Source organism: Aptenodytes patagonicus, chromosome 7 (assembly GCF_965638725.1).
Source record: "Aptenodytes patagonicus chromosome 7, bAptPat1.pri.cur, whole genome shotgun sequence".
Classification (NCBI taxonomy): Eukaryota; Metazoa; Chordata; class Aves; order Sphenisciformes; family Spheniscidae; genus Aptenodytes; species Aptenodytes patagonicus.
The window spans coordinates 2,445,102-2,733,459 of record NC_134955.1 but is presented as its reverse complement, the minus strand read 5'-3'; the positions used below and the strand labels follow the sequence as shown (position 1 = coordinate 2,733,459).

The following is a 288,358-nucleotide window of genomic DNA, read 5'->3' as shown; positions in this document are numbered from 1 at the left end:
CCATGAAATCAAGCTAGATTTTCATTGGGAAAAAAGCCTCAGTCCCGCTGGGTACAGCTCCAGCAAGGCACATTTCATTCTCGATGAAAGCCTGAGTTTTCTTCCTTCCAAAGCTTTTATTTTGCTTGAGTTTGAATGATTGTATGATTGATTGACAGATGGAGAGACAGACACGCTGCCAGAGGGGTGCTATTAGGGACAACCTCTTCCGAGTTGCCTTGGCCAACATTTACCTGAAGCCTATCACCTCTTGCCTGTACTGCCTCGCATCTAACCCAACTGACCAAAAACTTGGGGGAGCTTGCATCTCTGGCAGAAATCACTAAGCTTGTATGTACACATTTATAATAAATCTCAACACTCTCTTTTTCACCTCCTTTCTCTGAAATTTTAGTTTTCTAACAAGCTGCCCATTTTCCTTTAATTACACAGCAAAACCCCCTATCTTCAATATCCACGCTGGACTCTTTTATCACCACGATATTTATTGCTAACTGACTCGTGGAACCTATTCAGCATATAACCTTCTTTTTTTTTTTTTTCTTTTTGACCACAATCCATTTCCCCTGTGTGCATGTGTTTCGCTCCCTGTATCTCATCCCATCCCATTAGCTCTCTGTGCTGAATAGCCTGTTCCAGGACATCAAACTTTAATTTAAACAGAAGATGATCAATAAGCTTAGCAAATTGCCTATGGCAACGTCAGCAGTTTGAATCAAAGGGGTTTATAGGTAATTTAAAGGGCATCCTCATTCACCCCCACAACGTGGTATGTACCTATTGCTTGCTTTGCCAGTTACAGCTCAGCTGGCTGAGCAAGAGGAATAAGAGCTTTTTCTCCACACACAAGCTGGGAAATGGTACACAGCATCTATTCCAGGCGGTTTTGATAGTGTGTTTTGAAACCACAAAAGGCAGGGCATCTCGGGGGGAGAAAGAAATCTAACTCACAAGACTTGTTAAAAAAAACCACATCAGAGCTTAGAATCAGTATCAGCACTAAAGAAACAGAGATGTGAAAGACACGCACTCCTCAGTCCAACCCTGTTCTGCTGGAGCTGTGGCTTGGGACCACCATATTTTCATATAAGGGAGGAGAGATTATATTTTAATCTGTTTCTAGAATCTCGCCAGTTTGATTTTCAGACATCCTAGGTAAATCCACAATGTTTATGTCAGAGAGCTTACATAAGAAAAACTACATCTGTAACCACAGTTTTGAAGATGTTTTGTTTGTACCAAGTTCTACGTCCACTGACCTGGATAATGATAATTTAAAGTTGCAAATACATTTATATTGAACTTCCCTTGAGAACATGAAGAGCTGGTTTGAACACAATTGTGAAGAAAATGAACCAGTGGGTTGGACTGGTGGCTCGATAAAGCCAACGGCTGCCTGACACATGGGTGACGGTTCCCGGCTTCCCTCCATCTTTTACCTTCTGTACCAGCAGCAGGCGAATATTGAACAGCTACCGCATTGGCTTGAGCTACCGGCTATCTTTGTTGGAAGAAGAAACCTGTTGCTGTGTACGGGAGAGAGGAAAAGAAACGCCATGAAAATGGGCGTTAGTCAGAGAGCGACGCAGGAGGTGGCTGCCAGCCAGCCCGCAGGAGAAGGCAAAAACCTCTTGAGAAGGTCTTCTGCAGGATTCACAAAATCTTGCGTTACGGAGGGGGGTTCTTCGGGCAGGGGGTAGCAGCGGCAAATATCTCTGGCCCGTGTTTCAGACTCGTAAACATTGTGCCCTGTTATTTAGGAGCACAGCGGGGGCCGATAAGGCCCTTGTAAGAGGGGATATACGGTTCTAAAGGCACTTAGCTCCTAGCTGGCTCTAGGTCGGAAATTACACAATGGATGTTGAAATGTTGGCTTGTTGAAAAGTTGTCATTTGAGTAATGGATGCTTTGTTTCCTGTTTTTGCTGAAAGCTAAAGCGAAACATAATTAGCAAGCGAGAAAGCAACCTTGGCAGCCAAACAAAAAAAGCACATTTTGGGCGCCTGAGCCAATTAAAATTGTTTATGTAGCCCATGAACAATATTTTTCTCCAAATCATTATGACTGAGAGAATTCATCGTAACACAGCCAGGCTTGCTTCTCACAGACCGGAGCCTGTGCCGTGTTGTGTGCTGTCGGCTCCCAAGGATGAACTGAGGGCACGCTGCAACGTCCAAGACGCTTGTAGGGATGAAAGAGAAAAGTCTTGTGACTGGAAGGGGAAGGCTCAACTCCCATTTCTTTTGGTTCTGGGTAGATCCCGTGCATACGAGAACTTTAATTTGCCTTCACGATTGAAATGTGTATTAATTTTAGATTACAAATCTCTTTTTTTCAGCTTGTCTTGCATTGCAGAAGCTGAGATCCTCTCCTTTTTATTCTGTAAACTCATAGTTTAAGAAACCTGCACTGTATTCCTTTTGATACTTGAGTCCATACCCTGCTTGATTCTCACATGGGTGCTCAGAGATTGAGTTTCTGTTGATGTAAGGTCTGGCTTCTTTTCTTGCTATATGAGAAAATAATCCCTTAGGAGAAACCAATAGGTGGACAAATACTGCCGCTATTTAGTATGATGCTCATCTGCTCCTCTCGTAACAAATTATTGTGTTTTCCATTTGTCTCTGAATTCTCAGCTTTCATTCCTGGATGTGTAGTCATTTTATGTGCAATATTTTAAAGTATTTTTATGAATTGGCCTGTTTTAATGTTTTGCTTGTTTCTGAAGCAAAGTTAAATCTGTTTGTGAAAATTATCACTGCCATTTGGTAAAAGTTATACACGTCCTGAAATAAACAAAAGTGAATGGATCGATACAGAGGAGAAACACTTTCTCTACCGTGTAGCCCATCGCCAAGCAATGAACATTAAGTGCATACACATGCAAAATGAATGCTGTCTGTGTCTAGACTTGCCCAAAGTTGTATTTTTCTGTAAATGTGTTTTGCTTGCTGCCTGTCTCTGGCCGTGTTCAGTGTGTGTGTGTTTATGTTATCGAGCATAGCTTGTTTTGTTTCAGGACTTTCAGAAAGAAAAATGAATTGGGTGTGACTTACCCTAGGAATGTTCTCAAAACAAAACGCTGGGTGGGTGTTCAGTCTGTTTTGACTTGCCCTTGGTACAGAGTCTAGAGCACAAATGAGGCGAGTGGACTCACAAATCATAGCTGCTGGAAGCAGAAATCCTGGGCTCAGGCTCCAATCCCCACTGAACCGAAGTGCTAAAAAGGCGCCTTGTTAGTATTTCACATTTCACAGTGCCAGTAAAATACTGGGAGAAGCTAATGTAGGAGCAGTTCTTGCACTTAAATACAGGTCTTGGCATTTATTTAGCACTAGCAGCTTATGTATTAGTACTGGAGCCGTGCTCAGCTGGCAGAACTGGCACTGTGGTTGTATCCGCAAAGGTCTGTACCGGTTCTCGGACAAGGGGAAGTGTCTCTCCTCATCCAGATTTAGTTATAATCAAAAAGAGAGGGACAGAAATGCAGACAAGAGATTCCCCTCTCCTTCACGTAGTAATTCTCAGGCTTCTTCCATTAATAATGAATATAAATATATAAATACACAAACCTGGGTGAAGGGAGGAATTAATCATAGTCTTCCAGGATGGGCCAGTGTGAACATTGAATGACCAGAAACAATAAAGGAAAGCTCGTCATGGTGGAAGTAACTGTAGAGGACAACAGGCACAAACGGAGCAGTGGTGTTACTTTTGCAGATACACCGGTGCGGGACGATGAGGGTGAAATAGGCGTTGCTGGCAGCCGTACAGCGACAGGGGTACTTGCCAAAGTGTGTGATGCGTTGGGACAATCACCAAGAGGCTCTAGGAAAACGTGGAGCTTAATGTCATCGTTATAACTATGGTTCGTACGGCTGTTACGATCTCTGCTGCTGGGTGAGGGTCTCAGCTCAGCCCGTGCTGAGAACTCCCGTTCCCACCTCAGTCAGCAAAATGGGGACCAGTCACCTCTTCTGGAATAACCAGAGCTGAAGTTCTGGCAGACAAAAGCAGTGGCATGACCTGTGCTTAACCTGGGGTGAACCTACTTCCCGAAGAAGAAGCCTCCTTGGTGTGTTCCTCCAGTTCTCTCACTTTATTCAGAAGCATGTTCCTAGGTTCTGAAAATAGTATGTCTTTACTTTGTTGCGGCTCTGCATAGGAAAAAAAAGCAACAGAAAGTATCAGTACTTCTGTTAGCCACAATCTTATATACCAAGAAAGGTTTTGACCCAGAAAATAAGCAGTATTATTTAGTAAGAGTTGTGAGTATAGTTTTATATTACTATAAAATCAGTAACGAAACGTGATGTGCATGTTCTTACCTGATCAAACAAGATATTTTTTTCTATGAAATGTATTAGCCCCGAGTGGGTCTAGCAGTTTTCTTTGATAAATGTGGCATTAATACACTGAGAAATTCAGATAGTTTATCAGCATCCATTAAGGAATGGAAGGAAATTAGGACAAAAGTCTGTTGTTTATTCAAGGTTGTGTTTTATTTATCCTCTGGCTTTTAAAAGCCTCTTGTTTTATGTGCCTTCTGGGCACGCAGGCTTCAATTTGAAAACATTACCACTAAAACAAACAACCAAACTGACAAAAGTCATCTCAGGGAGAGCAACTGAGATGTAAAAGCAACTCCGTACTCGCAATACCCTTTGAGGTAAAAGCCTTCCGCTGAGGTTTGAAGGACAATGACCCCTAGATCAGACCAAAGGGGGAAATCGTGACTCCCTGGCAAAGAGGATGTTCTTACTTTGGCTCTTCAGACTTTATATCTGTGAACTCTTAGCAGCCTAGGCTCCTGAGATGGAGGTTAAGAGGTTGTGTGGGGGATGCGGGACTGGGGGATGGGATCACATCCCTTTGCATACTGTCACGAAGCTAATATGAGGGCTCAATTAAGCAGTGAGCACTTCCATGTATGATAGGTGGGAAAAAAATAGACAGGAAAAGTAGAGATAGAAGGACAAGTATTTCTATTTCTGTGGACAGATGATAAGCATAAAACATTGTGAGCTTTCTCCTGGACGCTCTCTGATTTTCCAGCCTCTTCTCTGACAGTTCAAGGCTCACATATATTCCTTTTTGTTACCCATAGGTAAACTCACCAAACAGCAAAATATTGGACCATTCCAAAATGGTCCATTGACAGAATTTTTTGTTTTCTGTTTTATTACTTCCTTTTCTGATCCATCAGGGATTGTCAGAAGGTCTGTGCTGAGGATAGACTCAGTTGAGTAGAAACAGCTATTAAAATTCTCCTCCAGGCGACTATCCTGCATTTGTTTTCACAAATTTCACAACTTTCACGGCTTTTCCTTCACCACCACCCCATGTCCCCAGACCCACCTGACCAGGGTGGGACCTATAAGTCCCCGCCTGCATTCCAGAAAAATGGGAAAGCCTTTCTGACCTGCCTTCCCTTGACCCCATCCTATGCTTCCTGGCCATCTCTCCAGAACCAACTGGTGTCTGGGGACCAGATTACCTGTGATGGCCAGCAGTAGCATCCTGCGTGCAGTCCTCAGAATTTGGGGACTCCTGAGAGCAGCATTTTGCAGGTCCGAGAGGCTCAAAGCAGTATTCCAGTCCTGGGAACCTACTCTAGCAGGACAACCAACAATTTGAAGCTCGCTCACTGATGCTAATCATGGTAGAGAAAAATTGTAAAGGCACCTAAGAATCTCTTCTCAAATGTCACTTTCAGCAGATGTTGAGGTCCTCGGTGAGTTTGAAGTTGTTACCTGCTGTCTTTTTTCAAACATTGCATTTGTGTTGCATTTGTTGCAGTGGGTTGTCTTCATTGCTTTGTCTACATCAGTTAAAATCCTGACATTTTCTCACACAACTGGCCCTGAGGATTGACTTTTTTTTATTCTTCTGTAAAAGTCTATCTATTCCAGACAGTTGTGAGGTTGAGGCTGAGGCTTCGGCGTGGTGTTACGAAGACCTCCCTTTGTGACCGACCTTGGTGTCACTCTGAGATTGTAATGAGTGATGAACGACTGTCCCTCTTCATCATTCCAGGGATGGGATGCCCCATCCCTGGAAACATTCAAGGTCCGGTTGGACGGGGCTCTGAGCAACCTGATCTAGTTGAAAATGTCCCTGCTCATTGCAGGGGGGTTGGACTAGATGACCTTTAGAGGTCCCTTCCAACCCAAACTATTCTATGATTCTATGATCTGTGTCAGGATGGGAACATATCCCGCAATGGCCATCAAACTGAACATCGACAGATGCAGCAGTTTTTCTGGATTCCTGGTATCTGATTCTCACTGCTGGACTAGCGTATATTGTTAAAAAAAAATAGATCTGATCTGAAGACGCAGTGAGGAACTTGGACAGATCAACAGTAGACCTCATCTCTGGACATCCCTACAAATCCTAAAACATACAGCTAGCAAAAGTGGAGCAAAACAGCACGTCAGTGAAATTTAGCTTAAAAGACCCCATGAGTTTTCCAGTCAGATTCTGTATTATTAACTAAATTGTTTCTGTTTCCTTTTGTAGAACATGCTGAGAGCAGGCTGGCTCTCGCTACGTAATCACATGAAATAAAAATACTCTGCACAGTTCTCGTAGTGTGTACGTGGGGGGGGTGGCTGTGTTTACGTGCGGATGGATGGATGCGTAGGTCCTGGTCAGTCTAACAGTCAAATGATATTGATGTACCTCACGATGGAGAGTAGATGCAATTAAGCTATCTTACCACTTGGACAGTGTTAAGAGGCCATTATGTCAACTAGTTTTATAATAGAACCAACTTCACACCCACCACTGCTCCTGTGCCGTATTCACACACATTGAGGCATACCTATCTTTTAGAAAGAACTTCCAAGGGAGGTAACCTGAAAGGGGAATAAAGCGTAGGAACTGCGTCACCCAAGGATGATCTTCACCTTGCTACGCTAGGGCAGTTCTTCCCCTTGACTAACGTTGCCCGATGAGGGTGGCTTTCCCAGTGCAAACTGGTGGAGCGTTCAGGGAAGGGATGGCACCAGTTTGCAAAATAACCCTTTGGGTGGAAGGACCTTGCTCTGCGTTCTTGCACACGCTGAGGTTTTTTTATGTTCTGTTGAGGAAATACAGCAATGTTTGGAGAAGCCAAGCAGGGAGGCAAAGAGGAACTAGGGTTCTTTTAAAACACTTTGGCCACAAACAAAAGCGCTAAACCGCTTTTTTCTACGCTCTGTCCCCTCGGTGCGGAGGCACCAGCAGCCAATTGCATTATAGCGCTGCTGATTACTTATGGTTCCCTTCCTGTGAGGACAGGCCCTGATGTGTTGTTTTTTGATAACGCTGGCTCCTTTAGAGCAATAATGCTGGTACAGTTTCCTGCCTAATCGGAGAGCAATTACTGTACCTCAAAAGGGAAAACATTTAGAAGAACCCAGTTTTAGCTCAGAAGTGATAACAGGAACATTTTCTTGCTAAGCCATGGTTAGACTTGAGCTCATCCGAGCATCTCCCATAGCAACACGTGGCAAAAATCAGAGATAGGAGAGGCTGAGGGTTGTTCTTACCTACCGTGTTCCTATATGATCAGGATCCCCTGCTGCTTGCATGGTTTGGGAGCTGGGATATTGTTGGTGCCCATCAGTTGTGAGAGAACATGGAATCTTTTCCCTCTAGGTCCCTAATCTGCATTTGCTCTAGCTTAGAGGGAACAGCGTTTGCTATTACTGATTTCTGATCTGTGTTAACTGAGCTACTGGCCTTGGTCAGCTCTTCACTGATGGCAGGTGACCACGTCCAGAAGCAGAAGGCTGTACTTCCATGGTTTGCAGAGGTGCTGTTAGAGCTGCCTCTGCTTAGCTGGTAAACCCATTGCTATTTTCAAATAGAATCATAGAATCATAGAATCATCTAGATAGGAAAAGACCTTTAAGATCATCGAGTCCAACCAAATTAATTTGCCAAACTTCTATGGGAACAAAAATCAAAGATTAAAGGGTTGAAAGGTTATTCCAGCAGAGTGGTGTAGCCAAAGACGGTATTATCCTGTAGTTTCGGAAGGGGAAACAGAGTATCTGGGAGGAAAAAATAGTCTCTGCTTGGACTGCTGGCCCATTTCTGGTGATTCAGTGCTTTCTTTAGGACTCATGCACTCAGGCATTTCCACCTAAGGCTGAGGCGTGTGCTTTTGACCTCCTCGCCGGAGAAGTCTCTGGCTACAAAGGGTGTGTGTCTGTGGTGAGAGAAGCGCTATCTTACTGAAGTCGAGCAGGGAAAGGAAATGACTCAGTCATCAAAAGGCCCTCCTTCCTCAGGGAACTGTCCTTAATCAGTATTATCCCGTTACAATAATACTATTTCAGAAGGACTGTGAACCAGAGCACGGCGTAGCCATGTAAACTGCTTCCTGTATTTGCCAAACAAAACAGCATTCAGCAATTAATAGAATTTAGCTATTAGTCCTGCTATGATAAAACAACAAACGTGGCTGTTCATCCTGCAGCCCATCTTGGTGCAATCCTTCTCCCAGGAAGAGTCCTTTTCTTTTGGATCTGCGTTACCTGCTGCTCCAGGAAAGAATAAACAACAATTAACAAGCTTGCTTGCATTTTGCCTGGCTTAAAGTGTCATAGCTATGAAAATTGTCCTCATTACCCTTGCAAGAGCTATTGCAAAGCTTCCTCCTGGGATACCCTGATTAGTCATTGCTTTAGTATTAAGCTGGGATACTTTGTGTTGCTTGCCAGGGATCCTGTACATTCTCTACCTTTTGGTGCTTGATAAAATAGGCAGCTCCAGAAGCTGGCAGTGGAAGCTACAGAATAAAGCCGTAGGTCCTTCAGAGCTCGGGGACCAGGAGTATTACAAAGACGCAGCTCGCCATAATTAACTCTGATTAGACACAGCCACAGATGTGCAGCATCTCAGCAACAAACGGACCATTTGTTCTTCTTTGATTTGATAGGAGAGAAGCTCGTAACGTGACAAGAAAATGCCACTTGTAACTTGCTCTCCCCTCACCATTTCCCTTTTGGCACTGTCCGTCAGTCACCTCCGTGGCTGAGCACGGAGGGTTTGCAGGTTGACTTTTGTGTGTGTCTGGCAGTAAAATCATACCAGGGATGAAATGAAAACTTCTGTTGTTGCAATTAAGACTCTTGCTGCTGCATTTGTAATTGTAGTAGCATCTCAGGTCTGGTGCAGGGACTGAGACTCCATGGTAGCCGTATGGTTTAACCATCCAGTGAGCAGACAGACTCTGATTCGGGAAGCTTTTATAACAGTATCAGAAAGGATGCAACAGGTGAATACAGAAAACGAGGCTGGGTAAATGCTAAATAATAATAGTGGATAGCTAGATCAGAGTACCAAGCGTATGAAACACACACTGGACGAAAATCATTCTTGCATAAGTTAATTTTGACGTGGAAGTTTTCAAATATGCAAAGGAATCTCAAATGACGTGAAAAACCTACCTAGTGAAACTTGACAGCTTTTTTTTCTTTGCAGGTGCCAAAAATAATCGAATATTTGTCAAAAAAAAAATCATTCGGGATGCCCAGTTACCCAGGATGACTTCACCAGCGTGGGTTTTACTCCTGAGAATAAATGAGCTGATAACCAAACAGACTTAGTATGGGCATTTCAATATGCTTTGTAAACATTTGCTTTGAAGCCTTTCTGTGCAGGCTGCATAGGCTTTCAGAAGACCGACTGCCAGGACAGAGCTTTGACTGGGGGGTTTCAGAACAAAACCACAGAGCCAACCTTTGGGTTCGGGTTTGGTTCTAGGGTTTGGGTTTTTTTTTTTTGCCAAATGTGGGAAATAGATGTTTCAAATGCACAAGGATTAGAAGGGGAATAGAATAGATGAAGAGAACACGGGTCTTCGCTTTTCTTGGAAATATGGGCTACAAACTTCAGCTTCTGCCTCAGCTGGTTTCTGGTTACTGCCTCGATGGGAATGATAAAAATGCAAAATCGGTACAGTGGGTCTTCTCATCGCAAGAGATGAAACTAATGGCCTAAATTTATGGCTGATGTAATTTCACTGAAGTCGGTAGATTTACACTACAGAGTCTAACCATATGTTTGGGCTTTTTTATACACGATAAAGCTGAATGATGTTGATGATACTGTGACAGCTCTGATGTCTTGTTTCAACTCCAAAATGCCTCAAAACTTTCCACTGTGTAATATTCCAGAGGGGATAAGTGTGGTAATAGTGAAGTCGAATATTTGATGCTCAAGTCTGTATCTTGGATTTGCAAGAATAGCATCACGGAATTTGTCAAAAAAAGACTTTCCTTCAAGTACTCTGTATACAAGTGAGATGTGAGCTGAGAAAAAAAACACGTCTGAACTCAAACTGCAAAGTTCAAAAAGAGAGGACGATGGTACCAGTGTAACCCACGTGAGACATGGCTAATACCAAGAAGCAACAAAAATAAATCATTTTCTTGGTACACTGACTGCCAGCAAGGGTGCAGAGCTCCTGCTGATCTACCATGCTTTAACTGAACTTCTGGGCATAAGTTGACAAAAGTAGAGGTTAAAATTCTTCTCTGCATTGGATAAGGTCTTATCTTTACGTTGCTTGGGAAAACAACAATGGATTTTTAGGGGCATTTGGGACTCTGTTCAAACACCACTGAAATCAAAGGGTTTTTTCCACTGGCTTTGGATTAGAAAATAAACTGATGGGGAGAGGAAGGATCATCTTTGAAGGACTCAGGAGATGTTAATTCAGTTCTTGGCTGTGCCAGAGGTTCCCAGGGTGATCTTGGGAAGACTGCCTCGTCTGGCTGTGGAAGTTTTCCATTTGCATAGTCAAATGATACTGCTTCCTTTCTACCACCTCTTCCCTGGCTTGTCCTTGGAAACTATTTGTGTAGGATCCATCTCAGACTCGTGTTTGTACAGCATCTATCACACTGGGATCCCAGCTGAGGTAAAATTACGCAGAAGGACATTGGAATGATTTGGTGGGAAGAACGTTAATTATGAAATACTATTTTAAAAATGAGCAGTTCAACTAGCAAAATGTTAGAATATTTTGTACTGCACTAGTACTCTTCATTTTAAATCCTTGAGTCAGATTGGTCTCACTTTCTGTGCTGGCGTTAAAAAACAAGACACGTATCGACAAGAAAATATCTTTAATGAATTCTTTCTTAACATTTCACCAAGTTAGAAACGTCCACCAGAGGATTAGCAGATTTGAACTTCTGGCTTAGTTGTGACCACACAAATACTTTTTTATGATCCTTTATAAACAATTATCCATTTCTTATGTTACAGTCTTGGAGGTGAAAAAGAAGGCTGGGATTTCATATTTTGGCGTGAACCTGAAACATGCAGCGCGTCTTTCATTTTCTACAGATACAAGACTAGATTATTCTCCTGAATCTGCTGCTATAAATATGAATGACACTTCTAAAACTAAAACAGGTTATGGCTGCATCTCAAAGAAAAAACAGGGTCAAGGTTTAGTCAGAGAGAAAATTCATTACATACTCAATGAAACAGCAAAGAAACAAGAGCATCAAGAATATCAGCAGGGCTTTCCAGAATTTATTTTGGTATTTATATAAAAGTGTGCAAACAAAACACCACCGAAAATCCTAGATAGGTTGCATTCTTTGACCATACTCCAATCAAGTAGCTGAAAGCCATTAAAAAAAGTAGGTATATCTAAAATCATAAATCCACCAGTTCTCCCGCGTCAGCTCTCCCTGGCCTGGATGCTAGGCAACAGCTCTTGGATGAGGCTCAAAGCTCCACTGAGCTACTTCATACCAGCACTGGAGTGGTGGTAAGCAGCACAAGGTCCCACCACAAAACAAGCCCTCTTGGTTTAGAATAAAAAGGCAGCAGGTTGTGACCTCTCCTTTCCACCGAGGTATCCAAAGGATGACTGTCTGGCACCTCCCTCCATCCTGTACATTTGATAGGAACAAGCTTGCTCTCCATCTTGTCCGTAGCATTATATTTGGCATCTCCAGGGCTTGATTCAATAGCAGAAGGGCTTCCCATTTGCTATTGCTGCCACATATTATCCAAAGAATCAAAATCCTTAACCTCCTTCAAACAGCTTTCTGTGAGATGAGTCAGTAATTAACAATAGCGGTACCAGTAAGCCTGGGAGGTTGTTTCTAACAAGCAGGTACATTTTAAATGAACAGTGAAATTTTTGGGGAGCTATTTGAAGAGATTCTCCTTCTTCATTAGAATATCAGAAATAACATTCTTATTTCTGCGTCTCTCACCATTCCCCTCTACTTAGTTTCACCAGCCTAATTGGGATAGCAGCTCTTTCCCTTCTAAATTTGCTAGCCATGCAGCCCACAGATACATTGTCATTCATAAGAAATCATGAGCAATAGGGATCCAAATGTGCTTAATGTCTACAATCACCCAAGGCAGATTTGCAAATGAAACCTTTGTTTATTATGGCAACCGATCAGGAAAATCTTCTTTCAAGATAATAACGTTAACTCAGAAAGAGCAGAGGCACAATAAATCAAAATCTTTGGCAATGCAAAAGGAAAAAAAAAAAGTTGGCATGCTTGGAGAAAAGATAGAAGCCCAGGTGGTAACTATTGCACCTAACACGATACAAAGCCAGTCTTCCCTGGGAGTGAAATGATGCTTGGCAAGATAGCAACAGAGTAAAAAGCTAACATTTTTCTAGCTTTAATGGCAAAGAATACAAAGGGTCAGATCCATCATGCCTTTGTTAAACCAAGTCCATAGAGACTTTTCTTGACACAAGCAGATCTATCAAAAGAGGAAGAAAACACAGTTAGCAGCCAGTAGTAACAGATTCTTGTCAGGTTCCCCAAAATTACTTTGAAAATATCTTTTCTTCAATGCTAGACTTGTCCCTGGCTATTAAACATCTGCTCAATTGTAGAAATACTTGAAAGATTACTTGGTGATAAAACTCAGAACAAAATAAAAGTTTTTCTAGGGCAGGCTGATAAGGTGTAGACACATCTAGTAAAATAGATCCCCTTCTGATGGTCTTATAAAACAGCAGGAAAGAGACTTGGGTGAAATTTGTCCATGCTTAAGTTATGCAGCCAATGTTAATTGAGGAAAGCTCCCTTTGAGACTACGATAATGTCTGTTCTAAGCAAAAAGGGGCGAGCTTTCTCTACCTGAGGAAACATTCACATCATCTGGACCGTGTTTCAACTCCTCCCTTGTTCCCTGAGTTTCTTTATATACCATCACAGCAGTCTGTAGAGGCTTCAGCTGTCAGGTGTACGCCTATTATACCCGCCATGCCATAAAAAATGGTTGCTGGCCTAAACCATTTGCAGACGAAAGCCTAGTCCTACAAAGATTCTCATAACATGCAAATATTAGGGCAGAACTCAATAGGGCTGCATAAAATCTCTTGGTTAATTATGTGCCTAAGTGGTTCCAGATTAGGATCATACATGGTATCGATACCAATAAGCAGAACATGAGTTTTCTCTAACCAAAACTAGTATTTAAAAGAACTACCAGGGTGGAATATCTAAGAAAGGTAAAATATATACAACTGAAATAAAATCACCTACCCAATAGAAGTGCAGTGACAACTACATGGAGTGAGAAATATTCAGAAAGAAAGGCTACAAACCTGTGACCCACTCTGCTAGCGGAAAAAAAAATGCTATGGGAAGAGAAGGGGCTTATGGTGATGTTCTGGATTAGCAGAGAGGGACTAAGAGCCATGTTGCTGGGAATATGGGATGGCCTGCCTGCCTATCGGCCATCCAAAGTGGCTCCCCTCGAAGGCTGTGGGTACCTGTGAAGGTGTGAGCTCCCAGGAGACAGTTGTTGGTTGTTGTTCCCACCAGATCCTAGCTGTGGGAAGCTGAGAAGAAATCAGCTCTATGTATGGTATTCCCTCGAGGTCCTTCCTTAGAGGGTAAAAGCTTTTGAAGAAGGATGGTGGGAGGATTAAAAGATATTTCTGGCACATCCCTGACTCATGAAGGAAACTGCTAGAAGGCAACCCGGTCTCCTGAAAATGTAGTGACAGCAATCACTAGAAATATGCCGTACTGCTGGCCCAAACCTACCATCCCCACCTGAGGCCATCCTTTCCCCAAATTCTGCATGCATAGGGCTGTAGGTCTGAGCTTCCCAAATATGCTGCAAAATTGTCCCCTGAGTGGACACCCCATGTGTCACCGAAGAGCAGCTGAAGGAGCTGATAAAGTTACTTAACAACAGAGCTGGGAACACAAGGTATAAACACAGCTAGTGAAGCTCAGGCAGATGTTGCTGAGTGCTTTCTCTGCAGCTTAATGATAATGAGGAGACAGCTATCCCTCCTCCCATATGTCCTGGCATCTCAAAAAGAGCGAGCGAAGAAGGAGGAAAGGGAAAGGCTGTGTGGTCAGCGGGCGGGGTGAGACCACCACCTCTCACGCATCCTTATCGGCCTCCACAGAGACACAAACACTCCTTTCACAAGGGTGTGTAAAATAGTCTTCAAAGCGATAGCAACGGAACCAACCGAGAAATGGCCTGTAGAAAGAATTAAAAACAAAAACTTGGCCTTTTTTTTTCTGCTCTCTTTTTTCACTAAACCCATCCTGAAGGCAGAATCGGCAGCCCATGGCCCTGCATAATGAAACATCCATGTTAAGCAAGTCACCTCTGAGGGTCCCTTTCTCTTATTTTCAGGAAAGGACACCCCTGTACACCCTTCCGTCAAAGTATGTGTCACATATATATTTCACATTGACAGTGAAAAAGGGAAGTGTACAAAATGTACTAAGCTCTGAGAAACCCAAATACTTGCTCTGCAAGTTGCTGGCCACCTTCACCTCTGTTGCAGTGGGAGCTGCAGGGGCTCAGCAGCTTCACTGAAGGCACACACGGGTATAATAAATTAGGGGTTCACAGGAGGGAAGAGGTTCTTGGAGCCCTGAAAGTGAAAATATTATGGGCAGGAGAAGAGAGGGAGAGAGGAGGGGAAAATAAAAATGAAAGGAGGTGAAGGGAGCTGGTAGAGAGAATAGAGAGAAAAGTTAAGAAATGAGATGCTATATATGATTAAGACCAAAAAATGTAGCTGGAACACAATGAAAAGAAACCATGTGGTTTACTGTCACAGAAGTAATTGAGTGCATCTGTTTTTATAATAAACAGTGTTTATAGGAACAATACACAGAAGGACTTTAAAACTCAAATCATAAATACTTAGTGCTAATTTTTTTGCCCATAACAGAGATGTGAATAATAATGAACAGGAGAAGTCACAGTAAAGTCAAAATCGCGGTCCAGTCTGCCCTTTCCATAGGACAAAAGTAAGGAGACATTTCATGACATTGAAAGAAAATACATTTTTTTAATGGCCAAAGATCTTATTTTTTACCCAATGAACAGTTAATCTATGTAACTTGTTGCCATGATGTTTACAATGTGGTATATTCAAAGATTTCAGACTGGATCTGACAATACTTGTACAGATAATGAAGGCATTCCCATACACACCAGGCAAAAAAAAAAGTCCTGTTTTTTTTGACTGTTTGACTACTAACAGACAGACACCGAAAGGAAAGTGTCCTGGTGGTGGGTTTTTTCCATTCCATAGTTGCTCCCTGAATTGTTAAGTACTTTTTCCACCCAGACTGTCGTAATTCATGGACTTCAGGGAACGGGGCCATGGGGATGAAATCTGAAAGGCTAGCATAGTATGATCCTTCCATTTTTAAAAAAATGACTGTAACAGACATCACTTCAAGAATTAAGCCGTACTTTCCTGTACAGTGGTCTCGTTATATCTCACGTGTTAAAGAAGATGGGTACGTGCTGAAGACCCCCAAGAGACACCTGTTAATGGCAATGGCTTGGGTACTGTGAGTAGGTAGAAATTGGTTGTACATTAAGCATGAAGAATCAAACACAGCATTGGCATGGTGAACTTCTTTGTATATGAATGATTTAATGACACTTTGCAAGAACAGACTTGTTAACTTGTAAGGCAGTGCTGAATCAGTATTTAGCCAGGATCATAAGAGCAACCGGAGCAGTGAATCAGTTAAAAATGAGAAAGGTTGTGGAGCATGTACAAAAATACAAACAGTTGTGGGAGTGAGAGAGACTACCAGGTGACTAGCTGAAGGCAATAGTTGTCCCAGTCCTGGCAAAAGGAGATCCTGCTGATCAAAATAATTACGGAGGTAAAAGCTTATTGTCAGTACTGAGAAAAATTTCTGAAATAAAGTAGTAGTCAACAGTTCAAAGCTGGTTTTAGAGGGAGTAGCGAGAGAAAAACAGGCTGGCTTCAGATCAGGATGAAGTTGCATTAATCAGATATGCAGATTTTTACAGTTGACGGAAAAAATGGAAGAATGGGGTTTAAAAGCGCTTGTTATTCTCCTTGATGCTGTGAAGGCATTTTATTTGGAAGGAGCCATTACAGAATGCAGCAAAAACGATACAACATTCAGATAAGCACATTGGTAGTACAAATGCTGGGAACTCCTGCAGTGCTATAAGAATTGGCAGAAAATTAAGCAACTGGTTCAAACCAAGTCTGCTATGAAACAAAGGGCTATGAATTCGCCAACGCTTTCATCATGTACTTCAAATGGACATTAGGGTAGTAAATGAGTTGAAGCATGTGACAATGGAAGATCTAAATTTCACATTATGCAAATGACATTGCATAATTGTCAGATAAATGAGGTAAAGTTGATTCTCTGCTAATTGACAAAATTGCTGCAGTCATCTTGGGTTTTAAAATCCATCGATAAGAGAAAGTGTTTCTGTCTTGGAAAGAATAGACATTTTTTATATATGCCTAGGGAGTTTAATTGGTGCTAAGGAAAAGGAGGAAAAAGTAAAAAGATGTGCTTAGCCAAAAGCTTAAAACATGAAAGCAGATATGTACTGAAAGAGAGCACTAACGGTCTATAGGCCAGAAGTGGCTGCATTAAATAATAGAGATCTGAAGGTCTCCTCCAAAGGAAGAGAGTTCCTCCAAAGGCAGCGGGCATTACACAGCATAAGAATGACAGAGAAATTAGGAGCAGGCAAGGATGCCAAATCAAGGTCTGGGACCGGCTAGAGTGGAAAAACGTGACGATGAGGAGGGATCCTGGAGGAGGAACTCGGATGAGAGAACGCTGAAGACGTTCACGCACGCACACAGCTAAAGGCTAAACTGACCCGCTGCCCCGTGGCCGGACCTTTCTGACAGGAACGGGACTGATACGGATTTGGCAAAGGCATAAGCTCTAGACAAGGGTGTTATACGACTCCTGAGTCTGCAAAAAAAAAGAGACAGGAAAGAAGACATATTAAAGTCTCTGCCTTGGCCAAGTTCCAACTCAATTAATTACAATCTGCCTTTTAAAATTCCCCCTGAAGTTTCAGCTAGATAATATATTCTTCCATGCATGTCCTGTGAGGCTGAGAAGTGTCGCAGCCCACCGCTGAGCTACCGTTTGCAGATAGCAGGATTTCTGCGTGCAATGCTTATGTTAGGTCAAGTTTGTGAAGGCCTTGGGACCCTTGAAAATGAGAAGTGCTTGGTAGACCGAAGATGATGAAACCATAGAAAAACAGCGGCAGTCACTTTGCCATAAATCTTCCCTCTGTGCAGTTTTTTGGTAAATGTGCTCATTTCTGCCTTCTAGTGGATAAAAGGTAGAAGAGAATTGCAGCAGAAAAAGGAGAACTACTGAAAGGAAAATTAGCTTCGGATTCCTCAACATCAGTATTAACAAGGCCTGAAGACCAGACTCAAGCAAAAACCTTGTCATTTTTACTTATAACAATGACTGTTGCATTCACTTCTCACCCTGACTTCCACTGATTGTAACGGTACAAAACCCAACTCCTCTCTTTTAGTATGGACCCAACCCTACGTGGAAGGCCAAGGATACTGAAATGTTCAATATTGGACTGATTTTGATTACAACAGGTCCTGCTGCATCCACTTCTGGTTATACTGCAAATAACTCTGCCACTAATATGGAAGACAGAAAAAAAACCCCTTCCTTTCCTGCGAGAACACCTTGTAAGAAGGTGGTTTTCAGACTAGCAGAAGAAGCAGTGCATAGGAGATGCAGATTGCCACGCAATTTTTCTTTATATAAGCAATCATTGCTCAGTTTAATCATTAACCAATTTACAGTTAACACTGATGTTCTAGAAATCTGAAAATTAGGCTAATGATATATTAGCCTCAAAACTGATGAGTGCAAATTTAAAGACTTGATGTAGGTCTGATGAATGGGTCCCCAAATACATTGATGTACACTAGAAATTACAAAGGCACCCAATGGTTTCTGGACGAGCGGTGCAAGGGGAAAGCTAGTTAAGACTTGCTGGAATTATTTTCAAACAGAAGGCTTTCATTATTTTTTTCTGATACACATACACATTTTTTCATGTAGGAGAAATAAAAAATCAATGGAACCACTTGTCCAATTAGATGTTTCTTCTGTTTCTGGGAAGGAAGAGCCCCTGGCAACCACACAGGCTAGGACCAACTGGCTGGGGCGCAGCTCTGCTGAAAAGGACCTGAGTCACTTGGTGGACAGCGAGCTGAACATGGGCTTGCAGTGTTCCTGGCAGCAAAGAAGACCAACAACATCCTGAGGTCTATGAATAGGAGCACAGGTTGCCCGAGAGGTTGTGCAGTGTCCAACCTTGGAGGTTTGGGAGACAGGACTAGAGACCTTCTGAGGTCCCTTCCAACCTGAACTATTCTCTGATTCTCTGATTCTCTGATTTCAGGTTTCCCTGAGCATAAAAACTATCTGTAGTCACAGGGTTTTGAGATGTCCTGTTAAAACAAAGACATTTCTGATCCTTACCTATCAGCTCCAAAGGCCTCAGGAGGAAACATCTCTTTTTTGCAGGCAGTGAAAGTTTTGACTTGACTTTAAATGGTGCCAAAGTTTTGCCCTTCGGCTCAAATCCTCACTCTGCCACTTTGGCTTGTCTTTCGGGGGCTGTGGTGGGATCCAGCCTTGGCTTGGGGTCAGGCATTGCAGGTCTGTGTCCAAGCCTCACCTCTTATCACATCTTAAGTCCATTAAAACTGCAGCACCAGGCGAAGGTTAACAATCTCCTGCCTTCTTTCCTTCTGCAGTAAATCACTTGCAAATCTTTCTAGTGGACTGTAAAAACTGAAAGAGGTCAAGTACATAACAAGCATTTGAAAAGGGCAGGACCTTAAAAAGAGAGTCTGCAGCTATGGTGATGGAGCGTAGATTTGGTGTGAAATTATGAAATGTCTGGGGGCAGTAAGAAATGGGGCAGCAGAGCTGTTTTTCAAGGCAGCCTGCTTGTCCCACCCCCTCCCCTCTCTCCTCTCATAGCTTTCCCCTTTTCCGCAAGGAGAGCACTTGCTCCAGAATTGGCTTCTGCCACATCCCCATTTGTTCCCCACACACACAAAGAGAAAGGGCAGGCTGAAAAACTTCTGCTGAACTCCAGTAATTATCCAGAATTAAAGTGGGGAACGTGGGTCATTTCAAAGATGAGGTAAGTGGAGTTTCATGGAGTTTTTTTATAGAAATTTGGCTTCTGACACTGACTTTCAGATGAAGAAAGCATGTTCAGGAGATCCCTAAGGCTTCCCGTGAGACTTGCACCCAACCGGCACGATGAGGAATGCCAGGATGCTGGTCTTTAGCCCTGGCGCACCATTGCTGCAGAGCAAGGCGTCAAGTGCTTGAGTCAAATTTCGTCTGCATCACTGAGGCCTCCTCCACCCACTCCCACTTGCAAAGAAGAAAAAATAAGACCAGTCCCTCTGGCCACCGCCACTCTTAGCATCTGATACTCGTCATTACAGCTGAGTTTATTCTTTCTATGGCTTCTCATTATATCAGGCAAGGCGATGCTCTCACTTCTGTCCTGACTTGGAAACTCTCCCTTCTCCAGTTAAATCTGGGGGTTCAGGTGTTATGAGTAGGGTTGTGAACCTAACAAATTTATTTTCATCTAATGCTTACGCTACCAGTTCAGATTATTTGTCATTGTTCAGGATTAAATATTGGCATGGGATGCCAAATGCTAACATGTATTTGTGTTCCCATAAAGTTGCTGGTCTGAGTGGGCAGCGAGGACTGGAAAAATCTGGAAACTGATGTTTGGGGCCAGGAAAGGTGAGGGCAAGAAGGGTGTTTTTCTAACAGCATAAATCACCTGGAGGCCACTCAATACGTTCATACAAGGGAGGAAGAGATCCCTAGTGGATGTGCAGGTAGTGGTTCAGAGTTCTCTACTGCCTTTGCCAACGAGACATATTCAGCTTCTTTAATAAAACTGGCTTTGGAAACTGCACTTTAAAGAGGAAGAACAACGTGCAGCACCTGGTAGCAGCCATGCCACTGAAGGGCTTCATTGGTTTTTTCATTCTCTGTAGAGGTCCCAGTAGTAATCTTCAGTCACTTTCAGCCAAAACTCTAATATGATGACAAATTTTACACACGATGAAAAAGTTTGAAGTAATCAGTACTGAGTTAATAAAATGGCATCGCTTACTCGTCCTCAGAATATGCAATCCATATCCTTTCTTAATAAAACTAAAACAAAAAATACACCTTTCAGGACAAACACTTCCAAGATTATTTTTTCCTAACGATCGTCTTTGATGTGCCGTTTGCCACTAGGGATGTGTACGCCCGGTGGCATGTCACCTGCTGAGGATAATTGTGACAGATCGTCAAAAAGTCGAGGATTGCCTCCATTCCTTCATCATACTCTTCTTCACTGGCATGCGTAGGCCAGCAGAATTCAGAGCTGAGCCCCTCTCTGAGATGTCTCCCTGTTCCTCCTTCAAGCCGCAGTGAGTATCCCATGCATCTCAGAGCATCCTTGCTTTGGAGTTCAAGGGATGAGTTAAAAACGGATTTTTAAAGCAGCTCTTGAACGCTCTCTAGTGGTTAAAATAGCAAATACTTTTAATGTCACCTCCTGTCACCTTTTCAAGCCAATTTTAATTAATAAATCACTCACAATGACTCATGTATCTCCGAGTTTAAAAGGTTTTTAAATTATGGTTATAATTATTGTTATAATTATTATAATATTTTATTATAATTTATTATTAGGCACTAGAGTAGTGTTTTTCACTACGCAAAGTACAAAGAGTGAGTCCAATATCGTTCCTGTGCGTCAAGTAACATTTTTCTTTTTCTTTGGCCAACTAACAATTTTCATCCTAGACTGTGTTTGCAAAGGTCAGCGGTCACTGAAAATTCATGTTATCCACAAATACGAATTCATTCCTCCCTGCGTATTTTCCCACACATTTCAGGGTTCCTTACTTTCTAGAGTAGCCATTCAAGCTCCCCATAGAAGCCCTTGAATATATGTCACAGAAAATGCTAATTTTTCATTTCACAGCAGAAAGCAAAGTTGAGAAAGAACTAGGTCACCCAGTTATGGAAATCTGGCAGCTCCAAGACCAAAGGACAGACTAAAGCAAAGAACATGCCACAGACAGTAATGACAAAATGCTTGCGTTGTTTTTGAATAATTAATAGATCACAAGCCTGTGTCCAAGGGAATATTTGCATGAAACATTATTTACATACCTTTTCAAATGTTAATTGCAACCTGTCTTGCAAAAACAAACACACTGGTTCACAGACACATGTTATTTGAATGTTTTCATTTTTTGGTCTACTCTGTTTATTTAAAGACTGTGTCTTCTTGTTTGTCTGCCTTTCTCGTCACAGTTGCTACCTTAATCATCATCATTATCAGTTTAAACATCAGACTGCTTTTCAAGTAGTCTGAAGCAACTCGGAAAGTTGCGCCAGTAACAATCCTACACAAAAATCTTGGGTCATATGAAGTCCTTGGTAAGTCTTGTATCCCCAATACTTATGCCAAATCACACATTTGGCAGATTTAGATTTTGATGCGGTATTCCTTCATTGCAACCAGTGCTACACATCTCTTGCGGCGTGAGCCGTAATCTGCCAAATAATGGCACTTTTGCAGGCTCTTGAGTTCTGGACCAAACTAGCTCCTGCCACAGCACCAAGCACGCCCGGCGTTGCTCTAAATTACATCGGCCTTTGCTGACTTCCTGGCAGGAATCTGTAGTCCCAAAATAACCGGAATTCAGCGCTCCTCTTTCTCCAATCTCATCTTCCACTTCTGGCTTCCTCCAGCTCGCTGTTGGACCGGGGCTTTCTCCCTCTCCAGCACCCATCCTACTTACTGCTGCCAGCCGCAGGTCGCGGCTCTTGCCTTCAGCTCTTCAGGTCCAACAAGGCCTCCTGTCCCCAAATGGAGTCTGTTACGGACGTGGTGACGCAAAACGAAAGTCGGTAGTGGGCCTGTGAGGAGCTGATGTAAGCCTGCTTCCAAACTTCATGTTTGCAAGGAAAACTTTCTGTTAACCAGCAAATTGCACTCCCTGATAATTTTTCATGACATTTCCCAGCCTTCATCCTGATGACAATTTCTCGGTTATTAAGTAATTACAACATGATGTAATTAATTTTACTTTCTAATTAGATAATTGTTTTGTCGTTGCAATTCTCAGTGTAACACGTTATTATTACAATATGTTAGTTACTAATGTCAGTGAATCAAAAATACTTTTTTTAAAACCTGAAATCTTGTGTTGGTCCTCAGATAAACTAGGCGTGCTACAGCCTCCTCAGGGAAAGCTGTTCCCAAATTTCGTATTTCCTCAGCTGCAGTAGGGTCTTGTGCCGTGTGTTTATGACTCGGGTAGCTGCCTGGTGAATAGCTCTATTGCTCTTCAAAGACATTTATAACCCGTTCATCGCTGGGGTGCTGGGGAATAGAATTGCCCAGTGGACTTGAAGAGTTTGGACTTGAAGAGTCCTTGAACTTAATTTCATGACTGCAAAAGACATCATGCCAAAAGTGACTGCCTATAGTCACGTGAAGGCTATCGGGGACCGCTCCATGAAGGAAGGAGAGCCAGGAGCCAAGCGCAAGGACAGCATACGGGCAGTGACCCCATTGACCAGAGTGCAATCCTGAAGTACCCACGTGGGGACGGGTTGGTGACAGTGATGGCTTCCATTGAGAGGCCATCAGAGAAGGTGAGGGGACAAGTCAGGGTCCGGCCAGGGGGTCCAGCCATGATCAGCAGGGGACAAAGCTGAGCAGGGGCCTTCTACAACATAGTTGAGGCTCAGTGGCTTGAAAACAAAAATATTGAAGCACAGGCAAAAATTAGGAATAAATCTGAATTTATGTAGGTGATCTCTTTACCTGTTTTTACATGATTTTTATGGCTTGGGGTTTTTTTGTTTTGTTTTGGGTTTTTTGTTTGTTTGGGGCTTTTTTGAGCAGGTTCATTTGCAATTTGTTAGTGGAAGAATTGTTCAGCTTCCCTGGGATGTATACGGCCTTGAGGAACATACTTATGTATGCCTCCGAGAGTGCTGAGCAGTCAAGAAGAGAAAGGGCTATGGTGCCAGTGGGCACTCCTAAAGACAACACGCCTTTGAAAGGTAGCTGTAACACCAGCGTGTTCGGAAATACTTGTTTAATCATAGAATCATAGAATCATTGAGGTTGGAAAAGACCTCTAAGATCATCGAGTCCAACCGTCGACCCAACACCACCACCCACTAAACCATGTCCCTAAGTGCCTCATCTACTCGTCTTTTAAATACTTCCAGGGATGGGGACTCAACCACTTCCCTGGGCAGCCTGTCCCAATGTTTAACCACTCTTTCAGTAAAGAAATTTTTCCTCACGTCCAATCTAAACCTCCCCTGGCGCAACTTGAGGCCGTTTCCTCTCGTCCTATCGCTTGTTACTTGGGAGAAGAGACCGACCCCCACCTCGCTACAACCTCCTTTCAGGTAGTTGTAGAGAGCGATGAGGTCTCCTCTCAGCCTCCTTTTCTCCAGGCTAAACAACCCCAGTTCCCTCAGCTGCTCCTCATCAGACTTGTTCTCCAGACCCTTCACCAGCCTCGTTGCCCTTCTCTGGACACGCTCCAGCACCTCGACGTCCTTCTTGTAATGCAACCATTAATTTTTCTTCAGATAGACCTTTAGCATAAGGTCTGTGATTAGTCTTCCTCAAAATAGCCCAGCTGAGCCTCAAATACTGACTGTAGCGTGAGAATTATCAACCCATCCTTGCTCTCCTCTGGACTGGAGATATTTTATATCTACAGGGATAAAGGCTTTCTGCATTCTTTTCATGCAAGTATTCATTGTGAGATGCAATTCTGTTCACTGTGAGGAAACATCATTTATATTATTACTTTATCGTCTAAACAGACAGATAGGTAGACACTACCACAGTAGATAGATACATAGATAGACAGACAGAAAAGTATTTAAATATGGTCAATATATTGTGAACCTTAAAATATACCTGACTTGCTTGAGAACTGTAGCCCCTCAGAATCTTCGAAAGATAGGACATTTGTGCTTAAATATGATATAAAAAGAATCATAAAACATTCTGTGAATTTCTTTTCTTTTACTTCATGGTTACATTAATAGGATTTAAAGACTGTGGAATTGTAATGTACAACCTGTATCCTCCTTTGTTAAGTGCAGAGGTTTCAAATACTGTTGTTTACAGCAGCTTCCAGTTCTTTTAGTCATGCTTACTAAGCATACTTTTATTTTCCACGTAAGAATATATTGTATAAGGGGTTTTAATTATTTCCTGTTCCTTTCTGACTGTGCTGTACTGGAAAACAGACATTAGGTTAAGAAGTGTAAATGATATGATAAAGCCCGAGATAAGCAGGTCAGTATAAACAAGTACACAAGAGCCAGACCGGAAAGAGGCATCTTCTCATCCCAGCGCACAGGGATTTACACATCAGCACTATTTTCTGTTTTCACATTGGGAGAAACTCTGCCATTTGAAAGCTCATAATAAGAGTTTTTCAGCCGGGAAACAAAATGAAAGCAACAAATTGATCTAGCCACTTGCAAACTGAGCTGTATACTAGGCCTTTCTAAATTAAGTTAGAGATACTCTACCTTTCTTCATGAAACATCCTAAGTGATTGGGAAATAAAGGAGACGAGTAAGCCAACATAAAATTTGTCAAAACCAAACTGTGTCAAACTATTTAATTTGCTTCCACGAAGAATATCGCATGGACAGAGGAGGAGCAGATGACATATTCTGACTTTAATAAGGCTTCTAATACTTTCTCACACAACTCATAAGCAAGCTAAGAAAACATGACCTAAATGAAACTACTGTAAAGTGGGTGCAAAGCTAGTCTACTTAAAGAATAATTGCCAGCGATTCCCTGTCAAAATGAAAGGAGATATGAAGCAAGGTATCACTGGAATTTGTTCATGTGTCCACACTAATTAATATTTTCACTATGACCCAGACGGTAGAACAGAGGGTCTGAAAGCTGTGGGATAAAAAAGTCAAATACTTTGGAGACAAAATGTGAAATGGTCAAAAAAAGAGATGAAACTCAATGTGGACAAGTCCACTTAGGCAGCAATAAGCAACTTTATAAACTCATGCTGGGGGATAATGTGTTAGGCAGTATTTCTGCAGAAAAAGATCTGGAGGTGATAATGAATTACCAGGTGAACCTCAGTGTACGGTGTGATTTTGTTGCAGAGAAAGCAAACATCGTATCTAGGCGCATGTATCCTGTGAGACACATAACGTAACTGTATCATGATCTCATCATTAATAAGGACTTGGCTGAAGTAAGGTATCCTGGTTTAAGCACTGCAGTTGAGGGTACATACAGACCAATTGGAGATAGCATTGAGGAAAACATCACGAATAGTCAGAGGTCTAATAAACGTCAACTCTATGGAAAGGTTGAAAGAACTGGGGTTGCCTGACCTAGCAAAGAACACTGTGAAGAAAGACGACTGTGTTACCGTACTGTGTTCGAAAGACAGCTTCAAAGAGAAAGGAAAAAAATGTAGTATTTGTGTCCAGGATATTTGGGATGAGAAGTAGCAGCACCAACACTGGAGTAACAGAGATTCAGATTACATGCAAAGACAATTTTCTGTCAGTAAGCATCATGAAGCATTAAAATAACCTGCCTGGGAGGCTGACATTAGCAGTCCATCCTGGGACTAAACTGCATCCTGAGTCCAGCCTGTCCTATATCAGCATTATGGATTCCTTAAAATAACCAGTCGTCCTTCACCTTCAAGTTACTTTCAAATTTACTCCTCCTTTACCTTTCTTATGTATGTGATACGCAGGAAGATTTTGACATGCCAGTTGGAGAGCATGAGGTTTGATTAGCAATCTTCAGGCTCACTTGGAAACTATGTGTCGTGACCATGAATACGTTATTAATATCATTAGAAGAAACGTTGATGACGATGCATGACCAAATCAGCTGAAGAGATGAAGAGCTTAGGCACAAATTTACTGGGGGCTAAGTGGGCAGGCAGTAGCTGGATCTGGCGATTCGACTATGAAGAACTATTTGGACTCCTCCATTCACAGATTCATAGAAATAAAGAGAAAAAGTTGGTATTGGACCCATCACAAGCCCCACGTTACCCATTCCATCTACAGTAAAATTCGGCCTCCCTCAGGGAGGAGCTGGCCCTTGCTGCTCCCTGACAGTATCTTTGCCCTCCAACTATTGATTTTTATGATACCTTTCAGCACTGGATTGAATATCCTTCCAGTAAGCGCCACTTTATCTCTGCAGTTATAGAGAATAGCTTTTTGAAACAAAAAGGATTTTTTTTTGAGGTGATTACAAGTTTTGGATGACAACCGCTCTAGATGTTCTCCAGAAGTAGAGGTCTAAGATACTTAGACCGTGATAAGCCTAAAGTTTGACTTACAGCCTTGTGATACTCTCATTTAAACTGGTGTGATACAGTGAAGTGGCTGACAGCTGCAAAAAAAATGCAAAAACTGAATAGAAAATTGCTGTTTAGGAAGATGTTTTGGTTGGAGCTGCAGCATTTGACATAACACTACCCAGTATTTTCCTTAACAGTAAGGAACTAAATACAGAATTACTTGATATGATTTACAAATACAAAAAGATGACTGAAAAGGTAAATTAGAGGCAGGACAGGCATAGAACAGTCTGGATAGCGTGGTAAGCTGGGCCCATTCAAATTAGCTAATTCAGGCAAATACAAAGCCCTGAGCGGTTCTGAGCTGCTTTTCCGTGTTGAGACTTCTTCTTTGGTATGTATGACCAACCTACTCCCTTCCCATGTCAGGACTTTGTACATTAAAATGAATGCTTGACCTACTTTGCATACAGTTCATGTAGCAAAGTACTGTCCCAGCCCGGTTATTTACTTCCGTAAGCTGAAGACTTTTGTAAACAATTGCTTCATGAAAGGGCCAAAGAACTGTGTGACACCTGTAGAAACAGAGACACATTTTGTAATGATTTCCCGTCAATGGCTATGTAGGGAAATCTATCATTTAGTGGCATTTAATCAATTTTTGCTGTATTGGATTGGAATTATGCTAGTTTTGACTGAACATACCATTAGACATCATTCAATCTCCTTTGAACCCAAATATCTTTTGAATTTTTTATTGCTCTTGCTGCTAACAACAATGTTTAACATTTGTGGTACAAAAATTTTATGCAGACAAAAACATACACTGAGCTTTCAATCCTTATTCAAAGAGAGGTTTATTTTGTCTGGGTTTAATTTTATCATGAAAGTTAGCCAGCCTGTGGGTTTAGATAGAAACAGACAGAAAAGGTGTATTCAGACTTTCCAGTTACAGCTGACGTAAAATAATGATGAATGAGAACCCGGAGAGATCTAGCATGGGAGATGTTTCCCTGGAACATGAACAGCAAAGCTAAGTGTCTCCTAAATCTGGATCTGTCTGTCGGGCAGTGGAGGTCTCCCTCATCTTGAGCAATTTTGTGGTCTAAAGGTTCACGTTTGTGGAAGTGCTACATATGCTGGGGGGACGTTCTCTCCTCTCTTGCCTTTCTATAGTGACTAAACAAATGTGACTCCAAAATCAGCAACTCCAGAGCTGATCTTCACTCACAGCTCACAAACATGAAATACAAAGCCAGCTCCCTACAAATAAAATGATTTGATCTGCACCATAGTTATGCTGAAGTGCGATTTCACCCAGCTAGCTAACATCGAAGAAGTCAAAGGCGAGGAGACCCAAATACAGATTTACAGGGAGATCATACCACACGTGGTAAGTAAGGGGGTACTTATCTCTAAGAAATGTAAAGGTTGAGACCCACATGCTAATTACAAGTTTGTCATGCTGGAATTTGACAGGATAAAGCTTACTCACAGATCAGAAGTGGTTCAACACTTCCTTAAAGTAAAGAGGATGAGGTCTCGACACTTCTTTGATGGTGGGGAATTCTTACGTAGGGTTTTCTCTGTCAGGCGTGGATGATCAATATTGTTGGCACAGAAGTACGACGAATTTGTGGTCACTGTTTTTTGAGGAATGGTACGAAAGAGGTAGATGAATATATGACAGCATGACCTGCCTAAAATTACAGGCACGTTAAGTATTAACTTTAAGAGCTGAGATTGACTATGCAGTACGGTTCGTGTGAAAGTGATTTTCGAGTGAATTTTGGAAGTACGGAAGTTTTACTTAAGTTGATGCAGACTAGGGATCCACGCGTACTTCAGCTGTTCCCAGGCTGCTCCGAGAGACTGCTGAAGGGTCTGGAGACGGACCGCTCCGCAGAGCGATTGCAGCGCAGTACTGACGGTGAATTATGCTATGATACAACAGTGACAGATATTTTTGGTACAAAGTTGCTGTGTTATAGTAAGGATCTGCTAAATGAATTTAGTAAGGCTTATCCCATGCTAAATTTACAAATCTCTTTTTTTTAAGTATAATATGAAAGTCCTCCTTTTGCAGTCCCTCTGTAAGGTAAGTACTTAACGCTTTGCTTATAGTTACTTATGCTTTAGCATGTAAACTTAGCAGTAGTCTCAATTCCATCTTCGGCTAACCAGAAAGGCATCCAGTGTAATTATAAAGAGCCTTGATGCAGTAATTGTCATGTAATTATCGCTCATGTAATCTCATGTAATAACCGCTCTCGGGAGCAGTAACTTTTTTTTTTTTTTTGTGAGACCATGAACATTCGCTATTTTGTGTTACGCTCTCCCATGAAGAGTAAATATCTCATGTTGGTGGACAAGATCAGGGCTTTATTCTGGTCCAAGATGTATTCTTAATTTATTGTCACCAATTCTCCCATCAGCTCCGATTTTTCTTCTATTGAAGATGTTTTTCAGTTCTTCAGCAAAACAGGTTTTGAGTACAAACTACATTAGGATCCCATGACTTGGCTGAAAAACTTGCCTAAGCTGTTGAGTGCCCAGAGCTTGTGCAGAATTGCAATGGCAACGTAAGAAAAAGGAGAAATGAATAGGATTGGATGAAACAATTCCATATTATTTTAAAACATTGTATTTTGTGGTCAAAAAGCCTCAATGTGCTTCACATGTTCATGAAGAAACTGCATTTGACTTGGGAAAAAGTTGATTTCAACCCCTATGTAAGGGGCTTGGAGAAGTAAATGCATAAAAATTAAATATTGTAAACATAATGGTATTAAAAAAATCTTCTCGGTGAATAGTGAAAAGAAATGGACTTTCAATGTTCAAAGATATTTCTTTTATATTCATTTATTCAACTGAAATAATTGGGTTGAGTTGGGTGATTTATTACACTTGTCTTACAACCTGTTATGCAAAAAGAGATGATTTGGAAAGCAAATAATCTAATATAAAATGCCAAAGCATTGAGCTGCTACGGAACACGCACGCATACATGAAAAGTAGAAGCATAAGAAGCAATATTTACAGATGGAATGGAGGAAAAAAATCTGACCGTTCAAAATGAACTACTACAGCATTAGGTCAAAGAAAACAGTTTCTTGCTGGATTATCCACTTGAATTAACTCACGAGAAGCAAGAATCAGAATGGAAACAAGGGCAAGGACCGCGTGATTGTCTGCAGGGATTTGGTGAGGAAGGGTAATGAGACCTCTCTCTCTTGGTGGTGGAGAACCATTAGGTTGGCCCAGTTGTTCAAGACACAGCGCTCTTTCTTGTGTCAATGCAATTGATTGTGTGGATCCATGACTAAACAGATCAAAGAAAATTTCAGCTTTAAAAAACAATGGTACAAATGCAATCTTAAACTGGCATTACAACCAAAATTCCATGTCAAATCTGCAATTACTGGGAATTGAATTTTCAGGGCCTTATATTCCCAAAGTCTTCCATCCATTAATTCCAGAGAGACAACTGGCTGAATAAATACTAAAACCTTTCCAATGTTATTTAGCTCCCCAGCCCGCTGAAGGCAGCAGCATTTCATTTTCAAGCTGTACCTCACTAAGGCAGCATAGTATTCATTGAAAAATTTCCTTTACTTCACAGAAAACACGAGGCTATTTCAGTACAATGTCTTTAAATTAATATTGAATAATTATTGTCAGCAGAGAAGTGAATGTTCAGCAAGCGCCAGCTAGACATGGTGCAGCTTCAGGTCACAGAAAAGTGTGAAACTAAAATGAAGTATGTTATGTAGCATTCGGGGATCGTATTTGCAGAGAGATGCTGGTATCTCCAACGCAAATCCCAGTATTACACACAAATGAGGCAACTGTTTCCAGTGACTGAAATTAAGGCCCAATTACACCTGTGGCACGCCACCTCTCTGGAACCCTCCCACAGTTTTAGGGACGTGCCTTAAAGGCATGAATAGGCAGAAAACGTGTTGGAGTCACGCTTATGCCGGGAACGGCCTCGCCCCCGGGAAGGCGGGAGCGGTGCGACGGGCTCCGCTGAGGGGAGACCCCCCCCGCCACCTCAGACCCACCGCCTCAGCGAGGCAGGGCCCGGCAGCGCCCCGCTCCTCAGGGGCGGCCGCAACCAGCCCAAGGCCGCCGGCTGTTTCACGGGCGGCACAGCCCCAGTGCCGCCCGGGGGTGGTGGGGAGGGCCGGCCCCACCCTCCCCACGGTGGGGCCCGGCGGGGACGCGACGCCGCCGCCACCGGCGGCGGGCGGGCGGGGGCCTGTGGCAAGCTGCCCCGCCTGGCTATTGTGTCTGGCGCTTAGGCGCCCGCCGCGCGCCTGAAAGACCCGCCAGAGAGGAGCCGACGGACGGCGCCGCTGCTGGGAAGCGCCTCCTCCGCCTGGGCAGGGCCGGCGCCGCAGCGCGCCGGCGGGCGGGCTCAGGCGTTCTCCGCGGGCACTCGCGAGCGGCGAGGACCCCGCGCCGCTCGCTCCCGGGCCGCCTTGCCTTACGCGCTGGCGCGCGCGCCCTCGCTCTCTCCCCCAGTAGCGCGGTGCGGAGGTAGCAGGAGCAGCGCGGGGCGGCGGGGCCGGAGTGGGCTGAGGCGGCCGTTCCTAGAGCGAGAGCGCAGTGCACCGAGTCCCCCCGCTCCCCCGGGCCGCTGGCGCGCACGGTGAGGAGGGTGGCGAGGCCCTCCGGACACCGGCGTCGGGGGGGTGGGGGGGGGGAAGGAAGGGCCGAGCTCGGGAAATGACCGCGGCCCCCCTGAGGGCCGCCGGCGGCGCGAGGCTGCCCGGTCACGTGACCGCCCTGCGCGCGCGCCCGCGCGCGTCAGTTCGCTGGAGGGTGGGTGGGCGCGCGCGCGCGGGCCGCACCTGCCGGCGCGCGCGCGCCCTGGGCGTGGGGAAGCGGCCGTGTGCGCGCCCGCCCTCCCGCGTGTCCCCTCCGGCGGCCCGTTCCCCCGTAAAGCGCCCTCGCTCGCTCTCTCCTCTCTCTCTCTCTCTCTCTTTCTCTCACACAGAGATGCCCTCGGCTACCAACAGCACTATGGCGAGCAGCAGCGGGAAGGCGGGCCCGGGCGGTGAGGCTGCCCCGGCAGCGGCGGCCGCCCCGCAGGCATCGGGCGGCAGCATCACCTCGGTGCAAACCGAGGCCATGAAGCAGATCCTGGGAGTGATCGACAAAAAGCTGCGCAACCTGGAGAAGAAAAAGGTGCTCTCCCGTCCCCCTCGGACGGCGGCCGCGGGCTGACCGCCCGCCCTCCCCCCCCCCGGCTCGGAGGGTGGGCCCCGGGCCCCTCGGTCGCCCACCCTTCTCGCCCCCTCCCCTCACCCCCGGAGGCCTGCGCTTTCTGGGGAGCCTTGCCCCCGGCCTCGGGCCGTCTGAAGGGACGTTGAACCGTCCCACCCTATTTTCTTTCCTCTTCCTTGTGCCGGCGAGGCGGCGGCCGGTCCCCTCAGCCGTGCCCTCCTCGTCCCTGGGCCAGGGACCCTGCGGCCTGCGCGGGTTGTTCCCGGCGTCGCCCCCAGGGGCCGCCCGCTGGAAGGTTCCAGAAGGGCGAGCGCCTCTCTCCTGGCCTTTCCCCTTCCCCTTTCGGGGGTCCCCCGGCTCCTTCTGTCGGGCGCCCTCTCCCGCGGCCCCGTACGGCCCCCAGGAGCCAGCCGGGCTCGTTCCCCGCCCCCCCCCCCCCCCCCCCCGGTGCGGCAGCGGCCGGAGGGGACGTGGCTGCCGCCCCCCCTCCAGCCCCGCGGGCCGCGGCCCCCTCCTCGCTCCCGGCGAGCCCCCCTCGGCGGCGCGGCTCCCTTCCCCCTCCCTTCCGCCTTTTGTTTCCCTCGGCGGAGCCTTGCCCAGCCCCGCTCTCGGCTCGCCGCGGGGAACGGCCCCCGATTTCCCTGCTTTACTCCCCCCCCCACCCCCTTTCCCCCGCTCCCGTCGCGGGAGCGCTCCCTCTCCCCGCCCCGGAGAGCCGAGCTGCGGGGAGAGACTGCGGCGGGCCGGGCTCCCCTCAGAGGCCGTGCACATGGAAGCGGGAGCTAACATGGCGGCGGCTGAGGCAGCCTCAGCCTTTCCGACGGAACTGCATTGTGCGAGCAGCCTGCACAAAGCCGGGGGCCGCCGGCCACCCCACCCAGGGATTTTTCACCTCTCGTTTTTCATCGCCTTAAGCTCACCCCTTTGGGAGTCTTAGGTCAGCTGGAAGTGGCCTTTAAGGAGTTATTTTTAGAAATAGCAGCTACTAAATCCGTGGTCCTTGGTTCGAGTTGTGACAGAAGAGAAAAAAGGGTGTCGTGGTTATTTACGGTTTATGTGACACCCTCTCAGTGCTCAGTGTTGCTAGACTAAATGAGCCTCAGAGGGCTTGCTAACCTACAGAGTGTGAGGTGTCCGTCAGAAAAATACTAACATAGGTGTAGCCTACAGACTTGCTTCAAAACACTGTATTACTAAGCTAAAATTAGGGAATACTAGAAATTAATTTTATGTCTGCGTTGAAGCTCTAAATCTGTTATTGCTCTTAGAAGTAAATAAGCACAATTTTTTTTAACTAGCACTTTAGATCGTAGTAGTCTAGATTAGTATTGTATATTTGCAGAAGGTGGAAATACTAGCAGTGAATTAGTCTGTACAGGTGAGTTGCAAGTGAAACAAGCTGTGCTTTACCTATAAACATGTGCGAAGTGTAGTTTCCCACTTAAAAAAATGGGTGTTGGATTTTCCCGATTTTTAAAAAAGAAACAGCAAAAAGCAGCGAGCCAGGGGCTTTTAGATAAGTTTTAGAATTGGAGGGTCTTTTCTTGATCCTTGTCTGAATACTGTCATGTATAGATAGGACAAGATGTCTGTCTTAAACTTGCCATTAATACATATGAATGTGTGTGCACACAAGAACATCGGTCCTCAACTCGAGAAAGAATGCAGATCTTTCTGTACGTCTCTAGTTGTTTGAATAAAATAAAATGGTTTGAAATGATTGTTGTATCTAACATACACAAAAACCGTCTAAAAATATTTTTCTATGATGTTCAAAATGTGTATTTTAAAAACTAAAATTAGCAGGTGAACATTCTCCTGATCTATTCTGTACTTTGAAGTGATAAAGAGGAGAAGCACACTCTTAGTGGTATGTGGGTCAGCTTTCCTTTCTAGTAGCGTTTTTAAATAAAAACTTTTTAAATAATTTACACCTAATTTACATTTGACTTAGCCATTCCATTCTATTTGAATGGACTTTTGGTCAACTTTCATAGTATCTTAAGTTAGAAGGATGTGTGGGAGGCTATTATTCTGGCAGAAGAGAGTGAAAATTGGTGATGCTGGTCTCATGAAGGCCCTAGTGGTTTGGTTTTGGGGTTTTTTTGTTTATCTGTGGCTGCTGTCGGTACGACACCATAGTTCTAAAAAGTTGCAAGTGAATACAGGGGATGAAGTGCCTTTTTTTCTGGAAATGGCTTCTGTTGAAAGATCTTCCATTACAATCACTTACAGCATCTCTTTTTGGGGTACTCGGTGCTAGGCAGTGTGGGCTTAAAAAAGAAAAGGCAACGACTGGGTCTTGAAAAAGAAAAGCTAGGTGTGCTCTCACACCAATGAATTAAAAGTTCAAAGATTTCTGTAAGTCTTAATGGGCTGAAGAAGTTCTGAAACTTACTGAAGTAGGACTCTCGTGTAATAAACACTATAAAAGCCATGAGATACCGTTTTTGGTGTATTAAAGCAGAATTATTAATTTGCAGGCTTGAGCCTCTCCTTGGTGGGGGAGTCAACAGTTTAGTTAATCAACGTTCTTTAATAAAGAGAACGTTGTGTGCTTAGGGTCCTGAAAACAGAGCTTATTGTACACGTGGGTATCAGTATTTTTACTTTATTACTTGCTAAGTTTACTCAAATACACAAATTCATTGATTTTCCTTTATTTTGAATCTTTTGATGACTATTTTTTTAACCATCCAGAAAGTAAAATCATACTGGATGCTGCACAGACAGGAGCGGGTGAAAAATCCAGTAAATCTCACTGAAAACTTCTGCTTAGTTGAACATTTAATCCTTTCTTTGTCAGCAGCTGATAGTGAAGTCCAGTAGAGATGATTTTGAGTTTTGTATTTGAGAACGAATACAAGAATTTACTTGACTTAGACACATGCTTTTGAAGGATGAAAAATAATTCTTCTGTAAGAGGTACCATCTTAGGTTTTAAATGGTATGTGCAGCTTTTAGTTGAGGAAAGGTCACTCTTTATGAAGAAATCAGAAATTTTGAAGTAAGTTATTTAGTGTCATGTTTCCTTCTAAACTCTGAGGGTAAAATGATGTGACCATCAAAATACAGTACACAATTTCAAATCATAGTATTTCTAACTTAGTTCAATACTATTTTGACTTTCTGTATAAAGTAGAAACACTAGATTATTCATTATGCTTTCATTTTCTCTTCCTAAGAGTGACCTCATTATTTGAAAGTATTGCTTGTGTTAAAAGGGACTAGGATAAATTGAGCTGCTTTTCATAAATGTATGTGAAAACGTGGACTGAAAATGTCTGTTCTCCACCTCTTTATATTTGGAAATGATAGGAATGCTATCCTGTTTTCTTCCTCTGTTCTTAGATGACTAGATATTTGTGTGTGCATGGGAGGGGGCAATTGAAGGTTATTTTCTACACAAGACCTTCAGACGTGCAACTTGAATATATGTTGACAAGCTTAGTTAATTTAAAAGTTGCATGAACTCCTCTAGGTTTTTGTTAGGTGTCTGACGTTAGAATCCTACTAGCTTTCCATGTTCCCTAGGAGAAAATACTTCAGTAGGACCTGCATTTTCTTCTTCTCCCTGCCCCTTCTGCTTTTTGTTTTTTAGAGGGAAAAACCTTTCCAAATTAAGCTGATTCAATGTAGATCAAACTCATGTCTTGATACAATGACGACTGAAAACAGCGAAGTTATTTTTGCTTTCAACTTGTGTAATATAGCATGAACTGTGTAAAAACAGTTTTTAAAACCAAATGTTCTGTAAGAGGGACAAAATCTCTTATTTGCTAACACATGGTTTAAGGTATGGGCAGGTGATCACAAAGATTATTCTTGGACAACTGTAAATATAAAGTAAGCATGTTAGCTTAAACTACTTGACATGACTTGAGCTTGGTGTATACAGTTAAAAAGATGGCACATTTTAGCTGTAGGTGGTAACTTAAGATGTCGTTGCTTTATCAGCCTGTCTCGTGAGTTTCTGAATGAGTGTAATCCTGACTGGGTTGAAAAATGAGTATTTAAAAAAGTGCCTCTGTCAGTATTACACAAAAATTTTCACTGGAACAGTAGATGGATATTTCAAGTTAATCTGACTTGGTTGAATAAAATGTTGGATTTCCCGTAGGAAACGGTTACGAACCTATAGTGAGAGCTGAGATCAGTTTTCTATTCTGGTAGGTGCAGCTAATGATAGCAAGGAAGTGCCATGCTTCAAGTTGTCCATCAGTAGCAGCGCTCTTAAGTGCTTTTGCACCATTATTTGGGCCACTTGGATATTCAAGACTTGTGTTGCTCCAGAAGCTCTCCTTGTGAAGCTTGGTTTCAAATTTATCTTTGGAGATTAAACATGATTTTGAAACCAAGAAATTGTAAAATTTTTTTGAAACTGTGTATTGAAAACCCAAATCTTTCTTTGAAACCTCTTGATAGCAGTTTTGAATAACCAAACTTCATCTCTTAAAACACCAGCAGGTTTATCTGTGAATTTACTTGGTGTTTGGTAGTTTCTGGTTTCAGCTTGCTCTGTTTTGTTTTTTGTAGCATAGGGATTATTTCTCATAGCCAATTCCGTTAACTAGATACATGATGAGTCCTACAAGCTGTGAAAGATCTTCTTGTTTAAATTTTTCGAATGCTGCTTTGATGTTTTGTTGATGCTTTTCCTTTTCTCTCAGAAGAAAAAGATACACAGAATGTGTTGGGAGAGCCCAGTTTGCGTTCTAGAACCCAATTTGTGTTCTAGAATTCACTTGCTGTTGTAAAAGTAACTAATTTTGAACACAAATGATGCGTAGAACAAAATCGAGGTCTCTTGCAGTGTAGTCAACTTACCAGTAAATTCATAGTGTTTCTATAGGAAATACTGTATGGCGATTTGGAAAGAGAACGTATATATGCAGCCACCAAAACTTCCAGGAATTTCACTCATCTGTGCCTTAACTTAGTTCAGGTTACTGAAGAAGCAATTTTTTTCTCTGTAGTCAACTCATCTGAGTTTAAAAGGTTCACATTTCAAAGGTTGCACGTATCCATCAGTTCTGCATTTCTTTGGCAAGGAGTGGGTCCCGCTCCTAGCCATTCTTGTCTCTCTCTCTATGGCTGTACGTGTTTGGTTGGATCAGGCTCCTGACCCACCTGTCAGTCTGGCCATACGGCTGTCCTTGTCGGCATGTGGCAAGGGTCAAGAATGTGTGGTGAGCAGCAGAATACTCCTTTTGTGATCAGTGTCCTCTGGGGTAACCTGATCATGAGACTGCAGTCTCAGAATTGGTATGTCTTTCTCACTTGCTTAAAAACTAATGCAGATACTTTTTTCTAAACCATCAAACTTACCAGACTTTTGGGGAAAAAACCACAAGAATATTTACCACTGTTACTTCAAAAATGAATTCAGTTTAAACAGAAGACCTGTGAGTGTTTTGTGTTCTGGAGTATTGATGTTAATGCTTCATTACATCTTGGTTACAACTCAGGACTGAAACAGCTTCTTGGGACTTCTGTTAGGTGTGTGTATATAATAGGAAGAGTACCCAGATAGTGAATGTGAGGACTGTGGGGGGTTTTGAGATGTTTTGAACTTCCATGTCTCATTCCTGATACAGTTTAAGTGTTTTAGCTTTTTGATTTTTTTCTGCCTATTTTCCTGAGGAAATGGGAAGACTGATTTTTGGTTTTTGTTTTTTTTAAGTCATTTCTGGGCAGTCTTTGCTGACAAGATAGACTGATGAATGAGTGTGGAGATGATGGTGGAGGGGGCAAATAAATTACAATGTACAAATGTAAAACAAGTTAATAAACTTCTGTTGCATAGCTTGGCTTTTCTTTTGCTTCAGTGGGAAATGTATAAAGCAGCTATTTTAAATTTTGGATTATTTTAATTGCTTAATGCTGTTTAAAAAAATGCATGCAGTTTTTTGAGATATTTCAGAAAACAGACTTGCAGTAGTCCCCTCCATCTTTTCTTTGCTTGTGGTGAAGTGTGCATGACAAAATGTTTACTTCAGCTGGTTGGAGAGGTTACCTTCTCCCCTTCCACCTTGCAGCTTTTCATACACACTTTTGCCGCTGTAACTGGTATAAACCTTACCGTTGAAATTATCTGGTTAAATATAGTGCCTCCCTCCTGCTCCTGGCCCCCTTTTTTAAGGGTTATTTTTAATCGGATCATTGCAGTGATCCAGTTTATAGCATAGCACTGTAAATGACTGTAACAGCGCAGCTGAGTGGTCAGGCATTTTTAAAACCAGTATTGTTTTTGAAGCTAATGTCATGTAACTGCATATTTTTTTTCACTTTAGGATAACATTTTTGAGGCAATTCAGAGAAGGTAATGAGAGTGTGAGGGGAAGGTATCTGTTACCGTAATAAAGTAACTCAATTTTGGATTCCTATTAAAATAAAATCTAGGGCATACTTAAGCAATGAACACCATCACCTTCCCCCTGTGCCCCCCAGTTTCCTATACGTGGTGCTTTTCTCCTTGGGAACTCCAAAATACTTCAGGTATCTCAGTGGAAAAAGAGCTGAAGCGCGGTGGCTTGCTATCTGCAGAACTGGGGTCTGCTGACTCATGAGCTGTTTAATAGACAATTTATGTGCTCGCTTTGCCACTTGATTTTTTTTTTTTTTCCCTGCTGGTTTAGCTTTTATGCTTCAAGATGTAGATCCATGATGAGTGAGGATGAAGTTGTGTAAGGGGGGGGTAAAATTAAGAAAACCTTTACTTCTTGCAGACACTGCAGTAGGTTGCCAAGCATGAATTTTACTGCAGTTATTTTACAGCACTAATGCTGCTCTTAGATTGCTGTTAGTTGACAGTACAGATTAAAAAGAAAGCATTTTGCTTCCTTAATATTTCTGTCTAATGCAGCATTTGGATTTTACAGTGTCTTTGGGATGATAGAAGAATGCTTACTTAGCATTTGAAATCTTTGTGATAACACGTAACTAAACACATTTGCTTGTCCTCTGCATTGCAGCTGAAAGGGCTTTCCCTTTTGCTTTTACCTTTCTGATACGGATGTTTTTAAGGAAGAAAAAGTGAAGAGAAGTAACTTCTCATGGTTAGAAATAGACATATTACCCTTTTGTTTTTTAGTTGATACATTACTGAATGAAAATGAACAAAGCATTTGCATTAGACCTCAAGAATATTTGACCATTTAAGAAAAACTTACGCGCTGTTTGAATATGTTATTGCAATATGCTTAATCTGAAGATACCAACTATGCTGAAGTAAGGCTGCATGGAAAAACTGTGCAGAAACAATTGTAGTTATTTAGGGTATTTTTATCTCTTCCCTCCCTTATGCCCTTAACCACAAAAATGGATTATGTGAGTGTTTTGCAGCATAATTTTGCACTACGTGTTTTCTTCAACAAAGTTGATCTAAGTAGTGTTCTCCTAGAATTTGATGTTCTATCCTGTTTGTCTTACTGTTGCTGTTTATGGGTTTGTGTTGGAAACTGGATCACAGAAATTGTTGGGGGTTTTTTTATGCATTTTTGTAGACACTTTGAACTGGCTCATATTAGCAGTCTATTAACTGTACAGCCTCACAAACAATTGCATCAGTGTGACCAAGGGAGTTGTAATCTGCAGCATGGGAGTAAGTGGCTCAAGCAAGCAGGAGCTTTTAAAAATTTCTTTGTCTGCAAAGCCAGTTCGTTGTAGGATTTAAGCTACCTTAAGCAGCGGAGGCTTCAGTTAACTTGGTTGGCTTTGCACTGGGGCATTGCAGTGTTTAAGCTCTGTACCCTCCCTTTTTGACCTCACAGCTCGGCTGCTATCTCTAAATCATGAAAACTACTTTCGTGATTGTCCAACCATGTCATCATCTATTCTAAAATGAGTATGTATAAGAGTAAAATGGCCTTATTTCCTGTTGTGGTAGATTTCCAATATGCCAAATGCTCTTCAGGTGTATTTTTTTTATATATTACCAACTGTGGCTGCTGCATTTGACAACTATTACTCTGCTAGTGTCTGTCCCCAGCATGAAATTCCCAGTAATGTTTTCTGGAGCTCAGGAAGATACTACTTTGACTTTGCGTAGGCTGTTACTGGCTCTGATGCACTGAAAGATGAAGTAGTTAAGTGTTAAATCTAACCTGTAGGATTTCCAAAGAAATAAACTCTTGGTGCTAGGTGACGTCAAAAGGACCAAGTCTCATAAGGACAGTTACGTGTTTCAGTAAGTGATGCTGGGCATCAAATGCTTTGTAAGAGGAGCTTTCTTGTTAAACTGTTTCACAGACTTTGATCTTTCCAGAAGGTCTGAAATTGAGCATAGAAGTTGAATTAGCTAGAAAAACACTGGTAAAATATTTTAACTGAAATGTCCTGAAACAAAAACAATAAAAACCAAAGACCACCACCAACAAAAAAACCTGTCACTCTTTGGCATGTATAAACTCTGAAACAGTGGTTGCGTCAGGGTTTTAATTATTTTATATTCAAAATGAAGTGTTTCTGCTGGCTTTCCTTTTCATGTTGCTGTTATGCTAGATGGGGAAGCTAATTGTTAAGGATTCATTTTATGCCTTTCTTTTAATAGGGCCAAGGCAAATTTCATAAAAAATACAAGCATATGTGACAATACAGAAATGGTGAAAACTTAGAACTTAGTGGTTAGTTATGTTATTCTTAGAGACTTTGCTTCCTTTCTAAGAACCTTTCTACTTAACCTGTAGGTTCTTTGTCACTTCCGGCGTGCATAAGTTTTTTACCTGCTTTTGCCTAGTGTCAGTGTTTTGCATGGTGTTATATTTAAGCAGATTAGAGAACTGATCCTGCTGAAAATTAACCTAATGTTTCCTTTTTCAGTTTCTCCCCATGAAAAAGAAATCTTAATGCTCTTGAACAAAAACATTTTAGAGCTATTAATATGAATTGTGTTGGTGGACGTTCTTACACAAAGGATTAGAAACTCTTTTAAATTCTTTAAAACTATCTTAACTGATGCAAGTACAAAGAATTACAGTTCTGAATCTTAATAGCATTGGCAGTGGTTTTTTGCAGTCATGTTTTTGGAATTGTAGTGATAACAGTGGTAATAAGCTCTGACTCAACTGAGTTCAGCTCTGTGTTTCGACTGAAGGAAATGTGCATTGAGTGCTCTTCCCATTAGGAGGAATGTGTACTTCCTCGAAATTAAGACTAGTCATGAAGATGTATTGTGATAGCCAAATAATGTTAAAATATTTGTCTCTTGGAAGTATTTACATTTTTTTAACCAGGAAGACAAGTTTTCTCAGGTACTATTTCTACATGACAGTTGCATGCTTGTGTAATGTGTTACAGTCTGTGTTTACTGTAATACTACAGTACCTAATTTTGTTGGCCCAAGTAGAAAAAAGCAGTAACCTGATTTTGGCTCCTCATAGCATTTTTTCTTTCTTTTCAGAGCAAACTTGATGATTACCAGGAACGAATGAACAAGGGAGAACGTCTGAATCAAGATCAACTGGTAAAGAGAAAAAAAAATACTAACCAGATCTCTATTAAATTGTTTTGTGATCTTTGTGGGGAAGGAAGGGATGAATTTCACTTCCCCTTTCCCCTTGTTAAAAGCTAGATTTTTCTGAGCTCTGACTTGGCCTCAGTTTTTTTTTATTTCCTAGAACATCTCAATTTTTCTGTTAATCAGAAATTGAAAGAATAGGTAGAGGAATGTGTTGTAATGTAATGCTTTATGCTTGTTGAGGTTAGGTTGTGAATAAACTGTGGTGAAAATTGGCATATGTTATAACATAGGACTGTTGGAAGAGCTAAATGATACCTTTGAGGTTCCCTGGACATCATCCTCTTCTTCGCAGGAAATGTGCCCAGGGAGAACTTAAGGAGCTTAGTGACTTGGTGGTAGCTTGTAAATATTGTGCAGTCTAGTTAGAGATGTAGCTTAGACCAAGTTCTGAAGGGCTCTCAAAAAAAGCTACGTCCACGGGTATATCACAGCTATCAGTGCAGCAGATGTGGCGCTCTAGATAAGCTGGACTTACTGGAGGTATGCTGATCCTCTCCTTGTTGAGGCTGGTTCTTAAAAAAGGTGGTTGTAGAGCTTGACTCAACAGCAGTTTTCCAGTTGTAATAAATATAAAGCAAGTATCAAATGAAATTCAGTTGGATGATACAAACATGCATATTGATACTTAAAGAGCTTACCAGATGCTCAGTAATCAACAATATTTTGTTGATGATTTTTAACATTGAAAAGAGTGAAGGGAAAAAAAATGTACCCTGCAACTATTACAGCTGTTCACAATTACAAGAATTAGCTGCTTCCCTTGATCCATGTGATCTTTTCATCTGTCTAGGCTTTGCTTTGGTTCTTCTGTGCTAACTGAAATATCAGTGATCTGTATATTTTTATTCTTTAATGGCATATTGTGAAAATAAACCATGAGAAGTTTTCTGTTTGATGAGCAGGGAAGGGAACTGAAATTTCATATTGAGGAGGGAAGCTCGTGATTGAGTTTTATGAAGACCACAGCCTGACTACCACACTTCATAAAGATAAAATCTTTTTTGGTTGGAGAAATGCTGAAAGTATTTGTTATTTTCCCTTATGTCTTCTGCTTCTACAAATCAGCTAAGAATGATGAATTTTGTAAATCCACCTAATGTATATGTGTAATATGTAATACCTGTATATGTGTAAATTTCTTAGCTGTATTACAGGTGGAAATCCTTAAATACAGTTCATGTTCCTTGCTTTTCAAAGAAAGTAGGACCTTACCTTTTCTTTGGCTCAATTGTTCTTACCAAGAACATAGCCATTATTAATTTTGTCACGGCAGGAGTGTAAATGTCACAGCGGGTTTTTTTTTCCTGATTTGATCCTCTAATTTCTCAGTACTGCAAGGGGTGGGTTAAGGAGTTTGGATTGCTTTGGTGCAAATCAGAATATTAGATTTAAGAAAATAGCAAATAATAAAGATTTCTGGAGAAGGGAACATTATGCTCTGTATAGCGTTTTGATTTTGGCTCTGACTCAAGGTAACAATGCATTAATTCTCGAATCTTTATCTCTTGAGCAGTTTTGAGTTGCCAGATTGCTCTTCTCCCGCATTCCCCTGCCTGCCAGTTAGTTTTTGTCAGAAACTGGCTAAAGCCAAACACTAAACTAGTATGTCATGCATGTGAGCATATATATGCATATGCTTTAGCATATTTATCTAAGAAACTAGAGTTCCTAAAGACATACGCAAGTCTTTTCAATATTTTTGCCAGTGAAAATCAAAATTTGACTTAACATTGTTGCAGTCCCATTCAGGGATGCTGTGTCTCACTTAGGAACTAAAAATGTGGGAATTTGTTTGTTGAAAGTATGTATTTTGTTCTATTGGTGATGGTTTATTTTTGTGTTTTCTTTTTCTTTTTTTAAGGATGCGGTGTCAAAATACCAGGAAGTGACAAATAATCTGGAATTTGCTAAAGAACTGCAGAGGAGTTTTATGGCTCTGAGCCAAGACGTAAGTAAAGAGCAAGTGGTGCCATGTAGGCTATCAGCTGCAATACCAGACACTTAGGCTTTAAACTCTTTCACTAATACTAGATACAGTAGTCGCCTCTATTTACAGAGGTGAAATGCTCATGATTTCTTGTATGTTTGGCTGTTTTCTTTTACTCTGTGTATTAGTTTGTGTCAGGTTTTCTGAAGGCTGTTCCTAAAAGATTTTTCTGATGGACTACATAAATGTATGGGAACGAAAAGAATATAATGTTCTGACAAAATGTAACTGTTGAAAACAGTGGGATTGCAAAAGAGGCCTGTCATGCAACGTTATAGACAGCCACTTACTGCCAATACTAACATTTTCTCAAAACGGAGATTTCACAGGCGTGCTTCTCTCTTTGGCAAGTGGCTGAGGGGTTTCGTGTCTTTATATTACCATAGGATATCAAGTCTCAGCAACTGAAAGCATTGCAGTTCCTTTTTCAAGATTCTTGCTGTCTTGTTAATTGCAAATACAGTCTGAAACTGCAGTGTGGGACAAGGTTAATACTATTTTCATAAAGGATAAGTTAACTGAATACTAGTAAAACAGGTAATCTTTTGTGTTGGTGTTTTATCAAGAATGTAAAATAACAGTGTAATCAAGAATAAGTTCTAAAACTCTAATAGACAGTTCCAGTTATATGAACAGCTTTGCTTTATTTCTTTGTGCCAAGAACTGCAAACAAAAAGACACACTTTAGAGCTCTGCAATATCATTGCAAGGAAGAATTAGTTCTGGGGCAAGCTGAAAGCGTAACTCATTCTACAGGACTGGAAGATTCTAAATGCAGTAATACAGTTAGAGTTAATGAGTTACAGAAAGAGCAGCAACATTGGTAGAATTGATTGTGTAGGCGATGTTAGTGCAGCAGACTGGTCTAACGAGTGTATTTAGTTTGTGAACAGACTGTGATAATTTGAAGGGCATCAGCATCCTCACATTACAAACTGCTTTCTATGTTTGATGTAGTTGTAAACTTATAGGCCTCTAAGCCAAGCCGTTTCATTTCTTTTCTTGCATCAGGGTTCCATGTATGTTTACAGAACGTTAGTAATGAGGAACTTTCTTCTTCTGACAAGTTTGTCCTGAAATAGTTCCCTGGTCAGCTAACTGCTAAAAGAAGCAAGTGAATCTGGGAGTAATAAATTGGCGCTCTGCTTTCAAATTTGGTTGCAATTTTTCCTGATTAGAGTTAGTTCTCATACAGTTGATTTTAAGAGATGTCTTTGATTTTTAGAAAAGAAATTTAGATGCTTCAGAGGGAGAAAGCTATTGTCACGACTTACATTTTTTGAAAAAGAAGATTAAAGCCTTGTATAGTTACAAAGCAAGCAAGCTGAATTTTGGATGCTAGATGCTTGGATTAAGAATAAGAATGGAAGAAACGTCCTGTAGGTTCAGATCAGTGATGCATTTAGACCAGTATTAGGACAGCAGTTGTAGAAGGTACTATGCAGAGTACAAGGCTGATGATTATCTGTCATCCATTCCCTTATGTCACCCGTGATCCTCAAACTGAGAATGTTAGAGAGTAGATGCATTCCCGTTCCCTTTAGTGTTTGTCTGTGGACCCTGTGTCCAAGAATTTGTTTAAATCTTTTTTGAGCTTGCTCATACTGTCTGTCTCCCCAGCCTTTCATGGCAAAACATTTCATGAGTTCCCTCCCGTGGTGTGTAAGAAACAAGATTACTTTTGTTTATCTGTTTTAAGCTGATCTCCTAGTAGTTTCAATGAATGCCTCCTACTATCACAGGGTATGGTAAATAACCGCTCTGTTCATGTTATCTGCTGGCCTTTGTGGCCTTTATGAAAAATCTGGATCACACTTACTCCTCCAAGTTGAAGAACCCAGACTTAGGCTCTGCTCATAATCATTTGAGTTGCCCTTCTCTATACCTTTTCTAATTGCTGTAAGTCCTCCTTGAGTTATGGAAGGTAGAAGTTGTAAATAGCCACAATGTTTGTTTAAAAGATACTCAATTTTGTACATTTTTGCCACATTCATCTAGATGAAAATCACTTAGTGTTTACAGAATGTTTGATAACGGAAGCAGATAATAGCAAGCTGGGCTTGTTTGAAGTAACACATTCATGTCTGAAGCTTTAGATGTGGTAACTGCAGTTACTTGACTGAACTGCTTGTAAGTCATGAAGTACAGACTTCAAGTAAGAATGTGATCAAGATCCAATATGATCCAAAGTTTGTGGCATTGATTTTAAAGTTTGTCTTAATTTGTAGAGTTTTGATTCTGCTTAAAAGATACTATTCAAATTTCACAGGTTATTCTTCTGTAATGTTAAATTGATAAGTGGCAGTTCAACACCAACATCCATCTCTACTTACCAATAAAAGACATTTCAGATCTATTTCCCCCCCCCCCCGAGTTCACTACAGAATCCAAGTTTAAGCAATTTAAAATTTCATTTTAAACAGATCCAGAAAACAATAAAAAAGACAGCTCGCAGGGAGCAACTGATGCGAGAAGAAGCTGAGCAGAAGCGTTTAAAGACCGTACTAGAGCTACAGTTTATTTTGGACAAGTTGGGTGATGATGAAGTGCGCAACGACTTGAAACAAGGATCGAACGGAGTACCAGTACTGACAGAGGAGGAACTGACAATGCTGGATGAGTTTTACAAGCTAGTTTACCCTGAACGAGACATGAACATGAGGTAGGCCTACAGTAAAGTACTTTTCTTTATAATTGTAGGTCAATTAACAATATATTTGTACTGTGGTAATTTAAAGACTTGGAAGAAATTAACTCTTACTATTTTTTTTAAGGTTGAATGAGCAGTATGAGCAAGCATCTGTTCACCTGTGGGACTTACTGGAAGGGAAGGAAAAAACAGTTTGTGGAACAACCTGTAAGTATAGTCTCTGTATTAAGAGATAGTGCACTGAATTTGTGCTTGAACTAAAATACAGTGTCTGATATGAGAGACCTTTGGCAGTTAATTATCTTTCTGAGTTTTTAGAGTAGCTACTTTTTTTTCAGACCTTAGCTGGACTGTAACAGAGTAACGTACTGAAGTGTGAGCTTACTGTGTGGTGTATTTTTTTTTTTTTTTTTTACTGATGCAGCATTACTCAGTATTTAAGCTTAGTCCGTTCCTGCTATTTCAGCAGTATTCTGCTGCTGGTGGTGCTTAGTAGCAATTCTTTGTTTTCTGGAAATGTGTGTGTGAACAAGGAGCTTTGTCAATAATATGACCTAATACATAAACTGGCATGGCCTTATTTAGTATGATGTTCTGCTCCCTCTTGTCTCCTGCAGAAAGCATTCTGGTTTTGCCCTGTTTTGATTGATTGAACTCTGTAGATCGGGGTGTGATCATGCAGATGGACTGCTTTCTTGCAGAAATGTAAATTTTCACAAATACATACCTTCTAACACTAGACCTTAAGAAAATGACTCTGCTAGGCAGTTGTCTGTTTCGTGTATCATGGGGAATTTTTGAAGTCTCTTAATTGGAAATCAATAGGAAAGTTTTAGGGAATAGTATCCTTTTTTGTAGGTAAAATGGCTAACACCTTTCCTCCTTTAAAAAAAAAATTCAATTATCTTTATTACATTAGAGTAATACTGAGCTGTTGAAAGAGTTTTTTGTGTTCTATTCATAGAAAGTGAAATTATAGTTTTGCAATTGTTATGTAACCTGCTTTATTGAGGAATGATACACAGGAGATTGTAAGATACTGTGGCCTTAATGGTCATAAGATTTTCCTTGTTTGTGGCAGAATAGGAAACTTGAAATTGTTTATATTGTGAGGAGGTACCAGGTTAGTATTTTTTTAATTAATATTTGTTCTGCAAGAACTCAAGTCTGAAATGGTTGTGATGTTAGATCTTTGTGAGAGCCCAAAGATATGTACCATGGTTTTTTTTTGAAGAGGTGGAGGAAGGAGAAGGTATGGGGCTAGTTTTCAGGAGGGAGCTGATGTATGCTCCTTGGAGACCTAGTCGTTCTCATACTGGATGAAGTCGGGCTGGGTATTGTATCTGGATCTCAAGATGAGCTTTTAGTGATGTCATTGGCAGCCATTGCTAGTTTGCTTTGTCTTATAATAGGGATGAATGTTAATGTATTTCTGTGTTCTTCTCTGCGTATGTATTGATTCATACAGCAATCATCACTTGCCAAGCGTGCATTGAGAATGTTCCATTTTGAGTCTGTTTTGTTTTCTGTTGGCCTAGACAGTCAGTAATGCTGCCTTGCCAATGTGGCTGATTTGTTTTGGGTTAAGACACCACAGCATTCATCTGAGGCACTGAGTGCAAGCTTGTGCTTGTTTTGCTTACAAAGGCTGTTCTGAGCCACTTCACCTCAGGGGAAGAACCTTCATGAAGGTGGTACCTGTGGAAATTTATACTGGCAGTTGTTTTGTAAGGAATTGACTTACAGTGAGGTTTTTTTTTTAATTAGGAAATTACAAATAAAATCAGCTACAGTTGGAACTTCAGTGAGTTCCTGAAACTTTCCAAACTGAAAACTAAGCAACCAGAGATTTTTGAAATAGCAGGAATTAAAGTACAGTAATTAAATTCATAAACTTTACCTCACTTTGAAGTGTTTCACAAATCTTCTGAAGAGTATTACATGCTCTTAAGATTCTCCTTGCCCTTCAGATTTTTCTGAATGGAAGTTGATTATTAATTGATTCATTTAATATGACTAGTAAGACAGAAGTAATTCTGTAACAGTATTGTCCGTGGACTAGCTTGGGGCAGCAACATCTTCCCAGCAAAAGGGTAATAAAATTTATGTGGGCTCTTTGGAAAGGATGATGAGGATTGAGTTACTGTTAGTCTTTAACTTCTTCCATTTTCCTAGATAAAGCGCTAAAGGAGATCGTTGAACGTATTCTTCAAACTAGTTACTTTGATAGCACCCATAACCATCAGAATGGATTATGTGAGGAAGAAGAAGCAGCACCCGCACCTGCAGTAGAAGACACTGTAGCAGAAGCTGGTAAGAATATGAAGATCTGTTGTGACTAGCACATTCGTTTGTGTTGTACTGTCTTGCCTCTTTGGATTCATCAGGGCGATTAAACTGCAAATGCAGTTTTAAGCGCAAAAAGCACCTGTCTCTGAATTCTTCGAGTATACTAGTGTTTTGAATAGAAATGTCATTTCTTGATAATCAGGTATACCTCTAGCCAGGCAACGTGTATAGGGGCAGTCAACCGTTCATTCAGCCCTGCTCTGAGCCATGAGGAAAGAAAAGCAGAGCTGTGTTCCAGAAGACTTCTGTAAGGCTGACTCTTGCCAGCAACTTCTTTGGAGGGACCGTAATCCTTTCTAATGATCACATTGTAAATGTCTTCCGTCATGTGCAAGGAAAGGCTTACTGTTCTAACTGTGGAGCGTCAGCTGAATGAAGGAACAAAGTCACTTAGTCGTACTTGTTTCTGAACACATCTTTCAGCATTTGTCTGTCCAATATGTCACTTGCTGAAATAAGAACCCAGGCTAACAATGAAATTATTTAGAAGCAGGTTTATGCAAATGCACATTATTGCAAACATCTCTTTCCTAGTTTGTTTTCCTGTAGAAATTATGATTTAAAAACAAAATTTTGTTTGTAGAGTTAAAATGATCAAAGATTAAAGTTCTGGTTGCTTGAGGCTTTTCCATTTTTCAGTGGTTCCCACCAGTTTAATCTTTTCTTAGAAGGGAAGAGTTTTTGAAGCAAAGGGTATGCTTACATACTTAAGAAGCTCAAGAATATGGTACCAAACTTGAAGAAAAAAATTCATGACCTTTTTTTCCCTTTTGAATATGTTGTGGAGAAAATTGACATTTGGGGTGGATGAACATAACTCTTCATAGCAAGAATTTAATGGTTTTTTTTCTTTTAAATTCAAAGCTCTGAGAATCTTTGTTATTGCTTAATTCTCTATTAATGTCCTGTTTTTATTTTCTTCATTCTGAGACACAAGTTCTTCTTTATCTACCTTGTAACATTAGGTTTGTTTCTGAACCCAGCGGATACTTAACTGTACAAGTCAGCAATATTGAGGCTTTAATTTCAGATCTAATCAAAATCCCATCCCCTTGAAGATGTCTGACAAGGCGACTCCTTCATTAATGTATAGCAAGCTTCTAATACTAGGTATTAATGTCACTCAGGAGTAAATGTGTGTCCATTCATTCTTACACCTAGCTGTACTTTCTGTGTAGTAATAGTCTGTAACACTTCTTTAAAGTAAATGGTTTTGATAAATGATGACTGCAAAAATGCGTCACACTTCTTCAAAATTCCACTTTTATTGGGGGAGATTTTTTTATCTAACTTTGTATTTTCTAGGTCTGTAACGTGATTTTTGGTTTGGGATTTTTTTCACGTAAATGGTATATTTTTCTTACAGAACCTGATCCAGCGGAAGAATTTACTGAACCAACTGAAGTTGAATCAACTGAGGTATTAGTCACTGGAAAGATTGTCATTTTGTATAGCTTTAATGCCACTTACTTTTACTTTCATACCCTTTCTTATTTTTATTTTAGTATGTAAACAGACAATTCATGGCAGAGACTCAGTTCAGCAGTAGTGAGAAGGAACAGGTAGATGAGTGGACAGTTGAAACGGTTGAGGTAAGATCTTGTGTACTGCAGGTAAAATTGCAATCCCTGTTTCCGCTGACTCTCAATTCATGATAGGTTCTAGTATTGCACCCCTTCTCCCCCAATATATATAAAAATACATATATTTAAGTAGGCTTGGACTCACTACTCATTCTTAAATTACATATTTAGCTCAGGAGTACCTAAAATAGAAACTACGCAGTCTGGCTAAGTTTGTGGAGAACTTGCTGTTGTTCAGTAGTGGCTTGCTTGGGAAAATGGAACTTAAAAGTCTTACGCTTAAAAAGACTTAAAAGATTTTTTTTTTTGAAGACTTTTTTTTTTTAAGAGAACTTTGCTGCAAATATAGAACTTAAGTTTATCTATGCAGCTGCTGACAACATGGCATAGTTGTGCATTTCATTAAGCTGTTCCATGGAGAGGGAGCGGAAAGTTAATATCTCAACTAATATCTACTCCAGATTGCATATGCACATAATTTGGTGTTAAAATATAGCTTGTATGTACATCTCTGCTTTCAAGAGCTATAGTTCTTCAAGTATTTAACTTGTTATTGCTTTGCAGTTGAGTGATTGTTCACTTGTGATGTTTGTGGTACATTGTTACTGAGTTCCATTCCCAGTTCAGTAGTTTAGGCTCTAGACTTAACTACATGTACAAGTCCATTTTATTATACTAGAATTTGTGTTCTTCACATACTGGAAAGGACAAGTCACATGGAGTCATTCGAGTGTTTGGTATGTTGGAACTTGGGTTTTATACATCTGTTAGGAACAGGTATAAGCAGCATCTTCCAGGTGCTGGAGACTTAATTTTTGATTCACCTTAGCCTTCTGCAGCAGCAAATTAGATGGTCAATTTTTTAGACTTTGTTCCTTGGTGCCTTCAGGCTCTTAAGTGTAGGAGTGGAGTAAGTGTTCATCATCTCTTCAAGTGGTGAAGAAGAGAGCAGCCGTTCTGATCTGATTATCTAATCTGCCCGATTTTACGTTCAGTCTGGCTGAAATTCATATCTTACGGTGTTGAAGACCACTAAGAGATTTAATAATACTTAGGATGGGCGTGAGGCTTCTAGAACTAACTAGACAACTTTGCCAGGTATGTGAATGATTTTGGTAGTATCTTGTCATAGTATTCCATTGCCTTACTTAAAAAGCGCTAAAATATCACTGCTATTGAATGTGATTTAAGAAATCTCTTAAAAACAACAAAGAAACCGTCCAAAACACATTAAAGTCATGCTTGATTGGGGTATTCTTCAAGACACAGCATTTTAAAGTTAATGCTTGATTGGCTTCAGTCTATCTTGAATTATACCCAAATTACATTTGTGTTTCTACCAAGTGTCCAGAGTAGCTTAGAGGTTCAGTTCTCTGTAGTTAATATAAGTAGTATGGATGAAGACATGAGAGTATAGGAAATGTTCTCATGATTGAAGCCTGTTGTGCTTCTGTCTGCTCTTGAACCGTAAGACTGTGTATTGCACAGTTGAAAACTCAGGTGCTTCCTCATGGGAGTAATAATAATATGCAGTAATTGCACTAGTATGGTAAAATAATTCAGGTTGTAGTTTTGTATCAGACTGATTCCAGAAACTCCTAATTTTCCGCATGTCTTCACTAGTCAGCTAAATCTGGATTATATTGGCTTTGTTTTCATGGAACAATACAAAGAATATATACTTCAGTTCTCCTTTCTGTCCCAATTTCTTGGACTGTGTACAAATGAGCAGTTTAGAAAAAATTTAGAAAAAAAGTTGAAGACTGCTTCATAATTAAGTACCTTATTTTCTCAGATTTAACACAAAAAGAGGAACTTGAGAATAACTGTCTTTGAAATTACTCTTCCTGTTCTTGCTGGCACCAAAATCCCATTCCTCACAGGAATGCAACTGAATTGTCCTTAGGGAAGATGATAAACATTGTATAGAGCCTTTGTGCTCTCCAGCTCAAGGTAGTTGTGGCATTAGTATAGTAACAGCTGTGAATGATAGCTGTTAATTTTGGAAGCTGATAGTATTCTGAAAGAGAACATTTATGCAGAAGATTTCCATCGTTGTTTGTGAAGAGGAAGGCTATCACAGACTCCTTTTCAGTAACCCTCAAGTAGATGCGATACATTCACAGTTTCTGTGGTATGGTGTGTTTCTAGTTTGAGAATTGATGGTGTCTCACAGTGACGTTTCTGTATAGGCCTTCCATAAGTTTCAAACTGAAGAATTTGCTTGTGAATTCTCAAAGCATATTTGCATTTGGATTATATGATGTTTTAATTTTGGTGAAGACGTCCTTTATTTGTGATAGTGGGGGTTTTGTTTGGGGAGGGGTTGTTGTTGTTTGGGGGGGGGGGGGTTGTTGTTGGTGGGTTTTTTGTTTGTTTGATTTTATTTTTTTTTTTAACTGCTTGCTTTGTAATAAGTACCTGAATCTGCTTGTATACAAAGTTCTCTGCATCTTAGGTTATGGAACTTTGGTTGGATGGATGTGTGTATATTTTGTGTAGAATTGGAGACTCAGTTCTGTGACTGCCAGAATACAGATTCATTCTGGTTGGTTTGTGGTCTCATTAAGCTTCTGGTTTTACCTCTCCTTCTCTCCTCCTTCTTTGCCCCCTGGCCTTCTCCTCTGATTGTGTCTGGGCAGCTCTGCCTACTGAGAAGGTCAAGGTGCAGGGTGTCAGAAGGTGAGCGTGCAGTTTGATGAGTCAAATACTACTCTGCAGAGAGGTTCAGCTCTCTTAAAAGAAAAGTTTCACCTTGCTGCTGTGCCCCCAGGATGAATGGAGGTGTGTGGTCCAGTAATAAACTGATTTTTGAGTAATGACCCTTATATTTGAGTAGTCTGGGTACCTTTTTCATGCAGCAGACTGTTAGAAAGCTGTTGACTTTAGAACTACAGCCTGTCCATTGGCAACTTAATATGCAAAACTTGCAATTTTTTTAGTAGGCTCATCCTACTATGATTATAATAGGTCAAAGTACCTGGTAGTGATAAGAAGACTAAAGGAATAGGCCCCAAACAGTTCCTTTTGACATTAAAAAAGAGGTTTGAAAAAGACAATGTAAAATATTAAACACCATCTGAAGTTAGTACTGTACTATTTGTGAAAAAGGAAAACATTTGATAAAATTTTGTCCCTGTTCTGTGTTCTTGATTATTCCATCAACTTGTTTTTTCTTGAAGATACCAAATTGTTATGAATAACTTGGACTTCATAAGTTGAGTGATAGTGCTCAAATAATTGAGAACATTTTTGATAATTATGTAGGAGCCAAGTAACTGCTTGTTTTAACTCTCAAGTTTCACCTAGTCATCTGGCTTGCTTTTTTTCTTTACTTTCATTTTAAAGCTTTGTAATGTAAGAGAGGTCTATATATGGGCTCTAAATAACATTTTTCAAACAAATTTTTTTCCCACTCACAGGGCTTAATTCTTCTTGTTTGGAAACAGTCCATAATTTGAAGTTTGGGGACTGTGTAATACAGCAGAGCAGTTGTGTTTGTTTACCAGTGTGGACAGCCTTAGGGTATGCTTCCATGGGAATTGTCACATTGCTTCTCTTTGGATGGCTAACAGTGGAGATTTGGATCTGAAAGGAATCTTGAAGAGGAATTAGGTTGTGTGTTGCTTTTTAGTTTTGTTTAGAGGGTTTTTTTTAATTATTCTATTACAGATGGCTAGGGATTTGGTCAAGGAAAGAGTCATTGGAGTTTGTGAGGCAATTGTATGTGCAGAATGTCACATACAAACAAAGTTTGTAAATCTGAGCAAGGAGTAGGCATACTGGAAGGTACTGTAGGTTTCTTTGAGAAGTTAAAAAAATATTACAGGCTTTGAGGATGGATAGAGGGAGTTCACGTTTAAAGTTCAGAGGTGTGATTATAGAACTGGTCTAAAATAGGATGTTTTGTCATTTGTCACGACTGCTGTACAAAAATCTGTCTTCTGCAGTTCTAATAAGAAACCAGCTCTTTTACATAAACATTTTGAAGTTTCAGGTGCATGTATGCTAATTTATATCCTGTGCAACTGTAAGTTTAAGGCTTGCCTGTTTATCTGGAAGATTATTAATAATGAAAGCTCGTGGGAATAGAGAAGCGGTGGACAAGTTACTGACAACGATCTTCTCTTTAAAGGACAGTTGTTGACATGAATGCAAATTGAAAATGGCACTTCTGTATTATGGGAGTTGCCTAAAGAGCAAAACTGGTTAGGAATGCGAAAGTGCTACTTTGTGCAGCTCAACTGTCCTTGTAACTATCTGTTTTCAAGCTATTTGATGATGGTTGTTCTTAGATGCTCATGTTCAGCTTTCCTGGTTGCTCTGCTGTCTTTGATAAGGTGGTATTTGAAAGCATGTTGCTGTTTGTCGTACCTTTGTTTACGTGCACCATATTGGAATATGTCTAGTAAATCTGAGCTTTCTTGCCCACTCTTAAGTTGTGCTTCTGGTGTCCCCCCACGGTGCTGTCTTGCAATCTTCCCATCGCACAATGCTGCCTGCTATTCTCTGAGACCGTAAATCAGCTAGCTAGGATAACACTTGAGAACTCTGGTCTAGACATGGCTATGAAAATTTAAAATTTTGAAGTCTTAAAGACCAAAAAATTCTGACTCTATTTACATTTACCAAAAAGGTATGAGAAAAGAATTGTTCTCCATGCGTGCATATTTCTGAAACTTACTTTCCCTGACTTTCTTTAAATTTCCAAATGTTGATAAATTACTGTCTCAAATCCTGCTCTAAAAAAACCCCCGTAATATTGAACAAATTTTTTGTTAGCGCTGTTCTTAACGGGGGAATAGAGTAGATGGAAAGCAAATAGAGCAGAGTCTTTAAACTTTGTTCTCCTGTGAAGCGCTCAGGTCAGTAGCTGGCCACCAGTATTGGCATGACTGTAGGAGGTTGTAATGTTTTTCTTCAAGAATGCTGTAGTAATTATGACCATAATGAATTAGGCAATAGCCATAAATTTCAAGAACTACTGAGTCAGTTCTGTGCAGTGTTATCTTAAGCTGAAATTTCAGTCGGCTGCTTGTTTCTTGTTAGGTTGTAAATTCGCTGCAGCAACAGACACAAGCTACATCTCCTCCAGTTCCTGAACCTCACACGCTTACTACCGTGGCTCAAGCAGATCCTCTTGTTAGAAGACAGCGAGTACAGGACCTTATGGCGCAGATGCAGGGCCCATACAACTTCATGCAGGTATGATGAACCCACCATGGTAGTGTGAAGCTAGACCCAAAGAAACAAAACAGCACTTTCTGGCTGTGAGTCATGATTTTAAGTCTGCTGTAGTCTTGCAAACCGTATAGTGCTGTATGGCAAGATCTCATCCAAAGCCCACAAACCTGTATTGGTGTCAAAGTACAATTAGAGTGTTATTTAGCTTTTCAGTCCTTGTTTGTACTAAATCTACAGAGAAGGCAGAAAGTTGTGCATCACTGGGTGCCGTGGTGTGTTTTGCTTAAGTGAGACCAGCTGTAAAATACCCCTTCTATAAGCTAGTTCTAAATTTTGTGTTATCAAAAACTTGTACAACACATGAAGAGAATACTTTCTGGGTTGCTTCTTGAAGGCTCTCCTCTAAAGTTAGGACAACTGGAAATGCATTAGGAGATGAGGGAATACATCAGAAAAAGCCTCTCCTCCTCCACAAAGGAAAGAGTAGACACCTTGGTAACAAATGAGGCACACGCTTCTTATGTTCCTTTTCTTGTTTATTCCTACAAAATGCTAATTTAGGATAAAGAATAAAGAGTAGCTGCCTATTCTGTCTGGCTATTAAAATCTCCCTCCAGTTATCTTTTTGCGAGATAAGCTCTAATTTGTATACATGGACTGAATTTTTATTATGATAAATGCATTTTTGGAATTTTTAGTATCTTAATTGATGTAAAATGTGTAGTAAAACCAGCAGTTGTGTAACTGTGGGCTAAACTTCCTTTATTGTGACCTGGTCGTTTCTGTATTCTGAATGTTAGTATTTTTAAAAGACAGTAAATCGGATTTGATTTTGTTATTTTTATTTTTTTTCCCAGGACTCTATGCTGGAGTTTGAGAACCAAACACTTGATCCTGCCATTGTATCTGCACAGCCCATGAATCCAGCGCAGAATTTGGACATGCCACAAATGGTTTGCCCTCCAGGTTTGTAATGGTAAATCCTAAACACAAATATTGGGGAAGCCTGCAAGTCATCTATTAGAAATGCTTCAGTTACTGCTACGTAGTAAAGGGGTCATCACAAGTAACAATACAGTACTGTTAAAGCGTGTTTTTCTCAGAAATGTGATTGTACTCTTGAAGCATACTATTTGTAGACTTCGATTCTCACTTGCTTCTAGATTTTGCTTGGAAGTGTGGAACACTTTAAACTTTTTCAAATGGACAAAATATAGTTTTGCTTAGCCTTTTGGAAATTGCTGGATCATTTTGGACAACTGGAAAAAACGTACTTTGCATGGAAATGGTAATTGGTATTTTGAGTATAGCTTTGCCATGCCAAAGGCATAATCATCTTTACGATGATGAGCTCTCAGATAACGGAATTAGATAAGATGGTAATGCTATTCTGTAAAAGGTTTGATTGTACTATGTAATAAGTGAAATTATTTTACTTCAGTTCATGCTGAGTCAAGACTTGCCCAGCCTAATCAAGTTCCTGTGCAACCAGAAGCTACACAGGTAACGTGTTTAGTGAATTGTATTTTGGATTTTAAATTTATTTTAGTCTTGATTGTTGTTACAATAGGATTTAATTCCTAACTATATGAGAAACTCAAAGAAAAAGCTGAAGTTCTGATTTTGGGAAATCAGTTATCTCCATTATCTCCTCAGCGTTGTCGCTTATAAGTGTTGCTACATACAGTTTTTATGCTGTGCAGACATTGCATATTTTCTGTAATGGAGTCTTATCAGGCATTACCCTGTTAGGAAAACTGTCGGGTTCAAGGTTGAAGTATGAGTTTATTGAGGAAACTGCATTTAGAATTAGAGGCCTCTTAACCTGAAGGGCACAAGCATGGAAGCAATTGCAGTTTGTACTGATCATTCTAATGGCCCAATGTGGAGTTCTCAGCAGTTGCCAGATCTTTCAATTTGTGGAGTTTGCCTTAGTCTTCAAATTTGGTGTGTGGATATGATTTTCATTTTACAAGTTGACTTCCACGTGCCTGTGTGTTAGGCTGCCATCACTTAAAATCTGTATCCCATGTGACAGTGGTGAATTTTAAGTGGTTTTTCCGTGATTGAGAGGAAGGACTTTGTTTGGAATGCTGCTCTGTGTAGTCCTAATCTAATATAGCAGGTTAACTTGAGGTTTCTCTGTGCGTTTTTTTCAAGATGGACTAATAATTTGACATGTCAATCTCTGCCTAGTAGTGTTCTCTTTCACGTTAAGCCACGTGTAGTAATATTTTTAATTTGGATAGAAGCAAGTTGTCTTTTATTTGCTTATTTGCGACACAAATGCCAACACCTAAATAACTTGGTTAAAGGGCAGTCTGTATCTGTTTGAGTGGGCATCAGACCACAAATAGATTTAATGGATTAACTATATAGTCTGTGGTGTTGTTTTTGACTTGTTCTGTTAAGGATGAGTCCCAGTCGCTTGCTTGGATAATATTATAATACTGGAGTATTATAATACTGGAGCAGTCGGAATGAGTTTGAATGCTGTTTTCAGTTGAGCTTTCCTGAAATTCTTGTTTAAGTAGGATCTCTCAAATGTGCTTCTGCAATGTATAAATGATGTATTCACCTTTTCGTTAAGATGTGTCAGTTTCTTACTGAATTATCTAGTGATTAAAGAACTTCCTGATTTTGTATTAAGCATGTGTGGCATCTCTGAAGGACTCCGCTGGTCTCAAGTAATGAATCTGATCCCTGTAGGTGTTTGAAAACGAAAAGAAAAATCTGGATAGACTGTGTATCTCAGAGTGATGGTAGTATAAATTGCTTGTTTTATCTTGTCCAGATTAGGTCTGCAAGTTTTAAGACCCCCATTTGTATAGAAACAGGAATGTGGCTTTTTTTTCTTGAGTTTCCTCTGTATGTACCTGCTGAAGTGTTAGTACTCTCAGCAGTTTTGTTTTGTAGGTGTAGAATAATTTTTTTTGGTCAGAGTTTTCTTTGCACTAGCTTTTATTTTACTGTTAAATTCTATCTGTGACTTAGTCCAATGGATTTTTTTTTTCTCATTTTTCTTACGTCAACCAGTGCAGCAAATGATTCCCTGGGGGATCTTGCAAGCAGTAGCTAAACTTACCTCTTTCCTTTTGAATGTTCAGCAAGGTGATGTGAACACACCCATCAGTTGTTATCAGTTGCCTCTTAAAGTCCCCAATAGCCTTAAACGCAAAGTCCTCTGCTTTGTTGGCCAGAGTTTTCACTGGACTCTGTGCAGGGGAGCAGAGGCTGTAAAATGAGCAAATTGAGTCCATTGGAAACCAGCACTTCTCTATTTCTGTATGAGCTTGGAGTTCTGTCATTTAAACTTCTGTATTTCTCTCTCTTCACCACCCCCCCCCCCCCCCCCCCCCCGTGTTTCCCCAGCTTTATCATAATGGTAGTTGGGGTTACATAAGGAAATGAGGAGAAGGATATTCTTCAGTAAAAGCAAATACATGTCCAGCTGATTCTTTGGGGTTTATTTTGTCAGGTTCCCTTGGTTTCTTCTACAAGTGAGGGATATACAGCATCCCAACCCATGTATCAGCCTTCTCACACAACAGAGCAACGGCCACAGAAAGAATCAATTGACCAGATTCAGGCAAGTCGGATTTCACAGGGGTGGGAAGGACTCTGCTTGCAGGTGTGATCAAATGTTAGTCTATGTCTCTTTGTAAATAAAGTTCTGTAATTTTTAGTTACCTATTGATAGGGCTCCTTCAGTTCCATTTTAATTTCAGGATTTTGAGCCTGTCTGTGACCAGTAAGTCCTTCATCGTGAGACTTTGAACTTAGTAGATTGTCTGTTTAGTTAGAAGTAACATGCCGACATCAGCATACGAGCATCCATGTTGTTGGCTTAGGAAATGTGATTTTTTTTTTTTACATTGGCTACCAATTAGCCCAGAAACTTGTTCATTTCCCCCTGTAGTTTTTTCTAGTTGTGTTTCAAGTTAACAAGGGAGAAGACTGCTAGGTTTTTCCTCTCCCATTATGCTGTTGTGAATGAGGCTGTTCCGCTGAAGTAGAAAATATTCATTTGTTGAGGTGAACCTGAGGCGTTGTCACTTTTTTTTTTAAAGGGAAGTTTTTAAGCTAAATTTCTGGTATTATTCAAAAGCTGCTAAAACGTTGTTTGTTTTAATTATTAGGCTTCAATGTCACTGAATGCAGACCAGACCCCATCATCATCATCACTTCCCACTGCATCCCAGCCGCAGGTGTTCCAGGCTGGATCTAGCAAACCTTTGCATAGCAGCGGAATCAATGTTAATGCAGCTCCATTCCAATCCATGCAAACAGTAAGTAGTAAATTAATATTGAATCCCTTTATCTTGGTAGTCATTCCTTGTGTTGTTACACAAACACTGGAATCGGTCATGTAGTTACATGAAATAGTCTTTAGTTATTCACATTTCTCAGACTTGCATACTTTATGTGATGCGATGAGGAATTGTAAAAAATTAACTGGACCAGAGAGCTATTTTTCTAACATTATAGGTATTCAACATGAATGCGCCTGTTCCTCCTGTTAATGAGCCAGAAACCCTTAAGCAGCAAAATCAGTACCAGGCCAGTTACAGCCAGAGTTTCTCCAATCAGCCTCACCAAGTAGAACAATCAGATCTTCAGCAAGAGCAACTCCAGACAGGTAAACTTATTTTAGCAAAAACTAAAATGGCAATAGCTTGAGTAGAGCAGATGATCAGGCTGTGAAATCCTAGATGATGTAACAAAGCATGTCACACATTCTCAAATGTTCCTGGTCTTGCGAAGCTTTCCCCTGAACAATACCTGGTTTCTGTTATTCTGTCTCGGTTTGAATATCCATCAGGGGCTGAAATTCAGTGTGTATATATAGCTCTAACTGTTAAAAGAATTTTGCCCCTTGATTCAGTTTTCTATGGGTTTAAAGAAAACGTGAACAGGATTAAGGATTATTCTAAAGATGAAAGCAGTATAGTGGAGTACTTGCTCTGCTGATGTTAAGGTTGGATGATCCTTAAATTTGCCTTAAAAAAAAAAAAAGCTTGCACTATTTGAGATGACATTTTAAAAAGGAAATAGTAAGCTAGAATTGAGAGCAAATATGGACTGCTTCTCACAGATGATGTAAGGTTCATAAAGATCTAGAACCTTTTGGTAAAATCAGTTAGACGTGGTTTGAATACAGCAGGCAAAATGCTTTCCAAGTTAGCAACTTAACAAAAACAAATGGTAAAATAAAGTCTATGTACAAAGCTATTCTTCTCCCAGCTCTCTCCTCACTTTCCACTGAGATAAAATTTGCAGATGCAGAGGGGGATTTTGAGTGAAGAGCACAGGACAGAGATGACAAGGGTGAAGTGCTAACAGCTACTGGAGGTGGAGTAAGGAAAAAGAGCCTGATCCTTTTTCTCTATAACTGATTATGGTCTTGAATTTTGTCTTCCTTGCAAGTTGGGATACTGGGGTGGGTGGATGAGAAGAGGGAGAACCAAGTTTTCGTTATCTATATTTTTTTGAGCCATATACAGCACAAGGCAGAAAGGCAGTCTGGGGAATGCTGGTGTTTGAAGGTGGGCCATGCAGTATTAGATGCTTAACTTAATATAACAGCTAAGTAAATGCAACTGTTGATACACAGAAAATGCAGTGGCCTTAGAACAAAACCTGCGTACTAATTAAACACTCAAAAGGATGACCGCTTCATGCATTCTGTGAGAATCAATGGGAAGTTGAGAAGGGAGGATCTACACAAAAGTTCCATAGCGCTCTGTGGCTGAGTGAAGTAGACATCCAGTTGTGCTCCCTGATGGATTCCCTTCCTGCGTACGAGAAGGGCTTTATCACTTAAAAAATTTTCTCTGAGATGTTGCTTCAGCATTTGTTATCAGGCTAAATTTTACAGCTGATTTACTCATTCAGAATTTCATCTTCTATTACACTTCCTGAGCCTGTAGCCCTCAGGATTGCTTTTGTAATCCACTTAATTCCCGTGAAGATGTTGTGGCATACTTTACTTCAAAGATGCAGATAGTCTCAAGCTATCCATCCTGCTCTTGCCTTTTGATTTACACATCCTGTATAAAGAAAGGATCCCCTAGCCTGTACAGTTAAAACAGCAGCTCTGTTAAAATGTTCCCATCAATCTCAGCTTAGTCAGCACAGCTACACCTAACAGTGTTTCACTAGTTAGTGAAAGCAAAGATTTCTTAGTGGCTCTCTGCTGGTTCAGAGAGGAGGAGGTTACAGAAGTGGGTTAACTTATTCATATTGTTTTTTCCAGAGTGTGTGTTGCTGATTTCTAAAGGGTTTGAAGTAGCACAGGAAAATTGTACCTGCATTAGGAATACTTGTTGCTGCACTTACGCTAGAGACTTCGTGATGCTGACTTAAATGAACTCTACCGTTTCTGGGTTGTCTTAATGTTGTGGAATATCTGACTAGTAATTGATACTTAATTCTGCAGAGTATTTTTCTTTGAATGGGTGAGCATTTACTGACGCGTTCAGTGGTATTTCAAAGCTTTGAATGTTGAGTTTGAAGAGAGTATATGTGGGAACATAAATAAACATACACAGACTTTTACAGTTCATTTTTTCTCCCCACTTCCAATATAGTGGTTGGTACTTACCATGGTTCCCCGGACCAGACTCATCAAGTGGCGGGTAACCACCAGCAACCTCCCCAACAGAATACTGGATTTCCACGTAACAGTCAGCCTTACTACAACAGTCGAGGAGTGTCTCGTGGTGGATCACGTGGGGCTCGTGGCTTAATGAACGGTTACAGGGGACCGGCAAATGGATTTAGAGGTAAACAGCTTTATTAAACTCTCTCATTTGACTTTTACTTCTTTCTGGAAACACCACGTCAAGATACTACGTGTTAAACTGACCTACTGTTGTTTTTATACTGTAGTAGTATCTCTGTAAGATATTTAAACTTGTAGTAAAAATTCCATTTGCTTTAGCTAACTTAAGCAGCTGAAATTTTAGGTGTTTGGTTAGGCTTCCTACTAGGATGTAAACAAGCATTTTTTTTCTGTTCTGTGCTGAAGGCTTAGTGTTAGTTTGATTAGGCATCTGCTCTAAGTATAAGCAAACACGGAAATATCCAACAGAACTTCACAACCATCAAGTGAGGAATTCAGATGCCAATTGGTATTTCAAAAATTTTTTTTTTCCCAGTTATGGTAGAACCAGTGTATTTTAAAGAGTTCTGTGTTTCATCATGTTAAGAATAGGCTGGATAATGTAGAAATACAAGAACAAAAAAGTCTAAAAGTCATTACTCTGAGGTAATTAACAGGAGCGGAGGAATGATACTGTAGTTCTGGATAAATAAGAGAACTGGCTGTCAGCGTTATGAAGATGTGTATGTTAGAACCGGGGGGAGAGATGGTTTCCTTGTTGGGTGTTGTGGGATTAGGCTAATGGATGCAGTACTGTGTTCTTGGGCCATGTTCTCTTCCTCTCATGTGGTTGGAGAGTAGAGGAAAAACCTCTATAATAAAAATACGACTGATTGTAGTAGGGAATGCAGTGGTCACTTCTTGTCTGCTTAAAATTGATCTGGATTCCAAGTGTTAGACCCTTGGGACTGGAGCCATCCTTGGACGTGGTTCCCAGCACTCAGGAGAGTCTTGGCTCAGGAGCAGCTTCTTGCTTGAGTTGGCTGCTGTGGCCTTGCAGGTGACAGCTGTTACATTTAGATCCTAGTATTATGGTTAACTCTGGATTGAATGTTATGTAAATCAAACTTCAAATTACTAGAGAAATGCATTGAATTGCTATCTCCTCCCAGTTCTTACTAGGTCTTCATTCGTGTTTCTTGTAATAGTATTAGCACTGATGTTGCAAACGTTTGCTTGACTTGCAGGTAAACAGTACTTACTAAAGGGTTTTTTTCCTCGGGTTTAGGTAAAATGCTGTTACTGCTTTTCTTTATATGGTAGCATAAAGTAATAGCCTGTCATTTCCAAGTGAAAGACTTGTACCCTGTTCCTTAGGAGGATATGATGGCTACCGTCCTTCCTTTTCCAACACTCCAAACAGTGGTTACACGCAGCCCCAATTTAATGCTCCTCGGGATTATTCAAACTACCAGCGGGTAAGCTACCATTATGTTGTGACAGTCTAGGATTAGAAGAAAAAAGTACCTGTCAGCGAAAGCACTCAAATCTATTAGTGAAAACTTTTCTGAGGGCTTTTTTTATTGCTAATGAAGAGAAAAGTTTCAGGTACTAAACAGGTATTTAGAAATAGCAGAATATTAAATGGCTGGTTATAATTGGGAAATGTGTTCTGTTTGGCTGATTGATCTCTAAAGGAATTAGTCTAGTAACTAGAGCAAGGTTGAGTGAATTATAAAGAACTCTTTCTTAAATATAATTATTTTCACAGCTTTGTCAGAAAGAAACTTAAAGAACTTAAATCCATTGCAATTAACTTTTCAAACTTGTTTGGGATTGCCTGTCTTCTGCAGTACTGATTTTGTGTAGAATTTCGTTGTTCTGAAGGAAGTATACTCAGTTTGCTCAAAGCTTAGACTGACTGGAAAATGTCTAACTGCATATCTCCAAACAAGTATTTATAAGCAAATGAGATGACAGATTTTGATCCTGCTGTTAGAATGTTGCTTCATTTGTTGACGGGTCCTTCAGCAAATTCATCTGTTTGACCTCTGTGTAGTCTGAAAAATTTGAACACTAAATACACCTATTTACATTTCTTACTTAGATTGAACAACATACCCTGTAACTGGAGAGAGAATTTGTCATTGTGTGCTTTATTACACCTGCTAAGTACTAGTAGGAGTAAGAATTTATTTTGTTAAGATTAATTTAATAAAATGCTGTATGTTGAAGTCACGGGTGTTTTGTCAGTGCATATTGTTTTAAAAGCCTCTCATTTTACTGGCAATTAATAGCTTCCTGAAACCTGACAAAATGCCCAGGTTTTATGTTTTAACTTTTTTCATTTCTTTGCTTCAGGATGGATATCAACAGAATTTCAAACGTGGCTCTGGACAAAGTGGACCTCGGGGAGCTCCTAGGGGTAATTCCTGAGTAGTGAATAATTGATTTGGATTGAACAGAAGTTTTTGGTCCAACTTCTGGAGTTTGGGATTTAAAAAGCAACCTCACTCCTTATTCAGCAGGTCACAATTGAAGAATAAGCTTACTTTCCTCTGACCTCATAGTTGAGCTTGCTTTTGAACAGGGGTTGGACTTGGAGGACCTCTTGAGGTCCCTTCTGACTTGAATTATACTGTGGTCCCTTGAACTTGTGGAAGTTTAGTTGGCAGTTGAGTAAGGGATTCTTTGAAAAGAAGTTAAAACAACAATTGCTTTTGGCAATTTAAATGTAGCAGAACTATTTAGTTGGCTTTTATTAATGAAAGCCTTAGGAAAGTGATTTTTTTGGGTTTTGTGAGGTTTATCATGACTTAAGATCCGCTTACTAGGTGCATTAGAAGTTTGCAAGTAAGACTTGCTTATAAAGCAGACATTGGGCTTGAGCTGGCTGTCAGCCTTGGAGATTGTATGTTACTCTGTTGCACTAAAAGATGTCCTACTGCATCTGCTGTGGAGGTCTCTTTTGATCTAAGGATACAAAACTTCCCTCCATGCTCATCTGTTCCTTGATCCTATAGAATTGTTGCTTTTAGCTTATGGAGGTGTGTTGTCCTGTAGTGTTTGGTGAGCGTTTGCCACATGTTCATCTGAGAAAACAAAGAAAAAAAACCCCACATATATAATGAAGCTGTAGTTGAACTTCTGAATTTTATGTTCAACACTATTTCCACAGTTCTTTTTTTAGTAGATTTTTGGTGATGAGACTGTGCTCTGTCTCGATACAGACATTTCCATGAGAATTTTGAGTTACCACCAGAGCGCTTTGTCAGTGAGGACAGCTCGAGGCTGTACGTTGCACTACCTGTGAAACCACAGTTCCGTGTGGTAGTTTGGTTTTGAAGAGTTCTGTCCTTGACTCTTGGTACTTAAAGCCCTATAGTTTGGAACTGTGGCCTGAAGTTCAACGTAGTATTAGGCTGTGGTGAAACTGGGAGCATATTTTAGGAAGCACAACTATAATGAAGAAAAGTCTTGAGGTGCTTTGTCAGGGATCCGCAGGCAAACACGAGAGGGATTCCCCAAGTGACCTACAATTCTTATATACTGAGGGTGTCCTTCAGTGTCCACAGGCAGTGTCCTTCTTAAGGAAGGAAGAAAAGAATGGAAGTTAAAACATGATTAGTTAGCTCACAGTACTTATATTTAAAATACAGTAAACCAATTATTCCTTACATTACTGCAAAACTTTTAATTTTAGTCTTACATTTATATCTTCATGACTTGATTCCCCCCCCCCCTCCCCCCTTCTCATTTTTACTTGAAGTGATTACAACTTTGTAGTTCCGGGAAAAAAAGTATTGTGATAAAGCTGAAAACTGTAAAGACAGGTTAAATGCTGTTAAGTTTTGAGTTGAAGGAGCTTTTGGAACCATATGTAGTCTAGATACATACCTTGGAATTCTTACCCAGTTTAGACCAGAGCTTTTAGGAATTTTTTAAAATAACCTGACTTCATACATAATTCAAGTGCCTTTTTATGTGTTTTCTAGGTCGTGGAGGGCCCCCAAGACCAAACAGAGGGATGCCTCAAATGAATGCTCAGCAAGTGAATTAAACAAATTCACAGGATTACATTAAACGCCAAAAACACACTGGCCAGTGTACTATACATGTTACCAGAAGAGTTATTATCTATTTGTTCTCCCTTACAGGAAGTTTGTTGTAAAGGGACTATTTTCATTACCCATAATGACAGGACTACAGTTGCCAGCTTTATATTACCTGGATATGGAAAGGAGCGAAACAACGTTTACTCTGCATGTTCTGTCCTAAGCATCATCTTGAGCCTTGCACATGAGATTCAGATTCCTCACCCTTGCTAAGAGTAAAGCAAAAAGGGCAATTTTCAGGGTGATCCAATCTCCATGGTTAACTGAAGTGGCAGGAAAAAGCAAAGACTCACTTCTGACATTTAAAAGTGATGTAACAAATTTGGATAAAATCTGCAAATTCGTAAAGATTTACTGTGGTGGCAGTTGACAAAACTTAACGTTCCCGTGAAAGGATGGAAAAGGTGAAGTGTGGCTTGGTAGAGCAACTGCATTTCAGCTTTTTCGTATTAAATTGAAGCACTGAACAGTTCAAGATGCGTAGTGATGCATATTTCCCTAAATAGACAAATAGGCTTATAGCCAGTTTTTGACAAAGAAGCAGCACCCTTAGCTACAGCACTCCTGACCAGGGCCCTGTTTACTGTGGCTAAGGATTTAAGATTGCTTGCATAACTGCTAATGTAATTGTGTAATTTTTTTTTTTTTAAAGAAGAAAAAAACCAACTGTGATTTGGCACTTCAACAAAATTTTGCAACAAATGTGAGAGATAATCTGGATGGCCACTGTATATTTGATGTGAAGTATTTAGTTCTCTCTTTGAAACACTTTTAAGTTTCTTTGATAGCAATGACTTTTGTAAGGATTGGTATTCTCTATCATTCCTTATGACTCGCACATTGTCTGTCACTAATACTTGACCTTGCTGTATTATCACCTAAATAACTGATGCCGGTACTGATGGAAATGTCTAATGGATAATCATAACACTTTTGGTCACATGTCCTTTTGTCTTTCCTGCAGCCTTGAAGGTTTTAAGAAATCTCAAATGCCCGCTGCTGCTGCCCTTTTAATTGCTATCTTTTGAAAAGCACCAGTATGTGTTTGAATTGATTTCCCCTTTTAAGGGAAATGACAGCCAGCAGTTACAGTTCTAATGGTATAAGTAAGACAAATAAAACATGTTTATAAAAATTGTATCCTGGAACACTGGTTTTCAACGACTGAAACAAATTGAATGTAATGGGGTGACATTTCATAAGGTTGGTTTGTTGTTTCCCCCCCGCCCCCCCCCTAGATTCTCTTTTTTCCTGAGTAGATGCAAACCCTCTTCCTGTTTTTCTGATTTTATTCTAATAGCTGTGACTTCTTCTGGGAAACTTTTCTTTTTATGGACTTTCCTTTTCATCAAGGCAGCAATGTATAAAAGAAATGGCGTAAGACTAGGAGCTGGAAAATACCGAGTCTTATTCAAGTTTTTACTGCATACTTGTGGTATAATCTTTGGAAAATCACTTGTGCCTACCTTTTGCGCACATGCACTCTCTCTGCAGTGGGGAGAATATATTGATAGCTGCCTCCATAGAGGTGTTGGTAGTTCTGTTGCATTCTATAGCACGTGCAAGAAGAAAAGTGCTATATACGTTAAGTATTGCTCATCAAATAATTCCTACTTGTGGTGGAAGGGTGAAATTAGGGAACAGCTACATGTTGAAGGTTGTTTTCACTCAGAGGGTCACTTCTACTTTGTATCACAACTGAACTTTCAGGACTTGTAGTCAGATATTTTGACTTCGTTGTGAAATAATCTGAAACTCCATACAAATAAGTGGTAATATCACTTTTCCATGTTCCGTGTGAAGAGCGCAAATGGGAAATGTTTTTACTGAGAGAAGTGATAAGCTTGTGAAGGAGATACTATGCACCAGACATCTTGAAACGATGCTGGTGGCTAGAAGCAGCAGTTTTAGTCAAGGCTTAGAAACATTCCGTACCAGTATAACAATATAAACTGCAGTCCGGTGAGAAGTTGCTGTTCTGTGTCTTTTTTAGGAAGCTATTACTGAGATAATAGTCCCAACTGTTTTTTAACTGGAAAAAATAAAAAGACAAACCTTTTAATGTTGAACTGATGTAGGAAAACAGTGAATTCTTTTTTTAATTGTTTTATTTTTTTGTGCATCGGCTTTTTAAATGATTGGTAGAACACAAGCTCTTCGGCTTTTTCCATTGCACACCAAATGCTTCTTAAATAGCTAATTGTAGTTTGACAGTAAACTTGCAGCATACTGAATTAAAGACCGCTGAATGGATCAGAACATTCCACTTAACCTTTTGGGTTTGGGTTGGTTTTTTTTTTTTTTTTAAACCCTTAAATTTATTAATAAAACATTGGGTAGTAGAGAGGCCTCTTAATTGAGATAGAACTTTGTAAGCCTTTTCATGTATGAAAATGGCCTTTAGAATAGCTGCTCTACTGTATGCTGATAGAGGGAGATGTGTTATAATAATAACAGCTGTCAAACAAGTACGTAAGATGTGTTTAATCTGGGAATTTGCACTGACTCCTTTAATCTCAATACATGTGTCTAATAAACGGTATACTGGAAAATTGGCTTGAGTCACAGTATGGCACATAGATCCACTAACTGTTTTTTCTGGCCTGTTCTGGGGAGCTTTTGAGTATCTTCACTCTGTATCTGAGCTCTAGACCTGAGTTCCATCCAGATCACAAGCGCTCCTAGATAATGTCTTTTGAAAAAGATCGTATTTTGAACAAAGACCATTGTAAGAAGTGATCGTATTGAGGCGAAACGGTGGCAGTTCGGGGCTGGTTCTGTTGTGGAGCCCTTTCTGGATGCCAGGGGCGAGCTGTGTTTAGTGAGGTGCTGCTTTAGGATAGCTCGGGCCTGATGCCCGTGGCTGGAAAGTGCAAGTGAGCATAACAAAGTGCTACTTCTGAGCCTGTATGTAGACACATCAGTTGCACTCTTTGGTGATTTTACTTGATTCTTCTGTGAATCGATCTTTTGGGAGCATAACAGACTAGTTATGGCTGCCTTCTTGCGTATACAGCTACTACGAGGAGATACAGATTTTTATTTTGGCAGGGGCTTCATTATCTAATATTGCTAGGCTGTGATAACGTACAGTGGTATGTGTTTGAGAACAAACTTCTAGCTTCAGCGTCTTACTTCCTCTTGGCTGTAATACGAGGATTCTTGAGTAAATTTATAAATCGCTCGAGTTTCCAGATGTTTCTACCTAATGTTGCTGTGTCTGGGAAACTTGGATCCTTCCTAGACATTCTCCAACTTAAATGTTTAACTCCGAAATCATGAGCTGTTGTATCATACCGAAGGTCAATGTTGTCCTACGTTTTACTTCTATGTTCTTGTGTATACAGGCTGTCTTTTTAAGAACAGTTCACCAATACGACTTTCGGGTTTTGCTGTGGAGGGAGTTCTAGACTTCACTTAACCTCTGTTTTCTTTCCAAGATAACTGTCTTTTGTGTATAGCAATCTCTAAAGCGTAACATCATGCAGAGTAGTTGGAAGAGCAATGTTGACTTCTTGTTAAATAGCCAGTTAGTGTATTCTGCTGGGACTTTATAACTCTCAGAGAATTTTGTGACCTTAAAAACATGTCTTCTCAAAATGTCCTGCTGACCTCACTTGTTAGACAGGCAGATTCTTTGACTGGGTTACAGGTTACCGTCGTACGTGTCTTTGGAGAGTGGATTGAGCTTCCTTCTTTCCCCCAAATGGCATTTGAGTAACTACTTTGGAGAGAGGAGAGTTACTGAAAAGGCTTTAACTCTGGACAAATACTGAAAAGATGAGAAATGATACTGAAAAAGTGGTTAAACTTCGTATGATTAAAAGCAAATAGGGCAAAACCTTTGTGGTCCAGCAGAGTAAGATACAAAACCAACTGGTGAGAAAAATCTTGATCTTCCTATTCTTGTTTTTGAAGCTCTGGCATTGCCCAAGCTGAGTAGTTGACTTTTCTTACCTCTTCTTTGCAAGAACCGTTGATTACAAATGCACATCTGAGATACAAGCGTCTGGGCTCAGTGGACGACGTTGTGCTGTGTTCTTCAGTTTTCTCCCACCCCAAGTCTCCTGTGGATACGAAGGGACATGAGAACGCTGCTCATTAACCAGCCCCATTAATGAGGCCGCCAGTCACATCTTGAAAAACAAAGATCATCCCTCTTGCGCATGCGAAACTGTTCTTGATTAAAGGGTGTGCAACGTACTGAAACGGATACTTGAAGATACAAATTTATAGCTGGAGTTGAGGTTTGTGACTATATGGAGTAGACTGGATTTTAGTCTTTCAGATCTGTGCACCTGTTTTTACAGTATTTGATCTGCGTTGAATGTGGATGGGACTAGAAGGGTTTTTGGTCGCTTGAGCTGGCACCAACTAAGTTCTGCAGAGGGGGTGGGTAGGTGTTCTTCACCATGGATTGACCGAAAAATCGGTGCCTTATCTGAAGAGCAAGCAGGAAATGATCCTGAATAATTTGAACTTAGAAAGAAGATTATTTCCTTATTCAAATCTGGGCTTAAATATAGTTATGATTATTGTCTGGAACTTTACTGGAAACTCAAACATTGCAAAATTGTGTTGTTTCCTTCTAATTTTGGTTTTCTCTAAATGGCAAAATTTGTTAAAATTCCTTTGACTGTTCCATCACAACGTCAGCATCCGAGTGTTTGACTGGTCTCGTACTAATCTTGGCTGTCTTAACAGTCAGTGGCAGAACTTAACAGAAGGAGCTTTGACATGAACTTTGGGAAAGTTCCCTTATTTAACATCAGAGTAGCATACCTGACATCATGAAGAAGGCTAATCGCTTGAACTAGAACGCGTTTCTGTTTGGCCAGTTTGTTTTTCCAGAAGGAGGGAGAAGGGGAAGGTCCTTCAAACTTGCCGGTTTGCAAATAACTGCTTGCTTGTACATCCAAATGTTTTCCATCCCAGTCAGTACCTTTTCCAAGAGGAAAGGTTCTGTGCTTTTGAGAACCGCTGCACCTGGCTGCTTAGGGTTTGATGTTGCGTTCAAATCGTCTAACGTGAAAAGGAAAGAAGACATCTACGCTGTAGTAGACTGTTAAAATTAATGTCTCTTCCTCTGTGTATTGCCCTGACCCTCAAACACGTCTACGAAAACTTAAAAGCAGCGTTTTGGTTTTCTGCCTCTATTCCTACAGGGTTTCAGAAACAGGGCGTTGTCGAATTTTTGGTGTATGGCAGAGTCTCTGATGAGAAACTAATTTTCTAAATGGTTTATCAAAGGGAAGAGGTGCTATTCTGTTAACCACTTTCTTAGGTTTTTTGAATATAATGCAATTAAAATTATTTGTGGCTCTCTAGATCTACCACCCTTAATGGAGGGAAGGAATTCTGTTTTCCAAAATCCACATCCTAAAGCCAGTTTGAGCGGCGCTTAAGAGAACTGTATTCGGAAAACTTCAGCCTAACTTGACATTTTTGTTCTGAACTAAATCTATCGTCGTTAGCTCTTGCTGCAGTTATTAACCCATTAATTTTAAAAGCTAGGTTCTGTTCCCCCCCTCCCGTTAATGTTCATACAGTAATCAGATGGGTGTAACTAGCTCCGTTCCAACTACGGTGGCCAATTTCTCCTTTCTAGAAAATGTGCTCAAATACCCAATAGTGGGTCAAGGGTGCACCTGAAATTTTGCTATCAAGATAAATTTTAGTAATTATCCGTTAGACTCTTCTTAAATGAAAATGTATTTCCTTTTTTTGAAGCTATTCAATTTTAGAATAAATTTTAGTAATGCATCTACCATATAAAATAAGTCTTTGGAATTACGTTTCAGTTAATTGTCAGATTTAAATTTTCTGATGGCCTTAAACATACCTGTATATATGTCTTTGCAGTTCTTTAACTCAGCGTTTAAAACAAATTGCTCCATGGCTTATGTAAACACTTGAAAAATAAATCTATTTAAATGTTTTATGTCCTTCCCTTTGAAGCAAATATTTCATACCTATACCTTAAGGAATTGTCTTGCTACACGTCTGTTGCATTGGTGGTTTTGTCTCGGTAACTGGGCTTACCTGGGTTCACCTCAAAAAATACTGTTCTACAGCCTTTACGATTCTTAATTCAATAGTTTTATCATATTTTTGCTATATTTTAAAACTTAAATATTTTATCCCAAAATACATCCAGTGGTATCAAACACGTTTTTCCTACGATGTTACCGGGTTTTAAATACTTCATTGTTCAAATGTTTAAGTTCAAAACTTCTTTTTTGGCAGTATTAAAAGCTAAGAATAAATATATCTATGCAAATAGCTTGGCTCAACTTTGGTATTGAAGGGTTAATGTTACAGATTTTAGGTTATTAGGAGTAGTTTTGGTGTCAGTTTGAGAATAAATTTAGTGTTTCTGACAACTCTTACTAGGATTTAAACCAAGTCAGATTGACAAATTGTTTTCCTGTTGCAGCTCCACAGTTGTGCGACTTGGGCTTTCCTATAGAAAACTTTCAAACAGCCGTTGTTTAACTAAACAGCTGAGCTTAAATGTTACAAGCTACCTAGTTTTATTGAGAAGCAAGGTTACTAACATTTCTTGGGATTTCATAGTTTAGTATCGGACGATAATGGATCCTAAAGATGTGTTATTTTTCTGTCCATGTGCTCTGTTTGCTTTCTGCAGTCTGGTTTCCGTGGCAACACTGTGTATCCAAATGCCCAGGGTTTTTTTTCCCCCCCCCCTCACACAGGACCAAAGGACACCTAGTGACGCAGCGTGTATCGCGAATGCGGGACCGCGGTGTGTGGAATGGAGTGTCTTTATAAAATCATTAGCGATGCGGTGTTTCCTCCAACAGGACTGGGGTTTGCAAGCAAGATTCATTTAGAGCAAAGGATTTCAAAAAATAAAATCGGCCTTGCCATTGCGACTGAAGTTTGCTTTATCCATTTCTGCAGTCAGTTACACAAAGAGAATAGGTGTGAGTAGGTGTGAGGGTTCCTGGCTCCTGTCCCCGAGCTGGTCTGCCTCTCTGCGGGCTTTGGGCGCGCTCTGGGTTATTGCCGCGTGCTAATTTGGTTTGGTGTATGTAATACGTAATTTAAAAAGTAGCTTCCAAAACTCCTGTATTTTCCCCGGCTGGAGAGTCCTTGTTATTTAAGCAATTGCTTTGTGTTCATTTGTTCTCACAGTTACACGTTTGTCCGAAGGCGAGTCTGGTGACGCCGTCTCTAGCTCGGTTTCGGGTCAGTCAGGCCTAAAAGGTGGCTGCTCTCCCCCTTCTCCTCAGAGGGGGGCGCAGGTCCGTGCTGAGCGATCTCTTCCGAGGCCGAGGGCGTTGCTGCCTGCTCCCTTTTGGAAACGGGAGATTCCTCAGGGAGCCCAGCCCGGTGAATGGCGGCCGCGTGCCGGGAAAGGGGTTAACGCCGCTAAAACGCGGTGAAGGCTCTGGTCAATGCGTGTTTCCTCAACGCCACTGCGACTTTCCCATGTGGAAAACTAGCTTAAATTATTCTGCTTTAAAAAAATATATATATATATGCGCGCACACACACACGTAGGCCGCGCAGGCGAACGGCGGGGGCAGCCTCGGGGTCCTGCCGCGGTGCGCGGCGCGCGCGCCCGCCCGCCCGGGGCCGCGTCGCTCCCGCGTGGTGTGCCGCGAGCCGGCGGGGCCGTCGCTGCCGCCTGAGGGGACGGCTCTCGCCGGGGCGGGGGGGGGGGGAACCTCCGGGCGCCCCGCAGCCATGCAGCGCCGGAAAGTGGACAACCGCATTCGGGTGCTGATCGAGAACGGGGTGGCGGAGCGGCAGCGGGCCCTCTTCGTGGTGGTCGGCGACCGCGGCAAGGACCAGGTAACCCTCCCCCGGCGGGCCGAGGGACTCGCCCTGCCTTCGAGGCGGGTGCGTGTGCTGATGTTGGACCGGGCCTTTGAAGAAGGGCTGATCGGTAATCCCCCGGTACCGGCTTTTTCCTCTGTGAAGCAAGTGGTGAAACCCGCGGGGAGTAGGGCAGAGCAATGGCGTGCCTCAGCCCGCGGCCTGTGCCGAGTAACTCACCGCGGCGCAGAAACCCGAAGGGGCGTTAGAAAAGGCTTCGGAGACTTTGTCCTTCAACGTCTCCCGTTCGAGAAGCTCGCGAATATTAAATAAAAGCGAGTGCAGGCAAATCAGAATTCTTTTTTTTTTTTAAAAAAAACATCTTCTGGGGCAGAAGATGTTTAATTTTCTGGCTAGCAGGAGCTTCTTTCCTATCTCAGTTCTGTCGTGAGATGTTACGGTCTTGCGCTCGAGCCGTGTTTCACGTGCCGAGTCATCTTGCAGATGTCACCACACCAGAACTTGGACTGGACCTACCCGGTAACGTTGTACGGAAGAAATCAGCCACTAAACTCGTTTCTCTTCAGGGACTCCAGAGTTGTGTTTTTCAAGTGGAAAGGGGAAGAACAGCATGGTAAAACTTAACTTTTTAGGATAAATCAACTCAGTTAGCTCCAGTTCCTGGGGGAGTGAAATAAACTAGTTTTAAAAAAACTTGGAAAATAATGAGTTGATCAGGTGGCAGTACAAGAAGGTTGTCGCTAATTTACTGCTGAAGTGGACAGGTGAGTTCTGGTGGGACATCTCCTGAGTCTGGCTGCGTTCAGTGTTTTCACTGATGAGTTGGAGTCCAGAGCAGCAAGTGTGCTTACTGAACGCGCAGGCTACGCAGCAGCGAGGTGGGTTGCCAAACCCGCTAGAGGATTAAAATTCAAAATGAAACCTCGTTAAATTGTAGAAGAAGTCTGAAATACATTGTGCAAAATCTATACTAAGAGACAAATACTAGGAATTGTGTTTAGCCTGGAATAATCGCCTTCTGTTTGTACAGTTGTTAGCAGTTCTGCTAAAGAAGAGTGCCAAGGGAACGGTAGATATTATTTAGTGTCTTCGGTGCCGTGCAGCCCTGGAGAAGGCACAGACACACAGGTCTGTGTGTAACCTTCACAAAATGTCAAGGGATCCTTCTGTTTTGCACAGGGTTGGTTGGTAGAAAACGTAGCTGTAAAATCAAGTCTGGAAAAATATTTTGCTCTTCGATGCTAGCTTGCGAATACAGTTGTTCATGAACGTTTCTGTGTTTTGGCAGGTGGTTATACTTCATCACATGTTGTCTAAAGCAACCGTAAAGGCCAGACCCTCTGTCCTATGGTGTTACAAAAAGGAGCTGGGCTTTAGCAGGTAAGGTAGTTCTTGTGTCTTATGCTGCGGTCGCTGCTCTGTGTGAAGCAAAAGCTTCATGACTGGTCTGCTGAGCGTAGGTTGCGTGATTTGGTTGTAAGGAGAAATGAGATTAGTTCTTGGAGGAGCTATAGGAAGTTTGGTCTTCCAGAACTAAAATTTGGCTTCCGTAATACAGTTGACATCAGCACTAGGTACTTATGGTTTCTTTCTGTAGCTCTAACGCTAACCCTGTTGTCCTGGACCAATCTCTCCCTCACCTTTTTAACCTCAAAAGGCCAAAACTTTAATTCCTCAGCTTTTTAGCCTCAATAATACTTAGGACTGAATGCAGATTAAGCATTAGAATGCCTTCATTTTGAAAAAGTTTGAAATTTTAATTCTTAGATTTGTGTGCATGCTTACAGTCTGCACACAGAGTCAGGAAGGAAGCATTCCCTGAAACTGCGTGATTCCAACCAAGCAGTTTCTTGCACAAACAGCTGGTTCGGTGTGATATCCACCACTTTGGGCTGCAGGCACGTGGGAACATACCATGAAAGCAGCAAGTGTGATCCAAGCGTTTTTTTCCTTGGAGGCTGCGCTCTGACTTCCAGTTAGACTTGAACGTAGGCCTGAATGCACTTTTCTCAGAACTTTTTCTAAGAAAACTTCTGTGTAATTTTGTTCTCCAGCCACCGGAAGAAGAGGATGAGACAACTACAGAAGAAGATTAAAAGCGGAACTTTAAACATAAAGGACGATGATCCTTTTGAGTTATTTATAGCAGCCACAAACATTCGCTACTGCTATTACAATGAAACTCATAAGATTCTTGGAAACACTTTTGGCATGTGCGTACTTCAGGTAAGGAGTTAAACTTTTGACTTAAAAAGGACATTACACTAGTATTTATTGCTTTCAGTTTAAACGCTGCAGGAATAGTATTTGTTGCTTCTGTTATTTCAATTATGATGGCCTTATGTGTCTTTTACAAGTTTTATGAGGGTGAGGTAGCCTTGCTGGTAGAATTTTAATGGCACGTCGGTTCATGCAAACATTAAGCGTGAATTAAACTTTGAGAAATAATGTTTTTGGATTTTCTGTTCCTTTTAGTAGGTGCTAGTTGCACTGGTGAACTCTAGGCAACTTTTATTTCCTAGGATTTTGAAGCCTTGACTCCAAACCTGCTAGCTAGAACTGTTGAAACAGTAGAAGGGGGTGGAATTGTGGTGATTCTCCTGAGAACTATGAACTCACTGAAGCAGCTCTATACAATGACCATGGTACGTTCGACGTAATGTGTCTGTTTTATATAAGCAGGTACATCGTGGTGATGCTAAGTTCTGCCTTTGTTACGGGCTATGGCCTTCCTTCCATCATCTTCCCTGCTCCTTCATTCATTTATGATTGAATGTCTTGTGCTTAGGCAGTTCTGCCAACCCCTGTGTCTTGAAATGCTGCTAGGTTACAAGGAAGAAACACCTGTCATTCACAAACGTAACTGTGTTCTTTTGTTTCACAGTAGTTTTGGAAAGTATTTATGCTATCTACCTGTTTAACAGAAAGTTAAGTAAAAAATAGGCCTTTTGAGTGTTTTGTGACCTGTTGCTAGGTGAGATTAGCTTCACAACTACTGTATATTTCTAGATATGAACTACTCATCCTGAGTTTACTTACACCTAGAACAGGAACTGTTTCCATTAGTAATAATGCCAGTAGGTGAATTAAAGTGATAGACTATTTTTTCTTAGCATCCCCAAGGTGTTTGAAATGTTCTGTACCTGGCAGAGTTGACTCTGAAGCCTTTAAGTAAGATCATTGTGAAAAGTATTGGTGGGAAAAATACATTTTTAACAAGTATCTGGAAAATGTGGATGTTTCAAAACAAACAGAAAATCAGAATCCTGTCTGGGATGCGGTGTTGATGGAAAGGGAGACTGTAATCCACAAGAGTGGAAAAGAAGTTGGATTGTCCCATGAGCAACGATCTTGTAAAATATCACTGTTACCGCTGTTCCTTCTCCAGATTGACTTTTTCTTTTTGTTTCAGGATGTACACTCTCGATATAGAACAGAGGCACACCAGGACGTGGTAGGGCGGTTTAATGAGAGGTAGGTTATTAAGAGAGTAAAGGATCTAGGCTGTATGCCCAAGAAAAGGATCTGGAACAACGTCATGTGTTCCTATTAGGAAAGCATCCTACCGGTTTGCGTTGGAATAGGGCTTCTTGGCCGCTTCAGTGACGTTTTCATGTACTGTTCTGGAAATGAATACAGTTTGTTGTTGGAGGGATTGTGTACAAAATTTTGGGATATGTTACAAGGGATATATGCAAATAGGCCCAAACTTGTGAACTGTTCTGAGTCCCTTTCTTGTAACGCTCTGTAGAAACGTATGCTCCAGATGCACCAAAGTTCAGATACGTATTGCTCCACTGTAAAACATAAAACTGCTTAGTGTGGAGTATTCTCTGTGGTTTTAGAAGTGTCTTGTAAAGGTGTTTTCTCTGCTTTTGTTGTATAGAATAAGCAGCTCTTATTGAGTGAGTGAGCCCTAGCTCTAGCCATGGGAAGATTGCAGAAATCGTTCTTTAGCATGCAGGTGGTTACGTGATGTCAGAAATTAGAAGGATGAATAAGCCAGCACTGACTGCAGTCTTTGGGGTCAGCGCTTGTCACAACTGCTGTGGATTCACGTCTTGCACTTTTATGCGGCTACCTCCCACTTAAATGCTCTCTTGGTAGATTGTCTTTAGTTAGCGTTCTTCTTTGGAGACCTCCCGGTAAGTGGATACCTGTTCTGTGTAGATGATGCTGATTTTATGGTAAGAGGCATGCTGCCAGTTGTGTGAACGTGTCATAGCTCATCTGTAAGTAGCTGTAGTTGTACATACTATGTCTGGGTTTAGAAAAGAGTTTAAATTAACTACCAAAATGCAATTGTGTCGCTCCTGTTTTTACTGATTTGCCTTTGCTTGACTGCCCAGGTTCATTCTGTCTCTGGCCTCGTGCAAGAATTGCATTGTGATTGATGATCAGCTGAATATCTTGCCCATCTCCAGTCACGTTGCAAACATCGCACCTGTTCCACCACAGTCGCAGGTCAGTAAGCAACGTCAGCCGTTTTTCCTTGGAAGAAGTTGGTCTGAGTTGACCACCGTGTGTTAAAGATCTAAAAAAGAGGGAGCTTTCCTTTCACCCTGATTTATATCAAATAATGGTCTTGCAGAGAGGAAGTAGAATGTTCTGCAAAAATTATACCTGGTATGGGTGAAGCATGGGAAGCTGTCTCTTCTTTCCTCCTTGGGTTTTTTTCTGTCACAGCTTTATTTTTTGTGCTTGCCTGTATTTATTGATTTTGCTGTATTGCTGTTTAGCCTAGCAAGGTGGAGCTTAATTGCTGTGGTTGCTGTTTCAGAAGTGCATAGAGAGATTTCAAGCTGATGGACAGTTGGGACGAGACAAATAAAAAGACCTTTTGACAGTTGGAGGGCGGGCAAACACTTTGGAAATAAGTATATTGCAAGCTCAGGAGACACCTGATACCTAGATGCTGTGGTAGTTGTTTCAATTTCTGAGTTACGCATGCCACATCTTGGGAAACATTCACTGAATATAAGCCAGACATACAGCTTGCACTGTTAGAAATGCATCCTTTTATCACTTTCAGTTGTAGACTGAAGTAAAATGGAACCAGTTTTAAATAGAAATCTTTACGCTTTTGAACTGTTTTGTGTGGCCTAAGAAATACCAGTATAGGTTCTGTCGGAGATGGTAAAAACATTTTAACAGGGCACTGATTTTAAAAAACAAACCCCCCTTAGCATTGTAACAATATTGACAGCAGCACAAATGCTTGTCTGTTGGATGGATAGACTGATGCCTTTGGAATTTTAAGTGACAATAAGGAAAATCAGAATTCATTTCCATTTAAAATTGATTGCTTTTGTGTCCCAAGTTTATTGTTTGGCTTTGAAAATCTAGATATTGGTTTGAAAACTGATCTATTGCTGCTGCAGTAGTTTTTCCCCCTAATGGCAATATGCACACCTCGTATGATGGGTATAACAAAGACCATAAAATTCTGGTACAGCCTGAAGATTGAAAAAGGAATTAAATCCTTCAGAAAATTTGTCCATGGTCTCTTCCTCCTAGCAGTGCCATTCTCCCGTTACCATGTACTGAAAAATCCTTTCCTTTTTTCCTCCGAGCTTGGGGAAGCCAAGGTACCCACCTCTTGTGTAACCATTCTCCTGAAGATGCATTAAAATTGAAGTGTTAAATATCTGTCCATGTAAATTTTTCTGTTTCTAGGGAGTATAGTCAACTTTTGGTAACATTTCCTTTCAGATATCTTTCTCTGCCTGATAAAAGATACCAGAAGACATCACAAAGGTATAATTGTGCCACAGTGTCCTTTACTAATCCTGTTACGGTAAATCCTGTGCTTATAGGAAGATAGCCTCCGGCCGCAGGACTTGGAGCTGAAAGAACTGAAGGAGAGCTTGCAGGATACACAGCCTGTGGGAGTCTTGGTGGATGGCTGTAAAACCCTGGATCAGGTTGGTGTGGTGTTTAAATTTGAGATACTCTGTGCTTGGCAGCTCACCTTAGGTACTGATGTTTGTGTCTCATCTTGCACGTAATCACATCTGAGCGTGAACAGTGATGGGGGGGATCTTAGAGAATTTCCTTGAAAAATTGATTGGACATGGTAGCTCAACGACAGTATCAGTGATTTTCTTCATGAAGTTGAGAATAAGTGGAAGGACTAGAATGGAGACAGGAAGCTGTGCTGGAGAAGGCCACATTTAAAAAGATGATGAGCTCTCAGGGTTTGAAATAAGCAGGAAATTTAACCTGAAGTTTCTGCTCAGTTTAGTTCTGAATAGAAGTTGAAAATCCGTGTCATGTTTTAATATGCCCCTATTCCTGCCTCCCTTACACTTTTTTTACTCCAATTTGAGAATCGCTGGCTAGTGCAAATGAAGGCCCTATTGCAGTTGTCTTTCCTGTTTCGGAGTGTCCACTGAGAAGTTGCGGTTCAGCCTGGTGGCTCCCAGAGCTGTGCAACTGCTTCAGCCCTTTTATAGTAGGTCTTCTCACTGCCCAGGTATGTTCATCTTCCTCCTCTGAGAGCACCGTGCCTCTTCCCGTCTTGCTGAATATACTCTGTGGTCAGTGGCATGGAGGTAGTAATTGAGAATTGCTGTACTGATTGTTGATCTGTGTTTTGACCTGAATAATTTCAAGAACTCTCAGTGGGTCAAGATTACCACTTCTTGCACATTATTTGTCTGGGTTTTAAATGTTCAGCTCTCCCGTATTGTCTTTTCCTTCTTCCTGTTCTAGGAAAGAAGACACGTACTGGTGGTAAGTATAAGTAATGCTGAAAGCAATTTCAACGCAGCTGATTTTTGATTTCTCTTTTTTTCTGATCATCAGGCAAAAGCAGTTCTAAAATTTATTGAAGCCATTTCTGAGAAGACTCTGCGGAGCACTGTGGCATTAACAGCAGCCAGGGGACGTGGTAAATCTGCTGCTTTGGGACTGGCTATTGCTGGAGCAGTAGCTTTTGGGTGAGTGATCACCCCAGTCTCCCAGGCTTTATTTGCATCCATGAGTTTTTAAAAAAAAAAAAAAAAAAAAAAAGATGACAGGAGCTGAATATATTTGTAATTTCCAGTCCTACATCACTCCTTTTTATTCTTCTTACATCTTTTGGTTGCTGCACACAGTGATATTCAACTTTTTCTATTTTATAGTAATAAGAAAACCTCAGTCTTTAAAAATCAAAATAATCACACATAAATTGCGATATGTGTCTAAGGGAATCTGCAGTGTTTTGGTTATTAGGTGGAATCAACCCCTCATATAAAGAAAACATTCTACTTAGTATGTATATGTAAAACTTGTTAGAAAAAGAGTTAAACTCTTGTTTTATTTTTCTGTGCAGTTACTCCAATATCTTTGTCACATCTCCAAGCCCTGATAACCTTCACACTCTCTTTGAGTTCATATTTAAAGGCTTTGATGCACTGCAGTACCAGGTGAGGAGAGCAGACTATTTTACAATACTGTCACAGCACTCCTGTTTAGGAGGGGCTTTGCATCTCATCTGTGGTTTTTGGTTACATACATTGGCTACCAGGCTTTTTAGTGATGTTCTGCAAAAATTAATCATAGCACAGTTATGTTTCCTTCTCTATTTTTAAGTTGGGTAAATCGGTTTCTTTGTGAAATAGTTTTTAACATAAGTAAATAATTTCCCAGTTCTCAGGCCTCTGAAGCTTTTGTTATAAGAGTTTTTAACTAAAATCTGAAATAACAGTGTACTCTTAGTGAGCTTATTTTGATGATAATGGTAAACAGTATTTTTCTTAGATCTTGGTTTGTTCGTACTGTTTAACAATGTTTTCTTTCAGGAACATCTGGACTATGAGATTGTTCAGTCTTTAAATCCGGAGTTTAACAAGGCTGTTGTCAGAGTGAATGTGTTCAAGGAGCACAGACAGACCATTCAGGTAACTGGCCTCTTTTGCACTCTTGCCTTTCTACTTTTTGTTCCTGACTGTTGGCTTTACCGTTGCTGTAGTTGTTTTGATTTTAAGCGTGTTCATTTTATGTGATGTGTAACTGTCCTGGTTGATTTTGCTTTAAGGCAGACCTTTTCTTCTGGTGAGTGACTTTCATAAAATACCTTATTTCCTTCTGTGAATAACTTGTAGATTACAAAGCTGCCTTGGTAATTGCTTGTGGGTTTCTTCTTGAAACAAAAGCAAAGGAAGGTGAAAGAAGCAGTGAAGGAAGAGCATATATTTCTAGTGATTAGATTTCCTTTATTTTCATGATGTCTGCAGATACATTTGTGTGGAAATGCGCAAAACAAGATGTGTGACCCAGTCCTTGTTAGAGTAACGTGAACCCTCTCCTAGCTGTTTGTTTTCATGTCTCAGTCTCTGGCTTGATGGTCATGGAGAACAGGGACAAGAAACAGCTTTTCAGGGCTCCGGCTTTGCCAACTCTGACATTTCCCCAATTCCCAGACAAGCTGCTGTTGACAATGACGGTGTCCTCTCACTCCTTGCAGTACATACACCCTGCTGATTCTGTGAAACTGGGTCAAGCTGAACTGGTTGTGATTGATGAAGCTGCCGCCATTCCTCTACCCCTGGTGAAAAACCTGCTAGGCCCTTACCTTGTTTTCATGGCTTCTACAATCAACGGGTAAGGCTTGAGCAGCAACTGTCTACCTGGGAAAGCAGTTGTGCAAGTGCCAGTGGACTATTTCTTATCTACAGTACTTTTTTTATGACACACTATTACATCAAGTCATGCTAATTCTTGATCTGTCGTGGAACTGCTCCTTAAAATAACCGAGTCCGTACTTGAACTTGCTGCTTTCCTTTGGTTCCACTGTGGATTCATTAAGTGTTTGACTTGCACCTCTTCTGTTCTGCTACAAGGAGCCAAATACATAAACAAGATTCTGCAGCCTGTTAGGAGAGAGGGAGGAATGATGTCTTCCTTCCAATATGGTGAGACTAAGAAAGTGTCAGGGTAGGCTGCCCTGTCCTACGTGCGCAAGAACATCAAAAGGCAGCGATTCTCACAGATGGTTGGGGCCCACACAGGCCTCCGAACGGCACATAGCTCTGGATGGCAGCCTAGTTCTGTGCTGGAGCTTCCCTGCGGCTCAGGATTGCTGTTTGGTTATTTGCTTCAGACCTTTGTCTTCTGCTTTTCAGGTATGAGGGTACTGGTCGATCACTGTCTCTGAAGCTCATTCAGCAGCTCCGTCAACAGAGTGCACAAACCCAAGTCACCATGACAGCAGAGAACAAATCTACGGCTACAGCTAAACTCACCTCAGGTACTCCGTTGTATTCTGCACTGTGGTGCCTAACCATGATCTCTGGTGCTGCTGATTGGCAAGCCCTGTGGGTATCCCATGCGTCCATGTGCTTTGCAGCTGTAGGAGGGTAGTGGTATGGGGAAATGAAGGAACTCTCCTCTGTTTTTTCCTCATGATTTTCAGATGTAAAAGCTTTTAAGGGATGAAAGCTATGCGAGTAATCATTTTCTGATCTCCTGGGAGGCCTTCAAAGGACACTGATCCTATTGGATTCTTTGCTAGCTGTAACTTCCAACACTAGGTGTTCTTCTCTGAAATCTGTTTGCAGCTCGTACACTGCATGAAGTCTCCCTCCATGAGTCAATCAGATATGCCCCTGGTGACCCAGTTGAAAAGTGGCTAAATGATCTGCTGTGTTTGGACTGTCTCAGCATCACCAGAATTATCTCCGGCTGCCCGCTGCCTGAGACTTGTGACCTGTATCCTTACTCAAATGTTGGGCTCTGATCAAGATGCATTGCTTGCAGGTGAAGGAGGCTTTTTCAAGCTGATTAATAGTGGGTTCTCCAGCTAATGTGATAACCTCAGCACATGATCTTTCGGCAAGTCTATTAAGACCACACTTCTGGAGTTGAGCTCTTACCGCTGCCTTATAAGACTGGTGGTGCGTGTTACCAGGAGATGAGCAAACTCCAGTTTTACTGCAGAGACAATCCTAAGGAAGGGTTGAATGAAGGGAAGTCCTTGTTGGAGTTATAAAACTTTAGCTTTACAGATGAAGGGTGTGAAAGCTATGAACGCTGCCCAAAGTCATTCATTCTTGTAGATAGAGCTGTAGAGTCTAAGAGCACAAGCCAGCATGTAGCCCAAGGCTGTACTGAAAATATTACTCCTAAACCAACAAGGAGCTTTTTCCTTGTTTCCAAGGAGGTTGTTTCCTTAACCCCTGTGTTTAGATACTACGTAAATAGAGACACACTTTTTTGTTACCACAGAGCATCAGAAGTTTTTCTGCAGAGACTGATGGCCCTCTATGTGGCTTCACACTATAAGGTAAAGCTTGTGCTACTTCTATCCAGATTTCAGCTAGTAATTTTGTGGCGGGAGCAGTGCTTGTTACGACAGTCTAATTGAATTGGCCTAACTGAGGTTTCTGAACAGCTTCAGTTGCTTCCTGTTGTATGCAGATCCGTATTCTTTCTCTGAGAAGACGTCTGCCTTGGTCTGGGCTGAATATACTGGATTTACAGATACCTGGAATATTTTTGTCTTGAGAAATTCTGGAGACTAAATTCTAGACGAGCCTACAAGCTTGTCAGAACAGTATCAGTGATGAACCTCTTTTGCAGTTCTCTTTACCGTATTCTAGTAGCCTCAAGTTAACCAAAAGAGTAGTACCATTGTACTACTGAAAAGAGGAATAATTCATCTCAAGGTTTCAAGACCATGTGTGACTAGTAAATGTGAGTGGTGAAGTCCTTAAGTACTGAAGTACTGAGTACTAAAAATCTGACACTTAAAATTATTTAAGGTTTGGTAGATTAAGAGATAAATAGCTATATAAAAATAGAAAGTTCAGTTCCGTACATATTAAAGCAAGAAGTTTCACTTGAAAAAAACCAGATGCTGTCTGGTAGTGTAACAGCCATGAGCTGGCCTGTGAGCTTCTTCATCCATCAGTATTGTACTAGTTCCAAGTTTCTTAATAGCCCTAAATTCAGAAAATGAAGGATTGTTTAGAAGTCAGCTACTAACATTGCACTGGACTTTGAAGGTCTTCTCATGGAATAATTCTTCAACTTTCTGATACGTCTTTACCCTCCAGAACTCACCCAATGACCTCCAAATGCTATCCGATGCACCTGCCCATCATCTTTTTTGCCTTTTGCCACCTGTTCCACCTACCCAGAATTCGTTACCAGAAGTACTTGCTGTTGTTCAGGTAAGAGAGCAGCACGCATCTGTGAAGCGAACTCTTCAGTAATGAAGCAGTACACTGCAGTGAGACGGTGTACTATCAGTGTACTATCTAGGAGTAGATGGTAGCTTAGGGCTGTGTTTTTGTGTGTTATAATGGTGTATTATGGCCGTTTTTTCCCCCCCACTTTCTTTCGTTAACACTAATTGCTGTGTAAGTACATTGTGATGCTGATCCTTTCACATAGACCTTCCAGTCTCCACCATGTGTTTGTGCTGAGAAGCCTTCTGAGGAGCTGAACTACTGCTTCAGGAGATGACTTTGTCCTCCCATTTCAACTTCCTGCAAGGAGAGCTGGTTCACTGGTTCACTCTGCTTATCCCATGTTTCTAGCATTCCTTTTATTTGCAATAGACCTGCAAAAATACAAATTGCTCAGATGTACATGCTTAGAGATGTAGAAATATTTCAGCCCTTGGCTGTTGGGTATCTGACTGTATGCTTCCTTCCTTCCTTAAGAACACAGATTCTTAATTATCTGTGTTCGATGCAGCTGTTTAAATCTACTGTTTCTTAAAAGAAAAAGCCCCATTTACATGAAAAATATATGACATTTAAAGAGAAATATTGCTGGGACAAGCTTTTATGCTTGCTGTTGATGGACTACAGAAAATGCATAGAGCGCTTTCTATGCTTTAATCTCTTCAGGCTTCTGTTGCACCATAGTGTACCGCCTGCTGTGTCAGATGTACCTGGCTGGCCCGCTGGTGTGCTTTCCGAGACAGGGCTTGTAGGGGCAGAGCCTGTTTGTTGGCACATACATGTTTGCTCATCATGTTGCAGAGCAGGGATCCCATGAAATGTCAATACTGCATAAGGGACTCGGCAACTGAGTATAAATTTTGATTCTGCTGTAGTGGAGTGACTGTAGGAGAAAACACTTTTACTCCATTAATGGTCTTTTACCTTTTCTGGCAGGTGTGCATGGAGGGAGAGATCTCTCGCCAGTCTATCATGAACAGCCTTTCTAGGGGAAAGAAAGCTTCTGGTGATCTTATTCCCTGGACCATTTCAGAGCAGGTGAATCATTTGGCTGTGTACTCACACCCAAGATCTATTTCCAGAGTACCCGTTTGTGTTCTTTAAACTGACTCTTGTCTCTTATGCAGTTCCAAGATCCGGACTTCGGGGGCCTCTCTGGTGGGCGTGTCGTTCGTATTGCAGTTCATCCGGATTATCAGGGGGTAAAGTATTTTGGAACCCAGTTACTGTGAATAGTCAGCAGTGGTACTGTGAGAATGGCTGTACAGGCAGAATTCAAGAACAGGACAAACATTTCAATTGCTCCAGTTTTCAGCATTTTAAGCTTGGGGACTGAGCCAGCGGTAGTACCAGAATGAGGTCAGGCGCACAGAAATGGTCAGATGCCACAGCAGGCTGGGGTGGGTAGCAGACCAGTGCTCCTGTCATTGCTGGCATGCTACAATGCTGCCTAGTATCCCAAGCAGTGGTATACGATCAAGATCCAGTGATACTTATTGTGAGATTACCAAATTCTCACGCTGGTGTTTGGCATTTTCTGAGTGCCAGAGTTAAGCACCAAGAATTATTACACAGTCCTGAACTACCAGCTGGGCTCTCATTGTGATTTCGGACGTCCGGGTTCTGTAGTGTCCTTCTCCATGGAGCTGCTATGTAGCAAAGAAAATGCATTTTTGCAGGGACTGAGTGATCTCTGCACTGATGATTGTTAATGAGTTTGTAAGGGGAGAATGTTGTTGCCCTGTGTTAAAAACTAGATACATCTTTTTGCTTATAGCGTGTTGTTCCTACTTCACAGATGGGCTATGGCAGCAGAGCTCTGACTTTACTGCAGATGTACTACGAAGGCAAATTTCCATGTTTGGAAGAAAAAACAATTCAAAAGCCAAAAGAAATTGCAACTGTAAGCAGTGAGGTATGGAGCTCAGTGCATTTCTTGTATTTTCTGTTGTGCTAAGCTGTTGGGTTTTTCACTGTAAGTCTCGGTAATGATTTCTCTGTAAGGAGGAAACACTCATATTTATTTTTTATACAGAATAAGAGACTTAATTTGCAGATTTCTGTGAGGATTGCTACTAACCTATTTCCACTTTCTCTTTCAGACTGTTAGTTTATTAGAAGAGGTTGTGACACCTCGGAAAGACTTGCCTCCTTTACTTCTCAAACTAAGTGAGAGACAAGCTGAAAACCTAGACTATCTAGGGGTATCTTATGGCCTAACACCGAGATTACTCAAGTAAGACATTATTCTATTTGCTAGTTACATCCAGTGCAAAAATATAACTATATAAATTAGATATAGTAAAGAAATATCTATTATCTATAACAGATATAAATAATATATATAGATATAGATGCAGATATTTTAGTCCTTGGACATTATCTTTATCTCTGCATGCTTCACTTGGTTTCTAAAACTGGGACAGGTCCAAGCCCACTTCTCCTGTAAGACCTTTCCTTGATGTACAGTAGGCCTGATCCTAAGTGCATCCTTCAGGGTAGTTTCTCCTCAAACTCCTTCTGAGGGAAAACCCATTCCTTCTTGGTTGTCTCTGTGACCCTTCTAAACAGTTAGTTAGCTTTAAATGCTCAGTTTTTCCAGGCTAGAGAAGTAACAACAGCCTGTAATAAGTAGGGAGAAGTTAAATACTACTTCCTGTGACCTGTAGAAGCTTGAGCTGCTGCTGACTTCAAAGCTAGTTGTTAGTTTCCCGAGTAATGTAAATGCTTTTCACCAGCAACTGCAGCTGCTTCTTGCTTTTCTTACCATGGAGGAACTGAGTTACTGCAACTCTAAATCATTTATTAATTTTTCTTACCGTTTTACCTGCACTTTACAACATAGTTTTATATAAAAGCATACAATTTTATAATAAATGCTAACTTTTTTAATATCAAATTCTACAAAATATCTAGGTTTCTGAGGCTTTCTTAGCCATAGTGTGGGAAGTGGTGAATTCATAGTTTGGGAGACAGTTTCACAATAATGCAGAATTCTTCCTGTCGCTAGCCTAAAAGCAAAGCAGTCATTTATCACCTAAAACCTTGGTTCCTTGCTGGCCTGCCCCCACTTACAGAGGACCTAGGGTGCTGTACGAGCACATGAGATGAAACTGAGTTCAACAGAAGAAGTAAGAGCGGTGGAGGCCAATTTGTGACTGACCCAGTCAGAACAATGTTAGACAGCTATGTGCGATTTGGCATGTCAGATACGGAGACTGTAGCCTGTTTTGTTCCATGGCAAGCATGCTGCAAAGTTCATGCCAAAATGCGATGGTGAATTGTTTAGCTGTGCAGGAGAGCATCAGAACTGAATGGTTACTGTGAAATAGTCTTAATCTTTGCAAATTATAAAGCAAATGGTTCAGATGTCTTTATTTGAATGATCCCTCTTGGGGCAGAGCGGGAGAATAAAGTGTTTTACTACTTCTTTTTTTAATTATTTGTTAGCTGTGGTGGGATGGATAAAAGAAGGACGAATAGTGGGGTAGGGAGAGGCTGGGGTGCACATGTAGGGCTTCCTGCTGAAATTTTGCAACATCCTGCACAGCTGATGAGTAGTCATCCCATGGCCTGTGGAGGTAGGTTGCCAGTGACAGTTACTCTGGGGCCTGGCTTCTTTCTTTTGTCTGGGATGCCATATGTTTGGTCTCAGCAGGTCTTTTTACGCTAGTCCTCCTTTTACTGGGCAAAATGAATTGTAGGATCAGTTCACAACTAAGATGCAAGAAGGAACAGGAGGATGGAAAGGGATGTCAGCAGGATTTTGCTGATCCGTCTGGGATTCTCTCTGGTCCACAAGTGATTATCTGAAACCTGGAAGTTGCCAGGGAAAATCATCATTCACTGAGGAAGAGCAGAGACTCTGAAGTAAACTGTAAATCCTCAGGCCCTCCCCAGGGTATCCCTTAGGAGTCTGTGATATTATTGGTCAAAACCTGTTTGCCTGTTTTTAAAGGAGGTCCTGGAAGCATGTCAAATACAGTAACGCTTGTATCATGTCTCTCAGTTTTTGAAAGTTTGTTCATTTCTTGATATCACAATCATCGTTTTTCACTCCCCAAAGTTAGACCCTCCGTCAGTTTGACTGCTGTTACTACCTTCTGTCAGTGTTCATTTTCATTAGCTGGTGGGGTGTGACTTTTGCCTAGTTTTCAACCATTGCTCTTGTACGGTCGATAGATTGCATTTAACCACAAGTATTATTGTAGAGTCAACAGCTCCATAATTCTCAGTGCATTTTCTCTTTTCCCTTTCCCCAGGTTTTGGAAACGTGCTGGATTTGTGCCAGTTTATCTAAGGCAGACACCAGTAAGTAGCGTACTGTTTCTGAATGAAATCCAGCCCTATTGAAAGCACTGGGCATCTTTCCATTAGCTTCTGTGAGATGTGATTTGGGCAGGAAAGTTTTCTGAGACTACGTTTGGGGTTTGGTTTATGTTCATTTTTGTTCTTTGGGCCTATAGTTAGCTAATGGAGTAAAGTTTTAGGGTTGTGAATGTGGTCTTCTAAGTAGTTTGCACTTAAAAATTAAAGCAAAGGTGCAGCTGTTGAGGGTTATTAATGTGCTCATTGCTAAAATATGCAAGTGGCCCTTGAACTGACTGCTCTTGTTTTTTCAAGGTGTTTACAAAAACAGCACCAGCAGCTACAGTGCTTTTGGAGAGAATAATTGGTTTGTCCCGTGTCACTGCATTTTTCTTTTTGTTTTTCTTGCTCTTGAGCTGTACCTGGAATTTGCAATACTGGTGACTACTGGTTACCTCAAGAAGCCAAGATCCCTCAGCGCTGGGATTTACCAAATTCTAGAAGTTTATAGGTTTTACATTAGGTAGTGGTGATCAGTAGCAGTTGATACATGAGTAGTTGTTGTTGGTTTTGAAGACCTTTGCCTTCTTCAGTTGAGCACAGAGTGCAAAAGGTTCACGGGGATGATGGGGAATATATCTTATTTATTAGAATGACCTGACTGGTGAGCATTCGTGCATCATGCTGAAGATGCTGAATGAAGAGGACACTGAACAGGAGCCTTGGCTTACTGCCTTCTGGAAAGGTAACTTTGATTTTGCCAACGCTAGAAGAATCTTCTGGCATATTTATTCTAGAGGTTCACAGGAGTCATTTAATAATCATCTTGTCCTATAGATTTTAGGAGGCGGTTCCTTTCTCTGCTTTCCTACCAGTTCAGCACGTTCTCTCCCTCGTTGGCATTGAATATTCTACAGAACAAAAATATCAAACAGCAGCCACAACCACGTGAGTACCCTGGCTCACAAGTTAGATTGCAGTTTAAAGTCTATGTATATGTTTATCAGAGTTCTCGAACACATGCATTATATGATGTCTCTTGTGAAGTGCCGTGAATTGCTCTTGGTCAGTTACCGTGTTTTGTTCCTATTATCCAGAAAAACGCTTGCATTTCTAAGTAAAAGCTAAAAGGACATTTTCTGCCACTGAAAACGGGCAGTGGTGGTTTTTTGATGTGGGTTTTTTTTCCCCGCTTTTTTGATCTAAGATTTAAGTAACCCAAAATTAGAGGGCTCTTGACTGTAACAGCTAAATGCATGACAAAACATGGATGGATACTGACACCTGCCATATCCAGTATGGAATTAAAAGGGAAGCCTTGAATAGCAAGGGTCAGTAGGCAGAGCAGCTTGCTTAGGATCTTAGGAAGAACGTTGTCATCAGAAATTTGGAAAACGGAATGTGATGTCTTTCTAAGAGAGAGGCTTTAGTTCAACTGCATGTTATTGGGCTCAGTGCAGCACTTGTTGGGGGAAGCACACAGGCGGTATAAAAGAAGGGGCCAGACAAGACAGTTCTAACAGTCCCTTCTGGCTTAAAAGCAAATTGCTGTTTTCTCAGTATGCCTAACAGAGGGGAGCCCTCTTGAGAGAACTTGGTAATCTGTGTCTTGTGGGGTTTTAGCATCTGTCTTGGTGAAAGAGTTTTGGTTGCTGCTACATGGGAACAAAGCTCTTTAACAGCAAAACCAGTGTAAGACAGTTAAAGACTGGGCGAACTGTGTTTCTCAACACTCTCTGTTTTCAGTCTCTCTGGCATCTTTGAGTTGATATGCTGGTCTGTTTTGACAGTTGCAATGTTTTTCTTACGGGCGTACGTCTGTCTGAAAAGACTTGGAATAACCAAGCCAGTCTGAATAGCAGTGTTGTATCTAGTGTGTCGCATTCTGAAGTGTGTTGGGAAGTGAACCTGTGGGATAGCAGTTGGCCTTTACTCAATGACATGAAAAGGAACTTGTTAAATAGTGAGATCCTGGATAGCTATGAAGAACAGTCTTGACATTGTTGTCTTTTTATTGTAGCCATCAGCCGTGCTGAATTAGAATCAGTTTTCATCCCATATGACCTGAAGAGATTAGAGATGTACTCTCGCAACATGGTGGACTATCATCTCATCATGGATATGGTACCTGCCATTGCCAGGATGTTTTTTCTCAACCAGATGGGTGATATCTCTCTCTCTGCTGCACAGTCGGTATGTATCACTGTGAGAACAAGCCATGCTTCACCTCTCTTTGTATAGATATTTGGAATAGTTTCCTGTTTCATGTCATCTTTAAAAAAAGACTTTGCTTCTTTTGTAGTCCTCTTCATGATTTCCCCTGCTTGTGTAGTGTTCTTCCACCTTTAGTGTTTACTTTGAATAAAATTTGTAGGGATCATACTCTGTTGTGTGTTCAGTGAAGTACTCCATGCATTTATAATATGGTGTGAACCGTGGCTTAAAAACCCCTCAAAATCTTCTGGCTCTTGAACTGTACTTCAGGAGAAAGGTACTCATCTGTACTAAGTAGGGAATGGCAGCTGCCATCTACAGAATGATTTAGGGGTGTTCCAGTGTATCTGAGCAAAGCTTCAGCTTGTACCAGAGAAGCCTTGTACTACTTGAGTAGAGCGAGGACTTGGTAAAATGTAGGGAGTGTGGAGGGTATTATATACTTGTATTTGCTCTAAAAGCCTCTATAACTGAAATGTCATCTCCTCAGGCCCTTTTTCTGGGGATTGGCCTACAGCATAAATCTCTGGACCAACTGGAGAAGGAGGTAGAACTGCCCAGCAGTCAGTTGATGGGCCTCTTCAACAGAATCGTCCGCAAAGTGGTTCAGGTAATAGCGTCATGACAAGCTTTGTCTTGGTTGTAGTGGACCAAAGTGTGATTCCAATACTGAGCCTGGCACTAATAGAAGGCTGAGTCAGAACTGCGTATCTTTAACATGTCCCAAATAATGGACTGTAAACTTCTTTGCAAGATGGGAAAATCCCAGTGGAAAAGGCAGGTATTTATGGCATTGATTTATATAGTGTTTTCCCAGATAATAGTGCTTGTCTTATGGTTTTAAATGTTGATATGTCCTGACCAAAATGCTGAGCCTACAACCCATGTTGCCAGCTGAGCCTGAGCCATTTGTTTATGATTGTTCACTGCACTGGTGGCATCTCAACTTTTCTTGAAAAAAAACTTTTCCAATGTCATTTAGAGGTAGACTTGAAGTCCAGTGAAATAATTGGAACGTTTTGGACCTGGTTTTCTTTCTCTCTACTGTCTATGATGAAGTGAGTAACGTGATGAGTTATCAGATGGTGAGACGGACAGAATGCTTGCCAACTGCTTGCAATTGCTTGCTGAGTCTGGGGCCTCTAGTTCTCGAGGATCAGGATACGGCGGCAAAGCTTCTGCAGTCTGGCATAGGTTTGGAGAGGCGATTTGCTCGGCATAACACCCTTATAATTATCTTGAAGAAAATAACATTAAAACCCCAAATATGCAGCTTCTAGCTGCAAATGTTAATCAAATGATGCTGTATTAAAAAAGTATGTTGTAAATTACAAGTTTCCTACGTTTATGCGAGTGACATTGAGTGCTGACTGATTTTAGTTCTATACTTTTTATAAAAGCTGTATATAATTCTGCCTTCAGGAAGCAGCCATAGCTTTTTATTTCAGTATGATGGAATGCATGCATCAGAAATAAACAACTGCCTGATCATATTTGCAAGGTTAGAAGAGTTTCATGGGGACAGACAGCATTTCTTATTTATTTTAAAGCAATAACCTAGAAGAAGCATCAGCAAGTCTTACATGTGTTGGCTTACTTCATTTTCAGTTGTTCAACACAGTCCAGGAAAAAGCTGTGGAGGAGCAGATGGTGGCAACAAAGGATATTGTAATGGAGCCAACACTGAAATCTTTAAGTGACGATTTGGTAATTATGAACTTTCTTCTTGATACATGTGTAAACACTTCATGGAGTTCCCTTGAGTGTAGAAGCCTTGTAATCTAAATTTTCTTGGATGGAAAGAATTCCACATCAGGTCTGTCACTTTATGGTAGTTAAAACCTGACAGCTTTGAGTTACATGCTTGCAGTCATGCTTTGTTAACCTGCTATACAGATTTCTCGCAGAACCTACTAAGATGTTCTCGGAGTTATATATTACAAGTATATGTATACAAATAACATAGAAATGCAATTATATAAAAGAGAGAAGCTTTTCAGGATCATCTGGTATTTGTTTTGGGGGATGTACTTCTTTTTCAGCGGGAAAGGTGTTTTCTTTGCACTACATGGTCACTGTTGTACTTGAACTTAATGCATCTGCTGTGCTGTCCTGTTGCAGGAAGAAGCCGCAAAGGAATTCCAAGAAAAACACAAGCAAGAAGTGGGGAAGCTGAAGGAAATGGACCTTACACAGTAAGAATTTATCTGTATGAGTCTCAAATCCAGTTTTCCCCTGATATCTGTTTGAATGCTGGGTCACTCGAGCATCTTGCTGAGACTTGTACACAAGGCTGTAGTTGCAGTATCACAATCTCAAACCATCAATAAATGAGAAGTAGCAGTGGGTGTTTTCAACAGTGGCCAGGTAAGATAAGCATATGCTGCTACGCTAACGGAAACTTGGAGTATTGTGTGCCTGACAGCCAGTAACTTAGTCTTCATCAGCTCTGTTAGCAGCTGCTTTGTTTCACACTCAAAACATCCTTTCCAGTATGAATTAAATTCAGTAACAACTTCTGTTCAAGGCCATTCGCCTGTTTACCTCAGCACATGAATTCATTGCCTGAGAAGTGTGTCATACTCCCAAGTGTGAACTTACTGACTTTTCTGCTGGTATTTTGGACAGAAAGCAAAAGGTTTCGAGTTAGCAGATCACAGCTGATCAGCAGTGAGATCTGTCTGTCTGTGGAACTGTAGAACAGAGTTGTTGTTAGAATTGGGGCTGGCTCGTCGTTACAGTGCTGCAAACAGGAATGCTGTATCAATTCTCAGCTCTGTCCCAGTGCCTCTGGCATGAGCTTGAGCACATTCTTCTTTTACATCAGTTCTCTTTTGGCACTTAAATGGTAAATTATTCATGGCAGTAGCTCTTACTATGTATCTGTGTGTCAGTCTTGATCCTGGCTGTGTACGGTATGTATATGATACATATGTAAGTTATGTATGTAAGTTATATAGTTCTATAATGTGGAGTAATAAAGCAAGCTGCCTGGCTGTGGACTGTTTCTAATTTTACAGTTTCCTGTACTTCTAGAAATAGTCATTAGTTTCCTCAAACCAGGATACCCGGGTCCTGTTGTCTGCTATCCAGCTTAGCTGTGTGTGCAACTCCAGTGAAAATAGTACCTGGCTAATTTTAATATTCTCTTCTTTAACCAAAAAAACCCCCATCAAAACCCCAAACCAACAGAAAAAGAACAACCAACCAGAGCTTCTTTTACTAACTACAGTTTGCACGGATGCCTTTTAACTGCTGTAGAGCTGGACAATTTGTAGGATACTGAGTTGCTGAACCAGCAACTTACTTGAAGTGTCAGCAGATGTCTCTTTTTCTGGACCAACAGGAGTTACACATGCCACCGATCCTCTCCCTTCTCTCTCTCCTCCTCCCACTTTTTGTCTTATAAATCCTGTTTACTATACTGACATCCCAGAGAAGTTGTCTCTTTTGGCTCTAGATGAATCTCCGTTAAATCTGAGAAAAGGAATAAAAGCTTCTCTGAATCTTTGGTTGTCTTGTTTGAAGGAAGGACAAAAATGGATGTGATTTAAAGTGACTTGCAAGTCAGTCACATTAGGAAAACAATATAACCAGAATTTTTTAAAAGTTTTAATTCCATTTTTTAGTGTTGATAGTGTTACATACCTGTTCGTCATTTTGGACCGTGTTCCCTTTTTTTTCCACCCAGAAAGAGATTTCTGTTCTCCTCCATGAGGAGAGAGAGACAAAAATCTATTTTGAACACTTTCCAATACAGGTTATAGAAAACTAATAGAGGAGACAGAGCTGTTTGATTTGAAAAGGCTTTGTCCAGTATTGTTCAGCCTTGTATGAACAAAGGCTGGTCTATTCTAAATCTCTAAGAACTTGAGATGGAGAGCAACCACGCAATTTTGCTACATGACTGCTTTGCCTAGTTAAATTTGTATGTAATTTCCAGGGTACTTGAACACCCAGACAAGGGGCACAGAACATGAGCTTATTTGGATAGCAATTGTTCTCTTAATTTCTCTTTTCAAAAGAAAGCTGCGGATCTCCAGTTTTTCCCGGATTGATGCAGAAAAACTGTACCATTCAAGCGTACTGCTGGCCTAAGAGCAGCTGCTAATTTAGCGAACTTTCCATTACAAGCCATTGCTTTTTGCATCTTCTTCCTTTACTGCCACAACCGTCCTTCTCCTCTTTTTTTGGAGGGGGGAAAAAGTAAAAAAGCCCTCAAGCTTTTATAAAGAAATCCATATAGTGAATATAGCTCTGATTGTGGTTGTTAGGCTTAAAGCTGTGGTGACTGAAGGTCTATCTTTTGAGAAATCCAGTGGGCAAAGTAGAGGTATACACCACTGCTATGGAAAGTATAACCTTTGTGGCCTTACTTGTTGCTTTCATAACAGATGTACTCTACTCGGCACTCGGCTTTTCTGACGAGAGGCTTTCCTAGAACAGTTTTGTGATGTTTACAATAGGGGCTCCTGAGAGAACTTCAGTCGACGCTGACCAGCTTTGGATGGGGACAATTGTTGGGTGCTATTGACCTAGTTTGGACTGAGTCTGCTGACAGTCTGGTGACAAGCTATTGTATCCCTTTGCCAGTCTAGTTTTGTATGCATTTCCAAATACTCATTCGGTTGGGTGCTGACGCAGTGGCTTTGTTCGTAGAGTAGTGTGTGCCTGACAATATAATCACCTTACTTTTTTTTACTTTGTGCTAGCAATTTTACTTGGATTTTCCTTTACCTTTTTCACCTAGATATATTATCCGGGGTGACGACGAAGAATGGAATGAGGTGCTGAGCAAAGCAGGACAGAACGCTTCCGTCGTCAGTTTGAAAAGGTTAAGGAAGTTGAAATGTCTCTCTGGTCTTTCCTGCTGGCTTTATTATAACGTTTTTCAAAAGACCGAAGCTGAAGAGTTAAATGCACATCAAATGAACGTAGCGTCCCTGATAGATTCTCAGTTTTCCTGGAGAAATCGGGGTGTGAGCACGTGAGAGCTCTACTGGGTACTCCGTGGTTCCTCTAACGGCAAGACTGCTGCTGCAAATTCTGTGTTGCTCTAGAGTATAGTCCTGTCTTCATGTCACTTAGTTGCTTATTGTAACTTTTTCCTGTTGACATGATTAAGTCTTGATCCTGATCACGCACAGAAGTTGGTACTATTTCTCCCTTGGGTCACTTTTAAAGAAAGAACTCATTCCACATTAACTGTCCCATTTGCTTTGGGAGCTAACACTGGGGGGGGAGCCTATCATAGTCCCATTGGAGAAAATGCAAATTCAGGGAAGAAGAATTCTTCCAAATGTGAGCTTAAGCCTGCAAAATACTGAGTCTGCGTTTCTGCAATTCCTTCCTTTTCATCCATCTTCTTTCTTCTACCTAGCCAGCACGGCGTCTTTCCTCTTTTCCTTGGGGTTTTATAGTTGAGACTTGCCTGCTTGCTTATTTCCCCTTCCTGGGGTGCCTGACAGCTGAAGTAATTATGTGATCTCTGTTCCACCCTTCATATATTCATGGGGTTTTTTTCATGAATGCTGGAAGCTGTGAGTTTCCAGAAGCCTTACAGGAATGAGAGAGTCTTGTCAGTGCTTATAAAGATTGGAGCTCTGTCATGTTTGCTCTAGTCAGAATCTAGTGCAGGAACAAAATTGTATACTTAAAACTGTCAGTGGTAATGTTTTTTCTAGGTACTCTAAATTCCAGATGCCCTATATGAATTGCCTTTAGGACACATAAAGTCTTGAAAAGCAACGACAAGAGCTGAAGGTCAAGATCTTATGGGATTCAAATTGGGTTAGAGAATCTGAAGACACTAGTAAATCTAGGCCATACTCTTGTTCGTGCTTTCTCTAGCACCAGTTTAAATGACCCAAGAAATGGGAAGTATTTTCTCCCAACCACGTATCTATGTAGACCCTCGCCCCCCTTTTACAACAAAAATTTCCCAGCTGGATGGGAATCTAGTGTACTCTTAACAGATATTTTCTTCCTGTTTCCCAGTGAGAAGAAGAGAAAATTAGAAACAGCAAGAGGACCCAAGCAACAGAAGAAATTTAAGAAGACTAAAGATATAAAGCAGAAGTGGAAGAAATGACTTTAAAGCCAATCAGTGAACTTGAATTAACAAGCGACGGGTCTGTACTTAAGAAGTACTATTCTCCTTTAAATCAAAAGACTTTCTTTTGGGGGGTGAGAGCTGGAGGGAAGGAAAAGCCTTAGAGGCATTTTTAAAGTGCTTGCGTTACGGGAAGTACAGTGACACTGCCAGGAGACGGTCTATGCAGATTTTTTATGAAGTGTGACTGCAGAGCTTGAGCGAGGCACTGTGCAGCACACTGGGATATTATGAGGGTGCTTTAGCAGCTACAGAGTTTCCATTCAAAGAGGGCAGATCAATCTGTGAACTTTCCCGCATCTTAATGGTTGGTGTCTTTATTAAAAAAGAGTTTGGACCATGAAGGATAGAAACGTGTTAGGCTTTGGTATGTGACTCTACCTTTTAGCACCGCAGCACATCTTGATGTATGCGGCTACTGGTTCAGTAGTACTACCGCTCCTTTGTAGCATGAGGGGGTTTTTGGTGTGAACGGCAACTGACTTTTTATTTGGGGCTGGCTATTCAGTGAGCACTAACCATGTTGTCAGTTCAGACTCACGATTTGGTCCTTGCTCACAGGAGGTCAGGGTATACAATGAACACTTCTATTTTGGAAGGTAGTCTATAGTTCCTGCTTATTGTGCCCCTCAAGCAGCTGTAATAAAGGCTGCTCTTTTGCATTCACACTTGCTCACAAGGTCTCAACATTCCCATAGCTCAGTAATTTACATTTCCTAGTTCTCAAGCAGGGTAGCATGATTAACAGGTGCTGGGGAAGCTGCTTTGGCCATTCCATCTCCCTGCTATCTGCTGACCTAGAGCTGCTGCTTGGCTTGGAAAGTTTTGTGTTAAGGTTGCCAGGAAATCGGCACTATCATACTGACACCTGGTCTTAGTGATCTTCTCTTTGAGCTCGGGGGCCAGCTGAGCAGGCAAGCCACTGAACTCCCCAGCTCTGCTACTGGCAATAAATACGTACAGGTCTGGAGCTGGGACTTTCTGTGACGGCATACTCTAGGTCCGGTGCCTGTCAAGACTCCAGAGGCTTCAAAACCAGGGCAAACCTTTGACACAGAATGTCCCTGTCCCAAACCTGAGTGCCCTGGTGCATTGTCTCGATGTTCCAGCTTCACACCCTAGAGGTTTGGAACAGAGAGAGTTACCTACAGCTGATACACAGCTGCATTATATTTACTTGTAGATCTCACAGCTCCTTTTTCCAGCAAATCCTTGAAGAAACAGTTTCTTCCTAGGTAAAGAGAGTATTTCTTCTCTACGAGGCTGTTTTATGAAGCATCTATATTAAGCATGGGCCTTGCATAGCACAGCCTGTGTGTACCTTTGGTTAGCAGGCCACTATGTGAGGGTTGGTGGCAAGGGCACATCCCCCATGTTGCGGGGGGGCGCAGCTGAGTCCTGAGAAGGGAGATCTGCAGCTGCAGCCCTTAAAGGCTGGATGAGGGGCCCTGTTATCACCCGTCTGTGTGAAAGAGCAGCACTGGCAGCCTGCAGGGATGAGGTGGTGGCCGGCTGCCCTGAACCAGCTCTAAAGAAGTTGTGAAAGGAGGAGACGCAGAAGGCGAGAAGCGTGAGGCTCTTCACAGCTGCCCAGGAAATCCTCAGAAGAAAAGGTGAGTGCAAACTCTCTGGTTTTGCTGCTGTTCTTGTTAAAAATAGGGTAAGCAGCGGCCCTGCTGGGAGAGGGGTGAAGAGCTACAACCCCTTGCTCGGGGGGATGGGGCCTGCTGGACGTGCTGCTGTCTGGATGCTGTCTGTGCCTGACTTGGTCCTGAGAGACGAAGAACCAGGTTGTACCGCAGGGGATGTTTTACAGCAGGCTGGGGCAGGAGGGGCTGCAGCTAGTGCTGGAGCCCTTTCAGGGGACACTGTGGCCGGGTGAGAGGAGAGCAGTCCTGACAAACAGGAGTAGTGTGGCTGGACGGCTGGGCCTGGAGGCTGTTCTCTAGCGCAGGGGCTCTGCAGCATCAAAAACACATTTCCCATGGATACCTGAAGGACTGCGGTTTTCCAATGTCTTGCTTAGCTCAATGCAGAAACCTCTCGAGTTGGTCACGTTTGTCTGAGGGATGGTTATTGTAGTAAAAGGCTTTTTTATGGATTGTCCTGAGCCAGTCACATCCTTTAGCCATTTGAGGAAGGGATGACAAAGAAGTGTTTGAAGTGGTGTCAGGTAAGGAACTGGTATCAAATGGTTGCTGACTGAATATCTTTGGCTTGCCCGCTTCACGTGCTGTGCTTGGCGAGATTCAGCTATGGTTTAACAGGCTGCAAGTCAAAGCTTTAAACACTTCTAGAGTCCTTTTAAAGCGTGTTGAAACTTGGCACTAATAAAGCAGCAGTAATTATTTCAGATTCTCTAACCTATGCAGATTGCTGGATTTGTTCACCCAGGTGGTAGTGTTTTACTTGCTCTGGGTCTTACTGTCTAATAGGTGACAGTATCAGAAGGCTTTTTTTTATTGCACGTTACTTCTTGTGCTAAGAAAATGCCGACTGAACTTCCTTAAAACGTAGAAGTGGTGCAAATTACAATGCGTGTCTCAGGAGGGCTGTTAAGCTCGAGTTCTACTAATAGGCTCAAAACTAAGGTTTTAAGAAAAGTTTTATTATAGAACACCCATGTGCTGTTAGGGCTCAGAAATTGGTTTGTGTTTTTTAATGGCTAAGCTGAGGATCAAATGGCCAAGAAGTTCAAAAACAGTTCCTATTTATATGAAAAATATGTCAAAAGTTTCTGTTTATTTAGAAGGCCGTGCTAAATGGCTATGAAACGGTGTATGAATTTGACTGTCCTCTCCTTCTGCTGGGACTATGCCAAAGCTGCGACCTGCACAGCCCAGGGGATCCCCATCTGCACGTGGCTGTGACGAAGCCGGTTACTGCATAAGCCTTTAGTCAGACTGAGGCTTCTGGCTGTTTCGGGAAATACGGTCTCATGCTAGTAGGCAGCAGTCATAAAAACTTTGACACCTGACTTACTGGCACTGTCTTGGGGAAAGTACGTTGGAAGCATTCATGACGACGGGCTAGGTAGGAGCTGATCTATGGAAATAGCTGTAGTCCAGCACGGCTTCTTGTAAACTGCCTGTAAATCAAGGTGGAAGATAGTAGGCAAAATTAAACTGGATTCTTCAAGCACACTAGGATTTTACTATTTAGCTGATGTCTTTCTAGAGCTGCCTCCACTGCTTTCTGTAGGCTGTAGTAATTCTTGCTCTGTTGTCTGTGAGCTGGGTGTACTGTACTTGCTGTAAAAGACTTGGAGGATTTGAGCTGCGTGTGTGCCCCTCCATTTCTGAGTGGGAGTTGTATTTGAGGAGAATTTTGCTATTCCTACAGAAAACGTGTGTATTCAGTTGAACCGTTCTTTTTCAGGTTTTCCGTGTACTTTTTATGATTCCTGGCAGCTTTTTGGATTCCTCGGCCTGTCTATTGCTTTTTGAACTGTAAAGTGGAAAAAAGCCCTCAGATACTAAAATGAGTGAGAGATGTGGATTTTTATTTTTATTTTTTTAACAAGTCTAGTCAAACCACATTTTCCCCTGTCTGTGCTTTCCATCAGTCAAGCTGGGTTAAAATTCCAGCTAGAGTAAGGGCTAGTTGAACGCAATCCAACAACAAAGCAAGAACGCGTGTCTTTCTGTAGCCAGAAGTGCCCTAAAAATGCCATGCAACGTAGGAGCTGAGAAGAGAGCAAGTTCCGTATCTTTGCATTTCAGGGTCGGGTTGGTTTTGAGCCGAAGTTTCCCTCTGACTAGAGCAGGTTCCTGGTGTACCGGGATCCCCTGCAGATGGGGCTGTGCATGCTTGAAGGAGCCTGCTGTACTGCTAATTGCAGCGCACGCATTTAACAGCAGGCAAAGGCAGCTCAGCTGTCCGTGCCTCCTCCTTTCCTAGTCGGGCGGCCAGGTCTTTGCACAGCCCTGTAACCACATGTGTTAGTGTCTTGGGCCCTGTTTTAAACCTACCAGGTCAGCTTATGGCCGCCTTTCAGTGCTCCCTGGATCGCCGATCTGTCACGTTGCTGCAGGTTCGTTCTCTCCTCCTCTCCTGTGCCCAAGTGAGCTTGTTTGCCTGCAGTGATGGAGTACTGTGGCTAATTGGAGGAAAATGGGAAAGCCACGTATAGCCGAGCAGCTCTCTGCAGGTGGTGGGTAGATGTGACCTAGTTGTCAGTGGAATCATCCTGCTTGCTTGGAGACCCGTGAGCTATTTTGACAGCTGGAGTGAGCTGACCTCTGCGAGGTATCTGGGAGGAAGTAAAACCAGTGAAGCTGAGGATCTTCCCTGCTGCTGCGAGCTGGCTGTGCTTTCAGGAGGGGTCTTGACTCCCACAGCTGTGGGAGGGTGAAGTGAGCTGTCTGGAAAGCAAAGGTTGGTGTAGTAGATAAGGGCAATGCGTAGAAGGGGCAGGAGGGAGTGTGTCTTTTCCATTTGGCCATCGTGATACTGCCTTGGGAGTTTTTTTGCTTCCACAGCTGGATTTTTGTTTGACTGTGTCACTACTCCTTCCCTGTGTAGTCTCTGAATCACGAGCCTGTCTCTTGGTAAGGGCTCAAAACTACACGCACCTCGTGGCGTGCGTTTTCTAACAACTGCTTTCTGTTAGCAGGCGCGTGAAGGCTGAGGATGGAGAGAGGTGGCGAGGGCCACGGGTCGCCTTCTCCTGCCTGAGCTGAATGTGGAGACCAGAGTGCTGGGTGAAATCCTGTGCTCGGTCTAGTAAGCTGCCCATCCAGTGAGTGCGTATGCGAAGCCATGAGCTTTGACCGCCCTGTGCGCGAGGGTAGTACTCTAGCCGAGCCGTTGTGAACTGGCCTGCTCGTTTTCTAGTTGCCAACAGTAGGAAAATGGACAGCACTGAAATGACTCCAGCTCTAGGGCTGGGTGTTGCTGCCAGCAAGGCCTTTTTCCCTGCTGTGCTGTGATTTTTTTTCATCATATGACAGCAACCTTTTTTTCTGCCTCTCTTTTGCTTGAGCAAATAGTGCTGAGCGCAATATTCTATTTTCTTTGCTGTGGATTAATGGATCCCTTATACTCAAAACTGCCCTTTGGGGAGGCAAATCTAGCTTTTGAGTCCTCTTCTCTGCCGCAGGCAGTGGCGACAGCAGCTTGCTGCCCCTGTTCCTCAAGGGAGTCGCCACTCTCCTCTTTTTCCCTCTTGTGTCTCCTTGGCGCTCTCTGTTATGGCAGGTGCAGGAAGCAATGTCTGGTTGCTTGGGCAGCATTTGGTGAGGGCAAAGGGCCAGTTAGTAGCAGTGCTACATTAGCCAGCGCTTGCCTGCTGTGCAAAGGCTTATTGTAAAGCAAAAAGGTTTTCATTTAGTCTGAAAGTAAGTCATCAAGCATGTTCAGGCAGATGTGTGAGCTCTATTTATTTCCTCTGTTCCATGAAACGATACAATTATGGCCAGCAAAGTTTTGTGCTTCCCCAAAGCTGGGCAAACTCTGCTACATTACTTTCTAGGACTCCAGGGGCGGCGCTGTATAAAATAGAGGTGGTATGCAACTAGTTTCGTAAGAAATTTCTATTTCATCTACTTTTTAAAGTGCTCCAAAGGGAATTCAGGTGCTTGTATTCCATGATCCTTGAGAGCAAGTCGGTGTTTGTACTGGTGGGTTTCTAAGTGTGCTGGTGTAATGGCACAACGCAAGAGAAAGCATCCCTCATGCATCATTCCCAGCAGGCTTCTCTCGGACGATGTAAATCAAATGCTAAGAAATGCTTGTGACGGTAACTTATTATAGAACTGGACTGCAAGTCTTGCTACGCCAGAGAGATACACTGCACAGTTCCCTTTGTTTAGATGTGTGGTGGGAAATTCAACAAAAGAAACAATTACGAAGAGATTCTCAGCAGCCAAGTACGGGTTCTGGCCCTATTAATGGTTTCCCCTGAAATGTGCTTAGCGGCCTAAGAAAGTATTTGAGTCCTGCAGAGGTAGCACCAAATTCAGAGTTACAGCTCAGCCATTATCCCCAAACACGGTAGGGGTCTGCAAGATTTATGGGGTAAACACCGAGATATTTCTGGGTCAAATTCTTGCTGGCACAGCAGAATTAAACCTGTATACTTCTTACCTCATAGATAAATAAATGCCCTTGCTTCCTGTACTGTTGCGTGCGGCTGTCAGAGTGTTCTTAAATGCTCTTCGCTCTGACATGAATCCCGCTACTGCCACAGCGAAGCACCAGGCACGGTGCACCGGCCAGAGCCATTTTAGCCTTTCGGGTTCTGAGGTGACTCGGAAAGAAAGTGTGTACCTGCTTTTTCACATTTTATGTGTTAGCATTTGGGAGGGAGTGAATCAGATGTTAGCTTTGAGGACTGCTTGAATACCGCCAGGTTAATAGCTGCTTTAACCCTCGCTGTCTCTTCTGCTGCAGAGAAGAATTAGGATTTTTCTTAGACGCTACCGTCTGCTGCTTTTCGACAGAAAGCAGGTAAACTTGCTTCAGCTAGGGAAAACACAAGTTAAACTTACTTAGTACTTCAAAAAAATGTTTGAGCCTAGGAAGGGGAAATGAATGCCTCTTTATCCCTTGTTTTAAAGCATAACATTAGGTATATATACCAAAACAAATTTAAGATGCTAAAACTGCAACTGCCTTTTCCACAGAAGTGTCTTTAAATATGGGTTTTCTCGTTATTAGAAGAGCAGAATAAATAACAGCAGCTGTGTATTTTAAAATTACGTTGTTAATAAAATCCTGGTACATTTACATAAATGACAACATTAATGTACAATTAACAAAGCATTGTAATATTACAGCAACAAAAGAGGACCTACATATTTGTACAGATAGCTGGAGCAGCTACTTGAAAATACTTTCCAAGATAAAGCCTTTTGTGGTATTTTTTTCAGGCAAACCAGTGATAATTTTGAAACACCTGTATGGCTTTCTGATAATAAATAGGGTTACTGAAGCTGGTGATCTTCAAAAGTGGATGTGTACCTGAAGCACAAATTGGAGCGTGCCCTGACCAACCTGTCTGTAAGCTTACTGAGCCTAGATTAATCATTCTTACTCTCGCGTGCAATTTGCCTCTGATGTAAATCCTTTAAGAATGAGGCAATGTCAGATTTTGGTGGATCTGTTGGGAGATGCTGTGGTTCCTTCTCCTTCCCTTCGTCTACCTAAACCATGTCTATGTTGTGCTTTGGAGCTTGGGCCCAGCTGAGCCTCCTCCTTCCAGTGTGTTTAGTTACAGTATTAATTGTTGAATTTCTAAGAAGCGGTAGTTCTCCACTGAAAACTTGGCTTCCTCTTCTCTTTCACCCACCTATAACAAATGAAAGCATCTTAGCAAATGCTTTTGGTGGGTGCTAACAAAGATCAGTGGGAGTATCTGAAGATCTTTCCTTAAAGCTATTGGTAAGAGCAAGGTCTGTGTTTTTACACAACTAACTACCTAACTGCCTTCCTACGGTTGGGATTATTTAAAATACAAAAACACACACAAAAACATTGCTTCAGACCCAAAACTGTAGATTGAACTGTCTCCTTTTAGTTCTCCTAAGTCAGCGAGAAGGCGGCCTAGAATGAGGAGTCCTTTTGGACCAGAGACATCTGTCTGCTGCGAACAAAGGGAAAATGTGAATCGTGGGCGTTCGAGTTGAGGCATCTTGTTTAAGTGCTGCCGCCTAAATGTTAGACTGCAGCCTACCTCTAGGAACCAGTCAGGTGTGCACTATGCCCAGTCCCCCCTGAGGTAGCGTATCTGTGGAAACAACATCATTCCATGGATGAGGCTGTGGAAGCGGAGACTAGAGGTCAGAGCTTCTAATCCCGACTAGCTCCAGAGAGAGAACAACCCATCAAGCTGTATGTTCCTCAGGGTCTTAGCGAGACTGTTATTGCTATTTATGCTATTGGACAGTTTTTCAGCATAGTGCTAGCTCCTACTACACCTGAGTCTTTTCGAAAGCATCTTTTATGGTGTCAGGTCTCACAGATAATGTTCAGAAACAGGTTTTTAAGGTGAAAGTGATTGGGACTATCAAACCTTGACAGTGAAAGGGTTGACAGTCTTTTTTTCCCCTCCTCAAAATGGATCCAGATTAACACTTAGCACAGTGCAACCGTGTTAAAAAGATACAAAAAACCAATTCTCCCCTCCCTGCCCCAGCTCGGTTCTTCATATTAGGTTTAAAGAGTGAGTAATTTCAGAGTTAGTATTAGTTTCTACTCAGCTTTGAACACCTACAAAATCTCTCTCTCTCAAGGTGCAAACAGTTTGGGGGAAATTCTTGAGTCTCTTGACACGTATGGACACTGGTGTGTGTTACTAGAGTGACGTAGTTTGTGTACACCAGCCTTTGTGTTCGGACAGATGACTCGTTGAATGGGCAGTGGTCCATCGGATTAGAAAACTCCTACGCAGCCTTTTTACAAATAAAACATCTACGCGTATGAACTAGGTGGCCATTATGGTGTGTAGACAGACACTTAAGACTACATATTAGGTGTTGGGTCTAAGTAAATTGCCTCACTTCTCTACAGCCCTGCGTTGTGCTTGTTTAAATGGCAGCGTTGATCTTCTCTTCGGTTCAGGTTCTTCACTTGCATCCTCAGTTCTTGTTTGCGCTGTGACAGTGTTTCTGTGACAGTAGTAGCACAGAGAAGCCAGCTCCCCCTCCGTCAGTGGGACGAGGCACAGCACCCTTGCCTAGGGGGTATCTGTTGTAGGGGACTTTCGGCAAGATCCGGAAGGCAAACAGGAAAGCCACAGCTTTGCCTGACGACGCATCCCCGTGCAGTTTGAACCAGTGCTCCTGCCACTCCCTTGTTCCTGCTTCACACCCTGGAGGTGACGTACACAGAGTGCAGGCGGCCGGCCAGGGCCGTCTGCAAGTCCCGCAGAGGGTCCAGGCCTTGCACTTTGCTGTTCCTGCTGTAGATCAGCTGTTTGAATGAGTCCTGTTCTAGAAGAGAGCTCATGTGTTTGAGGAAGAAGCCTTCACAAAAAGAGGCTAGTTCAGGCGCGTTGTGGATCTGCGGAAGAGGGGAAGATCAATTAGCCTTTTCTGTATGTCGCAGACCTAAAGGACGTGCCTGAGCCTCTTCTCCTTTCTAATGCTCTTCCCTTTAATGTTTTCTAAGACAGAAAAGGGACCGTAATAACAGTGGAAAAGCACTGAAGGTAGGACCAGTGATGGCCGATAATTTCTTTTGGTGCTTTTTGCAGGCACAGGTCTGAGCAGGGAGGCATTCAAGCTTTTTTTAATTCCTTCCCCTGATGGCCTGCTGTTGGCAGAGCCACTGGCCTGCACTCCAGTCTCTTCCTCTTAAAGGAGCAGAGCAGCTGGCTGATGAAGTGGCCAGGATACCTGTTTAGCTGCGCAGGCGGGGAGTTCGTGTGCTGCAGCATAAAACACTGCCCTGCCAGATGGTGTGCACAGCTCGTGGCAATAAGAATATGGTTCACAGGATGCGAGCCTAACTCCTAGAGAAAGGAGCTGAATGTAGGAAAATAGGGATGTTACCCTTCTAAGACACGTTAGGTGGATTTCAGGCTGTGATCTGGTTCTCCTGTGCTTCGGTACCAGAGGGAAAGCTCAGCAATAGGAGAACAATGAAACTCAAGTTCAGTATTAAGAAGCATCGTGCACACCCACCCCCTGTTTCTGGGAACTCTGTGCAAATAGTAACTTAAGGAAAAGTACTAAAGGCCAGTAGGGAATGCTCCCTTCCTTCTCTGCCACTGCATACTGTTAAATTTTAGGCTGGTTTCTTTCAGGACCTGAGTTCCATGGAAAAAAATGGCCCAACATGAGTCAGGAATCAAAAAGGATCGGTGCGACACTACACACAAAGTAAACATGCACATCGTTATCAGCCCTCTGTGTAGTCTTTCTGCTTGTCTTTAAGGATTTGACCCTGCAAACTTCCAAGAGTGGCAGAGTGTTTCTCCGTAATTTAATTGATGACATGGATTATTTGCTATAGAGGTGAGTATCTATGTCATGCAACAGAGTATATGCTAGTTCCGGAGCTGTAAAGAATATGTTTTAGCAGTAGGAGTGCTAGGAAAGGGTTTACTTCTTAGTTGCTGTACTATGATCAATTGTCCCTGCTGCTCTGAGGATTTGAATCTCTCAGGCTTTGCTGGATGATGTTGCTGTAACAGCCCGCTAAGACACCTCTCCCCTGCTCTGTAGGGATCTTGCATCAATTTCATACATGATTGCTTTAGACAAGAAAACATAGTAGGGCTGTGTAGGACTTTACAGACTGGAACTTGAATACATCTCACTTGTGGTTGCGGTTGGGGTAGAGTTACCAGCGTAGCAGGTGCTCACTCTGTGCCTGTTGTATTTAGTTACCAAAACAAGACTGCAGAAAGCATGCATGCTGTTTCATTGTGATTCTTAAATAAGGCAGTTTGGCATATACCTTTGCATATTTATAGATGTTAACGGAGTTCTCTATGCTGATCGTCTGGGCACAGAGGATTTCGCAGTGTCTCTGGAGGCCATCCAGTTGAAAGAGGCTGGCAGCCGACAACAGCTATCAGGACAAGAGAGAAGCTATTTGAGATCATGAGCCTTGAAAGGCTTTTAGGGAAGGGAAACGGACAGAACTGATGATTTCCTCTCTGAACGACCTCTGACTCCCTGTTTTAATGGTTGAGTCCTCATGAAAAAGCAGAAGGGCCACTCGATGCCTAGCTACAGTGACAGGCAGATTTGCCCTCTTAGCAAAGGCTTGCTCCTCCTGCAGGAAGTGCATTTGTGCTACCTTCTGTCACCATGACCTACGAGCTCTAGACCGCTAAAAGCCCCCTTTCCTCTCCTCAAAAAAAAAAAAAAAAAATAGTTGTGTGTAGCCTCTAGCTTCAAGCTTTAATTTCACCAGACTACTTGTGACTGAGCAGCGTTATTGTAAAAGGGCCTGTCTGTAATGCGGAAGTGCTCTCATCCAGTACCATCGGCTGCTCTGCAGAAGTTCAGCTTGAAATCGGTCATTTCTCTGCAATCTCCATCCCCTTGGTGTCTGGCCTGCTGTGGGCACCAGGCCTGCTGAATCAGCTGCACCTCTTCTGTGCCCCACCAAAAGTACAGCACGCCCGCTTCCTTCTCCCAGGACAGAGAAGACACGGTGCAAAGGAGGCTTCCACCCAACTCTGGGTACCAAAGGCACTGTAGTGATTTCCCTCCCTGCTGCCGCCCACCCCCATGGACACAATAAAATATAATTGGCAGTTCTTATTTCCAAGCAACGGTGTTTTGAAACTTTAAGCTCGTTTCAAAGTGTTAAGTATAGTCCTGGATTGGAAGCTTGCTGTTAGCTCCTGGATTCTGCCTTTCAAGCTCTGTTTATGCCCCAGTGCACTCGGCAAGATTTAGAAGAAAACACTCTCACCTCTAAGATATCAGTGGTGGGAATTTCCATAGATTCTGTTCCTCCATAGTACAAGTACTGCATCAGCATCTGAAATGGGAAGAAGGCCAGGCATGAAGCTGTTATCGCTGAAGTCACAAGGGGCTGTGAATGGCTGTGCTCCCCTTCCTGAGCAGACGGGAATCGTGTGGAATGCTGGCTCTCGCCTCCACTGTTGGCTCTTTTTAATAGTGTTGCAAATCTGCTGCTTTCTAATACTCTTCTCTTCCTCGGGCTCTGAAAAGGGCCCTGTTGAGGAGTTTAGGCCGAGGGTGACAGTGTGTCTCTGAGCAACACGAATGTCCTTGTAAAACGGCTCCTTGGATCCGGTTCTGTAAAGCCTTGCAGGCTGGTCACACGCAGAGCTGCCAGCTAGCTGGAGCACTGAAACTGCCAGGCCGTGAGCATGTGTGTCTCGGGGACCTCCCAGCCACTTGCCTCCCCTGCTGTGCTTCTAATCAGCTTCCAGCCCCCCCATCAGGGCCAGAGGAAGAGGCCTAATTGTTTGCAGGGAGAGCAAGAGGCAGCTTCTGCTCTTTGATCTCCATGTGCACACCCCCAGCTAAACCAGTACTGCCTTACCTAGGGAACGGCTAGATTTGGTGTCGGAAAGAGAACTCGTTCCAGTGACCTGGGTGCTGCGTAAGCAGCTGTGGGGATTGCATGCTGCGCTTACCATTTCTAACGGCAGTGGTAACAAAACTAAGCTTCTACTTTTAAAATTGCCTTATTTGCGTAACGGAATTACAGGGGAGCAAAGCTGCTTTCCAGCAGAGGCCTGAGCAGAGAGCATAGATCTCTGGTGGCTCAGCATTCTCCATGCACCGTAACTGAGATTGCTGTAGAATGCCATCTCTCCTCAACTTGTCTGATTTTATTTACCACCAAATTGTTTAATTCCGTGTAGTATTTCACTGTTTTAATTCTTTTTGATTTGTTACTCTCCAGTGAAGCAAAAATTTATCTTTAGAAACCTTTTGATGTAAAAATGTTGTTAAGGAGGCTTGTTTCAATACACTTTTTCTGCCATGGCCTGAGCTGCAAAATTTGCATGTCATCTGTCCAACACAAAACTTGTATAGCCCCTTTCAAGTAGAACAAAGATGTTCTTATGGTCAGCTTCATTCCCGCTATGGGTGATGACAGTACTGCTGACCAACAGCTTTGCTGTTTTGTTTGCTTATAAAAAGAGAAAAAGGAAAAGCCTCAACCCCGTAGTGAAACAGTTATACAACCTATTCTGCACTTCAGATCTCCCTGTCTGTACCTTTCTTCCAACTTTGAAATGCAGATCTGGAAAGCTGGAATAACTTCACTATCACATTTCACTGACTTGTTTTTTTCCTTGGGTGTGTGTTAAGTAACCTACTTCCTCTCCATCACGAATGAACCTCCCTTAGGTCCATTAAATAAGGAAATGTCAGAAAAGCAAAGTGCAATTCTCAATTTTGAGCCTTTCTTGAAAGGGACACCATTGATTTCTGATCATCTGATTTGAATTAATGCGAAGCCCGGCAGTCCACCTGCTGTAAATAAGTTTACTTTTTGCTTAGCACAGCATGAAAATGGTGTCTTAAAAGTACAAACCTACTTTCAGTAGAAGACTAGTTTCTCCTGCTTTATGGAGGAGTCAGCTGCCTAGTAAGAAAATAAGAATATAGGCTGGAGGTTTCTGTTTTAAGGTTGGTCCTAGCTGAGAAGTGTTGACAGAGATGAGAATACTCCTGAAATACAGGTGTGTTGAAATTAATTCCATCTCTACTTGCAAATTACCTGTGATATTAAGCCTTGGCCCTCTTAGCTTCCAAGTACGTGGGAAGATGAAAAGAGTAAAGAAAGGCAGAGTAAGTTCCGTACCTTGAAAATATTGTATTTCATATCGCTGATTTCAACAGTCTTGCTGCCATGGCTGTCGTGTTCCGTTTTATTGGTCATTAGCGTCTTAAACCTGAGAATGGTTTTAATAGATTTCTGTATTAGCGCTTCACATACTCATTACCTATTGACAGACAGCCTAAGCACAGGGAAAATAAAGATCCTTCCTTGTTCTCGTTTGCAAGTTGAAAATAGAAACATTTCTTTCAATTTAATGACAATTAGTTTAGAACTTCAGGGACAACTTAACCTGTAAATTGCTTGGGTCTGATCCAATCCCACCCTATAATAGTTGCAAAACACTGTTACTGTGCCAGTAACAGAGAAAGAAATGAGTAACTGCAAGTGTACCAGGCCAGGGGTGAGATTTCCAGGACATCTGGAGCAAGCGTAGCTCTAGCTAGCAAACTCTGAGAGGGGGAATGGAAAGGCAGTGAATGGCAGGATACGTACGCTCCAACTACTGCACAGGTTTTTATGGATAATTACTGGTTAGTTTATGTCAGTAGAGCTCTGGGAATCTCTAACACATACTAGGAGTGGCTAGAAAACCTCATCTTTACTCTCCTATTATTCTTAACAGTAGCAAAGATGATGTGGCTTGGTCCTGCAGACCTGAATTATGGTCTGTAGTCGTATCCTTAGCGGCTGCCTTACTGCGGTGAGTGAGGGACAGCTAGTCACACAAATGACACACTGAAGGGCCAAACCTTCCTTTACCGCTTAGCTGTGGAAAGCGACTCACCTGTTAGATGCAGTCACCAGCAGGACTTTGTGTGCATAAAATAGCTTTCCTTCTACTAAGAAAGTTACATCAGACATTTCTTTATTGTTTAGAAAGTGAGGATCTGTTAGAATAAGGGGGGGGAAAAAAAGAGGGTGAATATGTTTTTTGAAACTGTGGATGCTTTTAAAAAAAGTCACAAGAACGTCACCGTTTAGGTGAGCACCTTACCTAGCCGAGCTGGCAGCGTCTTTCGGATTTCAGGAATGGTGGGTATTGGACTGCTGCCATAGCAGTGGGTGAAGATGGATGCAAGCTGCTGATTGATAGAGTCATTCTGCAAGGAGGATGGAACAGGTATCATCAATCGGCACTTTGTATTGAGCAGGTTTCAAACATGCTGCAACAGTTTGCTTGAGGCTTATAGCAACTGCGCCCTACAAGAATAACCTCCAAACAGAGGGAGAAGAGCATGATCTGAACAAGTATGCTCTGATAGAATCCTCTCAGCAACCGTTTACGGGCCAACCTCTGTCAAGGGAAAAAGAGTCCATCAGCAAAAGCTCATCCTTTCTCTTGCTCTGTAACAGGCAAGCCCACAAAAGTATGTTCTCAGCAAGATTTGATTCACAGTGTAAGTTCATTGTCAGATACCAAGTTCCAGTCCCTAGTTTGCAATTGTTTTTAGTTAGCCAGTTATAGCTCTTGCTTTTAATTTAAAGGGCAGTTACAATGTATGTTGTAGTGACCAATTATGGAGGTATCCAGAGCTGTATATACTCCTCAGCTTCCCCTGTCTGTGCATTTCAAATGTATCCCGCCTGCAGTCAGAAGGCAGGCATCCCCCTCCTAACATGAAGGGCAACAGCCTCTTGGAAGAGAACACGGTAGAGACTGGGTGAACTTATCTGCGAAACGGGACAGCGAAACTATATACCATGGATCAAATCCGTTCTAGACATGCCTTGAAAAGCAAGGAAAAAACAGTCACAGGCAACCTTTAAATCAAAGAAAAAAGCAGAAGGAAAACGTCGCTGAACAAAAGCATTGTTCAGAAAACTCCTAGAAGATCCTACTGAGAGAACCTGAATTGCCCGGTACCGTGTTGATGACTCTTCGTCTTACATTCGCACGGTTTCAAAAGCCAGTTGCTGAACAGAACAGCTTTCACTTCTATTGAAATTAGTGTCTTTACTGTGAGGACTGCATATGAACTGAGATAAATGCTATCAGGGCCGCTTTCCTGCCAGAACTCATTAGGGACTTTGCATAGGCATCCCCTTGTTCTTGTTGTGCACTACCTCGTACAATAGCAAAAACCAAACACTTGATTTTGATACTGTTACAAAACTAATAATTACTTTGCTGGTTTTGAGGATATCAAACATGAGCTGCAACCCTTCATTAACCAGTTCTTCATTATAGTCCTCTTCCTTAATGGTGACAAATTCCCGTAAGAGGGTCTGTACGACTGAGTAACGGGACTGGTAGAAGGTTGTCCGTAGTGACTCGATCCACACATGGAGCTTCCATGGGACTCCTGTAGCCACAGCAAAAAGGACAGTGAAAGATGATGATTTGCTGAAGTACCTGTCAGTAGATGGTTCTCCTGCTATTACTAACACTTAGCGGCGCTGAAGTAGATCTTTACGTACATCCTAACAGCAGACACATTTTTGTCTTGATATTAAAGATGACTGAACTGGGTCATTGGCAGACTAAGTGACTTATCTACAACAGCAAAGGATTGGTAGCAGGACCATAACTTGGAACTTTCTGCTAATTGTTAAGGACCAGAGACTCCCTGTTGTGTATTTAGCTTCATGATTAGTCAGAACTACAAAACAAATTTGAACTGAACTTGTAAGAATACCTAACCCTACACAAACATGGTGTGAGGTCTTTTCTCCTGGTTACCTGTAACAGTCTAGACACACAAGCTTCAAAGCTTCTCTTTCCTACCTTTAGATCAAATCTGTTCTTTCACCTTAAACCACTTAATCTCTGATGTTATCTTTGTTTTTGAGATCAGTCTCTTTAACACCAAATTGTAGGTGTCAGAATATCTGACAGAGAGACATGCCCCTTGCTTTTGATACTTGGGAACAGAGGATCCAGCCAAAAGTAAGGGACATCCTAGATCAGTGGGAATTTGAAAAAAACTCGTGGGGAGCCTTAAACACTTTTATTAAGTTAGACAGCTAGCTCCCATAAGTTTGGGATAGCTTTGCAGTTGGGGTTACAGATTCTTCTCCAAGTGAAAGGGGCAGAGGAAAAAGCTCTTCATGCCTTAAATGTGCACAATGCTTAAAATAAAGAAAACACCTTACCAAGTGCCCTGAGCTCCATGGTGATGTCTACGTAGCCGTGCTCAGCACTGTAATACATGGCCTCCTGCAGAGCCTTCATTCTTGTTTTACATAGCCTGACTTGCCCCTCGCTGGAGCTGCCCTGGCTGGAGGTGTCGCTTTCCACTCCCTCAGCTAAAATCTCCTCCAGCGAGAGGACATCTCCCTTCAGTTGCTGGGGCTGGGTCAGAAGCTTGCGCAGAACATTCCTGAGGAGGAAGAATAGAGATCACTTATTAATAAATGAAATATCAACAATTCAGACAGGACTATGGTGATTTGGGTTTAGGGGTCTGGCTTAGCAAATAATAATTTCCTTCCAAAAGACAGACAGCTGGCAGATCTGGAGCAGCATTTAAAACAGTCGTCTTTCCCTATCCCACATGCTAGAAATTGATGCCCTGGCAGCAAGGGCAAAAGAATGGAATATGCTCCTGTACCTTAGTGGTACCAGGGCATATTTCGGAGTGTTAGGGCAAACTGGTTTTTGCTGCAGTCTATACTTCGGCATAGAAGCTCGCTTCCTTCTGCCAGCCCCGAGTGTGGTAATATCTTAAGCTCTGAAGTAAGATTTACCAGAGAGAGTCTGTTAGAACCCTTGCTGTTTTCCCAAAAGACCCATCTTCAAGCACTGTCACATTGTTTTAGTCAGACTCGCTTCCTCTACCAGTAAATGGAAACCATAAAAAAAAAATGATAGCTCTGCATCACTAAATCCAGGGAGAATTTTTTTGGTTTGGATTTCACACAGCAGTTGCAAGAAAGAGACTTTCTTGTTTGTGTCCCGCCACTTTAGGAAGCTTGCATCATTGGTGTCCTACAGACAGCTGGAGCCATCTGCAGCGGACATTCCCCACCCCAGCAAGTCCACCCGAGTACTCAGCTGTGACACTGAATTGCCACTAGCTGGTGCTCTCTTTGCACCCACGCTACTCAGTATGACTAAAAAAATGTTAATTTTGTGCTTTAGGATCACCCTGCCCTATCCGATTGGAGAATAAGCCTTAAATTTCACAGTTTGCATGGTTAGATGTTGCAGAAGATTGTGGGAGGGGAACAGAACTGGGAAGAGAACAGTGTTTGTGTGGTTTTACACTGTAAATAACCGCATTAGGCTGTTCCAGCTTTGCGGAGTTTGGGCCTCGTTTGAGCTTGGGATGTTTTCCCTGGTGTATCCAGATGTGCGATGTACCTGGAGGTGCAGTTTTGGCACCGCTGTAAAGCACAGCTGTGTTCCAGCAAGGTAGCTACCATTTAACGTGCTACTGGAAGGGCCAGCTGTACTGCTGTAAGACCCTGTGGATATCTCTCAGCCCATCTACATGGGCGGTTTCAGGGCTGTTTTAATTGGCTTGTTACGCCAACATTTTTTTCTGGGAACAGAAGGATTTCTGGATGAGTTTGTAAGGAATGTCTTATTTCTAACTAACTACCCTGAAAACAGGGTCGGAAAGCCCAGGCTGGCTTTTCAGCATTTTAATGACTGATCTCTTGGTCGGCCATCCAAAAACCAGAGATGCAGTCAACCAAAGTCTGCTGCAGATTATTTTTGCCACCTTAATGTCATTAGATTCTGTCTCAACACGAACCACATTCTCATAACCTACCTATAGGTGGAACTTAGCCTGCTCACATATGGCCTAGAACCAGCTCCTACTCACTCTTAGTGCTGCAGAGCTAGACCAGCAAGTGAGAGAATAAGAAAAAGCAAACGAAGATCTTCCTGTTGTATTTTGTGCTTTTGGCTAAAATATAATCCCTTTCTTTTATCAGAGTTATAGTTGCTGAATAATGAAAGTCTTGCATCATTTTTTCTCAAAGGGATGTCATAGAGAGCAACTACCAGTTTAAAGAATCTTTCAGTTCCCCAAAATGCTCAAAAGGTGCTACCTACGTCAGAATCGGAACAGTCCGAGAAACTGTGCTGCACTAAAAAAAGGTTGCTATCAGGAGAGTCTTAACACCATCTTCTGAACTGCACACCCAAGGATTTGGGTATAAAAGATGTAATACAAAGTCACATAGGAATACCTACAGTGATAGCCTTAGGCAAAAAAAACCCTGTTTTGAACACGAACGGAGCTTTACCTGTGCCCATGTGCAGCTGAGTGACTGAAGCAATTCATATCTTCGTGAAGCGATGAAGACATACCATTAACTTCCAGCATACTCAGGAGTGGATCGGCACCCCTGCTTAGCAATAAGCTGACCAACTCGTAGTTCCCTAGGAAAAAATGGACAGAAACATAATGATGATTCCATGTCCGTTACCTCTTTGAAAGCACGTAACGGGACTGGTAACAGACACTGCACCAGCAACTTCTGTGCTACCAGCTAAGGCTTTCAGAGCATCCTGCAAGCATGCATTAGGCTTTGTAACATCTCAGAGAGAGAAACTGAGTCACAAAGCACTTAAATTACCTAATAACGCACAACTGGCTAGAGGCAGAACGAAAAGAGAATTAACTGGTCTGGCGCTTTCAATACACACCAGCAGAGATGGATGCAACCAGTTTAACTAGGATCAGGGTCTCGGCTGTTCAGTTGGTGGATGAGGGTAACAGAGAAGGCCCGACAGGAGCTGCTCTGTGCTGCGCTTGCTGACCACAGCTTCCTAAAACCACCCTGTGGACAAGTATATCGGCGCAGTCCACGTTCAGCCGGGCCTCCTTTCCACCGTTCTCATTAGATGTAGTAGTGAGTGGTGGCAAGAGACCCAGCACAATGAGTATGTGTCACTAGGAGGGGAGGAGGCCATTTTTTTATCCCTTCAATAAAGCTTGGCGCAGAGCAAGCCAGAGACTCGTCTTCATAAACGCACAAAAACGAAGCAGAAAGAAATGAAGGAAAAAAAGTAAAAACAGTTAGATGGTGAAAAGTGTTGAAAAACGACAGGTACTTTTAGGCTAGCACAGACTTGTTCACAGAATGCTAAACTCTTCTCATGACAGTTAGGTAGAAGGAACGCAGCATTTTACTTGTATTTAATAAATTAAAAAAAAAAAACAAATTTCTTTATATAGCAGTTATTTTTCCCCAGGCTGAATTTAAACTTGTTAATTTTTGCATCTGGAAGTTATTTAGATGCAAGACATGCCTAGACTAGACAGTAGCTGGTTTATGTTTCTTGACAGTGCCCTGTGCAAAAGAGTTGTTTCAGTCAGCTTTACTATGGAGGCCGCTGGCAGGAGGTGAGTGTTGGGACTAGTTGCAAAAGCAGACACTCATTTAGTGCCCATCAAGCTCTTGCCACATGACGACGGTTGTTAGTTGCTGCCAACCCAGACGGGGGTTCCTACCAGTGTTTTAAAAATGAAAAAAATGCTGACTTTTTCGTAGCCAGCTCACTGCGCTACTCATTTGATATCTTTACTGTACCCACGGTACCTTAGAATGCAGTGCAAAGTGACTCCTAACGGGTTTTACAGACACTGCACCCACACATCAATTGGTTGGTAGCAAGAGACAGAGTGTGCCGAGGCTGCACTGAGCTTACCTGCTGCTGAAGCCAGCTGAAGTGGAGTCTCAGCGTAGTTGTCTTCTCCACTGTTAACGGCAGAGCCCTCAACATGGGCACCAGCATCCAAGAGCAGCTGCAACAGACACATGAAAGACAAGGAGTTGAGAAAAGAGCAATTCAGAAAGACAAAACAGAAGAGGCTGTGTGTTAGAAAGGAAAACCAGTAGATTCACGGTGAAGAGTGCATGCACACAAAGGGACCATCCCAAAGGCTAAAGCAAAATATCTATTACAAGGCAAATCTCTTGCGTTTCCTCGCTCAGCCTAGGGCTAAAGTCTCCACATGAATGTCGATTTACAATTTCCTTATTTTCTTTTGCTTTACCGTGCTTTCAATCGTGAGTTTATGCTGGAAAGGTGCTCAGCTGGCAGCTTGGAGAACATCACCTACTTGGTTGTTTTGTTTTCGTTTTTTTAATCTCCTTTGTGAACATGGTTTTGCAATTGTAATTTCCTGACTCCAAAGAGCTCTGCAATCAGAGCTTCTCTTCAGCGCAGGAAGTCCATCTTATTTAGTTTCACGCTGTGCTCAGGAAACAGGGTTCCTCCAGGGAATTAGCCCTGGAGGCCAAACATACCTCTTGGTCTCTCAGGCCCCGTGGAGCCTGCGTCGGGAGGCCCTGGCAGCTGCAGTGATTTGCCACACACAGAACCTGCTTTCATTGAACGCACCGAGCTGCTCGCAAGGGAAATTGCCCCCCTCCCAGATGAAGGGAGAAGGTTACAAGATGATGGGGGACCTTTTATGGCCAGGTAGGGCTGGCAGACAGCATCAGGCACCCAGAGCATGGGTTGCAGGTGCAGACTGGTGGGTGCTGCCCCTCTCCCGCGGCAGGGAGGATGAGCCCTGCCCGCGTGTGCATCACCAGCCCTCGGCTGCTGCCAGCAGCAGAGGTTCCTCCACTGGGCGCAGGAGTCCAAGCCGGCTGTATCGTGTAACGTTGTCACAATTTAACAGTTTCAGCCATCCCCCATTAGTGATGACCTTGGCCTTGGCACAAACAGCATACACGTTCACATTTTAATTATAAAACTTTTTGCAGAGCACGACGGCTGGTTCATTGGCTGGTTTGTTTCTCTCTTGAGATGCCAGCTATTCCATGCAAGTATCGCGTGGTGGACCTTAACTGGAAAGGCAATTTTATATACCGATTTCAGCAAAAGCTGACATCTGCCCTTTTAATAATAGTTGCCAAATGAAAGACATTTATGTAATCTTTAGAAGTTTTAACCAAAATAAAAGAAACAAACATTGTGGGTAATGCAGTCCAACAGGAGCTTTGATATACTTGGCTACATCTCCTGGGAGAATCACGCTCTTATCTCACATGTAAATTAAGGCCGTCCAACCTTCGTAATACCAAAGGCTGCCCTGGCAATTTGCCAGGTGGAATCTAATCTTTGTAATTATGTACAAGTGCACACAAATAAAAAATGAGTGTGTGCAGCCTCCATTTGCTTACATCTTTTTTTTTTTCTTCTTCCCCCTTTAAGCAGAAGGTAAATTAAATTCACCAGCAATTGACTATGGGCTGTGATCAGTTCTGAATTCCTCTTGAAGTTCAGGTAGGATTTCCAGGACTCCACCCCATTCCGCTGCCCCCTGCGTTAATTCCACAGAAAAGGGAGCAGGGAGGATGCGAGAGGCTCGATTCCCACGACAGCTTAAGTCTTGTTCATGCAATTCTCAAGGTTTATAAAGGAAGTTACAGATGATTTGCTGCCATTAGAGCAGAAATCAGCATACACTTAATTTTTGCACATGTAAATGTATAAACCAATTAACATCTAATGTCAGAAAGCATCCTGATCAAGCAGTCTATCTGTAACCACGCCACATGAAGCACTAGTTTATCTAATACCAAAGAAACAATTGTGCAGCGTTGTTCTGGGAGTGGTAAGCCTCGGACCAATACTGAAACTAAAGAAAAATAAGGAAACGTACTGTGTTTTGTTATCAAGGCCTTGCTAAGAATTACGTCATCAATTCACAGTTCCACAAGAAAAGCATCGGTTTCATTCTCCTCATTTTCAAAACGTGCAATTTTTCACTGTTTTTTTTAGAAGGCTTCCACCAAACTGCACGTGGAGCCCGTGATGGACCCGTGCTCAGGAAGCCTGACGGCGAGGGTGCTGCCCAGCACTCGGCTCACAGTGCTGCACGTCAGTCCCTCCGTGTCTCCTGTCAGGATTCCCCACCAGGGGATTTCCTCTGCTTACCTGAACAACAGAAATGTGCCCATGTAACACAGCAAAGGTGAGAGCAGTCCAGTGCCGGCTGTCGGGATGGACTGAAGGGTATCGTGGAGAGGTACTGGGAACCTGGGAGAAAGGAACCAGGTAGTCACTAACCACTGCAGTCTCTGTCTGCCATAATCTTTAGACTTGTACGTAACTGGCTTTTTTCTTTGTAAGTGACAACCCCAGGGAATGGTAACTTACGCCATTTAGAGAACACTGCCAGCACTAGTCGCTCTGTCCAGTCCCCCGGGCCTTTTTAATGGGCTTACTGGTTTCTCCTAGTGGCAGCTCTTTCAGGAGGGAGGCCCCTTTACCCCCTCCATGCCTATTAGACTTGCCAATGCCAATCATAATTGGAGCCACTGAATGCTCCAAGAGGTTTTGAAGGTTTTCTTCCCCCTCCCAAATCCCTGAAGCAACGATTTCTGAAAGAAGTGGCTTGCTCAGAAGCTTCCAGAAATGAAGCCTTCGGTTGCTAGGAGAGATTTCATAACTGCTCTTGTTAGTTTACAGATGAATAATTACGGGGAGAGGGTCCTCTGTTACTCACTGGTATATCTAAATTTGCTCCGGCATCTATAAGCATTTGGACCATGGCTTCATCTCCAGCAGCACAGGCGTACATTAGTGGGGTCATACCCTTCAGGAAGAAGGAAAAAAAAAAAGTTATCTTTGTACACCTATCAACAGTGAAAGTGTCACGGACACAGCGAGTTTGAATCTTAACATACAGAAGGGTGCGTGCGCGCGTGTGCAGGTATGCACATGCATAGGGACAGCATACATATGTGTTCAAAACATTTTGGTTTCTATGCAGAGTGGGCACAAGGCACCAGTATTGGAAAGCGACGCGGACAAAACATCAGGGGACAACACTGCAAGAATACAAAAGGGATCACTGAATCCCAGCCGTGTATCGTCCACAATTCTTGAGCTTTCTCAAGGCTGCCAAAAAAGAAATACCATTTCTCGGATCATTTGTAGCCAGATGAACTGAAAGCAGAAAACACCACAAAAATACACAAGATTAATTTATTTGGCAACTTATCCCCATTGCTAAAAGCCTGTTTGCCACAATATTTCAGCATTTCTATTCCATAAATCTCTCTCTCTCTACTTAACCAGCAAACCACGCCGACTCAGAGATGAATTATGAGAGAAATGAGCCTTATTTACAGAGTTCATTCCAGAAGTAGCCAAGGACAGAAAGGAAATGGCCTAGTAAAATCCATTCTTGCTCATATCCTACGGCTTTCCCCCCTCCTTAATTATTGTGAGCGTTTGAATTTTTCACAGGCAGCATCTCTGCTGCTCATTGTGTAATAATACAGCTTCATCTTTAGAGACGGACATGTATCGTAAAATAGAATTACATCTCACACTGAGGAGTTCTGATCTTGTATCTGCAAAGGCATCTTTTCGAAACAGCCACAATTCCAAGCTTCCCGCATTTGAGGCAGTTACACACGTTTGCAAAGATGTTTTGGGGGGATGGGTGGGTTTGACTTTTGGGGGGCTTGGGAGGATCCACCCTCATTATAGACAAGTAAACTTAACTGAGAATTCAAAACTCGGGTCTGCAGGCACAAGCCCATATTTACTGCCACAATCAGGGTTCTAAAACTACCAGGTTTGTATAGACTTACCTTACCTTTCTTTTTTTAATTATTTTTAATATCAGTTTTGCATTCCCTGCTTATTCCTCAGTATGCAAAGGGAAGAAGAGATTGTTTTCCTAAATACCTCAAATCCTGTGAAACCCGAGTGCTGCTTGGTACCCACTAGAAGTGAATACAGGGTCCTGCTCCAGACTCAAGTTTCTGAAGATACGTTCTGAATTCTCTCCCTCTCTCTAAAAGTATCTCCATGTGCATCCACGTAGAAGTGGGTCTGAACACACACCTCAACGTTGGACACGCTCACATTCTGGGAGTGGTCAAAACCTGAACCTGGATCTAAAGCCTGTATGTTAAATTAGTCCAACAGTTCTGTCTATTGTAGGATTTGCAACAAAACTTTTGCTGTACTTGGCAGGTGAGAGATGGTCCCACCTCTTTGCAGTGCCTCAGGGGTGCCTGCCTACTGTGCACTGTTTTGAGAGGACTCATCATGACCAAAAGAAATCAAGATATATGAACTGAGCTTTACCAGGTGCCAGTGTTAAATGTTCTATGATAGGACATAGAGACCTGCTTTCTGTTGCCATGCCTACGTCAGTTTTCCCAAGTTTGGGTATACTGGTTTTGGCTTATTCCTTCACAGGAAGGGCAAAAGCAGCTAGCTGCAAAGTTCAGATTTGGTTTCGTATTCCAGCTATGGCAGAGTCACTGCTAGAGTTTGGATTTAAATCCAAATCTCTCTGTGATTGGTAGCACAATGGAGGACACTTGCTTAGCTGCAGAGATGAGTTGCTCCAGAATCCCTTAAGTGGAGAATTTCAGAGCAACAGTGTCTCCAGGGGGAGCCTGTCTCGCCCTCCTTGGTCAGTGCCAGAACACTGCTTGGAGATGGGGGAGCAGCGTTCTGCAAAGACGACGGAGCCGCCAGCACGCTACGATCCCCCTGTTCCCAGTAGGACTGGCTAGAGGATGACATCAACAGGATGACAATGAGACCGTAAATAAGTGACAGCAGAAACTCCTCAAACTTTCCACTGAGTTGCCTACAGAAAGCAGGGTCTTCACGCATACCAAAGCCAAACAGCTCCCAGTTTGCCGGCTGGCTGAAGAGAAGTAAAAATCATCCTGCAGTAAGAAGCGATGGCCTCGGCACCAGTGTCGTCGGTGTTAGGATAGCAAGGCTCACAATGCAAAATAATCTGCTTTGAGAAGACAAAAGGCTTCAGGGGCTACATAAACAGAACTGCAAAAACTTATGAAAAAAAAATAAATAAGGAAGTAAGGGGCAGACCTTCGCAATGTAAATCTGCTACCTTTGTCACTTTATTAAAGTTAGTATCGAGGGCATCTATGATGTGATATCCCACCTCTGGGACCACAAAGCTCTTTGTATTGGATATGTAAATAAGGCAACTACATACCTAAATACCAGCTTGTGCACGAATAGTTTCTGCTCGTATTTGTATACACATTCGTACTTCCTTTAAAATTGCAGGATGGAGGAAAGTACCATGGAAGACGTGCCAGTTTCAGAATTTGGTCTGAAATGCTACTGCAGTAAAGTGCTGTTTATGAGAAAACCTCTCTACTTGAACGTAAATCCTTCCTACTGCTAAATATCCTATTGTTTCCGAGACATGACAGCTCATTCTCATTGCTGTGACAGCTATAACGAGTGTTTATTTGGAGGAGCTTGGGTTTTTTTGTTTTTTTTTAATTAAAAGCTAATTTAATGCATTGAATGATACCCCAGAGAACAGGCTGCTGTTACTTGATGGGACTGACAGCACAAGCAGAAGCAGCTAAAGACTCCTCCCCAGATTACCAAATCCCTATGGTTCAATGTAGCTGAGCAGGGAACAGGTGAAAATGAAAAAACCAGACACATCAGCATGATGGACTTTCAACAAAGCTAATACTGACTGATACCAATTCCACTGGGGTTCTCGGTGCCGTTTCTTATATGCCAGACTGTACTGAGAACATGTAACTCCGCACAGGCAGCCCGAAAGCCATCAGACAGTAACACCTTTTGGTCACTCATCACTGACCCAGACTGGATTTGGGCTGTTGAACCAGAAGAGAGTGTCACTGGCAAAAACCACTTTGTTTTGACATTGTCTTAGCCTTAAGACAACATCAGACTTTCCATTCGCAGCCAGCATATTAACCTGTCTTCCATCAGTGCCTGAGGCAGACCATCCAAGGAACAGGCATTCCAGCTGATAAAGAAACAATTCACTCTGGGCTTTGACTGGCTTTTGGGGGGGTTATTTTTTGGGGTTTTAAGGGATACGTTTTCAGACTAAAACACAAGCTAGAATTAGAAAAAGCCTTGGAGAGGCAACTAACACTTAACGACCTCGTGTATTGATTTGCCACATGGAAAGGAACACGCAATTTGTTCACGCAAAGAATTTGTGTGTGGTTATATGGCATACCTGATCATCCATGGTGTTAACCCCGTCAGGTCCCAGTGCATCGATTGCTTGGTTGATCAGATCTGTCCTTCCACAGTTTAGCATTCGGAAACCCAGATCCTGCTGGAATTTTTCAGTAGCAGCCTTAGCATCCAGTCTCCGGAAGGAACTAAAGCAGCATTCAGGTCTGTGAAGAACAGAAGAATTTCTGAATTATTTTCTTCTTTTTTAGCCCCGTCTCCTAAGAAATCAGGCTCATGAATTTTCATGATTTTTACCTATCGTATACCTTCCTCGCTGCATAATCATTTCTGAAAAATCTGGCTAACTTCACTCATACCGGAGATAGAAGTTTTAGTTCTTAGAGAAAGACAGTAAGTTCATGTAAACACTGCAAAAAAAATTAAAAAAAGGTGTCCAAGTAGAGAAACCTCATCAGTGCCCTCCTCCGAGGGAAAGGCAGGAAGAAATCCTTATTCCTTGTCAAGAGCGGTGGTTTTCACCCAGCCTCTCACTACAGGGGTAACTCTGGACCAAGCACCGCTTCTGCTACATCTTAGCCAGCAAAACAGAAAGGGGATGCCAGAATATGCCCATACCATAATGGACACCGAGCAACCGGGGTTACCGCAGCATGAGGTTACTGTGGTGGGACCGGTGTCACAGGCTGCAAACCTGCAGCAACCAGGTTCTGCTTCTCACAAAAAACCCCCATGAAAACCCAGTTGCTTTAAATAATTAGCTGTATATGTTTTGTATATCATATTTGTATTTTCCTGCTTGTTATAGGATAGTCCATCAAACATACACAAAAACATATTGCAAGGAGGAGAAAGAGGTGGAGGGAAAGTGTATCTAATAAAATACCGGTGTCGTTCTAGGATGAAACAATTATGCTGTCTGTCTACCAGATTAGCTATTATTTTGAAATAAAAGGCGTTTCTGAAAGAAGACAATGATCCTTATTCTTTTCTGGGAAAAAAAAAGTTAAAAAAAAAAAAGGAATCAAAATCAAATTTAGGTAGTGGAACATTCTCAACTCTTCCAGCGCCTCAATAAAAGGAAGTGCGTTAACATTTCTACGAGGCTCTATTAAATCCTTATCCTTTAGATGACTATCAAATGACCTTTATCTCATTTGGAAGGAGTCCAGGGATTACTGTAAATCCTCTGGTTATCTGCTCAGAGACTTCTGAATTCCAAACCTGGAAGTGTATCTCCTTCACTGAAGAAACATTGCCAAATTGGAGGTGTTCCCTATCTCAGCTGGGCATTGATACGGTCAGCCCTTTGATGTTATTCAGGGTGAATGCCTTCTCTACTCGTCGTCTGGTTTTCAACACAGGCTCTTGTGCAAACTCTCAGTGAGTGAGATATCAGCCTGCCAAGTTCCTTTGAAAAAAAGAGATTCTTTCAACAAGGCTAACCTCCACTGGAAACTTTGTATGGCCTGCCAGATAACTAAACAACTCCTCACTTCACGTAGGAGATTCAAGACGAATCTTAGTCAAGTTTTAATTCAGCTGGTCATTTTTTAACGCTCCTGAACTTGCATTGATGGTGGATGACAAATGGTGAGCAGATGCTCTGAGCAATATGCTGACTTAACAAAGGTCCCTCCACAGCCTGGTGACCGGTCACATTGTACGGGGGAAACCAGCATCTCGCCGCAGCTGCTTTCGGAAAGGAACTACATCAGGGTACAATTTGGGGAACAGTCAGCAGGGAAGCAAAGTGACGGTCTTGGAGTCACTAGCTCTTTGGAGGTTCATCTGCAAATAAAATGTGTCTACGAGGCAGCTGAGTACATCAGAAGGCAAGATCTCTGAAGCACCCAGATACTAGATTAGGAAACATACAGTACAGCGCACAAGAGGACAGTAAGGCAAAAGGCTTAATGCTAGACAAATACATATCCCTAGAGCTAGGCTAGACAGTTAATAATCTTGTTCTAGTAAGGTAGTTGGTACATTATCGTCATGCTATAATATTATATAGAATATGATGCAATGAGGGAACTGGGGTTGTTTAGCCTGGAGAAAAGGAGGCTGAGGGGAGACCTCATCACTCTCTACAACTACCTGAAAGGAGGTTGTAGCGAGGTGGGTGTTGGTCTTTTCTCCGAAGTAACAAGCGATAGGACGAGAGGAAACGGCCTCAAGTTGCGCCAGGGGAGGTTTAGATTGGACGTGAGGAAAAATTTCTTTACTGAAAGAGTGGTGAAACATTGGAACAGGCTGCCCAGGGAAGTGGTGGAGTCCCCATCCCTGGAGGTATTTAAAAGACGAGTAGATGAGGCGCTTAGGGACATGGTTTAGTGGGCATGGTGGTGTTGGGTCGACGGTTGGACTCAATGATCTTAGAGGTCTTTTCCAACCTCAATGATTCTATGATTCTATGATTCTATGACTTTGTATAATAAGAAGGAGGAGGAGGAGAAGAATCCTATGCAAAAAAAGTGAAATAAAATGACATCACCTGAAATCCAGTGAACCTCAGAAAATAAAAGTTTTTGAAGGAATGGTACCTGTCTTTGCATATTGTTTGTATTTTCCTAACAGGCATGATTCCACCCAGTGCTATTTACAGGCACTGTTGGAGCAAGGGTGGTGGGGGGACAATTCACCGACGAGCCCTGCAGAGCGAACGGCAAAACAAAACAGTTGCACAGAGCTGTCAGAGAGACCCAGCAAAAAGGTGGACTCTAGTTCTTGGTGTAGAGCTGCCAGGAGGCCAGTTCAGGCGCAAGAATTTGAAGTTATAATTTGTGAGCTTTACTCCTTGGGGGACCTGCAGGCTCAGCCCATACAAAAGTTACTGTACACTTGCTGTTCTGTAGCGGTAGCGTGACAGCATGCTCTTCTATGATAGATGCAAAGTAGCTTTTTCTTTTAGAGTGTGATAAAAGTTAAGAGCATCCTACAAGAGCCGGGGGGGGGAGAGCTCACATATGCACAACTGCTCTGCAGCAGCTGTAACCACAGCAGGTTTTTCATGTGTGAGTTGTTATCCTGTGGGGAAGAGAGGCAAACTCTTGCACGCTTCCGAAAGTAAAGCCTGTGCCCCTGCAGTTGCCCAGATAGCAGCTCCCACGTACGCTCAGCTGTGCCCAGGGGATAAACTGAAGAACTGAAGGTGGACTGAGAGATGTCGGGGGAGGCAGAGCCCAGAGAGCAGGGAAAGGGATAGGGCTGAGGTCCTAGTTTGGGAAGGGATAGCTTGAAGAGGGAGCAGGAGCCTGGTGTGCTCTTTGGGTTTCATAAGCAGTAACTACTACTATAACTACTGGTAGCGAGTGACTTAAATTTGGCCTGCAGTGAGGAGAAAGAAAGAAAAAAAAAGGCAGTGTGTGATAATAACTGAATATTAAAGTCCCAACGTTTATATTTAAGTAGGTCGAAAAGAAACACAGTTCTCTGCAATCTGGCATTTCCCCACTTGTATCATCATTTAACCAGTAACAGGTGAGTACCGAAGATGTTTATAAATTGTCTGGCAAACATAAACTGAGAGCATCCTCTTAGAAGGCTTCATCCACTAAGACACAAACAGTTGTTGTGGAAGACTATACCGCCCAAGCAGTCTGTGTCAGAGAACAGATATTAGTGGTTTGAATTTCAGGTTGAACTAATTATACTTTGTTCTTCTGCACAACTTCTCTTTCAGGGATTTCAACATACCCTACCTGATGCATCACCACTGCAAGGAACTATCATTATATGACTTTTACCTTGTGCATCATGAGGAAAAGCGAGTTGCATTTTGCCTGTAGTCACACAGCAAGCCAGGGATAAATTTGGCTTCAGTTCCAAGATTTCCTTTTCCGCTAAATGTGCTGTAATGGCTAGATAGAAATGACTGCTTTAAAGGATCATATAATGGGCACTGCTCTCTCGTGTTTTTTTCTGTTAGTTTAAATCTTTCATGCAGCAAAAAGACAATGCTCTTTCTCTCATACCACACATCACAGAACATCCTTAGACCCCTGAAAATAAAACTCAGGCAAGACAGTTCAGAACAAAGACCCGATCAAGCTTAACTTTGATTTTTGTCCTCTACTACAAAGATGACGTGCGTTACTTTAAAGCAGAAGTTGGTTCACCTGCAGGGAATGCATACTGCGTATGTCCCTACGGAGGAACAGTTTGGTGAGGTAAAAGGTGTGAAAGGATCTTAGTTTTCTTACAGAATTGCCATTCTTTCTGTAATAACAACAAACTGGATAGAAACCTCTAACATACTCCTTCCCTGGGCCAGTACTGCTAACCCTTAACAATCCAGCAACTGAATTATCTTATGCCTGAATATCCCACATAGTGTGGCTGAGGCCCTTTATACCTGCTTCTCACTTTTATTTATTGCCTACATTATTTTGGACTTCCTGGGTGTCTATCGAGACCTTCGTTTCATAGCTGTATCATTATGGCTTCAGTTTAAAGTTACTGAGATGAACCCCATTTTCACAAAGGCTGTCTCTTAAGTGTTTCCTTTTAGCTTACATCAGCAGCAAAATCAAACACCCAAATCCCTGCCCTCTTTTTTGTTTGTTTTTTTAAGGTATACAATCCATAAAGTAAGGGACTACCTGTGCTTTGTATGTTAATGTGCACAAAAAAACCAGCGCAGAGATGGAGTGGGATACCTTTGAAGTGGAAGGTTTGGATTCAGTTTTGAAATCAAAAGTCTTTCTAAAGGAGAGACTGAAAGAAAAACCATGAAACTGACTGGAAGTACTTTAGTCTTCCACAGTACTGTTCATCAAAGAATTTCAAAGGTTTTGGCAAGCATTAGGCACATATGTAAAATTCGTTTAGCCTATATAAAGTTGCCTACACTAGCACCTACCATCCACACGTAAGCCAGAGTAGCCTGTACTTTAATTGACACAGAGCACACGTACACTGGCAGAGAAAAGGGAGAAGAAAAGTGTTCCAGGAATAAGTGTACAACTCCTGCTTTGTGGACGCCAAGTCCAAGTTCAGCTGCTCCCAGTCTGAAGCCAAGGAATTTAAATAACTGCTGAGGATCACCTGTGTAACTTCACTTTTAAAAAGACTGGCAGCACTCTCGGTCGGTCAGGTACCACGTCGCAGGAGAAAGGCAGGAACTGAGAGCTGAGAGTAAGACTAGGAGTCAGCTACAGCCGACGTAACATTCAGTCATCTAATTGCACCAGCATTCTCACCAACTAATTTAGCTTCGCATTAGGTTTTGTGGGTAATAAGTACTACCCTTCGATGCACAAATGGGGAGACAGAGATGTAGCAAAAAGCAAGAGCCTTTTTGGCTGCCAGAAGGGAAAGGTAAAAAGCAACAAAACCAGATCCAGGACTCCTGATTAAAAGCCTCTTGTTGCTTTTGTTGTTCATGAAAAATAATTCTAAGAGTAAGGATATATTTTTATCTTTTCAGGTGATCATTTCATCACTTAAGAGCATGATAAAAGTATTATTTATTGTTATTAATGTGTCCCGCCCACTCATTTAACCCAATGGTATATGGGGGATAGAATTCACTCAAGAAACAAGAATTTACCTTGCACTAAAGTTTAAGATGTAACCCTGATATCAAAACCAGTGCTAATGACAGCAACTTAAAGGACTACAAACCTGAATAAAATACCTATGATGTGCTAATGAATCAAGCTAATTATAAATCCCTTTTCAATACATATGTGAGGGGAGGATTTTAAAAGGTACTGATACTTTTCATCAAGGTATCTCAAAAAGCAAAGAATAATCTTGTAATTAAGGCTGAGGCATAAAAAAACCCAAATACTCGTATTTCAATCCTTCTCTGTCTCATTCCTCCTACATAACTTTTGGCAAGACAAAATCGTTCTACCCCAGCTGCAGTGTTTGGCCAAAGTTTCTTTATCTCTCAGAGTACTAAAAGGTTACACATGTATCGCCTGTATAGTATTTTGAGATCTGGCTCCCATGAAATATAGTAAGAATGATATTGTAAGAAGTTACAATTACTTTAGCTGCTTATAAAGCTTAGTCCACGTACTTTAGCTGCCGGGGCTCGCAGTCCAGTCCAGGTAAGAGCAGTCTGGCTGTCTGCCTGATATCATCGCTGTCCACAGTTAAACTGCGCCGGTGCTCAGCGTAGGTGATAGCCACTCTCATCCACTCCATCAGCGGTGGCAGAAGCATGAAGGGTCTGTGCAAACAAGGAAAAAATCCATCATGGTTAACATTGGCCTGCTATCTTGTACTGCGATGCAGAAGCACACTTCATCGCTTCCTGGGCATGCCTGTGGGAGGCTGGCACAGATAAAAGCCACCCGCAGAGGCAAACTCTGTCCCTGTGCTCAGCAAGACTGGCAGGTCACAGCAGGTGGAAGGAACTGGAACTGCTCAGCCTTGGTTAGCTGAACCGCTTCTTACCCAAAATGGGGTCATGCCGGGACATGCCGGTTTCATGCAGTACATTTTACCCTGTGGGAAATAGGGCCAGACTGAAAATAAGGGACCTACTTCTACTATTAGCTATAGGTCAGGCCCCCCTAGCTCAAGTGGCCGATGCTTTGTTTTGGATCAGAAGGGCTCTCATCTCCAGGGAGCAGCTTATAATAATTGTCTCTGCTGTTCTAAATAATCCGTATGTACAGGCTGCTCCACTGCTCACTTAGTAACACTGAAAATATTCTTGAGCATTTGAAACTTCAATTAAACCAGGCTAATTCAGTACTAGCCCCACTGATTTTTACGTTACATTATCACTATCCGATGGCTTTTCACATCCTACATTTCTTACATGCAGAGCTCAGGCCTCCATTTGTGCGTAACTGACCCTCTAGACCGCAGCAGAACTGATGCAGCTATGTTTTAATGGGAACCGTTTTGCTAGGGAGGAATGAGTAGAATCAACGAGATGACAACTAACACGGAGACATCTCTGGGCAAGAATAAATGTACAACATTACTTAAATTGTAAGCAATTTGTGGAAAAGCAATCTGTTCCTAATTTGTACAGCATCCAACACAGTTAAGGTCTTACTTGATATGAAGGGTTGCAGGGTTGCAAGGCAATAAAGGAATATAAATAAGGTAATAACAATAGCAACAACAGCCATTTTGGACCAGCTTATGAAGAGGCCCCCCCCCCTTACTCCTGCTATAAGAATGAACACAGTACTGAGATTACACATTAATATATAGGTACCATAATACTCTCATACACAACAGATCTCATCCATCCTCTCAATATACAGCCAGCCTGATCTATTCTTTGCTTGATTTTTCCCCAAGGATACCTGCCACCCTGCAGGTGCCTCTAGGGAAACCCTGATCATTTCACAGTCTGAAAAACACTGGAGGTGGGGAAGGGGAGAAACCTTCATGGAAAATTAACTGGGAGATGCTGCGAGCTAAAGAATTAATTTCTGTCTCTGCATTTCTGTCTGTGCCATGTTCCGTACTGTGCATTTTCCTCTGGACCTTCTGACATTTAGAAGCGTTTGGCAGCTCGTTAAATTCTTCACATGAAGTGATCCAGCCCTGGGAAACTGTCATACTCACAGCAGTCGTTCACTAGGGACACATACTCTCTGATTTCTATGAAGAATGCCACCATTGCTTTGTTCAGTTTCTTGCCATGAAGTTGTCTTCCAGTGACGCCGCATGTAAACTGGGAAAGTACACAGCAGTGGAAAGCAAAATGGACACTGCTCACCTACTACACACCTTGTAAAGAATCGCAGTGATGTCTGGTATGGTCATGTGCTGTCAATATTTTATCCACAGGTTCTTTGAAATTTTCTCCATTTAGAATTGGACAGCCACTCCGTTCCCAAGGGGATCGGGTTGGAGCTGGGTGAGATGTGCTCTGAGAAAGAGTGGACTTTATCTGGGCTTTTCCCCCTCATTTGAATTAAAACGCATTGTTTTATTTAGACATAACCGAGAAGGATGGTGGCAGCAGCACTTGGCAGAGAATTTATAGCAAGTTGTAACTTTTTCCTGGAAAATGCATTACACTCATTTGATTAGAATGGCCTAGGACATGACCGGCATGTGGAGATCATGTGCGGCAGTCCTTGAGGATGTGCTGTGGGATCACAGACTTTCAGCGTTAACTCATGCATCGCAAAGAAACTAGTCCCCAAAGTGGGCTCTCTTCTGAGGATTTTTAAGAGCACTGGGGCCGAGACATTTTTGGCAGAGGGAAGTTAACTGTATGCAAAAAGGAAAGAGCTCCAGAGGAGTTAGAAAATTATGTCATCCTTCCTCTGCATTGAATGCTAGGACACTGCGCTCGGAGTTTGACTTTCAGAGGTGAAGAACACCTGCTATCTCAGATGAAAACAGTAGGTTTTCCTAGAAGAAACAGCCACGCTATCAAATTCCCCCCTCCTGCCTGGGTCCCCAGGAGGATCCATGACAAGACTGCTGAAGGAAGGAGGAGCAAGGGGAGGAGGAGACGTTTTCCCTGCAGCCACCTCTCTTCTCCTCCTGTGCTATTTTTCATAGCCTCCTGTTTTGCTACAGCAAAACAAGGAGGGAGCCAACAGTGACAGCAACGTCAAGAAAGAAAAACCTTGTTCTTCTAAACAAGAATCTCCTTCTTCTAAAGCAGGAAAGAAAACACTGTCCTAATGGAAGCAGGTGAGAACAGCAAAATTTGTCTCCCTCTTGGCAGTCTGAGCTGGTCCTGAGGCACACATGCAAGGGACAGTCTCCCATCCAGCCTGTCCCATATTCTTCTAAATGGTTTGACTGAACAAGCTTTCTCTTCCCTTCCTCTGTAACAACTGCTCTATAAGCCCCTGCTAACATTTTAAACACATGCAAACTTTAGCATCACAAAACACGTGTAAATATCAGAATACTTCTGGTCAGGGTAGGGTAAGCCATGATAACTCCCCCATATTTGATTTACTGAAACTATACAGAGGCTACGTACAGGAAAGAATCCTACATCTTTACAGATCGTTGTGGTTTTTTGCAAGGGACTGAAAAAAGAAGAAGGGCTTTCGGTGCAGTGAGCTGATGTTTGAGTTTAATGCTGGAATCAAACTCTATGGTTCAGTCCCATTTTACCCTAAAATTGTAAGAGCTCAAAGCCACTAACACAAAGCGAGTTAAGAACAGCTATAAAAAGCTATAGCTTAGTCTCACCTGTTCTCTCTTTTTTTTAAGGAATAAGCTTAAAAGTCACATTGCACGTGTGCACACAGAGAAGGGAGTAATGTGACTAACAGAGATACTGGGAGTGATTGCCGGATTGCCAAGTAAGCCAAGCAGGCTTTGTCATAGCTTTTCAATGCTCCTAGTTAGGGGTCCTGGGAGACCCACATGCAATGAGCAGAACTATGCAGGGGAAAAACGGTGGGAATAAGACTAATCTGCAACAAAATGGTGAATCACGTAGGAGGGTGGCTAGAAGAAGGGGCGTTGTTTCAACTTTACACCAAGATGGAAAAACCCCAAGGATGGCAACAGAGTCTAAAAGAAAACAAAGCGAAGTCTCATTATTTGGAGAAGGGAAAAGACTCTGAGGCAAGACAAAGTATCCAAAACCTAAACCATGTCATGTTGATGTGGAAAACAGTGGCATATTTACAGTTTGGATTCTCAAACACTAAACCCTTCTTCAAGCTGCAGGAAAAAAAAGAAACCTCTGAGTATGTAATCATACGTGAATAAAACAACAACAGAAACCACGATTTAGGGGAAAAAAAAAAATCTTTGCTCCAAAACGCAACCAGCTTAAGTCAGGAGCCATTCCTTTCAGATTCAAAATATTGTACTGAATTTGCAAAAACCTCCCACATTTACAGAGAAAAGATAGGAATTACCATGCTGGATCTGATTCAAGGATCATCTCAACAAATGCCACGTCTTTCAAAGCAGACAGTCCCAGATCTTCACAGAAAAAGAAGAAGAAATTTAATCATAGCCAACTGGCCCATAAAGAAAGCTTTCTTCTGAATTCCCTTGAAACAATGACTGGCTCACATCTTAGATGATAAGCGTTCTCAAATTTTAGTGGATCATTATCAAGTTACTAAGGTCTTGGCTTGGATATGCCATGACACTAACTTCCACAGTTTAGTGAGTTATCCTTCAGTCAGACACTAATGGAATGAAAAACATCTGGATAACATTATATTTATTGGGATCCTTTCTCCACTGAATCTGTCTTCACAGTCTCTTCTGCTTATAGAATATAAAATGGTACAAGAATAGTTTAAATCTAGAACTGGCAGCTCTGATCTTTCTTAGCAATCCTGGTAACCACAGACAGAAATACCACCTTTTCCGCTCTTGTCTGCAAACAGTGCTTAGGAATAAGGTACAGCATCTGACAGGTTTTACTTCATGTTAACTGCAAATCAAAGTAAAAACTAAATTCAAGCTCACTAAAAATAACATGAAGTAATCATTAGGAACTCACTCTGAATCTTAAAAAGACCCTCAAGTCTGTGGTTTATTTACTATAATCACATTTTGCAAACTTTGTTTTAACAACAGGGAAAAGATTCCATTTTCAGGCTGAAAACAAGTACTTGTGCTGCTTTGGAATGTGCCATGTGTCTCATCAGAAAAACATATTTGTAACATCTGTATGCTGTGGCAGAAGGAACTCTTGGTATCTAGAGAGACAGAAAATAATTAAAACCAACTTAAATTGTATGTAGTCGATGATAAGAGTCAGATAGATATACACGATAGTTTTAAGTACAACAATATGGTCATAGTTATGTGGTCAATGATGTGACTGACTTCCATCTGCCTCCCCCAGACACACAGAGCTGTTTGATCCCTGACGGGTGCTGCGAGTACCCACCTCAACAGAGGAAACGCGGAGGAAGGGAAACCACCGATCATGCTCCTCTTGCTCCTCCCAACAACTTGACATCCTAAAATTCTCCATAAGCTGAAAACTACTGCAAACAATCTGGGAGATGAACTATTCTTGCATGACTCTCGACCTAATTGCAGCCTTGACCTCAATTAATATACAGCTGTACGTTTAAATCACTTGCAAGAAGATCAGATGCGACTATGAGGACTGACTTGCTGAATCTCGTATTAGACACAGAAAACAGCGCTTGCGAGTGATCTGTGCGTGCCAGCTTCTACCACCAGACTTGCAGAGGTCAATTCTACAGATCTCCTCCGAAGGACCTGGGTCTCAAATCCCATCTCTAACCGGCCGAGAGGGTCCTCGCATAGTCACTGAGACACAGGTTGTTCCCACCACATAACAGTGGCTCTGGCCGGGTCATTTGCATCAGATCCGTTAAGCCTTTCCCAGCTCTCATAAAAAGGTGGCTATCCTGGTTTGCAAGCCTTCCATTTTGTAAGCACAAAATGCTTTCCGGACAAGACCTAACTGTGGCCCAGCCCTTTCACAGCAGTTGCTCTGAAGGAAGCAGTGGTTGCATCCGCTGGGCAGCTGGGGTGGGAATACACCTCGCTGCTGCCCCTGGGGCCTGCCCAGACCCGCAGAAAAGAAGCTTTGCATCTGCGTGCCCCTCAGAAATCGCTGTCTGTCGTTTTTGCTTTTACAATTTAAGTTTCTAAAAGCCCAAATGTGCTTGTACCGAGTTACACAGCAGGTCACAAACTGCCTCAAACTTTAAAAACAACTCACGTGGAAAATCTTAAAAAGTCCCTTCCTGTCCTTGTTTTAAATACTACCACTTTTTTTTTTTTTTAATTAGCATCATTGGCTAACAGAAAATAAGAATAGAGAAAGGCCATTCTTGTGGATTTCCTGGGTTAGTCGGTGAAAAGGGCGCAGGAAACTTTGCAGGAGGACCAGAAATGGCTGGCAAGTCTTGCTCCTCCCTGAACCAGTCTGACATTTGGAGGCCCGGTACCCATGACCCACCCCAAGGAGACTGACCGAAGAAACCTTGCCACGTGCGACAAGTCCTCCTGCAAAGGAAAACACTGGTACATTTTGGAGCAGGACATGAATACAAGCTGCATGCATTAAAGAAATGAGCCTGTAACAGCATGCTATGTGATAGGCAGAGACAAACACGGGCAGAGAGCCAGAATGGGTTGTCTGCTATTCTTGGATTAGCTTTGATCCTGTGGGCAGAAAAACCAAGAGGTAACTCCTATGGTTCATTCCAGCAGCCACACTGGCAAACTAAAAAAACCATTGCTATCTGCAAGCAGATTTATCTGGGGTCAGTGTGTTCTTCACTATCCAGTGCTGAGACTCCTCCTCCATCATTTTTTGCCCATTATACTTAATTCCCAAAAGCACTAGTAGAATTGAGATAACAGGCCTTTTAGTTATGACTTCAATGTGATTTGCCAACATGCATATGTTAAAAACATATGCTGATTCTCAAGCCAAAACCAATCTGCCAGATTCAATCACAGAACTAATTTTCAGGGCCCAGTTGTAAAATCCTGAAGGCAGAGCATTGCCATGCTTACGAAAATTGCCTGAAGCTCCCGAGTTACAACTGTGTGAACAAAGAGCCAGAAAGATAAATATTTTTGTGCAGCCCTGGAATACTGAAAACTGTTTAATTAATTGTAACTGCAGAAGTTTGTTCAGCTAAACAAAGACAATCCTCACCAAAGCAAAGGGTTTTCACAACAAGTAGGGAAACATTTCCCATTTACCTTACAGCGCAAGCCAAAACCTAATAAGTATTTCAAAAGAGAAATTTTCAAACACAAAATAACGGTATCTAGAGGCTAACCATTTCAAGGTTAAAAGATGATTCCTTCCTTTTCAGCACTAAGAAAAAGTTGATGAAACTTCTATTTTTCTGATGGCTTGACTGATGTTACACTTCTGTGCCATGTCACGCCACTGTGAGCATATCCTTCTTATAACATGAATCTCACCTGATGCTGATGTCAGTGTTTTCTTAATGAAAATCTAAGTAATCTTTTGGCTTTTCACATTCCTGGGATCCGAGAAGTTCCAGAAACCATTTTAGCATGAAGGCATGAGAAACACACCAATACGTGTGGATGAAAATAACCGATTTTGGAGCTCTCTTAAGTACAATAATATAATGTGTGCACTAAAATCAGGTACCCACTTCACCCAATAGTGTAATTATACAATCCAGGTTCTGGCTGCTGTATTACAATCACAGAAGGTCTCACAAAACAGCCAAAATTTAAGTCTGTTTTCTTGAATAAAAGGCAATCAAGCCCACAGAGCGTAGCATTTGTAGTAGTCTTCTCTCTAAGTCAGTGCCAGGTAAGACACATAAGATCTGTCATTAATGAAAGATTAGAAGGAGGAGTAACATCACTGCTGGATGAAATAGATGCCAGCATGGCATTTTTTTAATTAGTACTTTGCAAGAGAACATCACTTTGTCCTAATGGCAAGCTGCTCAATAAACATATTTCACCTACATCTTCAAGGAGCTTCTGTTTTGTTCCTCAGTTCTTGTCTTAAAATATTGAAGAGAGTTGCTGGGCAGAAATGAACAGAGAGTTCTGTTTCATCCAAAGATGTTTGGTACCAGTGGTGAATGAATGTGTTTCTGTTTTTTACTGGAAAGCATAATGAGTTATATGTTTGCATTTTGCCTTAGATAATTAAATAAATAGTGCCATGTAAGTGTATAGGTATGAGAAATACAAGCAACAGAATTCTCCTAAATTTAAAGAAAACCACCGTTGTGATGAAGTCAGTCCTTCTATGCCAGACTAGAAATCCCCTCCCTCTTCCATTTTGTGTTCAATATTGTGAAATCTCCCAATTTCAAACTCTTTTTATGCTTCTATCACCCTGATTTTTGTGGTCATATCAATGGGTATTGATGAACCTAAGCAGCACTACAAATGGCAGACATAACTTCTTAACTATGGGATTCTGGTAAGTGGATTTAATTGGTAAAGCTCAAATTCTTTCAGTTTCCAAATATCCTAAATTTAGAGTATGCATGCATTAAATTTCAACATTTGGAGCTGTAGTGCTTCTCAGCAGATGCCACAAATTCCAGCTATTAAGTCTCCTTTCAGCACAGTTACTTAGATCTGCTAGCACTGCTGCTGAAGTCTCTTGCTTTGACTGTTGCAGTGTATGAACTTTCAGTGAATTTCAAATAATAGTAGTATGTTTCAATACCTCAATACATACCTGCAGGAGATTCTTCAGCAGATAACAGTTTGGTCTAATCAAGAACAATGCAGACAGGACACATGTAAAGTTAAGCTAAGAAGATTTTGCCACCTTGGGTATTAGTAGCCTCCTGACACCTCTGCCGAACTCTAAAAACTCTGTTGCTTTCTCTTAGGAAAAAGTTCATAGATCTAAGGACCTGAGTCGTAGAGTTCCTATTATAATGAATTTACGTGCTGCAGACAATAGCCATAGTTGACAAAATATCATGAACTTTGGCAAGTCTGGTCTCGAGTCTTTCAAACGCTGTCAGCCCATAAAGCTAACTCTTTTTTAACTGCTCTCCCAGTTTCTCCAGAAGGACAATGTTATCCATATATGCATTGCAGAAGCTAGCAGGTGATTTCAACCATTCCTCAAAACACATGTACTTCTGCACCAGAAGTAGGGGGAAGTTTCACAAATGACAATCTTGCAGGCGAGAGATGTAAAGGCACTTACCTTCAAATCTTGACATCATCATGCACGCAGTTGCCAAGACTACTAGCACAAATCAGAGGCCAGCAGCATGCACAGCGGCATAAGCAATACTTTTCTACAAAGCAACTTGTTATACTACCAAAGCTTTATATTTCATGCACTCTGAACTGCAGAGTTGCAAATTTTATGCTGAGTTTGCAAATGACTGAATAAGACACTACTAATGTTTGTTTATACCCATGACATCTGCAGTACAGGCTAGGAGGTAGATTAAAAAAACCCAACTGTCATACAACTCTCCGTATCAAGGTTATCTGTTACCCCATCTCTCTCTCTAAAAAGGCACACTTAAATAGTCTTATATTAATAGATTAGATAAACCTTCTAATGGGGGGTAAGAGAATGGAGTTTTCTTATACACAGCTAAAACCTGTTCTTGCAACAGGTCCAACCTGCTTCACTTTGGCCATTGCAGAGGGTGCAGCACTGTGGTTAACTACAGGAACACAGAGGACTTTCAAGCTCCAGCTACTCACACAGCTAATGACTAGCATGACAAAATGATAATTTTTGTTTCTAATACCAAATTACAAGGATATTTTTTCTTTTCAGCCCCGTTAAAATTCTGCTGCCAGAAAGCAGATCTAAAACCACAGAAGCATCAATGAATGGTATGTTAAAAATGACAAAGTTAAACACGCATCAATTCTAACACCAAGTGCAATGTGCGCAATTTTTTTTTCCAGCTTGTTGAGAAAAAAAAAAGCATTCAAAATCTTAATCTGCTCTACACTTCATTATCTGTTGCTTGAATAAACCTTTCTATCAACACCCTGTGCTCTGCATTCCAAACACAAAGGAAGAGTAATCAATAAAATGTATATGAAACATGGGAAACGGGTATCTATCTACCCAGAGCTTTTACTTCAAAGAAAACTGAAGAAACAAAATTATTTGAGAAATAAACTAGTTTTCATTTGCTTTTGTTCACATCAGGTACTTCTGAGCCCTGACTACATGCGTAACGCTGTACATAGCCAAAACTGTAACACATCACTATACTGGGGCAAATGCCCTTTCTACATGTACAGTCAGATTAAGTTAGTTTGGCCACTTAACCCTTAAGCATATTGAGCGTCTCAACACAGAGAGTTTAGCAGACTAAAAGAGGTTCCAAAATTAAACTATTGTAACTTCTTGTATAAGAAAGAATGGGATGCCCAGGTGGAAAGTCATTTAAGGAACATATGTTTCTGTGATGTTCTAATGCATCGACTCTTCAGAGAGATCCTTCCTGAAGAATTTGGCAGCCACAACAGGGAACTGAGCACTGACTACCTGGCACAGTGCAGTGCTGCACAGAGGTAACTCTTAATCACACAGTCTGGATGCTGGAAGCAATATAATTACAAGAAGATACATTCTGAGCAGGTTATATTAGTCCTGTTATAATTGCATGCTAATGTGCTTCTATTACTCTCAACTAGCTTAACTATCTTCTCCTAGTACTGCATCACGGGCAACTCATCCTTTCCTATTGAAAAAGCCTAGCAATTCTGAAGCAGCTGTCTCAGAAGAACCCCATGTTTCTCTGGAAGGATCTTTTGCATTTCTGAAGGAAGCCAAAGAGGTGAGGAATGGCTGAGTGAATTCCTTACAGTAGCAGAGAGTTTTCCAGCAAACCTAGGAATAAAAACTTACAGCTTCTGTCTCCCCCCTCTATTCTCTAGCCATTAAGATACACTGTCTAATCCATGGAAGAAAGAACTTCAGGTACAAACTCTTGAGTGGAACTGGAGTTCCCAGTAGTTTCACTCCAGACTGAAACCACCCCTTTCAGCAGCATCACTCCAGATTTACACTGATAAGTAGTAAGAGCAAAACACAGCTCAGTCTCTTTCCTCTCTAAGCAAACACGTTAGACCAGCATGCATTGTATCAACACAAGGTTGTTTAGCCCCAGAAGAATCCACGAAGCTGAATCAGCTCAGACATGTAACTCATTTGAACAGGACTTGTCTTGCAGAGCAGACATGCTTTTTAAAACAGTCAGTTCAGCAGTTACTGTAAAAACATGTGATGAAAACAGTACAGTTTAGCTTCGTAAGCGACCACCGGGTCACGGCAGTATGTGCACTCATAGGTATAGGATGAGGAAGTGCAAACTGCCAGGGTCTCCTTTAAAAAGGAAACAAAGCAGAGACATACCAATCTAGGATTACCCCAGGGAAAGCTTAGTTTCTAATCTCCACAAGGTCAAAGAGAAAGAACGATTGTTGCTATTATCATAAATTATACCCAGAAACATTTACTCTTCAGAAGAGCTTAGCTCTTAGCTCTCTGTTACAAAGATATCAGGAACAATAAGAGCAAAAACCCCAGCAACCTGCCAGCCCTGGCTGCTGCACAGCAAAAGCTCAGAATTGTGTCTTTATTTAGTGTGGCCTTTGTTAAAGCACCAGCTAACTCCTTCCTGAGGAAACAGGCAAGTTCTGCAAGTGAAGGTCTGTAATTTAGTCCAATAGGAAATAATATTAACTTCAATTGGAAACAGCAATGACTGAAAAAGAAGAAACTTGTTGGCTTGTTACCATCATCGTTCTTTGCAATATGCTCAGAACCTTTCATCCACAGAGTTACCGCTTTTTACTTATATTAGTTACAAGAGCACTACATTGGTATCACGATACTGTCTTTAAGGATCTATGCCTAGGAAAAATGGAGACAGGCTGATATTAAATGACAGCAAACCAGCCAGAGTCAAGTAGAGAAATTTAGACTCTCGGTCAGTCCTCTACTATTTCGACGGGCAGTCACTGTCCGAAAGGTGGAAAAAGAAGCCAGGAGACCTCATTTTATTCATTTCTGTGTTTCTACAATGCCTTTTTAGTAACACATGCTGTAACAGTTTTGTTTTAAGCTTCCCTGGATTATTTTTCTTTCATTTCAGATGCTAGCTTGCTGCTTAGTCTTCTCATCATAAACCAGCAAACAATAAACAATACACAACACAGGGTGCCTACAGGCACTGAAGATTTCTGTTTGTACTAGCCCTGAGAATCCAGGGAGCTAAGTTGCCAGGCTCTCATTTTCTTGCACCTTCTTTTTTATCTGAACAGATGGAAACTTAAGAGCAGAAGCCAAGAACTTAACATGGACATCTTTACAGTAGTTACAGTAATTACTGTAGCTCTAGTTACAGTAATTGCAGGGTGGTAGCACACACACGCACAACGTCTGTCATCTCTTCACTGCTAAACAAGACAGCCAAAGATCATCTATCTGGTTTTCAAACATTTTTACAAATAGGGGACACTGGCCAGAAATGGCTTAGGTCAAAGACAGTCTTTCCGGGGATTTCCAGCAAGCACTGAAGTCAGCTGTAAAATGCCCACGAAAGCAGAAAATAGTGTTTTTCAAACAAATGTTTTGTAACTGACAGGACAAATGCCTCATTACTTCCCTAGGTAGGTGGTAAGGATCAACTACTGCCTGCTGTCCAAGCGAATAGCCAGTTCTAGGAAACAATGTATTGATACCTATCGATGATTGGGAAGTTATCAGGCTGACACATGTAAAACAACTTTAAGGGACAAATACTATAATTAAGAACCACAGAACCACAGAAGCACAGAACAGCTGAGGTTGGAAGGCACCCCTGCAGATCGTTTAGTCCAAACCCCCTTGCTCAAAACCAGGGTCAGCTAGAGCAGGTTGCCCAGGACCACGTGAAATTGGTAACCTTTCAGGTGACCTGTCCCTCTGCATGCTTGTATCCGTGACATCCAAGACTTCTCAGACCATCCTTAACTATTGTCCATGGAAAGCAGTGCATAAGCAGCAGCAAGGTTTCAAGACAGCCTAAGAGCCTGACTTTTTGGCACATGGCTTCACATACAGCCATTAGCATCAAATTTTTGTTTCACTGTGTATGCTCTTTTTTACCTGTCATGCTTTTCCCGTATGCCAAGGCTGGCATAGGAAGGCAGTCTCTTTACTCTCCATGAAGTCTCCTCTGCGCTGTTCAATTTTGTATACAGTGAAATTCTTCTCCTTGCAATTTTGCAGAGAATTTAAATAATCTATGTTTGTACCACACCCCTGCTCCAATACAGAAAGATCAGAAGATACAGGCTACTTTGGAAACGCTCCAGTAACACTACAAATTGCTTACAGCCAGTAATACGGGAGAAAGGCTAGGCCATCCCAGGTGTGAGATACACGGAGTTAAAAATATTTGAGCAGTGTTTGTTTACACAAACAACATAATTCAGAGTAGACTGCATTGCCAGTTTCAGCAGTTACACTTGGTTGAATTCAATCCTCAGGGTTTGCAATTAATTCCCTTCACTCCTGCCAAGGTCACCCCTCACATTCCAATTTTGCAATCTTTGAACTAGAAAGAAATGAACAATTAAAAAAATTATGAGACTTAAAAATACCTCAGTAGATGATGCCAGGCAAAGGCAGGAATATTTCCAGGAACCCAAACATAACTACTGTCTGTCACCTATTGACTTTAATGTGACTTGGTTTTAATTCACTTCACATACCCAATGCTATGGTGCTCAGAGCACGCACGGACACACAGACACGGAGTAATAAACAAACATGACAGACATTTCACCCTGGATCTCTCTTCAGTCTTTCAGTTAGGATACCAGGAGCACATATGTAGAAGGAATCCCACTAGCATGGGATCTGACTCTGTTAAAAAGCCAGTAGTTTCGAACTGTTTCTGTTTTTTTCTGGCTAGAAGTTACTGCTGTAATATGATGTATGCTGATGTAATATGCTGTACTGAGATGTCACCATAAAGAGCAGGAAGGTGAAAGTTGCTCACCACAAGTGTGATAAAGCTACTGACTCCTCCTGTTGAAAGACAGATGTTCTCAATTCTCAAAACTGTGGAAGATATTCAATATATTGCAACTATTTAGTATGGGCTCAACAAAAACATAATCCTGCCGAAGGTCAGGAACAGCACTGCCAAGGAACAATTAATTTTAGTCAATAGATACATGTTGACTGTAGCTTATCGGCCTCTGAAATAGGGCCACTCACTCCATCTTCCTTGTGAATGAGTATCTCAAAATCACAATTAAGTCTGACATTAACTGGTCGAAGTCTGAAACAGGCAAAAACACATGGTAACAGCTTCTCTCCTTAGTGTTGGCGAAGGAAGCTAATCTTATCTGTTTATAGCCGCCTTATTCTTCTAATAAATCTACCAAACTAATCTTTCACCAATAGCAAATAGCTTTTTTTTCTTTAAAAGAAAGAGGGGCACATTTTTATGTCCACTCTGAACAAGCAATGCCATAATGGCACAGTTCAGTGTAAGGCTTCCTTCTGTTTCCCTATACTCAATCAGTATATTTCTATCAAAATAGCTCTGGGGAAAAAAAAATAAAAATCAATGGGACTATTGCATGGGGGTGAGACTGGAATATGCTCACTGACACATCTTTCTGTAATCACCTCGTTGACCTCAGGGGTACTCTGCGTGGTTTTAAGTACTGTTAAACATGAATGTATGATTACAGCATGATTCTCTCTCAAGGCAAATGAATCAGGGTCTACTTCTATTATTCCTATGTACCTATTTTTGACTGGTGAGGCAGCTGTAACACAATAGAAAGATATCAAGATCTCTCAGACGAGAGATCCCAGAACGTATTTTATTGCAGACCTTTTCAAAGACACAGCTCACTGAACTAAGTGTATCAAGTTCTGTTCCTGATGTGGCATGGTAACAATAGGATAGGGCTGTAAAATAAAAGAATTCAGACATAAATATATTAAATTTGAATTAGGAAAGGGCTAGGCCACAGATAAATCTAAAAGACAGACAATGATGTAGCTATTGCACTTAATAAAATTCCATAAACCTGCAGTTAAAAAGAATAGAGGGGAAAAAAGCCTCATGACAGATCACTGAGAGTCTGGAAACATCCATCTGGAGAAAAGATTTGTCCTGAAAACCTTAGCCAGCTCTGAAAGCAGTGATACTTCTCAGTGATGTTGAGGATGCAGCTCAAGCAAACACAGGTCTCAGCAGCAGGCTCTGCAGGTTATTCCCGCTTTTCCTTCCTTTTCTGCCAGTTGGATGCCCATGCAACACAGAGCAAGACTTTCTGGAGACAATTCACATTAATAACTGGGATGTTAGTATTCTCTTTAATATGAACTGATATCATTGTATAAATTTAATCCATGTGACCAAATCACTCCTGTCTCAAGCAATTTCAGAATGAACATTTAGTTGTGCCAGGCGCTATCTCAACACAGGGGAAGAAAGCAGCTAAACATGAGGGAAAGAGCTGAAGGCTCTAATTATTTCTAATGAGGGACCTAGAGATCATCAAGTAAAAAGGTACTAAGTAAGATCAAAGTAATGCTTTTTCAAAACATGAAATTTAGAAAATGTGATGAGGAGGCCACCTTCATCAGATGGTCACTGGGGATTTAGAAATAGCCGTAGCACAGGGGCTCTCTATTTGCATCAACCACTGCAAGACTCTTGATAGGGAAACTATGCCAGAAGGCTCTTGAAAGTAGCGTTGTAGGAAAGCAGATGCACAAACTACTTGGAGATTGTTTTTCTCTCAGTAGAAGTCAGTGGCGTGTCTCTGATGTATCTGAGGACAGACTGAATTTTACAAAGTATGAAAGATAAAATAAGGTCATAAGGCCACTGCTCTACTCAGTCTGGTCTGAGCATGAGTATTTGAATCTAAGAGCGTTAACAGGCCAAGATGCAAACTTGATCACCACTGAGTCAAGGGATGCTTGGACAGGATTTTGACACAGTATCAGGAACTATTAATTTAGACCCATCTCTGGTTTCCACGCTAGCCAGAGTAAATTTGGATTATACGCCACAAGACAAAAAATACCAAGTGTTCTAGCTAAAGATGATTTAAATCAATAGCTCAAATATTGGAAGAATATAGCATTTGAGCAAATAGCACTCAAAAATAGCATGAGAGGGCTACAATCTTTTCTTCTGGCAGCATCAGATGCATTTTTCATCCTTTCCCAATAAATAATGTTTCAGAGCAGGCGTTGCTGGAAATATTCCAGAGAGAGAAAACCCAAGTAGATAGCTCAGCTCCTTCCTCCTCCTGCCCAGCTAACGTGGCACAGCAGAGTAGGCACTAGCCCGTTTCTCCTGCTTGACCCTATTGAAAAATATGGTTTGCATGCTTATCCATGGGCCCTGGATCACACGAGGTAACAGATGTAATGGGAGGACCCCTGTTTGAAGTAGAAAAAAATATTAGGTCACTTTTGAACCTTGTAGATAAAAGCAGCCATCTAGCTGAAAGAAGAACGAGCAGCAGCCTTTCTGAAGGATTTCATGCGACAAGGGAGAAACTGAGTGGTCAATCACATCACAAAACAGACTCCTCTAGAGAAGTAGCAAATCTGAGGCAAGCTTTCTAGACACCTGCACATGGAAAACAGAGTGAAGCTTTCTCTTTTCTTATGAGGTGGTCCCCTGTGTGACTGCAGTTGTCTTCTTGCAGTGTCCACAGCTTTTCCAGCTGAAGAGCTGTGAATTTCCATCAAATTGGCAAGCCCCAAATTTTACTATTGGCAGCTGACAAATCCTACATCAGCTCTGGAATTTCACTAGCATTTTACTGGATTTTCACCAACAGAGTCAGATGGGTACAGTCTGTGTGCTTCTGCTGATGTAAATTGTTTTATACTCGTTGACATTTGGAATAAAAACAATGCACCAGCAAACTCAGACAATGTGTAAAACTTGGCATGTCTGCAACATGGATAGCTCAGAAAGGTCTGACATGGCCGAATCCGCAGGCACTGATGGACAGAGATTACTTTTAGAACGTTCTACAGACCAACAAGATCAACAATAGGCAAACACACTCTATAGGTGTTTTTTTTTAAATAGGGTGGCTGGAAGAGGAGGAAGCTCAGCCTACCAAAGACACACAGATAATCAGCTACATAAGAAAGCAGGATCCAACTTTTTTGCCTATTCTTAGGTATTAGATCATGTTAACTTTCCTACAGTAAATGCTGTACGCACATGATAACCAAAAAGAGATAGGACGAGGGCAGTCAATGGTGTCTCTTCCTAGCTTTAAGGCTGGACCACTATCCTGGCCAAGTCAATTAACCTAGGGTAGACTAGTCCACCCAGCTGTAAAATAAGACTAAAATATTGACCTCGATTTGCGCTCCATGGGGAGCAGACAAATACTCCCTAAGACAGGTATCACTGAGAGACCACTCTTGCCTTGACACGCCATTAAAAATAAGACAAAAGCTTTACATTTTACTTGGGAAAAAGTGAAGAAGGGAGAAAGAAACTTCATTTACCTTTGGATGGCCCTTCTCAAGTCACAGGATCTCAAACAATCCCAGCAAACACGCTCTGCTGCTCTGGGACATGATCTCACGCTGCGGAGTGCTCCCAAGCTCAGCCAGCCTGACATAAGCAATGGGAAAAAACCCAGAGCAGAAACAGAGCAGAGAGAGAGGGAGTGCCACGCATCTGCTCACTCTTCATGGTCCAAAACCACATTGTCTGACCTCTGACACGATACAGACTACGATCCCCGAGAAACTCTAAAAATCTTATTGCCCAGCAGAGACACTTTTTTGCAGCAACAAAGGCAGATGTGCTCTCTGATGACACAGACAAGCTCTTAGCCTTCAGGCAGTCAGGTGTATCGTTACTTAGTAAAGCAGCTTGTTCTCACCTCAGGGTCCAATTCATTTGCCAAAGAATTGCACAAGTGGCACTCTGTATTTGCAAAACACTTCCTCAGGTGGCCTATTTGACACCCAACAGCAGATGGTTTACTGTCCGTGCAGCAAATACGGTCATTTTGGGGTTCCAAGTGAGTCATGGCTCGGTCATACAGCAAGCAGCTGCATTCATTGTGGAAATGTTTCAAATGTTCTGCTTACGATACCTGGGTGCTCTCTCTCTAATTCTGCCTCCTCTCCTTCTGCTTCAATGCCTTTACCTGGAGGTAAATACCAGAACCAGATATAACCAACCCACAAACTTTCCAGAGTTTCAATCTATTGGTATCCCAAATCATTCACATGCTGGAGGCCAAACCAGAAAGCTCCTCTATCTGCTAAGCTCTAGAGAGATGACTACATCCACCCCATTCCTGCAGGACTCTACAGTTTACCCACCGCAGTTCTTTAGTTGCCAAGGCATTTAGCATGGATAAGCCACATAGCTTATATGAGTTTAAACTGGCTCTGTTTGTTGGGGTGCCTTGCATACCTAAGTGCAACTGCATATGCTTTCATACCTTGTACAGTTTGCTGCAGGATATGTTCAGAAGCTCGGCTCGGTTTTTTAAAGCCCTTTATGGCATATGACACCCTCCATTAGGCATGGTTTCAGAACTTGAATTCTATGCTTGCCTTCACGTTGAAGTGCAGTACAGTAAAGACCTTCCAGACCCTACAGTGTTATGATTTTCATAGCACTTTGCATTGCAGTGTGATACATAGAAAGCTCACAGCCAAGAGAAAGCCAAGCAAGACAGACAGTAGGTTATCAGGTCTCTAGATGTACTGAACAACTGCAGTTCCTTCCACTGAATCAACGTGGCTCACAAATCTTCCCAAGATCAGGTTTTACCAAGGCTGCAGCTCTAACAGCCTCTCTTTGCTATATTTCAGATTGGTGTTCAATACCGATAGATTTATACAGCAGCCTAGAAACTGAAGCACAAGCAAATGCAGAATAGGTCAGCGTTATTGTCCTTGTTTGTGACTGAGATTTTTTCCAGTAGAAAACAAACTGGGATTGCAGTGCACATAACAAGCGTATTCCGGAGAGAGAGAGCATAAATGCAGAGTTTGCAGCTGATTTAGCACAGCTCAGGAAAGAATAAAAAAAACTGGGCTGCACAGCTTTGCCAAGTCACATTAGGTGAATCAGTGCCCTCATCTATCATGCCATGAGTCTGGCCATCTCACATGCAGCCTCAACCATCTCTCCTCTTAAGCTAGGAAAGAGTAAACTATCTCCTGTATAAAGCGCCACTAGCAATATTTATCCCACTGGCTATACTAAATAATGCTCGCAGAGGTCAATACAGCAAGACACAGACAAATACATCTTGGAACAAATGAAAGGTAGGGTTGGCTGTTCATTTCTGGTATACCAGGCAGTATTAATTTTATTTCCAGGTTTCATAAACTTTTCAAAGCCAATTGTTTAAACCGATAGTCCTTAGGTTCTGGTTTTTTTCCCCTAATGTCAGGTTTTGCTCTATTTTAATACATCCTCTTTAATTTCCTTTACAGCTAAGTACTGGTCAGAAAAAAATGGCAGAAATTTCCCTTACACCAGCTGTTATAGGATCTAGTGCGGATTTTAAAACAGAATAGAGTTGCAGCCTGCATTCCAAAAAACCTCCAGTGAACCATGTGAAGAGCATTGTTTGGGAGCAACTGGAGAGATAACTGCACTCCTGATTTAACTCATTTATTATCCTCAGTGTACAAAACAAGTAGCTGCAGTAACATCATTATACTGAGAGTACTGAAAAGAACACAACACAAAATAGAAAGCTTAATCTACATTTCTGATACAAGCTGTTTAGCAGCTTCAGCTGTACAACTGTGGGAACTAGTGGTACAACTTTACAGAATCTGGCCCCATGAAAACTCATTTTTTGCACAGTGTGCAAACATGAAATGCAAAATAAATCATCTTGCACTAGGTAGGGCATTTGATTAAGATTAGTGAGCCCAAAAAACAGAGCTACCAACGGGCTCCGAGTTGTGCAGCCATGCCTCTTCCTATTCCTACTTTATTCAACGTCACTTAATTCCTCTTGGTTCTTCGCACGTGTACATCAGTTCGCTCTGATGCTACAGTTCTGCTCACAGATTGTTCTTTTTGAAAGGATTTTGGGGGAGGATCAGACAAACAGAAATACAATCTTTTTTACTTTGTAACATAGTTGAGCTCCCACCAGACTGAGACCTCAAAGAAGTCGGTCCAGTACAAGCTACAATAAAGTACAGAAAGATGGTTCAGCAACCAAGAGAAAATGAAAACAAGTGACCAGTGAAGGTAGCTACACAGACCAGCCACATGCAAAATATTACGGCAGAACAGGCAGCTTAAGAGTGACAACTTTTTCTCCTTATTTGCAGTTTCCCTTAACTTAAAGTAACTTACCAAGACTCAAATTATAGAGGCTGCCTTCTGTCCGGTTTGTTTTTCTGCACCCTGGCCTGAAAATTCAGAGCCTTAAAAGGAGACAGTTCAATCTACTTATTCAAGAGGTCTTCTCACTCCTGACTAGCCAAGCTCTGGCCATGAAGCCATCAGCCACAGCTCCAATGGTGGTGAATGCAGCTACAAGAAGTCTTTAGGGCTGCTGGAATCAGCCGACAGGCTTGGTGCAGGCCAACATAGGTCTGCATGAGACAGGGTTGACTTGCAGCATCAGAAATGCACAGACTGAAGGCAGTCTGAGAGTAATCAGGAAGTGTCTCAACAAAAAAACCAAACAGCCTACCCAGCACGGGGCAGAGGAGAAAGCACCATCATCCTCATGCATGCAGAAGAAGAAAGGAAGAAGACAGAGAGGGCTAACTTTTGTAGGTTTTTTTAGAATTAATTTTAAGAATTAATTATTTGTATGTTAGCATGATTTCATACCAACTTTAGAAACTGGGGCTCAGTATAGTAAAGCCCAAGGTGGGAAGAAGAAACCACGTTATGTACAAAGCTGCAGAGATGTTCTCCTTTCCCTGCTCACCTGTCCAACAAGCACCTTGCTTTTTTGTTTTGTGAACGTGGCCTCACAACACCTCACTACACTATGAAACTTCCCTACCACAGGCTGCTTTTGGGAAGGGCCAGGATAGAGCACCGGCCTGATGTCCAGCAGGCTAAAATAAATCCAAAAAGTAAGCTAGCGTAAATACTGAACGGAGTTAATCAGAAACCAGAATTTCCCATTTAGGTAAGATTTCTGAAATAAACACAAAATTGGATATGCATTTCAAACTGGGGAAACCTAACAAGTCCAGAAAGGTCTGGGTCTCCCTGCAGGATGCAACTGCAAGGCAGCCAGCTATCAGTCTGCCTTTGAGCTGAGGAGCGGGAGAGCAGGAGCTGCCTGACCCGTCAAGGAACTCAACTTGTGGCCAGGGCTCTGAGGGCTCCTCAGCTCTCCGCTGCCACCAGCCTGTCAGGCAGACTGCCAAGGAGCTGGGCAGGAAGGAAACCAGGGAGGTTTCTAACAGAAAAAACATCCCGCTGGAAAATTTCTGACCCACTCTAATAATGGGCCTACTTTCAGAGTCAGTTGTGATGCTGGCAGAAGGTAGGGAGACCCACTGCATTTTCTGTTTAGTTATTGGCTTCCTATATAAATTTCTTTCTATACCAGACACACAGCATCGACTGAAGTAATCCTTAAGAAGGATGGTCATAAATCCCTTCAAACCTCTCCACAGCAAACAACATCGCTTTTCCCGAGAATGATGACAATCGTTAATTGGCGCTATTCAGAAGGTAACATTTTCTTTGGTAAGGTCTTTACTTCTTTAGGCAACCACATGTACTTTTGGCAGCGTCTCTAGACAAGCCTTGTTGGCAGCATACAGTGTATGCCTCGCTCGGAAAGATTGCATGAAAAAACAGCTCACTTTCCAGTTCCAATTCCAAGGCTTCGTAAACTTGGCAAGGCTGACAACATAATCTGGCTTGACTGCAGGAATAACTGATCCCTGATAGGTAGCATCCCACAAAGTGGCCTGAGCTGCCCATGCACACGCAGTTACTCTACAAAAGGAGACCTTCTTAGACTAACTCCCTGACTACTAACAGTTGACCGACCTACATACCGTTCATTGTTCAGGGTCATTCTTGGAGGGTCGAGGTTGGGGTTCTCCATGGACTCCATCTGAGGACAGCGTAGGAAGTAGTAGAGGGTGTGGAGAGCATCAGGGGACCAGGAGATGGGTTGCTGCTGCCGGGTTTGCCGAATGGGGCTCATTCCTGGGCGGATGGTGTTCAAGCACTGCATGTGGTGCATTGCTCGTGATACCAAATCACCTGCACGAAGAGAAAGAATGCAAAAGCATCTCTTTACTGTTCATCCACAGTCCTCTTAAGTACACTTTTTGAACTAAATAAAATCTCTCGCAGTTAAGAGAAATGTCTTTTGTGTGCCCATATTCTTTCTCCTCCACAAAGGCATAAGCTGTCCTCAAGCTGCTACTTTGCAGGTTGTTGTGTAAGAAATTTAACTTTCTTTCAAATGACAAGTTTTAGTTAGAAAACATAGAATGAAACTTCTCTTAGTCACCATACGTTCAGAACAACAGCTTTACAGGATTTTTCTGTCCTGTTTTAATGCTGGTTTTCTCCTCTTTCCAACCACGTATACCAGTTTCTCGCCCGCCTACAAAAACTACTGATCTCTTTGTAAAACAATGTCCACTGCCCAACCTGAGAAAATAGCTTTCACAAGGCAAAGCCAGTAACACCAGTACAAATACTTTACTCTCATCGCCGGCATCACCGTTTTATGTTATGAGATTGTTCCCATTTCTTTCAACTGGGTTATGACGTTCTACCCTCCCAGCCCAGGCACTTGTGACAAATTAACGACGCTATGTTCAATAGAGAAATCCCTTCTTTTAGGGGTCTGCTGCTCTCATTCTCACTCTAGCAGCAAGTTTCTCCAGACTAACAAGGCCTGACTCTCTTATTAAAAAGCCAATCTTTGTCATGCTGACTGTCACAAGCTGTGCCAGAAATTTGCCCCTGAGCCTTGTAAGAAGCTCAATCCAGGAGCTTTCCGGGCTGCTCAGTCCTCTTGGTCTTTGAACTCGAGCCAACCTACCTTTATGTCAGAGTACTGGTGGACTTGAGGAGGCCTGGAAGAAGGCGACCTGTATTACACAGTTTCTACTCAGAAAGGATTTTAAGACCGCAGATTTTTAAAAAGTTCACAGAGCAATGACCCCAAGACAGCAGCTATGCAGTCACATAAAGCTGGTCTTTGTGTAATAAGCTTGCTTTGGGCACACCCTGTTTACTCTCCTTTTGTTGTGGTGCATTACAAACTCTCAAGAGCTTTGCAATAAAGGCTTCAAGACACTACATCTTTGAGCAGTGTGACTACCATACCAGTGAGCTGAATGATTACTATAGATTACTATACATAGCTAGAATCTATTTTTTCCTTGGGAGAATCCTCTGTTGCTTTATGTTTTACAGTCCCCTAAAACTCTCACAGGAAACGTTACTCTATTGTGTCCTACAGTTACAATACTGGGAAAGGATGGAACCGAAATAGTCGCCCCATCGCAAAGCTGGTTCCTGAGAAAGCGCCCTGAGCTTAGCCGTTCAGGGCTAAGTTAGTCACACCTCCCTCTGAAATTCTTAGGAAGTTATTATTCATTCATTTATACCTAACAGGAATACACTGAATTTGCCAAACAACCTGCAGCTGAACCCATGGGGTTCTAATGTTACACAGGTTAGGGAGAAACCCCCACAAAGCTACCCTATGTCTAAACATGACAACATTATTAGTGGTTCAGATCGATGGAGCATTAAAAATCTCAGTTTGCAATGTAAAGCTGTGCCACTCATTTGTTGCACAGTACATTCAGTTCAAGGACCCACTTCAGAATGGAAAAACCTTCTAACATCTCTGCCTTTCCACTTCAGTAGCTCATGACTCTCCAGGATCTAAACGTTTTACGAGAGTATCATGAATCCTCTAGCGCTGGTACTAACACAGAAGTCTGCGCAGTTATAGCAGAAATGCATCTGGAATTCAAATTTTCAGCTCAGAATAACGTTCCTTCTCCTTTGCACACTCACTCTCTCTATTTTTCTGGCAATGTGCAGCAACATTTATTTAAAAAAAAAAAATAGGCAACTGTATCAGGAGATCTATTCACTAGATGTAATGACCAAGTTGGCCAAAGCAGGGACAGAGGAAGAGAGAGAGGAAGCTGTATTCAATCTTAGGCCCATGCTACAAATGTTCTCTTGTGTTCCAGGATAAATAGAGGTGTGTTAAAGGAATTTGAAAACCTCAAATTAAGGCAGGTTGCAAAATAAATGGTGAAACCCACAAACTCCTTGCTGGCCCTGACATTCATTAGCATTCAGATGGTGGAGACTAAGAAAGTGATGCCAGCAGAAACGTTGCAAGCGAAAAGTAGACCGGGAAAACACAAATCATTTTTGTTTACTTTAAAGGGGCTTTGTGAGTAGTCTAGGAATGGAACATTTCATTTGGTTAGCATTAAAAAAGAAGGTTTTGAACAAGTTTTTGTTACCAAAGTGCTCTCAGATTTTTTTTTCCTCCACTTTTTGTTTTTCAAGTAACCAAAAAGCTTTTCCTTGAATATCCTGCACCCTTGACATTTCCACTGCACAAACACTAACAAAGAGAACCCTCTTCGCCATCTGAGGGAGGTGCCACTGCTGTGTTCCACAAACGTACAAGAAAGCCTCCAGAGGCATCTAGGCAAAAGCATCCATCTTCTGTAGGCACTAACACCACTAACTACCAAAACGCTAGAAAAGCCACATCTTATACATCTCCAAGGTGAATTAAATATAAAGTATAACCTGATTTTCATAAACAGCACCACGGGACAATTAAATCTTACACAACGTTAGCCAATACTGCTCACACTGTCAACAATGGCAACACTCCCACTGACCTCAATAGCGGAGGGACTGGCTCTCTTGCTTCACTGAAAGAAACCCATGTTCGGTTACATCCGAAACTTACTCAGTTCAGAGATGCTTCCAACGCAAGTTGCCAACAGCGCCTGCTCTAAAGTTCGGAGTTCCAGCTGGGCGTAAGCATCAGCCCGTCCATCGCTGCACACAGAGCCATCGTTGTATGGGCTAAAGTAGGCAGGCAGGGACAGCACACCTGGGGATGAGAGCAAAGAACAGTCCTGATACAAGTAAAGTTACAGGAGCGGAAAAGCAAGTCTGTCTACTGATAGGAGCGATAGGGCACTTGAACACGTTTGCACCTTTCTTGGGGGACTTGAGGTCTTTTGAACAGTTCAAACAAAATCAAACAGTGCTGTAAATACCATTGGAATGGCTGAAACAGTGAAACTAGGCTCTAGGGAGTAAGGCTGGATGTTTCTACAGCCTTTAAAAACTAGAAACAAATTGCAGTTGAGATAAAACTACATGAAAAGCTTCAGTGAAGTCTCTACTATTGTTTATACAACAACTTGGCTGTGCACACACAGCTTGCTTTTGAACAGCTGTATGCAGATTGCTAGATATAAGGGCCTGATTTTTAGAGGTGTGGAAGATAATCTCAAGTCCATCTAGGGTAAATGGTAGCTGCAATCTTTGCAACTCTGAAAACAAAACCACGGGCTATGCCAGTTCTTTGAACCTGCATGCAGTTTCAAATGCGCAGACTGTGGTTTCTACATGTGTGAACCTTTGGGTATGCCAAACTACGCCCACGAGTTTTGAGGTTGACTGTATTTTCATCTCTATAAATGACCCCTCTATGAGAGAGAGAGATTAGAAAAATAATTACATTGCACACACGCATTTACCACACACACTCTCCTTCCATTTTATCTTCTTGCACACATGAGCATTAATGCACAGTAACTGAACAGAACGATGGATTTGCAAGCAGTTTTGTGTAGTTGTTATTGGGACCCCATCCTACTTTGCACATTTCCCCACAACTCATTTGCATTGTTGAAAAATTAGAGACCATTTGGGTGAAGTGGTTGGGAATGGTAGCTGAGAGTGGGAGTGCTACAAAAAACTTGACATTCCGTTTCACATTAAGATGCAGGCAGTCTCTAAAAGGGGCAGTCATTCACCTCCCGCAATCATCTTTTTCACCCGTTATCTTTGGTCGAGCATGCTGCAGCCGCAATGCAAGTCAGTGCAACGTAGAGATCCAAAAAAATATTGCCTCCCCTGCTTTCCTCCCAGAAATCCAGTAATTGAATAGTTTCTCTTCAAATTAGCGAGCTGAATTTTGTTGCCCTTTGGCCACGTGATTGCTCTGTGCGGCACAGAGGGAAAGGTGGGAACGTGACCTCTAGAGCTGATGTGAGGTGGGGAGTGTGGATGTGTGAGGCTGGGGTGGGAGAGCGGACCTGCCTCCTCCGGTGGCACCCTGGGGTAGATCTGATGAAACACAGCGTGACACTGCATCCACAGTGCAGGTGGACTCTGAAAAGCCTTCTGCAGTCCACCCAGCCAGTGTTCCTGTACCCTTGTTGCTACCTATTTTCAGTTGTGTTCAGTTGCTACCATATTTTTAATTACGGATCTATCCCGCAATTCCAGTAGCACACCCTAGCCCAAATTTTCCGTGATTTCAGGCGAGGACACTTATAGCCACGACTGCCTGTGCTCTTACCCTGCTGCATCCTGTACTCTTGATTTTTCAACTTTGATGCATGCACAGCCATACCAATATATTTCGGCTTAGACCCTCATTTCCTTCCCACCCTCACCTTCTGACCCCGGTTCAGTCTTGGATGTGGAGATACTTTACTCCTATTGCAGTGACCTCCTGTCACATAGGTGCTGTGTATTCTTGTCAAACAAAACCCTGCCAGCTGAACGGCAGTGCATTGTGCAAGAGCTTTGTTTCTTTGTCTTGATGTTTTCTTTTGAAATTTTATGCTGAATTGATCTCTCCTACCCTTTTCACATCCTCTTTGCATCCTGCTTGGTGGTAAAGCCAAAGGCTGCATCAAAAACTTCCTGGATATTTTGAGGATAAGGGAATGATTTATCCTGTTGTGCTTCTTCACTGTACATCACTGTTAGTTAATGGAGAAAACTCTGCCAATGCCCTCTGTAACCTGAATAATTAGGAAGTCGAGGCTTTAAGAGCTAACAGAAGCGATGCATGCAAACTAGAAGAGCTTGCTTTAAATACACTGTAGCCTCCTATACAGAGCCTAAGCCACTTCCTTTTCCATGTTAAAGCTATGAAAGGATGTTTTAAAGACATATGGATTGAATTTATGGCAGAGGGAGAATGAAAATAAACTGATTTGTCAAAAGTTTCAAATAGAGGCATATAATTCTACAGAGGCGAAAACAGAAACTGGAAGTTACATTACTAAGCCAGGCAGAGGAAAAAAGAATGGGGCACATTTTCTCTGCCAGCCAGTTTCAGTTGGTTCTGTTTTCTAACAAGGAATTAAAAATAAAGATTTGTAGAATGATTTAAGTTGGCTCACAAATGAAACAACGTTTTCTCAGTCTTTCAGTTAACACTTTGCCAGGTGCTGTGGGTAAGAGGAAACAGAGATGATTTATTTACTTTCGGAAAAATTACTCAGACAAGATAGTTGCGGACAAGATTTATGTTCTCATCTGCCTTGGTACAGCTGAGGAATATCCTCTATGTACGAGAGAGAAATAAGGAAGTTACAGAGACTCTGGCCACGTGCCAAAGCCCGATGATGCCACTGGGGATTTTCCCTGGGATGGCAGTGGGGTATGAATCAGGCCCTCATTACGTAACATTCCGCAAAGGCTCCCCACGTCTGGCAGGTCTCGATAGGTATGAGCAGGCCTGGGAATGAGAAAACACACCTCTCGACACTGCTTTTGAGGCAGACGGAGAGCAGTGACCAAATGGGCAGCAAAGTAGAAACGCACCCCACAATTATTACGTCTTGCAGCACGCTAATCATGATTTCCTCTTCAATATGTTTCCAGTAACTGCGCAGAGTTGGAAAAGCATCTTCTTCACTCTTCAGATCAGAAATTCAGGCACAAGGACATCTGCAGTCAAGCTTTGCCCACTGGTATTATAATTAGGAACAGGACTTAACCTTTATTACCAATTAAAAACACGTTGTTTGATAACAGAGACAACTGCATTGTGATGACTGCTTGTACCCCAAATGGTGATACCTGCTCTCCTCCCATCCAAATCAAGAAATTTGCAGTCAAAACGTGTTATAATGGTATAAACCGTAGGGGCAATTTCTATTTCTATTTGGCATCCACATTTCTCTATTTTTATATTTGTGGCAACACTGGTTTTAATCATGGCTAGCTAAATAAGCAAAACTGTAATTGAAATAAATCAATTCATGTCAAAACACTCTCTCTCTGTTTGAAATCACGTTAAAACTGCCGATTTATTTCCTGACATTCAAGAACGTGTTTTCTCCACAAAACAACAACGTGAAACAGCACGTAATTACCGTGCAGGAACGAACCATTCAGGCATGCACACCACTGTTTTTACAGTATTTTCTCTGATGTGGGCTACATTGTGCTTCCTACACATCCCTGACTGCATCCTGGCATTCTGGTCACGATTTTTTTTTTTTAATTAACCAAGATTTTAAGTATGGGATCCAAGCCCAGGTGAAGTTAGTGAGAGCCTATTAATGTGAGCGTGGCTTAGATCAAACCTCAAGAGCACGAGGAGCTAAGAAGTCACCTCTCTAGAATGGCGGGAGGCAACATCCTGTAGCAGCCCAATTGAAAGCACATTTGCAGCGCTGAGATTAAGGCACGGCTGGCTAACAATTTGTTTCTGATATTTCCATAGCCTTTGAAATAGCAGCTGGAAATAAAGGCATATTTATTCTACCTCAGTTAATATACGAAACCTGTTCACGGGCTCTTGCTGCCAATGATCTTAAAAGGCAGTCACGACTGGGTAAAATTCCAGTTAAGCAGTTCCTTAGACTCAAATGATTCTCCTTGCCTAAAGATTTTGAAATTGTTGTCTGTAATTTGATGCTTTTTAATAGCAACTGAAAATGTTTCCACAATCTGAGCTAGGTCCAGGGAAAAGTCTGTTCACGCTCTTGGACATCTTTCTGCTTTAAGAGGTGCAGTAGTTCTGCTGAGAGCTTTGGCTATAGCGTGATTGCTCCCATGAGCAGGGCTGTGCCACCGGTCCAGTCCTCAAGCAAGGCAACTTCTGTAAGGAACTCTGGGTCCGTCTCTGAATGTCCCGTGGTAATTCAGAGGCTGGCATCAAGTTCTGCTCTTTTGATTTCAACATACAAGCAAATGCAGACTTTTATCTGAATTTTATTTTAAGATTTGAATGTTTAAAAACCTTATTTCAAATAATTTTTAAAGTACCCACGTTACCTTCACGCTTCATGCTGTTTGCATGTTACATTCATGAAAAAGGACTAGCCATCATTTTTAGCTCGCTGTAATGATTTTCTCTGTGCTTTCTCTACTTTAATCTAAATCCTTCATGTTGGGAGACAACTTCCTAGTGATTAACTCATCAGCCATTTGATGACTTTCAAACACTTACATGATGTCTGGGGGTTAAGATGGGGCCACTCACAAGTGGCAAAGGGCCAAGGAGACTTCTCTGGAAAGCACTCCAATTCTGCTGTCTGGGATTCCTCATGGAAATTGCCCAGGATATTAACTCCCTTATTTCAGAAATGCACTGGCTGTATTCATGACAGGTTAGGCAAAAAATCAGAAATATAATTAGGACAGGGGTATACACCGTAAACTACTGACACAGAAAAAATGCCTTTTTTGGTTTTGGGGGTTTTTTTGATAAACGTAGTAAAGTCTATGAGACAATACAATGTGTCTCATAGACAAATTGATTTCTCCCTTTGGCCAGAATAAAAACAGGTTCTCTGGCCAAGGATTCTCTCTGTGTATTGTGTTTGCATTGCACCTAAAACAGTGGCCATCATTACTGAACACTACCATAACACAAATTAGCACAACAGGAAAAAAGTATCTATTTGGCAAAACCAAGCAGAAATGAAAGCCCTCAGAAAATTCAGGATCATCTGTATACGTTAGAAATTGTTTCTAAAAGCCCCTGATACCGCAGAAAGCCACATATGTGAAATCAGAACTGCTGTGAATATGCTACAAAAATGCATTAGGAAACCAAGTAAGAAAAAATGGTCTTGGTCTCCAGCATCAGCATACTTTTGCGATGTTTGGCTTGTGATAAATTCCGTAAGAAACATTCTGCGAGGTGAGAACGCTAGCTGATCCCAGTGAACTCAGCTGTGATTTGGAAGGCCAAAATTTTGAAGGCAGATGGTGATGACCTGACGATGCTGAAGTGAACAGCCAAATCCCACTGATTTCAATGGACCCAGTAAAAACCTCATCCAATTGCAATTGCAGTTCCCACATTGGAATTTGGCCGTGACATCAGGATAGCTGTCACCTTGCACAAAGTCCTGTAATTCTTCATGGCAAGGAGCATTCAAGGCTCTCCTTGTTTTTTGTTTCCCATTCTACCAAGCAACACAATGCCATGCAGTTCCCTCTTGCCAATCAATTCAGAGTACAGAGCACCACCTAGAATTAACGCCAATTCCTGGAGCTCTGTTTTCTTCTTGCCGAACTACCACTGCTAGAAAAGTTTAACTCTCCTTTATTTTATGAAATGAGACAGAATCGTTCTGACAGAATATAAACAAACGCTCCCTATCCCCCCAAAAAACAGGCAACCAAAGTGTTCCTGATATAACTCACTCAAATCTAAACACATCAGGCTCTATAATCAACTACAGTCATACTATAGATTGTGAGAAAGACTTATGATCGGGAAACAATGCATATAATTGCTAACATACAGGAAAACAACGTGGCTTCTGCTATAAAGCAGGCAGGCATCTCTTTCAGTTTGTCTCTGTCAGCAGTTAGAAAAATCAATCACAATTGCTTGTATCTGCATCCACATTAAACAGTAATTCTGTAATTGAAAACAGGAGGAAAAGCAGAAGAGGGAAGAGCTTCAAGCAGAGAGAGAAGGTCTTTTAAACCTTCTGCAAGCGCTCAGCTGAATCTCTCCATGGAAGAGCTGCTGTCCTAATCGGACACTTTTGGACAGATCTGTCTGATTGACACAGCCCTCACATGGGCTCCCCGGTCTTGGTCTAACTGCTCACAGAGACAATGTCCCCTTCAAATTAACAAAATGCAGTTTGCCTAGACTTCAGGAATGTTACCAGAGATGTGTTACCTTAAAGCATGCAGTCTGGTCCTTCACGTAGCTCAAAGTCAACAGGCATTGCTTGACCGAAGTATCAAAATACCCCAAAACAGAGTTTTAAAGCACTCTCAGAATCCACTACCTCTTTTCTGGGGTGCAGGTCACTGCAGCACCTCGTGTTCCAAAAGCAGGTGAAAGCAGCGGAGCTCACAGCTTCTGCAGTGCGATGCGAGCTGTAACACTACCCTTCTGGATGCACTGCCACAGAAAGAGCAGAAGCCTACTGACAGTCGCTACAAATACTTAAATGCCTCCTTACTCCTAGGTAACTAACTGTGCCCTGTCTTCATCCCGCACTTGCCAACGTTCGACATACTTTGCCTCACTTTTGCTATGAAAATGGTGGAATTGGGCTGGAAGTTGGAGGGGAAAAGGTATGAAGTATCTATAAGAACTATCATATTTGAATTGAGCTGTGATATACAGGATTGCAAATGACTATAAATGTGGGAGAAAGGCCTGGCTTTACTAGCCAGCAACTACTGAGATATTAATGCCTCTTCCATATCCCTGTGGTCTTCTGGACAGCCACTAACCTGGCTTGGCCCCAAGTGCTTAACTGAACAGAAGCACAACGGAACATATCCTTGGCTTATATTTTAATGACTGCCAAAAAACATAGCAAATTTTATCTTTAGCAGCAGCAGCATACTTTGCGAGGTAAAAGGTATCAGTGCTTTTATGAGATGGTGATTGTCCGCATTTCCATTTCCTAGATGGAGAAACAGAGACAAAAGGACGAGAAGCAACTACCAAGCTCACGCATCAGAACCAGCTCTTTGCGAAGTCCAGATATCCCAGTTCAGAATCCCTGTGCCATTAGACCTCGTCTGTATGAAACTGGCCAACACGGAGCCATTGATCTCACAACCTGGATCCAGAGATTTGAAATAAATGGCATGACTGCGAGGCTTTAGTCTAGGTTCGTAGAATTATGCTACCTATTTTGTATGTCATAATAAAAGAACTTTGGGAATATGATCTGTAAATATAAACTGTAAACGCTTCCTAGTACTATGACTACAACTACTTTTGAAAAGGAGCGTGTGTGCCAGCATGTCAACAAGTACATCCCTAAAACTAGGCTGACCCATTACAGTTTTGCACATGTGGCTTTCCAGGCATTGGATCTTCTACATAGGGTCTGAGGAGAGGCGAAGACCCGCACTGGACTGTAATGTTAGGTTGAGAGATAAAACCACCTACGTTTCTAGGACTCTTATTTTCAGGATCCAGTAAGGCATGTTAAAGAGAGAACCCCGTATTGGGCTATAAATATCAATGAAAAAACAGAGAGAAAGTTTTATGAGGCATAGTATAAATAGATTATGAACACTGTGAAAGAAATACAAAACCAGAATCCTGTGCCAAATGAACGTAGTCCAACAGGCAGAAGACCTACCATTAACCAGTTGTATAAACTCCGACCAGTTTACTCAATCTCAGTGTCCCAGTTCACTTATCTGGAAAATGGGGATACTGCTTCGTTCCTGTTAAGGGTAGTCTGAGAGAAGCAGTGTTCTTGCTTCATTTCTCATTCTCATCTTACTCCTTCATGCTACTCAACACCTCAGCAGTGTCCCCATTTCCTGTATGTGTCAATAGCACATTTTGTGTCCCTTAGCAACAGCCCACCTTTCATTTACACAGCCCGTTTTACCTTCAACGTTCCCAAAGCTCTCTGAGAGACAGCTACTTCTGAGATGAAAGGACGCAATATTGTGACAATGTATAGTTCCACCTCAATGGGGCTTATGATACAAGAAGAGAAGCTTTACCCAATTGAGGGGGTTAAGAAAGGCAAAATGGATTTAAGCCTAATAGAGATTCTGACGTGGATACAATTATCGGGACAGTTGTTCTGACAAACAGCAAAAATACCGTAAGAAATTATAAAGAAGAAACAAACAAACAAGCAGAAATATATACACACACACCAGAAACAACATATGAAAGCTAAAAAAACGCCCTTATTTTTAAAAAAAGAGAGAGAGAGATGACAGGTAAACAATGGCAACTCCAGAAACACCGAGCCCTTTCGTAGCATTACTGTGGGGATTAGAAAGCTTAGGAAGAAGAGGTTTATGTCACCTTCTCCATTCCCTTGGAATTCTTTAGAAGTCTCCAATTTAGGTGCTTTTACAGTAAAACCAGCTTCATTTGGAGTAACCAGGGGGACTGCAGCACAAGTGTAACAAAACTGCAGGCACCAGCTAGAGCCCTCATACCCTCTACAATACCCTCTTCTAATCCATTCCTTATTGTTCACTGTCCTTCCTGAAATATGGTCTTTGAATCATGCCCAGTTCTCCAGATGTGGTCTGACTAAGCTCTTTGTACATGCCATAATGACCTCTCTTTACTTGCATTCAATTCTTCTATTTATACATCCCATGATCTGTATGCTTGCCAAACACAAAGAGGATAGTAAATTCATATCCTCTGTCACTCCCAGTTCCTTTTCTTTGGGAACGTCTAGATGGAGAATCTGACCAGGGTAGTACTCCAGAATAATCCCATGCAATCCCTTCTCTCCTATTCCAGAGTAATCTTTTGAAAGAGCTTACTCTACATGACCCCTGCCCATCAACTACTTTATACAGGTGAGCCCTTGGCCTGATAAAATCTATCCTGGTTAGACTCTCCTGGCTGTAGTAAACATGCCATTAAAATAAAATTTTAGAAACTGTGGTCACTAATAATAAACATCAAGACTGCAATTACAACCGTTAATGACTTAAACTATCAGAGCATCCTAAGAGCTGTTTATTCTACGCTTACTTCAAAAAAGCCATGAGGAAATAGGAACTCAACAGTAACCAAACTACTGCTCCTAAAGGACTGGTCTTTTTTACACAACTCAAGGACTGTGTCCATTAGCTCTCAGCAACACCAGCCCTCTGATACATGGCTGCGCAGTTTTGATTTTGTCAGGGTGAAATATGCATCTGTCACTCAATATAAGATTGAAATTTTATCTCAGTGAAACACAGCACGGTCCTGAGACCATAAAGTCTGACCTCAAGAGGGCAATGTTTGGAGTCTCGCTAGGATGATCACATGCATACGGTACCTGCAGACAAAAATGATTCAGGTTTTAAGTCGCTGGCCAGACAACCCAAAACTTCAGGCAGGTGTATCCTGGGTAGTTCACAAGAAAAAAGACAGTATATTGTACCTTTGATACCTAGGAGTTTAATCTCCAATATTATTGTCAGCGTAGCTACAGTAAATTGCTCACACCAGCATTTACATGCATGAGTAGTTTATGAATCACAAGCTTTGTCATTTTTACCCCAAAACCTGCCTGGAGCCCAATATTAGCTTTGGTGAGCACAAGTATAAACACAAACCTCCACCATACAGATAACAATGTTTGTGTTTGACATGCACCATTAGACAGAGTTTACTGTCTATAGGTATTTTGATAGCGCTAAAGACCAGCAACAATTCTACCTCAGAACAGAAACTGTTCCTCTTTTAATTTTTATTTCCTCAAACGAACACTTGGAAGTATTTGGCAGTTTTTTCCCCACAATACAGCAAATCAGTCTCTTACTAATGGTAGTATTTTGCAACTTTCCGCTTCCTCACATCAAAGCATCCTGGAGATCTTGTCAACAATGACCAATCGTTTAGAGACCAGAAGTGGAGTTGAGGAATTCCACTTATTCATCAACTGCTGGATTTTGCCCTCTATCTTTGCAACACCCTAGCCTATTTCTCACGTCATGTGTGGTACTAAAGGACCACCTCATACCATCTACATTCATGCTTGGCTTTCTTCCATGATGTATGCCACTTGCTCTGGCCTCTAGCACCTATCTTACTCTCTACTTCTGCATCTGCATTCTTCTTTCTTGTCCCCCTGTCACCTGCTCATCATCATCATCATGCTTGTACTCTTCCCAGGATTCAGCCTTTCGAGACTCAACACCAGTTACAAACAAGAGTAGATACAATACCTATTTTTGAACGTACCCTTTAGGGATAGCAACACTATTAAGAATTTGGCAATATTCGTAAAGCTAGCAGGAAAAAAAAAAACCCAACAACTCCACTACAAGGCTCCGGCCTGTCTCTCACATTGCATAAGTGCCAAAGGCATTTCAAAGTCTAAGTCTCTTGGTTGTAGCCATTTATAGTTTGTATAAAAAGCATAACTTGTACACTTCCATTAGAGCCCTAAATATAACTGCCCTAAGCAAGTATTCACTTTTCAAACAGTACCTCTTTGAATTTTGTTTTCAGAAGAATGCTGTTGCCACAATGTAAATGTCTATAAATAATATAAAGCTCTAAATACTTGGTCAGGAAACCACTCAGATTAATGGATCCCCAGCATTGTTTTATAACTAAATAGCTCAGAAGAAAAACAGGTTGCCTATATTTTTATTCTAGAACAGCATCTTTTTTTGCATAAGCATAAAAAGCAGCAATGTTTACAGTGCTCAGACTGGATAGGCATGGTTCTTCGAAAAGTCTGGAAACACTACCACATGTTTCAGTTTTTTAACACAGCATCTGTGTAGAGGATGAAAATTAGAATCTCAATGTTGTATTTTTTTTTTGACAGGGAAAATACATTTTGATATCTTTATTACACCCGTGCACCATATCTGTAATGGATTCAACCATTCAACACAATTGATTTTGCCTGTCTGCTCTCTTCTTAAAGCTTTCTTGCATGTGAGTTTCCAATTACACCATTTCATAGCACACAATTATTTTCTTGACTCTTGGAACATAATTATTTGTAGAGGTAACCTCCTTCAGGTGAGATGATGAAAAAAAGAGAAAAATTGCCTTATGGCAGAAGTAAAAAGGAAAGTATTTTTTAGAGCAAGATAGGTTCTCGTTGCTTTACAACACTGCACGCACACAGAGACACTGACAGTGTCCCCAGGAGGAATAATACTGTGTAGCTCCGAGGGTGAGGACACATGGGCCAGAACAGCTTTGGCAAGAGCACAGCCAGCGCTCCAAATACCAAAGTGGTTGTTCTCACAGACAATAAGCAAAAATAATATCGTGATTTTGTGCCCACCATTTCTACCAGAGAGAGAACCAAAATAATTTTCTTTAAATGTTATGGAACCCTTGCTGCTAACTGCAAAATAAGGTGGCATTTCTTGCATTTTTGCCAGAAGAGCAGCTCAGCCCCATCCCCATCGCTGCTGCCAAATTCTGCGGGACCTGAGGGGTAGGAAACAAACTCTGGAGTGCCTACCTGCTTATCTGCGACTGTGCGGCCTGTTCTTCTAAATACTTTTCAAAATCAGGAAGCCAATTCTCTTTCAAGTAATCTTGAACTATACGATGCTAAAATAACTCACCCACGGTCACAGTCAGGAGCTATTCAAACAGCAGGACCATGGCAACCCACTTACTAGAGAAGATGACCTGAGGAAGGACGCAAGCTGACTGCAAACAAAAAAGCAGGCAGATATTACCATTTTGCATTCCTCTCCCCCTTTTCAGTTAGCACCCATTTCCAACACTGAACAAGCCCGCTCCTGAATGTGAAGATATTCCTATGGCAGCATCTCACACACCGGTGGTGAAGATTAAGTTTACAGGGAACCTTCCTACAATTCTTAGGAAAATAATGGAAAACTGGGTCTCAGAGGAAGATCCTTTCATTGACAAAAAATAACATAGCTGGAAAAACTTTTTTTTTTTAAATAAACAATCGTAACATTACCTCTGTCTATAAAACTTCTGTAGTCATTAGGCTGTAAGATAAAATTCATATTTTTTATTTTGTTTGTTCCCTGCTGAACCCAGACTATGTTGCTTTACATTGCGATTTTCTCTTTGACGGCAACGTGCAGCATCTCTACTGCTGTGTAGCAGAGATGCACAGCAGGGAAGTACTTGAAAAGCAAAGGTCCATACCACATAAATAATCCCATACCGCATAAGTAATCACTTTTTGGATCCAGCTGTTTGTATGCAACCACTATATCCTAGTAACATTAATAGCTTTGACTATTGCCAAGAAAAAACGTCTTAGAAGGCTTTTTAAATTTGTCATGGAGGAAAGCAAAATGCTAGAACCGTGGCAGACGCAGATTTGGGGAGGCTCAACTATCTAAGAATACTTTTTTCCTCAAATAGAACTCCGTTCCTTTCACCAAATTATTGAAGCAACAGCTCGAATAAGAGACTGTTCTGTTAAAAAAGGACAAGCTGGTAAAGGCTAAAACTAGACTGCACTGCAGTTCCATTTAGGGAATTTCAAAACGCAGGTAGGAATAAAGATTGGAATATGAGATAGGACACATCACTCAGGATCTGAAACCCAGGTGCTCCACAACGTAGACTTATTTGCAGTTGGAATTTTACTTTAGGCCCAAAGAAATACAACAGTAATGGGGAAGGGAAAGGAGCACACAGGAGACTCGGAGAGGCTGGAAGTAAATACATGGAAGAAGGCTGGTGGGAAAGGAACAGGAAAAAAAACCCAAACATTCCCTGATGAAGGAATTAGTGAAAGAATGGGAGAGCACTGGAAAACAGTCCAATAAGTAAGAGCCACTTCTGCTTCCTTATCTTGGAAATATTTTATTTTTCCTAAAAATTTTCAGGGTCTTGAAGAACTTATAACACTCTATATCCTTTAACCCCCGATATAATTTGTCTCCCTTCCCCTCACCTCGTTCCCTGAAAAGTGGTACAATGAACAGAGGGTGATCCAGCAGAGCTGGACATGCCCCTTCATAATACCGATGGAACCTGATAGCCACTGTAGCTATCTGGGCAAAGTCATTCAGTTTCCACATGTACCTTCGTGGGCTAATTTCAAGATCACCATAATAAGATACAAAGATAAAGGAATCAATTTTTTAATGCTGTTCTTTGAAACCTGAAGATACTTGGGTTTGGTTTTGCTGTTTTACAGTTCTTCAGGGCAGAATAATCAGACAAACACGAACAGAAAAATGCTACAGTCTCCTAACTACCTATTTTCTTCAAGATCCTCTTCACCTTCCTGCCCTATTCTTATTAATAAATCACTGATTTGCTGTTACGGCCCTGCAGGCCCGACCACTGCTTCTTCATCTCAGTAGGAGCCAAATGATGATTGAGATGCCAATATATTAAGCTGGCCTGATTCAAAGAAGGATAAGGAACAAAGCATTTGTGCAGAGCAAAGATAAATGAATATAAATCAAGTGCTGAGCCATTTTCTGTGATGGATTAGCACCTTTCTTTGACCTAATAATGTCAAGGGGTCTCCATGCTGACAGCAACTAATGTGGAAGTCTCTGTGCTGTGTAAAGCCAGTAGGAATTCTGATCTCCAGCTGCACTATTACTCTATTTGTATTTTGCTGGGTGTCTGACTGAGGCGTAAGCAATCCATCTCCTTCATCCCACCTTGAGGAATGTCACTACAGCATCCACCGAACTATCTCTAGAGCACAGGAGAGAGATTTCTTCCACTCCCTCTTCGAGTTTCTCCCTATAATACCATTTTTACCAGTAAGCCAGCGGGTCACAGATAGTACTTACCTAGCTGAGTAATGCACAGAAAACCTTTCTCAGTACCTGGGGATGTTGCTAGCGTATAAAACTATACAAAATCAGCAGCAAAAAGCAGATGTTTGGCTCAAATCTGGCAACTGCAGTTTTACCCAAAACAGAAGATAGCAAAAGAATTGGTATGCCCAGAGAAAACTTCAGTGGGAGTCAAGCCCAAACCTCTCAGTTTTGGCCATATGCAGTAGCTGGAGCTATATTATATAGTGTTTAAAAATCCACTGTGTCACTGACAGGTGGCAAAAACTGCAGCTTTTGAGAGCAGGAAATACGTCAAAGTCCTGCAGCTATTGTAGCCTCTACTATTCTCATTTCCCAGATGCAAAAGACTTGTCTATTACTTGTCCAAAATTGTCAAAAAAAGAAAAGAGCACTGTTTCTCCCGTTTGTGTTTCCAACATGAGCCTCTGTGTAATGCCTCAGATGCGGTACCTGGACACTTGAGTCAGTAAAAACAACCTTTTTACCCCTCGGCGGTTCTCACAGCTAGCTCACGATCTGCACTGCCAACAAACAGCACGGGATACTCAAATCACAGCTCTCACATCAACCTACCCCACAGGTGACTGGCACTTGTCTAACCTGTTATCTCTGTCTGGGGATTGAATCACCCTTCACCCTCCCTGAAGAGCTGACCTGATGAAAGATCATCATTATAACGTGCTTCAGGCCAGATTGCACCCGTATGTCTCCACATTACCCATTCCATGCAGACTGATACAGATAAGAGGTAGTATCTCAAAGAGACCTAGGGCATTAAAAATGAGCTGAAGGCTTTGTACTCTCATTACACCCCCTACATTGTTTTAAACTTCCACTGAACTACCTCCGATATTACAGCAGCTGTGCTCCTGCCTCTCTGCTTTGACCCCGAGATTCGTGTTCCTGGCCTCTGCTTTTGTCAGAATTGGCATTTGTGCAGTTGTATCATAAGATGCTTCAGGAAACACATGGATGTCTCTCTCTTTTTTTTGTTATCTCCTCTCTCTCAGTAGGCTTAGCTTTGGTCACATCAATTCCTTGTCTCAGCATAAGCACTGTATAAACACATAAATGCAAGTGCAGGCATAAAAGGGGCAGCGGGAACACGTTTGGGGGCAAAAGGGGATGGGTGAGACTGCAGCAACCCCAGTTTAGATTGGCTTAAGCTGCCACAAAATCACACCCTTATATTGCCACCATGTCTGATAGAAATAACTGAAACTGCCGAAATACCGAAAATCATAAATTAAGTAGGATCCTTTAAATCCGTCTCTTCTGCTTTTAGAGAAAGTAGTGAAAGACTTACTTTTAGAAATTAGTAGAAAACTTATCTGCAGTTTTGGCATTCTGAGATAAATTGAATTTGCCAAGTGCAAGAAGTTGTTTATAAGAAAAGAAACAGAGAACTGGAAATGGTTCCAGAAAATTTATTATGATCCACCTGACTGTAGCCAAAAATATTACATCAGCCTAGATAGCCTGAGAACTGGAACAATTTTACTCTCAAATTAGCAAGTTGCTTGGTACAAGCAGCAGGGAGAAATGGTTTTGCAGGAGGTCTGGGTTCTCTTCCTAGCTCTGCTAGGGACCATGGGCAAGTCCCCTTCTTTGCCTCTAAATTTACTACCTATAATTGGAAATAAAGACATTTCTTCTCTTTACTCCTCAGGTTGGTTTTTGGTTGGTTGTGGTTGGGTTTGTTTTTGTTGGGGAGAGGAGACAGGACTGGTGTTTGTTTGTTCTTAAAACATCTTAAGATTCTTAGGACAGTGGGCACCTCTTACTAACACTTCCAGAATTTGCAGTTCTCAAACATGAGCTTTCTTGGTTCATGTTTAAAAATGGATGAATGCAAGGTAGCTCCAATCCAAAAGCCATAGAGCCATTAGTGCTGATGACGAGTTAGACTTAAGTGTAGTGCTACTGTGCCAAGGAATTCCATGTGTGGTGCCGTGTTTAAAAAAGGAAAACACAACACGTGCAAAAAGGTCAGTTGATGCTTAAGTATTTTAAAGATTATAATTAGAGAACATTTTTTCAATATTTAGACAATTTCACTCCAAAATAGAATACAACACTGATCTACTTACAATATGACAGCTCATCTAATAACGTTCTCTTCCTATACCAATGCAATCAAAGCATGAATGTTCCCGACTTCAGCTGGAGGGTGATTTCTCTCATTTAGCACAACTGATAAATTACCTATTTTATGAGAGTCTAAGAAGCAAAGACTCATAAACTCTGATGGAGCTGGCATGACATCATTAATTCTGAAGTAGCATTATGGATACACCTTTTATCTTGAAGTACCTAAAAGAACTTTCTTCTACATTAAACAAGGTAGTTCATAGGCAGTGCTTCCCGGAAAAAGGAAATACAGTTACTGCTGGGGTGAAAGGAAAACAAAAACCAGTAGCTGCCCACACACAGCAATGCTGTCCTACCAATTAAGAAAGGAAAACTACTATCCCGCAGACATACAAAATGTTCAGCTGTTCTTACGAACCAGTCTGGGGAATGCTGAGAAGTCAGGGCTGGACTAGTGCATTTGGCAAGTCCAAAACAGTTCCCAGTGCCACAGCTCATTAAAGCCCTGTCCTATTCAGGATCCCTCCTCTCTCCTTCCCCACAAAAATGGTCACAGAGAGGTGAGAAGCATCAAAGAGTTTATGCTCACTGCCACAGTACTTGTACTGGGCCAGTCAGTGCATCTACTGACAAGACAGGAGGCTTGGCTACCACGTGTAGTCCATCACCACCATCAAAGCGTGTTGAGGATGCTCCAAGGGTCTTAGTGTTGGCCTAAAAAGCTTAGGAGAGAGCAATCATTTTGGACTCTCTTCAGCTAGGCAAACGTTCCTATAGTGTTTCAGTCCCTGAGGACACAATCTGAAGCTTATTCTTGTACCATCATTTTCAAATGAAAGACAAAACTTTCATGTAATTGTGCAGACATAGGATTCACAAGTGAACTTTCATGCTTGTGACTCAGTCTGGCCATGCCTGCTTAGGAGACAAATGCTACAGAATTGGACATAACCCACAGGCTACTTCTTCCCAACTTTAAACCATTAGTTTATTTACTAACATGGTGACTTTGCATACCATGTTCTCAGAGGTACAACTGCTCAAGCTCACAGCACTTGTTTTCTGAAAGCTGAAATTTTAATGAAACATCCTGATACAGTTTAACATGAACAATATCTTTCCAACTGCTTTAACTCACTCGTGACACATGTATTTTAAAATTTTCTTCATTTCCTGGCCTAACCTGTTGTGTAAAGTTGCTGCTGTGTGCTTTTAACAGCTGCCACATTCAGCCCTGAAGGCTGCTGTTACAGGGCAGTTAGGGAAAATGTGATCTCTGAGTATCCTTGACATTACTCACACAGATGCGTTGACTAACTGGTCATCTTAAAATATGTTGCAATTCTGGGTAGATGCTGCGGAAATACAAACATTACTGTTACATTACGGAAGAAGAAAACACTTCTGCAATGGAGGAAAAGAAGGTGGGAAATTCGCTGCTCACACACATGCAGCTTTTGTTCCCTAGTATAGTGCAAATGTCAGGACTGGGGAACATAGGCTTCCATGAAACCTGCTGACACCCTCTATGCGAATTTTCTTCTCTAAGGTTTGTTTCTGTCTATACATAAATTCTATTTGGTAATATGCTACCTCTTCATAAAGAAGATCTTTAGGCAAATGTAAAAGGGATTTTTTTGAAAGACTTTCTCCATCTCTCCCCGCCCCATACACACTGGAGCATTCTGATGAAAGAAGACCTGAAATGAGGTTCAGCTTCTGAATATTCAGTTCTTACAATGGTGAATCCTCTTAAACAGCTCCAGTAATCTCCCATTAATCTCCCACCAGAGCTAGCATTCTGGGAAAAAGAAAAAAATAATCTCTTAATCCTTTTGGGCTGGGGGAAGTTCCAGGATACAACACTGAATCAAAAGCATTTGGTATCTGAGCTACAGTTTTCATTAAATCATCTGCCCAGGATGAAGAGGCTCCCTCCAAGTCATCAGCAAGTTTCCTCCCTATCAGATACCTCCATGAATACCAAGGACATCCCCAGATAGAAAAATACAACTCCTAAGTATGCGTGACAGAGCATTTCAGCCAGAATTACAGAAGCTGTTGGGCCTTCACTGATTTCAGTTCAGTGATCTCATGCATTGACTTGAGTAAGAACTGTGTTGCATCAAACCACAAAGAGTCCAGCTCTTATAAGCTTGACCACATCATCCCTAAGGTCTGTGTTAGGTCTAAATCACACCAGAGTTCATATTTTATATATTTTTTATCTATACAGTATATAAATCTCATAAGCAAATAGCTAATGAAAAGCAGAACGCAGGAAATTTTACAGGGCAAACAGAGGTCATCTATCTCAAAGAGGCTATGTTGTCTTTTTGATTTCTGCTGCCAAATGTCTTCTTCACAAATAAAAGTTAAGAGCGTTTGTTGCATCAGGTTTTATTCCCAATTTTGTTTTTTGTGTTTTATAATGAAAAGAAGTGCACTTTAGATACATTAGCATTTCTCTTCTCCCCACCAAGCACTGAGAAGGAAAATTATTTTTTACCTATACCTGCACACTGCCTGAAACCTGAGGACTGGATTTCAAACTATCGTGAAAGGCTGTGATGGAGCATGTGGGCCCACTACACAGACACAGTGTATTTGTCAAATTTTGGTTGAGATTTAGGCTTCACTGAAGACATCATCATCAACTCCTTTTTCAAACATGGTTAAAGTTCTGAGGTTCAAGTCTAACTAGGACCTTTAGGAACTGCTTCCAACTCTGCATTTCTTAGGTAGGAAGGAAGAGGTCTCTCTGAATCTCTTCTCATCTAATAGACTGAAAAAACAAACCAAAAATTCCTCCTAGCCTTTCTTCTGGGATGTAATGAATAGACCTAAACCACTCTTTGCAGGAACACTGATTGATGTATTTCAATCAACTTAGCCCTTCCTCCTTTTAAAGCAGGTCAGCAACTGGAGTGGAGGTTTTAAACAATACCTACATAACCCCTTTCTTCAACTACCAGAGCTCCAGTACAAAGGAAAGATCACTATCACTATCTTTGGTTTTCAGCTGGAGAAATGGAGGCAGGGGCATCAAAGCCCTTGCCCAGCATCGTTCCCCAGTACTGTGGCGGAGCAGGAAACCCAGTGCTCTGGAAGTCAGACACGCTCCAGGGAAAAGGGTGGGAGAAGAGAAGTGGTTATCAATAATTCTTCCCCTGTTTGCACAGTTACTGGTGAACACAGGGCACCTGCGCAGTCTCCAGGTGAAATACATCTCCACTGAGCAGTTTTATGCAACATACTACAAAGTACCCGGTTGACAGCTTAAAAAGCTCAAGGCACTTCCACATGGATATAGTTTATTCAGTGTCTTCAGCTGGGAGGTACAAAAAACCCAATAAAATCATGTCAATGATTTTGAATTCAGTCTACTTCTGTATTGTTTTGGTTACCCTCTGGCTTGCTTTCTTTATTGTTCACTTTCTCCTAAGGGATAGTGCCAACAAGACCTGCACCGCCACAAAAAAAGAATGAAAAAGAGTCTAGAAGGAACAGATACATTAAGTCTGCCACCTCTCATATTCTCTCCCTTCGTTAAACAAGCGTCACTGTTTTGCTTCATTGCTTCTGTGCACCAGACTAACGGCTTCCAAGATTTTTCCACAACAATATCCAAACCCCTGTTCCAGCACAGCATTCGGGATGATTTTTGCAGTGCACACATATTCCCCCAGCTGACTTCTTTCATTTCCAAGTTATTGTACCATTAGAATGACAGCATCAGATTTATTACATCGTAGATGTATCTTAAATAACCCAGAGAGGCGCTGACATTCCCTGCTCTGGATGGGGCCTATGCAAACCCCTCTTCTCCTGCTGGAAGGACAAGCTGAGATCAGATTGATGTGGAGTTTTTCAGCAGGGGATGATTAAAAATAAAAATCTGGGGGAGGGTAGGTATTTTGAAGAAAAACTTCTCTATTCTCAGAAGAAAAGGAAAACTATTTTGAGGCAGCATTATAAACCATAAGACTGTGCTGAAGCAGAGGTGATAGTGGGAAAAGACTTAGTAGGCTGTAAAGGCAAGAGTAGGTTTAGTACCGAGCTCATGGGACCCAGCAGCAGAAATACTGAATTTATTCCAGTCGGCCACTAAATCACATGACTAAGGCATTTCCCTCAGTTTTCTCATCTGTTAAACAGTTAACAATACTGCTTCCCACTTACGATGCCTCAGAGATGCTTGAAAAACACTCCGAGATGCAGAGGAAGGAAGCTGTATGGCAGACAAAAGCTCTCAGTCTTCACAGGGACAAGATCCTATCGTCGTGAACACTACGTTCATGATCCACCAAGACGAAAGGCCAAGCGTTAGTTTGTTGCTTTATATAAAACATAATGCTATCTAAAAAACATAAAACTATATATCAGCCTCAAAGCAAGGCTACTTCATAATTCTGTTTTTCCTCCAAATTACTCTTGGGGAAAAAAAAAAAACAAACAGCAAGACAACCCTCAGCAAACAGATACAGTCATGACAAAGTTAGCAGCTTTTTCAGTACAAGTATTAACTTGAAAAGCAAGCAGTTTATTGTCTATGGCAAGGTCGGTGTTGCTGCAATTACAGATTTCTGGTATTTACAATTAAAACCCTAATTCTCAACCTATGCAGACCACAAGGCAGAGCACGGGAACAGCCCAGAAGTGTCCTGTCCAGATCCACCATGTAAGCACATGGGCTGAGCGTTGCCTCTACATTCGTGGTGACATGTGTGTCCTGATGAAAATGCAATCTTTTTATATTGACAGAAAACATTTTTCAAAACCAATTATTCAGCAAAGAAGCTGTTTCACAACAAATTATGAGATAAGGCTAAAATCTATCTGTGCTCTCCTGGGCCTTTAAAAGACTGAACGGAGATGAAAGGCAAGCCTGGGCATGCCAGTGGGAGCAGGCAAACGACTTAGACGATCATCAGTTACACACATGAAATTCTCTTTATTGCCAGTGTCTGACTAGATGGGGGGGGGGGGAAATTATTATTTTTTTTTTTTTTAAATCAATCAGTTGTGGTTAGACTGAAAGACACACAGTTTCACCAGCCATCTTCACTTGTGCTTTATACAAAGCTTCACTTTGTTTGAAACTTCGAGTCTTGCAGCAAGAGATGAGCATGAGGCTTGGTCTGTCACAAGGTAGACTACAGAAGGATGTTGTTCCAGACACAGAAACAGGGCATTACACTTCTCGGATTATATCCCCCGTTGGGTCTTTTGTTCAGGGTGTTTGGGACATTTTATTCCATGCCTCCTTTTCCACACCTAGGAACTGGGGAATAATATGGGCATTTTTATTACATATTTGCATTTTCAATATGGGAGAATATATTCTTTACATGTAAGGCTCATTTCTGCAGCACAGCTTCTCTCTGACCGAAGACTTTTTCTGTTTCAGATTTATACTGGTTTCAAACACCGGCTGAGCCAGGCAAAATAGGGAGAGGGAAACAAGTACCCTGGAAGAAGGGCCACAGGTGGACGAAGTAAGAGTCAGAGGGTGTCCCACAGGAGAACAGGTTCCTGCAGATGCTTGGAGAGCGGAAGCTCCAGAGAGGACAGTTTACCATAATTCTGCAATGAGTAATGAATCCGCATGGCTTCAGCCAGAGCACGTGATCCATTTAACTTCTTAGCGGAGGAAAAGGCCTTTCCCCACCACTGCCTGACTGCACTGTATCAACAACTATTCAGATGACTGAGCTACACTCACGTGCTCCACCGTCACCTCTTGCATGGAACCAATCCCTACCGAAATGGGCACTTATCATTCTCTACATTACTTTGCTCGTGACTTAAGTTGTCGTCTTTAAATGAAAGTTATTTCTTCCCTTGCAGCTTTCCACATTCCCTGCCTGGTTCTGAGCAACTTCAACTTCATCTGACATTAATGACATCACCCCTGTTGGGACCTGCCGCTCCATCCCCTTGGGGGACTCTGGCACAGCAAGTCTGAATTGCATCCAAGTTTGTGACAGGCAGAGCCGTCCTTTCTCAAATACTAGCCAAAGAAAAATGGCTTATTTTGTCATGTAAGAGAGAATGATTTTTATTTTTTTTTAATTCCAAACCAACTCCTTCCAAAAATAAAAGGCAAGTAAATGGTCAGTTTAGCTTCTCTGCTCCCTTTCACAAGGCCATGACTAAGGGTTGGCAGGCTCGCAGCCAGACTGTGAAACGGATGAATTTCCCCTCCCCGCTCTTTTAAAAAGCGTAACATCTTGGCTCACCCTAATGCCTCTTTAATCTCTTTTCAACATTCATGCATTCTCCCAACCAACTAGAATGCAATTGCTGCTGCACAGTCTATTTTTTTAAATAAACATTCCTTGTTCATTTTATTATTCAACATCATCTGTCTGATCCTGCACTATGGAAGCAGAGTGATTTTGGAACACCCATAAGTCACACCACATAAACTAGCCTGAAATAACTTTTTTTATTATTAATTTGTTTTACAGCCTATCATTGCAACCAGCTTATCCTGCCACATATAACGTCTGGATAGCTGTTTAAAAAAAAAACCAAAACACAACAACAAAACAACAGAAGATCCAAGGTACAAGCTGTAGCTCATACCACTGGAAGCAAGGGCTGAGGGAGTTGCAAGGAGACAGCCCTTGCTGTCATTTCTACATTTACAGTGCTCCAAAATACTAATAATATTTTAAAGATCATTTGCCATACTACAGCAGAAAGAGATCAATTCTTTGTGAAATTGTGAAAAAACAGAGCTATTTACGAAACTGTAAGTCTGCCTGCAGCTTCACACAATTACTGGTTTCTCTATCATAGCAAACGTTTAGGAGACAACATGTCAAACTTGCTCTGTTTGGCATAGGGAATGCCAGTCTCTCTTTCCTGATGCTTTAATTTGGAGGCTTTGCTTTTAACCTGCCATTTTCCCCAAGGTGTCATACACAAGCAGTCCAAGTGTCACAGCACTATATTCCACTTGATACCACTCTCAACTCAAAGCAATTCTACATCAGCTTCACTGGAGTATCTTCTGCTTTCGTACTGGCCAAGGAAATCCAAATCACGTTCTCATACAGTCTTGCACCAACTAACCGTACAGGGTTGCATGGTTCAGAACTATTAAGGCAGAAACTAGAAGTGAAAGAGTTTCTTCGTGATCTCTCTACTTCTTCTGAAAAAATGAACCCCAGGGTGAGAGTGGTTCCCTTCAACTTTCTTAAGGCAACAAAAGCCTACATGGGAGTCTGTAGCCCAAATTAAAGGGCTAAAATAAAGTATTACCGCAACAAAGAATTGGGGAAAACACCCTCCTACCAAAAAAGCACTTGCTGTATTTTGCTCATTAGATTGCATCAAACTGAAGCCTCATGGAAAGAGGAGGGAAAGGGTTATTCACACTCTAAATTCTTTTCCAGTTTTTGTGGTTTACCAGTCATTTTTCTGCCTAATACTTAGCTTCTCTGCACTTCTGCTTAGGGATAGAGCCTTGCAAACAATAAAATGGTTTAAATGATTACACAGAGTTTCATTTGAAATAATAAAACCATAAAATTTCAATGGGAATTCACATTGGGCCACCAATATATCTGTACTTGAGCCCTATCCTGAAGTCTATTACCAGACATCTAAATCTAGATCTCCTTATGGGTGCCAGCTCTCTGGTGAACGAGGCAGCCTATAGCTGGGCACACTGCTCACTACTGATGTGGCGTCCTGCTGTTCACCGAGGGTTTGGGTTGGTTTCTTCACATTTGACACTCAGCTGAAAAACAGCAATCAGACACGGAGGTTAGTCTGCCCTCGAATCTCCGACAAGTGACACTGGCTGTATCCAGAAGACCTCCGGTAACAGCCTCACAGTTCCTGGCCAGGTGACTTGTGCCAGTTGCACCAATACCATCCCCAGGGCTACAGCTTCACTTCAAAGTTGCCCTAAATGACTGCCAGCTGGCTCACTGAAGATAAGAAGCAGGATCCTATCAGACAAGCAGGCAATATGCACAAGCTCAAGCCCCAAGATAAGAGGCCACAGCAGACAACCTTAATGTTTAATTTCCGTGAGACACTACCCTTCCCTACTGCGCAGGAATGACCAAAGATAAAACTGTTAAGCTTGGATACAAGAGTAGCATGGGCTGTTTAAACGGTCAGACTAAGTCACTAACGTAACATCAGCCTGCTTAGCACGGCAGCACCAGCACGGTTGCTTTTGAAGCGCTGGCAGAAGGGACAGCATCTTTTGCACAAGTTTTGTAGAGGAGACTGCAGTAAGGCACAGAACACGCGCGAGGCTTGTATTAATAACTGGGTTTGTGTTAGTAGCCGAGGAAGAGAGGGAACAGAGCGGGGATACAGTGTAATCGGATCCTGGCTTAGGAAGGAGAGACAGGGCTGCGCTCTGTATGTATACACACACGGAGAGGAAGGAAAGCCAGAAAACCTTGTCATAGTTGACCACGCTTGCTTTCCACAACTGAGGTTTCCAGCCACCCTTTTTACTACAAAAGAAATAAAATAAATATAAGCGAAGTAGAGGATTTACGCGAGCTCTGTGGGCGTGGGAGCAGGACACACATGACATAAGCTAGTATCACAGCAAGACTGTGAATCATATGGTAATCAAATGAGAAGTGCCTGCCCAAACAATACACACAGTGTTGACTACAGGTCTTGTAGGCAACAGCGCTGAGCTCACAGACTGCAAGCTAGAAAAAGCCCACAGTGCTGACAAAATGGAAGCCCCTAATAGATGCAATGAACAGCAAAAAATGAAAGACATCCTGGGCTCTGTAACAGTCACAGTTTATCTATCTCCAAGAACAGAACCACCTCAAATCTACAGACAAAACTTTTGCTCCTACTTCACTCCACAATCTCTCAGCTGAAAACTCGCCCCAGAACTTGCACATAATGAGTTCAATAAAAAAGATTTAAAGATCTTCTCAGATGCCTTTGAATGCCACCAAACTGTTATTTACTATGTTAAGTAAACTCCCAAACACTCCAACGAAAATTACCAGTTTTCTAGCTACTTTCACCAAACCAACCAAACAAACAAAAAAAGTCCCTGGAGAAGACAGGACTGAGGATTTGTCTTAATATTTTCTGTGGAAAAGTCACCCTCAGAGTAGGACTTCCAGCTCCCTGGAAGAGGAGCACTTTTTGTCAGCCCTTTGCTCTTCTTTGGGAGCTTGAGCCATTTCCACACTGCTCAGCGCGGGTCATCCTTTCAGCCGAAACCTTTAAAAGCCACACTCCTGCGTGCAGCCTGCAGAGTTTATAGATTCCACTGTGGGCATTCAGATATAGCACTGATACATGAGAATTAAGACAGACGCATCACTTGTGCCATTTGGCATTTATGGAGCAGCTTTAGCCCAAAATATTTGTTGGTTTCAGCCTTTGCCCTGGCTAATTCTTTCAACAGCCTCAAAAGGCATTCTCTCTCCCAATTTCTCTTAGCTTTCAATCATTAAATGCTAAAATCAGTGTGTGATCAGTATACGAAACATTGTTCAAAGCCAGAAGACCCTGGGTTTTAGTACTTTTTCAGGTTCAGAAAAGTAGCGATAACAGAAAAATGCAGCAAAACTCCGAGTCAAGCAGGAGGTGCTGAGCCGACCTGGAATCCAGCTCTGACCGAGATCTGGACAACCAGTGCCCTGTACTCAGGAAAAAGACAAAGGCCTGGATGTCATCTCAAAATAATCCCACAACTCAGAGAAAAGAAGTGACATTCAACAAAATGCAAGGAATACGCAAGCTTAAACAGTAAATGCCAGAGCAGAAGATTAAAATAAGTCACAGCTGAAGCAAATCTAGTGAAAACCACAAGCATAATAAAAAACAGACAGAAAAACACAACGTATCTGGGTCACTAGCTATGAGTTTTCTCTGATAATGTTTCCAGGAAGTCCCAGAAAATAAATCTCATTGTGGAACCTATAAGAACAGCCCTTCTGGGTTACAAGAGTGTATATGGGTTACAAGAGTGTATACATGCACGGATGCACGAGACTGAGAAGTGGGTTTTAGGAAGCAGCATAGTCTATGATTTCTACAAACCAGTGTAGTTGCACAGTTTTCTCTGAAATAACATCTGTACGTGCTGAGGGGAGGCAGAAAGGAAATACGCTCCTTAAAAACATGCTCCACTTCTTTTTACAAGCAAAACCACATACACACTCGACCACTGTTAGCCCCTACTATAAGGCTAGTGTGATCAGCAGTCCCCTACGGCCTCAGTCTCCCTTATTTGAACATTCAAGAGTCATGGGAGACCTACAGGAAAGGCCATGTCCAGAAGCTACAAAAGCAAACAAATCCCAAATTGTTATGCTCTTTAGAGCAGTCCTACCTTTCCCCTATGAGAGGTTGTGGCACAAGCTGGAGTTGGAGTTACGGTACTGACCACACTTCGTCAGTACAAGCACTGACAAGTCAAGGGATATACACCTGCCAGGGGCACAGTCAGGGAAAAGGCAAGACCAACTTCTATTGACAACAGTTAGTTGAGTTGTTCTGCCAAGCTGAGCAGCCAGAATTCCACTTCTCTGTACATGCAGCCCCTCTTCTCCTCTCCTTAGGCCATCTCCATCCACCTTTTTTACTTGTTTCTTCTTCCATGGTTGTCACAGCTGCTTGTCAGAGCTCATCTCGGACTGAAAGCTCTTTTGGACAGAAAAAGCAGTGCCTTGCACTGTAAGTCTTGATATATAGAAACAGCGCCCAGAGGTGAGCTTTGGATTCGGTGGAAAGCTTTCCTGCTTACAGTGGATAACAGCTCATCTTTTAAACAGGTGCTGCCATATGTAGCTAAACAATCGATGGTCCTTTCTCCACCGTAACAACAGACGACACTGGACTACTAACCATTTGGCCTAAACTATCCCAAATGGAACCACGGACATATTTAAGTAGCCCTATTACTTGCACTGAATCGCCACACTGAAGACAGCCCACTGCAACAACAGGACTACCCAGGCGGCAATGCTGAGAAGACTCTCATACGTAACAAAGGAATAAAAGACCTGTTTCTCCTCTTGCGTACACCAGGATGCTGTGACACCACCGACTTGTGCAACTTATGTACCAACATCACTATGAGCAAAAAGAGACTAAGACTCAGACGCTATTCTGGCAGATGAAAGGCTTTGTAAAAAAGCACAGGCAACAGTTGAGCTATGCAGTACATGCCATTATCTGCAGACATGCTTATTAAAGCTTTAGCAGCCTCCAGGTCTCTTACGTTAAAGAAACAACAGTAATAATGTGCAATGCAGTTTGGTAATTGTCACTGGCCAGGCAAAATAAGGATAAGTTAAGCATGCACTTTTCCTTCCTCTCAAAACTGGAGAATCCTCCTACCCCACTGTTCAACAGGGAAACATAAGTGTACATACACATACCCATCTTTCATGCATTGGGCATTCAGCCAGTGCCACGCTCCTAGGCCAGCTATTGTCAGGTTAATACATCAGACCTGCTTTTGATGGCCTATATTCATTTCTGCCTTACTTACACATCACAATTCGGGAAAACCTTGGTGAAACCAAGTGAATTTCCCAGTAAACCATTTGCTCATCTTGAAGAGACCGAGAGTCTGGGTTGTATTCGTAGGAGGAAATGGTGAGAGGCTTGCAAAGCCAGCCTTGCATAACCTCACTAACATCAAAGGCTTGCCAGGGTTTTAAATCAGATCAAAATTTGACTATGCAGCATTTGCACTAGAAACAATCAAAACTCAGATATCCTTAGAAGCAATTTCTGATTCATGCTCAAATTTTAACCAAGAACTTTTCTTTACAATTCCTGTGTCTTTATTTTTCATAAAGCAGAACAGTTTAAGATAAGATTGTTCATATTTAGTAAATCAATTTACAGGTCTTCTAAAGCAACTGCTTAAAATGTCTGAGCCCATGCAGAGAACACCAGAATGCTAAACATCTGACATGTTCAGTGAAGCATTTCTATAGAAAATTAAGGATAGATAAGAAGGGTATGAGGAAAGAGGACAAAGTGTAATCAGCAGAGGGGGGAAAAACACAGCCTGCTACCTGCTAGGTTTTTTGAGAGGCAAATAACTGACCTGAATGAAAACACAAATACCAGCTTACTGCATTACATTTTGCATCATGGATAATACATACACCTCCCCTCTGTATTGAAAATAAAACTCTCACTTGAGCTTTCATGGTTACTGTGCAGCTGGAGAGTCTCAAGACTAAATGGCATCCTTAGGTTACAACTGGAAAACATGCACAGTTTTGTAGCTTGTAAGTGAAACAGTTTTGTATTTTAGCCGTTGCCCCAATTCATGAAAAGCATGGAGTGCATCTAGGAGACATTCACTGTCCACAGAGGGAGAGGTATTAGCAAAGAGAAGCTGCGGTTCTCGAGAGCCAACCTAATCCAAACATCACGAGAGCCTCCAACCTCCAAATTCATAGGCCCACAGTTCAGGGGAAAAGCTCCCATACACAAGGTATGTCACTTGCTGCTCATGTGCAAGAACCACACCGTATCAGCAGACCGCATCTCACCAGCAACCGCATGCATGGGAATCTGGCACAAACTCCTAGCTGAGAACATCCAGTGCCAGCAGGAATGAGAGCTTTGCCCCCTGTTTTTTCCAGAGTCTATCCTGAGGATGAACCTGCGGGAGGAACCCCTACGTCCCCGCTGCCCCTCCAGCCAAAGGGCAGGTGGCATGCCACATCCACAGCACCCACTTCTCCCTGACACTAAGAATACCCCAGCCAGGCTGTATAAGGCATGCACTGAAAAGAAATTTACAGCATGTGTGTAAAGGTAAAGACATATTATTGCGAAACAGAGGTGTATGTACATCACAGGAGCAGAAGTGACGGATACCCATAGGATTAAAAGTATAGTTTAGTGGGGGTCACTTTCTGCGCAGACAGGAGTTCATACATGCCTTTGTTCTTAGTCACCTAGGTAAGACAAATTTACTCAGATGGAACAGATATATGAACAGCAACAAGGATTAATTACCACATAATTAATTAGTGGAAACATCTGGATGAAATGATAAACCAGTGGAAAGATTAAAAAAAAAAAATTGAACTGTGACACAGATCCTTAGTAAACAGATCCGGTTATTACCATTAACACACACAGGCAGCATTACTGTTTCTCTCTCTGCCATATAAAGTTATAATTAATTATGCAGTACAGCCATTGACACCCGAGATCGATTCACTATCAGCTATCCTCTTACAAGGCCAGACTCTGAGAGGAGAAAACTTTGTAGATACCTGATACTGTCTGAGCATCTGTTACCTCGGCATAGTATCTGCTTAACGCAGCAACCACCTCACGTGGCACGCTACAGATGCAGGAAAAAAAAGGGGGAAGGGGTGTATTTAATTTAAAAATATGCACTTCATAGTTTATCACATCCATTTTATGGATAAATACAGTAAGGCACAAAGGAGCTCACTGACTCGTGGCAAACTGTTTGACCATGCCCTACTTTTAGCATGAGCTTCCTTTTTGGACTGCAAAGTCCTGGAGTTTGTCAGACAAACATGAGTAGGCTATACTGCACGTCACTGCCATGAGGCACTTTCTCTCTGCAGCAGAAGATACAACAACTTTCACCTCAGAGTCCCAGAAAGGAATAATAAAAGGGCTGTGAGATTAAATCAGCCCAAATTGATAATGAACTCCAGGTTTGTTTTGAACTGAGCTCACTCTTAAATTGCGTCCCTTGCACTAAGTGACTCAGGGGATTGGTTTGGAATCAGGAATGTTTTGAATTGCTATGTTCTGGATTTCATTATTCCCCTCTGGGCAAGTGGATGCATTTGAGAGCTTGAAATTTCATTTGTAGAAATCCTGCTATAGCTGGAAAAGCAGGAATCAAACCAACCAGGACAGAATACGTGCTGATGCCTCTGAGTCAGCATTGAAATTCCTGTCCCACTTCAGCATTTACCAAGTCTGGAAGGGGCGAGGGGGGGGAGAAAAGAAAAGAAAAAAAAAAAAAAAAAAAGGAGGCTTTCCTTACAGTACCAGCGACACACAACCACGTGTGTGGTACGGAAAACAGTCTTGGTCTCTGCTTTTCAGAAACTTTTTTCTACGTGAAGAAGCTCATTGTACAATACTTACAACTCTATTCCTGTTCCTCGTTTACTCTGTTTTGCACCTTCCTACCAGCTGGTGGCTGTAACTGCTGATATCTCATCAGTTAGGGAGAAGTTAGTATTTTTCCTTTTGACAGGAGACTTGTTGCTGCAAGTCTGATATATTTAACATTCTTTCTACCCAGTTCATTTACTAACACACAATAATTAGCTTCCAGAAACAATTGGTGTAGCTCAAAGGACTTGTTCACTGAGATTTGTAACCAAAGTTTAGTCTGAGCAAACGCAAAGGGGAAAAAAAAAAAAAAGACAGAACGTGTTCAAGATGAGACTTGAACCAAAGCCTCAGCCCAGTACAGCTCCTGCACAGTGCTGAAACCCAGGTGATAACAACAAAGGCATGCACAGAAGCAGAAAGCTAAATTCTGCAGCACAAGCGGACCTCAAACGTGACTGCAATTGTGTGGAAGATGTGCTTCTACTCCTTATAGCCATTGTCTCTCTTGGCTCACTTCCAGCAATAGTCATAGAGGTTTTATGGGCAACTCAAATATAAGATGAGACAAAAAAATTAATGGAGATACTGACCGCACACATACCATACATTAAAGTAATTTGATTTAAAAGACAACTATTAGTGCTGCTCTTTCTACAGCTACCTGCCTTCCCAAGCAATAATCAGGAGACAGCAATTAAATCACACCTTTATGCTCCTTAAGGAGTTAAAGTAAATAGACATGTGTCTGTCACATTTAAAACAAGAAAAGCACAAAAAGTACTTATTTTGGGAGCGGTGGAGACAGAAAGAATATTCTCAAGGGTTCAAAGGCAGAGGTGGGAAAATGAGGTGGTGAGACGGCCCCCAGGTCATGGTTTGTACAGTAAAAGACCAAAGCACTAAAACAAAAACTCTGATAGCTGACTGGGATCACCATCAGGGCGGGTTCAATGGAGAGATTTCAAAAGTTTAAGTGAGAACAGCCCCTGCCTGGTCAGAGCAGGGGGCTCTGATTGTGGATAGAGGGGAGTTTGACTTTGAAAGCAAAAGTTAAGATGATATTGGGGTTCAAAGAACAAATTAAGAAGCAGGAGATCTTGGTGGTCTTCACCACCTCAGACACGGTTTCATCTCCCACTCTATCACTACTTGCTGAATTTTCAAAACTCCTTCCATACAGCATCTCATACTGAAAACAGTAAATGGCTGTTGTGAATCAAGAAATTCAAGATCTAGCTTTGTCTGGCTCTTCATGTTTTCATTTGTAAAGCAGAGGCAATAAACATTGCACTACTTCAAAGCACTGAAGTGCTTTGAGATCCTCATAATGAAAACCCTAGGAAAACTACAGTTATGATCTGCTATGTGATCACTATATGAACAGCACAAGCTTGCTCTCTCAGATTTACAGCTCCTTTACAGATCATTCATTTTATTTTTGGTGTTACAACTGAAGTAGCTGATGACTAGCTTACTGAATGCAGAAATGCTACTGTACTCCTTGGAGTATTCCTTCCTGCACCTCTTTCCCCACCCCCAGACATATGTTAGTAGTTAGAAGCAGCTTGCTGAAGCTCAAAGTTCGACAGAGCTTGGGGGGGGGGGGGGGGGGGGGGAGGACAAAAAGTACATCCATGTTCAGAACACAGCAGAATACCTAAAAAGACCCCCCCTTGTCTCTCTACCTACATACACACACTTGTTGTCTCTATATAAGGCCAAGGAACATCTAACCAACTGAAGCAGTAAATAATTGAAATGGCCCCTACCTGTCCTTGAATAAAAAGAATAGTTAAGTAATGAAAGAACTCAGATTTTGGTAACATACATACACTGTGCATTAGTATGGATCAGAAGGAGTTATCCCTTAGCTTTAATGATGACAATATCAGCACAGTAACTATTGTAGTTTATCTCGCCTTTACTGATGTGGTGGCAGTCTCACAGGAAGGCTGAGCCCTGTATCCGAAGCGGTGCGGTACTCCCTAACAGAAGTTCTGAGGAGGAACGGGGAACACCACACAGGACTAGTAAATGGAAAGGAAGAATGGCAAACCTGCTGCTAGGAATCCCTGATAGACAACAAAAAAAAAAGTTCTCCTGCTTTCTGATTTCTCTTATGCCAGAGACCTGAAAAGGGCAGAAGGTAAAGAAAGAGGTAGAGGAAAGAGCCGCTGGCGTCTCTGGGCCAAGGAACATACAGCGATCAGGAGCCAAACGAGAAGAAAGAGCGTGGTTGGTGATGAACATGCCACCAGGGTGGGGAATACCATCTGCGAAGTGCTAATTCCAATCGTCATCACTGTGACAAAAAAACCCCAAAACACCAAACCAGTGCTCGTGAGCATCAGAGTACAGCCAGCCATATACTTTTACACATACCACTTCAGAGCTGTAAGACGATGGGAACCACAGGAACAGACACCAAATCGGTGCCTACTGGAAGACGGATTCGTATCTCATTCACTTCCTCAGAAGCACGTCTGTTACACAAACTCCCAGAAACACTGGCATCCCGCCCAAAGAGCACTTATTCAGCCAATTCAATTAATGTTATCATTAAGTCACAATATATCTAATGAATGGGACAGCCAAGTTACTACTTATTATCACAGCATTTCTCTTTGGAACAGTGTTAGTGACAGGATGCAGAGAGCACATTCTGATGTACAGACGGCAGGGAGCGGCTAAGCAAAGCTAAAACAGCCTGGACAAATCAGCTACTCTGCTCCGACTTCCAGAACTGGTCCTGGGAATAGAATTGTCACCTTGGCTTTAATTTGCATAGGGCCTACACCAGACTTTCTCCTGGTAAGAAGCGATTCTGAAGTGAAGAATTCAACAAAAGCAAAAATATTATAGCTTTTCAAATTTTTAATCGGTTAATTAACCAGAATACTGACAACAGTATTCTGGAAGCTTTTACATGGCATGCTTTTTTTTTTTTTTTTTTTGAAAGCATAGAGCACTCAACTCGAGATCACATCTTTTTTCACATTTAGCTAATTGCTTGGCAGCACACGTCATGATAAAAAAGCTGCCTGTACATGTTCACGTATTGGAGTTACCCAGCGGAGGAACAGCAGGGGATTCTTGGAGTTTCAGCAACACTAACAATCTCACTGTTCTCATTCCACTGGGATTGCTTTCTAAAACCTAGTTATCTCACAGTTAATATCCCAAAACAAAAGCATTCTAAAAAAAGATGACATGAAAAGTTTGAAATTCCACCTGCACCTCTCTGGATTTTAGCTCCCTTTGTAGACCCTCTATCTGAGATGCCCTAAAGCTTCATGCACCGTTGTAAATGCAATATGCTGCTGAACATAAGTCACGGACCAAGACGTTAAGAGTTGTTCTGCTATGGCTGAAGCTTGGTCTGGCAGAAAGCTGTAGATAAGCAATGAAATGCTGACAGGGGAAGGGAATGGAACTGGACTTCCATTCCCGGACTATCATTGTATTACAAGTTGGGAATAAAATCCTGCAGGGTTCATCAGCATAGGTAATGAAGCCTGGCAGAAGCATTATTTATAAGATCTCACGTATGCTTATAATCATAGATGTAAAAAGAATACAGGATTTTGCATTAAAGTCCTAGCTTCAGACTTTCTTCAGAAATTTAAATGCTCCCAGCTAAACGAATAACTTGGGTATTTCCGATGCAATATGATTAAGGCTTCATAGCTGTAACTTCTCACATGTGGTTTCGAATGTACTGTTTTGTTTACAAAGGACATTTGATCCAGTTCTCTGATCGAACCCAGTGCCTGGCAAGTTAAAAGCCATGATCAAGGCTGACTTCTTCCTTAACTCTATAGACCAGAGTTCAGGATTTGCCTGATCTAAGTAAACTGCACAAATCAGAGCGTTTTGATTTTAAGTCTCCATCTTATTTAACTGGCAGATTATTGGTGTTATTTTTGCTGACGCTGTTTTCTAGGAAAAATGCTTAGCTGACCGCTGAGCATTGTAGAGATGCTTGTGATAAGTCTGAACAAGTTAGCCTTATCACTGGAAGCACAGTAATTGCAACAGCACAGCGCTAAACATGGGTTAATATACCCTGCTAGGACTACCAAGATAAATCTGCCTGCAAGGAACTCCAGGGCACCACAGCTATCTGTCCTCAAATATTCAGCTCAGCTCTGGTATATGCTGCAGCATAGGAACACCTGGAATCTGAGAGAAACAAAAATATCTAAGAAAGGAAAGAGATGGTCATCATGAACTGGGAAGTTAAACTAATTTTTCTTGAGTTTTCCTACTTAAGTTTTCTCTGTAGTTTCTGAACCTTCCAATAGTTGTTCTTACAATTACAGATCAGGAGGACCTTGGAAGCCTGGGACAGTATTTTTGTGTTTGTGAACTGAAAAGGTGCATGCTATTGCATTCTGTGGACAGAGGATGAGTCAGGAGGAGCTGTTTGCCACTGCCCTCTTGGGTACTCCAAGGGCAGCTCTGCCGTGCTAGACGTGTTGGTCTTGCCAGCAGGCTGCCCTTGTGCCTCTGCTGGGACAGGAACAGAAAAGGGCAGAATATCCATACCAGTGTTGGCTGTGGCCCTTCGATACTAACTTCTGAGTCAGTCCAGGTCCAGATTGCGCTACAGATTTTTGTAACAGATAGGGAAAGCTTGTTTGTGTGTTTCCACAGCATGCATCTCTGATTTGAGCTCCTGGGCATTACCGCTATATCAATAATGGTATCCCAGTCTCTCAAATTACAATAATCGAAACAGACAAGACTTACTGGGTTTCATTTTTATCTCAGTTCAGGTCTTCTTCCTCATCTAGGAGACTTTCATGTTTCAAGCAGTGGGGCTTTCAGCACTTCCCTGCAAGTCTGCTTGACAGAGGAGATCCACTGTCAGGGAATTCTTCTCCCTTGGTATTCAACTTGAAGTTCCTTTTTGCTTCCTCTTTTCTCTGCCAATTACCTCTCTGGAGTACACTAAGCAAATCCTTCAACATTTACATCTTTAAAATAATACGGCATAATTAACTCCAGGGGAACAGCTTTCACCAAACTACATATATTTACCTCTTTTAATCTTGTATTATTAATTTAACCCCTCCAGCCAGTCTCTGAGTTGCTTGGGTTGCTCTCCTCTGAGCTCATGCCAATTTGTTAAGCTTTTTTCTGGCAACTAAAATGAAAAAAGCTGAGAGCAACGTGGTAGGTGTGGTCTTTTCTGAGCCACAGAGAAAAATCTCTATGGTTAACATCCATTCTGAACCATAAAGAACTACAGCACATTAAAAGACTTCGTAAATGGAAACTAATTCCCACACTATCTCTCTGAGGAGGGGAAGTAAGCGTCTGACCTGTTTCACAGATTGGAAACAAAACGTTTTACCTGTGGCCGCAAGGGGAGAGTCACTGTGAGAACCATGTCTGAAATTCAGCATTTTCCCTTTACTCTTGAGTTTAGACCATTTCCATCGCTCTATAAAACAAACCCAAGGAGCTTCAGAGAGAAAATTTTCAGAAAGAAGTGACTTAGTCCCAATTGTCCTGTAATTCTGCTTCTAGCACTCTGCTCTTTGGTTATCGTATTGGCTCTGCTACCGAGTACCATTTTGCTTCCCAGGGTTCAGACACCGTTATGATACTTGACTTCCCTCCCTCATTCTCATCCACCTGAAATTGTAGTCTGAATCTACAACTCTCTGGAGCCCAATCCACTTAAGCTTCGAAGCAACTGTCAAAATATAGTACATCAAAGCATAAGACCGAGAACATGCAACATCTCTGAAAAGCCACAGTGCGAGAAATACGTTTCTCAAGAACTAGAAGTCAGAGGTGTAGATTTGTAAAAAGAACTGAACATAAAGCAGTTCAGTGCAGGACCCTTCTATTTGGGTAAAAACTCTGTAACGTTATAAAGTGTTGGCACCATTCAACTCGTGCTTCATATGTTTCAGCAGCACTGTGGTGTTGTTGGTCTTGACAGACTAAGCAATGCCAAGTCCTTAGAGAGTGCTGCAGTGAAACTGTTGCATGTCTGGCTGGAGAAGGAGCAGCTGTAGAGTGAGACCATATACTAAAGAGAACATGTTTCAGCTTGGTTTTTATTTTTTTTTAAAGCCATTTCTACACCTTCTACACTTAGTTTGTTTCCTTTGCACTCTCACTCACACTCCGAGAACGGCTCTTTTTTGTGCTTGTTTCCCCACATGACTGCTTCTGGAACCTTTTTCCAAGAAGTTCAACAGAACTTTCTAAAAACAATACAAGTATCACGGTCCTTCTATATCACCGTATTAGTGACAATTGCAGACAATTCTGGCTTAATACCTTTGATCTACTAAGTAGATGACCATATCTATATGCTTGATAATTAAACAGAATTTGAATAACCTGAAGCAGTCTGTATGGCATGAGTGCACTTTGTCTAGCACTTGCATGAGTTTCCAAAGAACGATGACAAAGTAAACACCAATGCTGAGCTAGACACAGTTAAAATCAGTGCCTGATGCACCATGCTCAGGCTAACATATATTTCTTTACTGCAAATATCGGTTGCACTCAGAAGTTGAAAAACAATGAGGAAAAAAAATTGAAAAAGAAAATCCTGGAATATTATTCTAACTAAGATTCAGGAACTTTCAGGCTTCTGCATTTTTAGACTACACTCCATGGTTTTTAAAACTTCTCGCTATCACAGAAGCTAAAACCTGAAGCTGAAAAAAAACCCCTAAGCTGAAGTTGTCCTGTAATTTTCTAAGCAATTACTTAAATATGATGTCCATCATACAGCTTTCTGGCCCTGGAGCCGGTTGCAAGAGACATCCCGTCTGTTTCTTCCCTCCTCAGTCCCACGTACTCTTCACGACAGCCTCCTTAAGCATTTGTATACCCCGTCTGTACCAATTTGTGAGCTCACAGAAGACAAATAATCCTAAGGCTTCTAAAGCCAGCACGTCCCCATTCACATCCCCTTTCCCAAACAGCTTTTTCTTTCCACAGTGCTGTCGCCCAATTGCTCCAGTACCTCCCATGCGCCGACCGATAGCCCAGCCGTACAGAGCAGGCACCCTTCAGTCTCTCTGCCCATGGGAGGCCCCACTCCTGATCTTTCTGATGCTTACAACAGGGGACCCAAGAAAAAAGAAAGTGACAGACCTTTCAACCTTCTTTGGCTGTTATCTGGTACCCCCAGAATGTGGAGAGACACAGAGCCATGGAGACTTACAGTGTGTTGAATCTGTTCTCTAGATAGAATTTTGCAGTGACTGTGGAAAAAACCTATACCTTCCACCAACACTAAGTATAAAAAGCTGGAAGAAAAAAAAATAAAAAATTGGAGGAGGTGCTTGAGAGATCCTAGAAGAAAATATCTTCCAGAAAGGCAGAAACTCCTGATGACACAGCCCTTCCAATCAAGGGAAAATAAGAAACTCGTAGAATCATGTAAATTAGAACAGAAGCGACAAATACTCTCAATTCTGTTTCTTAATAGGTAATCATCATGCCTGTATCTGGACAGGGAAGAACGCCATTTGAGGGGAGATTTCATTTATCCTGGAACCTAACCTTTCCCTGGGGAATCTCTTTCACGAAGTTGCATACAATACCTCTATTCACTGACCGCTTATTTCCATTAGTTGCTTTGCTTTAGGGGGTCCGTTCCCCGCTCAGCCCTTTCCTCCAATTCCCCCTCCTCTTCCCTGTACCATCACACAGTCACTTTGTGAGCCACGTTACTTTCTTCCATTCTGTTATCCTTGCAATATATATTTGATGTGCTTGGCGTACAGAACTGATGTCTGTTTAGATTAAAACCATGTTGTAATTCGGAGGAAAAACATACAAAGCCACGGCTGAGCATGACAGAAGAAAGCTATCCCCAGTTTTGGAAGCTGCAGTATGTCCCCACTGGGAATAGCCTAGTACCATGTTTATTACGTTAACCAGAAACAGGGGAAATGGCTGAGGTTTCGCTGGTCTTTCCGCTCCATACTGTACAGAGGCCAATGCTCATTCCCCCCAGCTATGTAGGGTGCACATTTTACACATACTCCCATTTCTACTTAATGGTTCTTCCATCCTTTCAAATAACTCTCTCCACTCTGGCAAGCATGTGATTTATGGAACCTCAGCAGAAACTAATGGATTACACAGTTAATGAATGAATCAAACAAACCCAAGAGGCTAGACCATATGATCAGCTGAATGAGACTGAGTTTTTTAAATGGCACTTTTACTGCTGAGGTCTTTGCGCTTGGTTATACTAAAGTTTCAAAGAGCCACAATCCAGACAGATACTGCATTGTTTAAAAAACATGGAATTTTTCAATGTGGCTCTGCCTTCACTGGCATCTTTCAGCAGCATCTGAATTAGCTGCAACTGATGCAAAAACTGCTCTATGACAGCATATACAAAGCTTTGGACAGAACAACTTTGGGAGCATTCTCTCTCTCAAATCTAGCTATAGCATCTTGCATTTCTAACAGGATACTTCTCTTGGAAAATATCCAGGGCTATGAAATTCTATCTGCTCAAATTTTGCCCTTTTAGTAGTAATATCAGCCAGAACTTCTAAGCTGGCTGCATACAAAATGTACCCTAAGCGTGGCCTGGAAAGGGTGGGATACCTGGAGACTCCAGCAGAAACCGCAGACTTTGCCCCAAACTTGCATTCCAACAACTATCTTTGATAAAAGTTTTGCCTTTACATCAGCCTGAAGAAGCTCTTTCAACATCACAGCCTATTAGGCTCGCAAACGTAAAAAAAAAAGAAAAGAAATAAAAAAAATCTCCCTGCAGACGTAAGAAGTTGTAGTAGCCTTATATTACAGATATAGAATAAGAGGTAATTCCATAGTAAGATCATGCAGAAAGTCATTGAAAAAATGAATAACTTAGCTAAGGTCTGCTGTGTCTCAGTCTCTTAATTAATGCATTAACTTCACATGACTCAGTTTACAAAATACAAGGCTCCAACATGAGCAGTTAATTTAATTAATTGTGCTGATACCAGGGGATACATCCCCTAGCTGTTCTAATTTGGTGTCTTAGGAGTAAGAAAAATTCTGACACATGCATTTTCTTATATTACTTTTTTCCCAGTAAGCCTTTGAGGGTTTTTTCTACAGCTTTTGACTTCAGCAAATCATCATTTACAGACCCACAAAGCCAGTTGTTGGGTTGGATTTGCAAAATCTTATCATACATGTTTTGATTTTGTGCGATCAAAACCACAGATGGTCTCGATTCAGGTCTAACTTTATTCAAATATGAAAGGTGTTTTTTCCGAGACACCTAATTCATATGGTGGAGAATGGAAATAAGTCTAAGAACAGTCCAACTTTCTTTTATCATACCACAACAAAACGGTACAGGCAGATCAAGTTAGTGTTCTCAACACCAGCATTTACTTATTGAGCTATGCATACAACTTTGGGCTTACTATCAAATTATTTTAAAAACGTGAAAATTTGTTTTGTTTCGACTGAAAGTTTCTTCAGCTTTTATATTAAATGCAGGCAAATTTAAAATGACAATTCATATTGACATTAAAATCTTTGCCTTTTAAATATAAAATGGAAATGTTTTAAACTTTTCAGATTTTAATCCTACTTCTTAGGCCTATGCTCTGAATTTGGTGAATACCCATTTTTAGCTCAAATTAAACTGCACTTTTGGGGAATGAACTATTTGATAAATATTGCCTAGCGTTACTCAGTATTTCTTCTCTTCTGCCAAAGAAAGGTCACCAGAGGGAATGAAGAGATTTAGCTGAAAATTAGTTTAAGTTAATTATTACACATTTTTCAGGCTCTTCCTACATAGGGGAGAACAAATATTGCAGAAACAGAAGTTGTTTTATGCACATAATTTGAGAATATATTTTGTAGAACAAGTGAAATTCCCAAAAAGGATGTTGTAGTTCACTTACTCAGCACACACACAGCAACAGCTTACAAGCTTTCTTCCCCCCACTCTTTAGGAGTTCTTTGACTTATTCCAACTGGATAACTCCTACAGACCTAAAATCATTAAATTGGTGGCTTTTTTGTTAGTACTACTAAAAGAGAGAAATGTTATCTCTTTGAGTGGTGCCTTGTGTTGATGGGAAGAGAGAGGTCATCAAACAATTTCACACATGATACTACAGGATTTGCTTAATTAGACTTTACCATTCTGAGTTGCAGATCATCTCAGCAACTTAGCCGTAAATACTTACCAAGACTAGCCTTTTCCCTACCCAAACACTAAATTGTTTTTACTTAACAAGTCTTGTGAGATTCAGCATTTTGATATCAATCATATTTACTATTAGCTACCAGCACTGAAAAGACAAAAACTACTTCTATTCTTGGAGACTAATATAATTGATTGAACCCTGCTCTGCACTTTATGCCATGTGGAAAAATAAGCGGCAAATAGCATTTCTCCCTTTCTCTCCCCACAAAGCCTGACATTTCATTTCATCTGAGCGTTTTATTGGTTCTCACATCTGGATTATATAAATTTAAAGTGCAGTTTTCAATATCTGTGTTTCTTAAGGTTACAGTATTTGACAAATCCTATTCGCCAGGCTGTCAAATTAAATTAACACGGGCAATGGAGGGGGAACAAAAGAATAAAAGAGGCTAAGTTTTATTCCCTGGTGTTCAGAAAGTGAGACAAAATTAACCCCTCTGAAGGGGAAGCACCAGCCCCGACAGACAAGCCTGCTAGAGTGGTAACAGGCAACATGACATAAATCCAGAAATTATGTTGGCTGGCATCCCAGAGATTAACTGGCCTTTACCAGGCCATCAGGTTCCTATAAACAGAAGCCACGCTTCAACTACTCAGAGCTTCCCGTCTGAGGCAGTAATACTTTTTGTTGTACCATCAACTGAAGTTTTAACTACAAATCAACAGCACTAGGTAGGATACATCTAATGCTTCTTTCAAGGATTCTTACTTGCATTCAGTCAGAAACTTCTGAAAGACACTGTGAACTCACCAGTGGGCCAGAAAGATTAACTGGTCCCATGGTTGTTTAGCTGATCAGGACAGTTATGTCTCAAGGGATGTTCTTCATATCACTCCTTTGAAAATTCTTCCTACATAGTTGCCCGCACAGAATCTTTTTTATCTTATCCTCCAGGGTGGCTTTTGTGCTGACACCATGCTTCAGCAGCCATATGCTGCGGAGGGCACTTATCATCAACAAACAGAAATGCACACAAAGCCCAGAAAAATAGTAACAATAGAAGTAAAAGTCAGGGGGCTTGTCTGCATGAATCAGCTTAATCCATAACAGATGCTTAAATCCAGTATAGCGCTGATTAGACTTACAGGTGAGACAAACTCATATAGCAATCCTGCATGTGACCAGTCCTTATTTTTATCTGTTAGGAAAAAATCTGGATCACAGTCTGCATCAAGATGGCATCTGAAGGTCTCTGCAGGGGCCAAGAGGGAGAATTCTTTCCTCAGAATTACATGGGGGCTCTGCAATCACTACTGCATTTCTGAGATGAACTCGGGAAATTGATGCAAATCCAAAAATCTTTACTAGTGAGGTAGCCAGATCCCAGAGGTTGGAACCAGGTGGTCTCATCTTCACTCCACTCTTCCTGCAACTGCATTTTTGCCCCCACTGGCTTCCTGCATCCCTCTCAGGTACAGATGGATGGACTCCATACATTCTCTCTTCCTGGGTGAAACTCTGCAATTCTTGTTTCAAAACAGAGACTACAACTCATGTACGCTCCATGATGCTCACCTAAATAGAATGAAATGGGCTCAGCACCTGAGTCCATGACTGTCAGTGAAGAGCGCGACAAGACAGCTCTCTAACGTTAAACTTTAGCAGTAAAGCATCTTGACAGAAATGACTGAAAACATACACCAAGACAGTTTCAATTTCTTTCGGTAGTTCAGCGTAACAAGGCTCTCAGCCCAGCTGAGCTTTCACGACTCTTTTATCATGAGATAGAGACAGCTTTTAACTATTTACAGTGTATTTGACTGTCTGGCTCCCAATATTTATTAACTTCCATGTTTCCTACTTAGAGGGCTTCAGAGAGAGCGTGTTCACAGCTATTATGGCATTTCTTCCTACTATCTCCAAGTAATTTTGGGGGAAGTGACTGTTTAACTAATTCTTCTTAAGCTCTATGCAAATCAGTATTAAACCTGAGTAACATCTTTGCATCTTAAACATCTTCACGTTCACGGTCCATACGTCACATAGACCCCCTATTGAGTAGCCTCATAAAATGGAGACTTACATTTTAGGAAATCAAGGAAATCACACGGCTTGGTTATCAGGATTTTTTGTTGTTGTTGTTAACAAAGTACATATATGCACAGATTGAACCTTCTTGTAACTTCATGCAAAGAGTTACGGGAAGTCACTTGACATGGTATTGTCACTGTCAATTTGATTGAAGAAAAAAACCCAAAAACTGAAGGGCAATGATGATTGCTCCTTCCAGCTTACAATTTGGTACATGCTTTTGCTTATCTCAACTATTTGCCGACAGGAAACGTGCGTAAATGTCATCATCTAAACATAGACATTGGTAGATTTTCCTTTAAAATCACCTCTTTATGGCAAAACTAAGGGACGGATAGGCAGTAAAAAAGAGCAGAGAAAACATTCCAGCAGTGATGCTGTTCCCCTGAGACACAGTAAAGCAAGACATATCTGTCATGAGATAAAGGATCACAAGAAGAGTTTTAAATCTTTTTTGTATGTATACATATATGTACATATATATTTGACACCATACTGGCAGTCGTGTTAAACATTCCTATATACAGTCATCATGATGTCAAAATGGTATCAAGGTTCTCCAGAAGCCCTGAGAAGAACTGGCATGTTTCCCTATGATCAAAACCAACTCTCAGCTGAGATGAGTTAAAGCTACAGCCACTCCTTGGGTATTTTTCTAGGTCTATAAGAGTGACGTGAACCGAGAGATGAATCATGCTTTTTGTCCTCTCATCAAGTCTCTGCTTTTACAAATAATATAATGCACTCCCACTCCCCCTAGATCTCTATATTACACTGAGTCATCTGAAAGCTCCAACAAACCAATACTCATTAAATCACTTTAGATACCTATTTTCTCAATAAAAAGATGACAAGATTCAGATAGCACGCTATCGGGCGTACACTCCAAAACTAAGTAGTGCCAACTATGGCCAAAATCACAGCAGCACATCATCACTGTCCGTGTACGCCTACAGGGACACGACAGCTACCAGAAGTTGTTTTATAACAGGCTTGTTTCACATAAACGTTTACCAAGCGCTCTTTATCGGCAAAAGGCCATACTAGGGAAGAGACAAAGAACAAAATAAAGCAGCAATAATCCAATACACTAGTATTTGCAAGTATGCGGAAAGGAGCTATGAAAAGGTAGGAAAGAAGTCAGTGAAGAAAGGGAGCCTAGAAGGAAGGAGAATAGCATTCGAGCAAGTCTTAAGAATGGAAAGAGGGTTTAGGGAAGGTCTCTGAGGTCGGTTCAGAAGAAGGGCTCTCAGTTTGCACAAATGCAATGGGTTTGGAATTGTGCTGAGAGGGAAGCCACTGAAACTGTGGCTGCCACTAACTATAGAAAAGTGAGATTGAAAATGGAGGAGAAAAGGGGAGAAGGACAGCTATGTTTGGAGGAGGGGAACCTCAGAAACACAACAAGCATGATGTAAAGGGTTAGTGGCTATCTTCTATGTCAAGGAGAGTCTTCTGGACAGTGTTCAGCATCATTTGTGCTTCCTTAGACTCCAAGCTAGAATTAGCGCAGGCAACATTGTGAGACCAACATATCAGATTAGATTTTTCCTTCCCAAAGGGAATATAAAGTTAAAAACTGACTTCAAAAAGAGGCAAGATCCTACTTATTTCCTTATCAGTAGTTTCTTATCATTGCAAGAGGGAGTGGCTCTCCACCCGGTGCTGCATTCTGAACTCTGCAGCTGGGAGCCCCTGCCTCTCACAGATACTGCACTTCAGATGTCACAGCTTAAGTTCCTGGCTGTCAAGAGTTTTGCTTTATGCATCAGAGACCTGCCTACACGCTCTCCTTTGCGTCTCTTCTAATCACTGCAAATCTTTTGCGTCAAGAAGCATTACTCCAAATCTTACAGAGTCCGAGAGACCTAGTTGACACAAGTAAGGATACCATAAAGCAATGGATAAGTTGTTCAGCATTTACTTCTCTAAAGGATTGCTTCTATCCAAGAATCTGAGCCAAGAACAGAAGCACTTCAGTTAGGAGTAAAACAAAGACTGTCAAGCACCCACAGAAAAACAGCTGATCGATCAGTATCTGAAATCGTTGAGGATGTAAAACTTCACAGCGAATGAGGCAGATCACTCAAGCCAGATACAATCAGAAGTTACTCCTACACTCTGGCATGATGGATAATGTTACACAAGGGTTCTTAGGAACGTTAATAAAGCTCAACATAACGATCATTTATCCGTCCAGATCAGCAATTCTTTGGGGGCACTACATTCGCTTGGCAAAAGAGAATCTCCACTACCATTAGATCTAGAGGAATATCAAATAAGGAGAAAAACAACACATGGCAACACTCATACTTGTTTAGAAGGAAAGATTTAAAAATGAGAACGTTTAATGGACTATTTATTCTAGGGCAATTTATTTTTCCATTAAAATCAGTTTTATCGTAGGTCACTCAGAGAGGAAAACAACCTTTCCCAAAGCAACTGGAAAGAGCAGAAGCACAGAAAGCATTATGATTATTCAACAAGGGACTAAACAACACAACTACAGAATTACAAGTTTCGGAACTTAGGAATGACAACAACCTCAACCCCTGGTTCTGAAAACTATTAAATCTAAATTTGGAAAATGAAGGGAGGGGGAAAAAAAAAACCAACCAAACAAGCCTCAACACCCAAACCCAAGAACGACCTGTACTCCTCCCCCCGAACAGCGATACAAAGCAGGGCCACATGTCATAGCAGCTACTCCTGCATGTTCTCTTCCACACGATTATCAGTCCTACTGTCATAGGATCATCAAAGGGAGAAGGCAACATTCGTCCTTATGTGGCTACCAATACCAAATGCTGCACATATGGCAAAGTATAGTAAATAAAAACCTGATCCCATCACCCTCACTCTGGAATAAAAGTTTTTTTCCAAATCTGCTCTCTGTGGTTTGCTCCAGTCCTAAGGGAAAACCAGGAAAACACACATCCTGCAGAAAAAAAATTAAACTGTATTTGAGAGGGATTGAACCAGGAGAAGGAAGGTCAAAAATGCAAAGAAACAATAGAAAATATTCCTGCTTTTGAAATGATCCACATACCAGCTCTTTATACTACAATGCACAGATGTCATGAAAGTTAAGTGCAACACCGTTAGGCATTTCACATTTCTCCTAGACATTTATTATTTAGACATCATTTCTCTTTTATGGCTTCCCTGGAAGGTCAAGACAAATTTTCTCTCATCACCTCCAAGGCCCAGGTTGGTAATGAAACACCTACCCAACAAAATAATTGCTGCATTATATGCTGTAATGCTCCATTTGAAAAGGGGAACATGAAATAGCTCTGTCCTTAAGGGAGCAGGGCTTCCACTTAGAACACCAACAGCTTTCACATTTCTCTCTTTTTTTTTTCTTCCTGTTTTGCAATATCATGTATTTCTGGCTAGAGTTTATACTGAAAGAAATCAAAACAACTTTTACACTTTCTGTCCTTTTCATTGATCAGACCCGAAAACTGGAAGTTAAGAAATCTAGTAATTGTAAGGAAAAAGGCTTATGAAACAGCCATGCTAGGGAACACTAGCGTTTTATACAATAATTAATAAGATTTTTGGAATGTTACAGTAAAATTCAGTACTAGTAAGCAATACTCACAATCTTCTGGTGTGTGGAAAGGACCAAAAAGAATTATCCATCTGAATTTCCTATTCTGCCAAGAGTCAAAGCGCAGACTCCGCTCTTGCTTACGCTGTTGTGACTCTGATTTCTCTCCATTTACAATTTTCATTAAAAAGCCTGGAGTTTGGCCTTCATATTTGTATTTGTTCCTTGTGTATTAACAATTAACTACACCAACATTAAAATGCAGCTTCAAAAAAAATGTGCTTGTGCACATTAATGAAGCCATGAGAGGCAGTTATTATTGTTATCCCCAGATTCTGTAACTGAACAAAAGCAAGCAGGTAAGCACAAGGATTTTTACCACGGCCGTAAAATACTTTTGCAAAGACATGTTTTATACACCAAGCTAGGATTGTACATTCTGATTTCCCATAGACAGTCAGCTCATATTTGATAGCATGATTCTGACTTTTTTTTTTTTTTTTTAACAATTTTTACCACCATGTATGTGCTCAGGCCAGTTAAAATGAGTGCTCTGGCACGGGAAATTTGCAGCCTCATTTGAATAGCTGAGAGGAGAGAATTTACTGGCAAGCTCTCGCTAGATTGTTCAATGCAAACTCCTGTTTGTGCGATACCTCTACACTTGTGCTGCTGCACAGCTGCCCTTACAGCCACAGGACTGGAGTGCCCTTACAGTAAATGGGGAAATGCTTAACAGAGACAGATGTAAGAACCAGCCACAAAGCAAGGTAACCTGATAAAGCTCTTTTTATTAGTTTCTGTAATAAAGAACATTGATCTGTAGAGCGCTGGCTCTTGAATGCACAAAGCAGAGTGAATTTCTGTAACAGCCCCCCTAAAAATGTACAAAGGTCTAAGTGCTGCTTTACTCCTCCCAGTGATAAGAATTTCTCTGGGGAGACACACCACACTGGCTCTGCTCACAGCTCCGTGACAGACCTAGTAGGGCTATTGCTCTCCTGAATGTGGAAAATTAATTTCTTTATCCTACTTTCCACTGCCAAGGGGCAGGAGAGTGATACAGAGACTATTTATGACAGTCCCCAATTTTAAGTACTATAACATGTTTGTTACTACACGCTAGTTTTGCAGTATCTGTTCCCACCATAAATACAACTTGGTCCAACAAACTGTAACTTTCACTGACTTAAGGTTTGATTGTGCGGTGCATATGCCATCAGGTTTCCCGTAGGGACTACTTCCATGAATAAAGCTAAAGGGTAGTATTATGCTCTATAAATGTCTTGACTTCAGCAGAGTTACTCCTGATCTATATCAAAGTGAATGGAAACAAAGTGGGTCAGGATGAGATGAGATCTTGCACAAAGCTGCTAGCCGAAAAAAAAGTGTGTCCATCCACTACTTCATGTATTATGAATCGAAAAGATGAGATCAGTCCCCAGGAGTTGAGGGGATACAGTGTTCATTTCCACCCTGGAAATTGTAGTCTCCTGCTGGTTGTCAGTCACCAAGCTGAAGAGAGAGAAGCATTCACCCAGAACACTAACCTGGGCTTTAGCAGGCTTCTTCCTGCTTGTCTGAGCCAAAGAAAGGTGTTTAAAGACTTGACCACACCCTCTGATAAGAGGTTACACTGTAGGGAAGTTTCATGTTTATCTCCTTTTTCTCTAGGAAATACCCATGATGTAAGAGACGCTCAGTACTGCAGGTAATGCATTGGGCAAGGAGTGAGTCAGTGATACCAAGGATGTTATACTTGCCTATCCAAATTCCACCCCTTTCAGTGTTTCGACATGCAGTGCTATAACCGTACAGGGTAGTTCACATCCAATAATACAGAATCAGGATCTCACCCTGTAGGCGCCAGCTGATGTTTTAAAAAGATCCTAAGTATTCTGTATACTTAAACTAGATGGAATCAGAGTTTATAACCTAAGGTCACAGTTTTACATTACGCTGGCTGCTGTCGAAAGGTGAAGTCCTATTTTCTTCTTCCCTAAGGTACGTATTATCACTCTCAGTCTTGCACAGGATTATGCAGTCTTCTGTCTCAGGTCAGCAATCCAATCCAACGGAAAACGTGCTTTTCTTTTTGAAAGCAAGTTTTCCATTAAGTCAGCAAACTGATCCAATTTGCCCACAGCCACAGAGTTGCCAGAGCAAACACAAACAGTGGAAGCACATGGCTGGCCCAGGGAGAACAGGATCTCATTTCATTGGCAGCCTAAACTCAGACTGAACTCAGCGTAACATAAAACTGCACCCTGAATTTTCTACGATGCCGTTTCCTAGCTGTGTTCTGTGACTCACAGAATACCGAATGATATCTCCGGACAACTATGAAGAAGTAGCTGTTCATATGTGGCCGATTCCTCTTCCTCCCATTTGAAAAAACTAAATACATGTTAAGTGTTTTGCTAGAACGGTTTTCGTATGTAAGCGGTTACAGAGGTTGGCACAAAGCTCACAGTGGAGAAACAGAGGAACGACGTATCCAGAAAGCAATCATGAGACATTTTTTATGAACTCTGGTCCACATACTGTAAAAATAGTGCCTTACCTTCTCATATAAGCTAAAACTCAGTAAAAGCAAGTTTACCCAAATTATTAATTATTATTAATAGGGCTATGGAAGCTCTTAACAGCCTTCAATGTGAAGTCAAGGCTCTGGTACAGTAGTTTTGTCAATACTTGCCATTCTACTGCAAATCATGGAGTTTTTGTGGTTCTCAAGTGCATCTCCCAGAGTTTTAGTATTAAATGAGAAGAAGAATGTTCCTTAAAACAAAAAAAAGGCAAACAAAATATCCTTCCTGCCATTCTTTACAGATGAGAATAACAACTTAAACACTGCAGGCTAAAAATACCAGAAAACAAACCTAACGAAAACTGAGGTGTTTTGTTTTGTTTTAAAAAACAGGCTCATAACTTCGGATAGCCAGGTTAGGATTTTGGAAGATTGAACATGCTAGAAGAATGTGCTAGAAAAGAAGAGTGCTTGCTCCTGCAAATTAGAACTCTTTAGTATTCCAGGACCACCTTCAATATCTAAACAATATATAATGTATTTTCTGCTAGAAGGGCTCTTCTAAGTTAGTTGGATTTGAAAGGCTTCAGTAATTTATATTAAGTTCCTTATATTAGTGCTCCTATTCAAGTTAATAACTTGAATATTAGGAGGATCCCAATTATAAGCATGAAAACTATTTTATACTATCATCTGTTCCTTTCTTATTTTTATTTTTTATTTTGGTATCTTCATCTTATGCCAGTTCTGAGGAGAAAATCTGGAATTTAAGAATTCACTTTGTAGTTATCTTACTTTATCTGCCAGGCAGATCTTCACTTAACATTTTCCATGAAACTAATCTGGCTTCTGGTCAAACAAAACTTGCCTAGCTTGAGTTAAGTGATACTTTAAACTCAGGTTGGCCTCTTCAAAACTGAGCAAAAGGTAAATCGGTAAAGATGGTAGTTTTGTACAGTTTTTGAAAGCTGGGCTAGAAATGTGGTAGGGATGCCACAGCAAGTGTTACAAGTCACTAACTGCTGGTCTGATGGCTACAGTCTCAACAACGTTTTGTCAAGCAGACCAACTTCAGCACACTCTGAACTGGAGCACTCTTACAAGCGAAGAGGGAATCTGGAACTGTAGCAGGTGCTCATTGTTCAGATGTATAATTCTGCTGCAGAATATTAAAGTTTTTTTTAAACTCATTTTCTAAAGATGAAAAGAACTCTTAAGATTAGAAACAAACCAGTCAATCTGACAAGAAAGTCTGATTTGGGGTCTAATTCTAAAGGACAACATTCTTTAACACATATGCAAGTTTTACACAAGCGTTTTAAATGGCTTTCACATTTATTTTTCCTCTACATCACTGACAATACAATACAAAACTGTCTGAATTTAAAATATGCATTTAATTTCCACTACAATGGATTTATCTTTCTAGCAGATGTTGTTCAGAACATCTAGTGACTGTAAAATGTCTTGATCTAAAATGATGACTAAACGTGTACCGATACCCTTTATACCCCCCTCTTTTTTTTCCCTCCTTTCTCCAGTGAGATTGGTTTTTTGCAATTCTAGTTCCCATCATTGTGCACATCAAATGCATGAAGCCATTTGTGGGACAGCCTTAAAGCTCAAACACCAGGCACCAAGAGGAAGTGTCAACATCACTGTATATTCTAAAGCAATACTGATTAGTGGACGGTGCTTCTGATCTCTAGGCCAAGATTTCTCAGCATATCAGGTTTCCTTATTTGGAGGAATGGCTTATTTAGAAAACTGTAGCAATATTCCTCATGGAAAACAATGAGGGCAGTTGTTTGAAAAGCAGAAACTGACCTGGATTATCTGAGTGTCAGAGCAAGAACTTCAGCTGCTTGATGTAATTTTTAGTAAGCAGTCCAGGAAAAATGCAGAGCATTTGCAATAATAATTGCACAAACACTCTACTAAGTTGTTGGCTGCTTGGCCTTTGAAAACCTCTACTTCTAAACTGGAATGTTTTGAAGCCTAATGTAGGTATTAGTGTAGTATATCCCATATTAATATGATGTCTTATTTGCACTGACTATTCTAACAGATTTGGACAATCTTGTACTCACTGTAGTGACAGAAAACCTAGAGACTGGATACTGTACAATCAAGCTTTCAAAGATTTCACCTGTAAGCAGCTGCCTGCATACAAAAACCCCAGTCTTGTTCAGAGCCTGACCTCGCTTTTGTTACTTCACTCTCAATATTTTTTCTTCCAAACCCTCCCACTCATTTTCTTACAGAAGGAATGGTTATCTGACTTCTCACATGCACGTACCTGTAAGTCTCATTCTGGTCTCTGCCATTACATACTGTTCAGAAAGTGTAGTATCTGTTCTTCATACAAATATATTGAAATTAAAAACAACTTACAAGATTTAAGAAAAGCAGTTTGCCTTTTCTTGATAATTTTTAGTTTTTCTGAGGGGGTTTAATTGCTTTTGCTAGTACCTATTTGATGCTTCTATGATAATTTATCTTTGTTCAATATTAGTTTAGCAAGTCCTCTTCAACAGACTGCAAATGCTAATAAAAAAAAAATTGTGAAACAAATCACACTCTTGTTTTGCAAGTTCAAAGCTACATTTAAAAAAAAAAAAATCAGACTGAAATCAGCTATAGCCATGATCAGAATTAACTTCCATCAAGAATTTAACATCTGGATTTCAATTAAGCTTAGACTTAATTGTTAACTGTCTTAACTTAAACCCATCAAGGAGTTAAAAAAAAAAAAAGAAAAAAAGGGAGAGATCAGCCTTTGATGCCAGTTTGAAAGTTGCTGAGCTATTAATCAGTAGTTATCAGTTTGCCTTAGATGACTAAAACTCATTAATATAAACGAGAAGCCTGAAAGGATCACATTAGTGTGCTATCAGTTTCATAATTTACAACACCGAAATAGCTAAAATAGTTAAGCTATCACACACTGCATAGAAGGATAATTTGGCATCGTTAATTTTATTCTGCCATTTGCCAAACATAATTGGGAACGATAGGGGCTTGTAAATCTGAGTTCCAGTAGCTTTCGCCCACATCCCCTTTTATTTTTTCCCCAGAGTCCTGGCATTTAATGAATGAAATAGCATTAAAGCATCCAAATGTTTTAATGACTTGAATTTTGGCTAGCCACCAGTGCCACCCATCTCTGTTCCCCTTCTGCTCATCTCCAGAGGCCACGTTATTCTGTGTTTAAGCTTCTCATCCACAGATACTCATCCACTGAAGCAAGCCTGCTTTTTGCTAAGGGGATTAGAAGATAAGGGAGCTCTGGAGTTGTCAGGAAAGATGCAGAGGCTCTCAGAGATGACAGAAGCCGTTTAGCCCGAGGAAAGTTTTACATTCCTTTTGATTTCAGTGGATATATACTTCATAAAAGCATAGTGCTGTGGCAACTATTTCCAAAGCTTGTTTTTTTTGTTTCTGTTGCCTATGAGCAGGGTAAAAATTTTCCTCTCATCATCTTCATTATGTACAATATGCCAGTTCTCAGATAAAGAGCTATTTACTGTTGGCCGGTTACTAACCGGCACACAACTTAGCCATTTGCCAGATCTATTTAATACTGCTCACTGACCAAATTGTTCATTCTTAAAGGGACTTTTACACTTTTGGCACACACAGAATATTACGAAATGGAAACAGTTTTTCCCTTGCTAGTTAAAAAAAAAAAAATCTACTCTTTAATTTTCAGTTTCTCAATTCAAAAAGTAATACCCCAGAATTAATCCTGGAAAAGAGAGAAAACAACATATGTACCTAGTCATCAAATGGTTAATGCACTAGATCTTGAAAGCAGTAAAATAATTTCTCATTTCTGGTTAGATATGCACTCAGTTTGCGTAGATGGCCAACACTGAGCAAAACAGCACTCTCTCCTCAGCCTCACTACCACTGGATCTCTGCCTTTGAGTAAGAGCTTAGTATTTAGCTAGCTCATGAATAAAAAAAAAAGTAATAAAAAGTAATCCATAAACATTAAATATGACTACAACTAATTTAAATATTCAGATCCAACCTACCTCTGATTTCAGGCTTGCAAACATTTAGTTAGTTCAGGGAGAGCAATTCTTAAGTAAATTCATGCGTGGATATACCTATTCTAGTTAATCTTTGTTCCTGGTGACTTTAGTTCACCTAAAAGTATAAGCAAAGCTAAAAGAAAGATGGTGTTCCAATTCCAGAGGTAGATAACCACATGCTGGATCAGGATTACGATTACTTATTTACACTTCAGATCTACATTCAACCTAAAACTGAATTAGCCTTCAACTGTAGATAGATCCCTTGGATCTGAAAGGAATCATTCCCGATTTGAACCACTGCTGGGGAGGAACAATTTATACCTGTGCTTTCTAAAGAGATGTCATTCACCACATTGAAGGAAAGCATTCATCTTCCACATTTTGTTACTTCACAGATAATCCCTTTAGCCTTTAGGTTGACATACCTTACAGAAATTCAAAATAACCATCCACTAGACTTACTTCATACTGCAGTCTTTTATGAAGCTCTTCAAAGAGTATTCTTATTCCAAAGAGATAAGAGAGTTCTTTTGTCACATTGGCATATAGACTTTATTATCCTTTAATGGAAACTTCATCATCTGTGGCAGCTTTGAACCTAAGGAGGTTGTGCTGTTAGACACAACAAACATGCTACTTTTAACTGAAAAAAGTTACAATTCAAACAGTTGTTTCCACTGTTCTTGATATATTGTGACATTATACAAGACATTTGCTCTTCTCTTGCATGGAACTTTCATCACAAGAACCATCAGAGTCCTCATTCAAAAACCTTTTAGTGAAAGCAAAACAATTTTTAAAGACAAAGGAAAAACAAGGGCTTTTCACAGCTATGGATCCTGAAACTTAGCATCATTAGCTCCGCTTCACACACTGAGAAATAATGATCTGCAAGATAATAAAGAACTAAGTCTAAAAATGGAAGCTTCTCTAGGGAATGGTCCAAAGCATGGAGCGGATCGAAAAATACCTCTCCAAGTTAAAATTAACCTTGTGAATATTACTTTTAAGCCCCAGGTCAATGCTGTCTATCCATGAAGAAATGTTGCTTACTAGAAAAATTACTTTTCACTTTGAATCAGCTTCTGAAATGTGCTTTATTTCCCACCCCCCTGTGATTAACCAGGAGAGCCTCGCTGCATTCACATGCTCAGGAGCCTTTGGAAAGTGGACACTAGTTTGTCACCATAAATTCAGTGCAACAGGATCTTGGGCAGCTAATGATATAAAACAGCTTAGACAGTGATTCTTTTCTCTGTGTGTGCATGCGCATTCAAAACTTTTAAGGGATGGTACATTTTGCTTTCTTTAAAAATATATCTTCAACAACAATATAAATTTTACTCTAATTTCTTTTCAGTCCATCAGGTTACAACTCTATCCTTCAACAGGAAGGATTAATCATTAAAGCGCTCTTTGCGAGGTGAGGAATCGGGACTGTCCTGTGAAACCTCTGCAGGCACCTGTGGCCAGGCTCCTGGACGTAAAGGTACTGCTTTGCAAGCAAACGCTTCCATGCTGCCTACAGCTTGTTAGCCTATGGGTTGAAGTGGCTCTGCCGCTGGAAGGTTCTCAGAACAGTACTTCTACAGCTGTAAAGCTCATCGCTTAGGAGACCCCAACAGACACACCTTAATGACAGCGAAAGGTTCTCAAATGAAGCTTCTAACCCAGGTTTTGATCATCTGTGATCACTAAAGATGAGCAGCATTACTGCAAGGTGGTACTTTGTGCTGGCCTCTTTGTGGTACAGGTCTGCACAGTTAAAATTTGCACATGCAGTTGAAGACTGCAAAGCCATTTGCAAGGACAGGTTCATTAATATTCTCAACACATTTACACTGGAGACCACCATCCTGGAAACGAAGATGTATTAGTGAAACTCACGTTACCATGTACAGTGATAGATTGGCTGGACTATTTATGATTCCTTTTACATTGGCATGGATTATGCATCAGGCGAAAAAAGTTATCATTTGCTCACTACTTACACAACTTACTCACATTCACAGCTTATATTAAAATGTAAGATGTTAAGGAGGGACAAATTCTTTCCCAGGAATTCACCAACACTGAAGCTTTGTTAACCACAACTCCTTGGATTTACATAATCCCAGTTTGAAAAATGTGAAAAAGCATACAGTACCAGAGTGATGTTTGTGAAAGTATCTCAAAGGAATAATTTTGTAACCTGCTGACATTGTGTAAACACACCAGTCTTAGGGGGCTTTTTCAAAAAACTTTTGGTGCATTTTCACTCTGGCCAAGTAATGTAGCACACAGCAAAACCACAAACACACCAAAATTCTGGGGGGTTAACAGAAACACCCCTTATTGTTCTATTTTCTATAAAAACATGTTCAGTTAATAGTAGGAATAGAATGTTCCTTCTAGCAACAGGAACTACACTAGTAGGAAAAGAATAAAACCAGTAATACTCCCACAGTAGTAGTAACTTAGTTTTGCTTGTTGAAGCAAGGATCAATCTGACAAATTTCATGTAACTGAGATTCTGGAAGACCCACAAAGTATTTTATTTTCATTAATATAATTGGCAGAAGGAAGACAGTGTGAGGGGGATTGTTCTGAGACCTTCAGAGTGCTTGCTGTACGACCAAGGAAGAATTCAACTTCATCTCCCACCGATACGCCGGAGTTCCTGTGACTCTTCTACCCAAAGCCTGCATCTTTGCACGCAGCAGATATTAGGGCTGGACTTCCAAAGATAAAAACAAACCTTACCAAACCTGCTTCCAACCCAATCATGCTGTACAACCACACATGCAGTTTAAGCCACAGTGCTGCCAAGATAAAGTGTTGGTAGCAGAACTGTCAGGGGTTAACAAAGAGGCTGAGAGATAAGTGCTAATTAGCATGGTCACAATGGTATCCACACCCATTATTATTTTACACAGTATTGGCAATTCCTCATTACTATCACTTCTAACAATGGTTACTAACTAGTTTCTTCAAGAAACATGAAGTTTTTTGATGCTTTTTTAAAATCACCTTTTTTTCCTGCACTTGCACAGTAAGTTAAACAGAATCTAGACTCCTGGGCCCACAGAGTTACATTTCCTATCGCTTGAGAGGATCCAAGTCCTGCAGAAGTGGAATAGGCAGTGTGAAAAGTAGGATTAAGCCCTGGCCACGCCATGCAAACAAGGAGGTTTTGATATCCAGGGAGCAAGTAGGAAGCATATAGACAGAGAAATCAAAAAAAAAAAAAAAAAGAAGTCTGGAAAACAAGAGCTTCCAAAAGAAGCAATCTCGGTTCACAACGCAGCCAAGCAAGCAAGAGGAGTCAGTGCACAGAGTGTAGTAGTTTACTACAGGCATAGCCATCTAGGTTTGGGCTAAAACTCCGGTTAGATTCAGAGGTAAGCTTACTACTTGGACATACAGTTAAAATCTTTGTCAGAAGATGAAATAAAGTTTGGGATGTGTGACATACCTGAGTAAGGAATACAACAGACAAAAGTGATATGCACTTTCTTGCAGAAGGGAAAAATAAAGAGAGAGAGAGAGAGAGATTCCAAATATCAGTCATTAAAAGTGTCCCATTTTTAAGACAGGAAAGATTCACAACCAGAATTTCACTACTGCCTTCCCCTGTGGTGTCAGAGAACACAATGCCTCCCACAGCTACATCAGGTCTGCCAAATAGATCAACTCGGCACGTATTCAAGTCAAGAGATGGCATTTAGAAATTGCTCACATGATATGCCTCGAATTCTTCTACTCTGGTACTGACAATATAAGTCTGTTTGGAGTATAAATGCATTTTGGAAACATACCTGACAATAAAAGATGACAGCATCTATTTTAAATGCTAATATTATTTGAAAGGTGCTCATTATTGCTAAATGATTCCTCTTTGATAGAGGAATACCAGGAATAGTACCTACAACACACACTGGTATTCCACACTTCCAGTAGTGAACAGTTCTCTAAACTGCTAATTAATGTGATAACAAAACTGCTCTGCTCAGATACACTGTAATTAAATTTAGGGTCCACAGAGAACAAGCTCTACCATCTGTATCTGTGGAGAGGGAAGTGCGTTATTTGGACAGTGATGGGGATTTTTTTCTCTTTAGCCGAAGGGGGAACCCTCTAACAGGGGATTGCTTTCTGAGAACTTGAACCCAATGTGTTTATGCTGATGGTGTGTTATTCCTTGTCATGCTTAATGGGAAGTCTGTCAAGCTTTGTTTGCAGTAGTTTGTTTGCAAATTTTCTTTTTTTTTTTTTTTTTTGTAAAGCATTTGTGCCACTGTTTCCCCCCCCCCAGCAGTTCAGAATAATTGATGTGTTTTTACAAATTTTGTAATTAAAAAGACCTACTGGAGTTACTATAGTAACAGGGGCCTTTAGAAATCAATTGAATAAAACAAAAAATGGGGTTGATTGGATGGCTTTGATCTTTTCTCTTTGTTCAGTGGTATTAAGAATATTCTGAAAGATAATCTTTTTTTCTTAACTGCAAAGTTCAGTTATATTTCAGGGCTTACACTGTGTAAGCATTAGTATTCATCAGCAAGCGATGGCATAAATGTAGACAACTTTCTGTATGCTATTTTCTTTCCGGGGACAGCCCTAACAAATGCAGAGCAGCTCCACTTATACAGTTTTATGATAGCCTTACTGAATTTTTACCACCACTTACTTAGCGTTGAAATCCCCACATGAAAAAACTCTCAACAATGATGCACATTGCAGTAAATATTCCTCCAAAAATAAAACCCAATTCAAGTTAGAAGCACAAAACTCAGTGCTCATTAATTTCAAAGCAAGGCTCAACTGGATGGTGCGGTTAACTTGTTTTATTGCAAGTGTTCTATTTGGTTTTGGTTCCACTAGCACCTGACTCTTCAAGTTTCAGTCTGAAGAGTGTTTCTATTTGAAAAATTACTACGAAGCAATGATAACCTCTTACTCAACAGCTCTGTTCCTTCTCGTGCTGTGTACAGACAGAGCCAGATCAAGCCCTTCTTGCTTTTCCGTTCTGTTAGCAGTTCAAGAATCAATGCAGAGGAGAATGTGTTTATGCTAATCATTATCTTTTAACTATGCTGACAGACAATATAAGCCCTTGTATGCTAACATCACAGTATGTTACCTTAGAATAACTCCTCCAACACAGAAAAGGAATGGCAGTACCTGTGCAAGTCACTTTGTCTCATTACTTCAACTTGACCGGGTTTTTTTAGTCACTCAACTTATATCTAGTAAAAAAAAAAAAAAAAAAAAAAATCACACCAGAAATTTTCACTAGGAAAAATATTCCACCAGATATAGACTACGAGTCACAAAGAAAAAGACCACAACAGTTTGGATCACAGGCGCATGAGAAGGATGAGGTTGTATTTACCAAGTTCTATCCTATAGCACCTAAACACGGGTGTTGCTTGCTTTGGGATACAAACCCATCAACAACAGCGTAAACACAACACGATGCAGTTGCCAACGATGTTGGAAGGGCATAATTTGCATTCCAGAACCTTTCTCGGGAAAGGATGAACCCAGGTCAGTTCTCAGAGCCAATATACAGAGCCAAGTTTGGAGTCTGTTGCAAGCAGCCACCTACAACATGGTTTCAATTTGCAGTGATGAAAATGAAACTTTTTTCCCCATAAGAGACAATTACCTTTCATTAAGCTCTTCATATTATTTATTGGCATCTGCTTGAAAAATACCTCTTTTATGAACAATCATCTCATTTCCTTGCAGAAGTAAGATGAGACTTTGAATCTGAATGTCAAAATACTGTATCCAAACAGAAAGTTTTGCACATCTCTGGTGTAACCACTACCCTATCGTGCATGGCCTCATTTAGTCCTCATCGTCAATCATGCCTAACCTACAAAACAGAACCACTCCAGGGACTCCCTGCAGTCTTATTTCCCCAACTATGCAGCCGTAAGTCTACTGGAAACTCCTGTTTTCCTTAGAAGAAAACTTAGGTGCCCAGGCAACCAGGCAGATTGGGGAGGAGGTGGAGAGATGCACCCTCAAGTCCTGTCCTGCCTTGTGGCAGGAACATCAGGAAGGTGTCGGACCAGATCTGCAAGGCACACCGGAGAGTAAATCCACCCCACAGCTTACACATAACCAGCAAGACCAACAACTTAAAGTGATACGGAATAATTTTTCTCCAGAGGAAGAGAGATCTTAGAACAAATTTAGCAACAAGGAAGTTCAGCCACTTGTAAATCAATAACATTTCCAGAGGTTTAGCACAGCTTATGTAAAATCTGTTCTTTAAAGTGTCTAATTTAAGACTGTGGTAACAAGTTTACTGATCCAGGTAAATTTATGGTCACACACATTTATGGAATGAGCCTAAATTTCTATGCAGAACTTGATTTTTCCTTTAAATAACCAAGTTTAGTAAGTAACTATTTTTTATCAGTCTGAAGTGCCATTGCTTAAAACAGGTTTCACTGTAGATAAGAGATATGAGTCCAGACGCTCATTTCAGATACACCACTGTAACTAAGATGAACATCAGATCCATTTTATGAAGTCAGAGCCTGATTTGAAATTAATAAATCGCAACTTTTTGTTTTATATTTAAGTTATGCTACTGAACTTCCTCAGGCCTTTGGATTTTTATATTTGTAGTTAAAAAAAGAAATATGATTAATAACCGATTAATGACAGAACCTGTTCTTACCTAAGCTAAAACGGTTCTTATTTAATGTAAGACTAAATTGTGTTCCAGTCCTAAAAGGAGGCATAAACACAACAAAAGGATCAGTTTCATGCACTGATTTTTTTTTCTTGGTAAAGTTTTTAAAGACAGTAATGAGCTCTTTATACAGCCCCACACATGCAGGAGGCGTAAAAAGAGAAAAATGCAGTAGCAGGTGTATCCCCCTTCATCTTCAGCATCTACCATAGGGCAGTAAAAAAATGAAAACTCTCTTCTTCTGGGAAGAACCAAATGGAAACAGACCGAGATTTCACTTTCAACGTGGAAAGGAGTTTTGTAACCAATTCACATGTGATGCACTGAGAATTTGCTCAGTCTGAGAAGGCGGCCCTGATTCATGACTGAGTCAGCTGCAGGAGCATATCTCTCCAGCAAAATTCACCGCAAGACCTCTAATCGTAATAAATTCTTAAAATAAATGGTCAACGCTCCAAGGTGTTAAAACTAAGCATAGCACAATCTTTTGTCCATAAGTCTCAAGCAGAACACCCTCTAATAACTACTCAATATCAGAAGGTATTTCAGGAAGACAGCATCCCATTTCTTGTTTGGCGATATAACGAAATGCTGAAGATGCTTTGCTGTGTCGTGTCTCCCCTCCACTGTTTGTGGGCTGTAAATTCATGCAGTCTGGGGGCTGCTCTGCAAACTTCTCCATTTTGCTACAATCTCATACCGGCTGCTGCGCTGGCCAGAGAGCACAGAGTACAGCACATTCAAGACACACCTATTTTTGACTCAATGAGCTTGTGGGGAAGCCTGGCAGAAGCTCTAAACTAACACCACACCTGTCCATTAGGTAGCACCACAATATCAACTGAGACACTTTTCAGTATTTTCCTTCCAGTTTTGCCACTTTGATTTTTGTGTGACTTTAAACAAATCACTTCTTCTGCATACATTTCAAATTTTCCTTTTTTATTTTAAATTTGCAGTATTTTTCTGCCTTAATGAAGTGCTACAAGGCTTACTTAGTATTTGTAAAACACTAACAAAAGGTACTATATAAAAATTGCAAGATCTTTATTATAATAACAATAAGCTTTATAGCCCCTGGCTTGAGTCCTTGCAATATTTTGTAAGCAGGGTGTGAAGTAGAAGCAACATACCGAAACTCTTGTGTGTCATCATCTTCACAAGAGCTTCTCCACCTCTTATTACACTGCCTACAATCTGTACAGACCCATAGTGAACTAAAACAGCTTTTCAGTGTGGCTGAAAGGGGAAAAGAGAGAGAGTTTCCTCATGTGTATGGTATGCCCTAATTCTACTCAGCTGTATAATATTTTAAAAAAGAACGATGACAAGCTTTCTGACGTAGCCGGCAAGAGTCATCATGAATGTGATACAAACCGAATCCAAAAATAGATGACTACGTGCTTCAGAAAAAAAGAGAAAGAGACCTTCCCATAATTTGCAATAAGGAAACCACCTTAGCTTATCATAAAACAGAAGTCAGATCACTGCTGGGCTGAGCAATCATTTGTCACCAGACAGGTATGTGTAGGTTGTTGCTGGATGTGATCTATGGTGAGCTGCACAAACATGTTTCTGTAATGAGCATGCACAGTGGTTTGCTTTTCTACAACATGGAAGTGTTACTCAAATGTGGGTGACTGCGCAGCAAGAAGTATTCCTTAAAATATTTCATTGTGATACACTGAATTTATTTCTGACGATGCCACAGCTGAGCAGAATGTAAATCCTTCAAGTCAACCAGCTACTTATATATTCACTGCTCTCCTTGATGACTGTCCCAACCTACAACGCTAGAGAGAAAATATCAGACAAGCAAGCTGTTAAAGTTGTGGAAAGTATTCCAACCACCAGTGATTTTTACTGCAGTATGGTCTTGCAGTTTTTGTTATTTTCATTGAAGGTTTGATGCCCATGGTATAAAAATCACTGTTAAAGAATCTCATCGTTGACTGGTACTTTGCTGAGTGCGTCTTGCCCTCCATAATCACAAGCTCTAAAATCATAGCTGGACAGTGGAGGATGCAGGGGGAGCACAAAAGCTCAAAACTTAGAACAGCCAGAACATCTAGAATTCAACTCCAACTCTAACACTGACTTGAAAGGTAGCCTTGGACAGTTCAATTGCATTTTCTGTGCCACATCAATACAATGGGTAGGGTGCTGTACTATGAGCAGCAATATTCAAATTAAATGAAGTCAAGCCTCGCTAGAAAAAAAATGGTGACTCCAATACAAGCAAAGCTATCCCATAACGCGTTTTTATTTTCATAAAGAGATCTGCTTTCGTTTTCCTTTTTTTCCCCCCAAAGGGATCTGTTTTTCTTTTCCCTTTTCCAACAGAACAGCCCTAGCAGTGAACGCAGGTCCCATGTTTTCAAGCCTTGGCTATAGCTTGTCACATTTATTCACCCACAACCTTCCACATACTATTACATTCACACAGGAACAATGTGGCCAAACCTGGAGAGGTTTGCAAACATTTTGATTGCATCCAATGATTAAGTATTACCAACTGGCCACCCAGGCAACATAAACACAGGAATAATATCTGATCCTGTCTCCACGCAGGAGACACCCCTAGTGTCCCGTCCCCCCCTCAGTTCTGTGCTCTTCATGGGATGCTACTACAGAACTCACTACAGTGAGTACCGTATACTACTGGCATAGCGCTACACTGGAACACTAAATCCTTTCAGTGCTAGGTTCCCTACTGTTTGCTCATAATAATTCTCCTTCTCAGTCATCCTTCCCTTTTTTTGGGCGAGGAGTATCAAGGAGGGGAAGAATTTTGAGCAATTTTTTTTGCAATCTCTATCTCGTTATGGGTTTCCAAACTGCAGTCTATATTCACACACCAGCTCTTCCACAACATGCAAGAGCAAACCTTATTTTTAAAAGAACTTATGTATCCATATTTTATTCACAAAAGAAAATTACGTTTGTTATAAGTGTATGGGGTTTTTGTGTTTAGTAAGCCTAGGTTTAAAGTTAAGCTAGTAGACTGTTACTGGTACCAGTTAAACAGGTTTCTCACAATGCATTGTAACATGCTTTCCTATTGAAACTGTTTAAAGCACATTTTATTACCAATTTCTTAATTTTGTTATTTATGATGAAACCCCTCATTTTCAAAGTCAGAGCTAAAGTATGTACCCAAATTCATAAGCTGTTATGATTAAGAACAGCTGAGCTGCAAAGAAAAAATTACAACAGAATGAAAGAGAAAAGTGCCAAGCCAGATCAAAGAAGTGAGTGAACAAGCCTGGAAAGACCTATTTAGCTAGGAATCTAAACAGCTTCTCAGACAAATAATAAGAGATCCCACTGCAGTCAGAACAAAACATACCTTCATCCTAACGCTGCATTTCTACTCAGGGCATTTTCACAGTTACCAGTATTCCTAAAGAATGGGAGGGGGGGATATTCTAGACACAGTCACGGCCTCAGAGACCTTTAAAACCATCTGGGTGTATACCCACATTTAGGAAGCAACGCTTATATGTCAGTTGTCCAGGCTAGCCACCTCCTCTTCTGACCCCAAATCACTCCAGCTACTGACTTGTATTTGCAACCAAAATGTTTTAATCTCTCAGTTAATTTATTCCAAGATGTGCACAGTGCACAATAAAAGCAAAGGTTTTTTCCTTCACAATCCAAAACTCCAGCCCCACTGTCTCAGCTTCACCGCTTCAGCGGTCATGTTTTGGGGAACGGTTTTTGATTTTTCTCCTCATAGAAAAGAGGAACCAGATACCTACAATGAGACACGTTTCTGATCCTACAGTAGCTCTAAGTACACAGTAAGCTGTTCCCTCTTAATCTTAATGCTCAGGAAGGGAAAGGAGTTAGCAGCAAGACTCAGTTCTGCAATGAGAAAGGTTTAATTAATAGGTTTCAGCAAAATGCAAAGGTGGTTTCTCTGTAATCCCTTTGCTGAAGTCTGGGACCAGGAGAGACTGGGAGAAGCTCACTCCTTCTGTCTGGCTTTACAAGCAGTACACCTGTACAAACCAGCAACTGAGACTCACATCACAAACATCCCACTAGCTAAATCCCAGGACACAGATGACTAGTCATACAGGGAGTTTGCACGACGTTGTATTGCTTTATAAAAGGGGTTTACTAGCACACATTTCAGACGACTTGAAAACTCCAGTAGTGGCTTCCTGAATAATGTGGCTGGCCCAAACTCATACCAATAAAACTTTTATATCGGACCAAACTGCCACCTAGTATTTTATCATCACGTACTATGTAGGGAAGCTGTTTTAGAGAGCTTTAAATGCTATATATTTGTTCTACTTCCTCACGTCTCCAGTGATTCCGTAACTGCCAGGAGCAAATGGTACCCAGCTGGACAGTTAAGAGACACAAATACAGACATTTCTCAGGTCACTTTTAGGGAGTTAGCTATTAAGCATAAAGGCAAGAAGCCTGCTGTTACCTCTTTTCCACTGATGTGCTCTGTCGAGCCAGAGAAAGCAACGGCCCATTTCTTGACCTGTACTGCATGTAGGGCTTCTCTGTAGCAAATTTACAGCCTGAACCTGATTTCAGGTATGTACTTTTAAATTAGCAGAGCTGTGTCCAGCGGCACATTGGAGAGCAGGCAATCCTGGCTCTCAGCCCTCTTCAGCTTCCGAATCCTTGTATGTAAGAAATGAAAGAGCTGGTCCCATCCGCAGAGTGGAATGAATTAGTTACTCACAAAAGATAACATTTTACTCCAGAACACTGTTCACCGAATACAAAACTGCTGAAAACGTCTGCATTTCTGTAACATGAGTGTGTGTTTAAGAGTCCCCTCTGGATAATCTGCATGTAAATGAGGCAACATTAGTTGCAAGTATCTCTGGAAACTTAAACGGGCTACACATTCTGAAAGTTAAGTAAAAACAGATCCATGGGAGAGAACCCCTAATTACCACGTAGTGAGGGTACTGATTAAAACCATCAGGGCAGGGATCCTGTGTTTCATTAAATAAATACACCAAGTTCAGCTTTATTGTTATTTTAGTTGATGAAGGAAAAATAAAGTCTACCTCCGCATGCATGAAATCACCTAAATTCAAAGACTCACTGGCAACAGACTTAGAATAGTGCAGGATTTTTTTTCTAAAGTTTGTATTTAAGTAGCTCGCTACAGTTACTTGGGTTAATATGAAATACTGAAGCAGAGTTAACCTCTGGCATTTTAGCATTCTAAATAGAGCCATTTCTTTGGATTTCACATGGCAGGGTATAACTAATAAACGCAACATTAGAATACTATTTTAATCATTTTTTGAACTAAAAGCAGAGAAGTAGTAGAGAGCATTTTGGTATAATGGACACCACCACCTCATTTATTCTCTAGCTTATAGGGGGGTTTGCTGCTTTCTGGCTACTGCATTGAGTATTCAAGACGGATTGCCAAGAGTTTGAGCAAACAACCTTAGTGAGGTCATTTCTGGGTAGCAATTTCACAGAGGGTTTACATCAATTAGAGAAGGACAGACATGAATTTGTATGTAGGGAGCAAGCTTCCTCTTGCTAACTAGCAAACTCAATTTAGTTGCACTACTCAAGACAGGAGAACATTTTCTGGAGTATACCAATATTTGCAGTCTATACCTCATTGGTAAATAAAATGTATTAGTCAGGATTATCTCTGCTGACATTTCCAGAGTTTATAAGTATGTCAAAAAGATGTGTCTCTTCTCTTTTTCTGCCAGTACTGCCAGCCTCAGAGGGGACCCCACATCCAGAACCGATACTGCTGGCTAATGGGATCCAGCCTCTTTGAGGAACATTTCAGCATAATCTCAACATTTTCACGGAAGAGAAAGTCACAAGTCTGATCAGTTATTTTTACTAATTACTTTAAGAGCTCAAGTTTTGTTAAGAGCTTTGTTCAAGAGCTGAACAAAGTTAATACAGAGTAACTTCCAGTGTCCTGGTCTCCACCCCACTCCCTTCAAAAGTTTATAACCTAGAAGCAAAATAAATGAAAGATAGAAGAAAAGGGAAGAAAAGCGGCGTGGGTACACTGAAACTTGCACAGTCACCAGCATTGTTATTTTAATTGGTATAAAATTCTCTTCAACTGTTTACCCATATATTGCTAGTCCGTTAATTTTTGTAGGTGACGTTCTGTTTTTAAGGGTTATGTAAGGCTAAAACACAATCCAGTACCTGTTTCCTGGGCAGCTGGTGTAAGGAAGAAGGGGCAGCTAGTGTTTAGAGCCATATTTTCCAAAGAAATATTGAATGAGTCTTTGGTTTGTGAATGCTCCACATCACCATGCAGTAGGTAGAGAAACTAAAATATTTGCTTCTCAGTTCTCCACTTGCACAGAGCAGAGTGACTCAATTTTCCAAGTACATACAGGCAGCATTCATGTAAGTGACTGCAACTTTAAAAAGGGCAGTCAATGATAAAGTATGACAACAAATCTAAGTCTGCAGTCTGCTATAACCAACAGATCACACTTTCCCCATCTCCTAAGTTTAAAATGATCAGGCAGGGTGTGCCTTCAACACTAGTTGGGGGGGACAGGGAAAGGGCTGGGGGGGAAACAAGAAAAACAACCCACTGAAACCTGAGACTAGATCTCAGGCAGAAGCAGACCTCACAGCCACACTTCAAAGTCTTGATTTTGAAGAGGTGTCTGGACAGTGAAAATACTGATATTCTCATACACTGCAATAACATTGACACCATAGCTCTAACTCAGTTGAGAGAGCTGAAGGAGTTTGCAAGAAGCGTGTAGTAATATTCGACTGCCGCACAGAAAACTTCAGGGATTTTTTTTTTTTGTTGGTTTGGTTTTGGTTTTTTAGGTCTTCTTTAACTTTAAAACATCAGAAATAGTTTTGACTTTACAAATGACTAAAAGGGAACTCAAGAATCACTGCTTGCAGTAGCAAGAAGCTCAGTCTCTAGTGATGAAGTCATTTCTCTTCAGAGACTCCCTAGAGCAAGCAATGTCTCAGTTTCGTGCTCTGGCAGAAAGGAAATTCTGCATTTGAAACCTCTCTTTTGCCATACTTCTTCATTGTGCATAAAGCCACAATCTGGCCCACTACAGTGTGCCAAGTCTAGGACTTCAGCAACACTGGGACGTGTCCCTCTCCAGCAGGGAGTGCAACAGTGGTTGCAAGTGGTAAGCCTGGACCAAATCAGCCTGGGCTCATTCTGGCTTTTGCCACAGGGCTGTCACATAACACTTCATCCTCCCACGCTTGTTTCTGTCTGACTGCACTGCAACTTCTCTGGCCCAAAGATGATGCCTAATAAAGTGTTGGCATCCAAGCCAGGTCAAGCATGCTCCAAAGACAGGGTTTCTGGGCGTTTCTCTAGTACAAACGACAGTATGCCACATCATCGCAGATCAGGTGACACTAACATACAATGTGAGGCATTCTGTAAGTGACAGGGGACATGACGGCCACTGACAGCTAAGTATGAATGCATGGTTACAAGGCAATGTAACACACTTGTTTGTGAAGTTCTTTCACTGAACTTTAGATACTCTCCAAAAGGTTAGAGGCATCATTAGCTTCATTTAATACATGAATTAAAAACAGAGACACAGAGAGAGAGAAAAATCACATGGCCGAAAGTTATACAGCAGCTCAGTATCAGAGAAGCCAAGTCTTCAGAAACCAGACAGGAGTCAGAAGACCTGGGATTGCCAACCGCTTTGGAGCAAGCCTCCCGATCACTGCCTCCTCCTTGCCACACTTCTGCCTCTTCATCTCTGGAGCTCTGCCACTGCTTCCCTGCACTCTGCCTGGGCACAATTCAACAGCAGTTTCTAACCAGAAAGGCTTTTCCACGCTCAAGGTGAGGCAGAGATGATGGTAGACCACATAATGTACAGTACTGTATCTTATGTATACAGTATTCATTTGGCAGAATAACAATGAGCAGAGAACACAGGAGCTGATACTGGGGTCCATATTGTTGAATATCTTCATAATCAGCCTCAGCAAGTTTATGGGTAACACTGTTTTAGGCTCCCCACTTCCAGAGGGATGTGCATAAACTGCAGAGAGACCAGCAGAGGGTCTCTCCCTGAAAACAGTCAGGGACCTACAGAGCACAGCCTTCAAGGAGAGGGTGGGGGAGCTGGGCTTGCATAGCCTGACTATGAGGACGCTAAGGGCCAATTTAAAAGAAGCCTACAACTATTGAAAGAGTAGCTACAAAAATTATGGAATCAAATTCTTCTCAGGAGAGCCAGATGGTGCACCAAGGGCACTGGCCACGAACTGTGGCTTGGGAGGCTCAGGCTGGACGTTAGGAGAAACTTCTTCACTAAAAAGTGAGCAGGTTGCTCAGAGAGGCTGTGGGATCTACCACACGGACGTTTTCAAGATTTAGAGAGGCAAACTGATCTAGTTCTGGCAGGAGTCCAAGCACGGGTGGGAGATTAGACTAGATGACCTCCAGGAGCTCCTCCTAACCAGCATTTCAGTCATTCTAATGTGACCAAGTAGTTATGCAGTGTAGCCAAGATTTCCAGCTCGCCAAGTATTCATTTATATTCCTCCTCCCACCCTTTCTTGGGTCTAATTCATAAGCTTACAGTACTTTCACAATGAATGAATCAAATACTTAAAAAAAACCAAAAAACCCCAAAACACTAAGCGGTGAACTGCTAGCCCATGCAACTTCCCTGATGTCAGTGGGGATGCTGAATGTAACAGAGCATGTAACCATGACATTAGTGAAAAAAAGCCTACAAGATATATCCATATGAAACACTTCATTCCTTTCTTAAGTGCTGCTTTTGTCTTAGCTTGTCATAAGCTGAGGAGAAGATAGGGGTAAAGGGAGAGAGGAAGCACATAATTCACTGTCCATAAAAATAAACCTAATATTCATTAAAGGCCTGAACATTTTGAGCAGAACCAAATACTTAAGCAATGCTTAATGCCTTCACCACCACTGCCTGCTCTGTCTGAACATTGTTACCAAAGAGCGGCTGAATATTTGCATTAGGAAGTTGAGGCCAAAGAATAATGTCTCCCAAAGCAGCCAATTGGGAACAAAAAAAAAAAAAAAAAAAAAAATCTGTGAACAGCTGTGTGATTGCTGCCTAACCGTTGTGGGAAAGCAGTGCAATAAGGTCAGATTCTGATCCGTTACATCACTGTGCATTGAGACAAGCTCTACTGCAGACAGAAGCCATTATGGATGTAAAATAAGCTCAGAATCCAGTCCACAATCTGTAGGATAGACAGCAGAATACAGCTCATTAGCATAGCTACATGAATGCCATTATTCAAATAAAATTATTACTACGTTTTTCTTGACCACAGATACTCACTGCGACAAGCCATGCGTATTTTAAGAGAAGAGGCAATTCAGACCCCAAGAGACCTCATTCTGGTTCACCTCATATGCTTCTACTAACTGTTACATCCAATTAAGGCTGCCAGTTTTATGAACTACTATATATTAAAGAACACCGCAAACCTGACCGTACCTTCCCAATAAAATGAAAATGCTGTTTTGAGTACCTTGAAAGCTGAATGAAAACTTGATCCTGTGGTTATGATTACATTTTGGTTTGCAGGAATAGCCAATTGTATTATGCTCCTATGCAATCATAGAGCAGATTTCTGACCAAATCATTCAATCTTTTCAAAAAGTCATCTACTGACCCCTTCCTCCAACTCAAAACTAATCTAGGTTTTAATGGCTGATCCATTTACCCTCAGTACTCAAAAATCTCTGCAACAAGTTAACATGATTATAATGTAGTAAGCTCTTCCGATACCATTATGATTACACAGGGGATATGTAAGAAAGACACTGCGCCAAGGAACTTAGAGTATAAATACAGAATTGGTTCTCTTGTAAAATGAGAGTTGGGATTTTTGAGGGGAGGGGAGATGGAGAAGTTGGTTTATTTCTCTTTTTTCCCCCTCCTGAAAGACTTGCAGGAAAGTGAGGGCTTTTGTGTTGGCGAGGACTGAACAAAGAGAAGAAGCCACTGTCCCAGGACAAAAATTTACACGTGGCAACTATGGAACAAGATGAGAGTTCACAGCAGTTCTTTATTTGTGCAGGTATATATACAGCCGCCTTCTACTCCTAAAAATGAGTAAAAGGAGAGCCAATACTTCAACAGGAATCCATTTTGGGTTTGCTCCCTATTAAAACTTAATTTGAGGCCCTTAACCTGTAGATCTGAATACATAACGTATTTCTTAGCATCCCTGGCATTCTGAAATGAACAATAGATGCAAGAAGTTTTTTTAAATAATGAATTAAGGTCAAGCTAAGTGATTAATGGGTTCTTTAACGTGTTATGCTGATTTTGTTCCAAAATAAGCAGCTGCTTTATATAAACTGCTTCATTTGTCTTCAACAGCAAATCACAAAGAGTAGAAGAAATCACTCCCACACGAGTCTCTTAAAGCTCATGTTGTTCATCACACGAGCACAGAAAGTAACCTGTTGTCCCTGAACAACAGAAAAGCGTCCTCAGATGAACCAGTCCTGTACAATGAATACTACACATTTTTACAGATATTCACTGAGCAAACTCCTTAGTTAAGACAATAGCAAGGTTAGGAGAGCAACTGGTTCATATCCAATATTCATATCCATATTCAGACCCAAAAGTTGAAGTAGAATTTGTCTAGCAATCCCAAGACAAATCAAACGCAACTTTTCTGTCGTCTTCTAGAAATCGCTGTGGGTGACAAAATCAGATGAAGCTAGCCCATGCAAGCTTCATGAATATTTTAAAGCAAGAAATATTGTATGTCCCCCCACAACTGGCTCAAGGGACTTGACAACAGAAGATCTTGTACCTCTAAGCAAAACACATTGAAAATACAAGTGACAGTAGCTTCTCACAATTGTGGACTATCAGAAGGAGCTATAATCCACAACAGATTGTTCAAATCAGCCTTACTCAATCACTTGAGCACTTCTTTGTTATGTACTCTCATCAGAGAAATACTTGGCAGTGTTCACATGTAAATCATCATCAGCTTTTTGGATCATCCCTTTTAATGTAGAATCAGCTCAAACTTTTCAGAATTATGTTGTTTTGCTAGAACGCTTTTCAGAAATACAATGCGCTGCTGAAGACTCGGGCAGATGGCTTGGCTGAGGCAGTTCGCAATTTGAAAATTGTCTCCAGTCAGATTTTATTTAAAATAAAAAATAAAAATCAGCAAGTCTTTTTGAAGTTATATTACACACAGAAAAGCAGCAGTTACTGGAAGACACAGGTCATGAAACAGACTGCCTCGTTCACTGATCCCAGCCCCAGGGTTAAATGCTACCTAAGTTATTTGATTTCTAAATGGGATTAATTGGTAGCTTCAGTCTCATTCTTGGCACACACATCACCATTGCATCCAGCAATATTTGGCACTGTAACACTCAGACCTCACCTTACTCCTGTTCACAGTTCCACTCTTCCATGCAGCTGAAAAGGGACGACATACACAACTAAGGCAAGCAGGAAGCAGTTCTTACGGCCAAATAAAAGCTATGGTTGGAAAATGCCCAGAGAACAAACCACCCTCTTGTATGGTTCCCTTCAGTCAGAATTCAAAACCACAGATGGGCCTGTGAGAAAAAGTTTTAGTTCAGGTTTTTGCCACAAGAAGTTTGCTGAGCTCCTATTCTCTCAGTCGAGAACATGTCACTAGCATGACACTCAGTGTTGTTTTGTTGTTATTTTTTAGTTAAGAAGCATCTTCTATACAAAGATTAAATTAGCAACTGATGGAGAAATTATTCTCTCCATCACCTGTCGAGGGAGTACAAGTTGACCAGTTGCACGCCACTCTTCAGACCACTGGAAGCTTTGCAAACAGTGCAATTCATTACCTGTAGATTATTATGCTTACTCTCTCACTGACAGATAAGAAAACGGTTTGCTCTCCAAAGCAAGTCACCCCAGTATTCCCTGTTTCAATCTGTAGTTCAAAGAAAATACATTGATAACTGATCCTACGATCTACCCAGCGCTAGAAAGCGATCCAGCTCCGCTAAGCAAACACCTTCCGTGACCCTGCCTCTTGACAGACCATACGCAGAGCCTCCTACGGCTATACTCTGAACTCTGTATGTTTGACTATACACAGAACCCGGGCCTTGTTCCCCAAAACCAAAAGCAAATCCCAAAGCGGTGGTGAGTCCAGGGTAGGAAGTGGAGGCAGGGGGCTGCTCTTTTGTTTGACATGCCAAGACAAAACTCTGTGTGCTTACTTCATGTGTGTCAGGGGCCTGATTCTCCACTGCTTTACTCTTCTTTCAGACCAGCGTGTCCAATTAAGCAAGGGCTGAATCAGGCCCCTCATATATAAATGGATCATTTGAAGTTATACACGTTACTTTACCTGGAAAAAATTCAAGCTTTTAAAAAAATGAGCATATAAAAAGACATTTAAAGTGCGCGCGTGCGCGCACACACACGAGCCAGTTTTACTTTGCACTGCCTGTTCAGTAGAACAGATAGCCTGTTCTCTGACTCTCTTTTAACTGCAAACCTTATACTAGCTGTGTATGTTTTGGACTCTTTCCCATCCTACCATGATTTCCTGTCTGAGTCTGCAGCCCGTGGCAACAGCAGAAAATTGGAGCGCAGGCTTTGCAGATGGTGGTAGGCCAAATGCCCTGTGCCAATTTAGTATCTTCTTCCATAACATATGCATTATCTAAGTCTTGGCTATATGGCAAGAGTTACCTTCATGCTAATAAATTATATTCGTTTTAATTTATAAATTGTGCTTGCCTTAGGGAAGCTCTGGCCTTCTGCAGTGAGCATAAAAAACCACAATCACACAGCCTTACGTATACATCATCATACTATAAAAGGAAAATGATATTCTGAACTGCTGTCAAGGTAGAAGAAAATTCACACAGTTTTATCACTCAATTCCAGCAGGTCACAGGCCACTGCAACTGTTTAAAAACAAAGCAAAACAGTCCTCTCCGCAAATTTATTGACGTGCAGCTCATACATCATCCCACAAAATAACCTATGACGAAAGCTGCATTTCCACGTCTGCAACAAAAATACAAGACCCAAGATTATATACACAGGGAAAGGTGCCAGAAACAATTCCAGGGTTGCTTTCCCTCGGGAAACATAGCGTTAAACATGAATCTTCCTTGAGTGGCTTTAACAAGAGACTCTGCATCTGGCATTGCCCTGAGAGAATGGGGCTGGGGGGTAGTGGGGGGAAGGACACACTTTTTTCAAGGAAATAACGTTAACAAGAACACACCAGTCACCCACATCACACTCACCGGTGCAGCTACAAAACCACTTCTGTGTATAGATGCTTTAAAACCCCCCTGCCGCCAGCACACATGACAGGACATCCAGGTTTTCCACAGAATGAATGGTCACCAAAGCTTCTCCCACCTCGAGGTGTAAAGCCCTGAAGTTTATTACAAAGTACTAAAACAAAACTACCTCAGACAAACACGTGGCCTCAATCCAAGTGATTTCAGCAGGAAAGCCCAGGCAACTGCTTCAGAAAGAATCCAGTCTTTTCTGATAAGCAAAATCATCCCTTTGCTATTGTAAGGAATCACAGACTAAATCCATCAGCCACTGCTTTATTTCATAATGAAACTCTCCGGTCTCTCAGCACTGGTAAATAAACACAGCGTATTCTTTCTCCCTCGAGCCTAGTTCACAACTCTGATCCATTTTCTTGACTTTCTGCCTTTCTCTTCTTCTACCTGGTGTGGTGTAGGTAAAAGCATTATTCAGAACTAAGAGATTCACAAACCTATTCTGTATACCGATCAAAACCCCATTAAAGCTAATGGAAATTATTCCTTTGGCTCCAGCAAGATTAAACTTTAAGGTAAGCAGCACTTCTCGCACAGATTCTGAGCTTGCTTTCAGTAGCAGTTCATTGACAACAATTCTGACAAATTTCCTACTTGATGATCTTACTGTTATCACCCTCAAGTATCTTATAAGTTCAAACAAAACCAATACTCACTGAAGTCAAAATTTCCATGTATACTGCCAAAGCATAAGAGAACTTTTCATAACACTTCTTGAGGGAAAAAAAAAAGAGCCCATAGACAAGCTTTAGAAGTCTTTATATATTGACAATAGAATGACATGGTTTATTAAAAACAACTAATAAAGATGATATGTCTTGGTTGCTACTATTATAGTTTTCCATCTTCTTCCCTCCACTCTAAGTTAAACTACCACTTCAGTGAAAACATCCAAAGACACCTTATAAATTTGATATAATAACTTAAAAGTACCAGAAACCATACTAAGACCAAAATAAAACTGTATCAGTTCAAGTCTGGAGCGATTTTTTATGATCTCTAGACTAAACAAAACTGCCAGTGCAAGTTGAGCGCAAAACAGGGTGGGGGGTGGAGGGAAGATAACATTCAAACCAAAGAGCAGAAATTCAATGTGCAATTAACTAGAAATTATATCCACCCCCACAGCGGAAATGCATTTCATTATATATTATCTCTTATATTTTTACAACATACATACATCCCTAACGTTTTGGTTAGACCTGTGGTATTATCTCAGGAAATTGCACAAAAACTGAAAAAGAAAGAAAAAGGAAACCTCTCAACCATTTGTGATGAAGAAACAGATGAGCACTTCTGAGGCCCAATTTACAGTATGCACCAGTCCACTGATGTTTCTCATGACACATTACCAATTCTTCCCAAACTCTGCACACAATAAAACACTCCAAAAAGACACCTCTGAAGTCAACGCTCCAGCGTAATTGTACGGAGGGGTGCTCTCCGCCCGCATGAGTGCATACCTACCACAGAAACACCACACCGGCTCGTGCCCCTGTCCCTCACAAGCCACAGCAGCATCCTGACACCTCTTCCTCACCCATCAGGGAGGGCTGAGACGCGCTATTTCAGGTTAAAAGAAGCTGCAGGATCATCGGGGTGGATCATCGAAGTGGAATCAAAGTTAAAGATAAGTGAACTGTCTCAAAGCAACTGGAAAACTGAGTTTTTGCTTTAATCTACTAGTTTTGACATCGGTCTGTGCTGCATGGAGCATTGGGTAGTCATTTAAATAAAACAAACAAACAAGAAATTGATTTCTACTAAATTCTATTAAAACATCAAAAAAACCCAAAACAGTTTGAAGAAAGAATATGAGGCAGAACTGGCCTAATTCCCTACTTTAGCTGTTTGCCAATATTCAGTCTTGGAATTAATCATGAAAAAAACCCAGAGGTATATAGGATCAAGAAAATAATAGATAATTATGCCTCTGCATGTTTATCTTTTTTAATGTGTAAGTCCAAGCATAAACACGCAGTCATATTTTCTTCTTTATTCTCCAAGCCCCAGGCAACAGACTGCAGATTGGGCTAGAAATGAAAGTAACAGAAGTATCCAACATGGACTGTAATGTTATAAACACTAAGAATGGGACAAGCAGATTATGTCTTTTGTAGTGTTCCTTTCCTCTCATCCCTGGAATATCATAAACAACATTTACTTTGATCTTGCACAGCCCCATAGCAAATTTATCAGTTGTTATAAATCTACATACATGAACTGAAAAGCTGACCTGAAATGTTTATTTGGCTTCAGTTCTTAGTCTCTAGCCCATGATTATACCACAAACACCCTTCATCATCTCAAGCATTTTGGTGTCACTACACAAAAACTACAGCAATTACTTAAGCATGTTTTCCACAGTTTTCCTCTTTTTTGCTTATGTCAAGACTTTTTCGGTTTTTTGGACAGGGAGAGCCAAATGCAGTCTCCTGATAGACTGCTGTGGTACTCTAACACTATAACAAGCATCTCTTTGGTCACTTGGAAACTTCTCTAGCTTTCTTCTAACTTTTTTTTTTTTTAAATAAAATATAATAATAACTAAAAAATAATCAGGGCTTAGATTTCAATTTCACTTTCACAAACCTAGCAGAAACCTTGTCAGGTAGCTGACGATACTTGCGCATAAGATAAGCAAACAAATGGAGATGCATATTGTCACTGTAAGACAATATAGTTAGCGTAGAGAGAAATCCTCACATGAAATACATGAACGATGTACACTGACCCAAGATGATTAAGAAGATGCTTTACCTTCTACTGCCCTATCACTCCACAGCCCGAAAGCACTTTACACAGATGACTGAATGAAACCTTGCAGCATCCTCCAGAAGCTGGTATTTTGCTCAATTCAGACATGAAGCAGGTTAAGTAGCCTGGTGAACATCAAACAAGTTTTAAGAAAGAAATGGTCCAGGTGTAATAATTAAACAACCAGAACAAGACGGGCAAGTGCTCAGGCTTACAACTAATCTATGAGTTGTCTGGGTCAAACCCATACGAAGAACGCCAGACAGTTTTCGCTTGGTCAACAGGAAGAAAGGTAAAGTACATTCACAGCAATCCCTGTGACCTGATTTAATGATTCGCACAGGTTACAGTCCACAACCTCGGCTCTGTTGAATCTCTATTTCAAAGAACTGTTTCATGTGAAGATCATAGTAAAGACCAATCCAAATGACTGCCTCCAGAGGACCACCACAAAAACCATCAGCTAGACTATAGTTAATGAAATCACATCATTAAGTAACAGGTTTTAAGCAGATGAGGAGGAAGTTTACAATTCTAAAGGACTTTCACCTGCAAGTAACACGTAAGCAAGTAGATTTTAGTAGACAAGGATTTTATAGCTCAGAATTCCATTTAACTTGAATTTAAAAGGACTGATCCTTAGTTTCCACTCCTGAAGACGGCCGCAGTTACAGCATACCCTTCCCTCAGAAGTTACTTTCACACTATTAATTCTATCCCACAAATTCCATGCTCACAAAAGCTGCAACCACCACCCTAGCAGGCTGCAAGCAGACACTTTAATTACAGGTTGACAAACAACCCTCAGCCATGCCCTGCCCATAGCTGGCCTGTCCCAGCGCTGGTCTCTCCTCGCTCCAGTTGCCAAGCATACCAAAGTCACACCCGCTGTAGCCAAACGTTTCCTAAGGACCAGAATGAGCTCACAGTCCCAGCTTGGTTTGTGACCTAAGTCAGAAGGCAAGTCTGGATGCGTTTGGGTGAAGGGAACAAACCCTTCAGCATTTGTGCATCCTTTCCTCTTTTTATTATTGCTTTCTTGTGATAAGGCCTGCACTGCCAACAAGAAGACTCCATTTAAAAGGCTCTCCTCACTCATAAATGCACAACTTGGAATCCTTAAATTGACTTAGATGCTCTCAACAAGGTCTAGCAGTCCTTTTTTTTTTTTTTTTTTTTTTTTAAATGTAGTTCTTGTTCTGTTAGGGAAGGAATCAGAGTTCTGTTGAAATATTTTTGTCCCAATTTGTAAGTTCAGAAAGCATGAAGCCACCATTGTACTGGTTTTACCATTGCCTCAGGCCTGCTTAGATTTAACCAAATGTCATGTTAGGCACTTATGTTCAAAATAACATGTGAATTAATCCCATTAAAACAAGAAGAGCATCAGAAATGATGGGTTTTATTCTTTTGCTCATCAGCCTGAATTCTCATAGTTCGACGTGAGCAGATGGACATTTTCTTCTGTTGACTACTGGTGGAATAGAACTGAGTCAATGAGAGAGGTTTTTCTTAATGTCCAGTGTGTAAGACTGCACAGTCCTGAGCCTCTAACAATGTGAAAACGTTTACAAATAGGGACCACATATATTGACTTAAAAAGCTTAGCATTGACTAAAGGCAAAATGACAGCTAAAATGTAAACGAAGAATTATTTTGATCTTGTTTCCAAACATTCAGAAGAATGAAGATTACTGAGGGATTTGCTGGGCGCTGCTGAGTATCTACTGGTTTCATTGTGTTTAGAAGCCTCAGTTTCTCTTCTTTTGAATTATGCTGACACAATGGACAAATTGCTCAAGATAAACACATGTTCATTTCACATTTTACTTTTGGAAAGGACAACATATCAACTTAGTGAAGATCACAGGATTAATATTACCTTTGGCCTTATTTTTCCGTTTTCTTACATTGCTGTAAGATGAGTTCTTTTTGAAAATGAACTTACTTCTAGTTCAACATTAAGATCTTGGGTTTAAGCTCCCAAGTGCAAACGGGCAGTTTTGAGCTTCAGCTCTTTCTGAAGTTCTTTAAGTGCTTGAGTCCTCAGCCCATGCCCCTCCGCAACTCGGTAATTGTGTAATAAGTGAGTTTTAAACAGTCTATTGCAAATAAGTATTTCCAGTACTTTACTTACATTTCATACAACAGAGGGCTTTATAAGCTTAAACATTACCCTTGCAGTGTTGCATACCCACGCATTACAACACCAAGCTAGGGAAAGGGACAGAAAAATGAAACAGATGAGGAAGGAAGCTCTAAATGGACCATTAACTAGACTAACTAAATCATACCTGGTACATCAGCAGAAATAAGTTATTACAACATGAAAACGTTACAATAACATTAATACCCAAACAAGATTTTTCAGTGTAAAAAGATCTTTCATCCCAACACCATTATCAAAACACAATTTATTCAAAATTCACTGCCACCCTATGTTACTACTGCATTTAGTTTTGGAATAGTCCCAGATTAGGTAGGATTAAGATTTCAAAACAGCTAGAATATGTACAACATCCACGCACTGGGTGGGTGCTGATCTCAAGAAAGAGGAGGCAATTTGTAATGCTAGAGATCAGTTAGGGAAGTTCACTGACAACCATCAAAACTCTCCCCAGATCAGATGAGTTTAGGTTTCAAATCACATCAGAAATTAGATGGGGTACATGAAAAAAAAACACTCTGGTGGGTCAGTTCAGAAAGACTAGCCGACTGTATGCCACAAGATCTTCAAACTGGAAATGAGACAATTTAATTTCAATTATTCCAATATCAGAAGACCTGTACACCAACCATATCATATTTTATTATTAAGAATAGGAACACTCAAAGCTTATTCCTCATTTTCTGCAGACACACACAAAAAAAGAGCACTCCAAAAATCCAAATATTGCACAGGTGTTCACTGCTAAACTTTGAGCTAAAGCAGCTTGACCTTTCACCTGAAAAATAAATTTAAAAAAACCACCAAAACCCTGTTATAACTTAGAGTTTTACATACCAAGGGTAAAATTCTGTCCTGGCCTCAACAGTATTTGCTCAGTTCAAACCCCTGGCTTTAGCAGTAACAACAGACTTCAGCCTCGCCACAACAGGTCACAGACTTTTCTCTCCAAAACGTTCCTTCTTCACAGGCCTAGCTCCTCAGTTTCACAGGGATAAGCTGTCACCGACACCAATTCCACTTGAAATCCAAATATCAGCATTTGCTGCTAGTAGTTATACACTGAGGGAGTTCCAGCACTTGCTCTTTAACCAACTGAATTGAAAGGACCCAGATTTTATTGCCACGGTGTAATATCAACAATTTGAAGGATTAATTTAAGACAGCATTATTACTTCATTAATGAAGTTTTCCTTTACTATCACTAAATGAAATACATATATACACAAATAAAACCCACTACAAGGGAAAAAAAAATAGGCATTTTAGCTTTACTTGATCTAGCCTTTAACATAAGCAAGATGCGTATCTGCAGATGTTTGTATTTTTAATTGTGCATCTAGTGGTTTGCATTTGTAGGAAAGGTGAGCATGTATATACAAGCACTAACATTTAGGCTTAAAGAATTTGTCCCTGTGGGTTTGTGGATATAAATCCAAGTTGTTTTATATGTAGGACTGGAAGCACACAAGGTATGCTGGGGTACATTTGTACAGAGGTGAATGAAGCCATAGTTCAAACAGGACCATAGCTATGACCAGCTCATCTAACAGGGAAACCTGCACGTAGGTCTATCACATTCCAGCCCAGGAATCCCCAGTAAGCAACGCTGCTTCAAACTACTGCTTCAGATACGATGACACAGAAGACAGAGGTGTTTGTTTGATTTTTTTAACGATTTGCAAACCATCTGTGGTACTGCTGTACTAGCCTTGTACTTCTACTCAGCTTAGCTTATTGATTGCATTTGCAGCTCTCTTCCCCAAAATGCACCCCTTCCAACATGTGTTTCTTTCCTGAATAGCTGTGAAGCTGATAGCTTATTAAAATTGATGAGGCTCTTTATAAGCACAACAGTTTGTTCAGTTCAGATAACAAAAGGACATTCTATTTATTGAAATGTCATAGTGTTTTTTTTTTCCATGCTGGATTTCAGTACAGTACCATGACTACACTGAAATTAAAAAAAAAAAGTTATTTCAGACCATTTTGATAACTATAAAAAGGAATTATTATGATGGCATAGCTCTAAAAAATCCTCGATGTTAAAAACAGGTATAATTTTTAACCCATATTAGTGCAGTGAGAAATATAAAAGAAAACGGGGTTAGTGAGTGATGCTAAATCCAAAGTCCATGCTTGATGCTTGGTAGGGTGTGCCGCAGTGTTTAGTATCAGGGAGAAGAAAATTCATCCCCGGTCTAATTTTATCGAGTCCAAATCATTCCCTCCCACCATGAGGAAAGGTTACACATTCTCCCCCTCAACCCCTTTCTAAGAAAAATGTCTCAAGACACAAGTAGAGCTTATTTCGGACTCTGTTTCTACTACTCATCAGCTGAGCAAATCAACAGTCTAATTTGCGGATTAGTTCGTCCACAGAGAACTTCAAGTGTTTCAGCTAAGAGGCATGTGAAGAAACAGGGTTACCAACTTAAATTCCCCCCCGCCTTTTTTTTTTTTCCAAAAACATCTGTCAACACTTATATCTACAGAACACCAGGATGTGCTGATGCATTAAATAGCACAGCAGGTGTATTGGCTGTCGCAGGAGTGCTCGGCAATAACCAGACAGTTAAGTACAACGTAAGTGCTGTAGTTAATAGGGCAATAATATCAAAACGCACTTGGAGTGCTGACGGTTCAGATTCTAATGAACCATGCACCAGTCAGACACAGGAACATCCGAGTAAAAGAATCACATTTCCAAGGTAAGGTCATATTTCTCCTCGTCTCCCAACAAACATTTTAAATGCATAGACTCTAATATTCCAAATTAGCATGTCTCAAAACCTCTGTGAAACTACTGGATGCATTCTCTACTTTAGCTGTATCAAACCAAGGCATATCATCTATCTCCACCTAATTAAAAATAGAAAATAAAACATGTATTCCAATTTACATGACTTTTTTTTACCTTCCAGTTGCTAGGTTGTTCAGTAGCTGCTTATCATTTTTGCTGCTTTTGTTTCATTTTCGTTCCAGCTTGCATTGCATTATTTTTGCAACATCCCACCTAGACTCTGTCTGAAAAGACTTCGCCCTTGGAGGCATTAACACACCCAGAGACCTTTACGGAACTCCTTACGGCCACAAGCTCAGACGACATTCCTCCTTCCAAGGTAGAGAGACTGAGCCCCAAGCATGAAGCCAGAACTCACTCTAACAGCAGAAAATGTCTCATAGAAGCAGCAAATAGTTGATTAAAGAACAGCTTCACAGAAAGGGCGAATAAATAAATAAGCCACAGATTATTATTTTTTTAAAAATAATACTAAAATTCCCCTTAAGCATTTACAGAGTTTTAAATTTTACCCTTCACACACCAGGTGTTGACCAAAACATGTTTATTACAATACAGAATATTAAGATTTCGGCCTCCAATGCCTTAAGAACAGTGACTGGACTGCTGTCTTTGATGGGAGATTAGTCACTGAAGAAACACAGGTCTGAACCTCAGTCTCTTGAGAATTTACGAAGATTTATGTATTTACTTACCGTTTCTTAGACTCCAAAGAAGCATGTTATCCTGATCTAATAATGAAAATTGTATTCAATAGATCATAATGCCAGAAAGGTCCATTATGATAATCCAGTGCAATCTTCTGCATAGTACGCTGCCATGGATTTCATCCAGAGATTGCAATGCTTGACTGGAGTTAGAACTTAACCTCTAAGTGCTTTTTATCTCTAGCATCAAACACAGTGCTATAAAACAAAACCCAACAAACATATGCCAAGTTCGCAATTTACAAGTACTCCATTAAAATGTTCTCACTATAAAAGAAAAAAATGACAGTAAAGCAACTCTTCCTGTTCCTTATACTGGAATAAATCCAGTTATTTTACCACTAGATCTACCTCAGATTTAAATTAACGTAAAAGACAAGATCATTTGAAAGCACTGTGGAGAATGATGTGAATACTACTAATTTACAATTCCTACAGGGAGAAAGAATAAAGAAGTTATTTCAAGCTTTTTGCATCCATATAAAACCATTTGTGGTCTTACAACTGCAAGAAAAGCCATTTAGAAGATTCACTGACTTGTGTCAGGTAAAATACTAGTGACAGACTGTCACAAGAAATCACAGGATACCTTCGTGTGCAGTTTTATTCAATTTTCAGACTTAAAAAATGCATTCAATTATTGACAGAATTGATCTGAAAGACAAGAACAACAAAAGAGGCAACAGAAGCCAACCCTTCTGTGGCCAGTGACTGCTTGGTATTAGGCTATAGAAGCGTTATCATAACTGACCATTTGGTGGTTTGAATATTTATAAGCATTTCCCTGCATAGTCACTCGTGTTTCCATTGAACACCAGCTTCCATTCATTCATTGCAATTTTTCCAAGAAGGAGATTTCTCTTAAGAAAAAAAAAAAAAAGCGCCCCGTGAGGGACTGACTCTTCCTCTGCATTTTACACACAGAACCTGTGTGGCAGAAGCACGGAGCAGAGAACAGCCAAAGTGCATGTTTTACTTTACAGAACCACAATATTTTACTCCAGCTTTGCTGAATAAGGAAGAAGAGAGGGAACCGAGTCCTCTTTTTGGACCTGGTGACAAACACTCCCACAGTACACAAAGAATTATGACAAGTGTTTTGGCAGATGACAAGACATCCCCATACCTTTATAGTCTTCCATTAAAGAGCTTGTAGTTAAACAATGTAAATGTCTATATTTGACTTCTAAAGTTACAGTTATGTCTTGTACCAGTGCCAAGAGCACATCCCAAAGGGCTCCTCGCATTTATTTCACATACATTCAGTAACACTGTCAGTGGACAGAGGGCAGATAGAGTGCACAAGAGAGGTTTTGTGAGCACCGTAATAGCAGCCATCCTCTTACGTTGTAATTTGAACCAGGCTGACCCAACGGGGACAGTCACTGCACCTATCTACTAGCGATCTGAATCACGACATTATTGCTTTGGTATGGGATAACTGCAGGAAATCAATGCACCCAAGGAGCAGAAGTTGAGTCAGCCCTTCTCTGACAAAGTGTTTCATTACTAACACTCACCTAAGGTCTATTTTTTCCACAAAGAAAATCCGCTCCTTTACTTGTCTCTCATTATGAGTTTATCTGAAACGGACCAAGCCACTTGGTTTTATAAAGAGTTAAATCAGAAAGGTATTAGGCGTGGAATATCTGACCGTAACAATGAGGCCAGCAAAAGTCATGAAACTGTGTGTGGTACACAGAATAGTTTTCTAAATTGAATGTTTCTCTAAGTTTTTCCATGGAAAAATATGGTACTCCTCAGTGTGACAACACAAAATAAACAGTGCAGCTTCTGAACAGAACTGTCATGACAAGCCTTTCAAATTGCTCCTCAGTCTCATAGGAAGATGCCAGCATTCCTCTGTCTCCTTATTTGCTTGAGTGTTCAAAAAGTCTGCTTTCTAAACAAATTACAGAGGTAAGTATCCTAATGCTGTGTTATTCTCATTACTGAGGCACCATCCTGCATACTCACTTTGGCAAGCCAAGCACAAGCTCCTGTTTATTGCACGAGTGTAATTACAACACAGGTTTCTGCTAAACTAGAAAGAAGCCTAAGTAACATGTAGTTATAAGTTTTTGCTCAGAAACTGAATCGTACTACCGCAAAGAAAGAAAATTAACGTTGTTTTCCCTCTCCAGGCTGCATGTGGGAATAGCATCTTTAAGATGAAACTGCAAGGTACTCACTATAATATAAATTTGGTTTAAAAACAATAGTGGTATTTTCTGCAGAGCAGCTTGTAAAGCACATTTCATCTTATGGTTACAGAGAGGCATGTTTACACACCAGTTATAGTAAAAACGCTCAAACCAGCAGCTGGTAGAAAGTCAGGAGACATTTGCTAAGACAAATGGGCTTGGTTTCCCACAGTCTCTGCACCTTTTATAAGCTGGTACACCTTAAGAGTAAAGCAGGATCATTCTTGCCTGGTAAAACCGTCATGTCTGATTTACACACACACAAACCGCGACCAAAATATAATTCAGATGAAAAGAAAACCCAAAAAAACGCCAAGTCCATAGAAATCAACGATTTTACCGTAAAGCTTGCCCGTATGAAGATTAGCAAGTGTAAAAGCTGGATCTTACCATTAGCATTTTTCCCACAGATGAGATGCTCGTAAGGTTGCAACACTCCCCAAAGTTCAGCATCGTTGTTGATAACCATCTCCAGGATTTCAGCTGAGATCTCCCCTCCTCCACCATCTGGGCTCTGACTTGCCAAAACCCTAGCCTTAATCTCTTCTACAAGGTTTTCCATGCAAGCGGTTAAAGAGATGGCTGCATATTCATGGATCCTAACTGAGATCCTAGTATCCACCATCCACCTGAAAAACCTCCCCACTGAAAAGGTGAGGCCGCATCTAGCCGATTTACCTTTCCTCAGTCCGTCTCCAGCACTCATGCTGTACAGAGACAGAGCCTTGACAGTCGCCAAGACACAGCTTTCTGACAACGACCAGCTCTGGATGAGCTTGATAGCGCTCTGCACCTCAAACCTGGTGCACTTGGAGTGCATCACGCTGAGCCGCTGAGCCTCCCTGGAGACCCTGATCAAGGCGCGCCTCAGTAACTGCGAGAGCCGCCTGACAGCTTCCTGAGAAAAGGTTCTGGTATTGCCATCTCGCTTCCCTTTTCTGAGTATTTTTCCAATGTCTTCATCAGTCCAAGGGTACTCCTCTAGATCCGGCAGCTTAGGACACTTGGAAAAGATATCTGCAACCTCGGGGTCTTCCGGCAGAACAGTGTTCACGGTATCCCAGCTGTTATTCCTACTGTTCATGGAGCCCGAGTAGTACCACCAGTTGCCTCTGTGCTGAGAAGAGGTGAAGGCTTGGGAGTTGGACTTGGAAGAAGAGAGACTAAGGGACCTGCAGGAATCCCCTGCCCCATAACCAGAGTCCAAAGTTAAATCCTCCAGGGTCTTCAGAGTAGAGCTGTATATCCCAGCCATAGGAAAGACGGGTTAAGCCAACCGCAAAGAGCACGAAAGGTGAGGCTGGGACAGATCCCTCCTGCGCCTACCGAGCCAGAGCCGCCTGCTCCACCAGCGGCGCGGGAGGATTTGCAGCACGGCGGGAAGGAGCCCTCCCCGCACGCCGGCTCCGCCGAGGGCCAGCTACCTCCATCCCGCAGGGAGGCTGCGCTCAGCCATCTTCTGCCTCGGGGGGGGGGACGGGGGACGGGGACGGTTGGCGGCAGCCGGCGGTCGAGAGCCCCGGCGCGCCGGGCCGCCCGCTGCCCGGGCAGGTCGCGGGGCCCGCGGAGGGCGCGGGGCGGGCTCCGCGCGAGCCGCTCGGCGGGACACTTGGCGGCGGCTCCGACTCAACTTCTCCGCCGCGGGTCCGCCGGGCGCCCCGCACCGCCGCATGCAAATGACCAGCGGGGAGAAGCACCAATCAGCGACGCCGACGGAGGCCGTCTCCGCCAGTGAAATCCGAGCTGGGCGGCTACTATGCAAATAGCGCGGGGAAGGAGGGGCGAGGGGAGGCGAGGCGAGGACAGCCGGGGAGCGCCGCCGGCTCGCGGGGCCGGGAGACGACGAGCGCTTCGCTGCCACCGGCCCCGCTTGCCCACAGCGCCCGCCCGCCCTGCCCAGCTCTCGGGAGCGGCGCACGACCGGGCCGGTGCGGCGGCTCCCCGGGGCGAGGGTCGCGCACGCCTGGCCCCGCGGGGGCCGCCGCCAGAACGGGGAGGATTGTGCGGGCGGCCGCGAAGCCGGCGTGCCGGCTCCTGAAAGGAGCCTTTGTGCGGCGGTTTACATAGCCCCGACCTTGAACCGTGAGCTGGGTATGAAACGGAGGTGTCTGGTTTGTTTCTCCCCTCCCTCCGCCCAAGCGATGGCCCTGCCCGGGTCGGCGGCGCGGGGTGCGCGGGCCGAGGGCGCCTCCCCTCGGCTGCACCGCGCCGGCGGCGCTGGAAAAACTTTACCCCCCCGCTTGGGCCATCGTGTTCTCAAGTTCTTGCAATTCAACTTTTAAATGCAGTTTTCATATCCTTCTACAAAAAGTAACGTGTCCCCCCCCCGCCAAAGATCACAATTCCGCTACTATTTACGGCCACCCGACCGTCAAAGCGCCCAGGCAGACACGTTACCTTTTCGCAGGCCGTGGAGCCCCGTTACATTGGCCGTAGGTGACGATGGTCCTACGTGGAGAGTGAAGGTAGCCAAGAGTCCGTTTGGTTAATGCTCGGCCTCATTTCACTTCTCCATACAGGAAACTGCAGTCACTGCAAATATCTGTAATTTAGCATATTTCAAGCACTGATTTTTCAACAGCTTTCTTATTTACAAACACAGCATTTTACTTCTGCTCTAAGAGACACAGAAGCTCTGTGCTCGTTTTCTCTCTAAAATTATGTTTGATGTTTAAAACCTGTGGAAGGAAACCTCAGTCATGAATTTCGGCACTCACTAACCTAAACCGCTGCTGCGATGACTCACACCAAGCAGCGGTTCTCTCCGCCCTCCGTAAATGGCATCCTTCGCTTAGGACAGCCTGGCTGGTATTTCTTGTGCTCTTGCAGAGTATATGTATTTTTCTTCATTCTTCAACTAAACAGATTCCAATCAAAAATACTAGGTGTCACGTCCTGTTGTCTTTTGGTTGTACGAGGCCAAAAGGTTTCACTCAAAGTTGTCTAAATTTTTAACGGTGGGCTGACCGCGATGACACCCACGTCACAAGGCAACAATGAACATGCCAAATGCTTTGACTTTTTTTGGGGGGGGTTAAAAAAGTGCCTGGAAAGGTGCATTTAAAACTCTACAGGTAAACACTTCAGTCGCACTCATGGAGCAGCAATCTATTCTCAGACTGCGACACTTTCCCTTAATGACTACTTGCAATAGAGGAAGCAGAAGGGTTGTATTTGCGTACGATCTCACCTAGAACGCAGTGCTTTCCTACGAAGGATGTCGCTAACGAATACTTTGAGCAGATGTGGCCATTGACCACCTATTCGCATGGCTAGCCATTCACTGTTACACAGGTTCTTCTCCTGTCTGGGATACAAGAGATTCCCTACTTCAAAAGCGTAATGCCTTACGGGATCTCGTTTTGTATTTTTGTACTGCCGTATACACGTTGCTTAGTGTCAACAAAAAAAATACATCAGAACAACTATTAGATTTGCATGAAATACTTGAAAAATCATATCTTTTACTTATACACTTCCACTCACAGGAGCGAGCAGCTTCCATTTATACTAAAAGGCAAAGTACTTAACGGGGCGTGCTAACTTCCCACTAGTTGACCCTCAAAACTGCTTTTTTTTAACATTACATCTTCCTTTATCTTCCTTAGATCTGAGCCCAACTATAATTCAGCTCTTTGCTTTTTCACAGCTTCTCCCCACAAAAGCATGAACATGAAGCATAAGTTGTCTAATAAAACCAGACATAATTCAAAGTCATTCCAAATTACTTGCAAATTGTAACACTTTGCACCTTGTTTGTGCTCCACTGTCCTTCAGAAATAGGTATTTTTACTACACGATTCTAATACCTCACTCAGTTGTTATTTTACAGATCAAATTGCTCTGCTATTTTGTCATATTTTTCAGGCCTGAGCACTATTTTTAAGAGTTTCAAGCCCAGCAAAGACAGCACAGCTGACAGTGCACATGGTAAATAGGTACCTGAATGTAAGACAAGGCATTACTGATTCAAAGGACACAGTTTTAAGTCTCACGCATTCAATCAATACACTTCTTTTTAAAAATATTATCTTTCCACTCTTACATCTGTATTTAATCCTATGTATTAGGTACCATGGACTACCGTAGACTTCTTAACCGTGACTTTTGGTAGGTTACCATGTGGTGTCTGTCCCTCCTGTCCCTACAGTGCTCCACTGCCTCCTCAAAACGAGGGTACTGCATGTTAGTTCCTTGCCCATATCCCTAAGATCATACACAGAAACACCTTCCCCCCCCCCCCCCTTCACGTCTTCACACTGAACTCTGGACAAATGGGAAGAGCAGGCAATAAGACCAATCTCTATCACCTCTTTCTCACTAAAAAGCCTTTGTGCTTTGTTTTGCAGCACCCCTTTGCAAAAGCTTTCTCTGAAACTCATCCTGTTCCGTCTACCCCTTCGGATTCATTTCAATCATAAAAGCAAGCATAAGTTGCCACTGAGAGTCGCTGCATAGTTGGCCAATGGGAGCTTGACGTTATTTGGGAAAAATGCAGCTCTGCAGGTACCTGACATATTTCTACAAATCATTTCTATTCCTTCCCTTTATCACACTTCTCCAATACTCCCACACAGTTTGCTATTCCTACCATTCCAAGTAATTTAACAATACAAAAATCATCCGGCTTAACAGCAGCGTCTGCTCTCTTACTTCCCTCATGCAGTGTTTTCTCCTTGTTTGGTGTTACACTACTTTCCATTTTTAGAATTTCACATGTAGTATTTCCTTATACAATAACACTTTGCCTGATAAATCCTTCTCTCCCTCCGCTGCAAAGGTATCACCAGCCTTTTCCAAAGGCAAACCAACCGTGGAACAGAAGCCCCCAAGTATGGAAAGGATATTCCTTACTGAAGATTTAAACCTCAAGCTCCAAGATATCCAACACAGTAAAAACAAAACTGAGGCAGGAGGAAGAGGACCAGGCAAATAAGGGTTCTCTACTAGCACTTCTCAATTTCATGTGCACTACTTACCTGTGACAGAACAAGGTCATCACATGCTCTGTGCTCTTTGGTGTTAATTCACTATCTGTATCAGAGAACTAGAAATAACCAAATTTGCAACAGATTTCCCAGAACAGCTAGAAGAAGCATGAACAGCGGAAGGAAATAATCAAATTCTTTTCTTTATATGAAGAAGAAAATAGTTCACTTTCATGTATTTGTAACAAATCTATAGACTATGTTATGAAAACTAAGGTATATTTCCAGAAAGCAATTACTATGCCGGGCTAACACAAAACTGCCAACCCAAACAATCAAGATTACAAGTCCTGCATCAAAACACCGATAAGAACAACTTAACACTCCTTGATTTATAAGGCATAGTAAGTATTGGGCTCTTTTTACATATGTTTCAACTGGAGCCATTAGGTATCGTGAATTATTTTCATACAATAAAAGTCAACTTTCTATAGACAGATTTTCTCATAATCATTTCTCTCTAAAATTAAAGCGTTAAGAAAGTAGAAGGTACTGGAAGACTTTCAGGAACATCGGCAAAACAGACAAAGGAAGTCCCATAATAAACAAAAACATGGGACTCTAGAACCCCCATCTTCCTTCACGTAAAGAGCTCAGATACCAGTGTTATTCTAGCTCTGATACACTACAGACTTTGACAGAGTTTTAAAACTCTAAAGTATATCAGAATTAATTATAATTAAAAAGCATCAGCATTCTCTGATACACAAGTAGCAACTAGGCAAATAGCATCAAACCCATTTAAAAAAATAATCAATCACTTGGTTTATTTTTTTAAGGAAACATAACAAAGCAAATGTAAAGCCCCCATAAACTTAATCTGTACCAAAGACTCCAAATCCAGACTTTTTAAAGTAACCAATAACTAGATTAATCTGTTACTTGTTCAAACCACAAAGTTCAGTGTACTCCTAGAAAATAACATTCACATATACACTATTGAGTAGTATAAACATCCCTTACCACTAGGTCCCATATGAGCTTATTTTACTCACTCAAAGTAGACTCAAGCTTTTCCACCGGAAAAAAAAAAAAAGAAAAAAAAAATTAAACACCACAACTATCCTCAGCAGAGCACTCCAAAAAGCTGTTTGAATGGTGCAACCGAAACCCTGAAGTAGCACCTACAGAGCAGCCGGCAGAGAAGCCGTTGCCAAGCCCTTACTGCAGCTGTGGGCGGGGGCGTCAGTTAGCCCTAAGGCCCAACAGCTGGCAGGGCTTCTCCATGGGACATGAACTGCTTCGATGGTTATTGCCAGAAATTTCCTTCTCAAGCTGCTGTCTCTATTTTGAGCAAGTGCTAATTCTGTTTGCCCACGGTAAAAAGATGGCATTTTCCTTATAGAGCTATTTAATTTAACTGCATTTTATCTGCAACATTCAGAACTATCTTTTTTAATAAACTGTAGCTCTGTTAACAGTTGCTGCTCAATACCTGAAAATCAGTCTGAGCCCATGCACCAGATGTGGGGGAAAAGTAGAGGTGAAGCATGACTAGAGCAGGTGAATCACATATCAGGCCTAAATCAAATGCAAAAAAAAAATGTTTACTGCAGTTAAGAGCATGCATTTTGCATATTTTTGAAGCAACACTGATGAAGAGATAATGTACATCTGGTGTGTTTTCTACAGTACAGCAAAATCCCCATCCAGCAAAGGCCCTCAATTTATTGTCTAACTGGAGTTGAGAGTCCACTTCAGCGAGTTACCAAATACTCACTGCTGACCTCACCAACTACCAAGTAATAATGGAGGTACCAGCTGTATCTTCCCAGCTGAAGAGAGACTTTTTCCTCGGTATGTAGTAAGTTAGCTTCTTCTCCCCTTCATTTTGTGCAGAATGACCTTTTCAAAGGTTACAACACTTAAATTTCAGAATGTGTTAATTGGTAATTCATAGGTAAATTTACTTGATAGCACCAATTTAATTTAAAATTTTAAAAGAGAACACAGAATCTCATGAATGCAGAATTTCAGGCCAAGCTTTTGTTCTTCAAAACCCTCAGAAATAATACTATCCCTTGTGTAAACTTTCCAGGTAGAACTCACTCAAGTCTTCTACAGAGAGTACACTGAAGAAATCTTCAGGCTTGTTGGTAATAAATGGCTATCTTATATTCTGTCTCGGTTTTATCTGTGATTTAGCACAGACTAAAGATATGTTTTGCTATTAACAATTCCACAGAAACGCTCCTGCCTAATAAATCCGGCCTACTTTTTTCTGCTCTACTAGTTAGTCTAATAAAAGACATTACCTGTCCTTACATAACTTGCCTCACTGATATCCTTAGACTGTCAATTAAAACAGAATTTCTATTTAAAAAAGATCACTCTTCATTATTTTTCAGTAAGGTAAGTTTGGTTAGCGTAGGAAATCAGCACAGATTAGCTTTACTATTATTTGTAATGACGGATAAGGTACTACTTCTCAAAATTATTACTAACTGTCAAGAAATAAGGGGTCACATCTATCGTGACTAACAGTGACTGTTAAGCAAGACCATTTAAAAAACTAATTGCTGAAGATTTTATACGACAGCCTGCTTCTGACACACATTTTCAGATCTGAAAAGCATAAGAAACATTGAGAATCCATTAAAAAAAAAAATCCTTTCTACTTTCAAAAGCTGCCTTTTGTAGTAGATATAATCAGAGAGACAAGGAACTTGGAGTGAAATCTCTGTGCACATGTACATCAGATTCCGGAGATGAACAAAAAAGTGGTCTGCTGCTGCTGTATAGACAGCTTAGCTGGCCAGCTTTGGCTGTACTGTGCTCCTCCAGAAGTCATTCAAAGCAACTAGCTGCAAACTGGTCAGCCTCACCTTTATCCTTGGGAAGGGGATGGAACAAATAATCCTGGAAACCATTTGCAAACACATTAAGGACAAAAATGTGATTTAGAGTAGTCAGCATTGATTTATGAAAGGGAAATGATGCCTGACTAACCTGACAGCCTTCTCCGATGAAATCACTAGCATGATGGATGAGGGAAGAGCAGCTGATACTGTTTATCTCCACTTCAGCAAGGCTTTTGACACTTGCTCCTGTAACATCCTCATTGGCAAATTGATGAATTATGGCCTAGATAAGTGCTCAGGGAGGTAGACCGAAAGCTGGCTGAGCTGCTAGGCTTAAAGGTTGTGATCAGCATCACAAAGTCAAGCTGGAGGCCAGTCAGTAAGTTTGCAGGTGACAAAAAAATAGGAGGAGCGATCGATACAGTAGGTGCTGCCATTCAGAGGGTCCTCGACAGGCTGAAGAAATGGTCAAACAGGAACCTCGTGAAGTTCAACAAAGGTAAGCACCAAGCCCTGTATCTAGGGAGGAATAACCCCCTGCATCACTACATGCTGGGGGCTGACCAGTCGGAAAACAACTTTGCATAAAAAGACCTGAGGGTCCTGGTGGACAAGTTGAACGTGAGCTAGTAGTACATCCCTGTGGCAAAGAAGGCCAACAGCATCCTGGACTGCCTTAGGAAAAGCATCGCCAGCAGGTGGAGGGAGGTGATCCTTCACTCTGCTCAGCACTGATGAGACAGACACGTCTGGAGCGCTGAGTCCAGGTCTGGGCTCTCCAGCACAAGAGAGACATGGACATACTGGAGCTAGTCCAGCAAAGGGACACAAAGATGATTAAGGGACTGGAGTTTCTGTCATTTAGTGAGAGGCTGAGAGACCTGGGACTGTTCAGCCTGGAGAAGGTGAGAGACTATCTTTGTGTATAAATACCTGATGGGGGCAGAGTAAAGATGACAGCTAGGCTTTTCTCAGTGGAGCCCAGTGAAAGAACAAGATGCAATAGGCTCAAACTGAAATACGAAGAATTCCATTTAAACATTTAAAAAAAACCCCACCTTTTTACTGTGAGGGTGATAAAACACTGGAACTGGTTGCCCAGGGAGGTTGTGGAGTCTCCATCCTTGGAGATAGTCAAAACCCAACTGGACGTAGTCCTGGACAACCTGCTTTAGCTGACCCTGCTTTGAGGGTTGGACTAGGTGATCTCTAGAGGTGCCTTCCAACCTCAACAATTCTGTGATTCTACGAGTTCTGCCCTTTGCACTGTGAAGGACACATAAATGAACCCTTCTCAGCACAACCTTCCCTTTCCAAAGTCAGGTCCTCTGCCTACGTTTGGAATCCCTCTCCTCACTAGCATTTCTAACACTGCTGCTAAATCCTCTCATCTTTAAACATTTCTGGTTAATTTAGTTTTCAATCTCTCTTAATTCAGCACACATTTAATAGGTGAAGACATCTTTAAATCAAACTTTCTAAGAATGAAGGTAGTATTGAAGATGCTTCCCACACTTGTTAGATGTAGGAAATAGCCTCCTTCCTTAGTAGCTGTTTCATGTATAATGCATTTATTCCATGTTCGTTTTGAAAACATTTTTGAAGTAGGAAAAGCAAACTAATCTTGGAACTAACCAATGAGATTTCACCAAATTTAAAACATAATCCTCAAAAACCACTGAAAATTTCTGTCCAGAAACTTGAAGTGTATGAAGACAAGAGGTGATATAAAAATACTTTTTACTTTTAAATGCATCAGACAACTGAACAAGTGTTATAGTAGGCCTTATTTGGGAAGATTATGGAACTACAAAAATTATGGCTCTACATTTGATCCTTTTGTCCTATGAATAACACCGTAAAATTATTGTGATGACAAAGGGTGGAAAAAACTGTCAGAATAAGAAAGACCAGCGTCTGAAAAATGCATTAAATTCCTGGATGATAATTTGGTACAATATCAGACTTTCTCAATCACTAGCAGCAAGGTCTTACCAGTGAGGGTTGGTGGGAGGAATCATATTATATCATCTGGAATCAGATCAAATGAAGGGGATAGAAGAGTATTTGCTTCATCACATGATATTATTCAAGGCAAGCGGTGTACTGAAACTTACTGAGGCCTGCTTCCCCACCACTTTTCTTCTCATTTCGGCTCTTACTGTTACTTAATATTTTACAGTGCCTGAATTTTCTTTCTTATGCAGGGATGAAACAACTAGAACATTCCTAGAGTCATTAGGCATTACCAAAATAGCTGCAAATAATGATGCTGTCCTTTAGCAATTAACAGCTATTAATTTATAACATCCAGCTACAAAGTTACAGCAGGATAAACTTCCCTAGTCACCTAGATATCTAGCTTTGATATAACACCAGGTCTGACAAGTCTATATATGATTAGCTACCAGTGTAAAATAATTCTTTGGAGGCACTTGCAATAATCTCAGTTATCTGGTCATGGGGTCACACGTCATGTTTTCACTTCTATGCCACGTATGTGTGGAAGCTTGCTACAGTCCCATGTGCCAGAGTACTCACATATTTGGATGAACTTCATGCCAAAATTACACTTATTTCTGTAGCCATTCACTGGCCGTAATATTAACCTGTCTCATAAGGCACTTGATAGAGCAAATTACATATATAGATTGCAACAGATGTGTGTCATGCTTCCTTGCACGTGTATACCAAAGTAATGTTCATGTCCTCAACTCTCTCTTATTAGCCAGTAATACAGTATTGACAATAACATTATCAGGAGTCAACCATTATGATCACGGAGTCAATGGAAAGAACAGCCATACAGAAAGACATTTATAGTTAAATATTGTATTTTTCATAATCCTTAACAGTCAGGAAACTGTCAGGAAACCAAATAAAGTATTATCCTCTAACATTGCTGTAAAGTGGATGCCCCGGAATGTATCAGTCCATGCTGAGAATAGTGTTTATATACGATGGCAAACAATGCTCAAAAGAATTGAAGACAAATGATAGGGGAAACACAAAGGCAAACCCCAGAGTCTTAAAATTGTCTTCTACCTTGTCTGGAATAATTCAGAACCTTAGGACAACAGCTGCAGTGTTTATTGTGGTACTGACATACCCCAGTCTAGCAACAGCTTCCTAGCTGACACAGGATCTCATTCCACAAGGTTCTCACCAGCCCTCACAAGGGCTACTACTGCATTGCAGTCTATACATGCCGTGTGCACAAATTCTGCTTCCCCCTGGTTGTGCTTAGTCAGAGCTTTATTTTCCCAAGGAATACCACGCTTCGTAGGATTAGGCAGCTTTGCTGTATCACAGTAACCCACTGTCTCCCCCTTGAGGCTGGCTGGCTGGAAATACCGCAACAACATTGTACTTAAACTGCTCCAGGATGTCTATTAAATGTGTAGTACGTCAATTCACTGCAAAATGAAGAATGCTCAGGGGAGAGATGAATACCAGCTTTCCCACTGCTGCGTGAACAACTGCTGTTTGACACACCTCATGTAATGGGGGTGCACGTGAACACTGGTGAGGCACTGCATATGTGGCACAGTTTCAAACAGATCACGTCCTATGATACGGCACTACTACCACAAGGTGTCTTGCCTCACAGAGTGATCAACAAGTGCGTGATGCCTTGCATACATAACTGCTTAGAATAGTTGCAGGATTGCCCAGCATAACATCTGAATTGCATGGTAGTGAAGCCAATGACTTTCTATTTATAAAACTAGAAAGATAGATCTGCTTTCTTTCCTTATCCCTAGCATAAAGCCTCTGAAAGAGGGAGCACCCCGTTCTGTTCACAATATATTGGCAAGACAGACACAGCATAGTGCATTTTTGCAGACACCTGCTTCACAAAGGCAAAACCTGCAATTTTGCATGAGGAGGAGGTTTAAACTTACTCATTTGCAGATCATGTTCCCAAAGCAGCACCTGACGAGGAGGCCCTTCATGACAAGGTGTTATTCCTACCGACCGAGGCATATCTCTGTGCAGTAACATGTTCCTGAGCAAGAAAATACAACTGCAAGAAAAAGGAAGGAAAAAGCAAGTGAGACAGGGACAGGAAAACAGAGTGAGGATAAGGATCAAGCTGACGCATGTTATGAGAAGTGCAATGTGGTAGTGGAACTTCACTGCTGTATTTTTCTAACCTGCCCTCAGTGAGGAGTGAATCAAAAACTTTGTGACGCTTCAGGTGCCTCACTTTGAATTGGAATACGCCTTTGAGACGATTAGCAGTGTACATTCCTGTCTGTTGTGTAGCTGGTACACACTATGCCGTCCACTCTCAATGAATTGTTTCTACCAGTGTCCTACCAGACCTTCTGTGGTCACTGTTGGCTAACTCTTGGGTGTGCAGCTACCTTGGATGCCTACTGTAAAAGGAGTAAACCAGCATCCCCTATGCTGTTGTCCTGGTTTCGGCTGGGATAGAGTTAATTTTCTTCCTAGTAGCTGGTACAGTGCTGTGTTTTGGATTTAGTACAAGAATAATGTTGATAACACACCGGTGTTTTTGTTGTTACTAAGCTTACACTAGTCAAGGACTTTTCAGCTTCTCATGCCCTGCCCAGCGAGAAGCTGGGAGGGGACACAGCCAGGACAGCTGACCCAAACTGGCCAGAGGGACATTCCATACCATGGGACGTCATGCTCAGTACAGAAACTGGGGGGAGTTGGTGGGGGGGCGACGACCGCTGCTCGGGAACTGGTTGGGCATCAGTCGGCGGGTGGTGAGCAATTGCATTATGCATCACTTACTTTGTATATTCTTTTATCATTATCATAGAATCATAGAATCATTGAGGTTGGAAAAGACCTCTAAGATCATCGAGTCCAACCGTCAACCCAACACCACCATGCCCACTAAACCATGTCCCTAAGCGCCTCATCTACACGTCTTTTAAATACCTCCAGGGATGGGGACTCCACCACTTCCCTGGGCAGCCTGTTCCAATGTTTCACCACTCTTTCAGTAAAGACATTTTTCCTTACATCCAATCTAAACCTCCCCTGCCGCAACTTGAGGCCATTTCCTCTCGTCCTATCGCTTGTTACTTCAGAGAAAAGACCAACACCCACCTCGCTACAACCTCCTTTCAGATAGTTGTAGAGAGCGATGAGGTCTCCCCTCAGCCTCCTTTTCTCCAGGCTAAACAGTCCCAGTTCCCTCAGCTGCTCCTCATCAGACTTGTTCTCCAGACCCTTCACCAGCCTCGTTGCCCTTCTCTGGACACGCTCCAGCACCTCGACGTCCTTCTTGTAGTGAGGGGCCCAAAACTGAACACAGTATTCGAGGTTCGGCCTCACCAGTGCCGAGTACAGGGGCACGATCACTTCCCTGCTCCTGCTGGCCACGCTATTTCTGATACAGGCCAGGATGCCATTGGCCTTCTTGGCCGCCTGGGCACACTGCCGGCTCATGTTCAGCCGGCTGTCGACCAACACCCCCAGGTCCTTCTCTGCTGGGCAGCTTTCCAGCCACTCTTCCCCAAGCCTGTAGCGCTGCATGGGGTTGTTGTGGCCGAAGTGCAGGACCCGGCACTTGGCCTTGTTGAACCTCATACAGTTGGCCTGGGCCCATCAATCCAGCCTGTCCAGGTCCCTCTGCAGAGCCTTCCTACCCTCGAGCAGATCAACACTCCCGCCCAGCTTGGTGTCATCTGCAAACTTACTGAGGGTGCACTCAATCCCCTCATCCAGATCATCAATAAAGATATTAAACAAGACCGGCCCCAGTACTGAGCCCTGGGGAACACTGCTCGTGACCGGCCGCCAACTGGATGTAACTCCATTCACCACAACTCTCTGGGCCCGGCTGTCCAGCCAGTTTTTGACCCAGCGCAGAGTCCACCTGTCTAAGCCATGAGCCGCCAGCTTCTCGAGGAGAATGCTGTGGGAGACAGTGTCAAAGTATTATTATTACTATTCTTATGTTCCCTTCCTTTTCTGTCTATTAAACTGTCTTTATCTCAACCCATGAATTTTACTTTTTTTTTTCCCCCGATTCCCTCCCCCATCCCACTGGGGGAGGGCGGGGGGGGAGTGAGTGGTGTTTAGCTGCCTGCCATGCTACTCAAACCCCAGTGACAGGCACTGTGGCTACTCCAACCCCCGCGACGGCTGTGTAAGCATATCTGTCACCATGTACATAGTATTCCAGTCAGAAACAGAAATCCTAGGCTGAAGGTTAACGTGAGAAGGCATGCTTCTGTTAAGTTGTCCTGTTTCTGTCCGTGTTTTGAGACTACCCTTACACCAAAAGGTCAGTAGTGCCTACCCTGTCTCACACTGTATACTCTGTAATGCCTGGAGTATTCTCCCTCCCATCCTTGCTAGGGTGCCACATGTGGCCTAGGGTGACAGGCCCATGGGAAGATGTCTTCTTCAATTAGGAACCTCGGAAAGGAGTTGGATAGGAAATGCACTTGAGAGCATCAACAGGAAAAGACAGAAGGTGTGATGACTATCCTTTCACCAAGACGATGTCAAATAATTTATATAAACTGCATTCCAGCATGTTGTTGATGTTGTTTCCATAGGAAGTATGGGTGGAATGGGGTTTGTATCCAGGGAGCACTACTTTTTCTGATCTGTGCAGAAAAGATTCCAAGGAGGCATATACACTCGTGGGAATGTATGGATGCTTGTCAGAGCCATTTCTTGCCAGGAGACGCATGCATCCTACTGTGTTTAATGCAGTCACACGCTCTCCTTCACATATATTCTGCATTCGTTTTCTGAAATTCAGAATGGCCCTGCTTACCACTACTGACAGAATTCAGGAGTGTCAAGCTGCCCTAAGACCTGCTAGCAGTGTGTTAGGCTGATGGTGCTGGAAGTGACATCTCCAATCTAGGCCATCTCCAGGTATAACAGAGCTATGCACAAGTCTTCTCATGAACCCAAGCCAAAATGCTATAAACCCTCAATGGTTTTGTGTTCAGACTTACTGGGTTGTTTTTCAGGTTATCCTGAGCAGTGACAAGGTTGCTTGGCAACGCTCCAGAAAGCCATACTGCTTAGGCTAGGTGTGGTATGCTCTAGCATGGAATAAGGCAGGGTATGAAGCATACGAGAGTATGATGCCTTCTGGGATGGCACTGGAGGACAGGCAGGCAGAGGCAGCCAGTCTTTGTGCAGTGCCCTCCACGCTGTCTTTACGATTGTCTTTTAACTATTCTTTCAGACATATCAGGGCTTCATCAGCAAGGGACCTAGTACATTAAATCCAGAGAGGCCTCAGGAGTGAACAGAGTATACAACTTAGGAGGCCCGGGCCAAGGAGTGAGAGGGCTATGCAAAGGGACAGAGCAGATGTATCCAGGAAATCCTCAGCACCACAAAGGACCTAGTAGCTTGAGTAGTCATCTGGCACACATGGCTCATTGTAAGTCTTGTCTAAATCTAGCATTTGAACTTGATTCTTCCCATATTCCGTGAAACTCTCTTAGTCACCAACTATTTGCTGTTCCGGTTTGGTAGTGAATCAATAATAACATATTGAGCCAGAATAGCTGCAAAGGGCAAGCAAGAGAGACAGGCAGACTGCTGCAGTACTATCACCAGAGTACTAATCTGGAAGGTAGGACAGAAAAGTTCAAACACGTTTGTGGGAAAAACTACAACGAATCAGTACTTCCAGCAACAAAATAATTACTAAAAGACTGCCAAACATGTTAGAATAAGGGGAAAAAACCCACAACAAAACCACCTCTTCACCTGCAGAATTCTCTCTTCTCTAAGAACTTCCTATCTTTTTACTTTGTGACCCCTAATTTTCTTTTCTCTGATTTCTCTGATAAACTCGAGAGATTTTAGCCATTTCCAGTATACGCTAGGAAACCTTGCCTACCTGCACATAAACCTAGAATAGTATCTTATAAATTTTTCAGTTTGAGGTATACTTCATATTGTTTAAATACCTCAAAGCCAATATCAGATAATGCTAATTTAGTAAATAAATGAGTGATTGCCCAAAATTAGGTTGAAATTTTAATAAAATTATACCTAAAATTTATAAGGCATATGTGAAAAGTGCTATATAACTCACCTAGCATGACTGTTAATATTGGCATTTTTATGAAAAACAAAATGGAAAACAAAGCTTTGTTACACTAGTAGGCCACTGAAACATGAAAGTTTGAGATAGAGGTAAAATCTATGTTTCTCTCTCAAAGATTCTGTAACACAGTTTGAAAGAAATCTTCTTACTCTATATAACATCGTAACAGCACAGTAACTAGTATTCTAGTATTCCTCACCAAATTATATTGCCCATATTAAAAATTTTAAGAAACTTTCTTCAATGAGAAGATTTAATCTCAGTAAGTTGGAGCAGGAATTTGTAGTTTGACACTTATTGCCGAAGTGAGTGTACTAATTAATGAAAATTTTCTGAGTTTATATGACGGTCAAAAAGTACTTTACATAATGCACTGCTCATACTTTTTCAGTATGCTTGTTCCTAGTTTTTATGTGAATGAACAATATTTTGCCATCTCACTATTCTTGTGAAGATGCTGAATGTGTACACCACCATGTTTTTGCTACAACAGACGAGCATGCATACTTCCAACCCAAAAAGTAAAATCATGTGGAAAAACACCAGGGAAACATAGTAAGGTTCCAAAACTCATTGTCAGTTCAGTACATGCGCATGTAGCTGAGTCATTAATTAGCACTATTGGCTCAAGAACCACCTAGCCAACGCATAGCCTTAATAAACGTAACACCATCCACCTTCTTATATACCTAATTCCAGTTATGACACAGGGTTGCTTGTTATCATATAACCCAGGAATAATTTTCCAACAAGGAGACCGCTGACACAGGCCAATTTGTTATTGCCACTCAGGATGAAACATCTGCTGTAAGCAATGGGTAGATAATTACCAACTCCCTTTTTTTCAACCTACGTCATTGGGAAGGCATACCTGTGACACATCATCTGTAATGAAAGTATTACAGTGCTATAAAATGTTCTATGCGTAGCACATCTCAGTACTGGTCCTGAAAAAAAATATAAGAATAGTCTATATGATTTAGTAAAAGAGGGGCTGGTGCCAGGATTATGAAGTATGGGATCCATCAGCCCTCAATAAAATGATGAATCAGAGATGTATCAGAGGTTGACAAGAGAATTAAATTAAATGAAGAATGGTGGGTGGATGTCATAGGATAAGTCATTAGAACTGGATCACAACAAAAACCTCCTCATTCAAATGCATTAAAATACAGGGGGACAGACCAAGGTCTATCTCCAATGCACAGGAAAATACTTGGCAGTTAACTTCCAAGTACAATGGAGCCTTTTGTGAATAGGTTATATTGGTTACAATCTCTACGACAGGTAATCATGAAAAGGAGCAAAAACATCAGTACGGAAGAAGATGGTGAAAAGCCTCTGGCATCTGCCATGCAGGCAGAAAATTAAGGTATCTCAACCTTCTGTATCTTGAAACCTATTTTCAGATTTCAGGAAAATGTATGAATAACAATACCAAACAGAAGAAGTATTACCACACTGTAAAAACAATGAAAGGAACCCCCTACCATACTAACAACAAAAGAAAAGAAAAAAAATGTTAACCTCCTCAGCCAAATAATATGATAACCAGAGGACTACTGAAAAATATCTGCTTTCAGTGTTGGTGAATCGAAAGTAGTTGGTGGTCAATTTACATGGTTGGTATCATGTAGTACTCTTTCTTGTAGCTGTAAAAATTTATCAAACATTTTTAGACTAGAAGTATTGAAAAAAAGTGAAGGCAGCAAGTTCAGTGAACAATGTGTATTCCTCTTAAAATTGTTTAGAAGCCCACGTTATGGATCAAGACCCAAGTGTGCTGTTCAAACACAGAACAAACACTGCTCTTAACCCAACAAAAACAGGAAATGCACATAAACAAAGCTGGATAGGAATGCTGATAGATGACTGTAGATATTTTTAGAAGGTTTTAGCGTGTTTACAAGTTTGACGGTTTGTAAGTTATGATCTGTATTTCATTTTTATTGCTACATGGTAAGTTTCTTGGCAACGTAAATGGCTTGTAAACCTCTTGCAAATACCTTGTAAATGGCCAGGCAGGGTGCAGGGGAGAATTAGTAGCTAGAAAGAAATATATCAATATAATTAACCTAATAACGTAATATCAACCTCCAGAAAAAAAACCAACAAACTAATAATTTGTTAGAGTTTCCAGATTAGTTTCACCACTTCTTGGTTGTCATGAAACAGCCAAGTTCTGTGCTGTTATGTCAAAATAACTATTCTCTCTTCTAGCAACTTTATAAAGCAGGCACACATTTTAAAAACATAGCTCTCCACACACGTAAAAAACAGAGAGTTTTTAGGATGTCTAAAACTGATCCCAATGTCTAACTAAATGCTGCAAAGACTACTGCAGTTATGGAATTATTTTGCTTTCTTCAGTAAGCAAAACTTAATTTCAACTTACCTATTTGAGGCAATGAATTTTCTATGAACAGAAAACCTTAGAAAAATGAGGTCAAATATACAGAAGAGAACTTTGGCTTTAAGAATAGCCATACCTAAACACACAGAAAAAATTCTTCTCCGTTTATTTTCCACGCATCTACCTGTGGTCATGACAGTCAAGGGCTTGTCCAGGCCTTTTATTCTACTTCAGCAGAAATCAGAAGTAGCCCCTGGCAATTGTCTAAGTCTTAAACAAAATAACGGCCATCTTTGCAACCTATAATGATATATAACTAGTCAGTGTGAAAAATTGCTTTTATCAGAACGACTGGAACAACAACTCAAATGCTGCCATTACACAAGACAGCTGGGGCAAAGGGCATCAGCAAGCTGCTGGCCATATGGCAGGCACTGTGGTAGACCAATTATTCCAGGCTAGAAGAGCTATTTTATATTTATCTAATATGCTACTAACAGTGCTGTATTTCACTCTCACTGTGCCCCTTGCTTCTTTGAATCTCGTAAGACCCCAGAATTTTTTGTAGTCTTTCTTATTGTCAAAATTAACATATGTAAGCAGATGGTATACAGACTTTTTGCCAGTATTCCATCCCTAGATGCCTCCTATTATGATGTAAAATACACTCAGAATGAAAAATATACTGAGAATGACCGCTACTTAAAGTGAAAAAAAAGGCTAAAATGTTCACACCAAAATAAAAACAGATTTTCAAAGGCACTGAGAACCTACAACTCTTATCAATTCAAACAATACTAATTAGTGTGCTAGTACCCTAGGATTAATTACTCCCTTGGTTCTATTTGCGACCATCCCAAGGGACAAACCTCAAGTCTTACGTCTATTGCTGTTATCCCTCTTAAATAGGGCAACTAAAGAGACAGCCACATTTCTTCTTCTATAATAAAGCAGATTTTTAAAACTGCATTTATTTCACAATTCATTGAAATTATCTTAAAAAATCTGAGTTATGTTCAGCATCTATTAATCAGCTAGTTTAAAGACAATGAAAATGAATCAGTGACAAGTTTTAAAGTGTATTTGTATTTTCAGGACAAAAAAAGTGAAAGAGAAAATGTATTAAACTACATGTGGTTTATAAACATGTTAAACTTAGAAAATATTATTATCTTAATGGGATCCTGGCAGGCAATCTTTGCACTGGGAATTTGCAACAATTACCTCCAGGTGATTCCATGGGAAACTGACCCATCAAGTCAGCGCACTAGATTATTATAATATATGTAAAACGCTTACTGATACTCCAGCGTACACGTATCACATGTACCTATTATGACTGTCACATGTTGTAATAGTATTTGATGTATCTCTGCTTGCAGAGCGTCACATCTTTCACAGCTTAAATAGAAAAAGATCAATCCAGCCTTTCTTTATATATCTAAATACTACTTAGATGCCTAACAAACCTCTCAGGTTTAACAGTTTTGACTTAGTGACTAGATCATGTACGGAGAACTTCTAGCTACTTCCCTATTGGTTTCAAAGATAGTGACAGTCTCTCTTTTCGTACCGTACAAATGCAACATACCTTCTTCTTTGGCCTTCCTTGTTTCCCAGTGTCCTCATTTGCCATGGTTAGAGCAAATCCATCTCATTTGTTGCCATTCCGCTGGCTGGTTTGTTTGGGTTTTTTCCCCATAAGCTTCCTATGATCACATTACTGTCTCTTCCAGTCACAACCGTGATACTATATTCATAGGAAAATTCAAAAATCACCGCTGTAAAGAACAATGTGTGATCAGATGACAAATTTTAACATTGTTTTAGTACCAAAACTAACTCAAAGTTGAGGTATGAACCACGCCTAAATTCATCATTACTGGTGTTACTCACCTCGCAATCTAAATGTCAGTCAAAATGCCACTAATTAGGGTTTTTCTTTCAAAATAGAATGCCCAGATGATAAAGCAGTGTTGATATTGTTAGGCATATATGCAATCTCTTTTGTTCACTTCACATTCTGTAGACCTCTAACAAAGCAGATATCAGGTACACCTTCCCACTTGCAGCATGGAATTCTACGTTTTAATTTGAAACATTACACTGACATTTTTCAGCACAGCATCAAACTATTCTTTCTTCTGCTTACAGACCATAGAACATATGTAATGGGCAAACAAATTCTGTTCATACACCCAAGCAGCAGCCTCAGTTTAGTTCATTTTATTGGCATATTAACAAATTGTATGAATAATGTCTGTATACCCGTCTAGAGCCATACTGATTCATTTAGCTACAGACATATATCCAGAATTTTCAAAAGCACGTATCTAATTTTTACTGGCAATGAAACAATAGCCTGATTTTCCAGTCCTGCTAGGCAGCCAACATTTTTAATTCCCTTTAAGTTTCTGAAAATTCAATTGGTTTGAAAAACCAGTTCATTTAGGATTCTCTTCTTTCTTCAGAATTAGAACATATAAACTGACACCTATTGTATCAAGGTATCTCTTGGATCAAGCATCTATATTTATACATGCAAACATCCAGCAAGCCAATTAAGCACTTGACTAATTTAAAGCACATGTGACTAAGTCATACTGGATGGTTGACCCATTTAAAAGCTTAAAAGCTTCTGTTTCTAACAACAGAAAAAAATATTGCTGTGTCTAGCTTTAAATCTTTTCTTATGCAGAATGAAGCAATAATGGGCAAAATCATGTTTCAAAATAGAGGCTTTATTAACTGCTATTAGGTAAATGCTTCAGCCAATGCTGCTAATAATACAGAGAACAAATGCAGAAAAACATTCATAAGTTTACTTAGTGGTGCTCTAACTTGAAAGAAAATAAAAGTAAATGCATTAACAAAAGAAAATTGTGTTTATATGATGTGAAATAATTTTAATAATGTGGTTTCCAGGAACAAAAATACAAAACTGAGACATCCAGAATGCTAAATACATGTTTGAATACCTTACCACCTGAGAAGTGCTGCATTTCTTATTCTATGATTGTTCTTCTTTCAGTTCTCTCAAGAAGTATATTGCAGCTGTCTTTCCAGCACTAAATATGAAACACAACTTCTTGATGATGGTGATGATCAGGAGTACTGTTTATGAAAATTAATAAATTATTGCAAACATTGATATAGATGAATTAAATCCTCTTTTTGGTAAAATACTGCAAAACTTATTTTACTCTAGGACTGATGTATCCATTGACATTTACTAACCACATACACTATTAAAGTTTGAAGACGTCTGCTCCAGAATCACTAAAGTCTTTATCGTCTACATAAAATGAAAGAAGCAGAGGAAAAGAAAAACATGTTGTTTGCAACATATAAACTATTATTATTCTAACACACTTTTCTATCTCTGAGGTTTCTCTTTTTCTCTAGTGGTTTAAATTAAGGCCTTGCCCTAATAACTACAGCAGAGGATGGCGGAAAATGTCAAACAAAAAAGAGATTTCCTATCTGCCTTTTCCTGATTTTCTTCTACATGTGGTTTCTCAGAAGACCACGTTTTCTCTCTGCTATGCATCTCAGTATCTCACTCCATCAACTGACAGCCCGATATACATGTGCTATTTCCCATAAAAGCCAGCTTTTACTTCCTGCCTGCTTACCTGTGCCACTAGTATCGTTCTCTCAATCATCCCTTAAAGTCCACCTCTTCTGAAGATGTTCTATTTCACAGTTTTCAGTGTTTTCCATTAGATCTGATGACTGACAATACAAAATTAAAAAGACTACATATAACCCAAGTTACTGAATGATAAACTTATTATCATGATAGCTTAACCAGTAAAATGGTTTCAGACATAACTTACAGAGTATATACAGAGATCCCCAGTTTATTATTACCTATCTCATATTCCATCTCCTCTTCTCACCATATCCTATGTCTAACACCTTAGCACCTGCTACCCAGGTGTTGGCTGGCCTTTAATAGCATGGACTTCATGTCTATCTAACTGCAAGTTTGACATATAAAATTGGTTTGGGTGTGTATTGCCACTTTGGAATCAAGACTGACAATATGTTCCATCTACTGTATTACAATGGCCACTAATCTGTCATTTCTATTAATATTTCTCTGTTTTTCTAAAATATAATAGCAACCTTTTTCTTCTGACTGTGCTTGCCATACCTACCCCTCAATCCTCTGTCATGTAAGTGAACAGTTAAGTAGTAGTATATGTTTCTCTTTCAGTGCTTTTTCTGTGCTCTGACGCTTACATCAGGTGTGACAGCAAAAGGATCGCTGGAAAAGTAATTTGTAGAGGTTCCTGAGGTACTGTAAATATCCCAAGGTTGGATATTTATAACAAGGCCAATTATTATTTCAAGTCTCTAATATTTCATTATATTACTTCATAGTTGGAGTACATGCAGTAGGTGAATTTGTTTCATGACTGAAAATATATTCAGTAATATCAATTATATTTTTATTACATGAGCCTAAAACAGAGTCTTTATTTTTTTCTTTCTGACCTTATTCCTTGTGGCACAGGTAGAAAATGTATCCAAGTCTCATCTCTAGATACGTAATTTGGATACTCTGGAAGATGTAAGTTTGAACATCTTTAGCAGAAGGGGGAAAAAAAATTAAGTCTCCCAATCCTGTGATAAGTGTTCTCACCAATAATCAGTTTAATTAAAAATGAGCACTCTCTGTCTTGTGTTTCTCTTTCCTGATCTTTTAGAATAAAAGTCACTGTGGCCCCCATGCTCTGTGCTGAAGTTAAATGCTTTGGCTATGTAGTAGAGGTTCTCTGAGTATACCTACTCAACAGATGTTGTAGAGAACATGGGAACATGGATGAATTTGATTAATCTTAAGCAGGAGGTAGGTACCAAGTCAGCCAGCCGAGATGGCTGATATATGTAGCATAAAAGCTTTAGGTGCTTACGTAACTTAATTAGCAAAGCAACAGACATTATTGACCTTCTACTCGACTAATCCTAGATAATTCCCTTGGGTGTAACTGACTGAACTATGCGTAAACTTTATATACAGCATGATTGTGTGTGTGTGTGTGTGCCTGCGAGTGAAATTGACCTCATAGTTTGTGTTTAAACGCACTTTAAATACAGAAAACAAAATACAAATGCTAAGTATTATGACTTTTAATCTCTCAAAATCTTAATTAAGGGTGAAGTGTGGTTTGGATTATGCCTCAGAAAGACACACAGCAACATAGAACCAGTCTCCCCAGGTAAATAAGGATGATTAATTTGGAATTGTTTGAAGTTTGTTTATTTAATGCATATATAACAGGAGGTTTACGCAGGCAAATAAGATGCCGCAGGAATCAAATATCAAAATAGAAGGGGGGAAAAAGGAAATAAATTGATACCCACAGCAAGGTACCTGTGGAATTTAAACCAGTATGCACTTTCTTCACTGAAAAGGTAGAAGATTAAGGTGAGATGAGAGAAAAATTTTCTATCAGTTTCACACTTCACTTAACTTTGTATATGACCTTTCTTATCAAATGCAGTTGCTTGGTTTTAGTAAAGTTAAAGTGCAAACATTTTTGAAAATACATGCCATTGATGTTGCCATCTGCCCTCTCTTGGATTTTTTTTTTGCCTATTTTCTTAGCCAATATTTAATCTCTTCTTGGTTTTTTTATGCACACATATGCGTATGCATATGCACATATATCTCTTCCTCTAACATTACAGTTATAATAAGAAGGGTTTATGGGAAATGGAAGAGAAGCAGTTTTTGCAAGTTACTCTTATTTTGAAACAGATTTGTGACAAGTTTATCTACACACATTTGTTGACAGGAAGTGTTAAACTTTAAAAGAAAAGCAAACAATAACTCCCCATAAAAATGTCCACATTTCCCTCATTTTGCTGGTTAAGCAAACTGAAGTATCAATTACTTGAATTAAAAAAATGTGTGCATGCACTCCTAATATTAAGTCCACAGGACTTGTCATTCAGTCTTTTCTTATGAAAAGGCCATTTTTTTATAAAACATCTTAAAAAATAAAAGCTGTATGAAAGAATACCACATAAGCCTGAATGGGTACCTGAAAAGATCATTAATGTTCTCAGAAATGGCTGATGGTGAAGCCTACAAACTTGGTTTGCAGAATGGGAGCTAGCATCTTGAAAACAAAGTTTTCTGTGGGTTAAGACCTTGTTGTAAAGCTTGGATACTTTTTTCTTTGGCTGATACTATAGAGGGTTTCTTGCTCTGTACCAAGACTGCTTAGATCTTTGCGGGTTTACTCCTGTTTAGCTTTACCAAGGATGGTACACTGAAGTGATCAGTGGTTGCACAGGAAATACAGTAGTAGGTATAGTCTGATGATGTATATTTAGTATAAAAACTCTTAGAAACATAGGTGATCTGTCTTTCTTGCTCTTCTTTATGATCTTGGTTATCATGTTGAGGAAGAAAAGGTTATGAGACTTGGAGACATGAAAGAAACGTCCCAAATAAGGCTGAAACAGAAAAAAGGGAGTTTGCTGTTCTTACCACTGAGGAAAAGGAGTACCATTAGTGACATTCCCTATGTAGTACAGACCTGAATTTGGGAGTCTTAGCTCTCTAATACATAATAACACATACTAGATAAAGCAATTGTCCGATTGGAATAATGAGCTAGGCTATTCTTTGTATCTGTTAAGAGAAAAAAATGTAGACATAATATTGCAGATAAGCATTTTACCCATTTCATTTCTTTCTGACAGGCTATGTGTAAAAAGAGCTGCTGTGCTTCACTGTTGCAATATGTGTTCTGTAAAGAGCCATACTGGGATTCTTAAAAAGAATGATGCAGGGGCCGGGGGAAACAAACCATCACACACACAAAACTTGCTGGCTCAGTTCTTTTATAAACCAGTACTCCTGCAACCACATTTGGGTAATTTCTGTTTGTTTAGACAGGTCTCCTATCTGCTATGATTACCCCCAATCATTGCCATTAGGGAAGAGCTAATAAGGGGAAAGGTACATATATTTTAGTTTTCTAATATATATTTTATTTTGTAGTGTGTATAGGTAGTCTTATCCACCTGTCTGGGTCCAGGAACCGCATTCAGAAGTATATGCCATGAAGTGCAAGTCCACACAGTAACCACTAGAAAGAGATCTTCATCTATCTTTCAAGTGCCCAGTGTCACACAACCTAATAGTTTAAGATAGATTATTCCATGTTGCTGAAAGGTTTTGCCTCAGAAATAGGAAAAATAACCACCGGTTAACCACTTTTATCACCTGTAGTACATCCCGTAGGCACAAAGCCTCCCCCAGTACTATGAATGTTACAGCGCGAGGGACGGACCTGTGGGCTGTAGTGCAGAAAACTCAGCACACAAAGACGGCACTTTAAGGAGCAGAACTACAGTTGCCTAACGGGAGAACTGTATTTACCTCATCATTTATAAGTATAACCCAGGGAGTTGTCTTACTAGTTCAGAAGTGGGTTTTTTTTAAGGTTACAAATTAAGGCCTCCAAAGAAATACTGTTTACAAATGGGCACATATGAATTATGGCCAATGTTAATGTATCACCTGTGTCTCATCTGAGGTACAGATACAAGAATGAACATTTAACTATACACTTGGTCACTTTGATTTTTCAATTGAAACATTTTTTCCCGCTGAAACAAATCCCGCCTCTGAAACTCCCTGAGTAATTGCAGTTTTCACAGTGCCCTCATCCTGTAATTTCTTATGCCACTGAGTAACTTCTCCCCAACCAGCACCTTTAGAAAGTTCCGACACCTCAAAACTGAAAACACACGCCAAAAAGTAAGTTACTTACACATCTCCATGCTAGCTAATTACACACACTCAAACTCGAGTAACAGGGGACACTGCAGCCCCGCGCTTGCCTGTCGCCGTCCCCGCGGGCTGAGGCGGCGGGCTGCCCCCGCCCCCGCCCCCCAACGCCTGATTGACGCTCCTCTCACCCATTCACAGCTCGCGCTGCCCGCTGGGCGCGGGGCTATTGGCCGAGGAGGTAGCGGGGGGTGGGCGCAGCGTCGGGGTAGAGGCCGTAGGTGCAGTAGCTCCCGCTACCTGCTGGTGCTGCAGGGCGCGGCGCGGCGGCGGCTCCCCGCGGGGTGACCTCTCCGGCGCTGCCTCCTCGCTCGTAGCGAGCACGGTCCCGCCGGGCGGCCCCGTGCTTGCTTCTCTCCGCGCCGCCCTTCCTGCCTTGGGGGTCGCCTAAGCTCGCAAAATGGCTGACGGCCGGGACGATGCCTCGGACCAGCTGAAGCAGTGGCGGAGCCAGCGGGGCTCGCAGGTACCGGCCAGGGCTCCGCGGGGCGGGCGTTGCGCGCCCCCGGCGCACGGCGAGGCCTGAGGGACTGCGCCCCTCGGCACCCCGCTCACCGCGGGGCCCGCTCTCCGTCCGGCCCGGCGGGCGGTAACGGTCCGGCCTGCTGCGGGGGGGACGGCGGAAGGACGATGGGCCCCCGGGCGGCGTTGCGGCCCTTAGGGGGGCGGAGGGGAAGCGGGTGAGCCCTGGTGCTGGAGGGCGCAGAGCGCAGGGGGTTCCTGCGGCCTGGCGCCTGACCTGAGGGAAACCAGCTCGGACGGAGCAGGGCTCGGGGGGCGGCCTCGGCGCTCGCGTTACCCCGCGGGGCAGTGGTGGAGGGCGAGGTGCCCTCGTCCTCTAACGCGGAGCTCTCGGCTTGGTGCCGTGCCCGGGAAGACCGAAGCACGAAGGGGCTGGCGGCTGCCATCTGGCCGGGAGTGATAAGGGCGGTCAGCACCGCTGGCACGGCTGCCCCGACAAGTCTGCCTTGTCCACAGCCTCTCCTTTTAGGCAGGAACGGGGCTTGTGTGTGCCCAAGCAGGTAGGTCCTTGGGTAGAGAGAGGTATTATTTTTTTCGTCTCTATCAGATGTTCACACTTTCAATTCTGCTATCATATTGGTAAAACCCAGTGAAAATGTAACTAGGGAATAATGTAAAAGATAAGGCACATTCAGCAATATGTGGGGACTTGTTTACCAGGTTGAAGTGGATTGGGGCAGATGGTTGACTGAAATTGTAAGAATGTATAATCAACAGCACGGCACTCAATCTTCTGAAGATGTAGAATATACCCCAAAATATTTGGGTAAATGTATAAATGCTGCAAGAGTTGATTTCCCTTCTTCATCAAATCACTGTGACAGTTTCTACTATGTATTTTCTGACAGAAATGTGTATTTGGCATTAAATACTTTTTCAGCTGGTGATACTAAGCAGCAGTCTTACAAGACACAAGTGCATGCCTCGGTTCCCACTGTTTGCAGTTGTTAAGTCATCTTGATTTTATTTTTTTGCCCTCCGTTCTAAGAGGTACTGTATCAAAACTACCTTCCAGTGATGAATTGTGACTTCATCATATTCTAGCATGCATCATAACATTTTCTTTTTGTACTGTGAGTAATACTTTTTGTATGGATGTCAGCTTTTCTGTAACAAAACAATATTTGAATACAGGCCAAGGTTAATTTGAAGATTGGGAGGCAACCCAAAGTCTGTGTTGCATAAGGAGTCATGAGACCTTAAGATAGAAAGTAGGGAGGACTTATTAGAATTTTAAAGTGACTTGTATAAGGTGCAAAGTATCAGTAATGCCTGGAAGTATGTACTTTGATGTATGGTATTTACAACCGCTGTGACTAAAATTCTCCTGGCTTTGTTTCCCTTCTTTCTGTCATGGCAGATTAGTGCTGTAATGAAATACACATGCAGATTCAAAAGTTCTTATCTTTTCAGGTTTTGACTGTATGCAGCTCCCAACCATATGAAAATACAGGCATCAAACAAACTCAAGTCCAAAAGTAGTATGAGAATTCTTCTTAAAACTACTGTGTGGTTTGGTTTTTTTTCCTCTCCCTTCACACTGATGGAACTTGTTTTGTGTGCCCCGCATAACATTATCCTGAAACTAAAGTGAATATATCCTACCATTTAAAAAAAAATTGTATTTCTAATGTGAACGCTAGAAAGAACCTTTCAGAAAGCCTGCCTACACAACAGGGACTGTACAGCCACAAAGCTGTTAATTTTTTTTATAGGTTTAGTTTAAAAAGTTGTGGTTTTAGTTACTACTTCTAGTAGTCTTAAATGTTAGCATTATGAAAGAAGTGGTTTTCAGACAACAGTATAGCCTGTTGGTTTGAGAAGGGTGGTATGACCTCTACAAACCTTTGTTCTTTGTTGCATGCATAGCTTACAAATAATATGCAAGGTTTTTTCCTATCCTTGAGGTAATCGCACGGAAGGTATTATAAAGGCATAAGTGAATCAAAAGGACTCAAAAAGTCTCCTTAAGACTAAGGTCTCACTTTTTGTTTTTCTTCTTTTGCCAAGCTCTTGCAAGGACTTTGTAGAGGAGAAGGTCATAGGTGTAGGTATATGCATTATAGTCCTACCACTGCATGGTTAAACCTACTGGGCTGCTTAGAATTTATGAAGAACTCCAGGATAAACAGGGCTCTAATTCAATTCTCAATGGACTGAGCAAAACCTGGTCGCTGCTTCAAGGTGACATAAGTATTAGTGACTTTCAAAAGCCACTGTGTGGGCTGGAGGGGTCTTAAGAGCTATGCTTCATGTTAAAAAAGAGTTACCAGAATCCAGTTCCCAAGTTTGCTATCTTAGAATTATAGTAGTCAGAATTCATAAATGATGCTGAAGCTGTACACAGGGTTTTTGTGTCACAGGCTGCCTTAGAATGAGGATGAAGCGGAAGTCTATGTGTACGTAGAACACGTGCGAAGGATGGAAATGTCTGTAATGAATGAGAACACAAGGAGATTGGAGAGAAAAATGCAGAAGCTAAGCTTAGGATGCCATTGGTAGGATCCATTCTTTTTCATCACATTACAGCAGGCTTGCCCATCTTAAATGAGTATGAAAATCATCAATGCGAAAAAATCAATGAATTTATAATTAGAAAAACTAATACATTGTGTTTTATCTGTGAGAATCTTGAAGCTTTTAATCAGCAAAACTAATGAAAATAAAAGAAAAATATTGGCAGCGCTGGAAGCTGGATTAAAAAAAAGAAAATAGTTCTCCCTAAGCAAACTCTGAAAAAAATATCTTGACCAAAAATTTCAATTAAAACTGTTGTGATGTGTGAGCATTTTATAGGCTCATCGCCTGCAGACTGTACCGTGTTCTAAGAAAGGGTTCTTAAAAGCAGAGGCTTAAATGGGTTTCAAGATGGGTTGCTTATAGCTTTCATACCTCAGTACAGAAAATATGTCAGGATAATGAGCTGGTAGTATAATTACATTAACTTGTGCTGGGTGAATATCTTGAAATAGAATATTTTACACTTACTAGACTGAATCATGGAGTGGATAAATGAGCTTTTTCCTAAAGTTCCTTGAATATGGTGGTGTCCTTCCACTTACTTTAATATATGAAATTAAATTCTAATTCAAAAAGTTCATTTGTAATGGCAATTTAAGCAACTTCTAGTTTAAGATGATAGCTAAAACATAATAAAGCATACATATTTAAGGGTGCTAAATTATATACGGCCTGCATGTTAGGATATCATTTTAAGAAGTTGAACTCTCAGACTGACTCAGGATGGGAGAACTTCCCGTGAGGTCTGACTAGGTGATTTCTCAAAGTGACCAGGGAAATTGTTTTCTTTGGCTCATTTAAAACTGAGCAAAATGTAAGGTAGGAAGCATGTGATATATAGGCAGTGGAAAGAATACTGAGAACAGTTTCTACTCTTGCATATTTCCCTTGACAAACTATAGATAATGTTTTGGCTTAAGCTGTTCCTTTGACTTAAGAATACTTTAATTAAAGCTACAGTGGTAACTTTCCTGTAGGTTTTTGAACATCATGTTCCTGTTTGTAACCAGATAATATATTGTCTTTTTTTAAATGCTTGTACAACTTTCAGTGCAGGTTAGGATTTCAGGCATCCTGAAGGAGTTGAATTTATGCTTATAGCTTTATAGCTTTATGCTAATGAAGTGGTGAATGAAGAATAAAGAACCTATATATTTTGGGAATTCAAGCCAGCTAGAGTAATGTGTGTTGCATGTTACTAAGAACACATTGGAAATGCAGTTATCCTGTCAAATGTCTTTTATGTGGTTATTCATGTACCTGAGTTAAACAAAGCTGTCTATAACTCTCCCTGTATACTCTACCTCATCCAGAACTCTGGGTGTAGATGTGAATAATTGTTCTTTCCCTTGCCTTTGTGAGTTGCCTCTTAGGAAAAAAAACCTGGAGGCTAGTCCAGTTAAGTATACTCTTCCATGAGATACAGATGGGAATTTTGCCTGTTCACAGTAATTAAAACACTTAAAGCAGAACTTAGATTGTCAGTATAAAAGTTGGAACCCCATAAAGTTGCTGATATAATAGTGGAAGCCTTCTCATCAAAAGTTACTTTTTCCTTCTCTTCACCATGCCTTTTCATTTATAGAACTTTAAAAGGAGAACTAATCAGGAGGGGATGAGTGAGTTTATCCTGCAGCATTTCCCATGGTTCAGGTGCATGGATGCTACTGGTAGGATGGTATAGATAGAGAGCCCATATGGATGTATGTCACTTTAGTGCAACATGTAACTGTGGATTTAATGTTAACTGGTCATAACCTGTGACTCGGATATTTGAGCTCACCCTGTTGCAAACTTTTTTTTCTTCTTTTTACTAACTTCTGTTGTGTTCTTCTAAGTCCTTTACAAACATCGCCCTGGCTCCTAAAAATAAATGTGCTCCAGGAAGAACTGACACCTGCAACCACCAGGTCTCTGGAGCTGATGTGCTTTTCTTGCTACGTTTTGTACAATGCCCAGTAAAATAGGACTGTTGCCTTAGAGGAGCATATGACTCTGTGATGCAGACAAAGTCTTTTCTGCTGGGATTTCTTTTAAGAAAGCAGGAGTACACTCAGTCATAGTGCTACAGAGTTCCAGCAGGTGTTTCTTGAAGTTGTCTTGGAGTGGCTGGTTTTTTCAGGTACAGGGTCACTCTTACTGTACAAAATGCTGCAGCTCTAAGTAGCCAACAAGAATGGTTAACTTAAACTTGGTACGGAAGGGAGGGGAAAAGGATGAGTATGGGCTATCTTGGGCAGTTTCTTTAAAGGCAATAATGATGTTGGTAAAAAAAAAACAAGTGTTCTGGTTTGCTGTCCTTTTGGCAGGACATTTATTGACAGTAGGGCTTCTTAGGGCTTTTGTTAATGTTAGTCCTTCCATGGTTCAAGAGTCTAGAATGATGATTCCTTAGGTGCTCTTGCTTATGTTATTTTCCATAGCTCTTCCAGACCAATGGTAATCATGGGTGCCCCCTTTTAGTCTTTATGCTGTGTGACTATAGCTCTTTCCTTATGCCTCCATCCCTGTACTGACAATACCTTCTTCCTTTCCTTTCTCCCTTATTACTTTCCAGCAGCTACTCTTTTCTAGCTCGCTCTCTTCCCATCCTCTCCTGTTGAGGTGGGGGGCAAACTGAACCTTAACTCATGTTTTAAGGTTGACACTTCATATTTTTCTTGAAGCAGCATACATAGTCTTAACAAGTAATATTTCTGAACCATGGAAAACATTCTTGGATTATACATGACTTGAACTCCCCTTCTTAAATAGCCCCAAACCATAGTACTGTGATGATGTAGTTAGACATCTGTATTTTCTGTAACTAGTTCCAGAATCTTACGCCATTTTGCTATATACTTGTTAATATGTCCTGTGACACATAATGGTTGAACAGGCATGCACGTTGTGTGGCTTAAATATAGAGGGTTTTTAATTTCTGGTGTTGTGATATTGACTGTCTCTCGCTTTCAGAAACCAGATGCCTTGACCACCGGTGCTGGGAACCCAGTAGGAGATAAGCTTAATATTCTGACAGTAGGGCCATATGGACCTCTTCTTGTTCAAGATGTTGTTTTCACTGATGAGATGGCTCATTTTGACAGAGAGAGGATTCCTGAAAGAGTTGTGCATGCAAAAGGGGCAGGTATGTTTAAAAACACATATTTTTCTCTGTGTAGAATTAGACTTTAAAAAGCTTTTGGGTTAACATGTAGATTGTGACAGATAAATTGCATCATATTATCTATAATTTAGTATTATAGATTATAATAAATAATTATGTATCAGCAGCAGTCGTAAGGCCTGGTTTAAAAGAACTCAATGCCAAAACTTGAAGCACTGAAAAACTGTTCGTGGGTTTGTTGTTTTTTTTTTTTTAAAAAAAAGGGAGGAAATGTACTTATAGCTCTTAGATTTTTTTTTTTACTGTCTTTGCTGTAATCTCTGCTTCCTCTATCTGTTCCTCCATAGTACCCCATTCCTCTGGAAGGGAAGACTTACCCATCTCTATTTTAATGTCTGTTTGCATGTTATTTGATGGAGATTCTTGTCTTTGTCATCTGATGTATCTGTCTGCCAAAGCAAGCTGATGGTCTAATATTTAAATTAAAAAAATCTTAAGTGACTCATTTTAAAAATTGTTATTGATCTTAGTAGGGTAGAACTGGCACCTCTTTTTTTTTGTTATGTATTGCCCTAGAAGAAGATACAGGACTGAATTTTATTATAATGTGAATATACATGGGAATAATTCCTCTGTGAGGGTGGGAAGAACTTTGTTGTTTCATCCAGCTTACAGGTGGACTAAAAATTCTGCAACACGTATCAGGATTAAAGAAATACCTGTCTTGCTCTGAGATAAATATGCAAATCTTGGCAGAAGAGCATCCAAAAAGCTACTGTTTGTTTTGCACAGTAGAATTGAGGTCTGTATTGCTGCTGGGAACTGTTAACGATGAGTTAAGGAGGGGAGGGTGAGCACCATGCAATTAGTAGTTTGTGTTAAGTAAATTTCATTTTGTGAAAACAGATTGAGTGTGTTAGTGCATAGATACACCAGTTTAAACCGAGTTTGTATTTCCATGTTTCCTTTTGACTTAAAATTCTATGTTGGACCATAATGGAATAACAGATACCTTCCTTCCACTTACAGTGTATCTAGATCTGATATTTTGAAATTACTTTTTTTCAGGAGCCTTTGGCTATTTTGAAGTCACTCATGATATTACCGAGTATTGTAAGGCAAAAGTGTTTGAACACATTGGAAAGAGAACTCCAATTGCTATACGATTCTCCACTGTTGGTAAGGCTCTAAAGTTACTGTGTATCTTCTTACCTGTGTACCATAGTCACACTGATAGCAATGTTTGTGTTGTGGAGCACTTCAGGTAGTTTGAAATTCTTTCTGCCAACCAATTCCTCTTCTGTGAATTTCATTTAAATTGTAAGACCTTAAGCAGCTTCGGCATCTTTCTGCCAGAGCTCTCTGTAGACACTTTTCCCTCCAGAATGTGAGAGAAAGGATAGCCTGAGCTATTTTTTTTCTGACGGAAAGCTGCTTTGTTTCTGGATGGATCGTAATCAGCACTTGAATGCTGCAGTTTAACACTTGAAAGTTAAATACCTATAATCTCTTATGCTGTGGGAATGTTTTGGGGACGATTGCTGTGAAGTAAGTACTAGGCAAAGAAGAATAAACAATTTTTTCCATAAATAAACTCTTTCTTGAAGAGCTGAATGCATAAACTAGCAAAATCTTAAATGATATTAGTTAAAACATGCATTATGATCAATATCTTGTCTGACAGAAAAATGATCTTTCAAAATGTATGTGTTACTCCTCTATCTGTTACTACTCTATCTGTATTTAAAAGAAAAGAAATTCTAATAAGGATTCAGCTCTGGAAGTAGTATTGGAGAGAAAAAAGGAGTCCAACAAGGCTCAAGGAGCTGCTGGTTTTGGCCTACTGGCTTTTCCCTGTGTCACCAAAACTTAAGGAGTCATGGAACGTTATATGGGGGAACGACATGCAGCTGGGTTTGATCTGTGGACTGTGTGCAAAGTGGGTTGTTGCATCATTACCTTTCCTTTCCCTGCTCTGTTTGAACACGTTTATTCCTAGCTATTCTGTAATACACAATTTTTTTAAATGAGAGAATGAGCATCCTTGTTACTTCATCATGGTGTTTAGCATTAGCTGTTCCTGAATACTTCTGGAACCCTTTTGCTCAGGTATTGTGGTAGGCGCTTTTGCTCTGGTATAAAGTTACTCATTAAAAAGACCATTTGGCTAAAGCAGGAGGGGAATTAAAAGGGTTGGAACTCTTCTATTAGGCACGCTATTTAGATTGCTACCTTCCAAATGAGAGCTTTCACACTGGGATTTGATGCACAGAAACTAACATGTTTAAGTGATTCAGCCTTATAATCTGATGTTGTCTCTGTTAGTGATAATGCAAGTTCCACTCTTAATTGGTTCAAGTGGATTTACTTGGGGTTTTTTTCCTTTCTTTTAACTGTGGCCCAAATGCTTGGGTGGCTGTTCACACTTTGGAAACTTCCAGTGCCTGAAGTATTGTTGAAAATATGCCAAAAACTTCTTGGTATAGAAGAGACTTAAATTAATAAACCCCACCCTTTTAGGATTTTATGGCATATTCTCAAGTTCTGTGTTTTTACACTTACAATTTGTATGCGTTTCCTGTCATAACACTTCTGTATGTTCATGTGTTTCTTCAAGCTGGAGAATCTGGGTCAGCTGATACAGTTCGTGACCCTCGAGGCTTTGCGATGAAATTCTATACAGAAGAGGGTAATTGGGACCTTGTGGGAAATAATACGCCTATCTTCTTTATTCGGGATGCAATGTTGGTGAGTAAGGACAAAAGATGAGGGTACTTTGTGAAAGAGTCCAAAAGTTCATTCACATCTCGTTCTTGCTTCACTGAGAAGCAAAAGCTGTTGTTTTGACACACTTAAACTTGTTTGTTAGATGGTCTGAAACTTGTAACAAGTTTGGTAACAAACTTGTAACAAGTTTGGTAACAAACTAACTGTTTGTTAGATGGTCTGAACATTTTTGACTTGAAAAGGGGTTATTTTAAAAATAAAATTAAGAACTAATGCTTGATTACTTACGTGGTTTCATACCACAAATAGCACACACATTTAGTTGTGTTTGCTAGTGCATATGCTGCAGCAGAATAGCCAACAAGTAAGTATATCTTCGTGGTTTTTCAGATCTGATCGGTTTCACTGATGTTCAAATTAGCTGTTTTACTCTGTAGACAGTTTTTTTCATTCTGAGGCTATTTGGTGGGGTGGGGAGGGGAAAGACTTTTCACTTTAAAAGCTTCTTGCAAATTCTTTTTATTAAATCTGATTTTTTTTTTTTGGTCTTTTAGTATAAGTTTAACAGCGCTTTGTAAGTAGAGGGGCTTTCCTTGAGTGGAGGAGTTCTGCACAGGTATCTTATAGTATGTCTGTATTCATTTAGGAGTCAGATACTCAGTAAAGATCAGATATACAAATAGAGAAAGATTCACCTCTCACTTTATTGGTCACAAAATGAAAGCATTCTTTAGCTTTGAACGGCCTGTTTATCCTAACTGTAAATGTTTCACTTTACCCTAATTTTACTGGTCTATGAATGAATTTGGTTGCAGGAAGGGTATGACAATAGAAGATTTTTTCAGTGATCTTACAACTTCGTCTCATCTTTCAGTGTGCTGTTTCTTTCACAGTTCAGTGTGTTGAAAAAACTGTCTTTGTTTTGTTTTGTACCAGGAGTTGCTTAGTATACCCCATATAATTTGGAGGTATTACAGAACTTTTTTTTTTTCCTCCTCTCCTTTCTCCCTCATCCACTTCTGGCCAAATTAGTTTCCATCCTTCATCCATAGCCAAAAGAGGAACCCTCAGACTCATCTGAAGGATCCAGACATGATGTGGGACTTCTGGAGTCTTCGCCCTGAGTCTTTGCATCAAGTAAGGTTCTCTTTTGACTTGATTTTGTATGATTAAGAAAATCATGTTATGACAGCATATGTTTTTAACTATCTCTATTCTGTGTTTTATCTAGAAGTCTACATAATCTTCTAGGAACAATAAAGGTGAAAGGTCTCCAATAACTTTTAAGGCTATTAGTATGTGTATCTAGTTTTGCCTTTTTTCTTTTAATGACTATGAAATAGGTGGGATTCTTCTGTTTTCATAATCATACTTTATATAAGGATGAAGGGGAAGCTGCTAGGTTTTCTAATACTAAAGCCCTGGAGATACTGATGAACAACAAACTGTTAATGTTACAGAACAGTAAAATACTGGGAAAGTAATGCTATCACATATAAGTTTATTTAAAACTGTATATTGTGTGGTACATTAGATCAACTCCAAAAATGACTAGAATTCACAGTGCATTCTAATTATTCTGAACTGTATTTGTATTTAAGAATGTTATGCAAAAAAAGCTACTATAAAATTAAAAATGCAGTTGTATTTTTTTTTTAAAAGAAAATGGGTTCATACAGAAGCCTTCCAGTAATTACTAATTGGAAAAAGAAGTACCACAAGTATTGTTTGTGATCATAAACTTAAAGAAAAGCAGCATTTGGAATATGTTTGCATGGTGGTATGTTTACTGCTTGAAGACTCTGAAGAACTAGTTGTTAAGGACTTCAGTTTTCAGATTTTATTTCTAACCTGGAAAAAATTCTTATTTGTAACTTAAATTATCCATGCTTACCTGCTCTGTGCTTATAGGGGAAATCATAACATTATCACTAGGTTAATGTCTTCTATTTCACCAGATATTTCATGTGGGCATAAAACTTCATGTAGGTTTAATTCACGATTGTTCTTTGTGCAAAACCAAAGCAGTCTTATTTCATTAATGCTCTTAAAACTTCAACTAGAAATTCCTCAAGGAATTTGTAACATTAAGGTAGCTTCCAGTGATGCAGATTAATGCAATAAACAAACTTTGTCTCGAATGGTCACTTTATCCTTGATCTGGTGAGTCCATTAATATTGTTTGACCTTTTCTCTTTAGGTGTCTTTCTTGTTCAGTGATCGTGGTATTCCTGATGGTTATCGCCATATGAATGGATATGGATCACATACTTTTAAACTGGTTAATGCTAGTGGAAGAGCAGTTTATTGCAAATTCCATGTGAAGGTATTGATATTTTTTTTCCCAGTTATCTATTGGAAGTATATATCTTATTGGATAAAAAACAGTTTAAACAGATGGTCTAAAAATGTTCTGTGACTTTTCAAGTTTAATTAAGAAAAGACTTGTTAGTGCATAGACTCAATCAAAAAGGTGTGCGTGGCTTTTATCAGTTGCATGCCTTTAACAAATATGACAAGACATCATTGTTCCTTCTATGACACAGTAGGTACTTACTAGACTATGAAAAACTCTTCTTTGGAGAACTCTCTCTTGTTATTGGAGATCCCGGTTTACTTGTGTGGTGAGCTCTGAGCACCTAGCTCAGCTTACTGCATTTCAGCCTCATACCACTAGGTGTTTTGGGCGTGAAGCTGTGCAAGAACTTCCTATCAGACTCCTTTGCTATCATTCAGTGCAGATGCAAGAATCCTCTAGCGCTTTGGATATGTGTTTTATTCAGTGTGTGATATGTTCCTGTCTTATGTTCGTGGCTACACAGTAGTTTGGATTCAACAGGTGCTTCTTCAGGTAAAAGTTCTCTCAGTCTGGATCTGTTTTTTATTCCTATTTATCTTCTGGATATGAGCTGCATTCATCTAGCACTTTTAAGACGGCCTCATCTTAAAATATACCAAAATATAAAAACTCTATTTGCAAGAGCTCTGCAGCTGAAGCTCACAGAACCTCACAGAACTTCCACACTTTAGTGAGGAAAGCAGTCTCTAGCATATCTCGCTTGAAAACAACTTCCCTTCGAAGCTTTAAAGGCCATACAGCTTCTTACCTCATTAGACTTTAGTGGAGGCTGGACATCTACCTTTGAAGCAAGACTTCAGAAACCATTATGTTAAACTAAGAGGGATTGTATAGCAGCTTTTAGCCTTCAAGCTGTCAAAAGCTTATTAAAGTGAGATTTTAGTTAGTGCTAAAGATGTCACAGAAATAGGGGTGGGGGGTGGGAAATTGAGATTCATGTAGAATCCAGAACTTTCAGCCCTGAGGGCTGCAACCATTTTATCACTTTGTGTTGGCATGTGAGCTGTAGGAAAAGGTGGGATGATGGGACAGTGAAGGAGCACTCCGTCCTGTAAGGGGAGAGGGGAAACCTCTTTACTTGATGTGCTGCAGGGATCATGCCTTCAAGTTTGATGTCTTGCGTTCTGCAGTATAGCATTACATATTTATTTCACTTTTATGAGAGAACTCATTTCTATTTGGAAGGCAGCTGTTGAATGTACTATTGTTCTGAACTCAAATTACTGGAGATTGGAACATGGACAATTGCATTCTTGGATTATAAATCTTGTTAAAGTACATTCTTACTAATGATTTCTGTAATACTTTTTGCATGTTGTAACTGGTGCTACTGCTTTTATTGCTTTTTAGACTGACCAGGGCATCAAAAATCTTTCTGTTGAAGAAGCAGGAAGATTGGCTTCTACTGATCCTGATTATGGAATACGTGATCTTTACAATGCCATTGCTAAGGGGGACTATCCGTCGTGGTCTTTCTACATTCAAGTTATGACATTTGAAGAAGCAGAGAAGTTTCCATTTAATCCTTTTGATTTAACTAAGGTATCGCCGATACCGTTGTGAATATTCAATGTCAGCTAGTTTAAGAAAGGTCGTCAGATCAAAATGTAGCAAATGCCAGAACTGAGCTTATCTATAAAAAAAGTGTAACAGTTTCCATGGAGTAGCACTGTTTTCTTGCTAGTCCCTATCAATAAAGTTAGTCTGTCCTTTTTATTCTTCCCTTCTATTTTTTAAGTGTAGTCTTTATTATATGGTCACGATGAGTCAGAAATTCTGGAGATGAAATAATCTTGATGTTATATCTGATGTTACTCTTCCTCAGTGAAATATGGATAGGGCTTGATTCCAGGCCTGTAGATTACAACTACACTTGGCACTGCATTTCCAAGGTGTGATCTCCGATCATACAGTCACACCCTGAGTTTGCTAGTTTTAAGCAATGTAGCTTCTGATTGTTGGTCTGATTTTTGTCAGACTTCCAATTGCGGTTCCAAGGAATGGCTTGTTGAAAGACACTAATGTAAACTTGTATTACTTTTTTTTCCCCTCTAATACTGCTCTCCCAACATGGCTAAAGACTTCTGAACTTGAAAGTACAGGCTAAGATGGCAAAGAAAAGGCTAGTTAAGCTGGTTGCATTTTGAAGTAGCTGAAAACAATCGTGCTACCATTCCACCTACGATATTGCATTCCTAGGCACTTTTTCAAGTGCCCGTGGGTATTTCATTTAAATACTCAAGTGCTGAGATTATGCTGGGATGATGAAATAAGTTGCATTAATACTCTGTATTGGTTGCAAAAGACTTCTTAAAATAAGACATTTCTCAAAATGTTTGTTAGCAAAAAATAAATTTCTTCAGTAATGTATTTCTCAAAGAAGACCTTACTAGGCAGCATTTGCCTGATCTATTATTTAAGCTGCATAATACTATAATAATGTTGATTTTAATGTATGTGTGTTATGTCTTACAGATTTGGCCACATGGTGACTACCCTCTTATCCCTGTGGGAAAGCTTGTCTTGAACAGGAATCCTGTCAATTACTTTGTAGAGGTAGAACAGATGGCATATGATCCTAGCAACATGCCACCTGGCATTGAACCTAGCCCTGATAAAATGCTGCAGGTAAATTACAATGCACGTAAGATTTTACCTGAAGAGCATTACATTTGCTTTGCTGTTTATGAAAGCATTCCTAGCACTGTGTAGCAGCAGTAAAATAACCTGACAGATGGAAAGCAACTGATTTTTTTTTTTTTCTTTTGGTAGTTGTTTTTAATGATCACCATTTGATGTGCTCATCCAAAGTTTAAATATAAAGACAACGGGAAAGAGCTAAAGGAATAGAAAATCTAGAATTTAGAGGGCATCTGCAACAACTATCAAAGTTGATGGGGAAATCTGTCAGTCTGGCAAGAAGTACGGGATAAAACCATAGCAGCAGTGTGTATTTATTCACGCTTTTACAGTACATCTTAGAATTATAAACTCTTATGAGTGTAAGGGGTGGACTTCAAATGCTCTAAAATACAGATATAACTAATCCCTGATATAAACCACAAGACTATTCTTTACAAGTAGTATCAGATTTCTTACAGGTCAAAATATCTGATAAGACTGGCTTCAGTAGACTATACTGTCTGTAGAGTCATGGATGTTTGCATGTTATGCTTTTTCAGATTGTTGTTTCAAATTATATCCATGGAAACAAGAAGGTATTTTGACAGTTCTAACTGGATAAACTCTTGAACAATCATGCAGTTCTTTTGTTTTGTCTCTCTTCGCTCCCACAAACTTCATGGTCAGAATCAGTCTGTTTTCTTGGCATCCAGATGCCACTAGAACTGTTTCAGATTCAGTTCGGTAAATAAATAAGGGACTACCATTTTTCAGATGTAATCAATTTTTAAATCTAAGGTTGAAAGTAAGTACGAAAATACTGTATTATTCCTTAGTAATATTTAGCACTGTTATAGCCACTTTCATCTGTACATGTGTAACCACTTTCCTGCTTCAGAATAGGTTTAGCATTCTGAAATTGGTAGGGAATACCCAAGCTGCATAAATGCAACTCAACCTGCTATTCTTCACTGGTATTCCAGCAAAATTAGTTTGTGGCTTAACGTTACTTTGGACATAATTTGAAGTATGTCAAGAATATATACGCAAAGGAAACAGTCTTCTCCCTTTTACTACTTAATGTATAATGCTTTGAATTGGGATATACCACTTAAGTGATCTCTTCCAGCAAGTAGTAGTTAATGTTTGTGATAAATGTTTTAGGGTCGTCTTTTTTCATATCCTGACACTCATAGACACCGTCTGGGACCTAACTATCTACAAATTCCTGTGAACTGCCCCTTCAGAACCCGTGTGGCCAATTACCAGCGGGATGGACCTATGTGCGTTTCTGACAACCAAGGTAGTAATGAAAATATCTTTAAATATAATGATACTTAGGCATGGACTGCAGAATTCTTTTCTGTTCACATGAGATTTAAGATACCCAATAAAACGATCTGTTTAGCAAGTATTACTGACTTCTTATACTATGAGAAACACTACTTTTTCTCCTCAACCATTCAGTGTCTCTTCTGACTTTTTCACCCCGACGCAAACTTACCACTGTATAACTTCCTGAGCTTCAGACTTCCCAGTCTATCTGTTTTTTTCCTTTTATGTGAAAACTGTTCCTTACCTCTCATAATCTGTCAACCTTTTAGTACCTTCCCTTATATTACTAGATCCTTTTTGAGATTAGATGACCTTTAAAGGTCCCTTCCAACCCAAACTATTCTAAGATTTTATGATTAGTTGGCCTCACCTGCAGTTGTTACAAATCCACCATATGCTCTTTTCTGTAGAGTGCCCTAAACTTGTCCATGTGCCGTTCCTAATACTCTTAACTCAGCGCTCACCAGTAATCAAAAAGTAATTTACTTGAAACTATCCAAATGAATTCAAGGTCTATTTTGTAATAGGGAGTGGCATATCTTAGAACCTATGATTGTGCATGTATAAAGTTGCATGCGTTTCTGTTCCCCATGTGAATTACAAGGCAAATAAAGTTGTTTTCAGAAAAACAGTTTTCATCTACTGTTTTGGTATCATGAGATCGTGTGTCAGTATAAATAGTCAAAATCAAAGTTGGCTAAGTTAAAGTTTGCAGAGGCTAAGCTGTCAATTTATTATTTGCTCCCTTTTCAGGTAACTTTATGAAATGTGTTGAATAGTACTAGTCCTCACAGATCATTGAGGATAGTCTACCTGATTAATTCTTCTTAATACAGAATGTGACCTTTTATTCCTCTGTTTCCTATGTTCTTGATATGATGCTATTTGACAAGATACTGACTTGTATCCTGTTATCTCTTGTTTGAGGGATCTTATTGAAAGCATTCTTAAATCTGAATATGTTGTATTGCTTTCATCACTCTCATTTGTGTATCCACTATATGTCTCTTGTCAGTCTTGTACAAGTATTGAGAATCAAAACTTCGCTGTAAAACATAAGCATGCTTGTGTAGATTACAGAACGCATTCTCTGCATCTCTTTTTAAGACTTCAAAAGAAGCACATAGATGTTCCTTATACAACTTCAGCCTTGTGTGAAGTAGTTGATAGTGTCTTAACTATAAGTGTTTTTCAATTCTATGTATGTAACTTCTACTTGCTGCAAATAAACTCATTTTTAATTTTGCAAACGATGGGGGGTGGGGTGGGGTGTGGTTTCTTCTTGGTTCCTGAAAAGTAGAATGTTTGTCATCTTTACATACTTGTTTCGAATGGGTATATCTCTCTTCTATTAATCCAGGAAAGGAGACTTTGGATGTTGGACAGGGAATGGGGAGTTTAAAAGTGTTAAAACCAAATGAAGCTTAAGATGTGTTTAAAAATTTACAAATAGGCCTTTAAGAGAAAGGGGTTTTGCAGGAGAACACCTGGTCAGATGAATTCAGTTATGTCCCCAGTTTATGTTTCTTTAAAGACTTCTAGAAACATGCTTGTTAAAGGGGACTTAATTGAAAAAGTTCTAGAATATTATTTATTTAAAATGAAGAAATATGCCTGAGAAATGGTTTCACAGAACTTAATTACTGCCTCTTTGTTTCTACTTCTAGGCAAAAATCTATTCTAAAAATAGAGATGGCTTAAACGTCTTTGAGAAATCTGTGTTTGCCTTTTTTAAATTTAAAGACTGACTTTCATATACTCAGTCCACTTGATTGCGAAAGGCAAGAGTATAAATGCCAAGACTAGAGCATTAACTTTGCCTTTATTCAGCAGGTTATGTTTTGTCAGTGTTTGCCCAATAGTGACTGTTTTACACCTGAGAGTAAACAAGGATATACTTAAGCTATGCCTCGTGCCAAAAACACTGTATTCCTCTGGGCTATGAATTCTAATACGTGCTGAGGGAGGAGAGGGAAGTATTTGGGAAATGAGAACCTGAGAACAGCTGCTCCTGTCCGAGAACAGATAATAAGTATTTTTATGCAGTTCTGTAAGTTCACTATGTGTTTAAAATAACCCCCCTACATAGTTAAGATGAGTAGTACTTCAAATACACAGATAAAAGTGTATTTTTATGCTGCCTTGGACTAAAACTTTGAATAACTTCTATGACTTTGTTTATTAAAATTGTCTGAGCAATGTTGTTGTGAGAGTGGCCAGACCTCCTTATTTCTGAAACAAATCAATTTTTCCCCAAAAAAAGCTATTGCAACTCTGTTTGTAGGAAGTGCTGTTAAGTACTGGCTTGAAGACACAGCTCCTGATGTTGAGCTGTATGTTGACAGAAAAATACTGACAACTGTTTTTAATGAAGTGAATCATAACTGGGTAATTGATTTAGGTTCTTCTAGGCAAAGAACATCTTCTGACTAAATCTGAGGGAGCTGGCATCTGATTGTTTTGGTTTTGTGGGGGGTTTTTTTGTTTGTTTTCAGGTGGTGCCCCAAACTATTATCCAAATAGTTTTACTGGTCCGGAAGATCAGCCCATGATAAAGGAGAGCCGCATGTACGTTTCAGGAGATGTGCAGCGCTTCAATAGCGCAAATGAAGATAATGTGACTCAGGTATGATGTATGAAAAGGTTTTATATTGCTCATTATATAAGATGAGTTTATAGCATGACTCTAGAGAATATTAATGAGAATCATTCAAACATGGCTTCTCTCTGAAGCATCTGAGCTAACCTGAAGTTCAGCTCTCATGAGAGCTTGGAAGGTCTCCATATGGCTTAATTTAATGAATAAGTGAATTTTTGCTGACAGAACAGTTAGTGAATTCTCGTAGACCTTTGCCATCCATATTCTGAGCACAGATATCTAGAGGTTGTGACTTTTGTCTTGTTGCGATTAGTGTCTGCAGGTATGCAAACTAGAGCATGTGTGTAATGTCATGATCATCAATTCCTGAATTGGACTCCCGCAGCAATATTTGTTTTCATTAATTCAATAAGCAACAGTTATTTCAAGCTAGACATAGAGAGTTGTTAGCAGGTTTGCCAAAAAAAACCACAAAAACCCACAAACTGGTTGCCTTTTGAGTTTAAGTATTTTGAGTATTTTAAGTGTTGCCTGACTAGTAAGTGAAAGCTATTCTTGTTCAGTCGTAACAAATCCTAAAAGTCTATAAGTATTATTGGCTGCTACAGGTAGAATGACTTGCTTTTGTGAATTTCAAAATAAAACTTTGTTTCTAATCATAAGGTGCGAGAATTCTATACCAAAGTGCTGAAGGAGGATGAACGCCAAAGGCTGTGTAAAAATATTGCTGATCATCTTAAAGACGCGCAACTCTTCATTCAGAAGAGAGCTGTAAGTGGCCTGTTTGGTTTTTAGCCTTTGTTCTTTATTTCAGGTTTTCCTGCAGTCTAGTAACTTTGTCAAAATGGCAATATGCTTATGGAAAGGAAGATCAGAAATTCTTCCCTGAGAAGGCAACTTCTAGATTTTCCTTATGTGGGAATTATCAACACAGAACACTTAAAATATGTGCATACTTATGTAATATAACATAAATAATGTATAACATGTTAAAGTAACTTATTCCTGATGGGAAGAATGGGATTGATGTTGAACATCAAGGATGTCATTATGTGTTTAGCTTGGTGTTTCAAAAAATCAGGTGACTGCCAGTGTAATATTTTGCTCTAAACAAGGAAAAGGCAGTGAGGGCCAGGGAGGGATTGGATCTTTATCCTTGCCCGTGGAACTTTGTTTAAATTGGGAAAGAGCTCTGTGTGAGATAGTGTTTGAAGATGTTCATAGCTCCTTTCTGGCTGGTCAGAATTAAACTTTCAGAAAAGGGTTTTCATCCTTCTCTTCTTCCTTACGATATGTACTGCTTGTAGACCACAGAGTGGAAAATGTGTTAAAGAATGCATTTAAAGTGGAGGAAGAAATTCTTGTTACCTTTTTTCTGTTCTGTCTCCCTGTTCAGGTGAAAAACTTCACTGATGTTCATCCTGACTATGGTGCCCGTATTCAGGCTTTGCTGGACAAATACAATGCTGACAGTGGGAAAAACGTATGCTAATGATTTCTGTAGTTGAATTTTGACTGGCTGTGAATTATCTTAGCTTCTTTTGTAAATCCAACAAAGTGAGAAATTGGTCTTGGTTCACATTTGGTTTAAATGGCAGAAGTCAGTGCATGTAGAATTACAAAATGAGGAAACATCACTCCAATTACATTTAATTAAATGTTGATTAACCAATGATGTACAATTACTTTGTTTCAGTTGGGTTTTTGTAAGGCTTCTGGAAGATAACTGTACATGATATGCAGCATGTTCAGGTTGATTCTTCAGACCAAATGATTACCCGCTCTGTGTAATGGTAATGAAACATTTCCACAAGCCTTTCGTGGGCTCAGTGCTTGCTACACAGAATAACAAAGTTGTTGCTTCAAGTACTCACTTTTTTTCTGAAGTTCCCCTAACTACTTCTAATGGAACTTGCTCTGAATATTTCTTTTTTTTTTTATTTTTAGGATGTAATAAGGACATATACACAGTCCACCTCTCGTGTGTCTGCCAAAGAAAGATCCAACTTGTGAAGCGTGCTGCAGAGATTTACTCTATGAATTTTGCGTCCATATAACTGCAGGACAACCTGTTGAAGATGTTAATGAATGTGACAGACTTCCGCACAAATATAGAAGTGTTTTACAGGCTTGGTTTATTAAGCTTGCAAGTGCCTGTATCTGTATTGGAAACTAGGTAACACAAGCTAACAATCCTAGTGCCTTTCAACGCTAGTCCTTTACTGCTTGTTAACAACATACAGTGTTTTTAAGGAAATTAATGATTAAAAATTGTCTTCATTTCTAGAAGCAAATATAAGTTTAATCAAAATACTGTTTCGGGTTTTTTACTGTAAAACTTTCCTGGCTCAATCACACAATAGAACTTCTATAATAACACTGTGATTATCCTTATGGATAAACTTGTTCATGTTAAAAAGTTGATGTTGCCCAGTATTTCTAATAAAATAGTTATCTGCATGTATTTGTAGACACTTCCTTTGAAATTCATATTTGGCCTTCCAGAAGTAAAGTGATCTGCAGTAGTTCAAGTAAAATGTTGGTTATGTCTCATTCCTTATGATCAAAATGAAGCTAACTAAAACTTTAATCTCAATCTAGGTAAATTTTATTCCCAATATATATTTTAAGATAATCTTTGCTTACTAATGCTAGGTTGGATATAACTGACCCAAGGGAGATGGGAAAGGATATTTTCTTATTACATACACTTTACAACTAAATTGATTACGTCTTACAGTTCTTTGCGGGGGGGGGGGGGGGGAACTGTTCGTTCTAATCTGTAAGAATTTAAATAGAAAAATATTAATTTTCCAAGTATCTGAGAAATTAACCTCCAAATGCATGAATATTTTTATCTTGGCTAAATTCAAGCTCAAGCACTTTCAAAACTATTCCCAGTGGTTCCTGAAATTCTGTTATTTTACTGCCATAGTCTGATATTGCTATCTATTGATCAAGCCAAAGCTAGTTCTCAGAGTTAGACTTTAATTGAAGTGGCGTGTGTGTATGGATGTGGGTATCTATAGCTAGATAAATGGATAAAACCCGATTCATGTATCTAAAGTCCTGGCAAGCTTTAACTACTCTGCCTGTTAGTTGTTCCTCTTCCCTTGCCAAAGAGAAAGATCAGTGTGTCTGTGTAATTAGTCTAGATCTTAGTTGCACAGCATCACCCCTCGTTTGAAATATTTGCTTACCTTGTTTGCCTGCTGATGCTGCCTCATTAGCATTTGGATTGGAAAAAGTATGAATGATGATGCAAAGGATTTCGGAGCCCAGCTACTAGCTCTTAACTCAAGCAAATGTGATACCTGCTGTGATTTGAAATGTGTGGGTTTTTTCAATATTCGGTGCATTTCTGGGTCTGTCTTGAATTGTCTTTTGAATAGAATTACTTCCTGATATTTAGCATTTAAGTGTGAATTGGCATTCCGAGAAGTGATGGCAGATAGATAAAGAAGAGTATGTACTAAGTGCTGTTCCATTAAATTGTAGAAAGCTACTTCTTCTCCAACTCATTTATCTCTGAACCTGTTGTGAAAAACTGGCTGTGATACAGATGCAGTAAAATAATATGAACTGACAGCCTACTTTGTTCTGGGATTCAGTTGGATTTTTACCTGATCAGGCAGGTAGGAGCTGAAAGAGCTACATGAATGGGTGGGAATATTTCTTGCTGGAACATAGAATCCTAGTGAGTTTTGGAAAAGAATAAGCAAGGCTTAATTTTTAATTTTGGTTGTCTGCTAAATGAGTTATTGTCTTCCTCTTTTACTTCTGAAATAAAACTGAATTTAAAAATCTCTTGGCAACGTGTTATCTCTTTTCCGTGTGAATGTTTTCAAATAGTTTATTTTAATCTAGGAAGTTCATACCTTCATCTGTTTTTGGAGATTGTGCAGAAGCTATTGAAGTTCTGGGTAATCAGTAGCTATTTCAAACTTAATTACTTGGCCTGTGCAGGCCCTGGCTGCCAACAAAAGCCTTGGGCTCAAGGCTGATGCTTGGAATTCATGTGTCAGGGCCAAGCACTAAGTTCTGCTCAGCTCTGATATGTGAAATTACTTGTTAGGAACCTTCTCTTCAATTTCCTAAGCCTTCAGAAAAGGGAATGGTGCTCACGTCTGTGGGATGGCAGTGCCTACGACTGTGTGTACCATACGAAGGGGAAAAAGTTGCTGTCCTGCTTTACTGTGGGTTTTTGATGATGCCTTACTTAAGCTGCTACTTGCTGAAAAGCCTTTTGTTATTTTTGATCTAAAAACTTTGGTGGCAACTTACAGAACTGTCACAAGGCTATCTAGTTTTTCATCATAGTTCACTCAAATTTTAGTGAAGGGCAGCTCTCAATAGTTTATCAGAGTATGTAGAGTTGAAATACAGCACTTGGAAGTGTCTCAAAGCTACCATATAGCCTTTCAAAAAGCTGTCGGTACCATCGATTATTGCCCAAATGTTCAGTTCTGCTTTTCTTACTGCAGTTACTTTTTTTCCTAAATCACTACTTTTCGTTTCACGGTGAGGAACTGTGTGCCTCATGCCTTGCTGTACGTTGTAGGGTAACCTTTACAGAACTGGATAAATACACCTACTGACCACGTGGTGGAAAGGGTGCTGTGACATGACCCTTATGGAGGTTTTAGTAGAGTGTTTAACATGGACAGCTATTTAATTAACTTTGTCCAGGTGGCCTTTATCTGACTGTGCCCATAAATGATAATCACTAATAAATTCTACTGTCAGTTAGACTAGTTTAGAGGTTAGGCTGAAATTTGGTTGGTGTCAAGTCAGGAAAAAAATAAAGCGCTAGGGAATGAGGAAGAGAGGAAACATTGTGTGCAGTAATGTTGAGAAGACATAGAATGGGGTAGGTAGGTAGTATGTACTTTCGGCAGCTACCTTTGTTTTGAAAATTCACAATTTCAGTCTAGTTGTGCTTAAATGACCTATGTTCTGTGCTGCTAAACTGACCATGGCAAGTATTATACAGTAAAACTCGGCTTTTTCAAAAGGCACTGAGAGGGTCAGACAACACGGGAAGAATAATAATGCTATTTCTTCAAATAAGCAAGATGATTAATAGTAGTTTTGAGACCTTAAATAGCTTAATCTAGAGGTTTGCCATGAGGAAACTTTCCTCAAAGATGCACATAGCTTGGGACTTCACTAGTAGGTTGGGCCTTCTTAAAAAGTGTATTTTTGGCTGTGTTAAGAGCACCTTTTAACATCGTAGATGAGAGTTTCAAATAATGTCTGAATACTCAGTCATGAAAAATGTGTTCACTGTCTCACGACAGGGCTTTGTAGCCTACTTTGCCTGGATGCAGAGAGGAAAAAAGATGCCACGGATTTTTTTTCCCCTCTAATTTAATAAGCTTTTAACTGAAGCTTAGAAACAGTAACCACCATCATTTTGGAAAGAAGAAAGTAATGTTCTCAGGTTTTTTCCCTTAATAAACATTTGAAATGATTTAATGCAAAAGAATTTTATTCTTGAACTGTTTCTTTTTTTTTTTCTCCAATTATTCAGTCTTCATTCTGCCTGTGGGCTGGTTCCTGGCTTGTGTCCTTCCCTTTCTTCTTCCCCTCGGACAGAAGGAAGACAGATGTGTGCCCTGTGAGTATATTTCCCAGCTGTGAACGAGCAGGTACTGAGGGGTCTCATTTGGACGCACACGCACTGCATGGTCTGGTGTTCTGGCACGCAGTATGAGTCAGAACTCGTCATTTAGCCTTCACGTGCCTTAACTCTGCGGGTTTTTAAAGGCAGTAATACCCTAGCCTCAAGTCAAACCTTTCTGTACCTCAGCACAGGAAAGGCATGGACCTGGTGGAGCGGGATCAGAGGAGGGACCCAAAAAAAATCCGAGGAATGGAACACCTCTTCTGTGAGGACAGGCTGAGAAGTTGGGGTTGTTCAGCCTGGAGAAGAGGAGGGTCCAGAGAGACCTTATCGCGGCCTTTCAATACTTAAAGGGGGCTTATAAGAAAGATAGGGACAGACTTTTTAGTAGGGCCTGCAGCGATAGGACAAGGGAGAAGGGCTTTAAACTAAAAGAGGGGAGATTCAGACTAGATACATGGAAATGTTTTACCCTGAGGGTGGTGAAGCACTGGCACAGGTTGCCCAGAGAGGTGGTAGATGCCCCATCCCTTGCAACATTCAAGGTCAGGCTGGACAGGGCTCTGAGCAACCTGCTCTAGTTGAAGATGTCCCTGCTCATTGCAGGGGGGTTGGACTAGATGACCTTCAAAGGTCCCTTTCAACCCAAACCATTCTATGATTCTTCTGCACTTTGAGTTTTGTTTGCTGTGGGGTTTGGGGCCTCAAACCACTTCTGCAGAAGTGGATCAAACCAGCGATATGTTGCATGTTCTTGTCTCTCGTTGATAGTAGATTACATGAAGATAGGCAGCGTGTGGTGAAGCTTGACCCTTCCTCCCAGGCAATATTGTAGAACTTTAATCTGAACCACTGTTTGGGCTCACAATTGTGTGTTCATGACACAGGTCATGACGTGCAAAGCTGAACTTGAGCATAGCCTTGACTCAAGTGACGTTGAGGATGTAACTTAAGCAGTTGCACAAGGCCATTTTGGACAAAACTGGGAAAAGAACTAAGGCTCTAGTTTGATTGTAAATGAAATAAAGGCAATTTTACCAGATTTGTGGTTTGTCTGTCAGTAATTGCTAGATTCCCACTTAGCTCTTGAATCCAGACTAAGAGCTAAAGACCTTTATATTCTGTGCTGTACCGTCATCTCACAAATAGCTGTTTAAGGTACCTGCAAAGCATCTGTCACATTCCCTTTCCCTTCTGTCCCATTAAGAATATATCAATGCACTTTTCTTGTGAAAACTTCTCACACATGAGAAGTTCTGAGGTCCTCTTCTAGTTCAGGATGATTTTCCAGTTGTGGGGATGGATCATTTAGACTGAAGAAGATTCCTGAAAAAGCACTATGTTTGCAAAAGGTTGTAAAAGGTTGTATATTTACGTAGTCTGGGAAAGCTAATCAAGGCTAAACAATGAGGCAGCAGTGTAAAAATAATAAGTGAAGTAGCTTGATAGTTAGTTCACTGGTAATGATGACACTTTTACAGCCTGGATTGCTGTGTAGAGCCTGTATGATTTTAGTTGTGTGATAAAAGCTTGAACTCTGTCGTGGTGGGGTTCCACCTAAACTCAAGTGCAGCTGGAAATCTTGTTGCATTGCAGTCTGAGAGTAAACAGGCCCTCAATAGCTCTGCTGAAATTTATTTTCAGGTCACAGACTAAAGCTTGGTAAACTGATAGTTGTACTTTTTTAATTAAAAAAAATTTTTTGCATCCTGCTTACCAGAGCAAAGCAGCTGGATCAAGGAGGTCTAGTACTGTTACATGATTTATGGTGACATTTTTCAGCCGACAAGTTGCAGCCTGACCTGTTTTATTAAATGAAGATACATTGCTCTTTGCCTTGAAAGAAAACAGTAGACACTGGTTACTTTGCTG

General features: G+C 41.2%; 4 protein-coding genes and 1 long non-coding RNA gene across 6 annotated transcripts; 3 read left to right on the top strand and 2 right to left on the bottom strand.

The window, feature by feature from the left end:
* The first annotated feature begins 31,238 nt into the window (after positions 1-31,238).
* CAPRIN1 (cell cycle associated protein 1) lies at positions 31,239-67,086 on the top strand. 2 transcript variants are annotated; one of them, XM_076343746.1, is made up of 19 exons: positions 31,239-31,376; positions 31,725-31,915; positions 41,355-41,417; positions 43,336-43,422; positions 45,885-46,123; positions 46,236-46,318; positions 48,287-48,424; positions 49,827-49,879; positions 49,966-50,052; positions 55,093-55,248; positions 56,085-56,193; positions 56,669-56,730; positions 58,706-58,816; positions 59,367-59,516; positions 59,716-59,866; positions 61,818-62,012; positions 63,209-63,309; positions 64,193-64,256; positions 65,827-67,086. In XM_076343746.1, exons 2-19 carry the CDS (start codon positions 31,727-31,729, stop codon positions 65,889-65,891), a joined length of 2,103 nt encoding a protein of 700 aa, XP_076199861.1. In that variant the 5' UTR covers positions 31,239-31,376; positions 31,725-31,726; the 3' UTR covers positions 65,892-67,086. The 2 variants fall into 2 exon arrangements, with proteins under 2 accessions (XP_076199861.1, XP_076199862.1); XM_076343747.1 differs by lacking the exons at positions 31,239-31,376; positions 49,966-50,052 and having other exon boundaries at positions 31,612-31,915.
* A 6,520-nt stretch (positions 67,087-73,606) lies between these two features.
* NAT10 (N-acetyltransferase 10) lies at positions 73,607-97,916 on the top strand. Its single transcript, XM_076343743.1, has 28 exons — positions 73,607-73,767; positions 75,041-75,132; positions 75,807-75,978; positions 76,275-76,397; positions 77,165-77,226; positions 78,102-78,216; positions 79,569-79,676; positions 80,560-80,693; positions 81,071-81,164; positions 81,540-81,638; positions 82,205-82,341; positions 82,863-82,987; positions 83,298-83,448; positions 83,926-84,022; positions 84,795-84,911; positions 85,866-85,967; positions 86,057-86,131; positions 86,728-86,844; positions 87,032-87,165; positions 89,192-89,240; positions 89,889-89,982; positions 90,075-90,185; positions 91,258-91,430; positions 91,942-92,061; positions 93,060-93,158; positions 93,573-93,646; positions 96,202-96,285; positions 97,449-97,916. The coding sequence occupies exons 1-28, from the start codon at positions 73,660-73,662 to the stop codon at positions 97,540-97,542; spliced, it is 3,060 nt and encodes a 1,019-aa protein (XP_076199858.1). The 5' UTR covers positions 73,607-73,659; the 3' UTR covers positions 97,543-97,916.
* Positions 97,917-104,251: 6,335 nt separating this feature from the next.
* Positions 104,252-238,471, bottom strand: ABTB2 (ankyrin repeat and BTB domain containing 2). The gene is made up of 17 exons (XM_076343745.1): positions 237,432-238,471; positions 154,043-154,189; positions 151,125-151,335; positions 129,714-129,866; positions 123,723-123,888; positions 120,213-120,302; positions 119,642-119,743; positions 117,398-117,494; positions 115,990-116,125; positions 113,884-114,110; positions 112,915-113,093; positions 111,785-111,890; positions 111,575-111,677; positions 110,812-110,902; positions 108,937-109,005; positions 107,968-108,081; positions 104,252-106,566 (listed from the first exon to the last, which is right to left on the bottom strand). Exons 1-17 carry the CDS (start codon positions 238,294-238,296, stop codon positions 106,369-106,371), a joined length of 3,054 nt encoding a protein of 1,017 aa, XP_076199860.1. The 5' UTR covers positions 238,297-238,471; the 3' UTR covers positions 104,252-106,368.
* Positions 238,472-258,195: 19,724 nt separating this feature from the next.
* LOC143162776 (uncharacterized) lies at positions 258,196-263,112 on the bottom strand. The gene is made up of 3 exons (XR_012995791.1): positions 263,054-263,112; positions 258,890-258,989; positions 258,196-258,368 (listed from the first exon to the last, which is right to left on the bottom strand). It is a non-coding gene; the product is annotated as an uncharacterized LOC143162776 (long non-coding RNA).
* Positions 263,113-263,301: 189 nt separating this feature from the next.
* Positions 263,302-284,666, top strand: CAT (catalase). Its single transcript, XM_076343742.1, has 13 exons — positions 263,302-263,536; positions 269,068-269,239; positions 270,287-270,397; positions 271,836-271,966; positions 272,978-273,082; positions 274,146-274,271; positions 275,655-275,846; positions 276,780-276,932; positions 278,091-278,229; positions 280,757-280,887; positions 281,524-281,631; positions 282,257-282,343; positions 282,808-284,666. The coding sequence occupies exons 1-13, from the start codon at positions 263,471-263,473 to the stop codon at positions 282,871-282,873; spliced, it is 1,587 nt and encodes a 528-aa protein (XP_076199857.1). The 5' UTR covers positions 263,302-263,470; the 3' UTR covers positions 282,874-284,666.
* The last annotated feature ends 3,692 nt before the right edge of the window (positions 284,667-288,358 follow it).

Excerpts from the sequence above, each read along its gene's own strand:
- CAPRIN1 (XM_076343746.1), top strand. The coding sequence starts at position 31,727 with ATGCCCTCGGCTACCAACAGCACTATGGCGAGCAGCAGCGGGAAGGCG. Across the intron at positions 50,053-55,092 it reads GGACAGTTGAAACGGTTGAG|GTTGTAAATTCGCTGCAGCA; the intron begins GTAAGATCTTGT and ends GTTTCTTGTTAG. Across the intron at positions 59,517-59,715 it reads CATTCCAATCCATGCAAACA|GTATTCAACATGAATGCGCC; the intron begins GTAAGTAGTAAA and ends CTAACATTATAG.
- NAT10 (XM_076343743.1), top strand. The coding sequence starts at position 73,660 with ATGCAGCGCCGGAAAGTGGACAACCGCATTCGGGTGCTGATCGAGAAC. Across the intron at positions 81,165-81,539 it reads TTGATGCACTGCAGTACCAG|GAACATCTGGACTATGAGAT; the intron begins GTGAGGAGAGCA and ends GTTTTCTTTCAG. Across the intron at positions 84,023-84,794 it reads ATGTGGCTTCACACTATAAG|AACTCACCCAATGACCTCCA; the intron begins GTAAAGCTTGTG and ends TTTACCCTCCAG.
- ABTB2 (XM_076343745.1), bottom strand. The coding sequence starts at position 238,296 with ATGGCTGGGATATACAGCTCTACTCTGAAGACCCTGGAGGATTTAACT. Across the intron at positions 151,336-154,042 it reads TGGAAGCATCTCTGAACTGA|GTGATTTGGTATCACGAGCA; the intron begins GTAAGTTTCGGA and ends CTCTTCGTGCAG. Across the intron at positions 108,082-108,936 it reads CCACCACTGATATCTTAGAG|CTGTTGTCGGCTGCCAGCCT; the intron begins GTGAGAGTGTTT and ends TTGTCCTGATAG.
- CAT (XM_076343742.1), top strand. The coding sequence starts at position 263,471 with ATGGCTGACGGCCGGGACGATGCCTCGGACCAGCTGAAGCAGTGGCGG. Across the intron at positions 271,967-272,977 it reads TTATTCGGGATGCAATGTTG|TTTCCATCCTTCATCCATAG; the intron begins GTGAGTAAGGAC and ends TGGCCAAATTAG. Across the intron at positions 278,230-280,756 it reads GTGCGTTTCTGACAACCAAG|GTGGTGCCCCAAACTATTAT; the intron begins GTAGTAATGAAA and ends GTTTGTTTTCAG.